Here is a 254,675-nt window from a genome sequence, read left to right as displayed (position 1 = left end):
CACCAAGTCTCAATCTCACTCTCGATATTTGTATCAAAAAATACTATACTCACCAAAAAACTGCTTGTTGTCTTCATAGTATTTGTTTCCATATTTGTCTTCCCCTACTAAGGTACCAACCCTCACATCATTTGCCCTGTGAATATCCAAAAAAGAGAGAGAGAGAGAGATTTTACAATGGTTCTTTGTTCAAAGCACAAACTTAATACAGTGAGTATAACAACTTTCAGAAACAAAGGCTGCTGCCTCAACGAGTAAAATGAGATCTGGGGATGGTCACTAGTTGTACACTTCCAGCCTTCATCTCCAGGATCAAGCCACCCACTGCTGAAGAATCGGCTTTCAGGTAAGAAAAGCTCCAGAATCCCTGCTCCTGTTGCCCCCAGCACCATGTAGCCACGTGGAAAGATCGACTCAAAGGATAGGCTTAAAATTACACTAAATATATAGATGCAATATCTTCAAATTACAAGACGACTTTTCTCTTATTCCTCCAAGGCCATGAGGCACTGGAGTTAGGAAAAACCGAAGCCAAAGGATATCATCTGAAAATGATTCTCAGGTCTCCAAGGCTTTCACTCGATTCTGGGTTCCCGCGCACGAGGCTGCTCCCCCAACTGCACGAATGTCAGGACGAGCGGGGACCATGACTACCATCTCGGCCAAAGCCTTAAAGTACAGGGGAGGAAACTGAAGGCCAGAGAAGGTAGAAACTTCCCCAAGGTCAGAGTGTTAGGCAAAGCGCACGACTCTCCAGGAAGCCGGGCAGGGGTGCAGCCCACACGCCCTCCACTCTTACAGTCTCTACAGCGGGCTCTGATCCTGTCTCAGGGAGACTCCTGCACCCACACTTCGGCCTGGGGAAGCAGGGCAGAGAGGGGGCAGATTGTCCTTGACAAGAGCTGCGAATTCTCCAAGGGACCCAAGCCCGGGACTCCTTCCAAGAAACCAGCTAACTCAAGTATAGTCCAAGAGGCCAAGAGCTTGGCTCTGGCCGCCTACCTGAAGAAAACCCGTAGATAGCCACGGAGGCCGCCGTGGCCGGTGACCTGCTGCAGCCCCCGTCTCAGGACCTGCAAGAGCTCCATCTTGTCCGGTAGGCCCAGCCTCCCGGGTGCGGCGCTCAAAACGCACCGGGAGGAAGCGCATACTCGGCCAGACCGTACCGACCAAAAAAGTTCCCAGCCGTGCCCGCGAACGCGGTAGGCGAAGGTGCCTCTACGCATGCGCGGCGCTGGAGCGCCCCTGCGCGGCTATTTACGGTTTGTGGGGAAGCGCTCAGCTAGTTTCCCTGGGAAGCGAAGGCATGCATCGTGAACTCCTACTAAGTTTTAGAGTTTTTAGTTTTGGAGTGCAGGGCATGCGGTGGAGAGCTCACCTAGACTACGCTTCTATAGAGGTTGCTCCTTGAGGGACCTCAGTGTCGTCATCTAAAATGACTGGCTCAGACTGCTTCCAAAACCTTTTCCAGTGCCAAAATTCTTTAGAAACAAGATACCATTAACAAATTCAATATTTAGCACAAATGATATCGAATACATTTGACACGAGGACATATACTAGTGCTGTGTAGGTAGGAGAGCGAGGAGGATGTATAGAAAAGTATAAAGTTAATATCTGCTCTCAAGGATTTAGTTGCAAAGTTAAAATTCAAAATTTAAACACTTAAAAATGTATTAGGAATCTAAATCGTGCATGTTACTTAAATTTTTTAAGTAATAATGGATATTAAATGAATATTATTTCTAATTTTCCAGCGGCTATTTTATTTTACATAGTATGCTTTAAAGCTTTTCTTGTTTGGTTTTTTGTTTCTAGTTTATTTGTCCTTCCAATTTATTTGACGAAAAACTGGCAGTTTCTCCTGTAGAGTGTTCCACAGCCTGGATTTTGTTGATCATGTCCCTGTATTCCTCTATCCCCTGTACTTCCTGTGTATTTGTAATTACACTTAGGTGCTTGACCAGATTTGTGTTTATTTTTTACATTGTTAGGTATATTTTATAGGTGCTGATATCTTTCCATCAGGAAGTATACATAGTGTCTGTTTCACTTTTTGTAATTTTTAGCAGACATTGGTGAGCATTGCCTAAATAATTTCATTTTTTCTTCATTAGCCACAATTCTTTTATAAAGAGACACGTCCCTTCAACTATCTGGTTCCTGATCTACTGCATACAGGAAAGGCAGAATAGGTGCTTGGTTCTCTCTTTTATTTAAGTACTCAAAATTACAAGTTGGTTCCCTAGCATCTTTTTTTTTTCTTTTGTAGCAAAAAACACAACATAAAATGTACTATCCTAACCATTCTCAAGTGTATAGTAGTGTTAGCTATACATGCATTGTTATACACCAGATGTCTAGAGCCTTTTCATCTTGCAAAACTGAAACCCTATATGCACTGAACAACTCCCCTTTCCCTCTGTCTCCAACCCCCAGCAACCACCATTCTAGTTTCTGTTTCTAAGGCTGGTTACTTCAGTTAGTTGCTGTAAGTGGAATCATGTAGTACTTCTTTTTGCACTAGCAAAAACTAGCTTATTTACTTAGCAAAATGTCCTTAAGTTTCATCCATGTTATGGCGTATGACAGGATTTCCTTCTTTTTAAAGGCTAATATTCTATTGTATGTATATGTCACATTTTCTTCATCCATTCATCTTTTGGTGGACATTTCAGACATTTTAGGTTGCTTCTACCTCGTGGCTAATGTAAATAATGCTGCAATAAACATGAGAGTACAGATATCTCTTCCAGATTGTTTTTCAATCTGTTGGATGGATCCCCAGCATATCCTTTGTTTTCTGCTCTAGACCTGCTACCAGCAGCCATTTCTTTAAGCCCCTCCCTAGGAATTTTTCCCGTTCAAATCTCAGCTCTGTCACTTAATAGCTATATTGGGCAAGTTGCTTAGTCTCAGTTTTCTCATTTGTAAAATGTGGTTAATAATATTACCTACATTATGGAACCGTTGTGAGGATTAAATAGGAGAAGGTACGTAAGATACTAATCCAGTGCCTGGTATAATTATAAGTATTCCAAAAACATTAGTTGAATAAATTACTTCTTAATAATAGAAGAAGCATATGTCTTCTTGAATAAAATTTTCAGGTTTCTTTGATTTCCTGTTACAATTTTAATCAATTGTCTTTAGACCTGATGAACAGCTATTATTATTCATGCTTCTATATGAATGAGTCTTGGATCCTGCATATTTTTCTTTCTTGGATTTCTGTCATTTGTTCACTTGTTTCTCTTTTGTTTGTATTTGTTTTGGTAGAGTACCTTCTTGAGGCTTTTTTTTTTTTTTAGATGTGTGTAGGAAATAAATCCCCCCCCCCCACTTTTTTTTTTTTTTTTAATTTCCCTTTTGACTGATTATTTGCAGGGACATAGAATTCTAAGCTCAAACGAATTCTATGACATGGAATATATTGCTCCATTACCTTCTAATATCTAATATTGTTGATAAAAATCTTTCTGCCAATCTAATGCAGTTGACCTTGGACCAACACAGGGGTTAGAGGCACTGACCACACCCAATGCAGTTGAAAATCCACGTATAACTTTCGACTCCCTGAAAACTTAACTACGAATAACCTGTTTACCAGAAGGCTTACCGATAACATAAACAGCCAGTTAACACAAGTTTTGTACGTTGCATGTATTATATACTTTATTCTTACAATGAACTGAGCTAGAGAAAAGAAAATGTTAAGAAAATCATAAGGAAAATAAATTTACAGTACTGTATTGTAAAAAAAACCAAACAAACTGGCATTTAAGTGGACCCATGCAGTTCAAACCTGTGTTGTTCAAGGGTCAACTAGATTTATTCCTTTGTAAGAAACTTGTTTCTCAGGTTTCTCTGTTTTTAAAATTCTGAAACTTCGTTTGGACTTATCTTGGTCTTTTTCTCGTTGATCCTTGTTGGAATTCAACACCATCTTTAAATTTGGAGATGTGTCTTTGTTATTTGTAGAAATTGTTCTTTTGATAATTTCCCTCTCTCCATGTCTGGAATCTGGATATTAGGTGAACATTTGTCCTTCTGGATTTACCTTCTGCATTTTAAAATTTTACCTGCATATTTTCCATTTCTACCTTTGCCTTTTACATTCTGAACCACTTTACCTTTATGTATCTGTCTACTCATTTGTTCCCCATGAGGGTACGATCCATACGGTCTTGATAGATTTTTTTTTTTTCCATTTCAACATTATTCTCTTTGATTTCAAGGATTCTTTCTTCATCTCTGGTTGCTCTTTTGTCATAGTACCAGGTTCTGGTCTTTGTCACTAACTTGATATTAATATTATTATTACAGAGCCAAAGAAACCTAAAGGCACATGCAGAATCCATTCAGATAATACTGTCTTCATGTGAACAAAAATATTGCCAGAAATCTTAATTCTGTCTTTAGCAATCTAACTTATTTAGCTCTTCCTTTTTTTTTTCTTTTTTAAAATATAATACACTGAGTATACATACCTGGTTGAAAGAATCGCATAGGTCTGCTTCCTGATCTGATTTCCAACTCCCCAAATCAGTCGGGGAATTGTTTCAACCTTTGAGCTGCTTATTTTGGTATTCACTAACATAATCCTAGCTTACATCCTTATTTCTAGAATTAAAAAAAAAAATAGGTATTATCTGACTTCCCAACATAGAGAGGAGGATTTAGCTCTTTAACAACACCCCCCCACACACACACACACACTCATGTTTCATTCTCTGAATACAGTCTACTGATTTTTCTTGTGCATACCTATTTCAGGGCCAATTTGTGCTTACAACCTCTGAAGGTTCTAGATACAAGGAGCTGTGGCAATCTGAGGGTCTAAGACCATCTAATTTTTTCCATTTAAGGATTATTTTCTATCAAATATTGTGAAATAAGTATATATATAAATGCATGTATAAATATATATATACGTATATATTATATACATATATATACATATGTATATAGTTAATCTTAAGAGTCTACAGCTGAGCCTAAGAGAATACTATCTGTGACAGATTGTTTTCCCAAAATGGCCACAAAAAATTCTGGTTGCCTACACTGTTCCAGAATTTTGCCACTCTCCCATCAAGAAGTATAGTTTAGGGACATTTGGGTGGCTCAGTGGGTTAAGCCTTCAGCTCTTGGTTTCCACTCAGGTCATGATCTCATGAGTTGGGGACTAAGCCCCAACTTGGATTCTGTGCTCTGCCAGGAGTCTGCTTGAAGATTCTCTCCCTCTGCCCTTCCCTCCCCTTCACACATGTGCACTCTCTCTCAAATAAATAAATCTTTAAAATAAGTATACTTTATCTTTCTCTAAATTTGAGAGGCCTTTATGTGTATCTCAATGAAGAAGCAATGATGCTTGGTTTCTTTCATTTTTTCTTTCTTTTTTAAGATTATTATTTTAGAGAGAGAAAGAACATGATTGCATGACAGCAGGGGGAAGGGCAAAGAGAGAGGGAGAGAGAGAATCTCACTCTCCGATGAACGCAGAGCCTGATGTGGGGATCAGGGATCCCAGGGCCCTGAGATTATGACCTGAACCGAAATCAAGAGATGGGTGCTTAGATGACTGAGGCCCCATATGCCCCAATGATGTTGATTTCTGAGTGCTGTGGTCTGAATGTGCCCTCCCTCCCCCAAATTCATATTGAAATCCTAATCCTCAAAGGTGATATAGTAGGTTGGGGCTTTGGGAGCTGTTTAAGTCATAAGGGTGGCACCTTGGTGAATCGGATTAGTGCCTCTAAAGGAGGATCCAGAGAGATCCTTAGCTCTTTCCATCATCTGAGGACACTGTAGAAGTGAGCAGCCTGCAACCCACAGTCAAGAAGTCACCAGAACTTGATCACACTGGCATCCTGATCTTGGACTTTCAGCTTCCAGAACCGTGAGAAATAAATGTTTGTTGTCTATAAGCCACCTGTTTTCAAAAACCAACCTCTGTGCTCCAGAGCCAAAGCATAACATGAAGACAGAACTTGGAGACGAAGAGAATGCTTGTTTTCTTACTTTGCTGGGTAAAAGAGGCCGTAGCAGTCTAATGCCTTCGAAACTGCCCAGTGTAAAAGGCTGAAGGGTTTTATAGGAAAATTATAGGATCTGGGAGGTTTTGGGGGTTTTGTTTTTAAAGATATTTTAAAAAGATTTTATTTTATTTATTTGACAGAGAGAGACAGAGCAAGAGAGGGAACACAAGCAGTGGGAGTGGGAGAAGGAAAAACAGGCTTCCCACTGAGCAGGGAGCCCAATGTGGGGCTCGATCCCAGGACCCCTGGATCATGACCCGAGCTGAAGGCAGATGCTTAAGGGACTGAGCCACCCAGGCCCCTGTTTTTAAAGATTTTGTTTATTTATTTGACAGAGAGAGTGAGAGAGCACAAGCGGGGTATGGGGGGGAGGAATAGGCCCGACCCTGGGATATGAGCAGAAGACAGACATGTGACCAACTGAGCCATTCAGGGCCCCCCTGGGTGGTTTTGAGAGGAATCTGGTCCAGCCACATTTAGTCATGTCTTCCCAAGGTGGTCTTGTGACCAGTGCCAGTGCTGGCCATCTGACTCTCATTACTAAGTATACATTGAGGTCAGCAAAGATGTCAATATAGATACCGAGTTCCTGGAACAAAGGATTCTATGGAAAAACAAGGGAAGGAGGAGGCTTCAAGAATGAGGAAGAGAAAAAATTGTTGAGTTTCAAGCCAAGGCTTGTGGAAGCATTAGTTAATTTCCACCCATCTTTACCTTTCTGTGGCAGTCTGTGGTGTTCTGTATAGCAGCCCAATGGACAAAGACACTGAGGCTAGGTTAGAACACTGTCTTCCATCTGTCTTTGTCTTTGTCTCTCTCTCTCAACAACCCAATAGCTACATGGAAATTACCCTTTGTTTCTCACAAAAGGAGCCCATGTCTGTAGCTGAGTAGTTTTCTTAGCCTTCTTTCAGCCCATATAATAAGTTTGAAGGGCCAAAAAACAAAATTTATTTTGTAATGTATCTTTTAGTCTGAAATGTTACAATTGTTTTAACATCTTACAATTCCTTGTGTCAATTTACAACTTCATTACACAAATACCCATCAGGAAATCTTATCAAGGTAAACTCTTCTCTACATTGGGATTCTCCAGAGGCTGCTGAGATACATCCTTTCTCAAGAATGGCTGCAGTAGGGGTGCTTGGGTGGCTCAGTGGGTTAAGCCTCTGCCTTCAGCTCAGGTCATGATCTCAGGATCCTGGAATCGAGTCCTGCATCGGGCTCTCTGCTCAGCGGGGAGCCAGATTCCCTCTCTCTCTCTGCCTGCCTCTCTGCCTACTTGTGATCTGTCAAATAAGTAAATAAAATCTTAATGATTTTATTATTTATTTATTTATTTATTTGACAGGCAGAGATCACAAGTAGGCAGAGAGAGAGGAGGAAGCAGGCTCCCTGCCGAGCAGAGAGCCCGATGCGGGGCTCGATCCCAGGACCTTGGGATCATCACCTGAGCTGAAGGCAGAGGCTTTAACCCACTGAGCCACCCAGGTGCCCCAGTAAATAAAATCTTAAAAAAAAAAAAAAAATGGCTGCAGTATTTCTGGTCTTCATGGTCTCCCAGATGTTTGCCACTTTGCACAGCACACAGCCGCTATCAACCTCCAGATGTTGTGAGATTCCAAAAATTCCAAACCTCTGCCCCCCCAACCCGCTCCCCCCCCCCCGCCCCACCCTGAGCTGCTTGGTGCAAAAAAGCTGTCCATGCCATGCCAAGCTCTATTCTCATTGTGGATTCATGAGCATAACAAATGTAGTTTTAAACTACTGAGTGTTTTGATACAAAGCAAGAGAATTTGTAACAAATAGAATACTGTTAATACTTTGAAAGCCCCTTCTATGTCCCTCCCTGTTTGTGTTTTCTTCTTATTCTTCCAGAAGTAACTAGAAGTCTGAATTACTTATAATTCCCTTGCTTTTTATTTTTTCCAAATTTTTTTTTTACCTAAGCGATCTCTACACTAGACATGAGGCTTGAATTCATGACTCTGACAAGAGTCCCGTGCTCTTCTGATGGAACCAGCCAGGCATCCCTCCCTTGCTTTTAAGTTGACTTCACCACATCCCTAAGTACCTCCCGACAATGTATTATATTTACCTGTTTTCAGCAAACAGATCAAATATTTTTGGGCTTGCTTTTTCATACATGACTTCTGGGATTCGTTGATATTACATAATACTTCTCATTGGGTGACTACACTGTAATTTTATTTATTCATTCTCCTATCAATGGGTATTTGGAGAGACTTTTTTTTCTCTTACAATGCTGACATGAACATTTTGTATGCCTCCTGGCACATGTACAAGAGTTTTTCTAGGATAAAACAGATTTGTGCACATTATATTTACTATGTAATGTAAAATTACTTTTGGGAGACGGTTGTATCAATAGACACTCCCATCTTCAACACACATCCTGTTCCATGTACTATATACTTGGTATCCCCAGACTTTCAAATTTTATCATTCTAGTACATACCTGCCTCCTTAACAGACTTAAGTCCCTTTATATCCCCTTCCAAAGCAGGTGTTGTAATCTGAGAGCATTCTGGAGGATCTGCGGTGCCAGTCAGGCTTATCCTCAGCTTCCCCCACTGCAGGCTAAGTCAACTTTCTCACGTTTGCTAAGATGACCATTACCCACCTTATGTGTTTTCCAGCTTCTAGAACTTTGAAACATTTATTTCTCATTTTTTTCTTTGAGATAATTTTTTGACTGTTTTAATGACATTTAAGGAGGGAGTTAGAATTAAATGTATGTGTTGTCTGCATATCTTCCACTAGGGAGAGATTTTTAAAATTTCAGTAAGTTTTTTGGGGTGCCTGCGTGGCTCAGTCGGTTAAGCATCTGACTGGGATCTCGGGGTCCTGGGGATCAGTTCTGTGTTTGGCTCTGCGCTCAGGAGGGAGTCTGCTTCCCCTTTCCTTCTGCTTGTCCGCTGTCTTTAAAATAAGTAAAATCTTAAAAATTATTTTTTTAGTTTTTTATTTCTAAATGTTGTTTTGGTTTGTTCTTAAAATTTCATCTTTTCTGCTGTTCCTATTTCTTATTACTTTTTGATTCCATTTTTTCCCTTAAAAACTATTATATACCTTTATAATCTGGATGTGACAATTTCTGTATCTCATACTGTATTTCGGAGTCTTTATGTGTTGTTTATTTCAGACTCATTCAAGTGGCTTCTTTGTGAGTTTAATAATTTTGTGAGCTCATATACGGGTGAGCTTAATCTGAGACAGTCTTGAGGTCTTAAATTAGAGACCAGGAAACTATGTCCCTAGGGTCAAATTCAGTCCATTACCTGCTTTTGTATTTGTTCTACCAGAACACAGCCAGGCCCATTGTTATGTACTGTCTATAGCTCCTTTGCATCACAACAGCGGAGTTGAGTAGTTGCCACAGGCATTGGATGGCCCAAAAGTAAAAAGAAAAAAAATTACCTCCTGCCCTTTACCAAAAAGTGTGCCAACTTCTGGGGATGCCTGGGTGGCTCAGTCAGTTAAGCATCTGCCTTTGGCTCAGGTCATGATCCCAGGATCCTGGGATCGAGTTCTATGTCGGGATCCTTGCTCAGCAAGGAGAATGCTTCTCCCCCTGCTTGGGCTCTCTCTAACAAATAAAAATATAAAAAAAAAAAAAAAAAAAAAAAAAAGGTGTGCCAACTTCTGATCTAAATTATGGATATTTTCTCCAGAGAAGATGTATTTGCTTCTGCCAGGACCAGGGGTTTGAGGAATTTCATGATCTGCACCAACCTTACCCTTCTTTGAGAACTCACACTAAACTTACGAGCCCAGCAATGGAAAAAAAGGCCTGCAGATTACCTATTCCACTATATTGCAAAAAACAGCGGAATAGTATCTTCTCTTTGACTACATTGTTCTGATTTTAAGACAAGTATGAATCTTTTTTCATTTAAAGTGTAGATCCTGGGGCGCCTGGGTGGCTCAGTGGGTTAAGCCGCTGCCTTCCACTCTCATGATCTCAGGGTCCTGGGATCAAGCCCCGCATCGGGCTCTCTGCTCGGCAGGGAGCCTGCTTTCTCCTCTCTCTCTCTCTGCCTGCCTCTCTGCCTACTTGTGATCTTTCTATGTCAAATAAATAAATAAAATCTTAAAAAAAAATAAAGTGTGGATCCTTGGGGCGCATGGGTGGCTCTGGTCTTGGTCTCGGAGTCCTGGGATCCAGCCGGGCATGGGGCTCCACACTCAGTGGGGAGTCTGCTTGAGATTCTTTCTTTCCCTCTGCCCCTCCCACCACTCCATGTGGGCTCTCTCTCAAATAAATAAATAAATCTTTAAAAAAAGAGTGGCTCCTTTCAACCTAGAGACACATGTCCTTTTATGTAACTTTTCTTGTATTACTTAATAATTTCCTTACCTCAAGTCTTTTCTGTTCTCTTAAACTCCAGCTATTAAAATGTTAGACCTCCTGATTTAATTTTCTAATTTTATTTTTTCTTCTTTATTTCTTTACCTTCTGGTTATGTTCTCAGGGGGAATTCTTCAACAACTTCCAACTCTTCTAATAAATTGCTGTGGCTAACATTTTTCTTTCCTATTAGGAACTATGTTTTCTTTATTTTTTTCCCCCTTCAAAATAAGTTTTGCAAACCCCATAAAATACAACACACAATACAAAATGGTTCCATTTACTGTGATTCTACAGAAAGATATCCTGGCAGGACAATGCAGATAAGGCACACAGCAAAACTGACATTTGGCCCATATTTTATTCTAAACCTAAACATCATAAATAATCCCTCTCCCATAAGAAAGGATCTGACAATAATAAAATGGCCATTTTTAGGCTATCAAAGTATGATTTGCCATAGAAGCAGAGGCAAAGTAATAAAAAGGGAATATTTAAAAGCACTTTCTCCTCCCTTAGTTCTCCCACTTCCCCATTTTGTCCTCTTCCTGCTCCTGTTCCTCCTCCTCATCATCTTCCTTATTCCCATGGGAGTAAGCACTGATGACCATACAGTTTGGCTAATATTTTTAATTTCCAAGAACAGTTCCTTGCTCCCAATATCCCTTTTGAAAGCCTCCTATAAGGTCGACGAATCTTTGACAAAGCAGGAAAGAATATCCAATGGAAAAAGAATCTCTCTTCCACAAATGGTGTTGGGAAAACTGGGCAGCAACATGAAGAAGAATGAAACTGACCACTTTCTTATACCATACTATCAAAAATAAATTCAAAATGGATAAAAGACCTAAGTACGAGACAGGAAACAATCAAAATCCTAGAAGAGAACCAAAGTAACTTCTTACAAGACATGTTGCCAGAGGCAAGAAACAAAAGTAATAATGCTGGGACTTCAAGATAAAAGTTTCTGCACAGCAAAGTAAACAATCAACAATACTAAAAGGCAGCCTATGGAATGAGAGAAGATATTTGCAAATAAAGTATCTGATAAAGGGTTAGTATCCAAAATTTATAAAGACCTTATCAAACTCAACACCCAAAAAACAAATAATCCAGTTAAGAAATGGACAGAAGACATCCAGATAGTTAAGAGACACACGAAAAAATGCTCAACATCACTCATCATCAGGGAAATACAAATCAAAATCATGATATAGGACCTCACGCCTGTCAGAATGGCTTAAAGAAACAGAGGAAACAAGAGGTATTGGTGAGGATGTAGAAAAAGGGGAACCCTCTTACACTGTTGGTGGGAATGCAAACTGGTGCAGCCACTCTGGCAAACAGTATGGAGTGTCCTCTAAAATTAAAAATAGAACTACCCCAGGATCTGGCAATTGCGCTACTAGGTATTTACCCAAAGGATACAAAAACACAGATTTGAAGGGGTACAGGCACTCCAATGTTTATAGTGTCCTTATCAACAATAGGCAAACTATGGAAAGAGCCCAAATGTCCATCGACTGATGAATGGATAAAGAAGATCATCAAAAAGGATGAGATCTTGGCACTTGTAATGACATGTATAGAGCTAGTGTATTATGCTAAAGTGAAGTCAGCCATAGAAAGATAAATACCATACCACCTCACTCATATGTGGAATTTAAGAAACAAAACAGATGACCATATGGGATGGGGAAAAAAGAGGGAAACAAAGTACAAGAGACTCTTAATGGTAGAGAACAAACTGAGGGTTGATAGAGGGGGATAGATGGGAGAGGGACTGGATGGGGGATGGGTATTAAGGAGGGCACTTGTGATCAGCACTGAGTGTTGTATGTAAGTGATGAACCACTGAATTCTACTCCTGAAACCAATACTGTATGTCAACTAACTAGAATGTAACTAAAAATTTGAAACAAAAAAAAATCCCCAAAGCATCCTGTTCTCATTTAATGGACACAAGGTCTGCTTTCTTTCAAAATGTTAATTACCTTTGGGGGTGGATATTTTTCTGATCCCTGGATTATATTTGCCTCCTCTCAGCCCTAACAACGTCTGATCTCTTATGGATTGGAGATTTTCCTCAATTATCTGGTGATCTTGGTTTTAAGTTCATATTTAATAGTAGGCAATGAAGAGTTGAACAGAAACCCAATGTATACTTCTATGACGTGAAATTAGTGGGCTTCTCTGAAGAATGATAAAGTGACAAGCAGGCTTTTCACCAAGATACAATGAAAAGTGAGTATCTGGACATCTTTTCTCTAAGGCCAATTAATTTCTCTGAAGAAAAAAAAACCCTGGCCGAGAAGCTTATACCCATGGCCAGCATCGTTCGAACATGATTACCGAGCCCACACTGAGAATGCAGATTTTCACTTAGCCCGTATTTTCAACCCTATACACATCTAACCCAGGCTTTCTGTTATTTCTGGTGCCCTGTTAAGTCTGACCTTCCAGTTCAGCTGCTCAAGAGAATTAACTTCTGGCCTTCTGATCAAAAAGGCAGAAGGACAAAAAGTGGTCAGCCACCTTAAGATAGGGCAGGAAAAGGTAATTCAAGAATTTTGTACAGAAACTTGCAACCATTTTTATTCATTTTCTTTTAAACATCCCAATCATCATCTCTGAATACAAGCACCAGTTCTCCCCAATAGTGAGCATCTTTTCTGGGGATACTGCCTCTCTCACTGAACTAACTGCCTTTTGCAGGCACTCAGAGTGTCCTGGGTTCTGGCTCTGCTAATAAGTCAGTTAGTCTTTCTCTACCTGCATTTTGTTTTTCCAAGAACTTACTGAATTCTCTTACCCTTTGATTTCTTGTTTCCTCTTTCATTTATCATTGTGTGGTTATACTTTCCTGTTATTTTACTGAAATTTCAGGAGACAGAAAATAAATTAATAGTCAGTCTGCAGTTTTAGCAGAAATTCTTCAAACTGAATTGTAAATAATCCCAAAATATTGGTATGGAAATGTTTTCCATGCATTTCCCTTCCTAGTTAAAAAATCCTGTTAGAGATTTCATAACAATAGAACAAATGGATGACCAAATACTGAACAAACAGGACTCTGAAATCAAATAAATGGACATTTTTAGTGTAAGTCACATTTTAATATAGCTTTAAAAACACTTCCAAATATAACCACAAATTTAATCAGGAAAAATACCTGAAAGGAACATGTATCTTAATTAACCATTAGTACATTATTTTAAAGAATTATTTTCCTGAATCCTTGGCTTACTTCATTGGGTTTATAAAGATATAAACCTACTGATTTTTCCATTTTAATTATTTTGTAAAATGTAGTTTTTTCCAGTTGATAGTTATAAATAAACCTGTTGACAAAAATCACATTTTCAATAGGGAAAAAGTTTCCCTTAATAAGTTGGTAGAGACTCTAAGTTGGTACTTTAAACTTCTGATTTACTATTAAAGTAGCAATTAGTAAAATCCACACCCTACCCTAAATTAAGCTTTTCTAATGCAAAAATCTTTATAAAAAGTGTACTCTGAGTGCAATAAAATCTCCATTTTTTTTTTTTTAAACAACACACAGACATACCAAAATAATTCATCATGACAATCAGAGCAAAGAACGATTTAACAGTCTCAGGTTTGCTAAGGAAAACATTATTGTGGAAGGCATCCAAGGAGTCTAAAATGGTTCTGCTGTGGAAACAAGGCTGCAGGCTGATGTATACTACTGTTAAAACAGCTCTCCCCGCTTACAGTGAGACATCAGTGCATATTCCTTTACATATTAAAAAAAAACTTTAATTTTTAAAAATTATCAATTTGCTTTAAAATGATTGTTTAACTCACCTTGAAAACACAGACTGGCTATGATAAATCCATTATTTAACAAATTGCTTATTTCCAACGACCTCAAAGAAAAGGGCTAAAACTCATTGAAGGGTCAGGAAGTTCTAATGCAGATCAGAAAAGAGGGAGAGAAGTCCAAAGCTTTTTGTGGAATGGAAGAGCAACAATATGTATTTTAAAATACTGAAACATTATGGGCTCAGGCTCTACAACTTTTAAAACACAGTAGTAAACCAAAATTTTTAAAACATGAACCCTATCTCATTCTCAAAAGCAATCTTCTGCTACATACATAAATAAAAAGTGCTTGTAACTAATAATATACAACACTAAAAATAAGTCTTGAAATCACGTAGGCTTATGTCTCATTGCCAGCAATGAGAGTGGTATATGCTAAGGGTGCCGTAGTATTTACAAAAGGCAAAAAATATATATATGTTTTCAATTATTATTTCCTATGGTTTTAATGTTATCATTATACCATTGAGAATAAAATAATCTTTTACGTGGTAATTAAAACAGATTATATTATGGAAGAAATGCTGGGAAATCCTCCTTAAGGATTTCTGAAGATTAAGTGTCTGTACTAGTTCATAATGAAAAACATGAATAGAACACAATTCTGGAAAAAAAAAAGACTAATTTATTTGTTTTATAAGATAAAATATAACGAGTGATCTTAGTTTAGATGCCAAGAAGTGATAGCTTAGGGTGTCATCTTAACCAAGAATAAATTCATAGTATTTCTTATTCATTTAAATAAGACAGGAAGGGAAATTCTAATTCCTGCCACCTGTCCAGTCACATCAAAAATTCTTAAGAAGTTTAAATAAAAACACTTTGGGTTTTTGGTTACTCTTTAAAATCAAAATTTCCCAATACCCTGGAAGCAATGAGTTCAATTTGGTGTCTTCTTGTGTTCTGGGAAACAACAGTAAGTTTATACTAATGACACAGTCTTCAAATGCTGTGACCGATGATTTGTGAGTTATAATCTGCAGGCTCCATTTTTAAAATATGTGGGATGACACTGTCAATTCGTACATTGCCAATGAGACCTTTGAAAAACAATTCTTCAGTGATGGTAGCATTCATCAGTCTCAAAGCAGGCAATCTGAGTAGTAGTCTAGACAACCTAAAAAGCGGAAGGAAAAACAAGGGTGTAAATCCAAAAGAGATTTAGTGGAAAAATAGGAGTAGTTTCTGCATGTATATTGGTTGTGGTCTACTTTAATAAAGATCTAATTTTCAGAAGTTACTGAAAAACTCAAGTACTCTTAAGCCTTAGAGGATACAACAATCATGTGGAAATAAATGGAGCCTGGCAGACTTCATAGGAAAGCTTTTCTCTTAACTGCTACACTGTGTTGTCTCCACTTGGCCGTATGGACCATGAGACCACTAAATTATTTATTTATTTTTTAAAAAGATTTATTTATTTTAGAGCGCATGTGCACACAAGTGCAGGGTGGGGGCGGAGGGGGGGGGAGAGAGAGAATCTCAAGACTCCCCACTGAGCTTGGAGCCCAACAAAGACCCATCCCACTACGCTGAGGATCACGATCTGAGCTGAAATCAAGAGTTGGACGCTCAACCAACTGAGCCACTCTGGCACCCCACCATGGAACTAAGTTACTGAAACACATATCAAATTATACATTTAAGAATGGCTTAGAGATTTAGTTGAGGTTTTAGGAGCAGCAATGTTTTGTGTTATTAGTACACAGGGGGCTCAATCGTGATCAAAGAACAAATGGAAATGGTCAAACAGGCAATAGTTATTACCGGGAAGACAGGAACAGAATACGGAATCAGGAAACACTGGGTTTAAATCTTGACTCAACTACCCCTCTACCTATGTGAATGCGTGTTAGCCACTTACTTACTCCTTGTCTCTCTGTTGTGGTAAAGATTAATGAAACGATTCCTGCCAGTTTCTGTACTACTGAGGATCTTAAAGGCAAAACCATACCCTTCATAAGGTATACGTTGAAAACTGCCATCCAAAGATAATTTATTATTTTTAACAGAATGTAAGAAACTGGGAGAGCTTCAGAGATCAATCAAAGTACCTGGAACCTACTGGAACAGAGGTCAGCCAACAGCTATATGCCAAGAAGGAGGAAAAATTTAAATAGTATATTTGTTTGTACAATGAGGTATAAAACATTTTTTGAAACTTTAAAACACTGAGAACAATCATAACAAAATAAACAATAACAACAAAAAACAACTTTCTGAAAAGCTTGGTGTCTGTATCCCTCTTGTATTCTAAGGCCTTGTACCCTAACACTTGTGACCAACTAAAAACAGGATTAAGTCACCTTTTTTTAAAAAAAAGATTTATTTATTTATTTGACACAAGTAGGCAGAGAGGCAGGCAAAGAGAGAGGAAGGAAAGCAGGCTCCCTGCTGAGCAGAGAGCCCGATGCGGGGCTCGATCCCAAGACTCTGGGATCATGACCTGAGCCGTAAGCAGAGGCTTTAACCCACTGAGCCACCCAGGTGCCTCCAACCTTTTTTTTTTTTTTTAAAGATTTTATTTATTTATTTGACAGACACAAATCACAAGTAGGCAGAGAGGCAGGCAGAGAGAGGGAAAAGCAGGCTCAATGCTGAGCAGAGAGCCCGATGCGGGGCTCAATCCCAGGACCCTAGGATCATGACCTGAGCCGAAGGCAGAGGCTTTAACCCACTGAGCCACCCAGGTGCCCCAGGATTAGCTATTTCAAAGGTCCAGGCTGACTAAAACACTGATTTACTCTTAGAATGGGAAATAATGAAATGATTTACAAAAAATTTTTAAGATGGATTTAATTAAACAGTATTTAACTTTTAGATACCTGTAGGTGTCATCTGGATATGTTTTGGTTATATAATCTTGGAATTCCACATATGCCTTTTCTTGAAATTTCTCAATTTGTTCCATATTTTCTAGGCCTGGATGATCTGAAACATTAAAGAATATATTGTTACCCTAGTTCCGAATGCTCATTTAATAAGAGACAGAAGGGGGTGGAAAGAACAACTCAGTCAAAGAGGAAAAAAGCGCTATCCTATGAGTGGTTCTCTCACTCCACAAATACATTTAGTAACTCACCTACTAAATGCCAGACACTGTACTTTAAATCCTTTTAAAAAATTATTTTTTTTATTTCTTAAAAGATTTTATTTATTTTGGGGCTCCTGGGTGGCTCAGTGGGTTGGGGCCTCTGCCTTCGGCTCAGGTCATGATCCCAGGGTCCTGGGATCAAGCCCCGAGTCGGGCACTCTGCTCGGCGGGGAGCCTTCTTCCCCCACCTCTCTCTGCCTACCTGTGATCTCTCTGTCTCTCTGTCAAATAAATAAAATCTTAAAAAAAAAAAAAAAGATTTTATTTATTTGAGAGGGAAAGAGAGATAGAAGTGTATGAGTGGGGAAAAGGGCAGAGGGAGAAACAAACTCCCAGCTGAGCAGGGAGGCCGATACAGGGCTCTATCCCAGGACCCCGGGATCATGACGTGAGCTGAGATGAAGGCAGACACTTAACTGACTAAGCCACCCAAGGGCTCATGTACTTTAACCCTTCTAACTATTCTGTCTCATATACATATTCTAAAATATCAGTAAATGAGATATTTTGTTTCTATTAAAATAAATACTCTTCTCTATTCCAAAAGTCATGGAAAGGAGTTTGATCATTTGGCTTCTTCAACAGGAACAAAAAATAAAATGACTTAGCTTAGTTAAAAAAGCATTTTTTGGGACGCCTGAGTGGCTCAGTTGGTTAAGCAGCTGCCTTCGGCTCGGGTCATGATCCCAGCGTCCTGGGATCAAGTCCCACATCAAGCTCCTTGCTCGGCAGGGAATCTGCTTCTCCCTCTGCCTCTGCCTGCCATTCTGTCTGCCTGTGTTCGCTCTCTTTCCCTCTCTCTCTCTCTCTGACAAATAAATAAAAAAATCTTTAAAAAAAAAAAAAAGCATTTTTTATCCAGTGAAAATTTTACAGATTATATTCTACACTATTTTTTTCATTAAGAACCTCCCCATCACTGTTAGGCAAAAAGATACTTCCAGAATTATCAAAGAATAGTATCACTACCAGAAAAACTGTACACATAAACATGAAATAATCTATATAAACATTTTAATAGTCACTATAAAATTTCACAAAAATGGGACTATTAAGAGGACTTCAATAAAATTATGCCTAACTTAGGCAATATTAAAAAAACATGGAAAGCTCTGCTCTAAAGAGAATAAAAATAAAAAGAAAATATTGGGACTATTTAATAAAATAAAATTACATTAAATCACATCTATATTCTTTCAATTTTAAGAAAATGAAGATGACAAATTGGTTGTAATTAAAATGGAAATACATGTTATTAACTTACATGAAACATCATAAGAAACAGAAAAAAAAGGTTTAACTGTCATATTAGTATCACCAAGTTTAAGAAGCAGCTCTCCTCAAATAATTTTACTATGATGCACAGGAATAGAAATACATATCAAAATAAAAAATACAGGCTCTAAAAGAATAGTCGATTTTTCTTATTCATAAATTGATCACTGAGCTTATTTGTCATTTTACTGTATGTGAAAGCTAGAAACTGGCAGGAAAATAAGAAACATTTTTCTATTTGTTGGTAACACTAATAAGATGTTTAGAAGTTTAACCCATTAACAAACCAATACTCACCTTTCATTTGCCTTTTAATGATGCCTACACCAAAATATGCCTAAGAACTCAAATGTGAACATAATTTTGTCATTTCAATTTCTTCAACTTTCCTTTTCATATTTAGATCAATGTCTAATATCCATAAATTTCACTGATATAAAGTGTATAATTCAATAGTTTTTCATAGATTCACAGCTGTGCAACCATCACTACAACTGAATTTTAGAACACTTTGTCACCCCAAGAGAAACTGCATCCACTGGCAGTCACTTCCCATGCTCCCCCTCCTTAGTCCCTGGTAGCCACTAATCTAGTTTATGTTTCCACAGATTTGCCTATTCCAGACATGTCATATAAATGGAATCATATAAAATGTGGCCTTTTGAGGGAAACCTGGGTGGCTCAGTGGGTTAAAGCCTCTGCCTTCGGCTCACGTCATGATCCCAGGGTCCTGAGATCCAGCCCCGCATCAGGCTCTCTGCTCAGCAGGGAGCCTGCTTCCTCCTCTCTTTCTGCCTGTTTCTCTGCCTACTTGTGATCTCTGTCAAATACATTAAAACAAACAAACAAACAAAAAAAACACTTAAAAAAAACAATGTGGTCTTTTGTGACTGGCTTCTTTCACTTAGGATACTGTGTTCAACCACCATGTAGCATGTATCAGAATTTCATGCCTTTTTATGCCTGATACTCCACTGTGTATAGCTATTACATTTGGTTTACTCATTTGCTGATGGACACTTGGGTTGTTTCCACTTTCAGTGCATCATTTCACATTCCCACCAGCAATGTATGAGATGCCCCCAACACTGTTTTGAATAAGAAGGAGATGTTTCTATACCTGGACTGAAGAGGACTATTGCCTTCAGGTAGGCATATTCATATCCATCGATGCAGAGTTTAACCATGCTGTTACAAAACTCCTGTAGTTTAAAGATGTGCTCCATCAACAATTTTCTTCTTTCTGTTGACATTTTATCTTTAATTAAAAACAAACAAATGAAAGCTTCTAGTTTTTGGCTAAAATGTATGACTATGTTTATCTAATATATTTCCTTTTAATTTCTAGCTTTGAATATAACCAATCTGTAAATGTTTAAAATTCATTATCTCCACATGTAAAGATGAAACCTGTGATATTCAGACACTGCTCAATTCAAGAAAAAAATAAGCTGTTAGAAAAAAAAAAACCCAAAATAAAAACCCCAATAAATTATGTGTTTCAAGATACATCCTTGAGAAGATAAGCTGTAAAGATAGCCTCCTAAAAACCGGCCTACAAAAGACTCAAATTTTGGTTAACAAGATTCTATTTAAGCTTGTAACTGGTTGAAAAAAATGAGCAAAAGCATCTAGATTTTTTAAACTTACCAACACTACTAAAATAAAAAATATTGAGCAAAAAAAACCCCACCAAGACCAAAGAAAAGTTGAGTTGTATAACTTTTAAAATCTATTGTGTTATGTTTAAAACAAATCTGATTTGTCAACCACAGCTTTAGTGAAGTAGGCTATATATAACCCATTACAAATTCATGAGAAATGAATCAAGACCAGGAGCCCATAAATAAGATGGAATGTAGTTCTACCTTCTAGCAGATCTACTGTTGATAACATTTTAAGGTGATTTTTCTGCCCTCAAACAGCAAGTGGAAGAAAATGATTTTTAAAATAATGTAAAACAACGAGAAATGGGACATGCTAAGGAAATAAAACATGATTCCCAATTTTAAATTATTCCTAAACTCAAAAAGCAGTTCTCCCATGCTCATGGGTAGTCACAAGCCAAATTAAAGTTAAACACTTAAAAATCAATGACTGCCTGTCGTCAGTTAAAGCTGTAATCACCAAGAAAAGGAAAAAGAGTAAAGATTGCTCTATTTAGTGAAAAAATATATCCCAATAAACTGATTAAAAAAAAGAAAGATCAGCCTATGTTAGGATTCAAAGGACTATAGTGAAAAAAAGGCAGTATAAAAATTGGTGGGAAGTATACATTTAAAAATATCTGATCGCCTCTATGTAAGCTAACCCTGGATTCTTTGGTATTTACGTCCAAATATGCAAACATTCACAGGGCCTAGTGAGAAGCAGCCTCTCACACTTAAAATATAATTGTTTCAATTTTGTTATACCCTCACTTGAAAATATTTTGGGGTGATTAATGGGTATATTCATCAAAATGTAAAAGTTATCTCTCGTAAAAAGGCTGTTGGTATCTAAAGCATTAATCAGCTATCTAACTTTAATGACAACATAGTTTATAAATCTCATGTCCCCTCTTATATCCTGGAAAAGGAAATAAGTAAGATATAAGAAATAAGCTCCTTACCCTGCTGCAGGCTACTGTGAAGACAATTGACAAATGTTGCTAATATAGTTGCCACATTCATCACTTGCCAACACTGGGCAAGACCAAGAGTAAAAAGTTCATTCCAATAAGCTTTCACCAATGATATGCTATTTTCTTGCCTATTAAAATGAAACACAATAAACACATATCAGATATAAACATGTATTTTATAAACTTTACAACTTTTTAAAAAAAGATATTTATTTATTTTAGAGAGAGAGTGAGTGAGCACGAGCAGAGGAGAAGGGCAAACAGAGAGGGAGGAGCAGACTTCCTACTGAGCAGGGAGCTGGACTCAGGGCTGGATCCCAGGAGCTTGAGATTATGACCTGAGCCAAAGGCAGAGGCTTAACAAACTGAGTCACCCAGGTGTCCCAAAATGGTGTATTTTTTAAGCACATTTCAGATGGGATATCTATAAATGAGATACTGAGGATTTTGCTAGGAGTAATGAAAATAAGAAAGGTCCCTTCCTGAACTTCTGAATAAGAAATCTCGAGCATGAGAGTAGGAAAGATATTAGAAGTCAGCCAGGGGTTTAAAAACTAGATCATCCACTGATTATCCATTTAAAATCTAGCTAATATGCTTCCCATGTCTCAGCTGCTTAGCTATATAAAACGAAGAGAAACTATACGTCCTACACCCTGCTCCAAGTTATTATGAGATGTAAATATAAGAATTATGTGAACAAGGGATGACACAAAGTATATGCCAGGCACTATTCATGGCACTGGAGAAATAGCAATAAACAGGATGGATTAAGTCTGCCTCCATGAAACAGAAGGTAAACATAAAAAATACCATTTCAAATATTTTATACACTATATATACACTAGATTACTTTCAAGTAATAAAAATTCTACATTACTATAAAGGAGGATGATGCATTAAAAAATGGAGGGGGGCAAGTGATCAGGTAAGGTAAAGCTAAAGAAGGCCTGAGGGGCTGACATCTGAGTAGAGAAAGATGGGAAAGAACTTAAAAAACAAAAAGATCTAGGGTATTGCCAATTTCCTATGGCAATCAAAATCTATGAAAGTGAAGTTTAAATGAAAAGAAAACCAATATTATCTAATTTCCATTTAAAAAAAATGTAAAATTTAAATCCTAAAAGAGATCAAGGTAATATTCTCATGCAACAGAAAAGACAGTGAAAATCCAGCATTGAGGAGGGTGTGAGAAAATAAGCATTCAGTCTCATGCAAGCATTGCTGAGGTGTTAACTGGCTTAACATCTTTTTGGAGGACAATTTAATAGTATTCATCTATCGAAAAAGTAGAACATACACCCTCTGAGACTTAGCCATTCCACTTGTAAGAACCTATTTTAAAGAAATACAGAAAGTAGGCAAATTATATATACAATGATACAGTGCTTATTGTAGCACTAGATAGAATAACAAAGAAAATTAGCAAAAACTCAAATGTCTACTTATAAAGGAAGAGTAAATCAATAAGAGATCCTGTAAAAGGGAATACTAGGCAACCATTAAGAAGAGAGCAAATATACATGTGCAAGGACTATAAAAGTATAATAAAAGTATAAGTATAAAAGAGTATAAATATATAAGTCTAGTATAGAAGTATATACTTCTAAGTGTATACTTTCTAAGTATAAAAGAAAGGCAAAGAATAGGATATGCAAGTGTATAATGGATTATTAAAATATGGCACTGAAAAGGTCTGGTAGGACACCAAACTGTTAATTAGTGTAGTTAGTTCCTCTGGAGAATGAAGTTACACTTTATATGTTTATACTTCAGTGTTACTTTAAAATTTTATAAACAGGAAGAAAAGATTAAAAGCAAGCATGATGGGAAAGTTCACAGTAATTCAGTTTTCACCTTAACCTTGCATTCTTAAGTTTTAAAGAGGAAACAGCTAACCAAGGTAATTAGTGAATACAGGACAGGAAAATGAACAGAGCCAACTGACAAAAAAAATGAAAGCTCTTTCTGGCCTGTGTTACACCTAGCAGGAAGAAAGTACTTTGACATTGTTGTGGGAGACTCAGAGAAAAGTTCAAGGAGTAACTGTGCAGAGGATGAGGGACACCAAAACTGCTGAGTACCCTAAAGGAAAAATGATGAAAAGTGCCAACTGAGGAATAAGCCACCAGATTGTTTTGTTTCCAAAGGAAAAGTGGAAGAACTAAATATGAAGATTAATTACAGAAAGAGATCTATATTTACATCTTCATCCAAAACAAAACCCCAAATATCCTTGGAGTATAGCTAGTGAGGCTGTTCAAATGTTTTTAAGAAGTTCATTATGAAAGGAGAAGAGCAAGTTCTTTTTAAAGAGGAGCAAGTTCTTTTTAAAGAGAAGGTTCCCACGGGAATAAAGGAAAATGAGCACTGAGAGCCAATCTAGTTCACAGAGGCACTGGATTAGATCATTTATGCTCATCATCTCAGCTAAGCAGCTGTGTCAGCAAGAAAGCATTTCTTCTCTTATTTATAGATGTAGAAATAGAGCCTAGTTAAGTAGCAAAGCTAGCAGATGAATAAATCTAGAATTTGAACCCAGGTGTTAAAAATCGATGCTTTTGTATAAATCATTACAATTTTAGCAAGTAAAACGCTAAAGTCAAATTTCTCAGGAGAGACGCCCCTTCATAGCTAATATTTTGTGATGAGAAAGGCATGTTTGACATTAACTTTTTTCTGTTAAAATCAAATAATTATTGTAATCACATTATACTACCTATTTTCTAATAGGTAGATTAGATTTTATTTTTTTTGAAGACTTTATTTATTTATTTGACAGACAGAGATCACAAGTAGGCAGAGAGAGAGAGGAAGGGAAGCAGGCTCCCTGCTGAACAGAGAGCCCAATGTGAAGTGGGGCTCGATCCCAGGATCCTGAGATCATGACCTGAGCTGAAGGCAGAGGCTTAACCCAATGAGCCACCCAGGCACCCCTAAACATCTTTCCTTTGAAAAGCCAAAAGAGGGGCGCCTGGGTGGCTCAGTGGGTTAAGCCACTGCCTTCGGCTCAGGTCATGATCTCAGGGTCCTGGGATCGAGTCCCGCATCGGGCTCTCTGCTCAGCAGGGAGCCTGCTTCCTTCTCTCTCTCTCTCTCTCTCTGCCTGCCTCTCAGTGTACTTGTAATTTCTCTCTGTCAAATAAATAAATAAAATCTTAAAAAAAAAAAAAGAAAAGAAAGAAAAGCCAAAAGAGCTGGATGGGGTAATTAAAGTATCAGTCAGGTACACTAAAAGCAATGGCACTGTAATTAATAGAGACATTAGGTTGCGTAACAGTAAATATGTCAACTTCTTTTACAAATAGGCATAGGTATTTTTCTCTATTCTTCTATATTGTTAAGTTCATTAAAATATGTACATAGTACTCATAATTAGAGATCAGATCATTGTTTATACTCTTTATTTTGATAAAGTAGTATGACTTTTGAAGTCATTTACATGTGGGGATAACCTATTTGTCTTCTATACAAATAAACTCAAGGCATTATACTTTACTAGCAGCATGTATTTGAAAGGAAGGGATGGTCCTTAGGGAAAAGTAGTCAATGATACAGCAATAAAGCTGGTTTTATTTTTATTTTTTTAATTTTAAAAGAAGATTTTATTTATTTACTTGACAGAAAGAGAGAGAGCACACAAGCAGGGGGAGCAGTAGAGGGAAAGGGAGAAGGCTCCTTGCCAAGCATGGAGCTCTGCGTGGGGTTCAATCATAGGACTCTGGGATCATGACCTGAGCCTAAGGCAGACACTTAACCAACTGAGCCACGCAGGCACCCCTATTTAAAAAAAAAAAAAAACACAAAACCAACAACATTTTATTTATTTATTTTGAAAGACAGCACAAGCAGGGGGATGGTAGGCAGAGGGAGGGGGGAAGCAGGCTCCCTAAAGAGCAGGGGGGGCCCGATGTGGGTCTCGATTCCAGGACCCTGGGATCATGACCCGAGCCAACGCAGTTGCCAAACCAACTGGGCCACCCAGGCACCCAATAAAGTGGTTTTGTTTTATTTTATTTTTTAAAAGATTATTTATTTATTTATATGACAGAGAGATCACAAGTAGCCAAAGAGGCAGAGAGGGAAAAGCAGGCTCTCTGCTGAGCAGAGAGCCCAATGTGGGGCTTGATCCCAGGACCCTGAGACCACAACCTGAGCTGAAGGCAGAGGCTTAACCCACTGAGCCATAGAGATGCCGCAATAAAGCTGTTTTAAACCCACATTTATAATAAACATTACTTCATTTCAGTGAGATTTTAAAAGATTCAACTTTCAGGCTTAGAATTTATGGAAGGTCTCTTAAAATATTTAAAAACTAAAGTCTCCTGTAGCAAATAGTGGTGGTTTGGAACTTTGGGTTATATAACGAGAATCCAGGTAGAGAGGACTGCTAACAAATCATACCAAGTGGCCGTAACTGAACCTACTACTGTGTAATCACCTAAATCATGCAGGTAGAAGTGAAAAGCAACTGAATTCCTGTATGTTTTAAAACTGCAAATCTTAAACAGAAAAGTAATATCCTTGTAGAACATAAAGGACCGTGCAAGACAAACAGTATTAACCACCCACTGTTCCATCGGTTCTTGAAACTACTGTTCTCCATTCAGTAATTAATCAAAACAAACTCGACTTTTAGTAAATGATTAATGTTGCTTATTTGTTTCTCCCTGCAATATTAGGGCTTTGTTCCCAAGTTTTGTGTCTACGGATAAAAATGCAACTAATATCAGTTTCTAGGAGACTCAGAATAGCTTTTATTACCACACAAAATTTCCCATCATCAGTACTTAGTCTTCTTCCATCTGATTAACTCAAACTACAATCTAGATAGGGACAGTAAGTAAGAGTTTATGTAGAGATTAATGGCCTCACATGATATACCAATGGTTAATTCTGATTGTAAAGAATCCTGTGGCTGTTGTATTAAAACCAATTTTCAGTACAGATCAGAGGGAAATGTGGCTGCCACTGTAAGACTGTATTCTAATTGGAAATCTCAGGTTTTATTCTTGGTTTAACATCTGGAGAATGTTTCCACAGGATAATCACACTTAATTTAACAGAAGTACTTAAGATCAATAGTATTATATAAATTAAAGGAGTTCAAAGTACTCCCTAAAAAATCATTCCTTTTGTTTTTTTTAATATAATAGTTGATAGCCTATTATAAAAAGTATCACCAGGTTACTTTTCAACACAAAGTACTCCAGTTACAAGCGTAGGGAACTAACTAAACTTAATCCTTTAAAATAAACTGCTAATATGTAAATTTGTCATATTTTAATTCTTTGTTAAAAGCAACAGACTGGAGGCATTCTGAAAACTAAATGTTATTTTGAGAGAAAGGGCTAACAATAGTTCTAAAGGTTAACCATTCCAAATCAGGCTTTCAATCTATATAAATATATTACTTAAGTATGTGATTTAATGCATGGTATACCCAACACTAAATTATAGTGGGGTTCTACATGTGCTTTTTTTTTTTTTTAAAGGAAGCTCCATGCCCAGTGCAGAGCCCAATGTGGGGCTCAAACTCATGACCCTGAACATCAAGACCTGAGCTGAGATCAAGAGCCAGATGCTTAACAACTGAGCCACCCAGGCACCCCTTTGTATGCTTTTTAAAGTCATGACTGAGATATTCCTTAGTCATATTAACTACTCTGTAAGAATAAAGGATGGACACTTATCATTCCTATTTGGCAAATGGGAGAACAGAAGTATAGGATATGAAGGTACATTATTTATGAAATCATATTGGTGAGTACGGCCCTATAACTAGGAAAATACTTTTCTAATTATGGGTTTAACCTTTCCATGGTCTCTCTGTCTCTTCATACCAGTTACTTTAATGCAATCTAAGTAAATTTGGCAAACTGTAGGTTATGCAGATATAATGCAGATTACTGATGTGGTCCTTAGCGGTACATCCAAATGATCATTGTGGTTATATGGGATCTACATTATCTTCCCCTTCCCCACTTTTTGTAACCACAGATTGGAAAACAATTGTTTCTACTTTGAAACATTCACTGTATGCAAGTTTCAAGTCCTTATGAACATGCCTGAGATGAACACTGGAACAGTGGGGCTGGGAGGGAAACAAGCCCAGGACATACCTACAGCCTCCCTATCTTCAGGTCAAAGACAGCCCATTACAAACACTGGCCGTGATTTACCAGTTCCTCTGCTTATTTTCAATTTGAATTATTGACTCAGTCAAATGATGAAATATGGATACTCTTCCTACATAAAAATAATATAAGAAAATACTAACTGCCATAATTTATCATATAAATAACAAACTTAATAACGTTATACCATTTTTTTCCTTTAGTGCAAATCCATCCAAAATAAAAGTTCTTGCTTAGTGTACATTTGTGCAATAAAATCACATTCATACTCAAGGACTTCAAAAACACTTACCCTAGAGCCTGGAAGGAAGGAATCGAAAGTGCCCAGTGCATCGATAAGAACAGCAGTCTGGAGGCAGACTCCCCAATGTAGTGCACATTCAGGTACTCAGGCATAGGAGAAGGCATGGTGAGCTAGTGTGAACAGGGCGGAGGTAAATCATCTTATGACAGTTCTAAGTGATAATTTATTTGAAAAAGTTAAATGTAAACATATCAAATATGAGTTTGATATATTCACCCAAAGTCAATCTTGAAATAATCCAAGTGACTGGATATTGCAGCTATAAAGAGGATTTAGAATGAGTAGACCATAGTTGCTAACAAAGCAATATTCAGACAAGCAGAAGCTCGCTTAATAAATAACAGTTAAGGTATACTTTGGTCGTGTTTTTAGAAGTTAGTTCTGTCTTGGTCTAACAATGTGCTTATTTTCCTTTCTTCTCTTCCTTCGTCAATAATGGCATATAACGAGTTCAGTGTAAGGAGCAATCCTGTATGTTAAATGTTCCTTTCACACAGGCTCTGAGGAATAACAAATTCAAATCTTACAGGGTCAGGAGTATAATGAGTGAAGTGGGCTTCCTGATGCCCTCTGGGAGGTGCATATTCCCAGATAAAGGGCACAGCTATGACACGAATTCCATATACTGAAAACATATGGCAATTTGGACTAAGGACTGCCTGCTCTATTTTTCAAAGAGCAGGTTGTGTGTGAAATCTCCCTGTTTAATCTATAGGTAAAACAAAACTTGTCTGAAGCTGTAATACTCATAGGCTGTCAGTTTGTACTGCTGACCCCGGGTAGTTATTTTAAGTGTTTCAAATGGTTGAAAATAAATATCCCACATCAAAACACTTCTAAAAGCATTTCTAAAAAGTTTGTTAATTGAACTTTCATTGCGATAAATGAAATATAGTTTCATCCATAAGAAACACCACCCTAAATTTCTATCACTAAGGAAAATAATCTATGCTATAGAGTACTTTGTAGGCATTAAAATTGGTGAGATAAACTGAGATGTGATGGCAATAGAAAAAATAATACATTACAGACACCTAAGTGGAAAAACTATGAAACAGTATATAGATGACTCAATTTATGTTAAAGAGAAAGGCACAGTGTGTGTGTGTGTGTGTGTGTGTGTGTGTGTGTGTGTGTGTTTAAAAGAACAGAAGGAAATCTATCACACAGTTCACAGGAGCCACCTCAGGGGGAGAGTAGGTGGATGTACCCGTATGTATTTTTCTGGAGAAAGGATAGCTTTAATCAGATTCTCAAGGGTGTCTATGATGCCTAACAGATCAAAATGTTTTCATCAAAATGATATAAAAGTTCTCCAGAAATGTTAGGTAAAAATGTAAAAAATACTAACTGCCTTTGTTCGCTATTAGCCACAAATGGTTTATCTATTTATAAATGGTGCCAACTAATAAAACAACAGAGATATTAATAGTTGAAATACCATGTATGAGAAGAATTCATATATATTTTTAAAGATTTTATTTATTTATTTGAGAAAGAAAAAGAGAGGGAGCACAAGCGACACTGAGGGGCAGAAGGAGAATCAGACTCCCCACTGAGCAGAGAGCCCAATGCGGGGCTGGGACTCAGGAATCCAGAATCATGACCTGAGCTGAAGGCAGAAAGATGTTCAACCTACTGAGCCACTCAGGTGCCCTGAGAATATTTTTTATTTAAAAAAATTTTTTTTTTAAGATTTTATTTTTAAGTAATCCTTATACCCAACAGGGGGCTCATACTCACAACCCTGAGATTAAGAGTCACACACTCCGGGGTGCCTGGGTGGCTCAGTTGTTAAGAGTCTGCCTTTAGCTCAGGTCATGATCCCAGGGTCCTGGGTTTGAGCCCCGCATTGGACTCCTTGATTGGCGGGAAGCCTGCTTCTCCCTCTCCTATTGCCCCTACTTGTGTTCCCTCTCTTGCTGTGTCTCTGTCAAATAAACAAAAACTTTAATTAAAAGAAAAAAAAAAGAGTCACAGACTCCAATGACTGAGCCAGCCAGGCACCCTGAGAATAATTTTTAAATGCTTGAGAAATGTTTATTGGAGCAGCAAATTAAAATGCCACTATTTAAAAAGAATTCTTAAGAGAACTATAGGCAAGCAGATATTAAACATCTTAAATATAATTATCAGGATGCAACTGTTTCTTTCTATATGTAAGTATATGAAAAACAAACTGGGAAAACTATCATACCTTTTCAGAACTATCCAAAGAGAGTTGAGTGGGAAAAAGCCTGAAAGATCAGGGGGATTACCAGAGATCACTAGTTTTAGGGGGCTGGAGTAAGTAGGATGCAAAACAACAGTTGTTTAAACAAATAGTTTAGTCACTTTTTTTTTTTTAAGATTTTATTTATTTATTTGACAGAGAGAGATCACAAGTAGGCAGAGAGAGAGGAGGAAGCAGGCTCCCGCTGAGCAGAGAGCCCGATGTGGGGCTTGATCCCAGGACCCTGGGATCATGACCTGAGCTGAAGGCAGAGCCTTTAACCCACTGAGCCACCCAGATGCCCTGTTTAGTCACTTTTAAGAAGTAAAATAGTTACAGTATTAAAAATTAGACATAAAGGCTAAAAGATACAGATGTACTTTGACTGGTAGAATAGTGTGATAATGTTGAAAACTTTGTGCTTTAATCATAAAATTAAAATCATTTGCAGGGCGCCTGGGTGGCTCAGTGGGTTAAAGCCTCTGCCTTCGGCTCAGGTCATGATTCCAGGGTCCTGGGATCGAGGCCCGCATCGGGCTCTCTGCTCAGCAGGGAGCCTGCTTCCTCCTCTTTCTCTGCCTGCCTCTCTGCCTACTTGTGATCTCTCTCTGTCCAATAAATTAAAAAAAAAAAAAAATCATTTGCAATACATACTAGAGGAACTCATTATTTAAAAGACTGCCATGTTATATTACAAAGAGAGTAAATATTTCATAATTTATCTGTTTTTTTTTTTTAATTTTATTTATTTATTTGACAGAGAGAAATCACAAGTAGATGGAGAGGCAGGCAGAGAGAGAGAGAGAGAGGGAAGCAGGCTCCCCGCCAAGCAGAGAGCCCGATGCGGGACTCGATCCCAGGACCCCGAGATCATGACCTGAGCCGAAGGCAGCGGCTTAACCCACTGAGCCACCCAGGCGCCCATAATTTATCTGTTTTAATACTTAATTTTCTTAAAGCAAGATACACCTCTAGCATCATGAATCAGTCAGTGCTGGCTTAAGAAATACAAATTTATTCAACAAGTCTTTTAGATCGCAAAGACAATGATTTCTTCCTCTATATAAAGAAGATGAGTTTCTATTAAAGATGTTAAAGAGCTTCCCCCAAATACCTGTGGACTTTTAGGTTTATAAATTGAATTACACACATTTTAAAAACTGCGCACATTCAGCACACTGAGATGATTTTTTTTTTTTTTTTTAAAGTAGGCTTCACGCCCAGAATGGAGCCTAACATGGGGTTTAAATTTATGACCATGAGATCAAGACCAGATTGAGGTCAAGAGTTTGATATTTAACCAACTGAGACACCCAGGTGCCCCAATAAACTGAGATGACTTTTAAAAGGGTGTTGAATTGAATTAAACTTGGCTACCAATTTTGGAAATTACTTGTCTATCATTACCTTTCTAGCACTTTCTGTAATTCTGATAATAAACTAAATGACAGGATTTTAAAATAATCATTTGACTTGAGTTAGGAGATGTGAATTCTACTCTAACATGTCATTAATTAGTTGTGTGGCCCTAGATTACACATTATAATTCAGCAAACACTGACTGAGATCTCTTTCTTTTCTTTTTTCTTTTTTTTTTTTTTAAAGTAAATTCAACCGCCAATGTGGGACTCAAACTCACAACCCAAAAATCAAGAGTCACATACTCTACCAACTGAGACAGCCAGGTGCCCTAACCGGGATTTCACTGTAACGTACTAAGCTAAATGCCAAGGCTTCAAAAGAAGAATAAAAGGGAAATGGAATGAGTTGCAGAAAGGGCTAAGAGAGGGATGGCATTTCTGATAAATGATGGTCAACTAAATCAAAATGTGTAAGGTCCTAAAAGGTCATGGACTTTATCCTCACATGGGCAATAGAAAGCTAACAAAGGCTTTTAGGTAGGAGAGTAACATAACTGGATTTTTTTTCTTTTTAAAGATTTTATGTATTTGAGAGAGAGAGTGCACAGACACACATGAAGAGGGGAGGAGGGGAGAGGAAGAGGGCTAAGCAGGGAGCCTAACTAAGGGCTCAACCCCAGGACCTGAGCTGAAGGCAGATGCATAACCAACTGAGCCACTCAGGCGTCCCATAACTGGACTGATTTTTAATAAACATCACTCTGTTACCAGGGCAAAAGACAAGATGAAGAGACTGGAAGCAAAGACATTACTCTAACAGTTTAGGTTAGAAATTTTAAAAGGCCTTGAAATATGGTGACAAAAATGAAGAGGAAAGGAGAAATTCAAACAAAAGAATGGTTAGGATTCAATTAGGGAATGGAAGGGAGTGAGGTGTGGGGAGAATGATGACGAGTCCCAAACATCAAAGATGGTGACCAGAAGGGCTATCGTTTTAATAGTGAGATGATATGTATGAGAGAACAGTTCTGGAAATCACCTACCGCCGTCTCACACACTTATTTCTAAATGGGAATTCTATCCACCTTGATGATCTATGTAATCAAATAATGAGAATCAAGAATAAAGTATATGAAATCACACCAGAAACTCTGAAATTAATAAAAATATTTAATATTTCTATTGTCCTAGATTCTCCAGAACCAAATTCCAAGACGCATTATTAGACTATTTCTCCTGTTTGCATTGCTTTCAACAAGACACTAAAAACCTCCAAATCTTTTTTCATTCACAATGTATAAATGATAATACAAGTCCAAACTTTCACAACCAACTGTGATTAAGGCTCAAATATAAAAATGTACACATGAAAGCATGTTGCAAACTACCGTGTATGTAAAAATGTATGATAGGAACCGAATCCTATTTAGCTCAGTTGTTAAGAGAAAACGGAGTTTTTGATTACAGATGTCAGGTTCTGTAACTCATGACTGTAAAACCTCAGTGAGAAAGCCAACTACCAAAGTACTGAACTGGGAAGTGAGAGAAAAGTAAAACTCTTGATTTCACAAAGGCTGTAAATAAGCATCAGAGAAAGAAGCTGTCTTTGTCAGGAGACCAAGAAAATTCAGAGTGCTGATTCTGAGGACACCCGGAGAACAGCAGGTCAAAGACTATTCCAGAGACAGGAAAAAAAGTTCTAATTTGCCTGACACATCCATCCATAACAAATATTTGAAAAAAATCAAACATTTTGAGAACCAACATCAACAACTAAAAAAGGATGGCTTCTGCTTTCTATTGAAGTACTCTATACTTTCTACTTGCAATGGGTCCTCTTCCTACCTCTCTTTTTCCTTTCCTTCCCATTAAATCCAAAGGTAGAAAGTAAAAGACAGACAACAAAAGCATGTCTTTTATTCAGAATAAAAAAGCAATGGGGAAAATCACTTTTGCTTTGCTCCACCCTTGTCCATAGCTCCTACCATAATTTTTAATGATTACACTGATTATTCCCATTATCTTTTCTTACAGCCCCCCCAAATTTTCATGTACAGTACAAGTAAAACATTTCTAATTTTTTTCATACAGGTTATCTTTGATAAAATTTTACATGAAGACTGGTTTCACTGTTATGTTTTACTGACTGTATCAAATTACAGCACTTTATTAAGTCACTGAGCTTTCTCTGCGGCTAGTTCTACCAAGTCAAATTTTATAAATATAAATTTTATCGTATGCAGTTTTAGCCAATGTTAGATTTGTGTTATTTGTACCAGTCACACAAACCACTATTTGTTAACTGTTTATATTTTCATTAGAAACCCATGAAAACTTATAATCTAAAGTAAAGTTATACATCATTTCCTTCAGGCACTCTAGGACTGCTGTGTATTGCTAATTGAAATCTCCTGTATATTTTTAATCACTTTGCATACGATTTGATGAGAGTACTCATTGCTGACAGAGAAAAGATACAGAGTGGTTAAAATGGAGGGGCCAAAACATCTGAGTCTTAATATAGGGCCTCAATGGTCAATGTATCTATAGCTATAGTCTGAACATTATCTGAATGCCAAAGTTATTTTCTAATATTCGACATGTATTGTTTTCATTATAAATTAATGTATTTAAGGGGAGCAAAAAAATAAACTACAAATGTACCTTCTCCAAAATGGTTAAAGCGTAAGAAGTTAAAAGCCAGAAGGTAAAATGTATTAAATAATTTTTACATTCTTAATACTGAGAGCTAGCTAATTAGGGCAATACTAACAAATGGAATTCTTTATAGTTACTACGGTAGGAATAACTGGGTCTCACATACTAGATTACGCTAAAGCACTGAAGAAAACCAGTGTATACAAACATGGTGAATGACAATACTCAGGGTTAATAGCAACACCCCAAACTCATGTCTAAAATGTTCTAAAAGCTAGTTTTCATAAACTTAAAACCACTAATCGATATCATAACCATGATTTATAAACAGGATGCTTTACTGAGCCATCGCTTTATACAGCCAGATGTGCATGTTTCAGTTGCTATTTTGAATTCTATCAGGAATACTTCTGACTTTAAAAGCACAACAAATATACCTTGATTTCTGAAGGGAAGATTAAAATCAAAATGGATAATACAAGATTAAAAATTATTTTTAAAAAATATGGAAATACCCTGAAAGCTACATGTGAGTCGCTGAGAAGTGGCCCCTCTTTTTCGATGTAATTTATGCTCGAGTCTCCAGCAATTAGGTGTACGCTTCCTTCCATGCCCTCTACTGAGCTCTGACAGGCTGTGCTCTCTCCAGGATTCAGTGCTTTTGCAAGAGTGTCAAATGCCCTATTAGGAGACATTAGATGCTGTGAGCTTGGTCAATCTCCAAAAAAAAAAAAAAAAAAATAATAATAATAATAATAAAATCCTACATAAAATTCTGAAATTAATATTTAGGCCTAAAAAATTATTGAGAATACAGAACTTCAGTGTATCACTGATAACTCTATTTCAGTGATACCTATACCTGCTTCCAAAAGCAACAAAAAAACTTCAATTATGTATAGTATGAAAAGCTGTATTATATTAATGTATTATCAGAGAATTACAGTCTTTAAAAAAAAAAACTTACGTAATTACCAGGAGGAAAAACCCTTACACTTTGTCTCAAAACATGCTTTTACAAGTTACACATTTGATACTACAAGATAACAGCCCATTTACTTTATATACAGAAGTTATTTAGAAAGAATAAGGGCAAGAACTTATGTCAACTTCACTGCATTCTACACAACAGATTAGATTTTAATTTTATTTAAAAATTCAGGAAATATTTTAAAACTTGTGTTAACACAGCTACATCTAATCTCTAAGAATCTTGAGATTAGGATGGCAAATAATGGATTAATGTTAGCGAATAACTGTTAGCTCCTCATATTTTTCAGAGAGGCCTTTTAGAGTTCCTTAAAAAATCGCGTTCAACAAAGTACTTATTGAGACTCTTAAATACAGTTTCCTCAACATTTAGATGATGAACAGTGTGAAAAAAGCCTGAAGAGATCCAGTTTCTATATCCCATATATTAATATCAAGAGAACAAAAAACAGAATTCTCATACAAGTTTCCTGAAGTGTAACTTAAAATTGTAGTTGATTCAATTAAGTCCTTCAAATCTATTTTCATCATTTAAAAATTGGTGTGGAAAATGAACATGGCTGCCCTGGGGTAAGGCAATTGTTTAACTCTAAATACACAGAAGATAAAATAACACGTTTAGCAAGAAAAAATTCCTAAATTTTATGATTACATTTCTAATATTGTAATATTCATTTATTGCTCATTATTTGGAATGTAACCTGCTGAATAATATTTTACACTGAATGTGCTTTTTCAGTGAAAACTTACTGTGCTTTAAATTTTCTAACAGAAATACTTGTTTTCTGAAACTTCTGTAAATAGTATTTGCCATAAGAATATTGTAAGATATACTAATAAGATCAAAACAGACCTTACCTTGAAACATCACCATTAGTCTGCACTTCTTGATGAAATTCACACAAAGAGGTATCACCATTACTTAAGCTTTCAATCACAGACATTTCACTACTATTCTGAGAAGGATCTTTAGTTTTTCCAAGATTTGCTAATGATGTAACCACACTGGCCAATGTACTTAAATCTCCCTGACATGATTCAGCCTTAAAAAAAAAAAAAAAAAAAAAAAAGGTATTAAAATCTGCAAATTGGTGTATCAGAGAACTTTTTGTCTGAAATATCCAATTCTAGATTATGAAATGACAAAATTAAAATATTCTAATTAAGATAAATGGAACCTAGAAAGCAAAGTCAAAGAGCTCTGAGCCTTTAGAAACTTCCTGAGGAAAACGTTAAGTTTAAAAACAGCAGGTACATTTCCTAGGAAATGTTTATATAAAAGTTACATTAAACCAAAAAGTATACTTAATGATTAATCTATTCACATCAACAATCCCTCCCTCTGGTAAAAGGATCTTAGATGATCTTTTAAGTTCTTTTTTTATTTAAAATTCTATTTTTCATTTAAATTTTATTTAAAATTCTAAAATTTTATTTAAAATAAAATTTATTTTATTTAAATTTTTATTTAAAATTTCCAAAACTCTCTATACAAACTATAAAGTTGTACAGAATGTATTAAAATTAATGTTACTGAAAAGAGGGAAAAAACGTAAATGTTACTACTGAACAGAATTCTTAGAATGCCAATTTTCATCAGCCACTGTGTTAAATGTGTAAATACCAGGTGCTGTGTAGGTGAAAAATCTCTTTACATATTTAAGGTAATTTTTAAAAAAGATTTTATTTATTTATTTGACAGAGAGAAAAAGAGATTACGAGAATGAGTCAGGGGAGGGGCAGAGGGAGAAGCAGATTCCTCAGGGAGCAGGGAGCCTGACACGGGACTTAATTCCAGGACCCAGGATCATGACCTGAGCTGAAGGCAGATTCCTGACCAACTGAGCCACCCAGGAGCCCATGATAATGGCCTTTTGCTATACATTGCATATTCTCCCATTTGTCTTTAGCTTTCATTTTTGTTAATCACGGATATATTCTTTATTCACTAATTAGCTATTATTATTTTGTGAAAAAGTATTCACTCTCCTTAACTCTTTGACTACCCAGAAACATAATTTCTGTAAGAAAGGCAGACAGGTGCTTGATTTTTCTTTATCAATTTTCAGAGCAATGAGTCAGTGCCCTTAGCAACCTCTACTGGCAACAAGTGAGTTTTAAGTACCACTTTAAATTCATAGATTTTTATATATTTGATACATTTAAATGAATCATTCTTGTTTAAATACTCAAATTATTCCATCCTAACCTAATGAGAGTCCCTTCAATTGCCTTCTATAGCCAATTGACAGAATCCTTTAATGAAATTTAATTTTTCTGTTTTAAAGTGCTTTTAATCCAACAAAAACATGTTTCCTTCATGTTTCATGTTATATCAATTCTTCAGTTTATGTGAAATTAGTTTTAGTGAACAGAATGAAAAAACTTTTGTGCTTCCCAAATTAACAAATGATCCGAGGGTCATTTACTGAGAAACCTACTAGTTGTGGAGTTCTTACTTGGTTCCTACTTATATATGTATTTTATTTAATCCTTGTAACAACCCTGTGAAATAGGAATCATCACGCCTTTATTACTGACAAGAAGAATTACCTCTTGTCATTCTGCAGCAAACAGTGGAGGCAAGACTGGGAAGTCAGGTCTAATGGGAAAGCCTACGCTCTAACCACTGTTCCAGGCTTCGTATACTTAAATAAAAGGAGTTAACATTTTTTTTTTTTTTAAAGATTTTATTTATTTATTTGACAGAGAGAGATCACAAGCAGGCAGAGAGAGAGGAGGAAGCAGGCTCCCTGCTGAGCAGAGAGCCCGATGCGGGCCTCGATCTCAGGACCCCGAGATCATGACCTGAGCCGAAGGCAGCGGCTTAACCCACTGAGCCACCCAGGCGCCCAGGAGTTAACATTTTTAAGTGTTTTAATTTTCAACTAAAACTTAAACAAATCTATTTTCTTCCATTTTATAACATGCCTACCTAGTGAGATTTTTAAGTTTTTGCCAATAAAGACTCTTAGGCAATGCGAAAAGACCGCATCTGGTGACCAGTTTTGAGACTTTGTCAGAAACTTACCACACAAGATTGTTATTATAATTTAATATAAAGATATATAGAAAAGCAGTATCTGGGAAAATAGTAATTTCTCAACAAAACATAGTTGTCTTCCTTTCCTAAAGGAGTTAATATGTCAGTGCCATCCTAACTACCATCCTAACCTTGAATCATGTATACAAGGTGAAGCAAAATCTTATAATTCCAAAATATATGGTAAAAAGCTAAATCTTCCCACTTAATAACAAAATGCTAAAGCCCAACCTGTATGGTTGAAACTCTTATTTGTCCTAATTTACAGATGAGGAAGGAAAGTGAAGCACTGACAGGTCAAATAACTTGCCCAAGTTTATGTAGCTAGTAAGTGGCACATGAAAAATAATTCCAGAGCTCATGTATGAAGAGTCCCTTAAGAATATCAAAAAACTAAAAAAAAAAAAGGAAAAAAGAAAAAAACTAATATAGAATAAATCTAGCCATAAATAGGAAGAATAATCTTATAGGTTATATAAAACCAGATTACATTACAGGGTGAGAGAAATACTATTCATAGGCTCCCTAAGATCTGTTTCTAGACATGAATCTTCAGGAGAAATTTTTATTCTCATAAGGGGTTTCTGAACACTGCATAAATGCCACATGCTCCATCTAAATAAGCCTTTTTTCCTTGAGACTCCTTGCTCAAAATAAAGACTCCAACCTTTAAGAGAAACCAGGTAACTTAGACACATAATGAAAGCGCTTGCAATTCTATTCCTACTCTTGACTCAAGTCAATGTTTTGAGTAAAAGATGTGCTAGGAATTTCTCTTCACCTGAAATATTTTAAGTATTTTGTTACTATAAAATCTGTAGGGGAGTATAAAAGAAATATTAAGAATTTTGCACTTGGGGCACCTGGATGGAGCAGTTGGTTAAGCATCTGACTCTTGGTTTCGGCCCAGATTGTGATCTCAGAGTCATAAGATGAAGCCCTGAGTCAGGCTCTGTGCTCAGCACAGAATCTGCTTGAGATTCTCTCTCCCTCTCCCTCTGCCCCTCCTGCTCATGCTCTCTTTTTCCAAAATAAATAAGAAAATCTTAAAAAGGGGGGGGGGCACCTGGGTGGCTCAGTGGGTTAAAGCCTCTGTCTTTGGCTCAGGTCATGATCCCAGGGTCCTGGGATCAAGCCCCGCATCGGGCTCTCTCCTCAGCAGGGAGCCTGCTTCCTCCTCTCTCTCTCTGCCTGCCTCTCTGCCTACTTGTGATCTATCAAATAAATAAATAAATAATCTTTAAAAAAAAAGAAAAAAAAGCAATTTCACACTTAATATAAATTTCTATTTCTGAGGACTTTTGACATAAAAGAAACCTGTAAGACTTTTGTCTGTTACTTTCATTTTGAAGCTATAATTGTCCTAGGGCAATAATGAACATTTCTACTGATAGTTATTCCTATATGAGGACACACAAAATGGAGGCTATCCTGGTCACAAATCTAAACCCAAGGCAGCAAACACTTACAGGAAACACCTGTCAAGGGAACCCAACACACACCAATCACAATCCTCAACTCCGCTTTAACTAGCTCACCTTACCCTAAGAAGCAGGACCCACTAGCCTTATAAGGAAATCTTCAAGCTCCTAGTCAGTAAGGCCCTTTCCATATTGCTGCTTCTAATGTTTTCTAAAACTCACTCTTGCCCAAAATCCCTCAGCAAGAATGCTCTCCTGATCTATGGATTGTTTTCCCTTGAATAAAGCCATCAAATTTGTTACTAAACTTTTAGCTGTCACTTGACACTATCAAATAGTGGATCATTTAAAAAAGCAACTTGTAATAGGGAATATTTAAGACCAGACCAACTAACCAAAGTAATGGCGGAGATGAAGAAAAGGGAAAAAATATTAAAAGCTAAAAAAAAATTTATGCTTTAAATTAATTGCACTAAACATACCTTATCTGGTGTCATCAGCACAGTTGACTCAGTTTTTATTCCAGATTGGTGAATATTCACAAACATTCCTGAATCTAACAGTCCTGCTGACCTGTAACAAACAAGTACACATTTTAGCCTTAGTTTCACTGGGAAGAAAAACAAAGGACCAGCTACTTAATCTATGTTTTGCTGGTTTGTACTATACCTTGCACTTTCACTATCTGTTACAAAAGTTGGAGTTGCAGCTAATGGACTTCGAAGGTCTTTTCGGATGTAGATTTTTTCCGTTGAAGCGGCACAGTTGGAAGATTTTTCTCGTGATACTTCAATAGGTTTTCTTTCACACTGAACAGCTACAAAAATGCATGAAGCTATTACATCACAGTGCTGAATGTATATGCAATTATAAATGTAACACAATGCTGTTCATGGGAGACAGTTATCATAATTGAACTCTAAAGATCATCTTTAGAAATTATTTCCAACTTCAACAAAGTTGCTTTGGAATAATAATTTGCATCTCTTGTTCTCTTTTCTCTCCCTGACCCAGCTGTGGTAGAAATGTAGAGGAATTCTTATTTTTTAAAAGCTCACCATCAAGAAGGAAAAACTGAAGATAGGAGTCTCTTACCTATCTATGTGAGAGTAAAAAAAAATAGTATCTGACCGACTGAAAATAATACTAATAGCCACAAAAAGCTAAATCTTTTTTAGTTAAGGGCAGGGAGATTTTTGAGAATTAATTCAACTGTTTATAATCTTCATTTATAAAATACAGGTAGTATATTTCACTTATTTTATAGGATTTTATTTCATGATACATAGGAGATAGTATAGTTGTTAAATGTACATTTTCTGAGAAAAAAAACAAAACCTGCCAAGATTCAGATCTGAGTTCTGCCACTTATTAGTTATGTAACCTTGGGCAAGTTACTAAATCTGTTTACTCAAATGTAAAATGGCTAAGAGCTGTACTTACTGCACACTATTTTGCTATGAGAAGAAATAAGTTAATTCCTATGCTATACAAAGAGTTAGGTATGGTGAGAACTCAATCCATATTAGCTACCCAACTTATTACCTTAATAGTTTAATCGAAAACTAAACTGTTATCTAGTTAGACATGTTTTTAAAAACCAAGTTCAAACATATATACATGAATAGCATATGGACAATAAATATATTGTTGAATGAATAGAAATATATGCATATGTACACATTTTTAAACTGTTAGTTGGAATACTGTAAATTAAAAAGGATACATATTCACATATTGTGTTAACTGTGACATATTTCTAGAGGTTGGCTGAATTCTTAAAATTTTATTCTCCTTTAAAGCTAATACATACAATCTTGTCTCATTCCAAATGCAATACATCTCTGTAACCTGCAGTATTGACAGCGGTTTCGATGGTGTTTATTGATAATACAGTCCTTTGATCCTCGACATGAATAAACTAAATTTTTTCGGATGCTTCTTTTAAAAAATCCTTTACAGCCTTCACAGGTTACTGCTCCATAGTGACGCCCTAGAGACAAGATGTTTAAGAAAACAAAAGTCATGTATTTTTGAACAGAAATGGAAATAAGCCCATTTCTTCCCTTCAAGTAACAACAATATATGTAGTGAAATGATTTTTGAGTCTGTGACATGGAAACATTTTTTAGGAGTTACTAAGCAGAGAATGAAACAACCATATTCTTTGATAAATATATTAAATAGTATGAATTTTTAATTCTGTAAAGTAACCTTAACAATGATATGGAAGATTTTGGAAAGAGGAAAAGCAAAACCACCCATAACACCATAAATAAAAACTATTTTCACTTCTGAGATCACTTATAAATTATAATTCTCTTTTACATTATATAAGGATATTTTATTCTGAAAACTCTGCTTGAAAAAAAGATACATTAATTAGTATTTGAGCTATAGTATTCTCTTTTTTGGGGAGGGTGTGGGTGAGGAAGGATAGAGGGAAGAGGAGAGAAACTCATACAGAGCCTCTATGGGGCTTGATCTCACAACCCTGAGATAGATCATGACCTAAGCTAAAATCAAGGGTAAGACATTTAATCAACTAAGCCTCCCAGGTACCCCTATAGTAATCTCTTCTCACTGTGGATTCCACTTTTTAAGTTTCTGGAGAAATCTGTCACACTTTGATTAACCTACCACTTCACAGGCCATTTCTTTGATAAACATCTATTAAATTGAACATACTCTGGGAAAAGCTGTAGTGGAGATTGTTGCAATGAAGCTATGGAAAAGATTAAAGATTATATGTGAGTGAACATGGGTGCTTTCCTGTCCTAAAATAACAATGACCATAACTAAAATGACATAAACCTGAGTACTAGTAGTAGTATTTGGAGAAATGCTGCTCAGCTATGCACAGCATTAAAGAGTAATCAGAGCTTTTCCATCTCAATTCTATATACATGGACTAGCAACAAGGCTCAGCAGGTAAGTTAGCAACAATGTTATGTATTAATAAGGACACAACTCATTTTTAAGCAATTCCTTTGACAAAACTGACTTTATTTTCAAGAAAAATTTCTACATACTCAGTTTACATTTAAAAAGCAAAATTCGGGGTGCCTGGGTGGCTCAGTTGGTTAGGCAGCTGCCATCGGCTCAGGTCATGATCCTAGAGTCTGGGATCAAGTCCTGCATCGGTGTCCCCGCTCAGTGGAGAGCCTGCTTCTCCCTCTCCCTCTGCTAGTCATTCTGTCTGCTTGTGTTCTCTATTTCTCTGCCAAATAAATAAATAAAAGCTTAAAAAAAATTTTAAAGCAGGAGTCTTTGGGGGACCTAGGTGGCATAGTTGGTTAAGTCCTTGACTCTTGGTTTTGGATCAGATCATGATCTCAGGGTCATGAAACTGAGCCTTGTGTGGGGCTCCAAGCTCAGTGTGGAGTCTGCTTAAGTTTTTCTCCCTCTTCTTCTCTGCCATCCTAATACATAAGCAAATCTTTTTTTTACTGTTTCTCACAATTCTTCAAAATATGCATTTATATGTCATTGGAAGAACAAATTAAATTGCATTCAAGTAAAATAAAACTTTAAATGAATAAAAAGCTTTGGGGAAAAATCAGTTAAATTTTATAGGCTTCAAATATGAATCATAAAAACAACATGCTCTTCTCTTTTTACTTTGAGAAGAAGAAACATGGTAGTGTTGTAGTTATTTTAACAACACAACACACATAGAAGGTTATTTTTAAAATGTTACCTGATGCTTTGTCTCCACATACTACGCAAAGATCAAAAACCTTATTTGGTCCTTGGTCGTGGGAAGAATTATCTGTTAAGAGCTAAAGAAAACCCCCCAAAACAAAAAACCAGAACAATAATTTGTTAATAATGCTTTTAAGTAAAATGTAAAAGAACAGTCAGTCTTATTTATTGTTTTCTTTCTTTTAAGTTATTCTGAGACTTTGAACTCTATTATGCATATATCAATTAAACTATTAATTTTCTTTATATATAAAGAAAAATTTCAATGTTATTAGAAACAAAGATAGGAAAAATGCCTTTTAAATTTGTTTCATAACAATTTCATTAAACACTATTAAACACTCAAATACATGAGCATTTAATGTATCTTACCTATTAAGCATTTATTATTCATTATTCATTCAACATATCAAATTACTGCAGCAATTATCAGCCCTATCATGACATGTCTTTAAACAGCTCAAAATTTTTCCACATGGAAAAATAATCTATAAAATCATAGAAAGATAATTGAATTTTAAAAATAGAATAGTTAAAATTTTTTTGAGTTATTTACTTATAATTATGGAAAAGATTGATAAATATTCCATCAATGAGTTATCTAAGATTTAGATCAGGTGTAATCATTGACAGCCTGGGCTATAGAGTCTGATATACAGTAGCAGCTTAGTGGAACTGGGTGGAGAGGCCTTGGGCAAATTACAAACTCTCTTAAATTATATAAAGAGCTGATCACTTAGTTGCAGCTAATAGAAGCACTAGTTTTTTCTTTTATCTTCTAACCTTTTAATCATCCCCCCCCCCAATCTTTTGAAACGTGAAGAGATTACTTCAATCCCCAAAATGTGATCGGGTATTCACCATAGAGCCTCATGGCTTTCAAACAACCCACACACCAATCCTCCACTTGAGACTCTTTTTCATCTCTTAGGGGTATGAATGCTTTCAGGAGTAATTCTGATTTAAAAAACTTCAAAAAGTCCTTAAAATAGCTGTCCCTTGCTATGTTATAATGGCATAATTTCTTCTTATCTCATCATAAAAACTTAGTTTTTAAAGAAACTTTAAAAAAATAGCTGTCCTTTGAAAGTGTCTATGAAAGGTGTCACTCTTTTTCTTAATAGTGCATCTACTGTGAATGGTGCTAATCTTTTATCTGCTATTATTCCTAAGGGTAGAAGAAATATTAAGGGACTTGCCCACATCCTTTAGGTCACTAGATTAGAAATCCAATCTTCTTGGCCCCGGGGGAGTTTTATCCTATACCTGTTTCTGTTTTTTTGCCCTGAGGGGTGAGCCATAAAGTAGGCAAATTACCAATATTATCTTTTTTTCTTGAAACAGAGAAATTTTTTTTTAGAAGAATAACTTTACAGTGGAGAAATGTGATACATACTACTTCACCCAGGTGGTGAAGATCAACGTCACCAGTTATAAAACATAGTGATAGTAAGTACACTTGATGTGACATGATGAAAATGGCACTTAACCTCTGTGATCCTGCTCACCAAAACCAACAATCCCAGTTTAATCATGAGAAAAACAGTAGTCAAAATCCCAAAGCAGGGTCATCTACAATATACCTGACCAATAAACCTCAAAATCGTCAAGGTCATCAAATACAAGGAAAGTCTGAGAAACTGTCACTGCTAACAGGAATCTAAGAAGACATGATGACTAAATGTAATATGGTATCCTGGAACCAAAAAGAATATTAGGTAAAAATCAGGAAAAGCTAAAAACATCCCGGATTTTAGGAAATAATATATAAAAATCAACTCACTAGTCATAATAAAGGTATCATATTAATATAAAATGTTAATAGGAGAAACTGTTGAGAGGTTATATGGCGACTGTACGAACAGTTCAATATTTCTGTTAACTATAAAACTTTTAAAATCGAATCTGTTGATAAAAAGAACTTAAGGTATTCATTCATGATGTTATAAATTTTTTTAGTGACTTCTGCCTTGTTGATAAAGTAACTTCTTATAAATCCCAACCACTTTTTACCTTAGGTGTTTCTAAAACTATTATAAATGATGCAATTAGAAGAATAACAAAATCTACCAGAATATAAAGGGAAAATTTTGTGTTTTATGAATTAGTTCTTCAATCCTAAAAGGAATTTTCTTTGATCAGGTTTTCATCACAAAACAGAGAATTCAATTTTAAGTGGGAACTCCACCAAAAAGTCTCCAAAGACAAACTTAAGGGTTTGTTGGATTTGTGTTCAATCACAGGAACCAGCAGTGAAAATATCTACATAATCATGGGCATGCAGCATGTACAAGCCTTACCTCTTCGAAAAATATTTAACTAGCAAAAATTAAAATGATGTGAAGTTAATCTAGACGACTGACTGACTTCTAGTGTTAAAGCAGATGGTGGGGATAAAATGGTCTGCTACATGAAGGAAGATACAGATGACAACCAAGGTGGCATCTGTTGAAGCACAGCCATAATACTGACTTCTTGATCTGGCAGCTTCTTGTTGCCTAGGCAGCGTGGTCTTGGAAAATGCTGCTACGATGAAGAGGCTTTTAATTTGGCAGTTTCCTAACCATGCAGAAGCAGCAGGTCTCTTAGAAGCTAGTTCTGTGGCACCTCTAAGTGGTTATTCTTGAAAACCTGAAGTGGAGCTGTATCTTCAGCCTTCCCAACAATTCTGTGAATTCTCTTTATCCTTTATGAAACCCCTTCCTGGACAAACTAACCTGAGTGGATCTTATTATCTGAAACTAACAACCCCCTCCCTGCTCAATATATGGGTGTGAGGATGCGTGAGAAAGAGTACCGTGGCATATAGGAAAGGGCAGTCACCACAGATAATCTGCACAGCACATAATTTTATGCAACTCTTCCTAAAGACCAGGTAGGATGTAAAGTCTTAACATCACTTATACTTATGACGCGCTTTTAAATTCTTTCATGTGTAAAATGAAAAGACACTCTGAAGTTATTTACCTGGAGATGTTGTGCAGATAGATCAGGAGTTGTAAAAAATAACTGATTAACACCTGCTGCATCTGGAGTAGTGAGGAAAACTTTCCCTGGAGTAGAATCTTGCCTGGCCAGAATGACTTTGCTTGGGGTAGAGCCATCGTGATTTGTCAGAATGAACTGCTTGCCTTGTGTGTTATGATCAAGTGCCGTCACGATCTGGATTTTCTGGCCAGTTTGCTGCTCGGTAACAATCTAACACAATCATGTCAAATTAGTAATCAGTTCAACTTATCTTTTTTTTTTTTTTCCCTCTAAGGGCTCAATTTTCTTCTACCTTCAGACAAAGCTAGGAAAGCATACCATTACATATATAGTCAATACAATACACATACATACATACCTTTTTTTTTTTTTTTTTTTCCCCGCCTAACCTCCCCACCTTCCACATACATACCTTTTAAACTAGCAATTCTACTCCCACAAAATCCCATCCTATAGAAAAACAAATGTGCAAATAAAGGTACAATAATAAAAACATTTGGACCTCACTATTTTGATTCTTTCCTTCCCCTTCCCTCCCACCTTCCATTTAGAAAAATGTTTACTGGGTGCATTCCATTTGCCAAGCATTGTTTGTTCTGGGTCCTCGAATATAGCAATAAACAAAACAAAACCTTTGTTCTCACAAAGCTTTTATTTTAGTGAGGAAAGGCAGATGAAAAACAAATAAGCAAATAATATTCTCAGATGGAATTAAGTGCTACAAAGAAAAAATAAAGCTGGGTAGAGCTGGTGAGTCACTGATGGAACAAAAGCCATGAGGAGATGGCTTCTGCACAGACCTGAGTGACGCAGCAGACCAAAGCTTAGGGCTAGCTAGAGGAAGTTCATCCTCTACCTGGGATACAGGTAGAGGCCATGGGACAGGAAGAGTGTGTCTCACATATGTGAAGCAAGAGGCACTTCAAGAGAGCTATATGGCAGAAGGGGTTATGGTAAAAGATGGGATCCGAGCACCAGCAGGAGCCACATGGTATAGGGCTGTGTAAGGACTATGTGAAATGAAGATCCAATGGAAGATCACAGAGCAGAGTGGCAAGATCTTTTTCAAAAAGGGTAATTCTAGATTTAGTTTCGTAGTATAGCCTGTGATGTTCAAGAGAAGCATTAAGGGATACCAGAAAGAATGCTACTGCCCACACATTGGCAGCATCTGGGAATTACATATGGGCAGAGATGCTAGCAGGGTACAGGGTAGTGGCCATGCTAGAAGAGAAAAATGATGGGATTTGGGACAGTTTATGAAGGGATATGTGACAAGATACGCTGATGGACTAGATGCAGAACATAAGGAGAAAAAAGGCAAGGATGACTACCAAATTTTGCTCTGAGCAACTGGGAGAACAGGACTGCTATCTACTGAGTTGGAGGAGCCTGGGGATGAGCCAGTTCATTCATTAGAGAACTGGCCCAGCACTGAGGGCTTTTGTTGTTGTTGAGCAAATATTTTACAGAGTAAATTCATTACGCTAATTTAATTCCCTGGTTCAAATTCAAAATTGCAAAGTTGATTTGTTTCCAACTTTTTCCCATTTCCCCAAAATTTCCCTAAAATTATTTTCAAGATTCTTTTCTATGCAAAATTTACAACGAAGTTCTGAATTACTAATCAGTTTTTGTCTAGAGTAGAACTGTAACGATTATAACTGCTGCCAATTTGAATTTTGTTGACCCCTGTTGCCAGCATGTCCTCCTTTTCTGGGTGTACTTCTCACTGCTGTCAATCTTATTTTACATAGGTTATCTCCACCACTATCTTCCCTAACAATCTTCCGTTTTACCTTTAAGATGTGAATTTGAATCAGTTCATAACAAAATTTTACCATGTAACTCTTAAGCTGTTGTAGGCTTCACTTCACTGTGGATTATTTCTATCACTAATATTACTGTGAAGTAAACACAATTCTAATGGCTAACAAACTTATTTCTTAGAGAAGAGCTTTAGGTGCATGCACCGTGTGGTAGTTCTTTGACAGCACAAACTTGACAAGTGGTAGCTTTTTAAAGACTAGCTGCAATGTGAAATCAGAAACTATACTAAAATCCACTGATCTATCCTGCCATTTGAATGAATCCTTCACTTGTCAGTGATTCTGTAATATCACATTGGCCCACTGAATGATGTACACCTTTTATATATTGACATGTTTCATCATACCATATCATTACATGGCAGGTAGCCCCTGGAAAAATAAAGGGAAAATAACATTTCATTATTATTATGAAAATGGTTTTGACCTTGCTGACTCTCTGAAGAGAGTCACTAGATGACACTTTGAAAACCTTTGGATTATGGTACCTCTTAGAAGGAATAGAGCATAATTCTTCCAGGTTTTTTCATTAGCTGTTTTTCTTCTGCACTCCCTTAACACTTCATACAGTCATCTATTATAGCCCTTCCCACTGTATCCTAACTGTGGGATGATTCGACTATTCTCCACTAGATTTAAAGCTACCTTAAAGTTGAGAGTATCTTTTATTTCGGTACCTTCAGAACCTAGCATATACATTTGACTTATTTACTTAAAAAAAAAATTTTTTTTTTTAAAGATTTTATTTATTTACTTGCAGAGATCACAAGTAGGCAAAGAGGCAGGCGGGGGGTGGGGGGAGCAGGCTCCCTGCAGAACAGAGAGCCTGATGCCGGGCTCGATCCCAAGACCCTGGAACCATGACCTGAGCCAAAGGCAGAGGCTTTAACCCACTGAGCCACCCAGGTGCCCCTATTTACTTACTTTAAAAAATATTTTATTTATTTGAGAGAGAGAGACAGCACATGCGAGAGCACAAGTAGTAGAGAGGGAGAAGCAGGTTGCCCATCGAGCAGGGAGCCTGGCGTGGGGCTCGATTCTAGGATCCTGGGATCATAACCTGGGCCAAGGGTAGACACTTAACTGACTGAGCCATCAGGGCACCCGTATACATTTGATTTAAATAGGTTTGATGGATCTGCAAATGAACTGTAAATCAAACATACCTCTCCCATCTGTTGTTCAATAATTTGATGTGCAATTTCTTCTATGGTTGCCATGTTCTAATTGCCAAAAAGTCCTGCCAGAATAAAAAGATGCCTTTTCACAATTATACTCATGAAACATATTTACTGAAGAATTTACAAATGAAAACACATGATAGCTAAGATTTATTTCAAAATAATCCAGTTGGGGTAGGTGGGGGAAGGATGGAATAAACAAAACAAGACTGGCCATGCACTGACAATTACTGAAAACTGGTGAAGTTTATATAGGGGTTCATGAAATTATTCTCTCTGCTTTTAAGTATTTTGAAAAGATCTATTAAAAAAAATGATTCAAGACCAAACAATTTTACTTTTCAAAGACTAGACTGAAAAGCAATGGCTTCATCCTCTCTGGAACCAACAGAGGAAACAGAGTTGCTCCCTGGGCCTGTGTCCTCTGGGCTGCCACCCCCATGAACTGCAGGGAAGGCAGTAAGATTTCTGAGAATTCTGTAACAGCAGAAATGTTGCCAGCTTGGACTGAAGGGGACACAGATTGGATGAAATGGAGAAAAACCGCTGGACTTGTGTGATTTTTCTACATGGGCCAGTAGAGCTATTCAGTTTCAAACATTTGTTATCCTTCCAGGAAGGGGAGAAAGATTCAAAGATAGGTCACAGGCCCAACTAAGCCATCCAGGTGACCCTTTATTATTATTATTTTAAGATAGATTACTTGAGAGAGAGCGTGCCCATGCGTGGGGGTAGGGGCGGGGGGAGAATCTTCAAGCAGGTTCCCTGATGAGCACCAAGCACAAAGCATCATGCAGGGGTTGATCCCATGACTCATGAGATCATGACCTGAGCTGAAACCAGAGTCCAACTAAGTGAACCACCCAGGTGCCTCTAATGTGTATTATTTTCATCAACATTCTGTTCATGAAGCTATCTGTGTATCTCTAAGATAAGAGAAGCTTTTCTACTGTTCTCTTTTCTTTCTGGATCCTCACCCAAATTGCTTTTGGCATCTCTATTTCAACCAACAATCTCTTCAAGGCAATCTAGGCTTTTTGTAGCATGCATCTCAAAACTCTGCCAGCCTCTATTCGTCTCCGAGTTCCAAATTTTTAGCCATTTGTTACAGCAGCACCCTACTTCCCAGTACCAAAAATCTGTATTGGTTTGCTGGGGCTGACATAACAAAGGCTAACAAGGCTACTTCTGGCTAGATAATTCAAACAATAAAAATTAATTTTCTCACAAGGGCGCTGGGGTGGCTCAGCTGGTTGAGCGACCGACTCTTCGTTTCTGCTCAGGCGTGCTCTCAGAGTCGTGAGAGAGCATGACGCTCAGCTCAGAGTCTCCTGGAGATTCATTCCCTCTGCCCCATCTCCCTGCCCGCCCCCACCCCCCACCTGAGCTCTCAAGCATTCTCTGAAATAAATAAATCTTTAAAAAATCTAAATTTTCTCACAATTCTGGAGACTAGAACTCTGAGAAAAGCTGTCAGAAGGGTTGGTTTCTGAGACCTATCTCCTTTGCTTGTAGACGGCTGCCTTTTCTTTGTCTCTTCATATCTTCCCTCTGTTTGCGCCTGTGTTGTAATCCCTTTTAATAGGGATAACAGTCATATTGGATTGGGGCCTAACCTAATGACCTAATTTTAACTCAATTACCCCTTTAAATCACGGTCAAATACAGTCACACTCTGAGGTACCGGGGGCCAGGACTTCAATATGAATTTTGGGAGAGTGGGGGAATATTCAGCCCATAACACTTAGGCACAAACCTACTAAGAAACACGCATGATATATGTAAGGAAAGCTTTAAAATGCTACCTATAGAGAAGAAAAATTACCTGACAGAACACTAAAGAAAATAATTATAGTGACTACCTCTAGGGAGAACTGGAAGTTTGGGAACAGGGCCAGAATACAGACTTACTTTTCACTGAGTAAGCATCTGTTTCTTTAAAATTAAAATTAATTTTTTATGTGTGGCAATACCTACAAGTATTACCACACTTAAAAAATAAATTGTAAGTAGAAAACAAAAACCCAGTTTAAAGCAACCTTTTCCAGAAACCCTAAAATCAATAGTGTTATCAACACATTAGAACCAAACAACCTACCTCATAATGAAAAATTAAGTAGATAAACCATTTATATATATTATTAATGTTTGATTATTTAAAAAGTGCATGAATAGAAAGGACTGAAGTTAAATCTCAGTACTATTAAATGAGCAAACAATTACACTAAGTCAAATATAATTTTGGGGGCGCCTGGGTGGCTCAGTGGGTTAAGCCGCTGCTTTCGGCTCGGGTCATGATCTCAGGATCCTGGGATCGAGTCCCATATCGGGCTCTCTGCTCAGCACGGAGCCTGTTTCCTCCTCTCTCTCTCTGCCTGCCTCTCTGCCTACTTGTGATCTCTCTCTCTGTCAAATAAATAAATAACATCTTTAAATATATATATATAATTTTGGAAGAAGAGACCAAAGAATATGAGGGTATTACGTGTGATGCACATATGTGCATGGTATATATGCACGTCCAGGTTCATGCTAACTGTGTACTTTGTCATCAGCAATACTACAGGTAATACAATGCTACAGGATTTGAAAGTTAATATTCTTGGAACAGTATTCCTGAGTACCGAATTTAGGGATATTAGATTTTTTTTGTTTTTTGGATTCTGAAGAAAAGAGCAGGAAATAACAATGAATTCATAACTTTTGGAGTTACAAACTCTAAGCTGAGAGAATCTATCCACCCTCTTCAGAAAAATATACACATGCATGTATTTGGTAGATTCCATTTTGTGGTACAATACATCAATTTTCTACTTCTTTCTATTTATTTTCAGGGGGAGAGGAGCACAGGGAGAGGTAGTGAATATCTTAAATAGGCTCCATGCCCAGCACAGAGCCCAATGAAGAGCTCAATCTCCCAATTCTGAGATTATGACCTAAACTGAAAACAAGAGTCAGATGCTTAACTGACTAAGCCACTCAGGCACTCCTTTCTACTTCTTTGTATATAAACCTTCTGCATTACTGCAGTAGACTAGAGCTCTTATCTCACATTGTTTTATAGATCCATGTAATTCAAACTGGTTAGCAAAAGAATGCTTAGGGCAAGTTTTTGAGATACTTACCTCAATGAGCATATACTTCATTTGCATTGAGTGAAACAGAAATGAGAGGACATTAGGGAGTAGATTTGACCAGAAAGGCAGACTAAGAACAATTTTTGCCCTTTGGACCCCTCTCCAACCACACATAGATATGTATGGTGCGAACGTTGCAGTATCAAACTACTTACTTTCTCCTACTTGTAAAGCCTGTTAGGTTATCTGTTAGCTTATTAACTTAAGATTCAAGTCTAGAAAGGCACAGACACAATAATATAAAGTCAAATCTATAATCTCAATTTTATTATTACTTATTTTTCTCATTAAACTATTGAGGAATACAATACTTATTTATATGTAAATAGATCCGTAAAATAATTCAAATACATCATTAAAATTTTTTTCCATATGCAAAAAGGAGGCTAACTATCTAATCACAAATTATGGGGTACCTGGGTGGCTCAGTTGGTTAAGCATCTGATTCCTGATTTTGGCTCAGGTCACGATCTCATGATTGTGAGATGGAGCCTGGTGTTGGCACCACACTGGGCATGGAGCCTGCTTAAGATTCTCTCTCTCCCGCTGCCTGCCACCACCCCCCAACTCCTGTGCTCTCTCTCACTCTAAAACAATAAATAAATTACAAATCGATCTAAATGTATTACATTTTACTAAAATTTAGAAATTCCCAGAGGATGGTATTATTCACTCTAATAAATGAAATTTTTAGCAAGGGGGAAATGCTAAAAATTAGTAAGAATGAAATAGGTTATTTGGCATAAAATTAGGCATTTATGATAATGGATTTAGTCACTTTGCTTTAGTCACTAAAAGCTCAACTATGCCTAGTTTAAGCAGAAAGGCAGGGGGTGGGGAAAACAGGATACATGCTACGATCCAAGCAGAGCTGACCTTGGCAGAAACTGGAACTTGGGCTTGTGATGCTGTGAGGAATCTCCTCATCTCTATTTTCTTTCTTTCTCTCTTTCTACTTTCCTTCCTTCCTCCCTCCCTTCTTTCCTTTTCCTCACTCCCTCCCTCCCTCCCCTCCTTCCTTTCTTCCTTCTTTCCTATTATCTCTATTCTTATTCTCCCTATGTAGCTTATTTTCCACTTTCTAGTAAAGCACCAGGAAAGGAAAAGTAGTCTTCTCTAATCACAATTTTTAAATGTTGGTTAAGATTCTGATTGACTTAGCTTAGGTTATGTGCTTATCTTTGGAATTAATCACTAGGCAGGCCAGGAAGAGGAAAAGGAAGGTTAAAACGATAGTAGGATTGGCAACTTCCATTTTTGGAAGGTCTATTTACCAAAAGATGGAAGACTAGCATAGACATGGTTACTGATAAAATTATCATGAGGCAGGCGACCACGTCAATTTGTTTCTACTACTGATAGAATTCTTCAATCAAAAGTCCACTGAACACTAAGCTACTCAAAAAGCTTACTTCAGCACTGACTCTAATCTTCTGTTGTCAGATGGAGAAATCCTCAAAAAAAGAAGGGTAAGAAACCCTTTTAAATATTCTGTAAGAATTCTCCTTTTGGCTACTTCCAGATCAAATTCCTCCTAATTTCTTGCTCCATGAGTTTAGTAAAAGATAAATTTAGTTTTATAGCCATACTGTTTTAAACAACCTCCAAGGTTTAAAGAGAATTCTCAAAATAAATTGATTTTGTTGCACTTTTTTCTAAAAATACCAATTTTTCTTTTTTTTTTTTTGTTTTAAGATGGTAAAAAGGCATAAAGAGTGAGGACAATGCAGCCTTTTAACCCTCAACATTAAAAACTTGGAAACCTGGAGTTGTAAGGACTGGAAGCTGTTAGACTTTCTCATGAAACAAAAAGATATTAGGGGTTATCAATTACCCTGATATATTGATAAACAGAATTATTCTGATGAGGAGAGACTACTGACTATAGAAAAGAGTCAAATTAGTTTTGGGTTACCAGTCCAGATTTTATTCCCAGCTTTTTTTTTTTTTTTTTTTTTTTAAGATTTTATTTATTTAACAGAGACTAATCACAAGTAAGCAGACAGGCAGGCAGAGAGAGGAGGAAGCAGGCTCCCAGCGGAGCAGAGAGCCTGATGCGAAGCTCAATCCCAGGACCCTGGGATCATGACCTAAGCCGAAGGCAGAGGCTTTAACCCACTGAGCCACCCAGGCGCCCCTATTCCCAGCTTTTAAGTTAAAAAATGAGGAAGCTCATGAAGCGGAATTCAGTAACAGGGTAAAGAGATACAGTTTCTACAGAAAATTAAATTTATGCTAAGCGAAATTAAGTCAATCGGAGAAAGATAATAATCATATGATCTCACTGATATGTGGAATTTAAGAAATACAGCAAAGGATCACAGGAGAAGAGAGTAAAAAACGAAACAAGAGTAAAACTGAGAGGGAGACAGATTCTTAATCACAGGAAACAAACTGAGGGGTACCGGAGAGGCGGGGCTTGGAGGGATGGGGTAACTGGGTAATGGACCTTGGGAAAGGTCTGTGTTGTAATGAGCACTCCGGGTATTTCATAAGACTGATGAATCACAGACCTGTACCCCTGAAACAAATAATACATTATGGGTTAATTGGATTTAAATTTAAAAAAAATTTAATTTTAAAGATATCATTATTCTTTTTTAAAAGGAATCATTCATTATTCTTAATGACAATAAAATACTTCAAAATAGGGAAATAAGCATGAAACTATCTTGTATTTATATGTATACATATACATATACACAGCTCAAGGACAGTGCTAATGTTGCAGGCCTCTAAACAAGGCTTATTTTCTCCCTCACCAAAAATCACTTCCTCTGAGATTCTTTTAAATCAGTTATATGACAGTTTCTAATGACTTTACACTGTCAATCATTAGCTATGCTCTAAAACCATTATTCATTGAAAATTCTGACACTGAGTATTGTCCCTTTCCTGCCACCAACATAGATGACTTCACTGACCATGGACAATCCAACCTACAACCAATTTAGTTCCAAATTTCTTGACTTAAAAAATCCAGTAATACTCACCTAATTGCAACTATAATATTTTGCTGCCAGACTGCTCTAACATATGTATTTAATATTATTTTACCTCTTAATAATCTTCAAAGCCTTCCCTTTCTCTAAAGGATTTGAGGTGTCATTTTTTAAACCTTATATTCTAGCCATACACACTACTTGTAATTCCTTGAATTTACCACGTTTCTCTTGCTTCCATGTCTTTGCTAATAGTGTCTCCTTCTACCATGACCATGGAGTCACCAGATCAGTACGTTTTCTAAGATCAAATTTAACTCCAAAAATTAGACAAAACAAGCATTCTTCCCATACTGATGGACGTCTAAATTGCTATAAACTTCTTAGAAAAGTTAATGTGTCAATGTACATGAAGAGTCTGAAAAATGTTAACGACCTAAATAATTCATTCACTATTCTACTCCACAAATATTTCTTAAGTGCTTCCTATGGGCCAGGCATTTTTCTATGTGTTAGGGATACAGCAGATAGTATTAAAACAAACTCTGCCTTGTGAAGTTTGTACTTTGGTGAGGTTCGACAGACAACAAACAAATATATGATACCAATAAACGGTGAAAAGCGGAATGGAGAAAATTAGAGCAGGGACTAGTGACAAAATGCTTGGGACAGGGAAGAAAATGCCTTTTTTTTTTTTTTTAATAACAGTTCAGAGATGGCCTTTGTGAGAAGGTGACATCTTAGCAAAGACAAAGAACAAAGATTTGTACAAAATTTTTTTCATTAAACTAATGTATGAGGAAAATGTTTAATGACAAAGAGAAAATGCTAATGACAAACTAAATGCAAAGATACAGAAACAAAACTTTATTTAAACGATTTTAACTATGCAAAACACACAAGGACTAAAAACAAACATTCTCAAATGTGAAGTGACTCTTCTAGGTGAGAGTTATAGGCTACTTATTTTTTCCTTTCTGCTTTTTGAATGGGTATGTACAGTTGTATTCAGAAAGTAAGCATTCCCTCATCTTTAGCCTACTGTATCTTCTACAACATCCTGTCCTTTGCAGAGATGACCCATCTCTAATAGAGTTCTAAGGAAAACAACTGTAGTTTTCAATGAACCTCTACTATTTAACAGTGCCTAGTATTCACATCTAACTTCAGTAAGCATTTACTGGAACATATTTACCAGGCACTGTGAGACTTTGGGACTTGACAGTGAACAAGGCAGAAAAGATCTTTGTTCTACAGGGCTTATATTTTAATGAGAAAACAGATTTTTAAAAATTACCATGTGCTAAAAGATATGAAGCACACTAGGAAGGAGTGATAAAGAGAAAAACTGAGAAACGGTCAGTTTATATAGGTAGTAGTGTCTTAGACCTCAAGTCAATCTCGTTCTACTACTTACTAAATGTATGAAACAAATGAAATGGATTCAATATAATCTACTTCAAAAAGTTGTAAAAATTCAATGTCAGTGAAAATATCTATACCAATGGTTAAGTTTCTTTATAGGTAAGAGGTATTTCCTGAAAGCTGAATGAACAAAGTGCTCAATAAATGAACAAAAGGAGTTCAGAACCACCACACTAGGAGTGAGGCTCTGGAAAAACCCTATACAAGAGACATCTGAGTTAGGCGTTGAAGGTTAAGTATTTTCACTGGCTTGAGGGACAAAGCAAAAACACGAGAATGCTGTCTTTACTGCTCTAGAGCTAATTAACATTCAGAAAACAAAAAAAGAGTCCTACATTTTTGGCCTGAGTTTTTTCAATTTGCCAAGATCTCATTTCTACTTATCTTCTCCACAGAAAAAAGAGAGTATAATTGGTGCTGTCCTTTTTCCGTTCAGATTCAAAATTTTAAGTCCGTGTTCTTGACATCAGAAACAGCTCCTTTTTCCACCAGCCGCACTACCATCAACTGAATGTAGGCTGCTGTCATCCAAAACAGTATTTTGCAAACTTTGTGTTGTGAGCCACTTACGGATGGCAAAATTAATTCGGTAGGTCAGATTTTTTTTTTAATGAAAATAGAAAAGAGTGCATCAGATATAGTGAGGGTAAGAATAGTCTTATTAAGACTTTATTTCAGTTTAATCTGTGTGAGTATGCTGAGTCATGATGCAAAATGTATTTCCTTCTGGGGGAGGCAAAATTTGAAAATATATAAATATGACATAAAAGAATGATTCTATTTTTTCCAGTACAGTGGGTCAAAGATCTCTTTGAAATTGATGGTAGTTAAGGTTTCTCTCACTAGAAAACACAAATTCACTTTCATTCACACTACAAATGACAATATATGCTGAATTTCAAGGGGTTCATAAAACCTCTCGCAGCCTTGAAGGTCTTCCAGTTAACCCTTCAGGTAAAATTTCAGCTGCTGTTGAGTTTCCAGAACATACATTTAATATATATGACTTTGTGCACATGAAAAGCCCCTATTAGGCAAGAACCATCTTTGTATATACTTGAAGCACCAAGAAGGCAAAACCATTAGTGGTTGGCACTGTTGATACTGCAACAGTATCTCAGGGCACTTACAGCATTGAAACATCCTTATTCTCTTGCTTCAGAGCCATCAATGTTTCTTTAATGGCCAAAGGATAAAATTTCGATCCTTCTCCTTTTATTTTTTTCAATATTTGTTAAGCCTCTGAAACATGCCTGCCACTGTGGACACAGAGTTTCTTTATAGTCTGACTTCATCTTCCCTTTTATCTCTTATAGGTTCCAAGAGGGGCCTCTTAGGGTCAAACTGGGATGTTCTTTATGCATCAACATACCATTCTAAGCTCTTATTCCTTCCCTTAAATTCCACCTGACTTTTAACACTCAGTGCAAATTTTTTTAAAAAATCCAATCCTTTGAGGTGAGTCCAGCATTTATTGTGTATACTAAAGCAATTGACTAGAATTCACTAAGCGACATCTGTTAACTTTTAGCATCATATGCAAAATTTCTGTAAAGATACATTTCCCCGGGCGCCTGGGTGGCTCAGTGGGTGAAGCCTCTGCCTTCAGCTCAGGTCATGATCTCAGGGTCCTGGGATCGAGTCCCGCATCCGGCTCTCTGCTCAGCAGGGGGCCTGCTTCCTTTCCCCTCTCTCTGCCTTCCTCTCTGCCTACTGTGATCTCTCTCTGTCAAATAAATAAATAAATAAAATCTTTAAAAAAAAAAAAAAGACACATTTCCCCAGGGCTTTCATAAAAGATTTCAAGAAGTTGCAGAAGGTCCTATAAATCAGAAAAAGGTAACTATATATTTCTTTAGTCTTTTCTATTCCCCAAGGGCAGGAATTATACGCTTTGTGTGGCAGAAACACAAACAAAATATCTTAGGAATGTCTGATGCCTTTGATTTGTGTCTCAGAACTCTTCCTAAAAGACTGAAATGCTACTACAAAGAATATTAAATGTTACATTTATATGCAATCCACTCCCCACCTTTTTTTTTTTTTTTTTTTTCCTTAACAGAACAGGAACATCCGTCTTCTAGATCTACCCACTGGACATACAAGCAAAATTTCAAAACAATCATCGTGTACCATGCAACCATACAACAATATTCAAGAATGTCTAAATAGAAGGCCTACTGACAACATCCAGAGGAACAAAAACCCGAAAAGCTTTAATTTCCAGTCTTTTTGCTTCTCCTTTCATTTGTTTGTTTAAACAGGCCGACCTACTTAGCGAAGGTTATGAGACACCTTGGCAACATTTGTAACTCAGGAAACGATTCTGTGCAGGAGTTGCAGGCAGAGTTTCTTAACAAAAGAACTACTGGAAGTTTAGACATGCCGAGGCCAGTGGGGACCCCGGGCCGTTCCATTTTTCCCAAAAGATACGGGTCCAAAGGCTGCGGCTGCTGTCGCCCTATCTGTCGCACAAGTCAAGGGCGCTGCTCCGTCCGTCTCGTGCAGGCACGAGAGTTAGTTAGTAAGCAACCTCAGGAAGGGACGGAGGCCTCGGCTCGCGGACGCTCAAGCTCGCGGACGCTCAAGCCCACGGTGCACCCCCGGAGCCCGGCCGCGACGCGCGGCTCTCCAAGGTGGGGGAAGCTGCGGCGACGGCGGCGCCGAGACGGAAGCTTTTCCTGTAGGTGAAAGGTCAGAGGCGCCGCAGGAGGTGCCGGGGGAAAGGCTGCGGTGCGCGGCGTGCAGCTCGGCTGACTTGCCTCCCGCACCTCGCCACCCTCCGCGCCCCGCGCTCCAGCCCCGGCTACTGTCTCAGCTTCTCTCAGGAGCCCCGCACGTTCGGCCCCGCCGCTCCGGCCACTCTGCGCGCTCCCAACCCAACCCGAGCAGCCTGCCGCCGCGCCGCCATACAGGCTGGCCCTGCCGGCCGCAGCCCGCAGGCTGTTGGGGGACCTGGGGGCGCATCCGTTGGCAGTTGGGAGAGACACCCCGCCCTCCGTCCCAGCCGCGGCCACCGCTGCTTTTCTCCCTCCTCGGCACTTCTTACCGGCGCTTCTCTGAGGAGCTACGTCCCGCGCCGGGCTTAGACCGGACAGTCCCGCTGTGGTGGCGCTTGGGGCTCCCGGAAGGGACAGGTTGGAGAAAGTTCGGGGGGGGGGGTAGGGTAAGGAAAAGTGGGGGCAGGGAGCTTTCTAGGTTTGTGTATTTGGGGGGTCAGAGTTCGTGACCCCTCCCTCCGCTCTGGGGTACGTGCTCCCATCTGCGCCTGCGCATTACTGGTGGCGAAGCGGAGAGGAGGTCGTGACGTTCCCTGGGTGGGGGAATGAGAAAACCGAGCCTCTGAAGGGCCGCTGCCCCCTATCGGCTGGGAGGGAAACTGCTTCGCCAGTGCGGCCTTATCGAGGACTTAAGCCGCGCGCGCTTAGCATCCCTTGTGCCAAAGGTGGTCGGTGGTTAAAGGAAGTTTTGAGACAGTTCACATTTGAGTAATAGTGGATAACCTCATCAATTTTGGGTAGATTGGTTTCTAACTTGTGGAAAATTGGGCTCTGTTTTAGGGATCTCTTACCTTAAAGTTCATTAGAGGACTTAGCAAGTCGGGGTGGATCCCAATAAAATATTTAAAATTCCCTTAAATAAAACAAGCTAGGGCTGAAGCCTCCACAGTAAGGCAACGATTTACTTATCAGCTCTTGTGGGTAAATACATACAGTGGCTAAATGGAGCAAGAATTATTATGTTAGACTATAAACTTCTTGAAGGCTGGCTTTTTTGTCCAGTAGTGTATTCCCAAGCATACAGGCAATGCCTCCTGATCTATAAAGATTCATGAAATGAAGAGGTTCATGAAATGAACATTATGACAGTGACCACTTGTGGCACAGAGATGTGGCTGGAAGAGCAGTCCTGTGTGCAAAGCACTGTGTGGTTTGGACTTTAAGATAAGGGGTCCTTGAAATTTCTTTAGTATTGATCAGCACTAGAAAAGCAGTTCCAGATTCAGGCCAGAAACCCAAGTCAGGAAAAACAAAGGTGCACTGGGAAGGAGAACATCTCCTCTGCCCTTTCCCTCTGGAACTAGGCAACAGGACACAGAAAAATGGCATGCAACGATCCCTAAAAGGGGGAATATGCTTTATGCCTCATTCTCTGAAAACCCCTTCATGTGGTTCATCTTCAAATATGTGACTCTAGAAAAATATATGACTTAAAAGACATCATCATGCCAAAAGTAGATACAGTAGATTTATTTTGTATAAATATAATACATATTGACATTATTTACAATACTAGTATTTATAAAGGATCTATATCTATATGGACAATAAAATACAAACTGTTACCACTTTAAGTAAAAAATGTTTCTAGAAATTCATGTCATTTAAAAAAACAATATAGTATTTCAAGATTGGTTCTTAACATGCTATGACCAACTCATAGTAAAGAGAGTTGCCTCCTTTCATCCCCCCGACTAAGGGAATTTGATACTGAGGCTTTGTGAAAATTTCCTCTACCTTTATCTTAAAATAAAATTAAGTCCTACTAGAAATCATCTCTTTTCTTAAAAGGTTAAGTCATAGATAAGATTTTCCTTTAGGCACGTGCACCCCAATGTTTATAGCAGCAACATCCACAATAGCCAGACTATGGAAAGAGCCTAGATATCCATCAACAGATGAATGGATAAAGAAGATGTGATACACACACACACACACACACACACACACACACACACTGGAATACTACTCCGCCATCAAAACCCCTGAAATCTTGCCATTTGCAACGACATGGAAGGAACAAGAGGCTATTATGCTAAGCAAAATAAATCAATCAGAGAAAAACTATTATCATATGATCTCATGGATATGAGGAATTTGAGAAACAAGACAGAGGATCATAAAGGAAGGGAGAGAAAAATGAAACAAGATGAAACCAGAGAGGGAGCAAAACCATGAAAGACTCTTAACTATAGGAAACAAACTTAGGGTTGCTGGAGGGGAGGGGGGTTGGAAGGGATGGGGTGACTGGGGGACAGACATTGGGGAGGGGATGTGCTATGGGGAGTGTTGTGAATTGTATAAGACTGATGAATCACAGACCTGTACCCCAGAAACAAACAATACATTACATGTTAATTTAAAAACAAAAGATTTTCCTTTAGAGAATATTAAATGTGGCACAGGCTCCAGAATATTTGTATATGGATGGACTTAAAAAAAAATCAGAAGGGATGCATTTGGAGTAATTTAATTCACCAAATACTGAGTGTCCATAGCATGCAAGGTAGTCTGCCAAATACTGAGGAGTCATCTCAGATTCTCAAGGACAGAATGTGATAGGCACCATAAGAAAGTGTGTTTCCTAGCTAGAGGCTATGGAGACATAGAGAAAGGAAAGACTAACTCTGGTCTGGAGGAGTAAGGGAGGAGGAATAGGAGAGAAAAGGACTGGGGCCAACTATCACCGAAAGAAAAGTCTTGAATACATAGGCAGAAATGGGTTGGGAAGAGGGTGAGAACAAAGAAGAAAGGTTGGGGTAGGTTTAGCTGGACCGTGTGACACCTGAGGAAAAGTGTTCCATGCCAAGCCACTGGAAAGCCAATGGAGATTGCAAAGAGCAGGGCTGAAACTAAGTTAGAGCTATGCTTTATAAGATAGCTCTGGCAGTGTTTAAAATGAGACCACGCAATGGTGGCAATGGAATTAGAAGAAAAGTTATTCTAATCATTGAGAAGAGGTAACAAGGACTTGAGCCAGGCTCTGTGCAATAACAGGAATGAAGATGGACTGGGTACAAGAGCAATAGCAGAGGGTCTTGTTGAGACTCAGAGGCAGATTCTGGAGCCTAGAATGGTGTTTTTCCATTACAGAGGAAAATAAACAGATCTGAAGAAACAAAGTGAAGTCATGTAAAGTTCAAAATGCTTAAGAAGGACTCATGTAGATGTCTAACAGGTAGTTGCAAATATGGCCTTGCAGGATGGTGGAAAGAGCAGGTCTGAGATCTGAGTTATAATGAGGGCATGGCGGGGGGGGGGGGGTGTGATGGTGCTGTGTTTGAGTTGCAGATGACAAGAATCCTGTCCTCACTTCTATGCATTTCAACAACTATTTTCTCTTAAAAGACACAGGATAGGTATTTTGTGAGGAAACAGAGTATTTACCTTCAAGGCATGTACGGTATAACAAGAGAAACAGGATTTACCTCTCTGGAAATCCTAGTGACTACATTTGACTATAGTGGATCTCAAATTTCAAAAATGGGAGTACAAATCGATCATACTTCAAGACAGATCAACATATGCTGTGATAACATTTACATTTTGCCTAAATTACAAAATAGCAGGCTTTCCCTGCTTAACAAAACCACACTTTAAAGTTTTCTTCTAAACTTACTTGTTTCATTACTGCTTTATATTAATCTTATTTTAAGGAACACTACTACATACTCAAAGAATCAAGCTTTTGGTTGAAAAGAGAACTAAGGATCTTGGGCGAAGGACAATAGGATCATACTGGGTGTACTAGAGAATGGGAAAAGAGGTTGGAGAGAGATTCGGAAACGTCGGATGATGCCTAAGATAACCTTATATTTCTAGGACTATGATGGATCCTCTACATTTACAGCTGTCACAGCTAAGGAGGAACCTAGATTGGGGGTGGGGGGGCATACTAAGAATGCCAGCCCTCCCCCAGTTTAAGCTGGCATCTTTTTTTTTTTTTAAGATTTCATTTATTTGACAGCGATCACATGTAGGCAGGGAGGCAGGCAGAGAGAGAGGGCGAAGCAGGCTCCCAGTTGAGCAGAAAGCCCGATGCAGGGCTCAAACCCAGGACCCTGAGATCATGACCTAAGCTGAAGGCAGAGGCTTTAACCCATTGAGCCACCCAGGCGCCCCTAAACTGGCATTTCTTATCAAGGATACTTTTAGTCCCCTTTTGCTTAGCTTTACAACTGCTCTTCTTTCTCCTCCTTATGAATAAAAGGAAAAACCTGAAAAGGGTGTGATGGAACACATTCATCAGTGTAACAAAGTATTCTTGAGATCCTGGTACTGTATATACTTTCTCATAGAATGCGCCTGGATGGCTTAGTTGGTTAAGCTTCCAACTCTTGATTTTGGCTCAGGTCATGATCTCAGGTTCCTGAGATCAAGCCCCCTCTTGCGGGGGGGAGGGGGTCATCCTGAGCTCAGCAGGGAGCCTGCTTAAGATTCTCCCTCTCCCTCTGCTCCCTCCAACCAAATGCACCCAATATCATTTTTTTCCCCTCTAAAATGTTAGCTATCAAGAGATGCATTTCTTAAAGTAGCTTTATAATAAAACATAGTTAGGTTTCTCAGTTGACATTAAATGAGCCAAGTTAAATAAATAATTGATCAGCTTTAATAAGTTATGAAGGACTGATGAGGGGGAAAAGGAAATGTAATACCATTCCACATTTAAAACATTTTTGGGGGGGCATGGTAATATGATAGCTTTCTCAAAAGGCTATACGTATTTTATATTTTCAAAACCCCCCATGGGGTGAAGCCAATAGCCAGTACAATCATATATGTATTTTATGTGTAATTAGAATTAACAGAAGTTGGTGCAGTGTTTTTTCTATTTAGATTTATGAATGGTTCTTGATTTAGCCCAGCTGTTGGAAGACAAAATAGCCTAGCTGATATTTTTTTAGATTCTGAGGTTTAAGCCAAACCTTCCAGTCAGAAGGCTGAGAGCTCATGAGGAGGAGGGCCAGAACTCCAAATAACTTGTCCTTTGCAAAATGCTAGACCCAAAGAAGAAGGAAACACATTATAAGGTATAACCTTGGTCTCCAAAAAAGGATACACTAAAAGCTGCAAGGATTTTAACATGGAAGCCCTATTTATGCTCTCTTGATTAAAATTAGTGAGTTTCAAAGAAGTATTAGTTTTCCTACTGTGACAGAAAGACTGGGGAGATGGGATGTGAGGATTGTGGGTGAGGGTGCAACAGGGTTTAAAATGATCCCACAGCAAGGAACAGCAAGAAAAAAATGACAGCAGCCAACTCTAGATTTAGCTGAGATTCTGGTGCTGCACAAACAACTTCAGAAAGGCACTCAGTAATTCTCTTGGCAATGGTATCACACTGAATTAGGAAATACGTTATATAAAAACAGAAAGGAAAATTCTTGTGCCCTTTTGTGAAATAGTCTATGGATGACCTTGCCTTTTAAGATAATTTATTTTAGCTTAAGCTCAGTCAATAAATGTATATTATAAACATCAAGAATGACTATAATCATAGTGTGAATTTCATTTTTCCTCTACTCATCAACAGTTTTATGTACAAAACAGTTCACATGTTAAATAGTAAGTGCACCAGAATTATGAATATCTTTCCTAATGACGTGCATTTGGCAACTGGTTGAAGAAATAAAGGATTTGTTTTAATTACCAGGGAGGACATTACACAAAGTAGTATTAAATAATCTTTAGAAAATGAATACAATTTCAGTTAACACTGGCGTAGAATATGTGCTTTTTTGGTATGGTAATTCCAGTTCATTTTTTAAAGCACAATATCATAGGGAATGGAAATTCTTTTTAGATGCAAACACCACCACTGACTTGGGCTCAGAACACTTACAATAGCAAAGGATATTGTGTAATGTAATACTTGCAGTATTTTTTTTAAATAATAATACATTTATGTTTGTGTTGAAGTGGTAGCTTTAAAAAAAGGATTAAACTTAATATAAAGACTTGTGTTCCTCTGCAAATGAAAACATCCTCTTTCCTACTCATAGCTCAGTTCAATGACAATTTTCATATTCTATCCCTTTGCTCTAATTCCTTGATGATGTAACATTATCTCATGCCAAAAGAGGTACAACAGAAATACTCTAGATAATTTACTGGAATTTCATTTCACAATTACTGAGGTAGGAGTTGGCCGTGTGTTTTTCCATTAAAAGATACAAAAATTCATCTAAGTTTATTGATTCAAAAACATACATTTTTTTCATCAGCAGTTCTATAGTAATTCCTAAGCCAAACACTGCATAGAAATTTGCTCCTTGATGTGTGTTTTTTATTTACAAAGACTTAACTCAAGTAAGAATATTACAATGTAACACTACAAAACACTGAGAAATCTGTGTCACAAACAGTTAATACAGTATACAATATTAAGATAAGTTTTCTGGTTTCTAAAAGAAAGGTACTTCAGAATTCAGTGTGAGTCTCAGAAATAATTCTGACCAGGAAGTAAACATCAAAATTTTAATAAATAACATACATGAGAAAACAAACATTAAAAAAAATTACCTTACACCTAACAAAATAATTCACAATATTTGATGAAGATTTTGGCTGGATTTATCTTGGCAGTGTTCATTTACATAAAATTTTTGTACTGCATTTACTCCATTCTGATGAAATTCCACCCATTTGGAATTACAGAAGGGATGAAACCAGTATCGCTACAATATTGTGCCTTCCTGAAATGCTTCTATCCACCTATTGGTAAGAGAAATTTGTTAGATTTGTAAAATGCAATCCTCCAATAAATGTTAAGACAATATAGATCACAGCTGTGCCTGCGGATCCACTCCCCTAGCAGTATATTTCAGAAGCTTCTTATATCAAATTAGAATTCTATGTATATGGAAACATCCTTTACTCAGTAATATGGCCAAAAATTTGGCCTGAAAATTGCATCTTTTATGTACATGAGGTGTGAGGAAGGGGCCATTTCATGTAAAAGCTCTGTGAAGTCCCGATGATTCCATATGTTTGGTTTGGGAAATGAATACATTTGACAAGGCTTTTATTTCAACCCCCTTTTTGCTTTTGGGAACACCAGCTTTATCTTTGTCTCCTCTCTTAATTCTCTGGGCATCCACAGTCCAGACCTGTTCTAATATTTTCAGTGAAAGAGAATCTAACATCTGTTCTACTTCAGTTGATCAAAATTTTGCATGCAATATGAAATGTATCAAAAAAAATTGTTTCAGGGCACCTGGGTGGCTCAGTGGGTTAAGCTGCTGCCTTTGGCTCAGGTCATGATCTCAGGGACCTAGGATGGAGTCCCACATTGGGCTCTTTGCTCAGCAGGGAGCCTGCTTCCCTCTCTCTCTCTCTGCCTGCCTCTCTGTCTACTTGTGATCTCTCTGTCAAATAAATAAATAAAACCTTAAAAAAAATTGTTTCAGAGTTTCATAGAAGTTTTTCCAAAATTAATTAGTCTCAAAGTTTTATCTGACAATACCCACAGCTGAAATTATTCAGAAGACACTTCTTGTACCTCCCTAGCACTGTACTTGCTTCTGAACTGACTATGAACATTTGAAACCACTCAACTTAATTAGTAAACATAGCCTGTAACAGATTTAGCTCAAATTTAAGAATAGAATTTTCAAAAATTTAAAGGCAACGGCATAAATTATAATACATCTTTTAAAAAGCTAAAGCTTTCCATTAAAATTAATACGTTTTAACATCCTATAATTTGTAAAAACACCTCCATGATATTAGTGACTTCCAAGAGAAACTTATAATTTAGCCTGTATTAATTCTAAATTATAAGCAAGCAGATTTCCTTCATTCAACTACATTCAATCATATTGAATATTTTTCTACCTTGTCAACTTAATGATATGAACAAAAGATATATATTCAAAAGAAATAATTTTTATCAGCTTGATGATGAATACAGATAAAAATCATGAGAAATGTAATTCCTAACAGAATATTAGAATAATTACTCTTTTATCCAAGGTAATTTTTACAGAAAAAATAGTTAAGTGACATAATTTTAAACAGTCTTCCGTTCAAATGAAAAAGAATTATTTGGAGTAGTAAGAACACACTAGATATCCTATCATAGACTGAAAAAAAAATCTTAGAGTATGTGTCACGTTGTACTTGATTAATATTCAGGAACATATAATTCTGGTACATTAATTCTAATTGCCTTAAGAAAAGACAAGCCTTGTTTACTTAAGGCATTCTTTTTTATCTGCATGCACGTTTTAAGCCTTTGAGAACACATATGCACTAAGCTCAGTGGAAACAAAAATGTGTAACTTGTGAGGCCACAGTAAAAATCACATGAAACATCCGGCGAAAAGGTAAATTGCACTGTTTCGTTTACAAAGGACCTGAATTTCACAGAGATATGCTTCTCTATGTTAAACAACCTCATGACATCAAAATAAATATTCTCGTCGGAATTTTGAAGAGACTGTTTAAAAAAGCCTTTACCATCTAAAATGATACCCATTTCCTTCTACTCAGTTATTGGGAATAGCATGGGAGCCTCTTAATGTGTTTGACCCTTTTCTCAAAGAAGTAAGTTAGCAAGCAGCTGTTTAAACTCCCGCTGTTCCATGGCACAATTGAATCGTTGGATTGCCAAAGTCCTGGAATGTTTTAAGAGATGATCCTTACCCTCATTGAAGGAGAGGTCAAATGCCTCAGCTTCCTTTCCTTTTCAGCAGAGCAATTTCATGCTGCTTCCTCAGAGGTCACGTATAGACAAAATATTCTGGACAGAACTACCTATTTTCTTTTCCCCTCTGACTCCTGAAAATATTCCAGATCTTCTTGCCTAGCCTTACAACAGTTCTAAAGACTTTGAAAAACATGTTAAATCTAACTAATCTGGATCTCTGATTTAAATTCTTAATTGTCCCCACACATGAAAGTAGGTTATTTTAAAATCAATCATGTGACAACTTGAAACTCATGTATAAAAGAAAAATATGTCTAAATTACTTACTTCTGAGCTGAGTGAGCATCATCTGCTTTGAACACATAAAATAACATGTTTTTGTGTAGTAACTGGAACACTCTGGACTCCGAATTCTCATCTTTGACTTGAGCGACAGTGAATCCTAGTAAAGGCTGACTCTCCAAAGCTGCCACATCCTAATTTAAAAAGACACAAAGGGAGATGGAATATTAAATTGATAACAAAATTCAGATTTGCAAACTCTTGTACTGTATAGCTATAACTTAATTTCATATACACATATATAAAACAATGATAATTCTTTATTTTTCATTTTCATTTATTCAGCAATTTTTTTAAAAAAGATTTATTTATTTGACAGACAGAGATTACAAGTAAGCAGAGGAGATAGGCAGAGAGAGAGGAGCAAGCAGGCTCCCTGTTGAGCAGAGAGCCCGATGTGGGGCTCGATCCCAGAACCCTGGGACCATGACCTGAGCCGAAGGCAGAGGCTTTAACCCACTGAGCCACCCAGGTACCCCCATTTATTCAGCTATATTAAGTTGACCTATCTCATGAGTCAGACACTGCGCTAAACAGTTTTCATTGTGTTCACATCCATTGAGTATCACATACTTCCCTATAACCATGTGACGTAGATAATTACTTTCATTTTATGGATGCAGAAATCAAGCTGGGGAAGTGATTTATCCTGTCCCACTAAGGAAGAGATTGGCTCCTAGAGCAGTGGTTTTTTATAGGATTTTACTGGAACACAGGGTGATCAGACAGTTGAAAGGGTAATGTTAGAGCAAATAGCCAGGCATTGTTTATAACCCAAACAAAGTATTTTATCTAAGCTTGAGGCCTGACCAGTATAATCTGGGAATAGTCAAGGGAGTGTCAACCAAGAGAGCTTGGTAAAAAAGGATAAGAACCTTTGCCTTTAGTGAAGTTCTTAGTAGCCCCGTGACACCAAAAAAAGTTGTATTTTAATATTATAGAAAATTCCTAACATTTTTGAGTAAGAGCTCTAGGACACTGTTGACATTAAAAATCACAGCAACATCTCCCCCTCTAAAAGCAAAGCAAAACAAAACAAAAAAAAATACACAAAACAAATAGATTAAACAGATACTGTAATTATTTCTAATTGGCATTATAAAACCAGACCCCACCATTATTCATCTTTAGATTTCAGATCTTACCTCACTTGCAGCATATGTATACAGCACTTTATTTTTTATGACAAACCACAAGTGTTTCCAAGGTTTTTTATTGCCCTTTGATCTGTACAAGTAGCCACTCATGGAAGAATCTTCTGTGTTTGCTGATACCTACATAAGCAAACCCCATGTATAGTTTAATGGTTTTCAAAGACACAAAAGGTAAAGTAACAAATTGCTTTTGATCACTGGTGCTGAGAGTAATAACCATAATAAGACAATGTTTGAGAATAAAATGGTTTATTTTCAAAGTCTGCTACTATGGGGCACCTGGGTGGCTTAGTCAGTTAAGCATCTGCCTTCGGCTCAGGTCATGATACCAGGGTCCTGGGATGGAGCCCCGTATTGGGCTCCCTCCTCAGCAGAGAGCCTGCTTCTCCCTCTCCCTCTCTCTCAAATAAGTAAAAACAAAAACAAAAACAAAAAAATCTTAAAAAAGAAAACCAAAAACAAAACGAAATCTGCTATTATGCAAATTGAATACTGCCATTACCACGGGCATAAAATGCCCTTCTGTTTAGAAGCAGTTCCAGCATATCGGGGCACCTGGGTGGCTCAGTCTATTAAGCATCCAACTCTCAAGGGCTCTGCACTGGGTGTGTATAGCCTGCTTAAGATTCTCTGCCCTTCTCCACCACTTCTCTTAAAAAACATAAAACCATTCCAGCATTCTGCCTGGTTTAACTGAGCTTGCATATATGTATTTCTTTGTGGTGTCACTTATTTTCTGAGATGCCAGAGGAAGAAAAATAATTCTAAAGATCAGAAATGCTTTTTGAAAGTTGCATTTCTGGGACTGTATATGTTGTTTACTGTTCTTCGTATTTTGCAATATTAGGGAAAATTACTTAAACCTTTAACGCTTCCTGAAATAATTTTTTGGACTTATATTAACGGGGTGCCTGGGTGGCTTAGTTGTTAAGCGTTTGCCTTTGGCTTCGGTCATGATCCCGGGGTCTTGGGATGAGCCCTGCATTGGGCTCCCTCCTCAGTGGGAAGCCTGCTTCTCCCTCTTACTCCCCTGCTTATGTTCTCTCTCTCACTGTGTCTCCCTCTGTCAAATAAATAAAATCTTTTTTAAAAAACCAACTTTTTTTTTTTTTTTAAAGATTTTACTTATCCATTTGAGAGAGAGAGAGAGAGACAACATGAGAGAGGAGAAAGTCAGAAGGAGAAGCAGACTCCCGTAGAGCTGGAAGCCTGATGGCAGACCTCAATCCCGGGACTCCAGGATCATGACCTGAGCTGAAGGCAGTCGCTTAACCAACTGAGCCACCCAGGTACCCAAAATAAAACTATTTGTATTAACAGAGAAATAAACGGAAAATTCAATTATTCATGGTGATTTTAAGGATTAGTTTCTAAATTTATTTATTTATTTATTTATTTAAGATTTTATTTGTTTATTTGACAGAGAGAAATCACAAGTACACTGAGAGGCAGGCAGAGAGAGAGAGAGAGAAGGAAGCAGGCTCCCTGCTGAGCAGAGAGCCCGATGCGGGACTCGATCCCAGGACCCTGAGATCATGACCTGAGCCGAAGGCAGCGGCTTAACCCACTGAGCCACCCAGGCGCCCAAGGATTAGTTTCTGATCCCCAAATTTTGTCTGAGAGAAGTTATTTTTGTTTCATAAAAAGATGAAAATGTCTTTTTTTAAAAAATATTTTATTTATTTATTTGACAGAGAAAGATCACAAGTAGGCAGAGAGGCAGGCAGAGAGAGAGAAGGAAGCAGGCTCCCCGCTGAGCAGAGAGCCTGACACGGGACTCGATCCCAGGACCCTGAGATCACGACCCGAGCCGAAGGCAGCGGCTTAACCCACTGAGCCACCCAGGTGCCCCAAAAGATGAAAATGTCTTAATCTCTGGGCAAAATGGTAGTAAGCTCTCAATGATTATAAACTGGCAGTTGAAATTTCTCTCTTTTTAACACAGAACAACAGAATTAAAAAGTCAAGTTTAGGAACTGTGTTATTAGTAGAATGGTGAACAGACTTTTTATTTCTTAAAATGTATTTATTTTAGAGAAAGTGTGCTCAAGTGAGTGAATGCATGCAGGGGTGGGGCAGAGGGAAAGGGAGAGAGAGAATCCTCAGATTCCCTGCTGAGCAGGGAGCCTGATGCAGGGTTCTATCCCAGGACCTTGAGATCAGGACCAGAGCCGAAATCAAGAGTCAGCTACTCAAACAACTGACTTAGCCAGATGCTAAGAATGGTGAACAGATTTTTAAGGTGGTCCCCCATGATCCTTGCCTCTGATAATCACACTACTACCCCTTGTGTGTGGGGAGGACCTGTGACTTACTCCTAACCAAGCGAATATAGGGGATATGATGGCATGTCACTCCCATGATTATGTTACGTTCTACAAAACTCCACATTGCTAGTAGATGGGCTCTAGAGACTTTCTCCCTTGCTGGCTTTGAAGAAGTAGTTGTCTTAGGAGGCTTGTGTGCCATGGAACTGAGGGGAAACTCCAGGCAAAAGCCAGCAGGAGGCCAGCACCCTCAGTTTCATAACTGAAAGGAAATGAATTCTGCTAACAACCGAGTGAGCTTGGAAGTGGACCCCTCCCTAGTTAGTCTTGTGATGAGAGCTCAACATTGGCTAACACCTTGACTGTGGTCCTGCAGAGATCCCAGCTAAGCTATGACTGGACTCCTGAGATAATAAATGTTTGTTGTTTAAGCCACTAAGGTTGTGGTAATTCATTATGTGGCAAAAGAAAACAAATTCAGGTAGATTCTATGAATTTTAAAAGTCTACCTTTAGGTGTGCCTGGGTGGCTCAGTGCGTTAGAGCCTCCGCCTTCAGCTCAGGTCATGATTCCAGAGTCCTGGGATCAAGCCCTGTGTTGGGCTCTCTGCTCAGCAGGGAGTCTGCTTCCTCCTCTCTCTCTGCCTGTCTCTCTGCCTACTTGTGATCTCTGTCTAATAAATAAATAAAATCTTAAAAAGAAAAAAAGTCTACCTTTAATCATATATCAATTGTATTAATTTCTTACAAATTTTATGAGAAGGATGATATATTATTATCTAGTGAAAAATTTAATATCTCATGTTAAATTAGAAATATCTGTTAAGTTCAAGTATATTTGTATGAAGTGACACACTTATAGAAGACAAATGGTTTTTTTAAAATTAGAATGTTTACATTCAAATGAGATTTTGCTTAAAATGTAGTTACACTGATATACTACTATGTAATTATGTTACATGTTACTGTCATTGATCAAAATATTCTGTATGCTCCTCTTTTGAAATATGCCTAACTTAGTTAAGTAACTGAAAAAGAGTATTAGTTACAATACTGGATAGTCATGTATAGTCCTCTATTATCTTTTTTCAGAAAATATTTTCTTTCTTTCTTTCTTTCTTTCTTTCTTTCTTTCTTTCTTTCTTTCTTTCTTTCTTTCTTTACTGAGAGCACAAGCGGTGGGGAGGGGCAAAGGGAGAGGGAGAGAGAATTACGGTGAGAAGCCTGACATGGGTATCCTTTTAAAAATAAAATTGGTCTTAAGCAGCTTAATCACATGAGTCACAAAGCTTCCCTTCCAGTGATTTCATTTTTTTAACATATAAATCAAGTCTAATTCAAGAGACATAGCTTGCGATTACTGAGCCTACTGAGGCTCTGAATGGAATTCTAAAAATGTCTTGAACATTACTGGAATAAAAACACAACTTCCCAATTTCTTTCCTTTTTTTTTTTTTTTTTAAAAGATTTTATTTATTTATTTGACAGACAGAAATCACAAGTAGGCAGAGAGAGGAGGAAGCAGGCTTCCCGCTTAGCAGAGAGCCCGATGCGGGGCTCGATCCCAGGACCCTGGGATCATGACCTGAGCCGAAGGCAGAGGCTTTAACCCACTGAGCCACCCAGGCGCCCCATCTTCCTAATTTCTTAAAAAGTTAAACCTAAACTACTATATGACCAGGCAGTCATACTCCTAGATATATTATTAAGACAAATGTCCACGTGGTAATATGTTCACACATTTATAGCACCATGATTCATAAAAACCCAAAGGCAGGAACAACTCAGATGTCCATCAACTGATGAATGAACTGTGGTATATGAATATAACAGAGTATTATTCACAAATAAAAAGAAACAAAGTACTGACACGTGCTATAACTTAGGTGAACCTCTAAAATACTGTGAGAAATGAAAATAGCCAGACACAAAAGGTCATGTATATAAGATTCCTTTTATTTATTTTTTAAAAGATTTTATTTATTTATTTGAGAGGGAGAGAGCGAGTGCACAAGTTGTGAGGGAGAAGCGGACTCCCCATTGAGGAGGAAGCCCCAGTGCTGGGCTTGATCCCAGGACCCTGAGATCATGACCAGAGGTAGACGCTTAACCAACTGAGCCATCCAGGTACCCTCGTGTGTGTGTGTGTGTGTGTGTGTGTGTGTATTTTTTTATGATTTTATTTATCTATGATAGAGATAGCAAGAGAGGGAACACAAGCACAGAGGAGCTGCAGGAGAAGCAGACTCTCTGCTAAGCAGGGAGCCTGATATGGGGCTCTCAATTCCAGGATGCTGGGATCATGACCTGAGCTGAAGACAGATGCTTAACAACTGAGCTATTCTGGAGCCCCTGTATATTTTTAAAAGAAAACTCTACACCAAATGTGGGGCTCAAACTTAGGACCCTGAGATCAAAAGTCACATGCTCTACCCACTGACCTGGCAAGGCACCCCTGAATTATATCCTTTAAATAGTTAATTATAAGTTAAGTGAATTTCACCTCAATTACAAATTACAATTACAAATAAAAAGACAAAAATCAAGTTTAATGGAAAGTAGAAAACTTTTACTTTTATAGTACTTAACCGGTTAAATTATTTTTCTCAGTTTGGTTGCAAAGGAGAAAACAGTGGTTCTCAAAATTTAGTATATATCCAAATCACAGAGAATGCTTGCTGAAGTTCCTGATTCTGTAGACTTTGGGTGGGGTCTAGGAATTTCCATTTCTAGTAAGTTCTCAGGTGATGCTGATGTGCTGCTTTGGAGAACACCTTGAGAGCCAGTGGAGCAAAGGAAGAAATGGCTGCTGCAGTCAGGAAGTAGGGATTTGACAGTGGAAGGTCGGTTTGTGTGGCTGAGTGGAAAGATGTACAAAATGTGACTGGAGTCAGGCTGAGTCAGTCTAGTCTAGACTAGAAATAGTTTTGTAACTTGCACTGTGGAGCTTAGACTAACAAGAAGAGCAAATTTAAGAATTATATTTATAAACTGTGACATTAGCATGGACAGGCGAACAATTATAGAAAACTGAAACTATTTCCATTGGTTAAGCACCTTTAAGTTCTGAAAGTCAATTTAGATTCAGGAACTGGGCGACAGAAGAGACAGTTCAGAGTACTAAATTGGCTGAACCAGTTTAAGAAACTTGGCAATTAGAACTTTATGTCCTCTTATTACTATTTCATGAGACTGGCTATATGGATCATTTACTAGTGTTTTAATGGCCATGATGGAATACACTCAATTTTACATAAAGAACACGATCTTTTTAGAGTTGTTTGCTTCCATTTTCCACTGCAGAACACTTCTAGAGTAACCAAGTAAGAGAACAAAATTTAAAACTCTACTCTGCTGGCCTCAAAACTGGTAGAACTAATTAATTAACTAAAAAAAATGGAGGTGGCCCAGGAGTGCCTGGGTGGCTCAGTCGGTTAAGAAGTACTTTGGCTCAGGTTATGATCCCAGGGTCCTGGGATCAAGCCCCACATCGGGCTCATTGCTCAATGGGGAGACCTCTGCCTGCTGCTCCTCCTACTTGTGCTTATGATCTCTCTCTGTGTCAAATAAATAAATAAAATCTTAAAAAAAAAAAAAATTAAAACAAACAAACCAAAAAAACAGAGGTGGCCCAGATAGGCAGTGCTGTATGTTAACCAATGCTGGCTGACTGAACCCTTGAATCCGAGGAGATGGACTAGGGTACTGGTGATGCCTGTGGATCACGCCACTGGCAGTTTTAAATGTGCAGACTATCCTAACTTTTTACATGTTTCTTTTAAGTTGAAATGAAAGATAATTTACTATCAGTGCAGCTGTCTATAGCCAACCAATATTTAAAAAAAGCAAATGGTGTAGATTAGTAAATGCTAATAAAGTACCTAAAATATTCTAGACTTCTTCCCTCTGGCATAGGGTCTTCTCAAAGTAATTTAAAAAAATTCAAATGTTTAGAGACACCTGGGTGGCTCAGTTGGTTAGTTAAGTGCCTTTTACTCAGGTCACGATCCCAGGGTCCTAAGATTGAGTGCTACACTGGGCTCCTTCCTCAGTGGGGAGCCTGCTTCACCCTCTGCCTGCCACTCCTCCTGCATGTGCTCTCTCTCTTTCCCTCTCTTTGACAAATAAATAAAAATCTTTAAAAAAAAAATTCCCATATGTCTACACTATCTTTACTTGCTACCATTTCTCTAAAATGTTCTCCAAACCTTTCAAGTGCCTTTTTCTGAATGACTCAGGTCATATGGGAGACCAAGCAAGAGAGTGAGACATCAGCCACATCTAGCACTACTATTAAAATGCATGTCTTAATAGTAGTGGGAAATGACATCTTCCTTTATGGAAGAAAAACAGTGTATTATATGCATATGAATAATTCAGCTTATATCAGGTTGCAAGTTTAATGGAAACACTTACTTCTTTGAGAGCAGCTGGGATCTTTTTCTGTTTCCTTCCTGATGGAATACTATGTAAGACTGATGATAAGGCACTTGAAGGAGATTTGTGATTTCCAGGAGATCCAATCTTAGGAGAATGCTGGTGATCTAAAACAAATCAGGTGCACTTATGTAGCCAGTGGTAAGCATTTTGCAATTCAATTTAATTCAGATCGATAAACACTGTTGCATAAAATATCTATGGAAGGACACTTGAGAAACTGATGACACTGAGACCCCCGGGAAAAAAGATGAATGGCCGAAAGTTGAATGGGAGAAAGACTTTCCATTCTCTATGATTTTATGCTTTTTCAGTTGTAAACCATAAGAGGATGACCCTTTTGTGCCTTCAGAATAATGAAACATGTTAATGCACTATCAATTTTAAATATATTATATAAATTTCCCTCCTGACTTTAAAAAAAAAAACACTAATAGCATCATTTAGTACCTAGATATATGATGGAATAAAAATGATATAATAAACAAAGTATTAGAAAAGGGGCCATAAGACAAGATAGGAAACCACTAATTTTGAGTGCAGAGATTCAGGGAAAGCTGGGGAGATAGTAAGATATCTGAGTTGGCCATTAAGGTATAACAGGAATTTGCCAAGTCAAAAAGAAGAGGATGGACACTCCATGAAGAGAGGTCAGCATAAGCAAAAGCAGAGGTATGAAATTAGATAATCTATTTGGAGAATAATAAGGCTGAAGGAAAAAAGACTGGTTCTAAGGAATGTGAACTGTTGTTTAAGCCATGGGAAACCAAGGTCTTTTTTTTTTTTTTTTTTTTAAGATTATTTATTTATTTATTTGACAGAGAGAGAGATCACAAGTAGGCAGAGAGAGAGGAGGAAGCAGGCTCCCTGCCGAGCAGAGAGCCCGATGCGGGACTTGATCCCAGGACCCTGAGATCATGACCTGAGCCGAAGGCAGCGGCTTAACCCACTGAGCCACCCAGGCGCCCCAGGAAACCAAGGTCTTTAAGGCTGGGAAATGACAGTATCTGACTGAATTTAAAAGAAAAAAAAAATCTGGCAGTAGAAAGGAGGAAGGATTTGTAGCAGAAAACCTGTTGGGAAACTATGAGTATAGTCCAGATTAAAAAATAGGGCTGAGATGAAAAAATTAAGAAGAAGGTCTTTGAGGATAAATCAGTCAAGATTTATTGACTAAAAATGGGTGTGGGTGATTAAGGAAGAGGATTTTAAAAATGAGTGTTGAAGGTTCATAGCCTATACTGTACACCACAGAACAAAGCGGGGAACAAAAAGGCCAATGAAGGATTAGATAAATGTGTCTTCTGGGACCATGTATGTAACAGTTATTATTACTCCATAAATATATGGATTCTGAAATAGCATGCCATCTAGTTTTATTCACTGAGACATTCTCATTTGGTGATGGAAAGCTATTCTTCGTGGAAATGAAGGACAACCTTTTTGAAATTCAGATCCTATATATAGGTTCAGGAACTGAACGAAAACTCTCTTCCCAAAATATAGACCTGAGAGGTCTTGCTAGCTGCATTCATCTTAACTGTGGGGATGGATACCTACAAATAATGAGCAGGCAGATACGACATCATTTTGTACTTGGTGAAAAGCTGGACATTTAGATATACCACCAAATCAGTCCAAGTAATTAGAAATAAGTTAACAAAGGGCCACCCAGTCAGTCTATGTCCACAGAGATAGATAAACATGATTTGTAACAAGCACACAGTTGGGAAACTATAAACTTCAAAATTACTTGAAAGTTAAAGTTCCCTTGTAACTGTTTTAAAGCATTTCATTCTGTAATTATATTTCTACAATTAGTATCCTATGCATTAAGAAAGCTTAATTAAATTACGAAAGCAAAATTCTTAGCATTTTGAGATGACTATCACCAATCACATCGCTAATGCACCTGAGATGATTCTTTCAGAAGGTCGTTTGGAAGCATCTGGGAAAAAAGGAATTTGTTAGATCTTTACTTATATATTACCTAGTTTCTGCAGTTCTTGGAAACAATGTTCACATACTCTTGCTGGTTGATTTTTCAGGTAATCTAAACCGTATTTATTTGATGAACAGGCTTGGCATACAATCTGAAAACACATTGGAATTATTTTATTTGGAATAACCTCCACATCAAACCAACAAGTAGGCCACAGTAGATAAAGCTGTCTACCTAGAGGGCTTTCAAAACCTTTTCTCAGTCACTCTCACTAATACCTCTGTGGAGTTCAGGCCTGCGGTGAACTCACGCACAACACTACAACGGAAGATGAAGAGGACACACAATAGGACCGAGTGCTAACTCCATAAAATAAAATACTAAGAGCATTAACATGTGCAAAGTGTTTAAACCGTGAAGGATGTGCATGAAGCCCTCTGTTAGCTGTACTTATCATCAGGGACATTGCCCATCACCATCGCTAAGTAACCACGACCACATCTGCTGTGCCTCTACCAAGCATCTGGCCCTCTACTAAATGCTTCTAAATAGACTCCGTTTACTCTTCACAGCAATTCTTTGACATCATTGTTACGATGCTCATTTGACTAACGAGGTCATGAAGACCTAGACACGTCACTGGTGATCATTTCAACACTCAAAGTACCTCTATTAAATACTTAGTATCTAGATAAAGGTAGTTTAAATAATTATTAGTCAATGTTGTTTTTTAATGAAAACAATCTATTATTGACATTCTACAGTAATCTTGGTAAGTAAGAGTAAGTTCCCTAAAGAGACTGCACTATGCCTAAGTATTTAGAGAAAATATCATCCACAATTCAGTATCTTTTTTCTTCTCCCCGACATGATTTATAGGAGGAAATAAGCTTCTTCACTATGTACAGCCTGAAGCTATTAAAAATCACAAGGGAGGAGTGCCTGGGTGACTCAGTGGGTTAAAGCCTCTGCCTTTGGCTCAGGTCATGATCCCAGCATCCTGGGATCGAGCCCTGCATCAGGCTCTGTGCTCAGCGGGGAACATGCTTCCCTTCCTCTCTCTCTGCCTGCCTCTCTGCCTACTTGTGATCCCTGTCTGTCAAATAAATAAATAAAATCTTGAAAAAGAAATCACAAGGGAGATGGATGTCAGTTTCTCCCACCTTCCCACAGGCCCGGCAGTGGTGTCGTCTCCAGGTCAGAGTAAATTCACTTGTGCAGATCATACACATTGTGGCTCTGGTATCAGGGATCCAGATGGGAGCTTTAGATCCAAGAGGGCTAACTTCCTCTTTATTTTCTGAGTCAGCCTGTGGAAGAATGACTTTTCATTACCTCCATGCACATAGAGTACTATAGAATCAAGCTATTTGGGGAGGGGGTGCACAATGGCAGCTCAGTGCTGATGGTGTCATTAAGGATGTGGTGGGCTATTATAGTTGTCATGTTCTCAGGATATTAAGATTAGCTATATCCTAATAATCCTTTGCTGCAAAATTAACTTAAAAAAGATGCCTGTAGTCATGCCAATGACAGCTGGTTACTTTCTTCCTTAAATTATATTGTATTTCCCCCATTTTTTACAATGAAGTTTTACAACCAGAAAAAATATGAATGCGCTATTTGTTATCACAGACTTGCCGTTAGACATTAACAAGATAGTTAGCTCTGAAATTACACCCACACTTACATCTTTCTGTGAAACACAAGTTGCCTTTCTAAACCCCTGGGAAAAGTTTCTTTAGGGTAAAAAACTGCTTGAAATGCACTGAAGAAACAAACAAACAAACAAACACAACAAAAAAACAAAAACCAAGAAGGAAAAGACAATACCTCATCAAGACTCCTACTAGGGCAGAATGTGATTCTTTTTTTGGCATACTCTTCTATTGACCTGGAAATTGCTTCTAGCCATTCATCCCTTTCTGTGGCAGAACTGTTGAGGGCAAAAGAAGGTTCCATCAACCAGATGTCAGCTTTTATTGTTTGCCTTTTTCTTCCTTCTTTTCCTCCTGCCATGGCAACAGATTCCACCACCCTCCCCAACAATGCTAGTCACTGGAAGGAGCTCTGAGGTTTGCAGGCACAAATAATCAGAGCAGGCATTAAAGAACACATAGCATTTTAGCAAATACAATGCTTTTTTTCTTCCCCCAAAGTACTGCTTTATACTTGTGAAGTCTCTTAAATTTGGAAGTTTTTTTGCTTAGTTTAAGAGTTAGTCATAGTCAAATAAATAAACCAAATCTTAAAAAAAAAAAAAAAAAAGGAGCTAGTCATACAATGAATTACTATGGCTATTTACATAACCAAGATGTTTCCTGAGATATAATAGTAGAATTTAAAAATATTCCAAGGAATCCAGTTTCAAATCCAAATTTAAACATGGAATACTAATTATTTTTAGTATTATTAGATTAGTATTATTAAATGTTACTAAAATTTTCTAGAAAGGGCACTGGAGTAAAGGAGACCTCTATCTGGCATCACAAACAGATGTTTAGGGAGTGGTTAACCAGGGAAAGAGCCTGCAATTGTTCTGACAGGGTTCCCCAACTTAAGCCTCCCATCCTGCTACCCTCAGGCCATCAGGAACTAGGGGATTCAAATTTAGACAGAAATGGGCCAAATAGGGAGAAAGTATTCTGGTTCTGCTTTATTACAACCACACATTCTCCCAAAAAACGCTTGTGTCTCCAAATCATTGTTGGCATCAGTACATTTAGTTTTGAATACTCAAGAATGAGAGGCACATTTTAGGTAGTGTGTGTGTTTCTGTGTGCATGTAGACAGAATTTAATAATCTCTCATAATAAAATAAAACCTATCATAATAATGGGAATGTGATTTTTGTAAGGAAATGTCTACTTGTTTTAGAAAGGCATAGGAAAGTATGTAGGAGTAAAATGACCTCTGATATCTGCGATTTGTTTTGAAATAATTGAGAAAAAATATTTGTAGCAGAATCTTGGTTAAGTTTGGTGTCTGGGTGATTGAATATAGAGTTTCATTGTATTTTTCACTCTAATTTTAAAAATACTTGAACTTTTAGATATTTTTATAATTAAAAATTCCATTATCCCTAATGGAATTCGTACATAATGGTATAAACAGGCACATTTTCTTGATTTTGATGAATGCAGAGCAGGTCAGGAGATACTAAAAAAACCTTCCCCACAATAATTATAGTCAGAAATTTACCTTCCTGCTAAATGGCTTAAGTGCCCATCAGACTATACACTCACATGGATATTAAAAAGTAGAAATCCACTTTACAAATACAATTTTAAAACTAGTATGTTTCTCAAATTTTCATTATATACCAAGAATAAAATAAAATAGAACAGCTCTTATTTTTCTAAGCCCAATAAAACCTGCCTCAATTTCCTCTACCACTCTACCATTACTGTCCCAACTAGCTGCCGTTTATTCAACAGTTATTACACGTCAGCCAACTGTGCTAAATGAGTTGCAAATAGAAATTAAGAGCAAATGTCATCACATCTCATCCTCAGAGCTACCCCACAGAATACATATTGGATCTTACACCCTCTTTCCCCAATACCATCACTATCACCAACCAGCACCATTTACAGATAAGCAAGCTGAGGATTTGAAATGTTGGACAATTTGTTTTAAACAACAGGCTACATGACCTTGTATCAGGCCCAAGTGTGGCTAAAGATTGAACCCTTCAGCACCGTGTCGTTCATCTCCGTTCTCTGAACTATACTATAAGAATATAGGCTTAAGCTTCCAAGTAAACATTCATAAAATAATACTGTCCCTCCCTCTCTCTCCCCTTCCTCTACTTTTTGGTGGAAGAGTTAAAAGAAAGCAGAAAGGCAGATGGTTAATTTGAGAATTGCCGTCTGATTTTTCTGGAGCCCTGGGAGCATGTGGAATGTGATTTGACTGTGCAAATCATGTCACATATGCTGTTCTTTCATTTAATCATTCCTGGCTCTCTCTTGTGTGGGGATCTGCCAAAACAATGTTTACCAGCTCTTGATAACACATTTCTCACAGACCACACACATTTGCCTGCAGTTTTGAGTGGAGACATGCTAAGTCTTCTTTTGTAGCACAGTTAGAAGAATCAGCACCTTCTTCAGTTAAACCCACTTAAAATACAGTTAAACCAGTATTCTTTTCTTTATGGAATGTGTGCATTATCCAGAAAGCAAATTTGTATTATATAAGCCCCATTCTCCCATTGATTGGGATGCATTCCAAAAGACCTCCAGTAGCAGGGATTGCTGGCATGTTAGATGTTGCCACACTATTTACTCCTTGTATAACTGTGGAATGCTATTCTGAGGTCTAAAGGCCACACCACACCACTCATTTCAATTCATGAGTTACATTTAGTGAGAGACTTCTGAGGGCAAGGACTAAGCCATGAAACTAAGCACATACAAAACACACCACTTATAAGGGCTCATCTCTAATTGAGGTGAGACACAAAAGCAAGTACCTACTGCATGATACAATAAAGGTAAGGTAGACAAGAAACAAAGAAATAGTAAATTATGTTATTTAGGCAGCAGGGAAAGCTCTGCACAGGGAATGAGTATGTTAGGACTGGAAGAACTGAGGAGTTCGACAGAGAACCTTGTAGTGTCTCTGTGCACCGGTGTCTGGCCTCCCAGCTTTGGTTATCTTCTCTAAGCTCATGACTCCCAAATATATGCGATGTCTGGGCTCCCTTCGGACCTCAAGATCCTTACAGGCACTGTCTCATTGATGGCTCCATTTTTTTCTTTTCTTTTTTTAAAACTTAGGCTTCATGCCCAGCCTGGAGCCCAACTTGGGGCTTGAACTCAGATCCTGAGATCAAGACCTGAGCTGAAATCAAGAGCTGGATGCTCAACCGATTGAGCCACCCAGGCGCCCTGATGGCTTCATGATTGATAGGGACCTCATATTTGATATGCACATCTGAAACTAAATTCCTGACTCTTCCCCCAACGCTGCTCCTCTCCTGGCGTTTCCCGTCACAGGGAATGGCCTGGCACTACCTGGCACAGTGTACCAGTCAGAGACTTGCTTTTAATACCTCTGGGTCTCAACCCTGTGTCCGATTAATCATCTCCTTTACTTCCCCTCCCAAACCATTTTCCACCTAGCAACCAACTTTTAAAAAGGCCAATCTGATCACGTCATTCCCTTGTACAAGCCTTTCAGTGGTTTCCTGCGGCTCTTTGGCTCAAGTCCCAAATCCACAAGTTCTGCCTCAGCTTTCCCCTGTCCCTCCAGGCTTACCTTGGCTTTCCCTTTTATTCTCTATGTTCATGCCATTCTGGTCTTTCAGTTCTTTGAATTTGCTATGCCCTCTCCACCTCAGGGACTTTGTACACATTATTCCCAATGACCAGCAGCCTTTCTCTTTCCTCTTTGCCTTGCTCTCCAACTCCTGCTTATCTTTTTAAACTCAACTGACACAGCAGGTCTTTCAGGTAGCTATCCCTGACTGCCCTTTCTCCACCAAAGTTAGTCCAAGGTTCCTCGTTCTACAGCCTCATAGCACCTGGTAGTTTTCCTGTGTACTACTTAATCACAATAATAGTTGATTGTGTTGACATTTTGCTAAGCGTATGTCTTCCCTAACAGAATGCAAGGTCAGGGAAGGAAGGGCCCTTTTAATTCTCCACATTATCCTGATGCCTGGCACAATGCCTGGTCTACAGCAGACGCTTCATATTACTGAATGAAGGGATGAATTCCAGGCACAGGCAGCTGCCTATGCAAAAGGCAGAAGGAAGTGAGGTAGGCTGGCGTGCATGGAGAACAAGCAGATCCATGCTGGCAGAATATGCCATGCTCTGGTGGGGGTGCAGACGGGGAGAATGGACAGAGATAAGACTGGTGAGGCATACAGGACCCAGATCACAGAAGGCCTTCTCACCTCCTTCCTACATATTATACCGTACCTGTTCCCTGTGGTGGTGGTGGTGGGGGGGGTGAGCTCAGAAGAAGAGCATAGTACACTAGATGTATTCAATATGTGTTAGCTTCCCCTCCCTTTATTGAGAACTTTCCAGTTTTCTTGTTTTTCCTGCATAACCCAAGTTCAATCCATCAATAATCCTATTAACTCTCCTTGATTCCAACCATTTCTTACCATTCTAGTCCAAGAGAGAATCATCTAGCCTCCTACCTGGTCTCCCAACTTCTATTCTAATCTCTGATGGTCTATTTTCTATAAAGAAACCAGTGTCCTCTTCTAAAAATATACCTAAGATCACACCAATTTTTAGCTTAAGACCCTCAGATGGCTTCCCATCACATATAAAATTCCAATGACTTTACTAAGGTCTAAGAGGCTGATCTGGACATCCACATATTTACCTGGATGGCAACCAAAGAAAGAAGGATTTACCATCATTTCCTCAATTATTTAATTGTTAATAAAATGGAATTTTGTTTCTACCAAAGCATATTTTTACTTAGGATATTTAAGTGCAACTGAAAACCTAACTTTCCTATAGATACTTTCTCTCTGGATATTTGAAAATCACTTCCTTTCCTTTTTTTTATTTTCTAAAATTTTTTTAGATTTTAATTATTTATTGGACAGAGAGAGAGAGCACAATCAGGAAGAGCAAGAGAGGGAAAAGCAGGCCCCCCTCTCAGCAGGAAGCCCGATGTGGAGCTCGATCCCAGGACCCTGGGATCGCAAACACCTAACTAACTGAGCCATCCAGGCACCCAAAAATTACTTTCTTGATATTAAGAATCAAGCTTAAGTATCTGCCAGGAGCCTGATGCACACAGGCTTGATGTTCCTTGTACTTTTGTTCAAACTAAAAAAAAAAGGTCTAGTTCCAGGTGACCAAGAGTTTACCATACTCTCTAAAAATTAATCTACAGGATGCTTCAGGTACCCCCCAGAAACTGCTTGCTTTGGCAGGTAGATGGTTTCAACAAACCTCAAACAAACCCTATTTGTCTTCTCTTCCCAAGATCTGGTGTTAGGCAGCAGTGGCTATTCCATTTCATAAGAGTGACAATGACCCAGGGGGCTGCTCTTGTCCTGATTATGGGAAGCCAGACATTTAGATCTCAGTCCTTGACATCCATGGACATAGGCAATATTATAATGGCTGAAAGCATCACTTTCACCATCAGATATACCTCGGTTAAAACTTGAGCTGCACGGGCACCTGGGTGGCTCATTGGGTTAAAGCCTCTGCCTTCGGCTCAGGTCATAATCCTGGGGTCCTGGGATCGAGCCCCACATCGGGCTCTCTGCTCAGCAGGGAGCCTGCTTCCCCCTCTCTCTCTGCTTGCTTGTGATCTCTATCCATCAAATAAATAAATAAAATCTTTAAAAAAAAATTGAGCTCCATTGTCTATTAGCTGTATAATCTTGGATGTGTTATTTAACTTCCCTGAGCCTGCATTTTTTTTCTCATCTGGAAGATCAAGACAACACCTACTCTCCTAGTTATCTTGGAAATTAAAAGAGAAAATGAATTATAAGTTCAGCATTGGGCCTGATCCCAGGTAATAAATGGGTTCGGTTGCGACTCTAGCTGCTATTAAAAATTCTGATTGATTTTACTGGTATAGACACAGCTGGAAGCAGGCTGCCTGGGTTCAAATCCTGGCCCTGACACTTAATAGCTGGGTGGCTTTTTTAACCCATTAAATGGGTATAAAATTAGTAAACTCACCTCATTAGGTTTTTACGAAGATTTAATGAATGAACACATAGAAAGTGCTTTGGATAGTGCCTGGCACAAAGTAAATGCTACGTAAGTGTTTGCTACTATTTTTATATTAAAGGTTAGATTTGAGAGCTGCCCAGACTTGCTATCCCGATCCAGCAGTGAACATGCTGTGGCTGCTGGTGTCTCTTCAGCCAAGTCCTGCCAAACATTCACTTTGGCCATGTGGCCAATAACTGTATGAGTCATATAGCTTCTAATTTCCTTGGCACTTCCTTTATGTAATGGTAATATATTTTGATTTACACATAAGTCACTGCAGGTTCCATTTTGAGGCAACGTGGTATCATAAATAACAACAGATTTAAAAGTAAAAAGTTTCTTTTTGTATCCTGATTTTGCCAGCTATGTCCCATGAAGACAGAAATGTACTTTTTCTCTAACTTAGTCTTCCTCATTTTTAATGAGATGACACCTACCTCGTAGGTTTGTTATGACCTTTCAATGTTACGTGAAAACTTCCTAGTGAATTATAAAGCACTAGGTGTCTTTAAAAACATTAGGTGCCATTGTAAAAGGTTTGAAGTAGTCACTAAAAAAAAAGAAAAGATCAGCAAGGCACTTTTCAGCATTATTATTCTCTTCACAGAATATTTTTATTTCTGCGCTTCAAACACATTGTTGGATCAGCAATTAGACATTTTACCTACATGGTAAACCAAGAATAAACTCCACGGTTTGGGGACTGAAAAGAAGGAAAAAAAAAAAAAGTAGGTCTAGCAGTTTACCCAAATGTAGGAAGTGCTGGAGATGTATGACCCTGTAATCCTGGCAAATGTTCACACAGATTTCAGAAATTTACCTGGCTGAGAGGATAAAGGAGCGTTCTACACTTTCAATCTTTAGTTCATTCTGATATGCTTCTTGGGTGGGTTTTCTGACCTTAAAGAAAGCAAAACAGTTTCAGCAAATTCAGCCTATTGCAAATCTCTTCCCTGAAGCTGCTTAATGCCTTGGCTGCTGTCAGCCACCACCAACCTTCAGACTCAACTTTATCTACCATGACTCTCCTTCAACTGCTCTGTGTGCCAGAGTTCAATGCCTATATATACATACACATGTGTATATGTATACATACATATACATGCCCAACTTTCCCACCTTCAGCCCGTTGCTCACTCCCTCTACCTGGAACGAGGTGCCTTCCCTGCATCTCAGTGTGGCCAAATGTGACCTATTCTTTAAGGCTTGTGGCTCTTCCTCCAAAGACTTCCTCAATTCTCCCTGTTTCCTAGCTGCTACCAATTCCTCCACCAGGTCCTACTGAAAGCTGCACACTCCTTATTTTCTGAGCGCCCCCCCCAATTTTTCTTTCTAAAAAGATCTTATTTATTTCTTTATTTGAGGAAGGGTGGTAAGGGCAGAGAGGGGGAGAGAATCTCAGGCAGACTCCACACTGAGCACGGAGACTGACTCTGGGCTCAATGTCACCACCCTGAGACCACGCATGACCTGAGCTGAAACTAAGAGTCGGATGCTTAACCAACTGAACCACCCAGGTGCCCCAGGACTCCCCAAAACATTAATTGTACCTTCACAGTGACATTTATTACTGTCTATTTTATAGGTATTTATGTGTGGTTTATTATCTTCCCAACTCTAGTTGCTGAGCTTCTGGGGGGGTGGAGGGTGGGGAGAGACAAAAACAATCATGATTCAACTCATCTTTGTATTTTTTACCAAATGTCTTACCATGTTTTGTTTATAGTTCTCAATAAACACCTCATGAATAAATGAATGTATAAGTAAATAAATGACTAATGAATGAATAAATAAACATATAAACAGTAACATAGGGAGAGAGAGAAAAGTCAAGTATGTAAGAAAGACAGTTATCTTTGGGCTTTGTCTCTAAATATATTTGGGTTAAGAAAAGAAACATCTTCTAACAGACGCACAGACCTTCATTCCAGCCAATGAGAGCATATTGTTCAGTTTATACATCCCAGACTGCATTGGTGTTGTATACAGCAGGGCATCGTTAAACTGAAAGTAGAAATATTTCATAGAATGAAGTAAAGCAAAAATGTCAGCTACCAAGACACTGATAAGACACCGAAATAAAAGAAAAATATTCCTTTCTTATTAAAAGTTCTCTGAATAAAAACACTTCTCTGAATAAAAACACTTATGTCTGCTTATATAAACTATGACCACCCAGAATACTTTATTAGATTAAAAAGGCAATTTCTAGAACATGTGCTTTCCTTCCAAGTTCTGTAACAGATATGTTTTCTGAATTCTAAATCCCACTAAAGTATTACAATCTAAATAAATGATGGAATCAACTTTTCTAAGTGAGAAGTGACATAAACTGAATTCAAAAAGGAAATAATTTTCTGGTTCTACATCATGAAAGACTTTGTTTCCGTTACTTGAAATGCAAGTAAGCAAGATAGTCAGCCAAAGATCCCACTAAATCTCTCCGAATGTGTTAAGCTCATCTGTCATATACAAATGTCTCCTTCCATTAGGCAATTATCCCCTCTTCTGGCTCAGAAACACAGACAGTCACTTACCAGGAAAAACACTCGGGGCTGCATGACTTTCCGAGACAGCTTCATCAGAGTTCCCTCTTTGAGAAAAACCTGATTCATCCAAACAAATGCCCATTTAGTCCCATCATAACACAACTACAATATGCATATAATTTGTTTTTCAACTTTCTTTCCCCAGAATTTTTTTTGGCGGTAGGGCTGGGTGGACATAATTTCCATGTGACTTTTTTACAGTCATGGTTTCTTCTTAAACCTTTGAAGGAGTTGGACAAGCTGGCAGTTTCATAAATCTAGTATTCATAAATCCAGTCCAAGGGTACTATGTGGTCTGAAATGTAACTGACTGAGTGTGTACTTGATCCTGAAGTATAGCCAATGTCCTGACAATTGCATTTTGTAATTTTGCTGAACTCATTCCCTAGGCCACTTTTGCGCTCTATGAGGAGCACCAAAATACAGTTTTCTCCCTCCCCTTATAATCCCCTCTTACACTCAAGATCTTAACTGAAGTTGTCTTTAAAGCTGTGTGAGGTCAGTTAGTATTATACAATAAAATGATTTTATTTAATCAGTTACTCTGTGGGGTCCCTTGCCATTCTCCTCATTGAATTGTACTTTTTGTCACAGTGACTTAAGTCATGAATGTTTTGAATGGATAGAATGAACCTAGTTGATCCAGATCGAGACAGTGGAGAGTAACAACAATAACCTATTTTCATAACTGAAATGCAAAATAGCTATAAAAGGTGTCTAAGTGCATCACATTACATTTGCAAAAGGCAGTCTAAAACACTTACCCGTCCAGGCTGCACTATTTCATGGTGTCCATTTAGGCTGTACTGAATCTGCATAAGCTTCTGAAAGTTGTCCTACAGAAAGACAAGGTGTAGCACATGAAGGCCTGGGCCCCCAGGTTCAACAGTCTGTCAGCCACTGAAATCAAGATACTTACGCCTTGCTTCATGGTGTCATTGGCGTGGTTGGCGACTTCTATAACGACAGCAAGGGCATCTGAAATGTGTAGAAACATCAGGTTAGTCCAGTGGCTACAACATCAAGCAATTCCAGATGGCAAGGTAGTGAATTTGTAACAGTGAGAAGTGCCACAGGAGCAGCAAGGTTAACTCTGAGTAGGTAGAAATACAGACAATGAGGTCTGATGAGGACAACAGCAAGGAAAAAACAGGACTCATGGAAAAAAAAGAAGTCCGAGAAAGATTCTAAAGGAGATGTTATAGACATTATGTATCAACAGTATGTCAGATTTGCTTTGTGCTGAGCTTTGATTATCTTGTTGAAGTTTATAAGGATAAGGAGAGGACTTCACCCAGAAGTTAAGGACCATTCCAGTATGAACTGCCTTGGGAGAGAAGTACCCTGGGATAGGAAACCAAAACTATGAAAAAGGGTCATGGCTTACCTTCCTTCTCTTAGTTTAATCCCGAGAGGGGAGAAATGCCACAAAGAAGCCTACTAGGCCTGAGATGATGACATGCATTACTTTGTGAACTGACTCTTGGTTTTGGGTCAGTTATAATCTCGGGCTCATGGGACTGAGCCCCGACTTGGGCTCTGTTCTCAGCACAGAGTCTGCTTGTCCCTCTCCCTCTGCTCCTCCCCCCACTCATGCTGTCTCTAAAAAAGAAAATAGAAAGGTGAAACACTTGCAAATAGATGATGTTAGAGAAGTAAAAATAAAATGATTAAGAGAACAAATAAGAATCTTTACAAAATGGGTAAAACACCTCTTCTGTTTTATAATCTGAAAATAAAAAGTATGCACAAGAAGTGTGACCAAAATTTAAAAAATTAATGGGATGGACATAGACTTCAAATTAGAGCCAGGGATATACCTATAGCATTTGAAAGAGGAACTTTGGAGATAAATAGAAAGAAACACAGCTATCTTGAACAGAATTAATCTGTGTATATGCGTGTATATATATATAAGAGAAAGACACACCCTTCACAGTAGATTAACCTGTGAATGTCAGTGAGTTCCTCGTATTATAATGAAGTTTTCCTTTAAGTGCTGCTTTAAGTGCTAAGGGGCAGAAGGTGGTAAGGCAATTGTCCAGCATTAAACAGTCCCAGAATATGCTATTTTAGACTGTATCCCTGATTTGTGTAGTTTGACCACTTCACAGACTCGTGATTTTTAAGCCTGAAATGACCTTGCAGATCAACTGGTTCAATCCCTGCTTTCAAAGCAACAGACATCTAGAGAAGGTGAATGTACCACTGGCACAGAGTGACTGAGCATAGAAGAAACCCTCCTCACTCCAGACAATGCTGGGTCCTCCAGCCAACTGTAATAAAAGAATTTCTGCAACAAATTAATACATGAACGTTATTTACCTTGAGTGTCTCTGTAATCTCCAGAGTCCTCTAGAAGATTTTTCAAATAATCTGTAAGAGGGAAAGGAATATGATATTTAGTAAAATCAAGCACTAAGGAAAAAAATCATTTCATCTTTCCTACTCAATACTTCAATCAGTCTTGTTGATTTATGTATGTGTTAGTTTAATGTGTGCTAACTTTCTAAAAATGTGAAAAGAATAAAGCCCTGACATGCACTTGAAATCAGGACATAGGCTCAGAGGTAGAAAGAACTGCAGGGGTCACATTGGTCATTTTCAAGAGGAATCGGTTACTGAGCATAGGGTCTCAGCAGAGCCACAACCTCTTTGTGGCAAGAGCTAGAGACTAGAGATCCAGGACTAGAGATCCAGGTCTCCTGATGTCCAGTTCAGTGCTTTTAGTCCAACACAGAGGAAATGCCTTAATTTCAAATTGGAAGTATGTCCAGTACAAAATTCTAAGCATCAGTACACCGAGTGCCTAAAGGATTTGTCAGTCTAGGAGTCTAACGATCAGAGAATTGCAGAGGAATACAATACATAAGTCTAGAGCAGTTGTTCTCAAATGGGGGTGAATTTGCCCACCAGGGGACATCTGGAAATGTCTGGAGACATTTCTGATTGTCACAACTGGGGAAAGGGGGTGCTGCTGGCATCTAGTGGCTACAGGCCAGGTATGTTGCTAAATAATCTACAAACGCACAGGACAGCCTACAACAAAGAATTATCTGACCCAGAATGTCAACAGGGCTGCAGTTGAGAAACTCTGGTCTAAATGAAGAAGGTCTTTAAGTAAGAAGGTCTTTAAGTAAGCTACATGGTATACAGTCATTCTTGTAATAGAGAAAAAAAATTAATGCACTGTGTTATATTTTATGTCTTTAATACCAAGGGAATGCCATGGAATCTCAAGGTATTTCATTCTCTGTTGAGAAATGTTGGATGGCTTCCCACTGCCTCTCAAAACAAATTCTGACAAAAAAAATCCCAAAAAACAAAAACCACACACACAAAAACCCCCCAAACAGAATCTGTTACCTAGAATTTAAATTCCCCCCCCCCAACTACATGATCCCCACTCACTTTTCTGATTTTTTTTTCTCTACTACCTAACACAGGCGCTTTTGTTCTGACCAAAGTCTGATTCTGCATAATACCTTAGATGCTTCCCATGTGGTCCCTGGCTCCATACGTTTTGTCTTTGTCTCTAATGTTCTCTTCGATTGAATCCTTTTCTCTGTCTCTGCATATAAAAATTCTACTCCTGGGGGCACCTGGGTGGCTCAGTGGGTTAAAGACTCTGCCTTTGGCTCAGGTCATGATCCCAGGGTCCTGGGATCGAGCCCTGCGTCGGGCTCTCTGCTCAGCGAGGAGCCTGCTTCTGCCCCTCTCTCTGCCTGCTTCTCTGCCTACTTGTGATCTCTGTCTGTCAAATAAATAAAATCCTTAAAAAAAAATACTCCTGTATTTCAAGGTTCATCTCAAATTCCTCCCCTCTTTTCAAACTTTCCATTTGAAAGAAATATTCTCTCCCTTTGAAAAATAGATTACACAGTAGTTACTTTATATCTTCTATCATTTTCTCATGAGACTCAAAGCTCCTTGTGGGCAGGACCCATATCTGATTCTTAGCCCTTAGTGAGGGCCTTTGCATACATGGGACAAGAAATGCTTAATGGATAAAAATATAAATAATTTTCTTAGACCAGGATTGTGTTTGGGTCAAAGGCAATAAAGGCTGAAAGCAATCCTAATGCCAGTGGAAGTTGAGAAAATAAAAAGAGGAAAGGTACAGCAAGAGACTGCATTTTTATCAGAATCAATCTCCATTCAGCAGCATTATGGAACAGGTGTAATTTCATGCATGGATTGATGAAGTCATGCTCAAAGACACAAAGGAAAACTTGGGTGTTAGTGTCAGCTATTTAAACTCAATAGATCACACACACACACCCACTGTTGAAACTCTGTACATCTTTGAGACAGTGATACAAGAACCTGTATGAGTCTAGTCTGTAAATATCCACCACTGGCAACAAGCCCTGGAGAGACACTGCGTATGAGGACATGGAGTTTCTGTGTACCATGGAATAAGTTTCATCTTGCCAGAGACCATCACTAGCAATTCAGTTCTTAAAACAATCTGAATGCACAAGTTGGACAGTATGCTACCAATCACATGGATAAGAAAACCACAAAAATTAACAAAATGCCCTCTTTACACTTAGATGACTTTGCTTCACCTGGAGATGTTAAATTAACCTAATCTCACTCTGACCCCACTCGGAATGCAATCCATTTATAAGCCATGTTCGGTGAGTCCAAATATTTAACTTTTCTATGCAAGTGATAGGGCTAAGGAGAAAAACCTACTCCTCTTACATGTTCTTCATATCTAGGCTGTCTCCTTGATCAAAAGTGATGTTCCTTAAAGCTTCTGGTCAGGTGAAGACTGTGGAAAGGAAAGCAAATTTACCTAAGTATCAGATTCATGTCAAGTTCCTACTTTGTCTTTGACTTTTGTTCTTTAATAGAGAAGTATACCCAAGCAAACGGGCATGTTTCTCTAAACCAAGAGAGCTCTGTGGAAGATGTCCGTATTAGGAAATACTGACCTCAGAATCATGGGGCTGAGTCTGATAAGCCTGAGTTTCATTTTCGTTCCCTGAGCTCAAGTTCAGCTGCTGCCTGCCATCCTGAACTTTCAGGAACAGAGTGGAAATACAAAATTGGCTGATTGGAAACCCCACCACTAACATGTTGCAAAATCACGCTTTTAACCAAGGAGGTGCCCTATTGGCAGGGCACCCTGATACAGGATATCGTTTTGAGAACTTCCACCTTTTGCAGGAAGACAAGACCCCTCTCAGTTCAGAATCACTCAGTGCCTTAACTGCAGAATGAGAAGAATGTGACCAATCGGCCTCTGAGTCAGACGGGAGGAGCACTGAAACCACCAGCTGCCCCAGTGACTGCTATAACCCAGGTGAAGCCCAGGAACAGAGACTAGACAGACACGCTTGTGTGAGTCATAGGGAATTCTTACTTTGTACCATTTAGAACCTAGTATCCTGGATGAGTTTCCCGAGAAACAGTGACAACACAGTAGTCATTTCGATGTGCCATATTAGACTTAACAGTATTCCATGACTTTCCTGCTTCTGCCAAACCAAACTAGGCATTTTTTAAAACTTCACTAATAAAAAATGCTTCAAATGCTGTTAAGGTTGTTCATAGTAAAGGAAAAAAAAAAGTTGACGGCAGCGAGCATGGGTACCATAAAATGTACTTTCTGGCCACCAGGTGGCACCGTTGATTAATAAGTTAATTAACCCTATTATCACCATTAGAAGCACAAAATTAAGCAAAACACAGCATGTGCCTCAAGAGATATGCAAGTTAACTTTGTTGTCATATATGAGGCCCAGAGTAAAAGAATAAGGGCATAGCAAATACTATATTTTATGAGAGGTCTAAGTTCCATGAATGTATATATATATATATGTAGGGTCTTAGTAAGTCTTATCACCCTGCTTACCTAATCAAAAAATAATCAACTTTAAGCAGAAAACTGTTCAGAACTACATTAACCTTTCCTAAAAATGAGTCATCTGTGGGATTCTGGGACATTAATTCAACAACAATCTGCCAGATTCCTGGACGGCGTGCTGAGAAACGGTTGGTGGCAGGGCACAGAGGAAATGAGCATACTGGACAATAACGTTCCAAAGTCCAGAGTTTTGAATTTGAGGATGTGTCTTGCTTTGTATTCCCCACATTTCTTCTTTCCTTCTTCAATATGTAATGAGATCAGTGACACATCCAGAATTATGGGATCCAGAGAAAAGTAAGTCTAGTCAATAAGCATCTTTGCCAAAGATTCAAATTTTAAAAGAAGCAACTAAGAACAAGCCTGACTTCTGAAACAAAGTACAGATTATGTTAAACACCAAACATAAAGGCCAGGTGTCACATTGCAAGACACACTGCTGCCATCTTCAAAGCAGCCTGAGGAAGTGGTCAAGAGCCCTAACTGGGAGTGAGAGGATAGATTCTTAACCATCCAGCTACCTTTAGCCAAGGCAGGGGACTTTGGCCATGCCCTGTAGCATTTCTGTGTGTCAACATCCTCATACGTAGAAGAAAGTAAGGCGGGGGCGCCTGGGTGGCTCAAAGAGTTAAAGCCTCTGCTTTCGGTTCGGGTCATGGTTCCAGGGTCCTGGGATTGAGCCCTGCATCGGGCTCTCTGCTCATCAGGGAAACCTGCCTCCCTTCCTCTCTCTCTGCCTACTTGTGATCTCTGTCTGTCAAATAAATAAAATCTTAAAAAAAAAAGACCAGACTGGAAAACTGTAATGATTAACATTCTAATTCATTAAGAAGCATATATATTTTTTAAGATTTTATTTGTTTGTCAGAAAAAGAGAGCACAAGCAAGGAGAATAGGAGGCAGAGGGAGGAGCAGGCTCCCCACCTCGGAGGGAGCCCACTACGGGACTTGATCCCAGGACCCTGCAGTCATGACTGAAGCTGAAGGCAGATGCTTAACTGACTGAGCCAGCCAGGCATCCCTATGAAGCATTTTTTTGTTTTTGTTTTAATTTTAAAGTGTATTATAGGAAATTTGGAAAACTAAATAATGGAGAAAACTCAAACTATGCACATCTCTCTAAAATAACTATCATGGGGGCGCCTGGGTGGCTCAGTGGATTAAGCCTCTGCCTTCAGCTCGGGTTGTGATCTCAGGGTCTTGGGATAGAGCCACGCATGGCATGGCATCAGGCTCTCTGCTCAGCAGGGAGCCTGCTTCCCCCCTCTGTCTCTGCCTGCCTCTCTGCCTACTTGTGATCTCTCTCTCTCTGTCAAGTAAATAAAGAAAATCTTTTAAAAAATAACTATTATGATTTAAAAGTATTTCCTTCTGTTTTTATAAATCCTTGATTTTACTTAATTTTAATAACATGAAGGATTTTATAGCCCACTTCAAGTATTCTAGCCCACATATTCCCCCCCCCCACAGGAATAGCTAAACATTATCCCATGATAGGGATATATTACTCCCTACTTAGGTACCGTATTAGATTTTTAGGTCATTTTAAAGTTATCTTGTTTTGGCTATTATAAATAAGATAGGCCATATATTCCAATTTGCCCATAATGATACTGCTGTATACCTACTGCACTCTTGAAAGTTACTGGGCCTGAATAATGAACTGTGTAATCATTTTAATTATAAGTAAACTGATCAGAATCTTAATATATTTGTCTATTTCCAGAGTTCAGACTATTTCCTGATCAGTGAGAATAAAGGTTTTTTTTTTTAATACTGATAAGCAGGGGTGCCTGGGTGGTTTAGTTGGTTAGACGTCTGCCTTTGGTTCAGCTCATGATCCCAGTGTCCTGGGATGGAGCCCCACATCAGGCTTCCTGCTAGGTGGCAAGTCTGCTTCTCTCTCTGCCTCTGCCTGCCCCTTTGCCTACTTGTGCTCCCTCTGTCAAATAAATAAGTAAAATCTTTAAATATTAAAAAAAAAATACTGGTAAATATTTATCATGAGAAACCTTCCTTAAAGGGATATACCAATTTAAAATATTATAAATAAATGAGAATATCAATTTCACCAAAATGATCCAGTTATGTGTATTGTAGTTTTTTTTACTGATGTAGCAGTAAACTGAAACCTTGTTTTAATTGAGATTTATGATTCAGATGATGATACTGTGTATTTATTATGCATTTTCTGAGGAAACTGTTTGTTCCTATGTTTAGTCATATACCTATGGGAGTTTTAAAATTCTTAGTGAAAAAGCAATTTTTTTCATTTTTGCTACTAATATATTTTCTGATGCATGTTTATCTTTTAATTTTGATTGTATTTTAAGCCTTTATAATGTTTTTATTATTTAGAATAGTGGAAAAGTATCAATATTTTCCTTTATAATTTCTTTATTTTTCTGAGCTTAGAAAATCATGTCTCCTCCTTTCTCTATCCTTAGAGTTTTGGTTTTTTTTTAATGCTTAGAGTTTTAATAAAGAACACACTCTGGTTTTTTTTCCCTGTTTTTACTAGAGTTTACTGCTTTATATTTAGTTTTCACTTTAATTAAGACTTTTTATTTTAAGAGCAGTTTCATATTCACAATAAAACTGGGGGAAGGAACAGAGATTTTCCACACACTTCCTGCCCCCCCAACATGCACAGCTTCTTCCATTATCAACATCCTCCACCAGAATGGTACATTTACTACAGCTGAAGATCCTCTTCTGACATTTCATTATCACCCAGAGTCCACAGTTGGGTTGTACATTCTAGACGTCTGGACAAAGATAAAATGACACATACCCATCTTGATGTTATCAAACCGAGTATTTTCCCTGCCCTAAAAATCCTCTGTGCTCTGCCTATTTACATTTAGTTTTGATTTTTAGTGTATCTACTGACATATGAATCTTAACTTTTTCAAATTTTAATAGGTTATTCAATAGTCTTTTTTTTTTCTTACCGTCTTACACTTCCTACTTTGTCATACATTAGATTCTTATAAATAGGGTGTTTTTAAAGTCACCTCCCTATTCTAATAATAGAATAAAAATTATTATTTTTCAATCAATAGGTCTATTCTTGCAATGGTACTATGCATTTTTAATTGTTGATGTTTTATTTATCTGTTTTGTCAGAAGGAGAGAGAGAGTGCACACACGCACAAGCAGGGGGAGCAGCAGGCAGAGGGAGAAGCAGACTCTTCACTGAACAAGATGCCTGAGGTGCGACTCCATCCCGAGGATCACGACCTGAGCCGAAGGCCGAGGCGTAACTGACTGAGCCACCCGGGTATCCCAGGAAAAGGTTTCCCGCTCATAAAGCTTCTATATCCTAGCAGGAAACGACACAATTATTATTGTATTTACTACGTGGTCATCACCAAGCAGGTCACTTAGACTGGCTCAGACTCAGTCTTGGCATAGTCAATCCCCACTTAAGGAGGTTCTTATCCATATTTGGTTCTTACCACCTCTTTGTTGGTAAACAAAGAGCAAATTTAGGTTTAGGGAGATAAATATATTTTATTTTACTCCCCAAAGAACAGACAAGAGAAGAATAAAGCAAATATAAACACCAAAGTGAATTCAAATTTGACTGAATATCAGTGTTTCCTCAAGTAGAACAGTTCCTGATGCAAGCCCATGACTCTGACAAACACTTAAGAGGAAAACTCTTCAGCAATACTGTCAGCTTGCTAGATCTTTAGCGAGGCAAGTCCCAGCAACAGAGGCATTCAGCTACATGCAGGGAATCTGAGTTAAATGTACAAAGAGAATTGGGAAAAGAACGGCTTTGTAGGTATGCCTATGGGTATGATTCTGGGGATCTGCAGCCCGGGATAGGCAAAGCACACACACAAAATAATATTTTCACTAACCTCTAAGTGAAATACAGAATTTCCTTACATTATGAATGTAGGGAACAAACCAGCATATCATCAATGATATCAGTGACTTTACCACCAGAGAAGGCATACATTTTTTTATATCACATTATAGATGTTGCAAATTTCTCAAAATTTTGTTTACCATCACCACTATATCTAAGTCATGGGAGTTTTTAGATCCACCACCGGATCTTCTAATTTAATACATTACTAAAGCAGCCCATGTATTACTATGTAATACTTTCAAACTATTTTAATAACTGCATTTCAGGCCAACTGGTTTCCATTTAGTCTTATGTATTTTATCCTGTTACTTAAAAAATTATTCTAAGGGATCCATAGGCCTCTCCAGATTGCCACGGGAATCGAGGCACAAAAAAGGTTTAGAACTGGTTGGGGGAACCAGACGGTGGGTATTAGAGAGGGCACCGACTGCATGGAGCACTGGGTGTGGTGCAAAAACAATGAATACTGTTACGCTGAAAAGAAATTAAAAAAAAAAAAAATAGAAAGAAACACAAAGGTTAAGAACCTCTGTTCTATAGAGAAAGTGAGATTACATTTAAAAAGTATAACTGAATAGATCAGGCAGATAAGACATGCTTATATCCTAAAGTCTTTCCATAGTATTAAATATTTCCACAGCACCAAAATATTTCATGGATATAATTTATTAAGTATCATCCCTCAAAATACCTTGTTCACAACTACAGTTAAAAATTAATTGCAACAGGGGCACCGGTGTGGCTCAGTCAGTTACTCATCTGCTTTCAGCTCAGGTCATGATCCCAGGGTCCCCCACATTGGGTTCCCTTATCAGCAGGGAGTCTGCTTCCCCTTCTGCCCCTACCGCCCTTTGTGCCTACTTGCTCTCGCTTTCTCTCTCTCTCTCGCAAAAATAAATAAATAAAAAGTCTTTGAAAAAATTAATTGCAACAGAAACAAGAGCTCACCTAATAACAAAGGGAATTCTGAGTATCATCACCCTCCCATGTCACATGGATGGAACTGGCTTACATCAGGGTCTTTGGGTCCTTCAGAAAAGAAATTCCTTGGCTGGTGCTTGGGACAGCCCTACCTTCCACCAAGTTCTGCCCTAGGGAAAGTGTTAGAATGACTTTTGCTATAGATAATTAGCTCTGGTTTAGAAAACAAATGCTACAGCACAAGTTTCATTTTTCAGTAAGGATTTTTAAAAAAGTCATACACTAATATGATTCTGACCTTTTCTTGAATCTTATTAGTCCATTCATAGCTCAAATTAATAGCTTCAGAACACTCTAACAGATGTTTTTAATATCCCATTTTCTACCAACATGGGAAATCCTGGATTTCTAAAACCTAGAGGGAGTTAATACCATCCCAGACTGAAGGCAAAGATTACAGGAAAAGTAATATGTCGTTAGTCACTTATAACATAAATATTTTGAACAAGATCAAAGAAAACTACCTGATCCAAATTTAATCAAAGTTCAAAGGACTGTTTTCCCCCCTAAATATAGAAATGGAAAAGATATTTCAGAGGAATTTTTAAATTATGTGTTTTTCATTTTATTTTCTCGACATGATCCTTACTGGTTCAACTTTTTCCAACACCAGTGTCTAACTTTCCACAAATAAAAGCGTTTTTTGTTGTTGAAAAAATTTATCTTGCCTATAACATAGAGATAAAAAAGATCTAAAGATCTATGCTAGTCATCTCTGGATGGCAGAAGATAAAGAAGGACTTTGTTTTTATAATACTTATATATTTTTTAAAAGGCACAAAAGATACCTTTAAAGAAAAAAGGTGACCCTTATAAAAACAAATCCTCAAAATATACTCACTCAAGCAAGTGATGAGATCAGTTTAATTTTCAGGACTTAAGAAGAGGAAGGAAGGCGGCTTTGGTGGAAGCGTGAGTGGCTGGGTGTGGCCCTAAAGAGGAGGACTACATGAGCACCTTTGGTGTTTGCCAGTGTATACAGGTGTCCAGCTCAAGGTCAGCCCATGTGGTGATTAATGAAAGAAAGAATCTGGCCTTGAGGACAGGTTTCAAGAGAGAGTAAAAAAACTACTTTAAAAAAAAATGATTTTATTTATTTATTTGACAGAGAAGAGAGTGTGCACACAAGCAGGGAGAGAAGCAGGCAGAGGGAAAGAAGCAGGCAGAAGGAGAGGGAAAAGCAGAGCCCCCCACAGAGCAGATAGCCCGATATGGGCCTCTATCCTAGAACCCTGGGATCATAACCTGAGCTGAAGGCAGATGCTTAACTTACTGAGCCACACCAGTGTGCTATAAAAACTACATTTAAGCTACATTAAAACACTACATTAGGGGCACCTGGGTGGCTTAATCAGTCAAGCATCTGCCTTCGGCTCAGGTCATGATCCCAGGGTCCCGGGATCAAGCCCTGTGTTAGGCTTTCTATTCAGTGGAGAGCCTACTTCTTCTCTCTTTGCCTGCTACTCTGCCTACCCATCCTCACTGTCAAATAAAATATTAAAAAAAAAAAAGAAAAAGAAAGAAAGAAAACTACTACAGCTAGAACAAAGGAAAACAAGGTTTGGGAAATTCTAGGTTATAACCTATGGCCCTCATAGTGAAAAATAAGGTTCCCCCCACCCCTGTAAATTAAGACTTTATTTTTCTTAGAGTGATTTTATGTTCACAGCAAAACTGAGAGGAAGACATAGAGATTTCCCATATACCCCCTTCCCAAGATTTGCACAGCTTTCCCCACTATCAGTATCTCCCACCAGAGTGGTATATTTGTGAGAATGGATAACACAACACAAGCCCCTCAAAGCCCATGGTTTACATTACGGTTTACTCTTGGTGTTGCACATTCTCTGGGTTTAGACAAATGACACGTATCTCCCATTATGGTAGGGAGAGTAAGTTTTCAACCTTCCTAATAAGCAAAATAAAAGAAGGTCTGTGAGACAACAGAAAAAATATGTATTGGCCTCTGCTCCCAATTCCTGGTGTAGAGCTCCTAAAACCCTTGGAATTTTGTAAGTGATAAGAGCAGGAGGAGTACCTTTTGTCCTAACATTTGGCCTCTGACCCTAGCTCTGACAGAACTAAATCTCAGGGAACTTCTTAGGAGAAAGGAATGCCTTTTGTTCTGATGAGGCGAGTCTGGGTGGGCTCCTGAATCGCTCCCAGGTAAGGGCTGGTCACCAGAAAGTTCAAGCCATGATTACAAACTTGCAACTTAGCCCCATTCTCCACTCCACAGGAAGGGGAGAAGACTAGAAGTGGAGTTAATGCTGGATAATGACCACGTGACGGAGCCTCCATAAACGTCCCCAAGTACACAGTTTAGAGCTTCTGGTTGCTGAACACGTGGAGGTGCTGGGAGACTGGTGTTCAGAGAGGGCAGAGACGCTCCCAGATCTCCTCCACATACCTTGCCCTATGTATCTCTTCCATCTAGATGTTCACTTGTAACCTTCATCCTATCCTTTTGTGATGAGCCAGAAAATGCAAGTAACTGTTACTGTGAGTTCTATGAGCCATTCTAGCAAATTATCAAACCCAAGGAAGGGATCAGGAGAGCCCAGATTTATAGCTGGTTGATCAGAAATTACAGGGGACAGCCTGGGACTTATGAATGGCATGTGAAGTTTGCAGGGGGGCAGTCATGGGACTGAGCCCTTAACTCCCTGGAGCCTGACACTATTTCCTGGTAGATCATGGTAGAATTGAATCAAATTGTAGGACACCTTGCTGGTGTCAAAGAGAACTGCCTGGTGTGGGACGACAAAACTAAACATCTGGTGTCAGTATTGTGAGAATGATGGTGCTGTGTGAGTAAAAAGAAAACACGGGAGGAGTATGTTTTTCCTTTTAGTGTCCTTGGTAAAGAGATGAAGGGACAATGTGCCAGGGGTAGTGGCGGTGATAAGAGGTAGCTCAACCAGGGCGCCTGGGTGGCTCAGTTGGTTAAGCGACTGCCTTCAGCTCAGGTCATGATCCCAGAGTCCTGGGATCAAGCCCCACATTGGGCTCCCTGTTCAGTGGGGAGCCTGCTTCTCCCTCTCCCTCTGCTGCTCTGCTCTCTCACTCTCCCTGCCAAATAAAATCTTAAAAAAAAAAAAAAAAAAAGGAGGTTAGTGCAACCAGAAGGAAGATACTGCCACAATCTGGCTTGAGTTTAAAAAGGCGGGTTAGGGACACCTGGGTGGCTCAGTGGGTTGGGCCTCTGCCTTTGGCTCAGGTCATGGTCCTGGGATCGAGCCCCGCATTGGGCTCTCTGCTCAGCAGGGAGCCTGCTTCCCTTCCTCTCTCGCTCTGCCTGCCTGTGACCTCTGTCTGTCAAATAAATAAAAAATAAATCTTTAAAAAGTTGGGTCTAGAACATAACGAGAGAAATGGAAAGAGCAGGAAGTAGAGGCAGGGGAAAACTTGTGGGCGGGTACTATAACAGAGGAAAAAGGAGGAAAAGGAAGCATTTCAGAGTCCTTTCCACAATTTTGTGCCTGAGTAACTGGTAGAGTGTTTTTAACTCTTAACAATTTATTGACCCATTCATCCATCAAACATTCAGGGGATTCTCAACCTTGTGAAAAGGAACACCATTTAATCCCCTAAGCCTTCCAGCTCAGTGGAGTCCCTGTTATGGGCCAGAATCCATGCCAGGCCCAGAGTCAGGATAATACAGTCTCAACACTGAAGTGATGAGGAAGGACACAAGCAGAGGTTAAGAAATCAGTGCTGCTCCCATTAACAGCACCTGTTTCCTTCCACTACTTTTTCATTGTTGCCATAAGACTCTAATTCGAACTAGGTTCTGGGCCCAGGGCAGATTTCAAGGTCTGGCTAGATCCATTTGCCTTGAATGGCCAATATAAAGGTAAAATTTACGAGGTTTTCTACTTAAGTAAATTACTTACTTTATTTTACCTTCTTTAAAAAGATAATTCTAGGGGCACCTGGGTGGCTCAGTGGGTTGAGCTGCTGTCTTCGGCTCAGATCATGATCTCAGGGTCCTGGGATAGAGCCCCATGCTGGGCTCTCTGGTCAGTAGGGAGCCTGCTTCCCCCTCTCTATCTCTGCCTGCCTCTTTGCCTACTTGTGATCTCTGTCAAATAAATAAATAAAATCTTAAAAAAAAAAAAATTCTCATTTTAAGCATCAACATATGCATTTTCTTTAATCCTATTTTAGGTTGAGCTTAAAAAAGTAGTACCAGGAATTAAGCTGGACGTGTTTTTTACTAATGAAAGCCTAAGTAGAATTCCAATTGAAGCCCAAATTATGTCCGGGGGAAAAAACATTGCTCAAGACAATAGGATGGTTGTCTGACTAGTAGGGGCAGGTCCCTGTATCTGTGAATTTCCATTCACCTTTCTCTAAAAGGATTCCAGAAGAAACTATCCTAGCTTATCTATACTTCATCTCTACATTTTTCAAATCTTTCCCTCTTAAGAAACCAAGATAGGTACAAATCTACACTGAGTTAGGCAGGGCTTCTTCCCCTTGTCTGCCTAAAACTCATTAATAAATCAAAGTTGTCAAAAGTTGCCCCAAATGGTCTCACTGTTCCTCTCTGCTCATATATATTCTGTGCACTTGGAATTACTCCAAATTTTAGGATGAGAAAGTGGAGGGAAGGAAAGAAAGAAAGAAAAAAGAAAGGGAAAGAAAGAAAAGTATCCCACAGGCTGTTCAGAGGATTAAAACATTGAGCGTGTTTATCCAAAGATGAGGACCCAGTTAACTATCATGTTTAAATAGATACAAACTTAGAGACTTAAAATCCAACTTCTAAAAATTTAAGTGCATAGACCAAGGGCACTTTGATAGCAACTGTAGAATTATCTTGCAAAGCAGGGAGCAATCAGACCATCACAAAAATGAGTACTAGAAAATCAGAATTTTAAATAAAAATATAAAACAAAACCATAGTATCACAACCTCCATATGTCTTTAGTTTTATATGACCATACATACACTTCAATCAATACCATTTGGTAGTCTTAGGAAGAACATTTCAACCTCTCTGAATAAGAAGACATCATCTCTGAAATTCTCTATCTCAATGTTGTCCTTCAGGCTAAAGACTTTTTGGTCAATGGGATGTTTCATTGTTTATTTGTTTTTATTTTTTTTAAGATTTTATTTATTCATTTGAGAGAGCAAGAGAAAGAGAGAGAGAGAGTAAGAGAGCACAAGCAGGGGGAGCAGCAGGCAGAGGGAGAGGGAGAAGCAGGCTCCCCAAGGAGCAGGGAGCCTGACGTGGGGCTCGACTCCAGGACCCCGCAATCATGACCTGAGCCAAAGGCAGACACTTAACCAACTGAGTCACCCAGGTGCCCCTAATGGGATATTTTAAATGTAACTTAAAAGCCGCCAAAATTATTTCCTGATTGGCTTCCAAGGTAACAAAAACTGATCCAGATAAATTGGGGTACAACGAATTGTTGGTAAAGACTCACTCTTGGACCTCAAGGCGTTTACAATCAAATTAGGGAATGACTATTTAAATTAGAAAAATATGAGCAAATTCACAAAGCACTGAATATAGCAGTCCCCCCTTCTCTGTAATTCCACTTTCTATGGTTTCAGTTACACCAAGTTAACTGCTATGCGAGTGGAGACAAACGATCATCCTTACATGTCACAGAAGGTCGAAGGCAGCCTAAGGATACATAGTGCCTCTTGTCACTCACCTAACTTCTCATCACATAGGCATTTTATCATCTCACATCATCACAAGGGGGGAACCACAGTACGATAAGATATTTCGAGAGAGAGAGAGAGAGAGAGAGCGCACATTCACTTAATTTTTGTTTTAGTATACATACATATGTATATTTATGTATATATAATAGTATAATTATTCTATAATCATATACATACATATGTATATATATGTATATACACACATACATATGTATATATATGTATATATAATAGTATTTTTATGTGATTATTGTTATTAATCTCTTACTGTGAATAACTTATAAATTAAGTTCTATCAAAGGTATGTACGTAGGGGGAAAAACAAGAATATGCACAGCATGTGGTACTATCCATGGTTTTGGGCATCTACTGGCGGTCTTGGGATGTATCCCTACAAGTAAGGGGGGGCTACTGTAAATATTTGCTCGGTCACATGGCACTAATAGTAAAGGTCAAGGAAGACTGGAGTAATGAGAGATGGCTTCAAAATCAAGGTGGGATTTCAGGCCAGGCTTAAAGGAGAGAAGAATTTGAATCAATGGAAGAAAAGTCAATGGATGAAGAAGATGAGGTCTATGTTATTTCTTTACAAAGTCTATGTTCTTTCTTTAACTTCAATCCTGACTCTGTGACTTGAACAATCCATTTATCACCAGTACCCTTCAGTAAATCCACAATCACAGAAGGTCTACCAAACACAAATAAATAATGGGGATTTTCCAACTTAAAGAAGAGGTAAATGGCTTTAAGATTAAAGAAGAGGCAGCTCAAAACTAAAACAACCCCAAGCTTATGTTATGTTTCTATCATAAAAGACATGAAATCTGTTCTCTTAAAAAAGAATTTTTAAAACTTGCTTTTGCTACTTCATCATTTCTCAGTTAAAACCAACCTCTTCATGAATCCTAAATTAAATGTAAGTGTGACTTTTTACTTAGATCAGTCATAGTGTGGGAGGAAAATTTCAGAGTTCTCCATCCTTCTCTCATTTGAAACCACTGTACTCTTTTGCCACTAAAAACAGTATTCATTCCGCAGCTGTAGAAATAGCCTAAGCCATTTGATAGCTTCATTTATGATACAGCACTGAACTTATCTAGCAAAAACACAACACATGCATCGGTGCTTCCTTTTGTCTTGTGTATTCTAAATCTCTGCCAAAAGCAGAGGAAAGAAAGTACAAATGGACAGGATATCCTCAAATTATTTGATTTGCCTTATGTCATTCCAGAGAAAAATCTATTGTGTAATTTACAGTTAGAAATTCAAAGTAAACACTTGAAACACCTAGGGTAGTCAGGTCCTGATGCTGAAGCTGGGCCTTCTTCAACAGCACTTTGTCTTTTAAAAGGCACCCTAGAAAGGCTTTGCCTAAAGGAATGCTTTCTAGCATTCACCTACTCTATCCAAGATAGTTCTTGGCTTATGAGAAAAGAGAATGCACACCATTTTTTAACAATACCAATAGGAACCAAGTACCTAAAAATCTATTTACATGATAAAATTAGTACAGATTAATTTAAAGTTGAGATAGCATTTTGATATTCTCAATCATTCTGACACAATTCTTTTTATTTATTTATTTTAAAGCATGAGAGAGAGAGCAGGGGAAGGGGCAAAGGGAGAGAGAATCTTAAGCAGATTCTGAGCTGAGCAGGGCTCAGCATTGGCCTCAATCTGACCCTGATATCATGACCTGAGTTGAAAACAAGAGTTGGACACTTAACCGATTGAGCCACCCAGGTGCCCCATTTTGATATAATTCTTTTTTTTTTTAATATTTTATTTATTTATTTGTCAGAGAGAGAGGAGAGAGAGAGTAAAGCAGGGGGAGCAGCAGGCAGAGGGAGAAGCAGACTCCCTGCTAAGCAAGGAGCCGGATGTGGGAGTCAATCCCAGAATGCTAAGGTCGTGACCTGAGCCAAAGGTAGATGGTTAAGGATCTGCCTTTTGTATGTATGTCTATTAATTCGGTGTACATTCACTACAGTTCAGCAAATACTCCAAGGACCTGGTAGCATGTGTTGGATACCAGACGTGATGTGAAACTGTACTAGCTTTGCTGTGATGCCAAACACTTATCTCTACAAGTCTGTTATTACATCTATGTAAATAATAATGTGATATATGCATGGCTATGGTGAAGACTTGGGAGAGCCAATGACTATATCCCTGAGCACGGTATATGCCTTCACTCAACTCATAGCCTTCCCCTCATCTTCATTTTTTCATTATTATAAAAGCAAGCCAGATAGATACGGCCCTGTAATCTGGAAGCTTACAGTCTAGTAGAAGATACAGACAACAGAGTAATGATGATGATGATAAGGGTATGACTACTAATAGCAGCTGATACTGATTTAGAACTTACTATGACCAAAGCACTAGTCTAAGCACATAGCTCATTAACCAGTCCTTACACCTTGTAAGAAAAGTGACCAGAGTTGCTATACAAATATGTAGGAGCGACTCCCTAAAACTCATTCTGGAGTGGTTGAGAACGAACATTCTTGGGACTGATACTATTAATCAGGTAAAATGATGCAGGGATGGGGGGTTAGGAGGGCACGATGTACACGTAGGAATGCCCAGAGCAGAGAATGCATGCAGGGACGATCAAAGAACCAAGAGCAATGCAGTTCCGGCTGTAATCAATCTATAAATGTATGTTACTGCATGTTATATATGCAATCTATAAATGCGTGTATTGGATAAGGAGTTATTGGCATGTTAGAAAGAGGTGTTCTTAGGAGAGGGCGAATTTCATGAAAACAATGTCAGCTGGTCAACTGGCAAACTGCGGAAGAGACGCACCTGTCAGCAGCAGCTTGTACTGGGGGATCCGTTGAACCGGCTTGAGCAGGTAGTGCTTGAGGGCCAGGTTAGCACAGCGTGGGCTCATCTGAAAGGAAAACATATCCAAAGTAAACACAAGCGTTCTTTTAAGGAGCAAGGGATCCAGATGCACGTGCCCAGGAAACCAAACTTTAGAAAGCCAACAACTCCGGGAGGGGACTCACCAGCTAGCCCACCTCTCTGGTGGGGGTGGGGGGAGTAGGGGGGGTGAGGTGTGGTCTCTGGAGTCAGCGGCTCACTCCCATAGACAGGGGTGGTTGAAGCCCCGTGCTCCAGGTCAGTGAGGGCCCACCATACTTGGGCCACCAAGTGGCCACTTGGGCAAGTATGTGCCAATGTATTCACAAGCATAAGCAAACCCCAAAGAATTGCATGGTCCTCAAGATAAGGCAGAAGACATAAAGCTACTGAGAACTGGCTTCAAATAATAAGCAGTGCCTACGGTCAGTAGACCCATGATAACAACTGGTGGTAGTGGGGAGCACTGCAGAAATTAAAGATAGCCTGAAAAGCAGCCCTGCTAAGCACATGATTTCCAGTAAGCTGGGTGGATGTAAAATTTCTTTCTCAGACGAATGGCTCTAAAAAACAGCTCCCAAATCAGCCTATAGAGAGACTTGATTTCAGAGCCATTCTGACTTGACCAAAAGGACATTTGATTTCGCCTTTAAAGGTCTTTTCCTTAGTATATAAAACAGACACTTCTGCCCAATCCTGGGCTTTGCAGACATTCTCCGACACAAGACCGAACTGTTTGGTGGCATCAAAATGGCCGAGTGAAAACGTCGCTTCATCCTAACATGTTCTGTACTTGTACTTCCTCCACAGCTCAGGTGCGTGGGCAAGGGTTTTCTTAGATTTGCTCAGATCATTTCTGCTTTTTCTAAATATGCACCTCTCGGGTCTGGTACACAAACTAATTAGAAAGTTATAATGATACTGCATTTAAGAAAGCATCTACCATGCAAGCATCATTAACCAAGACAGCTAATTTTCCCATCTTATGTTTTCTTTTGCTGCCAAGGCAACGCACTGGACGCTGATGAAAACCTGGGTCAATGATCAGTTGCCATAGCTATAGAAATCACACTTCCTTTCTTAACAGCATGAAGACATCAGAGGAGAGGAAAAGAAAAAAAGGGAAAAAAACAACAAATGATTTTAAGTTTAATTATGTGTTTAATGTAAAAGTAAGAATCAGGAATATCATAATACTTCTAAAACTTCTCTAGTTTTGGGTGACTGGAATTCGCTGTTTTTTGTTTTTTTAAGTTACAAAAGAGAGACATGAGTATTAAAACATAATAATTCACATTTTATCCAAGATTGGGGAAGGACTTAAATAAAATTTTAGTTAAAACTAATTTTTAGGAGATGCTTTTTATAAAGATGTCATTAATTTTTCTTAACTTTGACACTGAACCTGTGTTATTTATCTAAAGGGAAACAAATTATATTTCCCATCCTTCACTGTAGATTAGTTGTTAGAAGAATAAAAGGAAAGATTGAGTTAAAAATAAGAAATGTTCCTAGAGTAGTCAAATTCAGAGACAGAAGGTAGAATGGTGGTCACCAGGGCCGGGGAGGGGAGAATGAGGCGTTATTTTAGCCATAGTTTCAGTTCTGTAATGTTAAGATGAAGAGAGCTGTAGAGATTGGTTGCAAAACAATGTGAAGGTACTTAACACTACCAAACTATATACTTAAAAACGGTTAAGATGGTTAAGTTTTATTTTATGTGTATTTCTCCACAATTCAAAAAAAGGGAGACCTATCAGCATATTCTAGCATACAATCATAGATTTTTCAAAATTAAATCTTGTACACACTTTCTCACCTTTTCATTTATTCAATCTCCTCTTTGACTTTGAAGGGATTATATTTTAATATCTTTTTTGTTTTTAATGATTGCAAATTATTACAGGTTTAAAAACAACAAAGAAAGAAAGAAGCATTCAACACTATATGGGAGCAAAAATACCTCAAAATCTCTAACAACAGCAGCAAAAGCTGGGTTCTTCTTGCACTGCTCATCCAGCAAAGCTATATTTTTATCAAATTCTTTGATGTACATGGAATACATTTTTAGATATGGTCCCTTCTTTACAAAGATATCAGCAATTCTATGTTGTTCAGTCCTAAGACAGAGAAGAGATACGCAAAAACAGAGAGAGTCATAGATGCATCCAGAACATATCTAGCATCCAGTGAGAGTCCCCTGTCTGAGCCATTGGCGTGCCCTCTTTGCTCTTCTTATAAGACATCTCCTATTCTTAAATGCCTACTCTTCACCATCCCCACTGCCACCATCACATGTTGCTTGGATTTTGCCAACCCTCTGACTGGTCTCCCCATTTCTACCATCTCATCCCTCTGTGCAGTGAGAGAGTCTAAAAATGTGTATTACACCATGTGACTTCCAACAGCCTCCTACAGGACTCAGCAGGAAAACAAACTCCTTCCCTTGGCTTACAAAGCTCCATTGGTCCTACTGCTGCCTACTCTTCTGACTCATTTCACACTTCTCTCCTTCTTTCTCAGTCCTCCCCATACACATTGGCCTTCTTTATAGTCCTTTGACATATGGACTCATTCCCACTCTACACACTTTTAGTAATGGCTTTGCATGCCTGGAAATAGGAAACCCCGGCCAGCTCCTTCTTTCATTCAGATGTCCCGTTAACGGGCTCTGCCTTTCCAGAGGGCCTTGCTTGGCCACCCAATCTTCACTTGCCAGCACATCATCTTATTTTACATCTTTCCAGATCAGAAATTGCTTTTATCTAAGGTTTCTTGTCCATTGTTCTGGTTTTCCCCTTACTATAATGTCTACTCCATGCAGGCAAGAGCCTTATCTATTTTGTGCAATGTGATATTCCTGCCAAGCTTAGAGCCCTGACCAGCACACCGTAGATAACTCAAAACCTTGTTGAAGGCAGAAACGAAGTATTTCAACAGTTCTTAAAAGCCAATATAAAAATAAAAGTTATTTTAAAAAGCATACTAAAACCAAAGAGTATGTCTTAACTTGAAGGCCCCTGAGAGAAAATTATTTTAGTTAGTAGAAAATATCTTATCCAAGGATAAGAAGAGTTTTGTGCTAGTAAGTGTAGTTTTTCCCATAATTATTGTTTTAGCTGTCCCTTTCATCAGTTAGTCTGTTTCTTAGGAATGCTTAATACTTTACCGCAGAAATCTATCGATCTAAACTTGAGAAAATTTTCAGCACAAGCAAAAAATAAATTTAAACCTCCTTTAACACCTGCTTACATAAGTATGCATATCCTTTAAAGGCAACTAAGTAATTTTAAAGATAATTTTTATAAGAATGACAAAGTATTTATACGAATATTCTTTGCAATTATATTTTATTTCTATCATGACTTTAAAAAATACCTTTTAGTCATTCCTCAGTCCTTAACCCCGTGTTATTTTACACTTAGGCTGCAGCTAGGAATTAATTACTCATCTAACATATTTTCCCAACATGCAGAGGCATGGTATTTCCAAAACAGACAAGAAGTATTTTTCTGAAAAAGAAAACTTACAAGAAGTTTTGATCATGAAAGTAGGTGATATTATTTTGTTATTCTAATCATTTGAGGTTCCCCAGGGACAGGAAGTTCAAAACCCCTAGAACAAATTTTCTGCATATTTCCAAAGGTGTCACCGAAGTGTCTGCTTACTTTCTATAATCCAAAGAAGCAGTTAACCAGTCTTTTCCAGTTTGGAAATCTATAGCCTAGATGGTATCATACACATGTAAATTTTCTAAACCACACAAACCTATTACCTCAGTGAATGGTTGCTTTTCCAAAATGTAAAGAAAGATTCATGATATTCCAGAAAAGATAACAAAGCATTTAAAAACATTTCAGTGTGAATATATTAAGTAAACTCCCTCAATCTCAAAAACCTTGATCATCAAAGGTCACCTAAAGAAAAGTTAAATTGGCTGAATATATGGACCCTTCTTGTTTTCGAGGCAGTATTACCAAAGAATTTAAACATTCCTAGAATTGAGTTCAGGGCATCAAGGTTGTGAATTCTGGCCATCTAAAATGACCAATCTAGGGGGGCCTAGGTGGCTCAGTCAGTTAAATGTCTGTCTTCACTCAGGTCATGCTTCTGGGTCCTGGGATCCAGCCCCAGGTCTTTGCCCTTCTCCCATCCTCCCTCTCTCCTCAGCCCCTTTCTTTCTCTTGCTTGCTCTCTGTCAAATAAATAAAATCTTGAAAAAAAAGACCAATTTACAGGTAGCTGTCAAGAAAATTCAATACATTGAAACAACTCAATGTAAGGAACACCCCCTCTCTGCCACATGCAGGGCCCCTATTATGCCTTCATTGAAAAGAGGGACTCTGGGAAAGCTAGTCAGTCCATTTTTACCAGTTTGACATCCTTTCCTCCAGTTCCTTCAGGAGATCCCGGTTGAGCTCATACAGCTGAGGCAAGTAGTACAGGATCTGATTTAGGATCCGGTCCTCAATCACGGGTTTCCCAAGTTGCCTGGAAGCATGGGCCACTGCATCTCGGAAATCCTATTACAGTTCAGAGAAGAAAAAATAACATACACAGACATATAATTGACATAAAGCTCCCCCCCCGCCCCAGTGCTTCTCTTTAATACAACATAAATCACAAACTATTTTCTATGTAGAATTACAAATCGAAAGTGCCACTTCATTGTCTCCACTTAGCTAGACAGAAACAAACAAAACAAACAAAAAACCCACTACAATAAAGTGGCTAGGGTAGATATTTGGTTTTAAAACAGTCTGTATAGTATTTCTCTTAAATCTTTTGATCTCCAAACTTTGTAATTATATTAAAGGGTATCTGGAAATTGGATTGCAACTCTTAGTTGCCTTTAAACTTATTCCCATAGTGCTATATGAACACAGTCCATTCATTTTAGGAGTCCCCAAGAGATCTTACTTAATTTTATTCTGGAAAGTCCCTTTGTTCACTTTCAGTAATTATTTCCCAACAACAAGAACATTCTAGGTAAGGTGCATGGAGGAGACTATCACATTCGTTTTGTTTTTTTTTTAAAGATTTTATTTATTTATTTGACAGAGAGAAATCACAAGTAGATGGAGAGGCAGGCAGAGAGAGAGAGGGAAGCAGGCTCCCCGCTGAGCAGAGAGCCCGATGCGGGACTCGATCCCAGGACCCTGAGATCATGACCCGAGCCGAAGACAGCGGCTTAACCCACTGAGCCACCCAGGCGCCCCGAGACTATCTCATTCTTGATAATTAGAGAATACTGGACCCAGTATTACAGGGTATCTTGGTCTAGCCTCATTTCCCTCATCTGTTCAGTGGATTTGGAGACTTGCATATCACACATCATCAGGTAACACACTTAACGCTTTTTGCAACATGTGTGGCACACAGAATCAAAAAAATATTTTCACTGTGGACCTTAAACTCCCCTCTCCCTCCTACTGACTTCTCAGTAAATTCACCAGGATTTACAGTTTCCACAATATAAAAAATATTCTCCTTGTATATTCTGTCAACTTTTCCCTAGAAAATTATTTACATACCACGTTTTAAGACAAGTCCACATCATTCCATCCTGTCAACCCAGAGGACTTGGGAAGGGTGGTGGTGTCTGAGATCCTAATTGTCTGGTTTCACCCTATCTTGAGGCCCACCCTCTGGGGATAAGTAAAACAATAGTGGAATCTGTTCCAAAGTCCTAAGGACTCAAAAACAGAGACTGTTCCTTCTCAGAAACAGCAGGTTTAATTAAAACCTTAAAGCAAAGGCTGGGTAAAACAGATTCTCTACTAGGCTTCATCTTCCTTTATGTTTATTTCAAATAACTTTCCCTTCAGGAATTCAATGGGCAAATGAAATAGACAAAAAAATACAGATTTCTCCTCTGTTCCCTTCCAACACACATATATTAATCATAGGCAATTCTCATGCTTCTTGTGAAGGACAAAAATCTTGTGTAAAATTTTTAAAGTACATGAAAGGATTCCTTTCCTCAAGGATGGTCATTTCAGATAATTCAAATCCTCCTGTGCTGAACAGGTGCTAATAAACCCTTCACTAGGGCTTCAGTATCTGGGACTAACTTTATCGGTCCAATAGTCACAACGGCCCCAAGGAACCAAGTATTTACAGTAGCAACTAAAGAACGACTTTTACAGCTAATTACTATAGTATAAAATAGGAATTTGTAACTTGCATAAACTCCAATCCAGAAAAACCGCACAAAACATCTCCAGAAACCAAATGGATATTGGCCAAATTCCACCTCCGAGCAGCTTGTTTCTATTAGCATTCACATTTACTAAGAGAATATAGAGCTACTTAATGCTTTTGAAAGTCATTAGATTTTTCCATCAGGCAGAACTACAGAAAATATTTACATGTTACAAATAACTTCCTCAATTCTAACAGTATTCAAAGCACAGGTAAACATCTTCTATAGTACTTTCTTTCTTTGGGACCAGTTTAATGATTAATATAACTTAAATGCAAAAATTCCTTGTTCAGCAAAGCAATGGCCACTGCCCTTTCTTCTGGTAGATAAATGATGAATATGTTTGTCCCCTGGCAGCAAGATGACTTTTATTTTCCAGTTGGAAGATATTTCCTTAGTCACAACAGTGACAGTAGCCATTAGCAGCTGAGTAGCTTAAGGACCCCATTTGACACGGCTTTTGCCAGACTCTTGCATTCCATATGTCTGCCACCACTGCCAAAAGGGAAACTTGTTTATTTAAGAAACATTCAACAGAAGCCAGCCAAATTCACACTGGGCTGACCAGCGAGATGGCTGCCTCTAACTGGAGGCGTCTGTCACATATCAGGCAAAGCATCACTTTTCCCAGTATTACTGGATGATGGCAGGTAGCTCTGGATGAACTAGTGGCCCATACTGTCCTTGTTAAAATTATGAGTAGCACAACAAAATATAATAGAAATTTAATAATTAAAAGAGCAAAAGAAAAACAATGACTAGAGATGATAGGAATTTACAGTTTCTATCTAGCTATCTATTACAAATTATTCCTAGGACCCAGGAATTTACAAATTCTTTTTTTTTTAAGGATTTTATTTATTTATTTAGAGATAGAGAGCATACATGAGTACTTGCACACACACATGGGAAGGGGTGAGGAGCAGAGGGAGAGGGTGAAGGAGGGAGGAAGAATCTTGAGAAGACTGCTGATAGCAGCGCCCAGTGCAGGGCTTGATCTCACGACCCAAGATCATGACCTGAGCCGAAGCCAGGAGTTGGGACATTTAACTGACTGAAGCAGCCAGGCGCCCCAGGAAGTTACAGATTCTAAGCAGGCATTATTACGGCCATCGATTAGTTCATGGTACCTTTTTGAAAACAGAAAAGGGAACCCCTTACCCCAGGCCATCATCCCCTGAAAGCAATGGACTACGGCCCCAGTGTCAGATGTAACTAATTCTCACAAGAACTACACACAGAATCTTTAACTTTTCAGCTCTTCATGAACCTTAACATTCTCCAGAACTGGTGCCACCAGAAGGAGGAAAGCATTTTTTTTTTTTTTTAATAAAAAGGATGATTACAACATTTGTCTGGTTATTTTTCTAAATGCTAACAGCCAGGATAATTTGGAAAAGTGTGATGACACTTCAGAGCCAGAGGCAAAACTATTTTGAGGCAGAAGAATTTAAATTTCCAACACCTCCTTGACTAAATCAGTGGGGATGCAAGACCACACGACTGGCACTTCAAAAATTAGATCCAGAGTACCCTTTTCCACACTAGAAAAGCCGGTTAATTACAATCAAAGGGGGGGTGGGAACTGGAGTGTGAAAATGTGAGGCAAGCAATAGAGGTTACTGGAATCAACCACATGTACTTCAGCCTATGCTCCCAACATAAACCCCACCAAAGATTCTGTATGTAAAACGGAACCACCTACACTCAGGTTTCTGATTACAGTAACCAAATGTGTGTTCAACTTGGCATTTTTAGAAATAGCAGGAGGCTCCTGAATTATAAAGCATATCACAATATTATTCTTAATAATTCCCAGAAAACCTACAAATGAGAACCAGATCAACTTCTAAAACACACTCAGTGCCTTTGAGGTATTAACATACCAACTTCACAAGCTCTGATCGCCTGGCAAGACCTAAGCAAAAATCAATGCAGATTAAAAAAAAAAAAATCAATGCAAATAAAGTCATGTATAAACATCTAACGCAGTGAAGCACAAAACAGATGGTCTTACTCATCGGGTCAGGCTTTACATCTCTGGTGCCAAAGAGAAGTAAGAGACTTAATGAAGCTGTCCAGACTGGGCTTCCTGACCTGAGGGCATTATTAACCACTATGATGACACAGTGGATTACAAAGACTAAATGGACATATGGACAGACGGGGAACTCTGCAGGGCTCCCTGCTTTCATAAAGGGCATGTAGAAGCACTTCATATTAATAAACAAAAGCAGAGCAGCTGCAAAAGTCAAAGAGCTTTGATAGATATGCAGAAAGGGGTATGAAAGTATGAAGTAAATGTAGAGGGGCTAGAAAGTCCTAACATTAACAATTTGATTGTGTTTTTAAATTAAAATATCTGACCAATGAAATGATTCCTCCTTCTTGATATGTTCAGACCTGGTGATATTATGCGTGGTGATCACTGCATTCAAACTGTATAAAACACGACCAAAACCCATCCTTTATCTCCAGTCTCAATCTCCCTTAACAACATTAACAGGCAATCATCCTAATATATCCTAAGTGACCAATATATAGCCTCATTCTCCTCCTCAGAAGATAAAAAACTAGAATTTCTCTGGTTTCATGAGCCAACTGAAAGAATTCTGAAAACAAGCTCATATACCTAAAAATATACTACTATTTTCACTTAAGAAACAGAAATAACATCCATTTGATAGGGTTGTTATGAGGATTAAAATAGACAATTTATGTAACATAGTTTTAGCATGTTTCAAGGCACACAGAGAGTGCTCAGTAGAAGGCCATTTATTTAAGTAAAGAAGATCTGGTTAATGATGATCGCATGAATGTCATTTATAATCTACAAGTCCCTCAAAGTTTGGAAAGAGAACACACTGAAGTAGAAGCATATCACAAGAAGGAAATACCAAACCAAAGTAGGGAAAACAAACACCTCAGCAGTAAGACAAAGGGGCTCTTAACAATGAACTTCATTCAGTGAAGGGCAGTCACATGAAGGAAGCTGCTCAAAAAGGAAAGGTTAGGCAGCCATGTGAAGAGATGCTAAGAAAGCATTCTTTACCACTAAAGAACAAATAAATGATAATTAAATGGTTAACAAGACTCAAAGGACAGGGTCTATTCAGTAGAACAGGATAAATTATTTTATAATTGGAAAAAACTGAAAGGTTCTGTGAGAAAGTCTTCTATTCTTTTTTATAATGCATTAAAAAAAAAAAAAGAGGAAAAGATATATTCTAGTTACTGACACACAGATATCCAAGTAACTTTGCCTCTAACTCCACGGATTTCAGTGAGAGTCCTTCACATTTTTAAGGTAAATGTGTTCCAACCTAAAGAAATGAGTGGAGCAAAGTTGCTTCATTACTACCTTACTACTTAATTAAAGCCCATTTTTGCCACCCCCAAAAGACCTCAAAGTGTCTGATCGTTCTCTTGTAAAAAAATATATCTATATTTTAAAATCATGCTATTTGGACATTCATAAAATAAATTTATAAAGCTGTTTATTAAGGCAGTCTCCCATCAAAGGGAAAATAAGATAAGACAACAAAAAATTGTATCACTTGCACTGAGCTATATTAAGTATCCACGGTATATTTCCTATTAAGTACAATACAATAGCAACCTCTGGATTGGACAACCTCTGCTACAACAGGGAAAAACAAATATAAATAACTAGAGCTTTACCAAGTACTATTTTATTTGTCAGTTGTCTCTCATTCATTCAACAGATATGAATTTACTGGGATAAAGAATCAATGGAACGTAAAAATCCCTGTCTTCATGGAACTTACCTCCCAGTGGAAGAACTTAGTAGGGTCTAAGTTAGTAGGATCTATTTCAGGAACAAACTATTTTGACTGATTTGATTAAATGTTTATTTGGTAACATCATAATTAAATAGTATGCATTTTAATTTATATATATAAATAAGTTCTGAATAACAGAGCAATTTTTCTTTTTTTTTTTTTTAAGATTTTATTTATTCGACAGACGGAAATCACAAGTAGGCAGAGAGAGCGGAGGAAGCAGGCTCCCCACTGAACAGAGAGCTGGATGTGGGACTCATGACCTGAGCCAAAGGCAGATGCTTAACTGACTGAGCCACCTACGCATCCCAAGATTTTAAGTAATCTCTACACACAATGTGGGACTCAAACTCACAACCCCAAGATCAAGAATCACACATTCCACTAACTGAGCCAGCCAAGTGCCCCATCATCACACCAACTTTATGTGGTTATTATTATTCCCATTTTCCAGAAGAAACCAAGGCTTGACTAATTTGTCCAAGAGCACATAGTGGTGGAGGCAAAATTCTTAACCACCAATCAGTCACACTCATTCACTCAACAAATGTTTGCTAAAAGCCTTCCAATGAACAGGAATGATGCTAGGTGCTGGAGATACTATCCCTGCCCTCACCTAGCTTACATTTTAGTAGACCAAAAATAAACAGGTAAATAAACAATATACAAATTATATTTAATGCCAAAAAGAAAACAAATGGAAAGTGAAGGAGAAAAGGATAGTCAAAGAAGGCCTCTCTAAGGAGGTCGCATTAAGCTCAGATTGGAAGGATAAAGAAAAAACTAGCTATGAACAAATGAAGAAGAAAGATTCCAGGAAACTGCATTAGCAAAAGCTATGAGCCAAAGTAACAGCAGTGAAATAAGAAATGGAAGGTGGCCTGTATGGCCAGAACATGGTCAGTGACTGAGAGAGAACCCCTCTTATCCAGCATCTTAGTAAGAGGCCAAATCACATAACACCTTTTGGGTAGAGGGAACCATAATTTAATGACCCAACAAGAGAAAAGGAACTCTATCAATAATCATTGTGCCAAGACAATAGCCAGGACTATCACAAGCAGACTGGGACACAAGGCCATTCTATTTATTAGCCTTGGGGAGTAACGTGGACTTTACTCAAGGCAATGGGAATCATTTAAAGGGTTTTAAACATGGGAATGACATGCTCTGATATATATTTTAAGAAAATCACTCTTAAAATAAGGGAAAAAATCATTTAAGAAACAGATTGTAGAAAGGGTGAGAATGGAAACAGGAGTCCCTGTGAGGAGGCTGGAACAGTTGTCTGTGTAAGAGATGATATTCTGGCTTCGGTTGGTGGCAGTAAAGTGGAAACAGAATTAGTAGGTTTGCAGATGGGTTGGCTGGAGAAGTGAGGGAGAAATAAAGAACAAATCCTAGTTTTCTGGCTTTGGCAGCCATAGGGATGGCACTATTCTTTTAAAAAGGGAAACACTGATATTGGGTATTGATTTAGAGACACTGTGCACCACTGGACCTTTTTAAAAAATCTAGTTCAGGGGTGCCTGGCTGGCTCAGCACTAAGCATATGACTCTTGATCTTGGAGTTGAAAGTTCAAATCCCACGTTGGATGTAGAGATTACTTAAAAAAAATAAAAATCAGGTTCCAAGTCCAGGAGCTCAAGGCAGATATTGCAGAGCACGTATCACAAAAAAACCCTCACTGTAAAGTCTTGCTCTTGCAGCTACAGGCCCAATTTTTCCTCACAAACACAGGCAGAAGAATCAAAGACCTTAACTGAATATACTGGCTCCTCGAATCTTGAGTTGATTTTAAACTGCATGCCTCTATCCAAGCCCACTTCCTTTCAGTGTCACAAGAGCTTAAATGATGAAATTCTTCAGTCTAGATTTTACCTTTTTTTTCCCTATGAGCTATATCACCTAGTTTAGCAAATTCTAAACAAAGAAATGTCAGTGAGCTAGAATGGTAAAGTGATATATAAAGTGTTAGTGAGCTACAGTGACAAATTTAAAGCTTAAAACTATTGGACATATTGGACAGTGCAGATACTGAACATGTCTGTCATCACAGAAAGATCTATTAATGCTATTCTAGAGTCTCTAAGACAGAAAACTATTCATGGGAAATCACGTATAACTGAAACAATCGCTTCTCCCAAGCCACTTGGATACTTGATTTCCAAAAAAAAAAAAAAAAAAAAAAAAATCTACTGGATTATCTAAAGCCCATTATTTATATTTTAAGGCAGTCATATTCTAGGATATAACACAGACATGAACTCATTCATGTGAAGTCAGATAGCAACAGTGTTCAGGATTAAAACTATCCATAGGCTACCTTTGTGGGGTCCTTTCAGTAAAAAGGTAAATACAAGCTTTAACGGGTGGTGGGGGTGGTAAAATGAAACAAGAGAGACTCTTTTGACTTCACCCACATTAGGCTGCTAACAAGTCTCTCCTAGTAACGGCTCTCACCTGGCTAAGGTTCTATTGTTAAAATTCCCATTAGAGCTGGGCTGTGCTGCGTTAGCATTTGCACATACCAGACAGGATGTTAACATGAGGTTGGCAGATGATCTAGTCTCACTCCTACATTAAAGGCTTAGGAGGTTTTGAAAATGTACAAGTCAAGGTGGGTTTTGGATGATTCACTCTGTTCAACACCATCTGGAAAGAAGCCAAGGCCATCCATGAGAACTATCAGATCGGAGACAATATGGCAAATACCTCACCTGGCTGTTCACTGTTATATAAGAGTTTATGATTTGTTCCAAAAATACAGGGGTAAGAGCAAGGTAAATAGTTTTGAATAATAAAATAAATAAACTAGTGAAGCTTTTTTTTGGTTTGTTTTTAGAGAGGGAGCGTGCATGTGTGTGTGCAGGTGACGGGGAAGGGGAAGGGACAGAAGGAGAGATTTTTAAAAAAAAAAATTTTTATTTGACAGAGAGAGACAAAATTTTATTTGAGCAGAGAGCCTGAATGCGGGGCTTGATCCCAGGACCCTGATATCATGACCTGAGCAGAAGGCAGAGGCTTAACCCACTGAGCCACTTAGGCACCCTGGAGAGAGAATCTTAATCAAGCTCCACACCCAGCATGGAGCGTGGGGTTCCATCTCACAACCCTAAGATCCTCACCTGAGCTACACAGGGACCCCAGTAAACTAATGAAACTCTTAATTGCTTCTCTACCTACTGGAATCCAAACTTCCTTCATTAAAGTGAAATATCAGTAGAGAGGGAAAAAAGCATTTGGAAGGGACAGAATTATAAAAAGGCTACTGTCTGATAACAAAACGAATTCTTCCCATTCACTGATGTTCTACAGGGGAAAATGAAGAAGGTAATGAAAGGCAATTTGGGCATCTACTATATATTGTGTACCATACCAGCCTCTTCACATACTTTATTTCATGGATTCCTCACAACCAGAGAGATCATTATTTGTATCTCCATCTTGCAAATGAAGAAAGCTAGGCCAAAGGGTCAGACTATTTTCTGAAATTCACACAGCTATTAAGAAACAGAATTGGAGGGGCGCCTGGGTGGCTCAGTGGGTTAAAGCCTCTGCCTTCAGCTTAGGTCATGATCCCAGGGTCCTGGGATAGAGCCCCACATCGGGCTCTCTGCTCTGCAGGGAGCCTGCTTCCTCCTCTCTGTGCCTGCCTCTCTGCCTACTTGTGATCTCTATCTGTCAAATAAATAAATAAAATCTTAAAAAAACAACAAAAAACTTATTTGTTAAAAAAAAAAAAAAAGAAAGAAAGAAAGAAAGGGAATTGGATAGGATGCTTGGGTTGTTCAGAGGGTTGGGCCTCTGCCTTCGGCTCAGGTCATGATCTCAGTCCTGGGATTGAGTCCTGCATCAGGTTCTCTGCTCGATGGGGAGCCTGCTTCCCCCATCCTGCCTGCCTCTCTGCCTACTTGTGGTCTCTGTCAAATAAATAAATAAAATCTTAAAAAAAAAAAAGAAAAGAAACAGAATTGGGACGCCTGGGTGGTTCAGTCGGTTAACCGTCCGACTCTTGGTTTTAACTCAGGTCATGATCTCAGGGGTCCTGGGATAGAGCCCTGTGACTGACAGGCTCTCCTCTCAACAGGGTGGTCTGCTCAGGGATTCTCTCCCTCTGCCCCTCCCCACAACTCTCACTTGTGGGCACTCTCTCCCCCTCTCAAAAATAAAGTTAAAAAAAAAAAAAAAAAAGACAGAAAGGAAGGAGGAAAGGAATGAAGGAAGGAAGAAAAAAGGAAACAATGTACTTAGGCAGGACAGACACCGATATTTTTGCCAACTTTCTTAAAGTGTGGTCCTTAAACTGTTACTGGTCTGCAAAGACATTAGTTAAAAGGGTGAATAAGGGACTGGAAACTTTTATGTCACCTTGACATGGTCATGACATTTCTATTTTATTTTACAAAAGTTCTGATCCGGCATGGATTGGAAATTTTGAAATCCAGTCCCTCACCACATTAAGAGAAACACTACACTAGCGTATAGGCACTATGAGGACTGGGACTCTGCTGTTTATCGTGACATCTTCAACACGTGTTCTATGCAAGATTTGCTGAACTACCACACTCAAGTTCCAATTCGATTTTTTCTGGCTCCATAGTATTGTTTGCCTCCATTACCTTATCAAGTGAACGCTTAAAATTTCCGTAGAGAGGAAATTTTTTTACTTTTTTAAACATGTTGATCAGAAAATATGTCAAATAAGTACAATTTGTTTGTCCTACAGATAGGCTGAGCTTTCCAGAGAAAGGGAGTTCAGCTTTTTCTTTTTACTCTACAATTATTTAAACAATAGAGAGAGGTTCAGTAAAAAATGGAATTTATTCAGTTCAAACCAGAGTTTATTTTGGAAAGTTATTTATTCATCATGTTGTTATATATTTGAAATGACAATATACTTCAAACTCAACAAATCTGTTTGGGTGATCAAATATCATGCTATAATTTTTAAAAATGAATTACATTTTGAACTAAAAAAAGTAAAAAAAAACATAACGTAACAGAATTTGAGAGTTGTAGCTAAAGCAGTAGGATATGATCTCTCTTGGTTAAGTTCTATATAGTCTTATGAAAAGAATTTTATTTATTTATTTATTTTTGATGAAGGGTTGTATAAATGCCAATTGGATTTTAGTTGGTTAATGGTATTATTCAGTTCTTGTATATCCTTGCTGATTTTATGTCTATTAGTTTTTTTACTTACTAAAAAAAAAAGTTTTGGAATCTCAAAAAAAAAAAAATGAATTACAAAGAGAACTAAGCAATACAGTCAAGAGTTACATAAGAAACTATTCACATGACAGTAATTTCTCAAAACAAATTAGTAATGTTAAGAATTGTTAAGAAAAGATTTCCAGGGGCGCCTGGGTGGCTCAGTGGGTTAAGCCTCTGCCTTCAGCTCAGGTTGTGATCTCAGGGTCCTGGGATTGAGCCCTGCGTCCGTCCAGGCCCTCTGCACGGCAGGGAGCCTGCTTCCTCCTCTCTCTCTGCCTGCCTCTCTGCCTACTTGTGATCTCTCTCTGTGTTGAATAAATAAATAAAATCTTAAATAAAAAAAAAAAGAAAAGAAAGAAAGAAAGAAAGAAAAGGTTTCCAAAACTAGAGATTTTTCATGCAGGAATTAGAGTTCCAGGTTTCTGTTGGATTTAGCAAATGTGAATCACCCTTAAATGTACCCTACCTTTTAAGTTCACATGTATCTTTTAAAAGGAAAACTGAAAATGATACTCTTAGAGATATTAATGGGTGTGAACCTACCATTTCTCAGTAATTAAGTTTAAGATGATGTTAATAATTATACCATCCAAGTAAATTTTCACTTCAATTTCTTTCTTGTTTCCTCTACCTTACCCTTCTTTTGTTAAATTTTAATAACTTGCCAAAATATAACTGGAATAAAGTAGGATTAAAAGTACTTTCACTTCCAATGCATACTAGAACTTGTAAAAACTTGCAGGTACAAAAAAATGCATGAGAAAAATGAATATGCTGTCAGACACATCATAACTGTTTTCCAACAAGTTTGTTCAAGTTGATAATTACAAAAATTGAATAAAGATCTTTAAAAAGTTAGTTGTAAGAATGTCTATTTTCAGTGTCTATTTTTGAGAGCAGATTCAGAAGGAATAGTTCTGAACACTGATCATGACATTTTTTATACATTGCTAGTGCAAAATTCTGATAGACAGAAAATATCTATATTCACATATACATGAATTTAAACATGTAATCATATATTAGAAAGAGTATGTGTGTGTATATATATATATATACACACACACACACATACATATATATAAAGTATATTTAAAGTTATGCTAAAAATTTTTTGACATAGGGAAAAATGCAAAAGAGGACAGTTATTTGTAGATACTCACAATATGCAAAAGTTTTAATACATCCACAAACCTGTAAAAGATAACAATAAAAGAAATGTTTTAAATGAGCCAATGGGGAAATAAATGGTCTTCTGAATTATAAACTGAATACCTACACCTTCTCTGAGCTCATGATCTCCTTAGCAATATGATGGACTTTACTCTTCATTCCAGTATCTTCATTCTGTGGAGAAGAGTGCATTAAAAAAGCATGAACTTGTAAAAGGATAATGAAAATCAGCTTTGAACCAGTAAGATATAAATTCAAGCTATGACCCTTAGAGGTTTCTGATTAGAACATATTCTATACTATATAACATCTCAAATAGAAACATGGAGAACTAGATAAGGTTACTGAAACACAATACAGGAAGAGTGCAGAGCATTCGGTGATCTCACGTTGGACTGTTACCAGCACTGTACTGCTCGACTGACCGTCCTGAGAAGCCTGAGCCTCGGTGGAGCACAAGCCAATGATTCAAAAACTGGAAAGTCACATTCTGTAGGAGAAATGGCTCCTAGAGATGTCACATAAACATGAGTTCTTCCCAATATATAAACTAGGAATTCTTCCACTACCCTGAATGTCTTTTCAGTATCTGCTGGTAATCATGGTATCTCCTCACAAAGATTCATTGCTTAACAAATACCCACATATATCATCCCCCTCCCTTCAAGATTTAACAAATCCCAAACATTCTGCAGTACCTGGTTTAAAACATTTCATGAAACAAATTGTTATATATTACGCTAAAGTTTCCCTCCCCCTCCAAGAGTAAATATTAATTGTGCAGTGTATACTTATCCCTTACATGTTTTCATATTTTAGTAGAGAACAACTTAAAATCAATATAAAAAAAAATCCTAACCCTTCCATCAGAATATATTGTTATGCAAAAAAAAATTCAAAGTAGGGTATGAAACCAACAACTTACACAAATAATCTTTAAGGAGCAATCAGTTATTCATTCAGAACGCATTAATACTGCTGTCTAGTTAGCCTAGGATATTTTGCCTTGCTCCTTTACCTTAGCTCCCAAACTCTATCCTTTATTTTTCCAAACTTTATCTTTAAAGGAACAATTAGATAGATGAATTTGACCTCCATCCCCATTATCATCCTGCTTTTCTAAGATAGGTTGTTGAATGACTGTGACCAACAGACTGGGTAAGTTTTGCTCAACCGAGCAATATACAGTACAAGATACTCAGCTCCATTCACCAGCTCACATTCCTCAGGAAGCAGTCTATGCACAGTGTGGTCTTTCAGACCATGTATCAGTCATGTGCTAATAACCATGACCATGTACACCCACTCACATACACACGCATATGCACACGCACAAGGATAATTGTTGTTTTCCTATCATAACGAGTTTTATCATCTGTAGCTCGAAAGTTTAATTTTGTAAAATACAGGATATCTTTTTAAAATTGAAGGCCAGTAGAAATGTGTTAAAAATATAAAAAGGGGGTATCAGACTCTTGATCTCAGGGCTATGGGTTTGAGCCCTACACTGGGTGCAGAGATTATTTAAAAATAAAAATAAAAAAAAGTTAAAAAAGAAAAACCTAAATCACTGAAAGAACTAAAACCTTAACTCAGCACTCTTATTTTCAAATGATGGGAGGTCCCACACAGGTCAAGAGGTACTCTTAGCAGTAGTTTTATAAGAATATAGGTATAGGGGCGTCTGGGTGCCTCAGCTGGTTAAGCATCTACCTTTGGCTCAGGTCCTGATCCCAGAGTCCTGGGACTAAGCTCCTGTTCAGCAGGGAGTCTGCTTCTCCCTCTCCCTCTACCCCCCCTAATCTGTGATCTCTAATAAACAAATCAAATCTTTTAAAAAAAAGAAAGTAAAAAGGAAACCTAGGTACACTATAGATGGTGAAGCATTTGACTAGCAAAGCCACCTAAAATGTGCAGTACCTTTCTACAAAAATTTGAAGTAGGTGTACTTTACTTTTGGCATCTCCCTTTTGTTTTCTTTTCTCTTTTTAAAGATTTATTTATTTATTAACTGAGAGAGAGAAAGAGCACACAAAGGCAAGCAAGCTTGGGGTGCAGGGGTGGTGCACAAAGGGAGAGGGAGAGAGAGAATCTCAAGCAGACTCTGTGCTGGGTGTGAAGCCCAACTCAGGGCTCGAGATCATGACCTGCGCTGAAATCAGGAGTTCAACTGATCGGACTAAGCCACCCAGGCACCCCCGCCTTTCCTCCTTTTATAACTCTGTGCTTAAAGTCTCTACTCCAAGTACCTTTTTTCTCCTCAGGACCTTCCTCTGCTAGGCCCTCTTTAGAGAGAGGTGTGTGGTGACTCCACAGTCAATGTTATTCCTGGGCAGGTATCATGCTTCTGTTCCAGCAGGGGACAAAAAGACTTTAACTTGGGGCCTGACCATCCTTATCTGTCAAATGAAAGTGTTGAACTTACAATTTCAAAATCTTAAGAGTCAAACATTCAGTATCTCAGGTGTGGCATGGCAAGTCAGTGAGAAAGACAGTGGTGGCATTCAGAGGCAGCTCTGGAGCTGGGGACTATGAAGTATGCATTTCCTTTCTAGAAGCTAAGACTATAAACTTTGAGGGGGGAATGGTGAGTACTGGCATAAAGACAGACATGTAGATCAATGGGGAAAAACAGGGGCAAGCAAGCCTTTAAATTCGGTCACTGGATTCTTGACAAAGTTGTCAAGGCAACTCAATGGAAGAAAAGATTTTGGTTTGCCTGGGTGGCTCAGTTGGTTAAGCGATTGCCTTTGGCTCCGGCAATCTGCTTCTCCCTCTGACCCTCCCCCTTCTCATGCTCTCTCTCATGTAAATAAATAAAATCTTTAAAAAATAAAAAGAAAGGATTTTGTTTTTCAACAAATGGTTGAAAATGAGTGGACCGGTTAGATATCCATACGCAAAAAGATGAATTTATAAGCTAACTGACACCACATACAAAAATTTAAAAATGTATCCTGGACTTAAATATAGGAGCTAAAACTATAAAACTTCTAGAAGAAAACCTTTGTGACTCTGAATAGAGTAACAGTTTTTAGATATAACACCAAAGGCATGATCCATTAAAGAAAAAAGCACTGATAAATTAAACTTCATATAATTAAAAATTTTAGGCTCAAAAAGACACCATAAAGAAAATAAATTTCAGATAAACCCTGGTGGTAAAAAAAAAAAATAATTGCAAACAGGTTCTGTGTCCAGTATATGTAAGAAGTGACTAGACATTTCATTAAATATATAAAAATAGCCAATAACTTCATGAAAAGATGTATAAGAATATAAGAATATAATCAGTCATCAGGGAAACGCACATTAAAACCACAGTAAGATTCCACTTCATACCCACACAATGGGATTAAAAAAAATCAGAAAATAGTGGGGTACCCGGCTGACTCAGTCAGAAGAGCATGCAACTCTTGATCTTGGGGTCAAGGATTTGAGATGATTAAATTACTATATATTGAAGTACTAGATTACTAAAAAAATAAATAAACTTTAAAAATATCAGAAAATAGCAGGTGTTGGTGAGGATATGGAGAAACTGGAACCTTTATCTACTGCTGGTGGAAATGGGAGCCTTTATTCATACATTGTGATTGGAAGTTTAAGCTGTCTTCTAATACACTAAAGGCAGAATTTTCATTTCTTACCCTCATTATTCTGAAATCATTCCAAGAGGAAGGAGTGACCACTATCCTTACTCCATAATTTAAAACTCTATCGATCCATCATTTGATAGTAAGGTTAGTAGGAGAAAACAGCTCTACCCTTAGCTGATTGATTGCTCTACAGTTAAATGTGAAAACATTACTTATCATTAGAATGTCCAAGCTGCTCTTAAATTTCAGATTCCCATTGAACTGTCTTAGAAATTCTGATTCTGTAGGTCTGGGATGGGGCAGGAGAGTGGCTGCCATAAGATGAATTTAAGGATAAGTTTTTTAAAATTCCCAGCCTTCAAGAAGTGAATAAGGAAAGCATACCAAATAAACAACTATACATATAACTATGAAATGTGCTGACATCTTGAAGTAGTGAAAGATTCTAACAGGCAGAGGTGTGTAATTCAGGAAAAGATTCACAAAGAATAAAGCATCCATCCAATGCCCTTCTGTCACTCCTTAAACACGTCATCAAGTCTCTGTATACTAGATACTGTAGATATTTACTCATCAAAGTCAGAAACCTGCACTCTTTCTTCTCCACCTTCTATGATCACATCTGAGTCATCAAGTCCTGACAATTGATCCTTCTGAATGTTTCCTTAAAGCTTCATTGATCCTTACCTCTCCTTTAATACTGCCTCCTTATTTCTTGCCTACACGACTGCAGGAAACTAAGTAGTTTCCTTGGCTCTAGATTTAACCCCGCTGCAATCCAGTCTCTACACTGCCACCAGAGTAATAGTTCTAAAACGCAAATACCTTAGTTCTCAGGTTGAAACCCATTAGGAACAGAAACGGACTCAAGTTTCCAATGCCATGCATCTAAGACAGTCCATAGTATGTGTAGTTATCTTCACTAGTCCATTCCTGCTCCCAACACTGTATAGTCTCTCCTCCAGCCATGCTGGAATCACCTTGCAACTCCAAGTCCGCTTTGCCCTTGCACATCTGTCCCTCTATGCCATTCCTTCTGCTTTGACTTCCCTCCTTATCATTTCTCCCCTCCTCAAAGGCTTCTGCCTATAACATTCCAACTTATCCTTTAAGATAGCACTCAAAGGTTTTCTCCTCTATGAAAGGCTGCCTTGACATCTCCCCACCACTGTAAGAGGACAAGTTATTCTCTTATTCACGTAGTATTTACAGAACTTTACTCCAGGGGATTGTGTTTATTTGCTGACATGTTTAATTCTCTCTAGTTTAGGACCTTACTTACCTACTGTATACAGCACAATGTGTGGTCCACTGCAACTGATATGCATGAATGTGTATAAGAGTGGCTGTCACTTTCTCAAAATCTAAGAATGGAGTACACTGCTTTTGACTATGTACTGAGTAACATGAAAATGTAATTTCAAACTAATAGGTCAATGTGGAAAAAAAAAAAAAGGTAGGGGATTGGCTTAGATGATTAAGGCCTCCTGTGATTCTAAAATTCTAGGAATCTATGTATTCGGTTGTCTAGTTTACCTTTTAAACCAGGACAACTACAGAGCTAAAGAGGGCTAGTAACTACTAGAAAATTATCCAGTGAATTACAATAATTTTCAAAGTAGAAAGTCAAAGATAACTAAGAAACAGAACAAAATGAAAGTTCTGTATTATCTTCAACGTGGAAGAACAAATGACTTATTCTGACCCAAGTCAAACAATGACGGCAAAATACACCGCAATGTAAAACCTCAAGAGGCCATATTTGGCATCTTGACTTCTCAGTTAATGACAGTCCTCACTTAAATTACATCACATTTCAGAGCAGACTGCCTGTTAAATAACTGCATCTCCCAGAAGTACTCTGCTGTGGAAGCTGAAACATTAGCCACAAATGAAATTACCTCATGAAGATCATAAAATGAGTCAAACAAATTCCAAAACAGAACCTTTGATCTGAAACCCAGTTTCATGTTCTGATCTCTTGATCATAGCCCAGCTCTGTAAATTCTTAATCATGTTCTCGTCTATTCCTATTTGTTCACTACAAGTAAAATTCAGTGAAATTTATCCATTACTTTTTTTTTTTAATAAACATATATTTTTATCCCCAGGGGTACAGGTCTGTGAATCGCCAGGTTTACACACTTCCCAGCACTCACCATAGCACATACCCTCCCCAATGTCCATAATCCCACCCCCCTCTCTCAACCCCCCTCCCTCCAGTAACCCTCAGTTTGTTTTGTGAAATTAAGAGTCACTGATGGTTTGTCTCCCTCCCAATCCCATCTTGTTTCATTTATTCTTCTCCTACCCCCTTAGCCCCCCATGCTGCATCTTCACTTCCTCATATCAGGGAGATCATATGATAGTTGTCTTTCTCCCATTGACTTATAAGCATGATACCCTCTAGTTCCATCCATGTCGTTGCAAATTATCCATTACTTTTTAACAGAATTCTTAAAAGGTCTCTGCTATGCTACTCAAGGGCTCTATTGAAAAAGCAAAAAGCTGAGCAACCAGATCTGCCTGAGAAACACCTTTATCATTAAATTATCCCCCCAATGAGGTAACACCATAATTAGCCTCTCTAGAACAAAGTTCTTGGGTTTTCACCCCTGTCTTCATAAGGGTACATATCACATCAGCTATTTTACAAAGAAAATTTGGAAAAGAGCTAGGGAAGTCAATATGAAGGAAAGGTGAACAGTGTGAATATTCTAACCATAATGAAGGAGAACGAAAGATCTCAATGTTAACCATTTGTTAAGCACTAAAAGTAAAGAACCCGAAACATCAAACTAAAAAGGTGGAACATGAAAAAAATAGAGATTACCATGGCTATTCACTACCATCTCAAACATGTTCCATCAATATCATTCAGCTTCTTTGGCTTATCCCAAGTTATGAGCAGAGATATATTTTGGTTCAAAAACCCACTTCAGTGGGCTTCAAGGCAAGTTACTTAACCTGTATAAAAAAACTCCTTTTCCTCAGTAAAAAAAGAATAGTACATATGTCATATATATATATATCCTAGCATGTTTTTAAAGATTAAGTGTAATACCTGTTCCCATAGTACAAAGACAAGAATAGGCACACAGGTGTGGTACAAAATTAATATTCTTCCCTTTCCAGGTAGTTTGTTTACTTTTGCACAAGTATCTCTTTGAATATCTGTTTGCTCTCTCTTCACAAAGTTAAAACAAGGGCCCAGTGGTATATACCCTTTTTTTTTCCTCCTCTACTAAGTCTGGCAGTTTCTTTTTTTTTTTTTTTAAGATTTTATTTGTTTATTTGACAGAGAGAAATCACAAGTACACTGAGAGGCAGGCAGAGAGAGAGAGAGAAGGAAGCAGGCTCCCTGCTGAGCAGAGAGCCCGATGCGGGACTCGATCCCAGGACCCTGAGATCATGACCTGAGCCGAAGGCAGCGGCTTAACCCACTGAGCCACCCAGGCACCCAAGTCTGGCAGTTTCATAAGGAAATGTTACCGGCACTGAAACATGATGAGCTACATGCTCATTGTATGTCCACGGACTATGGCACCTGTTTTTGGCGTGATTCATGGCCTGCAAAAGATATTCTCAAGTCCTAACCCCCAGGGACCTCAGAATGTGACTTTTGTTGGAAATAGGATTGTTGCAGATAAAATTAGTAAATTAAGATGAAGTCATATGGGACTAAGATGAGCCCCTAGCCTGACTGGTGTTCTTTTAAGAAGAGAAGAGATGCAGACATGCATGAAGGGAGGACACTCTGACGACAGAGGCAGAGACCCCAGCTCTTGCCAGGTATATGCCCAGGAACTATGAGAACTGTGGGCAAGCCACCAGGAAGAAGAAAGATTCTCTCCTATGGGCCTTGGAGGGAACATGGCCTTGTCAACACCTTGAATTCAGACATCTGGCCTCCAGAACGGTGAAACAATAAACTTCTGTTGTTTTAAGCCACCCAGTTAGTGGTATTTTATAACAGCAGCTCTAGGAAACCAATATAACCTATCATAAACACAATCTAAGGGGCACCTGGGTGGCTCAGTGGGTTAAAGCCTCTGTTTTCGGCTCAGGTCATGATCCCAGGGTCCTGGGATTGAGCCCCGCATCGAGCCTGCTTTCCTTCCTCTCTCTCTCTGCCTGCCTCTCTGCCTACTTGTGATCTCTGTCTGTCAAATAAAATAAATAAATAAATAAATAAATAAACAAACACAATCTAAGAAGTATATTACAAGTGCCTAATGTGCATAAACTTTTTTTTTTTTTAAGATTTTATTTATTTATTTGACAGACAGAGATCACAAGTAGGCAGAGAAGCAGGCAGAGAGAGAGGAGGAAACAGGCTCCACGCTGAGCAGAGAGCCCAATGCGGGGCTCGATCCCAGGACCCTGGGATCATGACCCGAGCTGAAGGCAGAGGCTTTAACCCACTGAGCCACCCAGGCACCCCTGCATAAACTTTCTTGACTTCAGAAGTGTTTTTACAACTAATAGTTGGGATGTTACAACTAGGTATCCTGTAGGATCTGTGGAGTTATGCAGGGGATTACTGTCTCATTGTGTCAATTAAGAAATGGAGGATTGGGGTGCCTGGGTGGCTCAGTGGGTTAAGCCGCTGCCTTCGGCTCAGGTTATGATCTCAGGGTCCTGGGATCAGGTCCTGCATCAGGCTCTCTTCTCTGCTTGGCAGGGAGCCTGCTTCCCTCTCTCTCTCTCTCTGCCTGCCTGTCTGCTTGTGATCTCTGTGTGTCAAATAAACAAATAAAATCTTAAAAAAAAAAAAAAAGAAATGGAGGATCAAAGAAGTTATAAAAGAAGCTCTCACTCTCACCCTAAGACCCAGAAATTGCACTACTGAGTATTTACGCCACAGATACAAATGCAATGATCCAAAGGGGCACCTGCACCCCAATATTTATACCAGCAATGTTCACAACAGCCAAGCTATGGAAAGAGTCTAGATGTCCATTGACAAATGAATGGATGAAGATGAGGTGTATATATGTGATGGAATATTACTCAGGCATCAAAAAGAATGAAATCTTGACATCTATAATGATGTGGATGGAACTCAAGGGCACTATGGTGAGCAAAGTAAGTCAATGAGACAAAGACAACTATCATATCATCTCACTTACATGTAGAATTAAAGAAATGAAACAGAGGATCATAGGGGAAGAGAGTAAAAAATCAAACAAGATGAAATCAGAGAGAGAGAGACAAACCATAAGAGACTCAATCATAGGAAACACGCTGAGGGTTCCTGGAAGGGAGGGAAGAGAGGGAATAGGATAACTGGGTGACAGACATTAGGGAGGGCACGTGATGTAATGAGCACTAGATATTATATAAGACTGATGAATCACTGACCCCAACCTCAGAAACCAATAATATATTTTATGTTAATTAACTGAATTTAAATTAAAGACAAATTTTTTAAAAATGTCTCAACTAGGGACACCTGGTTGGCTCAGTCAGAAGAGAATGAGACTCTTGGTCTTGGTGTGATGAGTTTAAGTCCCACGTTGGATGTGGAGATTACTTAAAAATAAAATCTTTAGGCATGCCTGGGTGGCTCGGTCAGTAAAACATCTGCCTTTGGCTCACGTCCTGATACCAGAGTCCCGGGACTGAGCCCTGCATCAGGCTTGGAGCTCAGTGAAGAGCCTGTTTCTCCCTCTGCCCCTCACCCCTCTTGTGCTCTCTCTCTCTCTCAAATAAATAAATCTTAAAATAAAATAAAGTCTTTAAAAAAGTTTTGAAAAAATAAAAGAAGCTCTCTTCCTAAAGCTTCTACTTCAAAGACCTTCGGGTTGATGAATATATAGCTATACCATAGGCATTACTCTGTACAATCTTTCACTTGGCTTTACTGTTTTCCCTATAGTAAGATTCTTTATTTTGATAGTTTTATTAAAATATTCATATTCCATAAAATCTTTTTTCACCTTTCTACAGTCCATGGTTTTCAATATATTCAAGGTTATATAATCATCACCACAATCTAACTTTAGAACATTCTCATTACCCCCAAAAGAAACTCCATGCCTATAAGCAGGCACTCCCTATCCTCCCTTCTGTCCACCTTCTGCAACCATTTATCTTCTGTCTCTATGGATGTCCTCATGCTGAGCATTTCATGTAAATGGAGTCATACAACATGCGGTCTTTTGTGACTGACTTCCTTCACTTACCCAATTTCTAAGGTCCATCCATGTTGCAGCATGCATCAGCACATTTAAAAACTGCTCTGTAATAATTGTGCGTATAGACTACATTTGTTTATACATTCATCAGTTGATGGCTCCATTTATAAGTTGATGGGCATTTGAGTTCCTTCCATTTTTTAGCTATGATGAATAATGCTGCTGTGAACATTTTGCACTAAGATTTTCTCTGGACATATGCTTTTTTCACGTGGGTATATAACAAGGAGTAGAATTGCTGGGTTATATGGTAACTCCAAATTTAACATTTGGAGGAACTGCCAGACTATGTTCCAAAGAGGCTGTATGTACCATTTTACATTCTTGCCAGCAATGTACAGGGGTTTCAATTTCTCCATATTCCTGGCCATCTGTTTATCTCCTTTGAAAAAATGACTAATTTGGGGCACCTGGGTGGCTCAGTAGGTTAAAGCCTCTGCATTCGGCTTGGTCATGATCCCGGGGTCCTGGGATCAAGCCCCGCATCGAGCTCTCTGGTCCGTGGAGAGCCTGCTTCCTCCTTTCTCTCTGCCTGCCTCTCGGCCTACTTGTGATCTCTGTCTGTCAAATAAGTAAATTAAATCTTTGAAAAAAAAAATGACTAATTTTAGCCCATATTTTTTCTTTTTAAATTTAAATTCAATTAATTAACACATAACGTATTATTGGTTTCAGGGGTACAGGTCTGTGATGCATCACTCTTATATAATACCTTATCATCACTCTTCTATAATTCAGTGTTCATTATGGCACATACCCTTCCCAATGTCCATCTCCCAGCTGTCCCATCCCTCTGCCCATCCTCCAGCACCCCTCAGATTTTTCCTATGTCCAAGAGTCTCTATGATTTATCTCCCTCTCTGGTTTCATCTTGCTTTATTTTTTTTCCTCTTTTTCTCTATGACCCTCTGTTTTGTTTCTTAAATTCCATGTATCAGTGAAATCATGAAAATTGTCTTTCTCTGACTGACTTATTTCACTTAGCATAATACCCTTTAGCTCCATCCACGTCACTGCCATTTCATTTTGAGGGGTGCATAATGTTCCATTGTACATATATACCATATCTTCATCATCCACTCATCTGTCAATGGACATCCGGACTCTTTCCATAGTTTGGCTATTGTGAATGTTGCTGCTATAAATATTGGGGTACAGCTGCCCCTTTCTATCATTCCATTTTTTAAAAAGATTTTATTTATTTATTTGACAAAGATCACAAGTAGGCAGAGAGGCAGGCAGAGAGAAGTTGGGGGGAGCAGGCTCCCTGCCGAGCAGACAGCCTGATGCAGGGCTCAATCCCAGGACCCTGAGATCATGACCTGAACCAAAGGCAGAGGCCCAACCCACTGAGCCATCCAGGCACCCCTCGATCACTCCATTTGTATATTTGGGGTAAATAAACAGTAGTGCAATTACTGGGTCATAGGGTACTTCTATTTTTAACTTTTTGAGGAACCTCCACACTATTTTCCAGAGTGGCTGTACCAGCTTGCATTCTCACCAACAGTGTAAGAAAGTTCCCCTTTCTCTACATTCTCGCCAACATCTGTTGTTTCCTGACTTGATAATTTTAGCCATTCTGACTGGTGTGAGGTGGTATCACATTGTTTGATTTATATTTCTCTAATGCCAAGTGATGTAGAACAGTTTTTCATGTGTCTGTTGGCCATTTGGATGTCTTCTTTGGAAATCTGTTCATTCTGCCGCCCATTTCCTAATGGGATTATTTGTTCTTTGGGTGTTGAGTTTGAAAGTTCTTCATAGATTTTGGATACTAGCCCTTTATCTGATTAAGTCATTTGCAATTATCTTCTCCCATTCTGTCAGCTGTATTTTGGTTTTGTCGAAGGTCTCCTTTGCTATGCAAAGGCTTTCTTTCCCAGTAGTTCATTTTTGCTTTTGTTTCCATTGCCTTTGGAGGTGTGCTTAGCAAGAAGCTGCTGCAGCCAAGGTTGAAGGGGTTGCTGCCTGTGTTCTCCTCTAGGATTTTGATGGAATTGTCTCACATTTAGGTCTTCCATCCACTTTGAGTTTATTTTTGTGTATGATGAAAGAAAAGGGTCCAATTTCATTCTTCTGCATGTGACTGTCTAATTCTCCCAACAGCATTTGTTGAAGAGACTATCCTTTTTCCACTAGACATTCTTTCCTATTCTGTTGAAGATCAGTTGATCATACAGTTGAGGGTCCATTTCTGATTTCTCTGTTTTGTTCCATTCATCTATTGTCTCTGTTTTTGTGCCATTACCATACTGTCTTGATGATGACAGCTTTGTGAAAGAGCTTGAAGTCCAGAATTGTGATGCCACCAGCTTTGGTTTTCTTTTTCAACATCCTTTGGCTATAGGGGTCTTTTCCAGTTCCATACAAATTTTAGGATTATTTATTCCAGCTCTGTGAAAAATGTTGATGGTATTTGGATAGGGATTGCACTGAATGTGTAGATTGCTCTAGGTAGCATAAACATCTTAACAATATTTGCTCTTGTAATCCATGAGTATGGAAAGTTTTCCCATTTCTTTGTGTCTTCCTCAATTTCTTTCATGAGTGTTCTATAGTTTTCTGAGTACAGATCCTTTGCCTCTTTGGTTAGGTTTATTCCTAGGTATCTTATGGTTTTTGGATGCGACTATAAATGGGATCAACTCCTTACTTTCCCTTTCTTCCATCTAATTGTTGGAGTATAGAAATGCAACTGATTTCTGTGCATTGATTTTATACCCTGCCACTTTACTGAATTCCTGTATGAGTTCTAGCAATTTGGGGGTGGAATCTTTTCGGTTTTCCACACAGAGTATCATGTTCTGTGAAGAGTGAGAGTTTGGCTTATTCTTTGCTGATTCAGATGCCTTTAATTTCTTTTTGTTGTCTGATTGCTGAGGCTAAGACAACTAGTACTATGTTGAAAATATTGGACATCCCTGCCATGTCACTGACCAGAGGGGAAAAGCTCTGTTTTTCCCCATGAAGAATGCTATTATTGTGGGCTTTTTATATATGGCTTTTATGATATGATATGGATGATTCCTCTATCCCTTCACTGTGAAGACTCTGAATCAAGAAAGGATGCTGTGCGTTGTCAAACGCTTTTCCTGCATCTATTGAGATCATATGGTTCTTGTCCTTTCTTTTATTAATGTAATATATCACATTGATTGATTTGCAGATATTGAACCACCTTTGTAGCCTAGGAATAAATCCCACTTGGTTGTGGTGAATAATCCTTTTAATGTACTACTGGATCCTATTGGTTAGTATCTTGGTGAGAATTTTTACATCCATGTTCACCAGGGATATTGTTCTGTAAGTCCCCTTTTTGGTGGGGTCTTTGTCTGGTTTTGGGATTAAGATAATGCTCGCCTTATAAAATGAGTTTGAAGTTTACCTTCTATCTCTATTTTTTATTTTTATTTTTTAAAGATTTTATTTATTTATTTGACAGGGAGAGACACGGAGAGAGAGGGAACACAAGCAGGGGAGTGGGAGAGGGAAAAGCAGGCTTCCCCCTCAGCAGGGAGCCCGATGTGGGCCTTGATCCCAGGACCCTGGGATCATGACCTGAGTGGAAGGCAGCCACTTAGAGACTGAGCCAACCAGGTGCCCTATCTCTATTTTTAAAAACAGCTTAAGAATAGGTATTAGTCCTTCTTTAAATGTTTGGTAGAACTCCCACGGGGAGCCATCCAGCCCTGGGCTCTAGTTGGGAGATTTTTTTATTATGGCTTCAATTCCATTGCAGGTTATGGGTCTATTCAGGTTTTCTATTTCTTCCTGCTTCAGTTTTGGTAGTTTATACATCTCTAGGAATGCATCCAATTCTTCCAGATTGGCATATAGTTGCTCATAATATGTTCTTAAAATTGTTCATATTTCTTCAGTGTTGGTTGGGATCTCTCCTCTTTCATTCATGATTTTATTTGGGTTCTTTCTCTTTTCTTTTTGATAAGTCTAGCCAAGAGTTTATCAATCCTATTAGTTCTTTCAGAGAACCAGCTCCCAGTTTCGTTGATCTTTTCTACTGTTGTTCTGGTTTCTATTTTGTTGATATCTCCTTTAATCTTTATTATTTCTCTTTTCCTGTGTGGTTTAGGCTTTATTAGCTATTCTTTCTCCAACTCCTTTAGGTGTAAGGTTAGCTTGTGTATTTGAGACATTTCTTGTTTATTGAGAAAGGCTTGGATTGCTATATACATCCTTCTGAGGACTGCCTTTGCTGCATCGCAAAGATTTTGAACTGTTTTCATTTTCATGAAAATGTTTCCATGAATTTTTTAAAATATTTTATTTATTTATTTGAGAGAGAGAGCCTGTGCACAAGTGGAGGGGAGGGGCAGAGGGAAAAGCAGATTTCCTGTTGAGCAGGGAGACTGACGCGGGGCTCAATCCCAGGACCCTGAGATCATGACCTGAATCAAAGGCAGATATTCAACCAACTGAGTCACCCAAGGGCCTCAAAGTTTCCCTGAATTTTTAAAATTCTTCTTTAACTTTCTGGTTGACCAATTCATTCTCTAGTACAATGCTGTTTAGCCTCCATGTATTTGAGCTCTTTCCAATTTTCCTCTTGTAATTAAGTTCCAGTTTCAAAGCATTGTGGTCTGAAAGTATGCAGGTAATGATCCCAATCTTTAGGTACTGGTTGAAACCTGATTTGTGACCCAGAATGTAATCTGTTCTGGAGAATATTTCATGTTGACTCGAGAAGAGTGTATTCTGTTGCTTTAGGATGGAATGTTCTATATATATCTGTGAAGTCCATCTGGTCCAGTGTGTCATTTAAAGCCCTTATTTCCTTGTTTATCATCTGCTTAGATAATCTGTCCATTGCAGTGAGGGGGTTATTAAAGTCCACTACTATTATTGTATTACTGTAAACGTGTTTCTTTAATTTTTTTATTAATAGTTAATTTAATTGGCCGCTCTCATGTTAGGGGCATATTTAAAATTGTTAGATCTTCTTGTTGGACAGATCCTTTAATTATGATACAGAGTTCTTCCTCATCTCTTATTATAGTCTTTGGTTTAAAATCTAATTTGTCTGGGGCACCTGGGTGGCTCAGTGGGTTAAAGCCTCTGCCTTCGGCTCAGGTTGTGATCCCAGGGTCCTGGGATTGAGCCCTGCATTGGGCTCTCTGCTCAGTGTCTGCTTCCCCCTGTGCTTCTCAGAGCCTGCTTGCCCCCACCCCCGCCCACTGCCCCGCCTGCCTCTCTGCCTAATTGTGATTTCTGTCAAATAAATAAAATCTAATTTGTCTGGTATATGGATTGCCACTCTAGCTTTCTTTTGATGTCCATTAGCATGATGAATGGTTTCCCACCTCCTCACTTTCCATCTGGCAGTGTCTTTGGGTCTAAAATGAGTCTCCTGGGACCACCTGGGTGGCTCAGTGGGTTAAAGCCTCTGCCTTTGGCTCAGGTCATGGTCCCAGGGTCCTGGGATCGAGCCCTGCATCGGGCTCTCTGCTGAGCAGGGAGCCTGCTTCCTCCTCTCTTTCTCTGCCTGCCTCTCTGCCTACTTGTGATCTCTGTCAAATAAATAAATAAAACCTTTAAAAGAAATAAAATAAAATAAAATGAGTCTCCTGCAGACAGCATATTGATGGCAGAATTTTAACCAATCTGATACCCTGTGTCTTTTGATTGGGGCAGTTAGCCCATTTACATTCAGGGTAACTATTCAAAGATATGAATTTAGTATCATTCTTTTGCCTCTCAAGAGTATCTAAATGATACTCTAAAGTATCATTCTTTTGTCTCTAAAGTTTAGAGGCTTTTGCCTCTAAAGCCTATAAAGCTGTCACTGTATATTGTCTCTGTTCCTTTATGGTCTATGTTACTTTTTGGCTCTCTCTTTGCTTACAGGACCCCTTTGAATATTTCTTGTAGGGATGGTTTGATTATCACAAAGTCTTTTAGTTTCTGTTTGTCCTGGAAGCTTTTTAATCACTCCTTCTATTTTGAATGACATCCTAGCTGGATAAAGTATCCTTCGCTGTATAGTTTTCTCATTTAGCATCCTTAGCCCATTTTTAAAAATTGGGTTATTTATTATGATTGACTTGTAAGAATTCCTTATATATTCAGGATATAAGTCCTTCATTACAAATGTTTGCCAATATTTTCTCCTCCTCTGTGGGTTATCCTTTTATTTTCTTGACGGTACTATATGCAACACAAAAATTTTTAATTTTGATGTCCAATTTGGCTATTTTCCCCTCCCTTATACTTTTCTTGTTGCATCAATGCAGCCTCTGACTACCCAGAGTCATAAAGAGTTATTCTTTTATTTTGTTCTAAGGGCTTTATAGTTTCAGCTCCTACATTTAAGTCTATCATCCATTTGAGTTAATTTCTGTGTAAGAGCAAAGTAAGACATCTACTTTATTCTTTGGCACATGGATGTTCAATAGCTCCAGCACAATTATTAACCCCCTGATTTCTTTAACTACATATTTTGACTTTTTGTATTACATACATTTTTTTGTTGTTACTTGTAATCTATTGTGAAATGAGATTGGTATAAATAAAGTAATCAACTTAAAATAATTATTTGATCAAGGTCAAATGCCTAGTAAGTGTCAGAGACAGGACTGAAGCACAGGTCTTAGGATGTCAAATCTCATATTTTTGTGAGAAAACAATATTACCTTTCATGTAAACATGTTTCCGATTTATTCATCAAAGATAAGAAAAGGTAAGTTTCAAATTATATTTTGATAAACAAGGAATGATTAGAGATACTTAAGATTTTGCTTGCTTCTTTTAAAATATGCCAATAATAACAGCTAAAATCTGTTGAGCAATTTGTGTCAGAACTGTTTTAAACAGTATATGACCTTAATCATCACAACAATCTTAGAAAATTTTAAAAAGTGTCAAAAAAAAAAAAAGGAAAAAGAAAAACAAGTGTCTACCCTACTCCCTCGTCTTTTTACAGGTGGGGAAGCTAAGGCGCAAAGATGTTAAATAAATTGCTCAAGATCACAGAGTTGATAAATGATAAGCACCCAGGCAATCCAGCCTCAAAGACTGTGTTGTTGTTGTTCTTCCTCTTCTTTTTTTAAAAAGGATTTATTTATTTAAGAAAGAGAGAGAGGAAAACAGTGAGCAAGCACAAGTGGGGTGGAGGCGCAGAGGGAAAAGGATAGGCAGACTCCCCACTGAGCAGGGAGCCCAATATGGGCTCAATCCCAAGACCCTGAAATCATGACACGAACCGAAGACAGATGAACCACCTAGGCACCTGAAGACCACGCTGTTCTTAACCACTTTGAAAGCAAATTACTTAGAAGAAAAGCATTCACCAGGCTACGCTTAAATGGATCAGTAACCATCTAGAAAGGGAGCATTAGCTCTTTTAATTATTGCCACAGCTGTCTCAGGTGACCAGAGAGTAAGTTTGTCAGGAGGGCCAACAGCTCTAAAAGAGGGAAATTATTAATACATTAGAATCACATATAAAAATGTTAAATGTCAATGGTTAACTGAAGAAATCATCTCATTTTAAAAACAGAAAAATAGGAGTGTCTGGGTGGCTCAGTCAGTTAAGCATCTGCCTTGGGCTCAAGTCATGATCCTAGGGTCCTGGGGTTGAGCTCACTGTCAGGCTCCCTGCTCGGTAGGGATCCTGCTTCCCCCCTCTCCTTCTGTCCCTCCCCCTGCTTTCTCTCTCTCTCAAAAAAGTAAGTAAAATCTTTAAAACAAAACAAATAAACAAACAAAAACCAGAAAACAGAGGCGCCTGGGTGGCTCTATCAGTTAAGCGTTTTCCTTTGGCTCAAGTCATGATCCTGGAGTCCTGGGATCAAGCCCCAAATCAGGCTCCCTGCTCATGTCTGCTCTCTCACTCACTCTTTCTCAAACAAATATTTTAAAATAAAATAAAAACAGAAAAATATTAAGAGACATACTGCAGTGGGTGGCACAACTAAACATAAAAACCAGAAGGGAGGGGGCGCCTGGGTGTCTCAGTGGGTTAAGCCTCTGCCTTCGGCTCAGGTCATGATCTCAGGGTCCTGGGATGGAGCCCCACATGAGGCTCTCTGCTCAGCAGGTGGCCTGCTTCCTCCTCCCCCTCTGCCTGCCTCTCTGCCTACTTGTGATCTGTCTGTCAAATAAATAAATAAATAAAATCTTAAAAAATCTTAAAAAACAAAACAAAACAAAAGAAAAAAACAAAAGGAAAGGAAAGGCCAGTATAAACACAGAGGAAGGAACTCTGGAAGTCTCCAATGACCACAAAACGAATGAGTCAACCAGGCAGTGTTGTGACAGGATGTGTTGAGAAGATGCATAACACAAAAGGGTAGAGAGAAATCGTTCCTTTATACAGTATGTCAGTGAGACTCCTAATAGAAAGTGGACATCTCTTTTGGTGCCATACTTCAAGAAGGGCAGAAATCAGAAAGGGTTTGAACAAGAGAAATGAACAGACCCAAACAACAGGAAGCAGTACTTGTTAGAAAAAGAAGTTGTAGCTAAGACAGTGAAGATTGATTTAATTATGGCCCTTGGAGAGGAAGACCACTGGAAGCCTCTTCCCCAAATCCTACAGGCTTTGGCTCTTTCTAGGCAAATATTCCTCAGTCAAATATCACTTTCTTTGAGGCTTTATACTAAGTAGACTTCTTAGTTTCTAGCACATTGCTCTTTTTATTCCCTTCATAGTACATAATAATCTGAAGTTCTCACTATTCTAGTGAATATATGGCCCCTCTTGTCCCATTAGGATGTAAGCTGTTCGAGAGCAAAATCCTTGAACACTGCTTTATGCCTAGTACATACTTTTTATGCCTGGTAAATATCTGGGAAATAGTATTTTACAAATATTTGTACCATCTATATATGTGATCTTCAGCGACAAGGAAAGTAAGTTTTCAAATCAGAGATAGCACATAGCAGTAAAACATCAGAGGAATTACTTAATAGTCGAAGTAAAGACCCACACACTGCTGAAGTATATGCTGGGCCTTTAAGAACAGTCACTCATCTGGCTTAGGTACTTTACACACTCAGAGACCTTAAGGCTAAATAATTTCTAGTGGTTACTTCCAACTCTATGATTCAATACTTTACAGCATAAAGTCTTACAAGAAATAAACAAATAATCACTGAGTTCTTACCATGTACTAAACAGTGTTCTAAGGCTTTACACAAACCAAATCATTTAGTCCTCATACTTCTGCAATAAATCCTTTTCTTTATAAAACGGGGGCTCTTTAGCTTAAAGATATTAAATAATTTGCCTGCAGTTACTCAACCAACTTGTATGTGGTGGAGCTGGTATTTAAAACTAGACAATTACACAACTTGTGCCATTCATTTAAAGTTGAAATAAACTTTAAAAAGCTAAAATATATTAAACAGAAAACAACTGCTTGGTAAGTTATGGCACAGAAGTTAGGTCAAACATGGATTTTCTCCTCTCTGGTTTCATAGGCTTGCTACGAGGATCCTTTCAAATTCTGTCTTGCTGTAATGTTTCAACACATCGTGGGGTTATTCATAATATACTATTTTTACCTTTGTAATGATGCCTTTATTCAAAAAATATATATTCATAGTGAACCATTCTTGTCAAACTAAAGAAACAATATAATGAACCTCCATGTCCTGACATATCTTAAATAATTATCAACATGTGGCCAATCTTGTTTCATGTATACTGAAAATACAAGTACCAAATTACTTCAAAGGAAATCCTGATGTTTTTAATCGCAGCCTTTTTCTATCTCTAAAAAGATTTTATTAAGTCTGAAATGCATCTAATTCCCTTCTTTCAAGTAGAATTGCTAGCAATAGAAGGAACAATCCTTAGAGGGGATTTCCATTATCAAAAGGAAAACCAAAGGACAGTGCCAAAAATAAATTTCTCAAAAAAATTACTAAACTTTAAGTGATGTGCATTTAGAAATGTGATAATATCTTAGGTACTACATTATAGCAGAAACTAATTTTAAATTAGATAATATTTTATAAGTTTGAAGAAAAAAATAACTAGGGATTTTGTGCCTATCATGCTGATAAATATTATTTCTAAATATTATGAGACCAACAAACACAGAAGTAGAAACAATTAAATAGTAACATATACCTGTTTGTCTCCCAGATCAGGGTCCCCTTTACTAGAGTCAGAGCTGACATCGTCTTCGTCAGAACTATTGATGTCTTCTTCCTCATCCGAAGGAAGTTCACCAAGACCAAGATCAAGATCGTTGTGTCCCTCCTGGGATGCTCCAGAACTGCTTCAGTAGAGAATATCGCATTAGTCACATTAAATAACAAGGAATACTCTCCAAAACCCACATAAGATCAACCGTCTTATTCCTATGATGTAAGCTCGGTATACCTAAGGGATGTGAACACCAGGATGGAAATAGCCAGACCAACCAAACTTCCCCTTCTCTTTTGCTATCTCAGCTGTCAAAAACCCAATTTCATTCTCATAGCTGCCCTAATCCTATGCTTCTCTATCTTCCTTGAAAAGATCAGATCTCTTGTCCTATGAACCAAGAAGCCTCGGAAGGATATAACCTAGGTTACCACAAACCGGCACTCACTAGCTACGCGGGAACATTCGAAGAGGTGGTGTTTCCCTGGGTCTGTTTTACTTTTTTTTTTTTTTTAAAGCAACTAACAAATCTGCCAGAATTGGGAGGTAATGAACGATGCATGGGCTACTGTGAATATGTGCCCAGCCTCCTTGATTACCCCCAGTTCCTTTTATGTAACCACATCATAAGACAAGGGAAGGGATGAGGATGTTAAAAATTCTTGGGCTCTGATCCAGACCTGCTGAATCAGAAACTCTAGGGGTGCAGGGCCCCTAGGGGATACATGTTGGAAGTCTGAAAATCACTGTACCAGGCCATTTACCACCTCCACCTCTCCAGCCTGACGTCATCAACATTTTCCACTTTGTACTGAGACAAATCTCTTCAATCTAAGAGCCATTGTTGCAATCCAGTCTTGGGGGGGGGGGGGGGTTTCCATAGCAGAGTTCCCCAGGAAGACGGCAGAAATAATTCTAACTTTGGTTGTAAAGACTCAGGAACGAATTATCTGTAGCAACTGTTTTCCTGTCTGCAGTTTACAAGAATACATGCAGAACAGAAGAGTCAGTAAAAGAATCAGAAAATCGTCAGGAGGAAACACTTGAGAATAAAGAGACAGTTGCACTTCACCCTGGCAGGTCTCTTTACGGGTCAAGGCCAGGTCACTCAACTGCCATGGCTTCTACATGTTATGAAAATTCCTAACAGGAATCTTAAAAGCTAAAGATGAATTCTCTGCCAGTTCCTGATTACACATTGTAGGATACAGACAGCCTCAGATGCCATTCCTGGAACTCAACTGTTAGAGAAACCAGTTGGATGAAGGCAGAATGCCAAAAGGAACACCTCCCTCTGCCAAAGACAGGGGTTCCTACTATTCAGGAGCTGGAGGGCCTTAGGGAATCATATCACAGCCTCAAGTAGGTGGGTGCGCGCCCGATCATAGCTCCATGACATAGAGGAGACTCACACCCTAGGGTGGAGTTGGGGGTGGAGAGCGGAAGCTTCCCAGTCAGATCACGGGCAAAACTCACTGCCTCTGGGTGCAGGGACAGGAGCCCAACTCAGCTGGGTAATTAGTTGATTTAAATTAGCTGGAGTAAATCAAGTTAACAGGATAGAGAGACTGCAGGATACATCCATTTAAGTAAAGCAAAACCTACCTCAACTTGTTTTTATCATTAATTCTTTAACTCTTTACATTCTCTAAAACCCTGTTACTCAAAACATGTTCAATCTATGAGCAACTTTAGCATCACCGGAAGTTTTTTAGAAATACAGAACTTTAGGCCTCACCCTGAGGCACTGAATCACAATCTAGTTGTAACAAAAGCCCAGTAATCTGTTTTTTTCAAATCAGTGCACTCTTTTAGACTCAACAGTATAAAAATTTTGGATAATCAGTAACAGCTTGTAGCACCTGTGAGGAAATTGGGTTTATTCTGTCTGAAGAGAGAGCTGAGAGGTGTTTCTTGGTTCAACATCTGGAAAGCCATTATTGATGAGATAATAAGTAGCTAGTTGCCACAACCATTAGGCATATAAATACTTACAAAAGTTAACATTTCAGAACAAGAAAAAAAAAGGCTTTAAATATTAAAAGGATATGGATCAAAACATAACCGCCACAAAATATTGGGAGGGTTTTTTTTTTTAAGACTTTATTTATTTATTTGTCAAGAGGGAAAGAAAGAGCACAAGCAGGGGGCATGGAAGGCAGAGGGAGAAGCAGGCTCCCCACTGTGCCAGGAGCCTGATGAGCGACTCAATCCCAGGACTCTGGGATAATAACTTGAGCAGAAGGCAGACGCTAAACAGACTGAGTCACCTAGTTGTCCCATGTTGGGCGAGTTTAGTTCTGAAAATTGCTTTCCTACAGAAAACCTTCCCTGCTTATCTCCTCCCTCTCTCACATTAGCTTACCTGTCTTCTGAATTCCACACCTTCTCCTTCCAATGTACCTGTTGATAAATTTGTTTCCCTAGCTAAAACGTAAATTCCTAAGAACAAGTAAAGGGTCTTTTCAGTTGAATACCCTGTTAAGTTGATACTTAACAGACCCTCGGTAAATTTTTACTGAATAAACAAAATTTACATTGGAAAGCAAAGGGTGTTAAATTTCAGAAGTTCAGATGGTATTTATGGCAGTAGTGATCACAAAGAAAGGTTTGGAGGGGTAACACTGGGATAGTGCGTGGTTTAAAGAAAGGCCAACCTAGGTATTATAATCAGTGGTGTGGAAATGGATATCTGTATTCAGAAAACAAAAAACATTTTGGCTGTAGTAGAGGTCTCCTATATATAATTAATGGAAAAAAAGAGCTTGGAGAGAATGACAGTTGCCAACCTGCCAAAGGTCATAAATAATAGATGAGTCCATACTCATCTTGCAGGCCTTTAACAATAAGACTCAAATCTTCCAGTAGACCTCAAAGATTCCCTTAATAGAACTCTAAGTCGAATGTCATTACCATATTTCTCTCTTGATAGTGCCAATGAGGCAGAGAATAACACCTCTTCCATCAATCCAGCCTTGTAGGCACAGCCTCTGCCCCACTCCCCTGACCCAACAAGGGAAAAGGACAGCCCTGCTAATTAGCATCAGTGAGATCCTCTTGATGATCTCAAAAGATTCAACTGAAGTGAAAGGTGCTCCCCATACATCTGGATGGTAAACAGGAGAGACCATTTACGATTTCTGAAGCTTAGAAGGGAGGAAAGTGAGCAAAGTAAGGTTTTAGGAAGACTAATCTTATAACCCAATGCTAGTGAACTAACTGGGGGCTGAATGGAGGCAGGCACAAAGACAGAAGTGGATGGGGATCTAAGAAGTAATTTCAACAGTGCAGAAATGAGGTTGGCTACATGAGGAATTAAGAGGAAGGGTTGGATATAAGAGGTTAAAAAAAAATCATCAGGGTAAAGAGGTGGGGAAAAACCTGTCTTCCTTCAAGATTTCATGAACAGTCATCAGCAAAATAAGGGGCATATTAATTGAAATAGAGATATCTTAACAAGGGATATGATTTTAAGGAAAGATAATGGGTTCAGGAGCAAAATCAGGAAAGATGGCATTTAGTAACCACATTTATATGTTCAGCTCTATGTGATCCAACAGAGAAAAATTGTTAATCTCTTTTCTCATGTAATCCTTAACAGCTTTCAAATCTATAGATCTCTGATAATGAAGTATGGATTCCTTACTGATGCTAGTCATGTTGGGGGCTCCTGTATTCTTTACATTTCCTTCCCCCAGCCTGGAAGATAATGTCCTAGCACTGTAGGCTTTCTGGGTTAAAGGAACAGGACATAGTGTTTCCTCTATACTTTCCTGCCTGGTTATTTCATAACTTGATAATCGAAATAAAAGGAAAGTAAGTTGCAACCACAACCAGGACAGAGTCAGGACTGGGCTCTACCTCCCAGGCCATCCTTTCCAAGGATGATTAGTTTCTGGATGGAGTAAGGACAGAGAAAATAATGCCAGAAGTAAATGCCCACTGGTTAGACAGCTGTTCTTCAGTTCCACAGTCAAGCATCAACACATTTAGACTGATTATTTAATACCATCACTTTTAAAAAAATCAATTATTTTTTGTTTATGTTTTTGCGATAAGGACAGTATTCCCTCCACTGAAAGTACATCAAATTTCTCTTTCACGTTAAGATGTCACATGAAGGAGGATTTCTTTTTTAGAAGAAATCTAAGAAGAAATTTAAATTAGTATTTAAAAATACTTAATCCATCTCCCCTAAGAGTCTTCAGGAAAGTGAAATCTGTACAGCACTGAGCCAGACATCACCACCAAAACATTCTTGTGAGCCTCCAGTAAACTGAAAATTCCAGCAAAGGGAGGGGAAGGAGGACGAGGACAGCAGAGAAAGGAAAAGGAGAAGTAGAGTTAACACTTTGAAATACACTTTGAAATACACTTTGAAATACACTTTGAAAGCACAGAATCCTGTCCCCTGTTGTTGATGAATCCAGTTACCTTTTTCCTCTCGTCTGCCATTTTATTCTGAGACCCTTAAACAATGAATGTACCCCGTAATTCCTTCCAAACTTGGAAGAAAAAAGTTTATTCCAATATCCTCAGCTTCAAAGTTTCTTTCTCCTTTTCAAGTCACAACATGTAAATCTGAACAATTCTGTGATCTTTTCTCTTCTTATTCCTTTTTACTCCTGGACCAAACTGAACAGAGCCTGCTAGTCTGCAGGATGTTGTTATAATTCTTTTACAAATGATGTCTCATTATGACTTGGTGATTATGCGTTTCCTTTGGCTGCTTTCATATTTATTGCAGAATGAATGGGAAAAACTACTGGTAAGCACTTAAGGACGAATATTACATAGAAAAAAAAGCTTTCATAAGTTAGATATTATTATATGCCAACTACAGGCTATTGGTTCACAATTTTCATCAAAAAAGTGTTTCTATTTAGTTTTACCAGAGTATGTTTTACTCAGGTACTTCAGCTTCTTTACTGAATTTTAGATTCCAATGTCAGGTTGAAAACCATGAATCAAATCCAAAAAAATGATTTAAAAACCACTTTTATTCTTGTTTTCAGGCCCTCTTTTCAATTATATGGGGCTTACAGAATTTTCTCCATTTTCCACTCAGATAAGCTACATAGGAACTACCCCTAAAATGAGTTATTTCTCTACTACTTTTAGGAAACCCAGCACCACTGTGAAGTAAGTATACGTTGCCATTTTCATTCTCAAATAAAGCAAGTCATGTACTCGTGGCATGTTTTTAGACCCCAAACATGGGGTTTTGAGCAATTATTTTAAGTACTTGCAGAGCTAGAGGGTCAGGGTGACAGAACATAAAAGCCAAAAGAGTGTGAGGCAAACTTATCTGACCTGAACAAAAATCAGGTTCTTCAAGTGTGACCCCTCTGTGCTAAGAGGCAAACTACCTCATCTGATAGGTCTTCTCTATTACTGACTGCTTTAATAAGGTGTAAAGCTGTGGACGGAAAATGTTCATAATACACTATAATAGCGGAAATCCTTCCCCTCAAAGAAAAGTATATACATTAGTTTTTTAAATATACAGTAGTTTTTAATCTTCTGAGAAACCATTAAGACAAACTATTTTAATTTTAAAACTTAATAATTTTATAATCTGGGCTTTAGTAAAAAAATAATTTCACATATGTATATAACATATTCACTTCTTTCAATTAAATATTTTGATTAATATCACATAGAGTAGGAATAAACAAAAACACTACAATGAGGGATAGCACAGCAGGAGTTTGTTACCACAAAAAGGAAAGGAAGTGAAAAGAAACTTGCAGCATAAAATGCACACAATTAGCATTTTACTCTTTGGTTCATGGATTTTAGAGGTGTTAACAACCAAGTCTTTTAAAACTAGCAAGCTGGGTTTCTACAGCTAGAAAACGAAGTGGGCGAAGTGGGCGTGTTTTTCAAGTCCATCACCGAAGCCTAGTATTCCCTCCTGACAGGGTCCCCCAGAAGGAGCTTTTATTAGTCCTCCGGATTACATTCCAGGGAAACTGGGTATTTTCTGTGGTTCCTTTTTCTGAAGCCACTCCTTTCTGTGGTAGCAAATTCCTGCTGGTTTTCAAGATTGCCTTTATTTGACCCCTTTAACTACTTGTTAGGTGGGAAAGGTATACAGACTATGCTTTTTCCTTAAGGCCGGTAGGGGATTGTTCAGGAAAATCATCAGTATGCCTCTAGAGAATAGATAGAGAGGAATGACCTTCTGGCCAGCCAGCTGATGACTTTAAAAAAGGAAAAAGAGGGGCGCCTGGGTGGCTCAGTCGGTTGGGCATTGGACTCTTGATTTCAGGGTCCTAGGAAAGAGCCCCACGCAGGGCTCTGTACTCAGCAGGAAGTCGGCTTGGGATTCTCTCTCTCCCTCTCCCTATGCTCCTCCTCCTGCTCTTTCTGTTTTTCTTTCTCAAATAAATAAATAAATCTTTAAAAAAACAAAAATAAAAAGAGAAAAAGAGTCTGTAAAAGGATTATTCAACATTTTGCAGGGGCCACTGAGTAATAAACACACAACCTATTGCCTATGCCACAGTGAACAGTACCATACTATCAGGCATCTCCCACAGCATTCTGAGTTGTGGGAAAACTTCTTGCCTCTAAAGAGGCCTCCGGGGTTCCTGGTGCAATCCTAGTGACACAAGAGGAGCCTAGGTCTGATCACAATCCAGTAGGCACTCTTGTCTCTCCATCTTAGCTGGAAGGCATCTGATTCAGGCATGAGCCGCTCCTAGCTAGAGAGGAATAGATTGTTATTTAAAAAAAATGCCTCCTGCGGCACCTGGGTGGCTCAGTGGGTTAAGCCTCTGCCTTCGCTCAGGTCATGATCTCAGGGTCCTGGGATCGAACCCCACATCGGGCTCTCTGCTCAGCGGGGAGCCTGCTTCCCCTTCTTGGCCTGCCTCTCTGCCTACTTGTGGTCTCTTTCGCTCTGTCAAATAAATAAATAAATAAATCTTAAAAAAAAGAAAAAGCCTCCTGAAACAAGCACTAGCTAAAATAAATACCAAACATTTAATTACCAGCAGTTTTGTTTTCTTAAAAATTGGAAGGGTTTGAGAATGATTCCTTAAAATATTCTTCAAGAAATGTGCACTGAAATCGTTTTCTTAATTTTCTTAATACAAACAGAAAAGCATTCTCTTGAGCTTGGAACTGCCTCCAAATAAAATACAGCACATTTTCAATACAGTTTTGTCATTGTAGCGAAGATGATGAAAAATTTTTAAGTTAGAGTTGACCCACCATCCTTTCTTCCCTCCACCTCCTCACTGTATAATGTATAACTCTTGAGTAAAGGACACTAGAAATAATGAGGAGGGGATGGCTACATGACAGTGCTTCATGTTTAGACCCACATACACACACGTGCACACACACACACACGCACAAATGCTGCATATTTACAAATACATTAATACATATATTGTCATATATATACTCTATACTATTTAAAATACATAAAACTGCTATGCCATTTATTTCAATAAATATCGAGGGCTTATCATATATCATATTATTTTAGGGGCTGGATGAAGATAATCTATAGAATTAGTTAATGTTCAAACAGTAAATTCTGTTGGTTACTTTTCTTTTTACCTGCTGAGTGAAGCTTTCCTAAACAGATAAAGGCAGGGGGAATTGGGATAATCACCATAACTAACATATAGGCATAATTAGCATATAAATATTTATTTGACACAGAGAAAGATCAAAGTAGGCAGAAAGGCACACAGAGGGAGAAGGGGAAGCAGGCTCCTTGCTGAGGAGAGAGCCCAATCCAGAGCTCCATCCCAGGACCCTGAGACCATGACCTGAGCCAAAGGCAGAGGCTTAACCCACTGACCCTCCCAGGTGCCCCAAAAGTTAGGGTGTTTATCAAGTTAGAGAGAAATCTCTCTCTTGGCAGGCAGCCATGGCAGAAAAGGCAAGCATCCATCCACAGTGGGAACTGGGGATCCAAACCCAAACCCAGGCCTTGCCTGGTTCTAACACTATAGTAGGGAACCCAGTTGGAAGCTGGGCCTGGGAAGTAAGACTGATTGATGAGGACATAAACACCTTATCCTATGACTCTCTTCTTAAACAGGGTGGCCGTGTATTTTTGTGTCAATTATACATGCCACGTTGCTTCCACTAATTTCATCATAACTCGAGCAGCCACTGACAAGGTGGAGAGATCTTTGGAAAATGTGATCATTCCCTCGACCATGCTATGCTCTTGACTATGAATTGGCTCAGTCGGTAAAACTATGGTATGATGAAACTACTATGGTATGATACCTATTGTGTTCTGCCTTAACATCAATGGAAAACCAAGAGGATGTCAAATGGCCTTACTACAAGTTACCCTTCCTACTCTGTTGTTCCTCAGACAGGGCGCCCTAGCCAAACGATCTTGTCTATCACAGGGACAGTTTTGGCTACACCTGAGTAGAGGACTTTAGCCCCTTGACACGTGCAGTTATTCAAACCAGCCAATCACATTGTCCCATGGGAACCAAAGGTCACCCCACTCCCTTGTTACTGCAGGGTCTGCCTTCCACAGCACAGCCCCTGGTGACTCACTTTGTTCCCAAGTGCATGCTTGGTGTGGCCCTGTGTGGCATGCTATGTCCTCCTCCTCTAGGCTGTATATGTGACCAACAAACTGCCATGAATCTTATCTGTCTGATGTCATGCGTCTGGCAATCCTCATAACCCATGGTCAGGAATCCCTTCCTCACTGACAGGGTGGACAGGAAACAATCAAAACATCATTAATTTAATTATATTATGAATTAATAAAATATTAAGTTACATATTTATTTTAAAATTATACACAAACTATAAGTTTATTATTAATTTAATTAATTGCTAATTTAAAATACTTAAAACCACAAAAGAGGGTGCTATTTTCTGGGATCTTTAAGTACAAAGTAGGTGTACTGACAGTTTCTAATAGAATTATTCTGATAAATCCCCTTGAAGTGTTATCAAGTTCGCTTCCTGTATACCTATTACATTTTGCATATACTTCCAAAGTTTGCCATGATAAACTTAAGCAATTTTCAAGTTAGAGGTATTAATGTTATGTGTTACAGAAATACAACATATTACTTGTTACAGAATATTTAATATTATCTTAAATATATACCCCACTATAATAAAGTAGTAGGGAATCACACGGAAACCAGCAATTAAACAAAAAAGACATTTGCTTTCCATCTAAGATCTTATTTTAGCCAAGCCTACTTGAGTGTTCCCATTTTCTAACAGGAACTACAACCTTTAATTGGGATTTCCCACTGCAGTGGGGAGGATAGGAGCCCATAAGCAGCCAAGATGGGGAGGTTAGATTGTCACTCTTACACGTCAGTTCACTTCATTATTTAAAACTATACATGAACAATTCTACTTATAATCCCAGAGAGCCCTGAAGAACCCATTTCTTTCTCAGAGCACATTGGAGACACAGGTCTCTTTTTTCCAAGACTGAGAGGCTGGTGAGGGCATCAGGAAGGACATGGGCTTTCTTCCTCCACTCTTATTCCCATGCATCACTATATCTTTTCACTAGTTACATGATTAACTAGCTCCCTGTTTAATTTTAGCTTTCTTGACTGGGGAACCTGGGAAATACCTTAACATTTCTAACAAACCTGCATAGCATCTTCGAAAGCTAGAGCCAGAACAAATGGAAGGGAAGGAAAAACAAATGTGTTTAAGAAGTGAGATATAGGGATTCCCTTTAGACCTGCTGTGTGCAGATGGCTGGCTCTTTAGTCTCTTCCCTAAACTATAAAATTGAGATAATGCCACTGGCTATGAAGAGTAAATGACATAATGTGCACATGTCTAGTACATGCAATGGACAGGAAATAAAGACAAATTTTTAAAAGCAGACACGAAAAGGAGGAGAACAAACTGGTCCATTACGTAAGTGGAATTAATGGTAAGAGGAACTGGAAGGTTTTGTTCTTGTTCACCCCTGGTTACCACTGTATTTAGTACAATACCTGATCTATTTCTTACATGAATGAATTGATAAATTAGTGACCTTGGGGTGCATGGGTGGCTCAGTGGATTAAGCCTCTGCTTTCAGCTCAGGTCATGATCTCAGGGTCCTGGGATTGAGCTCCGCATCAGGCTCTCCACTCAGCAAAGAGTCTGCTTCCCCCTGCCACCCCCCGCCCTCTCTCTGCCTGCCTACTTGTGGTCTCTCTCTCTCTCTGTAAAATAAATAAATAAGATCTTTAAAAAAATAAAAAAATAAATTAGTGACCTTTATCTTTATATCTCACAAAAACAGCACAGGATGAGTAGACAAGTCCAATCTGCTGCTTCTTTTTGTAAGGCCCATAAGCCAAGAATAGTAGAAAAAAATCAAGAGAAATATTTTGTGATGTGTAGAAATTACATAAAACTCAAATTTCAGTGTTTACAAATAAAGTTTTATTAGAACATAGCCAGTCACATTTGTTTTTGAACTTTCTATGCCTGCTTTCATGCTATATCCACAGATTTGAAGAGCTGCAACAGAGATCACATGGCCTGTAAAGTCTAAAATATTTACCATCTGACTCTTCAGCAAAAAAGTTTACTGACCCTTGCTTTAGTAGCTTACCTGGAAAAAGCAGTCTATCTGCTTTGGAGCAAAAAGCTGCCTGTTTTCATCTTTGCTTTGTCACTTACTATCTAAGCAAAACTGGGTAATAAGCTCTTAACCTCAATTTGCCTCAGTTCCCTCATCCATAAAATAGGGATAATAATAGTGTCTATCTGAAAGGGATTTATGAGGATTCAATGAATTTATAATGAATAATGTACTAACAACAATGCCTCATACATAGGAAGCTTATTTGCTGGTATGCATGCTCTCCCTCCTCACACACATTTAGAGTGCCACCTGTAATATTAAAAAAAATAATAAATTATCATTCTAGATACTTAAAAGTCTAGACTTGTATAAAAACTGACTTCAGAGAGAAGCTTCTGCATTATCAGTCATGTGAAACAGCTCATCATCAGTGTACGCGGCTGAGTAACAAACTCCTGGGATGAGATCATCTGAGCCATGCTTTCACAGCAGGTCTTTCAGTGCTGCTTTCTGGGAGTCTGTACTTGTACAGTACTATCCTGAAGCTCAGAATAACCACAGTTTTACCTACATCACCATACTGTCTCCTATTTCTTTTTTTTTTTTTTAAAGATTTTATTTATTTATTTGACAGAGAGAAATCACAAGTAGACGGAGAGGCAGGAAGAGAGAGAGGAAGGGAAGCAGGCTCCCTGCTGAGCAGAGAGCCCGATGTGGAACTCGATCCCAGGACTCTGAGATCATGACCTGAGCCAAAGGCAGCGGCTCAACCCACTGAGCCACCCAGGTGCCCCCTGTCTCCTATTTCTAAAACAATTTCAGTTACCACCTAATTTAGAGGTGTCCCATTAGATCTCAAGACACTTTTTTTTTTTCTTTAGAAGGTTTTATTTATTGGGGAACCTGGGTGGCTCAGTGGGTTGAGTCTCTGCCTTTCACTCAGGTCATGATCTCAGGGTCCTGGGATTGAGCCCTGCATCGGGCTCTCTGCTTGGCAGGGATTCTGCTTCCCTGCTCTCTCTGCCTGCCTCTCTCCCTACTTGTGATCTCTGCCTCTCTCTCTGTCAAATAAATAAATAAAATATTTTTTTAAAAAAGAAGAAGAAGATTTTATTTATTTATTTGACAAACAGAGATCACAAGTAGGCAGAGAGGCAGGCAGAGAGAGAGAGGAGGAAACAGGCTCCCTGCTGAGCAGAGAGCCTGATGTAGGGCTCGATCCCAGGACCCTGAGACCATAACAGGAGCCGAAGGCAGAGGCTTAATCACTGAGCCACCCAGACACCCTTCCAGATACTTTTAAAAGCACCTTTCTAAACACTAGCTTTATCCCTCTTTGGTAAAAAACAACAACAAAGACTGAAAAGATCTCTAAAAGATATAAAAAGCATGAGTCATGCAATGAAGTTGCTAATTCTTTTGGTAATAGAAACTTTACTTTGAATGTAAAGCAAAGTATTTCTTTCTTTCTTTTAAGATTTTATTTAGGGGCGCCTGGGTGGCTCAGTGGGTTAAGCCTCTGCCTTTGACTCAGGTCATGGTCTCAAGGTCATGGGATCGAGCCCCGCACTGGGCTGTAGCTCAGCGGAGAGCCTGCTTCCCACCCCCACCCCACCCTGCCTGCCTCTCTGCCTACTTGTGATCTCTATCACGTAAATAAAAATCTTAAAAAAAAAAAAAAAAAGATTTTATTTATTTGAGAGAAAGAGAGGAAGCATGAGCTGGGGGAGGAGCAGAGGGAGGGAGATGGAAAATTGACACCCCACTGAGCAGGGAGCCCAGCAGGGGCCCAAAACCAGGACCCTGAGATCAAGACCTGAGCTGAAGGCAGACCCTTAACTGATGGAGCTGCCCAGGCACCCCACCTGTATTTCTCTTCTAATTTCAGATTTTCATCCTAAAGTAGAAAGAGTCTAGTAGATAGTACTTCAAAACCCTGATCCCCTACTTTGAGCCACCAGCTAAAGGCACCAGAAAAGGAGCAGAAGTAAGTAAGGAGAAGTTAAGATACTAGAAAATAGTAAAAGAAGAGGGAAAGAGGAAAGAGATAAGGAGCAGTAGAAAGACAAAGCATGCTAAACTCCTCCATCTGTAACGTGTGTCCACATTACCCTAGCCCTTCACTGAGCTCCTGCAGAGTCAGGTTCTGTGTTAGGCACTGAGGTGAAACAAGGAAGACTTCCTGCCTCAAAGGAAACAGTGCTGACAGCCTCTGCCTTTCTCAAGTACCTCCAAGACAAGAAAGGCCTCCTGTGAACACAGATTAACTACCCCTAAACTTTCCACTTATTCTAAAACTTTCCATTATTAAAAAAGCAAGCAAACAAACAAAACCCCCAGAAAACCTTTTCTCTAAACTGGAATGGAGGGGGGATAATGACAGGGAAAGGAAGAAGCATTTTATTTTTCACTGTTTGCACATTTAACTTCGAAAGAAAAAAAAAGGATTCTATATAACTTTTATTAAAAAATTAAAATACAAAGAATTGAAAATCCCCATTCTCCCTCCCCCTAAATTTAGTAATTTCAGTTCTTCTAAGCATCCCTCATAAACAGTACATATACATATACATATACATGTGTGTGTGTATATATATATATATATATATATATATATATATATATATATATATATTTTTTTTTTTTTTTTTAATACCTAAGAAGAAAAGAGCAGGGGCACCTGGATGGCTAAGTTGCTACGTGGTTGCCTTCAGCTCAAGTCATGACCCCAGGATCCTGGGATCGAGCCCGGCATCGGGCTCCCTGCTCAGCAGGAAGACTGCTTCTCCCTCTCCTACTCCCCCGCTGTGTTCCATCTCTCTCTCTCTCAATCAAATAAATAAATAAATAAATAAATAAAATCTTAATAGAAGAAGAAGAGAAGGAGAAGGAGGAGGAAAGAAGAGAAGAGGAGGAAAAGATCAAAGGTAAAGGGGAGGATGGACTGGAGACAGCCATCCTGTCTAAGCCTCCCACAAAATGCAAAAAAACAGATCATGTTGACATGTGGATTATGGCAATAATTTTCAGTATACTTCCTGTAGAAGCTACTGTAAACTTCAACACCTCTACTCACAGTCACCAATTTTAACTTAATGGAATCCACCTACCCACAGGGCAGTAGCAGAAAGGCCAGAAGAAGTATTTACTGAGGCCAAGATTTCAATGAGCAGGCTGAAAAGACACTAATCTGTACACTGCAGAAGAGCAATTGAAAATACGTTGTTCCTTAACAGTGGGAAGGGCTCAATAAAAATTAAAGATGCTTAGAATTACTACTGTGGAGAATCAATCTAATAAGGCTACGTTCAATGAAATGGCTAAGATCTCATTTTAGCCCACTATACAAAAGCGTCAACAATCAACAGGTAATCAGGTAACCACTGGATATAAAAATATATCTGAACTACTTAATGCCCATCATCCAATTAAGTAGGGCACATGATGTCATGAGCACTGGGTGTTATACACAGCGGATAAATTACTGAACACAACATCTGAAACTAATGATATACTATAGTTTGGCTAACAATTTAAATACAAAATTCTAAAAAAGAATTAAAAAAATATAAATATATACCTAAACTAATTTTACTATCAAAAAAGCTCCTGAACCTATTAAAGCTAATATATTTGCTTATTTTCACAGTGTTTAAATTTTGCTCTATAAAGAGTTTATATAGTTTGATAAGACCAAAACCCATTTCTTTAATGGTCAAGAAAACTTTTACCTTTCAGATCTTTATTTTATATTCTTCGCTAAAGAGCCTTAGTACCAATTCTCATTTTAAAAGTTCCTTTTAGTGGTGCCTGGGTGGTTGAGTCGTTAACGGGCTGCCTTCAGCTCAAGTCATGATCCCAGGGTCCTGGGGTCAAGCCCCATGTTGGGCTCCTTGAACATAGGGAAGCCTGCTTCTCCTTCTCTCACTCCCCCAGCTTGTGTTCCCTCTGTCGCTGTCTTTGTCAAATAAATAAATAAAATCTTTAAAAAAAAAAAGTCCCTTTTATCCTTCCCCACATGTGGTACTCAGCATACACTTGACATGCCGTAAGAACTTGTTACCTAGAAATAGTATTTGATACACTAAGTGGAAATATGTAATCTATTAAGCAGATTTCACAGGTAAAATATAGAATATGCACAAGCTTATGAATATGCACTAGAATAGTGCAACTAGAATTGTGCATAGTCTATATTTTAGTTGTCTTCTTAACTTGTTCTTCTTAAAACATGGGATTTTATCTGTTATATAGTGAGAAAACTAAAAGACAAGGGTAAGAAGTTTTCTTAAGTTAACATTTTTCTAGATGATTTTATAACTTTTTTAGGTAAGACATATTTTTCCCATCTGGATATCCAACTACTCCAGACTGCTGTTCATAATACACTTTATTTGCAAACAACAAAGAGTCTAAAATAATAATTCACCCCATAAGAGAAAGCACATTTTCTGTAGCTGTATCATTCCAATTATTTCCCCATATATAAAAAAATTGCACAAGGCCTTTACCAGGACTTTGGGACATCTTAGTAAATTTTGGCTAACTCCAAGGGTACCTACAAACTGCTAGGAATTTTTTTTTTTTTTAACTTTCAGTTTTCTCACTACATGTCAGGCATAAAAGACAGGTCCTTCACTTAAGAAAAGTTTCATAAAAAAAATTTTTTTTTTTTTTTTTAGTAACTGTCTGCATTTTCTGAATAGTACATCAAGATAGGCACCTTAAGATCTGTACAACTTTAAGAAACTGTCAAAAATGGCTTTTGATTGGCATGGGAATTTAGACCCATGGCTCTTTCTGCAGTTTTGCTAAGATGACCAATGGAAAGAGTGGAATGGAATGTTTCTTGCTTAACAATTCTATACCATGGAGGGACGCTCACTATCTAATAAAGATACTCATATGAGGTCTTTTAGCTCAATTTCTCTTCTCTAAGGGAGCTCTGTTTTAACAAATAGCAGTAATTCTCCAAGTCAGTGTAATTGCTTTCCAAAATTAACAGATGTTTCCTGTGCATTCTGAAAGCCTGGTCAGTGGGACACTGGTTTATTCAAAATGCAGCTGGAGTCTGACCTCACAGAAGTAAAAGCAACATAGAACCTGACAACTATTTACTCAGATGTGTCCACCTAATTTCATGCCAGGTATCTGCTGAGGCCAGGGACACAATGATGCTTATACTCTCTTATAATATCTATTCTTATATTTCTTTTATCTTGTGTTTCTTTTTTTGAAGGGAGTCATAGGATGAAGCTAACAGATTGCTATGAAAAAATGATGAGGCAGTGCCGTACAAAAGCAGACCAAGAAAAGAAGTGGGCTGTGTTGTTTGGTATATAATTAATACAATAGAGGGTAGCTATTACTTTTATAACACCAATAAACAGGATATGCTGGGCAATATGCTGAGGGAGTGGCAACACAAGTATTCACAAATTCACTTCCTTATTCAGTCTTTCAATATATATTTACTATGTGCCTACTGTGTGCCAGGCATTGTTCTAGGCACTGGGGAGAAAGCCATGTAGCAGAATTAAATGCTTCTCATTCATACAGGCTGTATTTTAGTAGGAGAGACAGATGGGCAAATAAATAGATTATATGGGAACAGAAAGTGTTAGAAAGAACAACAGAACTGGGTAAGTGGGACAGTGGATAGGTGGAGGAGGAAGGATTATTTTCTTACATTTCCTACACTGGAAGGGAGGATTTTCACAGAAAGTGGCATCTGAGTTATGTCTAGAAGGATGACATAATCTGTCTAGGGGGAAGGGTGTGTCAGAGAGTAGAATAAAGTTATGAAAGGGAACAGAGTGCTTAGGAATGTTGGTCGGTCTCATACAGGTGGGCAAACTCATGAGATTAGAAAGGCCAGCTGGGGCCAGACCATGAAAAGTCTTACACAGTAGAGTAAAGAGTTTGAATTTTATTCTCAAGGGAGCAGGGTACCAAATGATGCCAAATTACAAGATAATTCTTTAAAAACAAGAAACCAAAAATTCTCATTCAAAAATGGGCCAAAGAAACAGAGATTTCACCTTAGAGGATATATAGATTGCAAATGTACACATGAAAATATATTTAATGTCATCAGCCATCAAGGAAATGCCAAATGCAATGGATGTCACTACACACCTATCAGGATGGCTAAAAAAAGGGTAACAAACACCAAGTGCTGAAGAGGATATGGAGACACCAAACTATATGTACATGGCTGGTGGGAAAGTAATATGGTATGGCTACTCTGGATAAGTTTGGCAGCATCTCCTAAAACTAAACATGCAATTACCACATAACCCATAATTGTACTTTTGGGTATTTATTCCAGAGAACTGAAAACACATGTTCACACAAAAACCTATACATGAATGTTTATTATAGCTTTATTTGTAAGAGCCAAACCGGATGTCCTTTAACTGGAATATTCCTTGGCAATAAATGGAAGAACTATAGAGGCAAGCAACAAGTTGGATGAATCTCTAGGAATTACGCTGAAGGAATTATGATCCTATTATATATACATTCTTGAAATGACTAAAAATTTGAAATGGATTATTGGTTGCCAAGGTTTGGGGAGTGAGATGGGTGGGAGGAAGGTATGGTTACAGAGGGATAATAAGGGGGATCTTTGCGATGATGGAATTGTTCAGCATCTTCACTATCATGGTAGATACACAAACTGATGTGATAAAATTATCTAGAACTAAATATATACATACACACTGAGTACAGGGAAATCTAAGATTAGCAGACTGTATCACTGTTAATATCCTGGTTGTGCTATTTTATTATAGTTTTACAAAATGTTACCATTAGGATAAACTAGGTAAAGGATACTCTTTTTTCTCTGTACTATTTCTTACAACTACACATGAATCCAGTCACATCAGTAACGATTTCAGTTTAAAAAAAGAATAAACCAGATTGTAAATCCCTTGTCAGTAGGAACTGTCCTCACTTTCTCTGACTTCTTGCCTGATTCCCCTCCCTACCATTTCCAAATGTTGAGAACAGTGTGAGAGAAGGACATAATAATAAGTAATTATTTGGTTTCTGGTTTATCTAAGGGGAATTAAGTTTATTAATTTCTATAAAAATAAAATCTATATTTTATCAAAATTTTCTATATAAATTGTATAAAACTAAATCTAAAATAACAACCATCTCTGAAGAAGTTGATTAGCTTACTGGTAATAAAATCACTTGAAAAAATCCCTGCTAGCAGTTTTAAAATGTCACTGTGTTTACATGGAACCAGACGACTTTGAAATCAACTGTCATTAGCTGGGAGTCTTTGGGCATCAGAGTCATGGAAAACTGGCAGATTGAGGCCATGAGATTTCAGCAGGCTCCTCTAACAAAAGCCTTCAGAGCAGTAGCACTCCACTATCCCCTTTCTATCTTGTTTTAGCATAAAACAGAGAGGCAGGAAACAAGTGATACACGGGGCAGTGAAACATATGTCTCTACCGTAGACTAAAAAATGCAAGCATACAAGGCGCCTGGGAGGGCTCAGTGAGTTAAGCATCTGCCTTCAGCTCAGGTCATGATCCCAGGGTCTTGGGATGGCCCCCAAATCAGGCTCCCTGTTCAGCGGGGAGTCTGATTCTCCCTCTCTCCCTCCCGCTGTTCATACTTTCTTGCGTGCTTTCTCTTCCTCTCAAATAAATAGGTAAATCTTAAAAAAAAAAAACCTTAAAAAAAAAAAAAGGCAAGCATACACTTACATGCTCTTTGATAATGAAACAACCTCACAATGATGTCCATTGTGTAGCTATTTCTGGATAGATTTTAATTTGGATTCAGAGGAAAAAAATCTACAAATTCATTAGAAGTTGGAATTATAGGATATTTCAAACAAAATACAGTTTGAGTTCTTTCATACACTAGTATCTACCTTTAATACCCAGGCAGAAGTCTTATCAGGTTTGCTTTAGAAAAGCCTGAAATCAGCACTGCAATTATTTTATGAAGCAGGGTGTTAAAACACCCAGCAGGTGTACACAGAAGGAATTTAAATATGTTTTCTGTAATATGATTTTCTGCCTTTATTTGCTTGAAATAAGACTAGCCAAATTCAGTTGAGCTGAAGTAGGATGACTACAGATGCCAAGTTAAAAAGTCACAAAGAGGCATCGTGATCCGTGTTACCTTGCAGGTGGAATCGGCAAGCCTTTTGGTAGACAGGATCAGTGATCAGTTGCCCCAGAAACAATGCAGGTAGAGCTCAGCTAAGAATTTCTCTCAATGTAGAGCCCAACTGAATGTGTTCCCTTGCCCAGTTTCCAGGTCTTGCCCTCTTATAATTCACAAGACTGCAGAAATCCTACCTCTTCCAAAATTCAACTAATGAATCAACTGCTTCTTTGGGGGGAAAAAACCCTCCATTCGTTTAAATCTGTTTTTTCATTAAGATGATAAGGATAGGATGTTATCAGAAAAGGTATTTCAGCCTTACAAAATTGTTTACTTTGGGGATCCATAAATAGTAACTGATTATTAAACTACAGTGCTTTAGAGGTTTAGCATTTGACAGGTAATGAAAAAAGAAATAGTGGTAACAGCTAAAAAGTAACTTTCATGTAAATCAGTGGGAAAATATGAGACATGCACAGTCCTTTCTGTGTCACTGATGTCCCCATGAAATGGTGCTAAATGAAAGAAACCATTTTAACTTGCTTTGAATAGCAGCCACCACTAACTTGATAAAATGCAAAGATGGCATGATTAGTTTAGTTTCCAAACACTGAAGCATCAATTTCCTAACCATAAAAACTTTTCCAATCAAGGAGCTTTTCTTGCATGAAAAATGTGGGACCTCTGAAAATGTTCAGTGATATCTATACTTATCACTGCAGATGACCTTGGGTTTTCCTTCTACACAGTGAACAAATGGGACAGAAATATTTTGTCCCCTGGGTAGAAGATTCACAGAACTCTACCAATATCAAACATTAAAACAAACAAACAAAAAATCCCAAACCAATGCTTTACAGCACAGAACAATATGAACACATTCTGATTTAAAATCAGTATGTCTCAGGATCAGAAAACTTGGTTCCATACTCATTTTGGAGTCTGCGCCCTTAGACAAATTTCTTAACCTCACTAAGTCTTAGTTTCCTCATCTGTTAAAGATACTTTCTGTCTTAGGACAGCAGGGACTAAAATAAACACATATAAGAGCTCCTAGCATGATGCCTGACATATAGCAGACATACTGAGTAAATAGTAGCTATTATCATTTAGCATAGAGTCTATGCTACGTGATGTTAAAAGCATCTATCTTTGATATTATCTGGTTGATAAACTTTGTTGAAGCGGGGAACTGGATTGATCAGCAGTCAGTGGAGGAAAGAAAGTTCTGTTAACATATGTTAGTAGCATCAGATACTCGTTGGCTGAAAAGTTTCTCAGTCTGAACCCTCATCTCTCTGAAATCACCTTAAAAACAGGAGCCATATAATCCTATGTTCATATGTTCATATAACCCTGTATTCATAAGCTGTATGCAGCTGTCTTTCCTGTTCATCTGTTACAACGGAAGAGAAAAAGGCACAGGCAAACCTAAACCTTTCTGCAACAACTAAGATCACTTGAGTTTCCTAAACTTTGCTGACTTTCTTTGCAAAGTTTCCACAACAGCATCATAAAGGGCAATGTGGGGGGAGGAGTCAAGATGGCGGAGAAGTAGCAGGCTGAGACTACTTCAGCTAGCTGGAGATCAGCTAGGTAGCTTATCTAAAGATTGCAAACACCTACAAATCCATCGGCAGATCGAAGAGAAGAAGAACAGCAATTCTGGAAACAGAAAAACAACCACTTTCTGAAAGGCAGGACTGGCGGAGACGTGAATCCAAAGCGACGGGAAGATAGACCCTGGGGGGAGGGGCTGGCTCCCGGCAAGCGGCGGAGCAACAGAGCACAAAATCGGGACTTTTAAAAGTCTGTTCCGCTGAGGGACATCACTCCAGAGGCTAAACTGGGGCGAAGTCCACGCAGGGTCAGCGTGGCCTCAGGTCCCGCAGGGTTACAGAAGGATCGGGGGTGTCTGAGCGTCGCAGAGCTTGCGGGTATTGGAATGGGAAAACCAGCTACAGAGACAGAGCCGACAGTAAGCTCGCAGCTCGGTGTTACCTTGAACCGGTCGCAGGCTCAGTGAGCACAGAGCGCGGCCGGAGGTAGGCAGACGGGAGTAACTGGGCGCTGTTCTCTGAGGGCGCACTGAGGAGTGGGGCCACGGGCTCTCGGCTCCTCCGGGCCAGAGACCTGGAGGCCGCCATTTGTATTCCCGTCCTCCGGAACTCTACGGAAAGCGCTTAGGGAACAAAAGCTCCCGAAAGCAAACCCAAGCGGTTTACTCAGTCAGGCCCCTGGTAAGGGCGGTGCAATTCCGCCTGGGGCAAAGACACTTGAGAATCACTACACCAGGCCCCTCCCCCAGAAGATCAACAAGAAATCCAGCCAGGACCAACTTCACCAACCAAGGAGTGCGGTTTCAATACCAAGGAGAGCAGCAGAATTCCAGAGGAGGAGAAAGCAAAGCACGGAACTCATGGCTTTCTCCCTGTGATTTTTTTTTAGTCTTGCAGTTAATTTAATTTTTTTTCTTTTTCTTTTTTTCTTTTTTATTCCTTTTTCTTTTTTCTCGCCTTCGGGTAAATTATTATTATTATTATTTTAATTTTTACCCTTTTCTTTTTAAACGTTTTTTAACTAGTTTATCTAATATATATGTTTTTTATTTTTTATATTTTTCTTTATTCGTTTTCTTTTTTTAAAATTCTTTTCCTTTTTTTTTTTTCTTTCTTCCTTTTTGAACCTCTCTTTATCCCCTTTCTCCCCGCTCATGATTTGGGATCTCTTCTGATTTGGTTAAAGCATATTTTCCTGGGGTTGTTGCCACCCTTTTAGTATTTTACTTGCTCCTTCATATACCCTCATCTGGGCAAAATGACAAGACGGAAAAATTCACCACAAAAAAAAGAACAAGAGGCAGTACCGAAGGCTAGGGACCTAATCAATACAGACATTGGTAATATGTCAGATCTAGAGTTCAGAATGACAATTCTCAAGGTTCTAGCTGGGCTCGAAAAAGGCATGGAAGATATTAGAGAAACCCTCTCGGGAGATATAAAAGCCCTTTCTGGAGAAATAAAAGAACTAAAATCTAACCAAGTTGAAATCAAAACAGCTACTAATGAGGTGCAATCAAAAATGGAGGCTCTCACTGCTAGGATAAATGAGGCAGAAGAAAGAATTAGTGATATAGAAGACCAAATAACAGAGAATAAAGAAGCTGAGCAAAAGAGGGACAAACAGCTACTGGACCATGAGGGGAGAATTCGAGAGATAAGTGACACCATAAGATGAAACAACATTAGAATAATTGGGATTCCAGAAGAAGAAGAAAGAGAGAGGGGAGCAGAAGGTATACTGGAGAAAATTATTGGGGAGAATTTCCCCAATATGGCAAAGGGAACGAGCATCAAAATTCAGGAGGTTCAGAGAACGCCCCTCAAAATCAATAAGAATAGGCCCACACACTGTCACCTAATAGTAAAATTCACATGTCTTAGTGACAAAGAGAAAATCCTGAAAGCAGCCTGGGAAAAGAAGTCTGTAACATACAATGGTAAAAATATTAGATTGGCAGCTGACTTATCCACAGAGACCTGGCAGGCCAGAAAGAGCTGGCATGATATTTTCAGAGCACTAAACGAGAAAAACATACAGCCAAGAATACTATATCCAGCTAGGTATCATTGAAAATAGAAGGAGAGATTAAAAGCTTCCAGGACAAACAAAAACTGAAAGAATTTGCAAACACCAAACCAGCTCTACAGGAAATATTGAAAGGGGTCCTCTAAGCAAAGAGAGAGCCTACAAGTGGTAGATCAGAAAGGAACAGAGACCATATACAGTAACAGTCACCTTACAGGCAATACAATAGCACTAAATTCATATCTCTCAATAGTTACCCTGAATGTTAATGGGCTAAATGCCCCTGTCAAAAGACACAGGGTATCAGAATGGATAAAAAAACAAAACCCATCTATATGTTGCCTCCAGGAAACTCATTTTAAGCCCGCAGACACCTCCAGATTTAAAGTGAGGGGGTGGAAAAGAATTTACCATGCAGGAGTGGCAATCCTTATATCAGAACAATTAGATTTTAAGCCAAAGACTATAATAAGAGATGAAGAAGGACACTATATCATACTCTGTCCAACAAGAAGATCTAATAATTTTAAATATCTATGCCCCCAACGTGGGAGCAGACAACTATATAAACCAATTAATAACAAAATCAAAGAAACACATCAACAATAATACAATAATAGTAGGGGACCTTAACACTCCCCTCACTGAAATGGACCGATCATCCAAGCAAAAGATCAGCAAGGAAATAAAGGCCTTAAACGACACACTGGACCAGATGGACATCACAGATATATTCAGAACATTTCATCCCAAAGCAACAGAATACACATTCTTCTCTAGTGCACATGGAACATTCTCTTGAATAGATCACATCCTCGGTCCTAAATCAGGACTCAATCGGTATCAAAAGATTGGGATCATTCCCTGCATATTTTCAGACCACAATGCTCTAAAGCTAGAACTCAACCACAAAAGGAAGTTTGGAAAGAACCCAAATACATGGAGACTAAACAGCATCCTTCTAAAGAACGAATGGGTCAACCAGGAAATTAAAGAAGAATTGAAAAAAATCATGGAAACAAATGATAATGAAAATACAACGGTTCAAAATCCATGGGACACAACAAAGGCAGTCCTGAGAGGAAAATACATCGCGGTAAAAGCCTTTCTCAAGAAACAAGAAAGGTCTCAGGTACACAACCTAACCCTACACCTAAAGGAGCTGGAGAAAGAACAAGAAAGAAACCCTAAGCCCAGCAGGAGAAGAGAAATCATAAAGATCAGAGCAGAAATCAATGAAATAGAAACCAAAAAAACAATAGAACAAATCAACAAAACTAGGAGCTGGTTCTTTGAAAGAATTAATAAAATTGATAAACCCCTGGCCAGACTTATCAAAAAGAAAAGAGAAAGGACCCAAATAAATAAAATCATGAATGAAAGAGGAGAGATCACAACTAACACCAAAGAAATACAAACTATTATAAGAACATACTATGAGCAACTCTACGCCAACAAATTTGACAATCTGGAAGAAATGGATGCATTCCTAGAAACATATAAACTACCACAACTGAACCAGGAAGAAACAGAAAGCCTGAACAGACCCATAACCAGTAAGGAGATTGAAACAGTCATTAAAAATCTCCAAACAAACAAAAGCCCAGGGCCAGACGGCTTCCCAGGGGAATTCTACCAAACATTTAAAGAAGAACTAATTCCTATTCTCCTGAAACTGTTCCAAAAAATAGAAATGGAAGGAAAACTTCCAAACTCATTTTATGAGGCCAGCATCACCTTGATCCCAAAACCAGACAAGAATCCCATCAAAAAAGAGAGCTATAGACCAATATCCTTGATGAGCCCAGATGTGAAAATTCTCACCAAAATACTAGCCAATAGGATTCAACAGTACATTAAAAGGATTATGCACCACGACCAAGTGGGATTTATTCCAGGGCTGCATGGTTGGTTCAACATCCACAAATCAGTCAATGTGATACAACACATCAATAAAAGAAAGAACAAGAACCATATGATACTCTCAATAGATGCTGAAAAAGCATTTGACAAAGTACAGCATAGCTTCCTGATCAAAACTCTTCAAAGTGTAGGGATAGATGGCACATACCTCAATATCATCAAAGCCATCTATGAAAAACCCACCGCAAATATCATTCTCAATGGAGAAAAACTGAAAGCTTTTCCGCTAAGGTCAGGAACACGGCAGGGATGTCCATTATCACCACTGCTATTCAACATAGTACTAGAGGTCCTAGCCTCAGCAATCAGACAACAAAAGGAAATTAAAGGCATCTAAATTGGCAAAGAAGAAGTCAAATTATCACTCTTCGCAGATGATATGATACTATATATGGAAAACCCAAAAGACTCCACTCCAAAACTGCTAGAACTTGTACAGGAATTCAGTAAAGTGTCAGGATATAAAATCAATGCACAGAAATCAGTTGCATTTCTCTACACCAACAACAAGACAGAAGAAAGAGAAATTAAGGAGTCAATCCCATTTACAATTGCACCCAAAACCATAAGATACCTAGGAATAAACCTAACCAAAGAGGCACAGAATCTATACTCAGGAAACTATAGTACTCATGAATGAAATTGAGGAAGACACAAAGAAATGGAAAAATGTTCCATGCTCCTGGATTGGAAGAATAAATATTGTGAAAATGTCTATGCTACCTAAAGCAATCTATATATTTAATGCAATTCCTATCAAAGTACCATCCATCTTTTTCAAAGAAATGGAACAAATAATTCTAAAATTTATATGGAACCAGGAAAGACCTCGAATAGCCAAAGGGATATTGAAAAAGAAAGCCAAAGTTGGTGGCATCACAATTCCGGACTTCAGGCTCTATTACAAAGCTGTCATCATCAAGACAGCATGGTACTGGCACAAAAACAGACACATAGATCAATCGAACAGAATAGAGAGCCCAGAAATAGACCCTCAACTCTATGGTCAGCTCATCTTCGACAAAGCAGGAAAGAATGTCCAATGGAAAAAAGACAGCCTCTTCAATAAATGGTGCTGGGAAAATTGGACAGCCACATGCGGAAAAATGAAATTGGACCATTTCCTTACACCACACACGAAAATAGACTCAAAATGGATGAAGGACCTCAATGTGCGAAAGGAATCCATCAAAATCCTTGAGGAGAATACAGGCAGCAACCTCTTCGACCTCAGTCGCAGCAACATCTTCCTAGGAACATCGCCAAAGGCAAGGGAAGCAAGGGCACAAATGAACTATTGGAATTTCATCAAGATCAAAAACTTTTGCACAGCAAAGGAAACAGTTAATAAAATCAAAAGACAACTGACAGAATGAGAGAAGATATTTGCAAATGACGTATCAGATAAAGGACTAGTGTCCAAAATCTATAAAGAACTTAGCAAACTCAATACCCAAAGAACAAATAATCCAATCAAGAAATGGGCAGAGGACATGAACAGACATTTCTGCAAAGAAGACATCCAGATGGCCAACAGACACATGAAAAAGTGCTCCATATCACTCGGCATCAGGGAAATACAAATCAAAACCACAATGAGGTATCACCTCACACCAGTCCGAATGGCTAAAATCAAGAAGTCAGGAAATGACAGATGCTGGCGAGAATGCGGAGAAAGGGGAACCCTCCTACACTGTTGGTGGGAATGCAAGCTGGTGCAGCCACTCTGGAAAACAGCATGGAGTTCCTCAAAATGTTGAAAATAGAACTGCCCTATGACCCAGCAATTGCACTACTGGGTATTTACCCTAAAGATACAAACGTAGTGATCCAAAGGGGCATGTGCACCCGAATGTTTATAGCAGCAATGTCCACAATAGCCAAACTATGGAAAGAACCTAGATGTCCATCAACAGATGAATGGATCAAGAAGATGTGGTATATATACACAGTGGAATACTATGCAGCCATCAAAAGAAATGAAATCTTGCCATTTGCGACAACATGGATGGAACTAGAGCGTATCATGCTTAGCGAAATAAGTCAAGCGGAGAAAGACAACTATCATATGATCTCCCTGATATGAGGAAGTGGTGATGCAACATGGGGGCTTAAGTGGGTAGAAGAAGAATCAATGAAACAAGATGGAATTGGGAGGGAGACAAACCATAAGTGACTCTTAATCTCACAAAACAAACTGAGGGTTGCTGGGGGGAGGGAAGTTGGGAGAAGCGGGTGGGATTATGGACATTGGAGAGGGTATGTGCTTTGGTGAGTGCTGTGAAGTGTGTAAACCTGGTGATTCACAGACCTGTACCCCTGGGGATAAAAATATATGTTTATAAAAAATAAAAAATTAAAACAAAAAAAGAAAGAAAGAAAGGGCAATGTGGTATTTTGAAGCAGCAGGTTGGAGCCTTTGGTTTTGCCATTTCCCATCTCTGTGGTGTGGGGAAAGTAAACAAGTCTTGGTGGGCTTGGCTTCATCAGTGAATGAGGTGGTTGCACTGGGTGATTTGTAATGACTCCTTTAGTTCTAAAATTTATTGATTTTATAACTACAACTGACCTAAAACAGCTAAAAAGCATACCTAACTTTCCAAATTTCTCAAACTACCCAAAAGACCCAATTTAAGTTTCCTCACCCAAACTTGACACCAAGTAAGTTGTATCTGGATGGACTCAATGAACAATCTCATTATTCATTCCTCCCTCCCCTGTCCTGAGTCCTTCCCACAACCTAACAGGGCTAGTGATCCCTAGTGAGGAATTGTGCTTTCCCCTCATGCTTCTCTAACAGTGGAACCATGCAAAGAAAATTTAAGAAGTGAAACACATAGTCATTTAAATTGAAATTTCTGTTGACTTGTGACTGTGATTACATCTAAAGACCAAAAGAAAGACAGGAGAAACAGTTACCAATTATTCCTTCTTTAAATGTTTTACCAACTTTCCTGGACTTGAAATTATAATTGCCAAATAGTTCAAATCAGAATTGCCCTTCAGATGAAGAAAACAAAGAACAAGCCATTTTAAATTTATTAAAAGTCAAATTTATTCTTTAATTCCTAATGTTTTAGGTAATACTACCATATGCCGAAATATATCAACTGCCATAAATATGTTACCAAGAAACTTCAAAAAATATATGACCTAAGTAAAACAAAGTTTTCAATGGAATCCACAGGAGCTAAAGAATAAGCAGTTGTACCATTTCAAACAGAAAAAGGCTAAACGTGTTTGTTTTCCTTTTTATTTTTATCCAAACTTTCAGGGGAAACTGACTTTCTTTGTTCAGTGTTTATTATTTCACCTTTCCTGAAGCAAAAACCGAAATACTTTGATAAATGAGAGAGTCTGGTAAACAGGCCCTCAGACATTAGGGCTCAGACCACTAATCCAGGTGAATTTTGGTTGTCCATTTTTTCTGAAGTCACAATCACCATGATTCAATTTCTTCTCGATAAAAGATATGATAACACCAAATAAAACCTTACTCCAGTTCACACTTACATAGAACCAAAATGGATCTATAATACATGCAAACATGGGCTGAGAAATCCAAAAGAAAACTGCAGAAGACAGCTGTTCTCCCTGGAAATACTATCATCACACTTTACTCCCCCTTATACTCTATTTGGTCAACCCAAGTTTTATTAACTCCAAAGACAGATGATCTCTGCCTGACGTCAATACTTGCAAATACTTCTCTTTTCTTTCAGAGATCCACTAACGAATCCAAAGTTTTTCTATACCACCCAGAACAAACTAGGCAGTTCAGTTCTTGAACTTATCTTTTAAACTCAGTATTTAATAAAAAGATCAGTAAGTATCTCTTTAGAGCTTCCCATACCTAAATGTGTTACAACTGGAACTGCTCTTTGAGTCTTAGCACATTTTGCTATACTTTCCTCCCAGTACAGTTACAAAAGAAGTATTAAAATTAATAGGCTCATATAAACTTGTCTATTTTTTTAAATATTTTCCCTAAATACCAAATTAATCTATGCAATTCCAGGAAAAGATGATGCATTTAAAAGAAACGTCTGGAAGAACACAGAAAGCTTACAAAAGTAATATACAAAGCACAGGCATTAGTTATGAATGCTTGAAATACGAACATACTTACCCCCTACATAAGAATATGAGCCTAGATTTGGAATTCCCCTGATCTACCTGAAGGGATAGTGAGTCAAAGTTCACCTTCTCCTCCTCTTCATCCTGTTCCTTCCCTCTTAATATTTTCCTCAACACACTCCCCTCTACCTTCTTGAATGTACCAGCATTTAAAAGTTATAAAAACTTTATTTTATTGCTCTGTTTTAGCATTGTCAGTCTCACCGCATTTTTTTCATATATTAGAAGCTAAGTAAGTTCTTGTGTGCTGGCTAGGAACCCAAGACTTACAATTACTTCTACTGCAAAAATGCCTTGAATTCCAAACATCCTATTAGTAGGCTCAATCTATATACAGATTGATGGATTATCAGATTGTCTTTACCTCTCAGGTCCTTACAGGAATTAAAAATGCTTAGGAAAAGAATGAGGACCTCCTTGTCCCTTCCCTACATGTGCTCTTTCCTGAAAGGTTCATATTGAGAACATTTTTCCAGGAAATCGGTCAGAAGCTCATTTTGCAAAGCGATTTCTGTCTCACTGATACAACTGACAGTAATTTTACAAAAGCAGAATCATAATATGCTTGGCTAAATTATAAAAATTCTAGACTTTTACTATTCAAAAAGTCAATAAAAACAGCAATGGAAAACCAATCATTTCTAAATGTGCAGATATCAGCTATCTCAAAATAATGTTTTTTTATTTAGAGAGGATTTGTGTGTATGTGTGTGTGTGTACCCACAATCACAATGTAGGATATTTGTTCTATCTCTTGACTAAAAATATACTTCTAAAAGTATAAAGTCACATTCTACCACATAAAAGCATATATATTTGATAAAATATCACTGATCTGTTTTGGCAAGAAATGAGACCAGAGTGATAGAGCTGCAGTTTCACTAATTGCTAATAATTAATTTGGAAGGGAAAAAAGAAAAGCCTCATTGCCAAGAAGTAAAATCCATCGCAATGAGCTGCAGTTCCAAATGTAGGGTAAGTATGTAAACAAACAGATTCGCCAAAATTGTGTGTTATGATTCCAACACAAGAAAGATAAAGAGCCATGCAAATTTTCTACATTTCCTGAGCTGGTGCTGAAAATAACTCAGAGGAAAGGGCTTCTTTTGAGATATAGGAGTCCTAACCTTCACCCTCTAACTGTGCATAATATCGGTGCTATGACAGGATGAAAATGCTTAGTAGGGCTATTCATTTATACTTTAATCATTATAGTAAAATGCAAAAACACCACCAGATGGTAAATGCAACCCAAGAGAGATATCTTCTAGATGGGGTCTGATGATTTACAACACAAAAGTCATTACAGGATTTTAGAGGATTTATAATTTGGCAGTTTGTTCAGCCCAGTTCTGTATTTAAAATGGGGAGAAAACAAACAAAAGCGTAATACTTTCTTTCATCAGAAACAAGAATCTACTGATTAATTAAGAAGAAATTATTCTGAAATTTATTTTGAATCCTGGTACTTTAGGAAAACCTGAAGATAAATCGAAACCTGTCAAGTGATGGGGACTTCTGGGCAAAGTTTCAAGAAACAGCCATCTGCACTGGCGGATTCCATTTCCTCTCTTTGAAATCCTCAGTCTGCAATGCAGCCCCCAGAGCACCAGTGAAGTTAGAAAATGACCTCCTAAATGCTAAATTCAATCATGTCCATTTTATAAGCCTAGGGTCAAGTGTTACCAAATCTGTGAGGTTATCTTTAATACCTTTCTTGAGGTATAACTCAGACAGAGCTTAGATCAACAGAACCATGTTGCCCTATAATTGCTGCCTCACAGGACAGAAGCTCCTGGGAAATGCCACCCCTCCCGCCCCCCATTTAGCTCTGAAGGCAAAGTGCTTTACACATGGTCAAGACTGTGGAATAAATAAACTGAAGGCTTGCCAAGTTACCGAGGAAAATCCAGTAATCATTCATTTTCTTTGAAGTGCTTATAAAAAGAACTAAAACAACAGAGGAAAAACCTAGAAAGGTTCCAAGGAAAGTTCTTCTTGGTTAGAGAATTTAAAAATCTGCTACAATTTCAAGAGGAAAATCCCCTTATTTGCACACTATTATTTTGCTGATTTGTCTGTAACTCTTTAATATTAAAGGCTCACATTTATTAAATTCCTCACAAAAATCAAACTTCTTAAATAATAATAGTAAATGAGCACTGATTAACATGCGTGCCAGTGAGAGAGAGGTGCCAGCTAGGTATTTTAGGATAATTGCTTGAAACATTTCGGCAAAAAGAGCTCATAACAACACTTAAATGGCACCAGAATGCTTGAGTTACTCACAATCTTGCTCCCAACAAAACTGCTTTTGAGAACCCCAGCAGAAAGCAAATGGCAACCTATCTGAGAACGTGTAAAGCAACTGTTTCTATGGCCAGAGGAATTCCCTTCACTCTCTTTTACCTTCTTTCAGATTTGGCTATTCACCTTTCCCTGCTCGAGGGCTTCCCAGAGCCACTCCTTACCCCCATCAACTTCCTGGATGGCTTCCCAGAGCCACTCCTTACCCCCATCAACTCCCTTCCTCCTGCTTTCTCCTACTCATTCTTGCCGGAGGTCACAAACTCAAACAGCAGGAGAGAATGGGGAGGGAAAGAGAGGGATAGAACAGTAAGGAGGAAGGAGGGAAAGAAAATCCACTGCACACTAAATCCCAACCACCCAGCCTTCCCTTCTCCTTATCACTCCCAATGCCTTGCAGTCTTTCTCAAAGCAAACCCAGCCCCCAATTTCCTCATTCTTCTTTAGTCACCTCACCCTTTCCACAAACATTGCCATCTCAGACCCAGGGGATTTGCTCCTCCGACACCGTGCTCAACCCCACCCTGGCTGGGCGAAGATCCTGCCCCAGCACAAACATGCACTGGGAGGAAGAATTCACCTAGGAAAGGGGAAGGGAAAGCCAGGATAGTAATGGTTAATATAATGTAGATGCTAACCTGGGTCCTCTACCAACATTTCCAAAACTCCTTCTTTGGGCAGGCAATACACTCTAAGTTCCAAATTATCATGAACTTTTAGAACACAATCTTGTTTGTATGAGGACTACATACAATTATTTCCTGATAAATTATAAACATGTTATGAATTAGTAAATATTAAGCTGTTGGACTCATGAAACATCTGTACTCTAAAGAACGTGACCACATGAGCCACCCCAGGGCTGGCAATGTCTGTTTACTAATCCAGAATCTGGTTGGTTGTATATGTGGACTCTGAAAAACCAGTTAAGTCTCGTAAACCAGTCTCCTAGGAAAGATCCAGAATCTCTTTCCTGAGGATTGAGAAACTGTTAAAGACATTTTTTTATTCACTTCAGCAGATGAGTCTTAAATACGGTTCATCTGTGTTTTTTCTTATCATTTTAGACCTCTACTGCGTTGGACTTTAAATCAATTACTCCAAGGCAGAGGTCTTAATATTTTCAACTGCCAGACTGCCAAACAGGATGTCCATTTGGATCCAATCGGCTCATCCGAAATGCAGGTCCCACTTCTCATTTACCTTGTTTTAAGGTGTCCAGGTATCCTCCTCATGAAGGCTCGGATTTTGCTTTCTTTCATCTATTCAATGTTTTAAAAAGGTACACCCTCCCAGGAAAAGCCTTAGTCTGACCCTACAACTGAAGGCTTTGGATTCAGCTGGCACACTTCAAGTCACTCAAGCCTGGCTCCCTGCTCCAGGCCTAGACAAAAATCTCCATGGAAAGCCAATTCAAAAGCAGAGCTCTCTCAGTCTCTACCAGGCTGCCCTACTTCACAGCCTGTAACCTGTCCAAAGCCGCCCTCAGTTTCCTGTGGCCTTGAGAAAGAACCCTCCTTACCAATGCTATCCAGCTACACTGGCTGGCTGTGTACATTAACCCCTTCCAACCTGGTTTCCCAGCAGCACCAGAGCAGCAGTGCCCTCACTGCGTAAGAAGCATACCAGAAAATGGACAAATTCCAGAAGTTTACAGCTGGTGTTAGTAATAATGACAAATCCTTGGGATTTAAGCCTGAAGGCCAATGGGAGGGCAAAACCTCCAATTTCAAGAAAAACACTCCATCTTAGCTAAGGATAATCATATATCATAAAGAAGCCAAATTAATTCCTCTTTCACCCAGATACACACAGACACATACACACCCACATAATATACAAAAACATATTAAAACAGGGCAATCCCAACAAAACTATTTCATGGAGACAAGAACAAGCATGAGAACACACATTTTTTTTAAACTGGATACTTAATTTCAATTCTCTGTCAAAATATTTATGCCAAGGAAAAGACTTCTGCCTAAATACTAATGTTCAGAGTAGACAGTTGTAAGCAGAATGGAGTCAGCTATGAGAAAAGTCAGGCAAGGAAGCTAAGTATTTTATGGCTCAGTGGAGGAAGGGCACAGATGATGAGTAAAGAAACATGCTGGGAGAGCATTTGAAAGCTAAAAGAAATTGGAACAATTTTACTTGGTACTATAAAATTTTGCTTGACATTTTTATTTATTCCATTCACCTGATAATTCTCTGATCCTCTGCTATGTCACTATTTCTACAAAAAGTCCCACTGTAAGTACTCAAAGGTTACTTTGAGGTTAATGACCTAAGAGCATGAAGACTTCAAAAAGGGCCTATGTGCTTTATGTTATACAGTCAACACTTTAAATGCAATGCGAAGGCCCTCTTTGAGACTACAGAGAGAGAACAAAGCTTCTGCAGTGTTTACTTTCCTTCTTTTTCATTCATTTTTTCACCCAACCAACACCTACTCATCCCTCCAAATCCCATTTGGCCCCATAAGGGATAAAAAATATGACTCATTTTCAACTAAGAATATTAAAATAAAATTGTCTTTAAAAAAAAAAGATACAACTCAAACTCTTGGTGGAGCTTAAAACTGAATACAGAATATCAGACTGTATAAGCTATACCATAAGACAAATGGAGATAAAACCTATAAAGATACCACAGCATAATGGGGAGATCAGAATAGGAAATAAACACTTCCTAGTAGGTCTGTAAAAGCTTCATGAAGTCAATGGTTGCTGAGCTGGACCATCAAGGACAGTCAAGGTTTCAATAAGAAAGTTGGAGAAGGGATACCAGAGGTAGTAAACACATATTAAAAAATGAGAAAGAAAAGATAATAGCTTTCCATTTCCTGTGTTTTTCCTATATCCATATGAAGCCAGCAATTAGTTTTCAAAAAGCAAAATAACTAATCGTCAGAGTAGGAAATTTTGTAAATTTCGAGGTTTTAACTGACGAGGATACCATAGGCAAATGCATGGATTTCAAACTCCACAAATTCCTTTTTCTTTCTTTCTTTTCTTTTTTTTTTTTTTTTTAAGTAGGCTCCACACCCAGTGTAGAGCCCAGTGTGCGGTTCAAACTCATGACACAGAGATTAAGACCTGAGCTGCGATCGAGTCAGACACTCAACTGACTGAGCCACCCAGGCATCCCCAAACTGCACACATTTCTTACACCTAACAAATAAACGTCACTGATCTGGCCAATTTCCTCCCCTAAATTCCTGCTATTCCTTCTACGTTGGTGCTTTGGAGGCCTGCAACCTTGCTGTTCTAGGTCTCCTTTGTACTATCTACACTACCACTGGTTCAAATTCTTTGAATCAGCTACTAAAATAAGTCAGCTATTTCAAGCCTGCATTGAAAATACCCATACTGACTATGATAAAAGAACACTGCAGTTTGAAATAATTTAATATGTGCTTAACTAAACCACTCTCTTACCAAGTGATTTCCCCCCATCTCACAGCGTTCTTGGGAGGTTAATTTCAGTGATAAATGCAAAAGCACAGTGTCCATCTGGCACCTAAGTGTTACCTGGAATGCTGATGTCTGGGTCCAAGTTGCAACTGGCCATCTGGAGCTTCATATGGCTCTTCTACCTCGTACACATTTGCATCAGTGTCCTCCATGCTTCTGGAATTCTGCCATTCTAACTCGGGAGTTTTCCCTATGGCCATTATAAATGGCAAGTTCTCATACTCTGGTATTTCCTCATAATGGCGTACATTTTCATACTCTGGGGCACAGCCACTTGTGACAGATTTGCAAGGCGCCTGAGATAATGACTCCCTGGAGAGTATTTGGTCATCCAAAGACTCCGCTCGTGGTCCATTAGCTGCACTGGTCTGGCCCCGGGACTTCTTCCTCTTCTTTTGAGATTCCAAGCTATAGTTATCTGCAGAATATGCCTTGATGGGTTTACTTCTCTTCTCTTCTACCAACATGCCATGCCAATCACTTTCAATTCCTTTCCTCTCCCCATCTGAGAGGCTGCCTGCAGTTGCGTTTCCAAGCTGGCTATTCTTGGACCAAAATTTCTGGAAGTCACTTTTCATGAAGCAGATGGACAGTTTCATGTTCAGCAACTTCTTTAAAGAGTTTTTCTTCTGAGTGTCTTTGCAAGGCTTAGTGCACCTTTCTGCATCCATAGCAGATAATGATTTTGCTCGAGGCTTAGTTATGGCAGTTGAAAGCTCACTATTTGATGATGTAGTGACAGACTTTAAGGATTCTGGGTTCCCCGAAAAGGGTAAAATAGGATGAGGTAATTTCCACACTGGCTTTTCTGAAGCCCGTTTAGGCATATCAAAGGAGGATGACATACTGAGGTTTTGGGCACACACATGCTGAAGGTGATTTCTTTCTAGACCTTTCTCTGAATTATTTTCTTCATTTGAGGGATAAGAACTTTTCTCCACAATTTCCTCTGAGGCAGCCTTTTTAAGCACTCCTGCAGCAGGCAAGCTGTGTCTTTGAGGTTTTTTGGGGACAATTCTTGAGGAATTTTCACCTTTTATTGTAGATTCCTTTTGTATTTGAGGGGCAGACACTCCCACATTGCAGGTAGTAGGCAAATGTTCATTGCAGGTTAATTTGAGCTGCTTTGGCAGGCTCATAGATAAAGTACTGTACCTTATAAAATTGGTCCCTTTGTCCACAGCAAGTGACATACTAGAACCATCTATTGTCTTGCTGTCAGAACTTAAATTAGAATCTGTTTCCATTTTTTCAAAGGAAGATGTTTCAGGACACACAGCTTTCTGTGGACTGACTAAATTTTGTCTGTCACCACTGCAGTCCACATTCAATTCACTTTTATTTCCTGGCTTCACTTTGTCCACCTGTTCCTGGTTACACAAAACATTATGATGAAGAACACTGATTTTATCGTTTTTCAAACCAGCTTCTAAAAGACAAGAAGAGTCACTGTCTAAATTCTCTGGTTCTTCAGTACTTTCACTAGGCACATCTACATACTTTTGACGTAACAGACGAGCAGCCCGTGTCTTTCTGGGCTTGGGGGTTGGAAATTTGGGAGTATGTGGTACTACGTGAATTTCTAAGGGACCAAGGTCTTTGACTTCTGATTTCTTACTAACTCCATCTGAAGATAAAAAAGTACTCCTTTTACCATTTTCCAGAGCTTCTTGTCCAGATGAATGAAAGCAAGTATTGCTTTTATCACTGCTAGGCTGATAGGTTTCATCACTAGGAAGCTGTAGGTGGCAATGGTGATGATCAGGAACTTTTTCAAAGCTGGACAGGGAAGGTGACAAATCTGCAAACTCAATTCTGAATTGTCTGTTGGAATTATAGCCATCATTAATTTCTGGGCTGTCTGTGGATCTGTGCTTCGGTAGGGAAATAAAAGGTGATGTTCGTTGTGTTAAAACATCTTTGAGCTTCTCTTCTAGGATGTTTGCCTTTAAAACGACTTCACTCTGGCTCTTGACATTCTCAACATTAGAATCACATCTACTCCTTGTTTTTACGGCTGAAGAGGACTCCTCAATTTTACTATATTCTAAGTTTTCATGCGTTTCCAGGGTCTCTAAAACAAGTTGCTTTACACACAAATTCTCTCTATTCCCAAGTTTATGGACACACTGAGAACTGCAGGAACACATTGGTAAAATATAATTACTGCTCTGATGCCCTACATTTCTACAGTCAGAGTTGTCGGCATTTTCAGGTAATTCCTGTTTGTGCTCTTCCAGGTTTACAATGATTTTCCTTGATGCTGACTGCCCAATGTCTCTAACAGGTGAGCCCTTCAGAACTTTTGGTTTCGGGGCTATTGCTGGTTTGGTTTTCTTTGTTGACGGTGGAACACTAGAAATCACAATATCGGGTTTGGGTGCAACAGGAGGTGGAGCTGGCTTATTATTTGCTACCACAAACTTTGGCTTAGGGGCCACTGGTGGCTTCTTAATCTCTAGAAAGGAAAAAACAATAATATGATGCTAAAAAACAAACAAAAAACCCAAAGCAAAAGATGATAAATAAATAAATTTGATAACATTTTTACTTTTTTTGATAATATGGTGAGCTTGCATTTTACTAGGTAGATTATATTTCATTGAAGAGTCCACATTACTCCTGAAAATTCCTTAAATTGACCTTCAATTCCAATATACAAAGCTCTGGGTACAGTGTACATTTCTTAGCAAGTCCAATAAAGTTTTCTTCTAATTCTGGAACAGATTACCGTATCTTCAGTGGACACTAAATGAAATCATTGGTATAGAAGAAGAAAGTAGTATTTTAGTTCATCTGCTGAGTGCTGAATGAATTTGTCTCAGTTATATAGACATGAAACCCTTTAACATTATATATCAATAAGTAGTGGTATTCTTCTACCTCAGTGATATACCATAGAGTTGTCTAAGTGCCTTTTCTCAAAAATCTACTTCACTAGAACCCCCAAAACTATCTTAAAAAGGAATACAGAAATCAGAAATTTTCCAAACTTACAAACAAAACTAGTTCCTCTATATTATTTGATTCATTATGAAGTTGGTATTTCTCTGTATGGGGAATATTACTGGGAATTTTCATTATAATCCCTCACAGAGCTTTATTTTTTTTAAAAATCATGTGTGTAGGTTCAACTACATGTCTGATCAGTCAGAGTTTCTGGGCATACAGCCTGGACATGCGTACTTCTTTTAAGTTCCACAGGTGAATATACTGTGTTCCTTTTATTCATAAGCACTCTTCTAGAGCATTTCAAAGACAATTTCTACTGTAGCAATCCTTTCCTAACATTATATCAAAAGCACTTAACAAACACCTATTTTTCTTAAATAAACACCGATTATACTATGTTAGTTTTGTACAGACCTGGTCCTAGCCTAAAGTCACCTAACAAAAGCCTCATACAAAAGACCTATAAGATGAAAATTATATAGAACTCAAACATCTGGTTTTTGGTTTTTTTTTTTTTTTTTCAGTTCTTTTAAGTTTTTCCACCTATACTATCACTATCACCTAGTCACATTTCCCCAAGGACACCTGAAGTAAAAATACTTTATTTTATCTTAGTCTTACACTTCATGTTTGTTCTTCAACAGGATTTAAAGCTTAATAAAAGCTAGATTTACTGAAAAAAAAAAAAAAACCCCAATTTTTCAAAATATCTTTTGGACATTAAGTATTTGAATATACAGAGGCTTTATACTTCATTTAGTGATGATTTTTTTTTTTTTCAACAAAGGAAATTTCAAGAGAAGTCACAACATTTGGTAAGGTATTAGAGGAAAGTTGGGGGTGGGGGAGGATAGGGTGTTCTATTTCCTTTTACCAACCATTTTCCCAAGCCAAGGTCACATGATAACACATGCTTTCTCATTCAATTCCTGGGTGTAATGTCCTGATAAAGACAATAAAATACTTCCAAAATAAATTAATATAAATTCCCAAAGCTATACAATTTCAGTTAACTATTTAATAAGCATGTTATTTTTGTTTACGTAAAAAAAAAAAAAAACTGTAAAACCATTCAAAGGCTGAAGATAAACCTTGCTATAATAGTCTATTAAATTAAACTCCTGACCTATTAAGTCTTAAGACAAAGTAGGAATGCCCAAGGCCTTTTCCAAACCTCCCACCCTACCCCAGATAATGAAACCTGACAAGCTGTCATGTTGACTTCCGTAACCATTTTTAAAACATCCTACCTCTGGGACTTTTGAAGGAATTATAAAGAAAAAAAAAAGCCCGTTTTGCAAGATGGAAAGAGTTCTGGAGATTTGTTGCAAGGCAACTTGAGGGTCTTTAACACTACTGAACTACACATTTAAAAATGGCAAAGACGGTAAATTTTCCATAACTAAAAAATACCCCAAAGCAAAAACCCAGTCTCATCAAATCAATCTTTTACTTTCTGAATCTTAGTGTACTGTCAAAAGCCATTTAACCAATCAATTTTTGCGTTTTAGTTACATTGTTTTTTAATCTTTGGTACCAGTTTTACTCTTCTTTAAATGTGTTTTATGAGTCCTCTTCCAAGAGTCATAAATCCCTATCCTTAGTGTTGCAGAAATTCAAGTAACTATATATGAGCTGTGGTTGATTCCCAACAAATATAGCATAGCGTTATACACCTAACATTCAACACATACTCATTTAATTAAATAAATAACTGTGAACTTCAGCCTGCTACTCATAAACTGTGTATTGGAGGTAGCAGATAACATAACTCAAAGATCTGGTTGCCTCAGTTTCCTTGTAGATGAGGATGTGGAACAGATCTCTAAATCCTATATGATTCTGAGATTATAACTTATGTGATCCTTGCTTCAGGAGAATCCTTACTTTCTTTAGTCCCTTTTCTCCATGTGATATTTCTTCAGAATAATTTTGTCAGTCTTCACCACTAGAAGGCAAGCTCCAGGAGAAGAGGCATTTTAATACATTGCTCTATTCTCAATACTGAAAACAGGGCCTGGGAATAGACAAAGCTGCCACATATACATACCCTTTAATATGCCTCAGTAACAGGAAATTTCTTTTAAAAAAAATCAGTATCCATTTAAATGTAGAACAATATTTTGAAAAGTTAGCAGGAATCAGCTTCAGCAGGATTACTGAATAAGTTTTTAATTATTAGTAAGAACAAGTGTTTAAGTCACTGGTACAGCAATATCCAAAATCATTTCTTAGTAGTAGTAGTCGTAGTAGTAGTAGTAGTAGTATTTAGTGGCTCTATTTTGAAAGAAACACAACTCAAAAAATAAAAAGCCATTATATTACAGCCTGTTTCTGTCACTCTTGAAAGAAGTGCGTGATGTTTGGAAATGCACCCAGCACCTTTGGATTTTAATACTGTATCAACATTTAGACCCAAAAGCTGTAGAACAAAGCAGCAAATCTTTTTATTTACACAGCTGTTTGGCTCCAGGGGAAAATAAGGTAAGAAAGTAAAGCACCGGTACCATTTTACTATTACAAACATACTTGTCATCTGTTACACACAGATGGCTGTGGTTCACGTACACACTTTCCTAGCTACTGGATCAGCCAAAAGGCAAAACACAGGCATTAATGGGGCTGTATCTGTTTTAAAGAATATAAAATATACACTGATGATCTCTTTCCTTTTTCACAAACTGACTAGAATAATTTAAAAATCTCTATTATGGGCATACTCATTCACAGATGCAGAAAAAAAAAGCAAGCTCTCCTTTAGGATATTTGTAACGCAAAATGTTCTACAATATTTCTTCAATTTTTTTATTTTTTTATTATCTTATTTTTTAAAATTAAGACAACCATCCCAAATACCACAGATTAGATTCAACATAAACATCCCCTGCCCCAACTACAAATAATATTCCTAAAGTTTTAAAGAATTTTATTATTGTACCAAAAAAAGCATCATAAAGAGCTTGTAAGAATGATGACCACATAATTTTGTAAGAAAAGAATGGAAATAAAACCCCAGTTTTCTTCCATATTCTCCATTTAGACATGAGAAAGAATTATAAAAAATCTCAACAGATGGGTGAACAAAAAGGTAGTTAATGCTTCTCAGCAAGCCAGGCTAAAAACCAACTAACTCAGCTAAACACAGGAAGTGTTCCTCTTTTAAACACCACAAAAATGTCTGTGGATTTCTTTAATTGTAAAGTTGATAAAATATAAAAATAGCTTGCATCATTCTCCGGTAAGTCAAATGAAAGCATCATAAACTTCCAGACCGAACCCTAGATCAGATTCACACATCTAAATGTCAACTTAAATGTTCCTGTACCTGTTCATTATCAACTGTGAGGGCTAGAACTTAAAATGATACATTTAAGGTATGAATATTTTAAATGTGTTTGACACTTGGAAGGAGGGGAAGGCTAAAATGGCCAGAAAGATTTTTAAATATCCGACCACTTAAAATTTTAATTAACTGGATTGGGTCAGTAATAAAGAAAAACTGAATGGTGAGGCACAGAAATTTAAGATGAAAATAGTTCACCTCAAGTAAGTAGAAAGTCTTCCCTTAGTAAGGAAAAGAGAGTTTAACTTCCATAGTATATGGTAACATATCTCCTCGACATACATGTAACATTAAAAAGGAAACATGCACAACATCTTCCGATATACTTCATTCCTTGCTTTCTTATTGCTGTTGGCTAACTTCTCGCCTTGTTAGTTGTAATCTGATTACATCGAGCGACGCAACGCTCCAATATATCTGTTTTAGAAATAATACAAATCAGAACATTTAGAGTGCTGTTTGACAGCTTCAAGTTGCAGGAATTTAAAACAAATGCCAAGAAAAGCAAAGAAAGTTTAATTGTGCTTAAGTGCTGATTCTAGAAGCAAGTTTGAGGGGAAGCCTTACATCGTTTTTCTATAAAATTTCTAGTGAAACGTGTTTTTCTTTGAACATGGCCAAAAAACACATCGAAAAAACCCACAATACTCCATATATTACTAAGTTCTGGTTTAAAAAATTAACCTAGGGTCTTATAAAGTGATTTTAATAGTTATCTGCAATGACTTTACTAATTATTTTCAGAAAATAAGAACTGTTTCTTAAGATTGTTTAGAAATACAACGTCGAGAATTGCTCAAACTCCACACAAAGGTAAATTACAGGCTTTGTCATTTGGAGGTAGAGAAAGGACTCTGGAAGGCAGACAGAAAATAAGGGTTCGTTTACACTAACCAGGTAGAAAGAGAAAAAAAAAATCCATAAAAACTGGGTGAAGAGGAGCAAAAAAACTGCCATCGACAGACAATTCTACGCCCCTGCTTCTCCGATAACAGAGGAAAAACCACCAGGGCTGGAGTCACACTGTCTAAAGTTCTCCGGCCAGTAAAGGTCAGGGTTTCCAGTAGAGACTAGGTTCACAGCGACTCAGCACAGTGGCTGAGTTCAACCGTCCGGGAACACTGCCTTTCCCAGAAGAACTGATTTCTTAACACGGGAACCTAAACTACTTCCACACGCAAATGCGAAGTCCCCCAGACTTTAGGAGGGACGAGCAAATGTCTCCCTCTTCACATTCCGTGATTCACCTGGCGCAAAGAGCTCCCAACACGGGTGTCCGCTTAAAGGGAGGTCCCAAGAGACACCCCATTTCCAACCAGCAACCTCTCCGCAGGAAGGGACGAGAAAATCCGGAGGCACAAGCCGTCCGCTCCCCCATTTGCTCAGCCCTCGGGAAAGGTAGGGGGAACACCGTTAACGCACCCGTGAGGAGAAAGTTGCTCCAGAGCCCAAGACTAGCAGCGCTCCCTCCAAACTTTCCGGCGGCAGCGCGAGCGCCGTCACTTACCCGCGGCAGAAGTCATGATTCCCCGTGCAGCTCGCTTCCCCGCTCGCCCCCCTCAGTCCATGCTCCTCTTACACTCCATTGTTTCGAGAGTTTGAGCAGAAGAGCAGAGACTCCGCAGCGCCCGCATTCCGTCCCGCTGCCCAGCGGCGCAACCCGAGCGCCGCACAAAGGACGCGACCGGCTTCAGGGACCCGGCGGCGCTCCCGGGCGCGAGCCGCAGGCGGCGGGCGGGCACGAGCGCCACCCAGCCGAGCTCTGAGAGGACGGCCAGGCGCGGGCACGAGCAAGGCTCACCGCGGCTCCGCCGGCGCGTGCTCCTCTCCAGCTCCAAAAAAAATAAAAAATAAAAAATCAGTGTTTCAGGCGCCCCCTGCTAGTCGCGGCCGTAAAAGGCGGACAAAAGCTCCAGGCTCCTCCAATCAGCGGGCTCGAGCTTCCGCCCGCTCCCGCCCCTCCCGCCCACACGCTCATGCTCTGTTCCAATAAGTGGTCCTGAAAAGGGGGCGTGAGCTGCGAGCATTCTGGGAATTGTAGTTTTCTGAACAGAAGGGACCGTTCTGTAGCAGAAGCCGGGGTGCTGCCTGTTCTCCCGCCTTCATTTCCCATCGTGCTGAGGCGGGTGGCATGGCGGAGAAGGATGACACCAGAGTTTGACGAAGAGGTGGTTTTTGAGGTAAGGGGAAAATGGCGGTGGGTGTGGATTGCCTTTGTTTAAGAAGGTCAAGGGGGAAGGCGAAGGGCCGATCCCGGGAGAAGGGATCCGGCGACGCTCTTACCAGCCTGGGTCACCGAATCTCGGCGATTTCGGGGCCTAGAGTTGGTCGCCTCCTGACAGGTGTAGCCCCGGGCACCCTCGCCGCGGCAATCTCCGCCTCAGGCCCGCCCAGAATTCTCAGCTGGGGCCCGGGTGGCTAGGCCGGTGGTCCGGAGCCCTGCCTGTTCCTTCCCGGGAGAGGGATGCGCCGCGGGGCTTCTGCGCCCGGGTGGGGCGGGGCCCAATCGTGCATTTTGGATACTCCTCAGTACTGCTTAGCCTCCCCCTTTTTCATCCTCGATTTTTTGGGTCAGTATCCAGAAGTGGCTCAGGTCACTGTTCCCGATCGAGGCGTGGTCCTCGTTAATGAAGGCAGCAGGTGCCAGTTTTCTAACACGTTGGAAAATCTGTATGGGGACCTACTGAGAGTGATTAGGACCGAGCCATCTCAACATCTAGGTTCAATTCTTTTGTCCTTTGCTTTTGGCGCTAGGTGTAGCCAGTTCCTCTGACTCGAGGCTCTGGGTGTGAGTGCTTTTGTGTGGGACTATTTTAAGACGTTCTCTGCCATCTTGAATGGGAGGAAGAAAAAAAAAAAAAAAGGCAGGCGAGTGTTTTATTGCCGTTTATCTATCCGATACAGGTGAAGCTCACACGCAGTGTAGATATATTGCATGTATGTATGCTCTATGTTCACTCATCCAACCAGATTTTAAGGAATTTTTAAAAAGAAATGGCTTATTCCATACACTGGGAAAGCTAGCTATTAAAGAGTGCAGAATGATAAATGTCGAAATATGTATTAACTGTTACTGGAGGATTGATGTGGAAACGGCACTCTGTTGGTGTGGTCTCAGAGAAGCTACACCCAGAAAATGATATCGGAGGTACATCGTAACTATGAATCGGATTAGAACGAATGGAGAAAATGCATTCCCGGGAGAGAGAACTGAGCATGCCAAGGTTAGGAGGTGTGAAGGTACCTGGCGTGGATTTTTTCAGAGGCATGAGCGTGGAGGGTCGCTATATAAAGTGGTTTGATGTGGCTAGAATGTAGAAGTAGTGGAAGATGAGGTCGTTTTACCAAAACGAAGAGTCTGGATTCGAAGAGCTCATTTGGGAAGACAAGTATCTGAATTTTGGAAATGAGAGAAGAAATAATGGAATGATGGCTTGGACAGGTAATTCTTAGAATTACAGGTAAAATCAAGGAAACAGTTACATATTGAAGGTGGGAGCTGAAGGAGACAAAAATCTAGGTTGTTCAGATTTCTAGGGTAAAGAAAGCCAGGCGGATGTTTTGTTTTGTTTTGTTTTGTTTTTACCCTATTTTTTCTTAGATTTCTGAATATAATAGTAATGCTCAAAAAAACACATTTCATTGTAGAAAATAAACCATTAAATTAAAATCATCCTTTATCCTACCAATCAATGATGGCTGCCATTAACATTATAATATTATGTGTTCTTACAGACTTTTTTTAAAGCAAGTGTATGTTTAGCGTGTGACATTTTTTAAAGCAAAAGGTATCATAGCATGTAGAATTTTGTATGTATTTTTCATTTAAAATTTTTATGAGTCTTTATTCATTACTCTTTGAAAACATTATTGATAACATAATATTCCAGCATGTGTGTGTATTTTAATATAACAGTTTTTCCATTATGGACAGTTAAATTGTTTCAAAACACCGTTGTAATAACACTGATATGATTCCATCTTTAACTGCAGCTCTGATTTTTCCTTAGAATAATTTCTAGACATGAAACTAGTGGGTCAAAAGGATATGACAATTTTTAAAGACTCATACAAAAAGGTTATACTATCTTACATTTCCATTAGGAATAAGAATATCAATTTCACCAAATCCTCAGCAATGGCTTTTTAAATTTCTTTTAATCTTTGCTAATTTGGCAGGGAAAAATATCATTCCATTGTTCTAATTCATATTTTATGGATTTATTGGAACCATTTTTTTTTCTTTCTTTGCATGTTCTTTTTGTGTATTTTGTTCATTTTCCTCTTAGACGCTAGCTTCTTTTTTTTTTTTTTTTTTTTAAATTTTTTTCTTTGGTGAGGTTGGGGGCGCGATGCAGAGGGAGAGACAGAGAATCTTACTTAGGCAAGCTCCACTGCCAGCGCAGACCTGACGCCTGAAGCCAAGAGAGCACAATCTACCACGCTGAGATCATGACCTGACTCCAGATCAAGAGTCCCAACACTTGGGCGCCTGGGTGGCTCAGTGGGTTAAGCCGCTGCCTTCGGCTCAGGTCATGATCTCGGAGTCCTGGGATCGAGTCCCGCATCGGGCTCTCTGCTCAGCAGGGAGCCTGCTTCTTCCTCTCTCTCTGCCTGCCTTTCCATCTACTTGTGATTTCTCTCTGTCAAATAAATAAATAAATAAATCTTTAAAAAAAAAAAAAAAAAAAAAAAGAGTCCCAACACTTAAGCAACTGAACCATTCAGGCACCCCTTGATGCCAGCTTCTTAAAAATTAATTTGTAGGGGCCCTTGGTGGCTCAATCAGTTAAGCATCTGACTCTTGGTTTTAGCTGGGATCATTATCTCGCAGTTATGGGTCGAGCCCCATTTCCAGCTCAGTGCAGAGTCTGCTTCAGGTTCTCGTTTCTTCCCCCTGCTCGTTTGCTCACTTGCTCTATCTCTCTCTTTCTCTCAAACAAATAAATAAAATATTTCTTTATTGATTTGCAAAAACAAAAAAAAATTGATTTGCATGAGTTCTTCATGTGTTACTTAACCTTATTACACTTGTAGAAAATCATTTCCAATTTGCTGTTTATTTGCTTTTTATCATATGATCTTTATTGAGGGATAATATTCATAAGAAAAGTATACAAATCATAAATGTGCAGATTGACAAATTTTAACATGTTGAATACACCCATGTAATCAATAGCCAAATCAAGAAACAACATCACCGAGCCCACCAGAAGTTACTTACCTCTTATTTCCTTTGTCAGTCCTGCCCACCTCAGAGAAAACCATTATTCGGACTTGTAATAACTACCTTAGTTTTGCCTCCACTGTGCAATTGCATTTGTATATGCTCTTTTTTTAGCTGACTTTTTTTGCTCTCTGGTTTTGTTAGGTTCATCTGTATTGTCATGCGAGCATTTTTTATTTCTCCATAGTATTCCCTGTGAATGTATGACAACTTTTCAGTCTGTTCTACAGTTCATGGTTTGGGTAGTTTCCCATTTGGGACTATTGTGAATAGTGCCGCTTAGAATATACGTTTTGTTGAACGTGTTTCTGTTGAGTATATACTTAGAAGTAAAATTACTGAGTCATAGGAGATGCACATATTCACCTTTTGTATATTTTGTCAAATACTATTCCAACCCAGCTGTACCAGTTTATACTCCTCTACCAGCAGTATATAAGAGGTCTGGTTCTACTACATCCTTACCACCACTTGCTAATATTAGTCTTTCTTGTTAGCCTTCTGGTCTGTCCTCTTGCCTTTAATTTGCATTTTCCTGATAAAGAAAAGAGAGTCTTTTTATATGCTTATGAACCCATCCATTGTAAAATCCACTTTTGTAAAGCCAGTATATGTTTTTTGCATATTTTTCAGTTCTGCTATCTCTTGTACTTATTTGAAGGAGTTCTTTACATATATTGGATACCAGTCTGGATATATATACCTCAAATATCTCAGAATATATGTGGCACTCTCTTAATAGTGTCTTTTTTTTTTTTTTTAAGATTTTATTTGACAGAGATCACAAGTCGACAGAGACCCACAAAGAGAGAGGAAGGGAAGCAGGCTCCCTGCTGAGCAGAGAGCCAGATGCAGGGCTTGATCCTAGGACCCTGAGATCATGACCCCAGCCGAAGGCAGAGCCTTTAACCCACTGAGCCACCCAGGCACCCCTTAATAGTGTCTTCTAATGAACAGAAGCTCTTAACTCTTATAATCCAATTAAACCTTTTTCTTTTTGTGGTTAGTGCTTTTAAAGAAATATTTGCCTACTTTAAGGTTAGACAGATACTTTTTTTTTTTTTTAAAAGATTTTATTTATTTATTTGACAGAGAGAAATCACAAGTAGACAGAGAGGCAGGCAGTGAGAGAGAGAGGGAAGCAGGCCCCCTGCTGAGCAGAGAGCCCGATGCGGGACTCGATCCCAGGACCCTGAGATCATGACCTGAGCCGAAGGCAGCGGCTTAACCCACTGAGCCACCCAGGCGCCCCAAGACAGATACTTTTTTTTAAAAGCTTCATTTTACCTTTTGCCTTTAGATCTGTCATCCATCTGAACTGATTTTTATATGGTCAAGTAAAGATCAAGTGAAGATCAAATAAAGATCAACATTATTTTTTTTTCCCTGAATGGATGTCCCATTAACTCGTATTTACTCAGCAGGTGATTCTTTCTCCCACTGAACTACCTACCGTGTTGCTTTTGTAATAGATCAGGATACCTTGAATGTGTGGCTTTATTTCTGGATACAATCTTTTCCATTGATCAGTTTGACCATTCTTGTGCCATAACACATTATTTTAATCACTATAACTTTTTATAATGGGTTTTAGTGTCTGGTAGGAAAAACCTTTCAGCTTTATTTTCCTTCGGGGTTGCTTTGTCTATTTTTGGTCCTTTGCATTTCCAAATAAATTTTAGAAACAGCCTGTCAGTTTCAGTTGAAAAACAACCTACTGAGATTCTGACTGGGATTGCTTTGAATCTATAGCTTGATTTAGAGAGACTCACCTGGTCTTTACAATACTGAATCTTTTAATCCATGAATTCTTTTACTGCTCACCTTTAAATGAGTCAGTTTCTCATCTCTGTGTTCTAGAAATGATTTTACGAACAGGGAATGCAGGGAACAAAAATAATTTTCCTTCTGCCCTTGTGAGTTCTTGACTAAGACCCTTGGTACTAAAAGATACATTAACAAGAAAAAAAAACAAGTTTGTTAACATGTATACCTCATGTATATATGGGAGATACTATTAAAAACCAGAGCTAGATAGTATTTAAGCAATAAAAACAGGTTTTAATCCCAACTATCAAAATAGGAGAAAAGAGATCTTTGTGTAGAACCAGGCTCAGTTGTAATTATAGCACCGGCAAGTGGGAACTTCGTTTCTAAGAGGAGACCCTGGGGTTTGAGGGGTTTTGGTTAAGCTGACCTAATAAGATTCTTGGTGAAGACAGGCCAGGGGATGTTGGGACATCAGCCTGGGAGGATAGTGGAAGATGAGGAACCCAGTGTCTATCAAGCTGAATCTGAGAACACATGATCACAATCATAAGCAACAACGTAAGAATCAGGAGACCATCACCACAGCTGCCTCTCAGTAACCCACAAAGCTAGTGCAGTGGGACTGTAACTCAGAATCTATCCACTGTCTCTACTATAATTGCCTCTGTATGACCAGAAAGCCGGTAACACATACTGGGAGGAAGGGAGGGAAGGAGGAGATAAGAAAGGAAAAAAATGAAGGAAGGAAGAGAAAAAGAAAAAGCCCAGTTTATATCTAGCACTCGAGCTGCAAAATAATTTGGGAAATCTTACCTTTAGCTTTCCTGTCTCTTTAACATAAGAGGCACACTATAAAGAAGGAAGATAAAATGGAGGTTGAACAAACTCAGTTTATCACAACCATCATAGGACCTAACGTCTGTTTCCCTAAGAAAATTTTACTGGATATATTTGGTGTATTTGTTTTAATACTGTTATTATAATGACTTTCAGAGTCAGAAATCAGACTCATTTATGTCTTAAGACTTACTCAAAATGTCATATGCTACCTTAACATTAAAATTTAACATTTTAAGTCAACCATAATTTTACAAAATATTCCAAATACATTCTTTCCCTGCTTAAAACTCTTTTTTAAGTGTTTTGATTTGATATCAACTTAATACCAGTTTCCTGGAGTATTAATCAACCTACTATCTTTTCTTATAATTTTGGCCCAGAGGTCACATTTGAGTTGTGATAGTCTGGGTGAGCTAGGGGTACACTGAAAGATGATGTTGTAGAGGAATTAAGAAAGGAAAGGAAGAGTGAGATTCCCAGGTCTGGGTCCCAGTCCTTGCCTGAGAATCTGACTGCCTTCATTTTATCAGTGCTAGATTCCATATATATATTCAAAGTTAATTTAATTATCTTGGAGCCCAACTACCCCAGGAGGCTCCAGTGAAAAGGACAGTGTAACCTCAGACTTGGACCTTGCAGGCTGAACAAAGTTAGAAAATTATGAACATATCTAACATGGGTAATAAACAAATAAATACTGAAATATCAGTATCATCATTTTATTCCATAATGTTACCTTTAAGATGTTTTGAGAGTAGGAAATCTCTATTGACCTTAGGCAGGTATTTAAAAGTTCTGATGTTGCCCCTTTGTAGCTTTCATATCTTTTCATTATAAATTAATTGCAGAAACTTTGAGTCATTCATCCTATTTTGAATCCTTCCACTCCCAGAGGGAAGAGTACCTGAAAATAACTTTTTATCTGAAGGACAAATATTTCTACCTCTTTGCATTATTTGTAGTGCCTCTAAACCATTTCTTTGTAATTCCCTATAGGGCTACAGAGTTGGCCTGAAGGTACCCTTTATTCGTTCACATTCCTATCGGTAGTAACCTTGCTCCCTGTAGTTGAACTCTTTCTGGTGGTTGTTGAGATTCATTCTCTTTTCCTTTGTTAATGACTCGAAAGCTAAATTTTGCGCCTCTTATATGGATCTCTTTCCCTCCTTCATACTTCTTAGTAAAGTATTAAATGTTAACTCTTTGTTGGGACTATGTTCAGGTTTAGCTCCCCTATCCCAATCCCCACACTAAATCAACCAGATAAATGTGAGATGGCTCTCACACAGTCTTGCACATTTAAAAGTAAATTTTAAAAATCCTCTCTCACTCAGGGCTCCCGCAGGTAGCTTGGTTGAGCGTCCAGCTCTTGATTTCTGTTCAGGTTATGATCTCAGAGTTGTGGGATTGGGCCCTGCTTTGGGTTCTATGCTGAGCCTGGAACCTGCTTGGGGTTTTCTCCCTGCCCTTCACTTGTGTTTGCTCTCTCTCTCTTTCTCTCTCTTTACAAAAAAAAAAAAAAAAAAAAAAAATTCTCTCTTGAGAGATTCTCCTATTTTTATATTATTTTTATTGTTTTATTTTTTATTTTTTAAAATTTTAATTCCAGTATGCCTTATATTTTTAGAGGTTGTTATACATCTCTAAAAAAGTTAAGGCATTTTTTGTAAGTATCATTTGTGGATTCTTTTCTCCTTGCATTATTGATTTGACCTAGTGGAAGTAAATTGGTTTTTTTTTCTGTGAATATATATTTTGACAGTATTTGCTATTTTGATAATGGAGTTACTTTCTGGAATAATTATAAAATTTAAGGTAATATATCATTTTATTTTCACTTAAAATGTATCTTTAGTTTTCTGTAGTACATAAAGTTCTCCACAGTTGCATTATATAAAATACTATGTTACTGAATAGATTGGAGTCATAGCAAAATTCATGCTTTTATCTGTAGTAGAAAGAATACTTATTAATGGAGTTATTAAATTAGAACCCTATTGACATAAAAGATTAACCAGTAAGGCCAAAGCTAGGTTATTACCAGATGTACAATAGTAAGTATATTTAACAGGAATTATAAAAATTATTCTTGGGGAATAAGTCTTTGATTTTTTTCTCTATGGGTCATGTTGTTTCTTCCCTTTTGGCTTCTTCACATAGCCTCAGAGCTCTAATAAGGATTTTAACATTTAAAAAAATAAAATAAGGGGCACCTGGGTGGCTCAGTGATTAAAGCCCCTGCCTTTGGCTCAGGTTATGATCCCAGAGTCCTGGGATGGAGTCCCATGTTGGGCTCTCTGCTCAGTGGGGAGCCTGCTTCCTCTCTCTCTCTCTCTCTCTCTGCTTCTCCACCTACTTGTGATCTGTCTGTCAAATAAATGAATAAAATCTTTAAAAAATGAAAAATATAAAAAATAAAATAAAACCAATGAAACAAAAAGATTTGGGGCAAAAAGAAAAAGACGTTAACATTTTTTAAAAATATATAAACAAACATTCCAAAAGGTACTAAGGTCTCTCTCTTTTTTACTTATATGTGTTGCATTTATGCAACTTTCTTTATCTCAAGTTATGATATACAGTGCTTAAGTTATTTTTATGATTGTCTTAAAGGCTTTCCTTTTTTTTAAGTTTTGAATTTAATCTCTATACCTCGTGTGGGGCTTGAACTCACAACCCGAGATCAAGAGTTGTATATTCTTCCAACTGAGCCAGCCAGGTGCCCCAAAGGCTTTCATTTTTTAAAAGCGTTGGGGAAAGAGGACTATACTAGTAGTCAGGAAAATGACATTAATTAGCAAGGATATCTTGAATGAATCATTTGATTTTTTTCTAAAATTTGTCCTATTTATTATAAAGGGGTTAACCAGATCATGCTTCAGTATTAAATTTTTCTCAAATCTTGTAAGTTGAATAAATGAGAGCCTTTATAGTCTTTCATTAATTAAGAAATACAGGAAAGAAATTCTGCCCATTTCCAGTCCCTTTTTAGATCAGAAACCCTTACTTAATTTTAGTTTTCCTGGGTCTGTACCATTGTTGCCTAAGTTCCCAAAGTTGGGATTCTGCTGATTAATCCATACCATTTAATCTCATATCTCTTTAACCTTTGTTATTAAAGTGTCCTGTCCTTTTTTTTTTTTTTTTTACTTTACCTTACAGATTCTCCCCTTCTGATGAAAGGACAGAATGCATCATTTTGAAGTAAAATCTCTCCTTTATCTCTTAAAAGAACCACAAAATCTTTTTCTACTCTTTTTATTATTATCATTTGGGATGAGGAGAAAGGAGAATAAGGTTGGACATGATCTAGTAATTTCCAGACCTCATGTTAATGTCTGTTGCATGCTCTTCTCACAACAACATATTGCCAGTGTTTGACCTGGTTCTAATTTTTTTTTTTTTCTGAAGTAGTTAAAAATGAGTTTTGCTTCCTCCCTTTACTTCTTCCCAGCATTCAGTAAGTGGCCCATTATATGACAATTGATTAACCAGATATTGGATGATATAAGGTTAGTGTCAGAACTAGAGAGCACTCAACCAACCATTGCTGTCTTCCTTTCTCTTAGTTAAGACCAAGTTACTGTGACTTTTTATATTCAGTTGATCATGTGAGCTGTGGAAGTCAATTTTCTCCCTTTGCATCTCTTCAGCTTTCTTTTTATGGTTATATTTGTCTTGGACTAGATACTATTGTTCTGAAGTACACTTGTGCTTTTGTGTAGAAAAAAAATGTAGTTACCCTTTTTAAAACTTTTTGTTGTGTATAACATTTCATGTAAGATTAATTGAATTGGATGCATTTTGATTGGAAAATTTTAGAAGCCTACAGCCGGGAAAATTTATGAGTATATGTTTTACCTGCAGCTAGTGTAAAAATATTTTAAAGACAAGTTTTAAGTAATATCTTTTAAAGGCATTTAAAAAACCCTATTTTTTCTATTACTTCTGAAGTCACTGAGTAATACTGAGTGGCAATGAAGAAATTATGTTGCTTTTTCAAAGAGCTGCTTCTGATAGGAAAATGCTTAGTAATGATGAAGACACACCCTCCAGTTCAGTGGCCATTTTGTAGTGTAGCTCTTCTGAAGAAACAAGTGGGAACCATCAAAGAAAGAAGTGTATGGATCAAAAGAATATGGGCAGAAGTCAATAAATTTTTCATCTAGGTCAACTGGAGAAATTAAACTATGCTGCCCGTGAGTAGTAGTTTATTTAATAAATAGGACCAATTTTTATGGATGCTTTTTGCTTACTTAATCTTCTTGATTTCTGTGATTAGATTTTGCTTTGTTCTATTGAGGAACAATTAAATTAATGCTTGGATTCAAGGCTTTGGGTGTAGTAACTTAGAAGTTATGTTGAAATGTGTCAACTCCAAAAGTATTCCCTGTTATTTCATAGTCAATCTTGCAAGGTATTTTTTTATGACATTATCTGTCCAAGGTTTAAGATTGGGAGTGGGGGAGGCAGTGAGTTGTTATTTTCAAATTATACTTTCTGATTGCATACTGATTTAAAGATAAGTGAGAAGTCTGTAGAAATTCAGTATATTGGCAATATAATTAATAGTAATGGGGAAATTTATTTTGTAGGGTTTGTTAATTATGACAGTTTTAGCTCTTCATTAAAAATAGAAAAAATAGCTACCTTGTGTAACTTGGTAATGACAGTCATCCTCATCAGCTTATTTTGTGGTATTCTGCAGTTAGCCTGGAAGAAATAAGGGAATCAGCAATTAACTACAGGAATTCCTCCTTTTTCATTAGATTTTCCCAGGAAATTGCTGTTCTATATGTGATAATTACATTTAGACCTATAGCTTTAAATTATATTCAAAGATAAAAGAATCAAAATATTTTTAATTGCTAATAATCATTTCCAGGCTAATATTCGCCATCAAATGCCATTAATTACAGACATCTTTTCCTTAAAGATTTTGTTTTGAATAAAAGATCTTTTAGAGATTCCTTTGACGTGGCAGAAACTTATAAAAATATTTAACATTATAGTACTTTCTCTTCTGAAGAAATAAAAAATGGATACAAATTTTAAAGAAAAGTTACCCATAAGTAATTTGATGAATTCTTTTAACAAGGGAATGGAAACAAAGGCTTCTAGGTAAGTACAGGTTTATTATAAGTTGAGGTGTTCATTAACTAAGTCACTTTTCCATTATACAATTTCATGTCTTTGTGCCAGTGCCTCCTGCCTCCTACCGCCTTCTATTAGTAGATAACTGCCTTTTCCTATTGCTTCTTGTGTTTAATATAGAGTTACAGAGATCAGATGACGTCTGACGATAGTTAGCATTTTATCAGACCTAATAGTATGGCTTTGATGTAGTACTGATATTTTAAGTAATGAAACTGTGTAATAGTTGACTAGATCAACTATTGATCAACTATTGTGTAATAGTTGACTAGATCAACTTTTGATATAGGAAAGAACACAGGATCATTCTAGTCATTTGCTAAACTAACAGTTCAAAACCTTTTAAATCAGGCCTTATGCTGGGCACCTTTTTCACACAAATGACACATGAATATATTCTTATTATAAAAAAGTCAAATAATACAGGGAAAGCATTAGCTGACCCTTAATCCTCCTTTTCTTCCCCTGTTCCTCTTATCTTCCTAGAAGTAATCACTGATCACTGTAACCAGTTCTTTTCCAGATCATTTAGAGTGTGATTTATTCATATATATATGCAACTATATGCATAATACCATAGGAATGTATCCTTTGACTTTTTAATAATGTAAGTGGGGTTCTTCAATGGCTATAGTAGTCAGTATTCTTATATGTACATTTAAGCATTCTTTTATAATTATATCCATAAAATAGATAGCTAGTAGAATTGCTCAGTCAATGGATATATTTATATTTTTATAGATATACTCCCACTTATAGTGTACGAAGTATCTTTTTCCTCATACCCTTGCCAACACTAAACATGATCAAATTTAACTGTTGCCACCTACCAGATTAAAATTATATATTTGTTTGAATTTGTACTTCTTCTATCAAGGATAAAGTCTAATATGGTTTTGTTTGTATTATTCCATTTGTATTTTTTTTTCTTTGGACTGCCTTTTTCTATCCTTTGCCCATATTTTCAGTTTTTACTATTTTTTTATTGGATTATACAGTCTTAGTGTAAATTAAAGGAATCAGTATTGCCATATGTTGACCATATTTTCTTTCTAGTGTCGTAAGAGGGTTTTTTTTTTTAAGATTTTATTTATTTGTTTATTTATTTGACAGAGAGAGGGAGATTACAAGTAGGCAGAGAGACAAACAGAGAGAGAGGGAAGCAGGCCCCCTTCCGAGCAGAGAGCCCGATGCAGGGCTTGATCCCATGACCCTGAGATCATGACCTGAGCCGAAGGCAGAGGCTTAACCCACTGAGCCACCCAGGTGCCTCATAAGAGTTGTTTTAAAAACCCAGTGAGCTGGGGCACCTGAATCAACCAAACAGATGTGAACTGATACTGACCATTCTCTTGTGAGAAAAAAGTGCATCTCAGTATTATCAAACAGAATTAGCCACTTAGTACTGACATCTCCAGACCAGAGGTAAACACTGCTGTAACCTAAGAAATGGGCTGATAGAGCAGGTCAAGGACAATTTCCAGACTCCCACTACTTATGGACCCCAAAGCCTGTGGAAAACTGCAGCGCTGGAATACTTGCTTAATTGTGTTTGTGTGAGGGTGCCTGGGTGGCTCAATGGGTTAAAGCCTCTGCCTTCCACTCCAGTCATGATCCCAGGGTTCTGGGATCCAGCCTCACATCGGGCTCTCTGCTCAGCGGGGAGCCTGCTTCCCCCCCCCCCCCCGCCTGCCTCTCTGCCTACTTGTGATCTCTGTCTGTCAAATAAATAAATAAAATCTTTAAAAAAAAAAAATTGTGTTTGTGTGATCTTGATCATATCGACTCTGTCACCTTTGGTGACTGGATTTCTAAATTGGTACCCTGTTACCTGTTGATTATTTTTCTTTGCCTTTATACTTGAAATTTTTCCTTTGGTTTCTGCCTGAATTATTCCCAATTGTTACTTTATTAACCCTTGGCTAATAAAAACAGAACTCTCTTAAGGATGAGTAAACAGAAAAATCATGGAGCCCGGAGATCATAAGAACAATTCTATGACGATTTGGAGTTGCCACTCTCCAAGATATATTCACAGAAGGGGGGGAAAATACACATATGTGTTTCCAGATTCAAGTGACCATAGTTCTATGAAACCGAAGTCCACCAGTGAAAGGGGAATAATTTGAGATGAGGGCAACCTGAAGAGAGGGAAAAAAATATGACTGAATTAATAATTATACCATGCAGGACCAGCATTTTGAACTTTATAGAATATAAAATCTGGTATGGCAGTCATTTCGTGATCTGTTGGCTTTCCATACCTGAATATTAAAACAAGTATTTTTTTTAAAGATTTTATTTATTTATTTGACAGAGAGAGAGATGACAAGCAGGCATAGAGGCAGGCAGAGGGGGGGGGGGGAAGCAGGCTCCCTGCTTAGCAGAGAGCCCGATGGGGGGCTCGATCCCAAGACCCTGAGATCATGACCTGAGCGGAAGGCAGCGGCTTAACCCACTGAGCCACCCAGGCGCCCCTAAAACAAGTATTTTAAAACAATAAGGGGCACCTGGCTGGCTCAGTTGGTAGAGCATGCAACTCTTGATTTCAGGGTCATGAGTTCAAGCCCCACACTGGGCATGGAGGTTAATTTTTTTTTTTTTAAGATTTTATTTATTTATTAGACAGAGATCACAAGTAGGCAGAGAAGCAGGCAGAGAGAGAGAGGAAGGGAAGCAGGCTCCCTGCCGAGCAGAGAGCCCGATGTGGGGCTTGATCCCAGGACCCTGAGACCATGATCTGAGCCGAAGGCAGAGGCCCAACCCACCGAGCCACCCAGGCGCCCCGGAGCTTAATTTTAAAAAGGAAAAAAAAAAAAAAAAAAAAAAGACAAACAAGAAAAGACTTGGTTCTTCCTTCTAAATACCCTTTATTTTTTCAAAGAGAATTTTGTGTTATTTTTTTTTAAGATTTTATTTATTTATTTGACAGAGAGAGATCACAAGTAGGCATAGAGGCAGGCAGAGAGAGAGAGAGGGAGAAGCAGGCTCCCTGCTGAGCAGAGAGCCCGATGCGGGACTCGATCCCAGGACCCCGAGATCATGACCTGAGCCGAAGGCAGCGGCTTAACCCACTGAGCCACCCAGGCGCCCTGAGAATTTTGTGTTATTAAGGGTGTAGGCTTTGGCCTCAACATCAGCTATCTTTACATTCTTGCTGGGTGATCTTAGACAAGTTATTTAATTTCCATATGCCCTAATTTCCTTCTAAAATTGGAGGAGTAGTAATAATTTGTCTTTAGAAGTTTGCTGTTAGGAGTAAATAAGGTATTATAAAACATCCTTAAGGCCTGCCATATAAGCAACCCGAGAAATGTTAACTGTCTTTACTCTTACTCTTACTATTTTCCAGCTTTGGCTATATGCTTTTTTAAAATATTGGCCTCTCTGAGGGCCCTCTTATCTTCTCTGTATTATCTCTAGCTCATCTTATCATCTCTTTATGATTCTATACCTGTACATTACCCTGTGGGTTTGCCACCATATCTATTCGCTAAAAGCTCAGATCTGTGCATTCAAACGAGGGCAATTTCCTGATCTCCAGACGTTTTAGGTCTAAGTTATTCATGTTTGAGTGTATCACAGTCTCTCTCTTCAGAATTTTGTTCTGCCGCTATTTTATATTTAAGTAAATAGCATCACCTAATTGTCCAAACCAGAAATCTAGGTAGGAGTCATCTTGGCCTCTTCCCTTGCCAGCCACTTTCAAGCATAAATGGGTACTAACCAAATTTGGAGAGCAGGTATTCACAAACTAATGAATGTTGGTTATGTTTTGGGAGAGGGAGTAGAGGTGAAGGGTAGGATGAAGGTACTTTTTATATCTTTTTTGTTTTTTGAATTTTTATTTAAAAATAGCAAAACACTAAAAAAGCTAAGCTGCAAGTTTAGGCAGTTGAACTTAATTTCCTTTTATAGCTAAGAAAAAAAGTTTATAACTTTTTCTTGACTATTCCCAGTGAGAAGTTAATGGCAGAAAATTCCTGTAATTTAGTACCAGACGTATAGTAGGTACTCTATTTGATTAAAGATAAGCGAGCAAGTGATGATTGCCATGTGTTTCCCCTTTTCTAGCTAAGTGATTTTTCCAGTGGAATGCTGTTTGCACTCAGTCAATGGCACCTAGAAGACAGAGCAGATAGTTGGTAAGAAACCAGAATCAGAATTTGACCAATAGTTAGTGTAGACCACAAAGTGCTTTTCTAAGAGGGCACAGCTCTGCAAACCACTCCTTCTGGGAAAGAGAAGGAGAGAGTCCATATGGTGCATCAGAGGTAGTGTGAAAAGAGCATCTATGGTTCTGTGGGCTGATCCTTAACCTGATGAAGGTGCTTGTTGTGAGCCTATAGCACTGACAGGGATGTGCCTGTAACCAAAGGAAATCACTTTTGATGGCTGGTTTAAAAAAAAAAAATTTTTTTTAAGGTTTTATTTATTTATATGACAGAGAGAGATCACAAGTAGGCAGAGAGGCAGGCAGAGAGAGAGCAGGGGAAGCAGGCTCCCCGCTGAGCAGAAAGCCTGATGCAGGGCTCAATCCCAGGACCCTGAGATCATAACCTGAGCCGAAGGCAGCGGCTTAACCCACTGAGCCACCCAGGCACCCCTGGTTAAAATTTTAATGTATAAATTTGGATGCAGTTATTTTTGAAGATAACTCATTTCACTCTTAGAATGCCTATTGAGGTTTAGATTACAAGTCATGGAAAAATAGCTAATTTCCCATTTTGGTTTTTGCCTTTTTAATCTATCATTCCCAGAATAAAAATTAAGGAAAAGAGCTGCTGGGCTACTTATTTCTTGTGAAATTTTTCAGTCTGATTCCTTATGCTCTAAAACAAGGTTTTTCAACTTCAGCACTATTGACAGTTTGAGCTGACAAAGAGTGGGGTTTCTCCACTTTGTACGATGCTACATAAGCATCCCTAACCTCTGCCCACTCTTTGCCAGTGCCATTCCTCCCCTCCTCAGTTATAACAACCAAAAATGTCTTAAGACCTTGAAGTTGGAGGATGGGGGCAAAATCTACTTTGAGGACTTCTGCTCTGTAGGAACATACTGTTTGGTTGTGGTTTTGGTTTTTTGTTTTTAACTGTCTTAATGCTGTTTTTAAAACATGGTCCAAAAGTCACATAATTGAGACTTGCTTATTCCCCAAACTTTTCATTAGTCAGTGGAAAGTGAATATGAATGATTGACATTGAAAGGTAATTATTCATTTATTTGTATCTCCACTGAGACTGGTAACTTGAAATCTTATTGCTAGAGGATATCTTTGACATTTGTTATACTTGGTGGTAGTATTGAGTGACCTGGTCATTGTTGCAGAAAATTTGCCAGTGCAAATATTTGCCCAATAGTATATGAACACTTTTTACACATAGAGTATTATGTGCATGTGTTATAGTATGTTAGTTGGTGCTGGTGTGGTTTCATTTAAAGATATAACTAAATTAATATTTGCTTTTTGTTATATTCTCTTTCAGTAGATATTAGAAGCTCTACTACCATTATATGGAAATTTGAAAAGACACAGATGTTCTGTTCTAAAATTTAATAAGCTTATCTTTTCCCCACATTAAAAGAGAAAGTTGAATTTTCTTAATTTTACATTTTTTTGCATGTTACTTTCTTCAATCATTTACACCAGATTCTAGGAAAACTTGACATCTGATTATTTATTTATTTATCTATTTGTTTAAATTCAAGTAAGTTAACATATAGTGTTGTATTGGTTTCAGGAGTAAAATTTAGTGATTAATCACTTACCTATAACATGCAGTGCTCATCACAAGTGCCTTCCTTAATGCCCATGATGAATTTAGCCCATCCTCCTACCCACGACACCACCAACAAACCTTCCCTTTGTTTTCTGTAATTAAAAGTGACTAATGGTTTCCCTCCCTCTGTTTTTTCTTACTTTATTCCTCCTTCCCTTCCCCCATGTTCGTTTACCTGTTTTATTTCTTAAATTCCACATATGAGTGAAGTCTTAGGATATTTGTCCTTCTCTGACTGACCAATTTTCCTTAGCATAATACCTTCTAGTTCTATCCTTGTCACTGCAAATGACAAGATTTCATTCTTTTTGATGGCCAAGTAATATTCCATTGTATGTATATACCATATTTTGTTTATCCGTTCATCAGTCAATGGATAGTTGGGCTCTTTCCATAATTTGGCTGTTGTTGATAGCACTGCTATAAACACTGGTGTGCAAGTGCTCCTTTGGATGAGCATTTTTGTATCCTTTGGATAAATACCTAGTAGTACGATTGCTGGGTCATAGGGTAGTTCTGTTTTTAACTTTTTGAGGAATCTCCATGCTGTTTTCCAGAGTGGCTGCACCAGCTTGCATTCCCACCAGCAGTGCAAAAGGGTTCCCCTTCCTCTGCATCCTCACTAATACCTGTTGTTTCCTGAGTTGTTAATTTAAGCCATTCTGGCCAGTATGAGATAGTATCTCATTATGGTTTTGATTTGTATTTCCCTGATGTTGAGTCATGTTCCTTTTTTTTTTTTTTTTCAATCTGTCTGTTAGTCGTTTGTATGTCTTCTCTAGAGAAATGTCTGTTCATGTCTTCTGCCCATTTCTTAACTGGACTATGTATTTCTTAGATGTAGAGTTTGATTAATTCTTTATAGATTCTAGATACTCCCTTTGTCCACTAGGTCATTTGCAAATATCTTCTCCCATTCTGTTTCCTTCACTGTGCAGAAGCTTTTTATCTTGATGAGGTCCTGATAGTTCATTTTTGCTTTTTCCCTTGCCTCCAGAGACGTATCAAGTAAGAAGTCACTATGGCCAAGGTCACAGAGGTTGCCGCCTATTTTCTCCCCTAGGATTTTATGGTTTCCTGTCTTACATTTAAGTCTTTCATTCATTTTGAGTTTATTTTTGTGTATGGGGTAAGAAAGTGGTCCAGTTTCATTTTTCTGCATTTCGCTGTCCAGTGTTCCCAATACCATTTGTTGAATAGGCTTTTTTTTACCCCTCATTCGATATTCTTTCCTCCATTGTTGAAGATCTGGGTTCTGTATTCTGTTCCATTGATCTGTGTGTCTGTTTTTGTGTCAGTACCATACTGTATCAATGATTACAGCTTTGTAATAGAGCTTGAAGCCTAAGATTATGATGCCTCCTGCTTTGCTTTTCTTTTTCAACATTACTTTGGCTCTTTGGGGTCTTTTCCGGTTCCATACAAATTTTAGGATTATTTGTTCTAGTTCTGTGAGAAATGCTAGTGTTATTTTGATCAAGTTTGCATTGAATGCGTAGATTGCTTTGGGTAGTATAGAGATTTAACAATATTTGTTCTTCCAATCCATGAGCATGGAATGTTTTTCTATTTCTTTGTGCTTCAATTTCTTTCAATGTTCTATAGTTTTCAGCATACAGATCTTTTAACTGGCATCTGACTTTTTAAAACTAACAATGGACTTTTAAAATTATACATAAAAAGAAAGAATAATACAGTGAAAGTTCCGTGTACCCAGCTTCAGCTTGAGCAGGTGTTAACTTTTTGCCAAACTGATCTGTTCCTCTTCCACCCCTACCTTTTTTCTTGGACTCTTTCAAAGAAGATCCCAGACATTACCTAATTTCACCTGTAAGTACTTCCTTATACATCTCTAACAGATCAGTATGTTCTCTTTTTTAAAAAATGCTAACTCCCATATAATTATTTAATAAAATTAGTAATAATTCCCTAATACTTTACCAGCTAGACCCTAAGATCTGACCTTCACTACTCCCCTGCTTCTACCTACTGACTTTTGTCCCACATTATTCCTTAACTTCTTCTTTCAAGCTTATCTTTTAGGTCAGGCAAAAGAACTGAAGGGCGTAACATCCCACGATATAAACTGAAACTACCCCTCAAGCAGTATGGACTGCCTGGACAAACAATTCTGTACAGCCCAGATCACCCAGACTGGTTTCAGTTTAACTCTCAGCTTGCACCTACACAGTTGGACCATGTGTGGAGTGGTGAACAATTACCGTTACCTCATTCTAATACTAAAACTTCCATCCAAGAAGGAGCACAAGCCTCATTTATAGAACATAAGATATATAAGGGCATGTTTCCTTTTTTTTTTTTTTCCAAGATTTTATTTATTTATTTCCCAGAGAGAGAGCACATGCAGGGGAGTGGCAGGGAGAGGGAGAATCAAGCTTCCCGCAGAGCAGGGAGCCCCTTGGTGTTGATCCCAGGACTCTGGGATCACGACTCAAGCTGAAGGCAGATGCTTAACTGACTGAGTCCCCCAGGTATCCCTATAGTCATGTTTCCTTAAGACACATGCCCTGGCTTATGCCTGTCTTTAGTGGTGACAAGGCACCCCTATCTAAATATTCATTCTAATCCTAAATAAAAGAAACCAGTTCTCCCTTGTTTGGGGCTTCAGGCTTTGGAAGCTATTCCCCATGATCTCCTCATTTTCTGCAAATAAAGTTTCCTTTGTGTGACAACTCACCTGGTGTAATTCCTGTCTGTGACTCACCAAGGAACAAACTCACATTAGTTCAGTTATAGTATCACCTAATAGCTAGTCTGCATTTGGATTTTGAGTATCTTAAGAAATGTCTTCTTGGGGTGCCTTGGTGGCTCAGTGGGTTAAAGCTTCTGCCTTCAGCCCAGGGTCGTGGGATGGAGCCCCCCATCAGGTTCTCTGCTCGGCGGGGAGCCTGCTTCCTCCTCTCTCTCTGCCTACCTCTCTGCTTAGTTGGGATCTCTCTGTCAAATACATTTTTAAAAATTTTTTAAAAAATTTCTTCTTATAATTGTTCAAACCAGGATCTAAACAAAACCCATACATCACATTTGAGTGATATGTCCCTTTAGTCTTAAGCAGTTTTCTCAACTTCCTCCACCTTTAATATATCACTTATTTGTTGAAGAAACTGGGTAATTTGCTATGTAGAATTTCTGTATTTTGGCATTTACTAGTTGCATAAGATAACATAGCATTTGATTTAGCACAAACTATAATATATTATTATAATATAGCATATCACTTTTGTGTGATATGTAATATAATATATTATAGCATAATAGTATAATATAGCATATCACTTTTTTTATCTTGTTTGTGAGAGAACATTGTGAGTTTTGTTTTAGCACTTGAACAAATTTAAGAAACCCTCAGCACCCTTATTTTGTACTTAAGGAAGCTGGGACCAAGAGAGGATTTTCCAGAAACATAGCAGAAGACTCAATATTTTCCTTGGTAGTTGAAAGCAATGGTCCTATCAGAAGTATCATATGATGAAACATTAGTGAAGAACTTACCTGTTTTGTTTCGTTTTCTTCCCTGTGCCTCGATATTGCTTGGCATATAGAAGATGTTCAATCAGTATTTATTATTGAATGAGTTGCTTAATTCAGTCATGTTGTCATGTTGCCTGTTTCCTCTCCAGCCTGGAACCTGGAAGGTTACAACTTATTTTCTCTGTAATGTTTAAAGCAGTTTACAAGAGGGCCGCCAGAGTGGCTTAGTCGGTTAAGTGTCTATCTCTCTCTCTCTCTCTCTTTTTTTTTTTTTTTTAAGATTTTACTTATTTATTTGCGACAGAGAGAGAGAGAGAGAGAGAGAGCGCATGTGTGGAGAAAGGTCATCCGGAGAAGCAGACTCCCTGCTGAGCAGAGAGCCCAGTGTGGGGCTGTATTCCGGGACTCCAGGATCATGACCTGGGCGGAAGGCAGTTGCTTAACCTGAGACACCCCAAGAGTCTGACTCTTGATTTTGCTCAGGTCGTGATCTCAGGGTTGTGGATCGAGCCCCATGACAGGCTCTGTGCTGACATGGAGTGTGGAGCCTGCTTAAGAATCTCTCTCTCCCGTTGCCCCTGTCCCACGCATGTGCACGCTCTTTCTCTAAAAAGAAAAAAATAAATAAGTCAGTTTAGAAGAGAGAACAATGATGAAAGTATTTTACCCATCACCTCAATGTTGGCACCAGTTTATCTTCCTTTTTAAATGCAGACCAGCAATATGTTACTGGCAAACCAGCAATATGGTACCGGCACTTCTATAGAAAGTACCACAAATCATGTAGAAAGCAAACAATGCATTAAATGAGTGTTTCAAGCTTGATATATATCTTTCGGTGTGGGATCTGTTATCTTCAATGGGTGGGTGGGTGTGAGGTGCTGGTAGTCCCTGACTTAAATGAGTCATTTTCTTGAAGTGCTTATTCAGCAAAAATGTTGGGGTTTCCTGTCTGTTTTTGTTTATTTTTCTTACAAAAGTATGTTTCAGCCATCAGAAAAATCTCAGCACAACCAGAGACTCTTGGCTGTCTTTCATTTAGCAAAATTCTTTCTGGTGCTATGATGTGTGTTTTCTGTCAGCTAAAATTTACAGGAATAGTGAACCACAAGGATTTCCTGAGGAGAAGCTCCCACATGCTGTGTCTGAGGTTTCTCATATTTCTTTTGGCAACAGTAATATTCTCCAATACAACAAAATTATAGTTTGAGTCCAGTGCTAATAATTTCTCTTCAAGAAAACAACTTAACTGAAACATTTGTGGTTCTGTTTTGCTTGAACTCAGGAAAAAAGTTATAATAGAAAATTACCTATTATCATCTACTCTGCCTTACCCTTCACAAAAAAAGCCCTTTCTGAGGCTGCCATCAACCTATAATAAACACTATATGAAACATAGAAATTTCAGTGTATTTGTTCATAAGCCTAAATAGCCCCAGACCTGTAAATATAGTGGTTAGGGCTGTTGCAATGGGCGATCACATTTTAATATTAACACATTTGCCTTTTCACTCTCATTTGTCTATAGAATATGAAAAGCTCATCAGTATGGTTTTATATTCCATACTTAATTAACTTTTTCAAAACTATCACTTGTCGAGTTTCGTTATAGCTATTCTTTGTTAATGCAGTTAGCAGGAAAGACTGTTAAAATACTCCCTTTCCAGGGGTGCCTAGGTGGCTCAGTGGGTTAAACCTCTGATTTCAGCTCAGGTCATGTTCCCAGGGTCCTGGGATTGAGCCCTGCATCGGGCTCTCTGCTCAGCAGGAAGCCTGCTTCTCTCTCTCTCTCTGTCCGTCTCTCTGCCTACTTGTGATCTTTGTCTGTCAAATAAGTAAATAAAATCTTAAGGAAAAAAAAAAAATTCCCTTTCCGGGGCACCTGGATGGCTCAGTCAGTTAAGCATTTGCCATCAACTCAAGTCATGATCTCAGGGTCCTGGGATCAAGCACCATGTTGGGCTCTCTGCTCAGCAGGGAGTCGCCTCTTCCTCTCTCTTTGATTCTCCTCCATTTGTGCTCTCTCCATCTCTGTATGTCTCAAATAAATAAATAAATAAATAAATAAATAAAATCTTTAAAAAACTAAAATACTCCCTTTCCAACCACATATCTTTGTTTGTTTAAGTAGGCTCCATGCTGGGCTTGAAGCCCAATGTGGGGCTTGAACTCACCACCCTGAGATCATAAGACCTGAGCTGATATCGAGTCAGATGCTTAACCAACTGAGCTTCCAAGGCGCCCCCAACTACTTACCTGTTTAAGGCTTGATTTTCTTTCTTTCTTTCTTTCTTTCTTTCTTTCTTTCTTTCTTTCTTTCTTTCTTTCTCTCTTTCCTTTTTTTTTTTTTTTAAGGTTTTACAGTGAGAGAAACAGAGAGAGAACACACGCAAGGGGAGGAGCAGGCAGAGGGAGAGAGAGAAGCAGGTCCCTGCTGAGCAAGGAGCCGGATATGGGATTCCATCCCAGGACCCTGCGATCATGACCTGAGTCCAAGGCAGACCCTTAACCAACTGAGCCACCCACGTGCCCCAAAGCTTGATATTCTATATATACTTCACCCAGAACAATAAATTGCAATACATTGAATAAAGAAGCATAAAAGAATCCAGTTATCTCCTATTAAGCCAGATATTAAGGAGACTTGCAAAAAATGTAAAATAATCCACTTTGCTCAGTACTTTTTTTTCATTTTGGAAAAAAAAATTTTTTTTCATTAAGTTTGTATTATTACATTAGTATTATAATGAGTTTATTATTATTTTAAGTAAATTAATATTTTAAAAATTTTTAGTTTTAATTTCTAATATAATTTAGACATCCACAAAAACTCTTTTTAGGCTCTCAATAATTTTTATAACCTTAAACAGGTTTTTAGACCCATAAAAATCTGTGAAACACTAGTCATGATGTGGTTTTCTAAGATCTGTTAAATAGTACATAGGTTATTTGGTAGTTCCAGAGAAAAAGTGATAGTAATCTTAACCCCCAAACATTTTTTTTTAAAGTAATAATAATTTTACCAAAAATCCCTTTGCACTCTTAAAAATCACTCATGTGCTACGAGGTCTATTTTGATCAGTTCATCTTGACCAAGGTTCAGTTCATTAAGCAAAGAATCTTTGTTTTTCATTGGTTTGTTAACATTGGTTAAATTTTACAGTTTATTTTGGCTCAAAAGTGATTGGAGCATAGAAATGAAACAGTAAAATAAATGCTACAACTCAGGATACTATCATAAACAATGACTAAGAGCTTTAGAGTTCATACAGTCTGAGTTTATATGTGTTAGAAAGTGGTTTGATTTGTAGAAGCAGTCTAAAAGAGAAAGTTCAAATATGAAATATGATGGTGACTGGAATTACATTCTGTCAGACCTGCAGTGCCTTCATCCCTAGTCTCCGAAGTTTTCTACTCTGAAATTTTTCAAATACTTAGTTACATAAAGCCATGAAACAAAGCACAGTGATAGCTTGGCAAGCCCGAATCTCCCAGAACTGTAAAACAGTTTTTTCTAGGGAGAAAATGTTAAATTCTTACACTAAAGATGGGGAAGAAACCAGAACTACTAAAGCATCATTCATAGTTGTGTCGCTCAAAGAGATGGGTGTCACACCTTTGACAAGATTATCGTGAAACCAACCAAAAAGTTAATGAAAAGTTTAACATTTGTAGAAAAAGCAGAATAAGGTACTGAAGAAATTACTGTATCAGATGACACCATTGGACATTATTGGTATTATTCAAGGTAAATAATTAATGCTGCTGTTTTCTGCAAAATGTGAAGTAGCAGGTGTTCCAGCTTATGGTGTTCCCAACTGAGTAATGCTCTTAGTTGATGTGCAGAACATATACGGAGAACAAAGTATTCATTGTTTCTCTTCTGTTTAATCACGTTTAGAAGTATGTACAGATAATCCATATTGTTATTTTGTGAGCTGTGACATAAACTGGAAAAGGGAGGGACTTTGGGGTCAGTGTTGACACAGCATCAGCCAAGTGTGTAGTAAGAAAGGTACTAGAATTTGAATGAAAAGTTTAACTCCATCCCCACCCACCAAGCCTCTTGTCAGAGAACAGGTAGCAATTAAGAATATGCCTCAATATAGCGACTAAGTCTTTAATTAGAACAGAAGTCGGGATGCCTGGGTGGCTCAGTGGGTTAAAGCCTCTGCCTTCAGCTCAGGTCATGGTCCCAGGGTCCTGGGATCGAGCCCGGCATCGGGCTCTCTGCTCGGCAGGGACCCTGCTTCCCTCTCTCTGTCTCTCTGCCTACTTGTGATCTCTGTCTGTCAAATAAATTAATAAACTCTTCAAAAAATAAAAATAAAAAAGAACAGGAGTCAGCAAACTAGCTGTTGGGCCAGATTTGTCCTCTGTTCCCCACCTGTTTTTCTGTGACTGGTGAACAAGAGTGGACTTTACATTTCTAAATGGTTGGGGAAAATATCAAAAGAATGGTGCTTTGTGACACTTAGAAATTATAAGAAGTTCAGGATTTCCATAAATAAAGTTTTATTGGAGCATAACCACACTCACTGGTTTATGTATTATTGTGGCTGCTTTTGCACTACAGCAGCAGGATTGATTAGTTACTATAGAGACCATATGGCCTGCAAAGTGTGAAATATTTACTGCCTGGCCTTTTTCAGAAAAACGTTGACAACCCCGGAATTAGAGTAACTCCACTTTGATCCATCTTATTTATTGTTTTTCCCCATGGGAGTTCACTTGACGAAAGGGTTCTACGGCCTTAAAAACAAGCTTTGTTGGGTTTTTTTAAGTATGTAAACTTTCCAAAAGGTCACCCCAACCGAACAAGCATTCTTGTTCTTTTGCCACTCTGGGGACAGTGCAGGGTGGAGTTCACAATTCATTTTGAAAATCCTTGAGTAATTCAAGGCAATATTTGAAGATATACTATGGGTGATACGAAGATTAACCATTTGTGCCACCAGAGATTTAAGTCTGGTAGAGAGATAAACATACTTCTCCTTTTGTTATAATTTTTTGCATATTTTTCTCAAAGGAACATTAAACATAGCTTTAAAAGGAGGCATTTTTTTCAATTTTGAAAGTTTTTTTTAAATTATTTTTATTATTATATAATGTATTATTTGCCCCAGAGGTACAGGTCTGTGAATCATCAGGCTTACACATTTCACAAAAGGAGGCATTTTATATATCTTTTATTCTCTCAAGTTGATACCCAGCAAATTGCTACCAGTATAAGCAAATTCCCACTGCTTCTCATTTTCCCAAACTCAGGGACATAGTCCCTTAAAAACATTGGTCTCATTTAACTGCCTTTTCTCTGTTTCTGTAGCATCCAAAACAATCTTGCAATTAATGATTTACTTGATGTTTCTATACTAAACTATAAGGAAGTTTCCCTGGTGTCTTCCTCTCTAGACACAGGAGGGATGTGTTATTTTAGATAGTATAGTATATAATATTTCAGAGTATTGGCTTTGGAGTCAGACCTATCCTGCATTCTGTATCTGAGTGAATCTGTTTCCTCTTCTATGAAATGGGAATTAACAATGATTATAACAATTATAACAATGATCATAATACTTTTTTAGGGTTTGTTGTGAACCTTAAGTGAAATGATGCATGGGTTGCCTGGGTGGCTCAGTAGGTTAAATTTCTGCCCTCTGCTTAGGTCATGATCCCAGGGTCCTGGGATTGAGTCCCGCACTGAGCTCCCTGCTCAGTGGAGAGCCTGCCTCTCCCTCTCCCTTGCTGCTCCCCTGCTTGTGCTCTCTCTGTCTCTCTGTCTCTCTCTGTCAAATAAATAAATAAAATCTTAGAAAAAAACAACAACAACAACGATGCAAGTAGATTGCTAGTTAAGTTTTTGCCACATGGTACTATGTTAGTTGTGTTGCTGTTTACTATAGTTTTTGTGGTGGTTGTTATTTTATCTCTACCACCTAACATAAGGTCTTTTTTAAAGTATTAAATATTTTTGTTGAATGGAATCAAGGTTTATTTTTAAAGAAGACTGAAAAAGTTAAAATTAAAGCTTACTGTTGATGCAGAAAATTGTCCCATAGGTTTTCGTTTAACAGTGATGCCTATGTATCTGATGAGGTTGGAGTTTTTTTTGTTTGGGGTGTTTTTTGTTTTTTTTTTGTTTGTTTGTTTGTTGGTTGATTGGTTGGTTTTTTGGTTTTTTGGTGTTTTTTTCGGTCTGTTCCAAAACCTGTGCTGTTTCTACCTTTTACCTGAAGTGTAAATTGAGTGATTACTATGGGACAGGTATTTTTCTAAGTGCTTGTATATATTTAGTCCATATAAAAGCCCTACGAACTAGGTCTTATTTTTATTTCTATTTTAAGATGAGACAGCTGAAATACAGGATTATAAACTGTCATTGGATGCTCAGCCAGTAAGATGCACAGTTGGGATTTGAACATATAGTCTAGCTCCAGAGTTTGTGTTCTTAACCACCATGTTCTAATGCTTTTATTACCCACAGAGTCTCTTGTTTGCCATAAGGTTGTATGTAAGATACAGCTTATTTTAGGTAAATTTCTTAAAGTTCTAAATTTGTTTACAGTGCTGGGCATGTTGTAGATAATACATACGTGTGCTGATGAGTTAATGAATATGATGGCATGATAAAATTATAATTAGTGCAGTATAATTATTGCTTAATTCTTAGCTTCAAGTAATAACTGCTTTTCACCTTAGGCCCTCTTAGGAACTATCTATAGCCAGGCTTGCCTCTTTTGAAGCAATCTACTCTAATAGTACAAATATTTGGGCAAAGAAAGTGCTTAACAAATCTATTTATATTCCTAAATTCATTTTTTCTTGTTGGTACCCACTCAGAAAAATCTGTGTTTAGAGTTTTTCCTTTTTTGGGTCTCTCTGTTGAATTGTTTGTAGATTTTTTTTTTTTTATTGTTAGTTGGCATTGTGACAGGTAATTCACTTTTTAAAAGATGAAGCTTTAAAGAATTCATGCATACTGGTCATGATAGTGAAGTTTGGTGTTGAGTTTGGCCTCCTAAACTTTTGAAGTAGTAACAAAATTGAAATTTGGTTAATTTTATATGTCTCTTTCAGAACTCTCCACTTTACCAGTACTTACAGGATCTGGGACACACAGACTTTGAAATATGTTCTTCTCTGTCACCAAAACTGGAAAAAGGCACAGTGACAGAGGGACAACAAAAGCCTCCTGCCAAAGCCCTGCCAAAAGTAAGAAAGCATGTTCATTCTCTATGATTAATCTTTTGCTCTTCACCTCACTGATTATTTAAACTGCCTTTATTCTTACCCTTGTAGGAAAAAAAAAAAACAAAACAAAAAAAACCACACAACAAAAATCTTATAAGCACCTTCATGTCCTCTCCCACATTGGTTAAGACTTTATTTTTTATTTCATCAGTAGAACAGAACTGTTTAGATAAACATAAATCTTGCTGTTCTGTACTATCTCAGTAATTTCTATAATGAATAGAAATTAATATGATTGAGGATTAAAATATATTAATTCCTTAAATATTGAACTTGTTTGGAGGGAGCCAGAAAAATACATGCAAACCTTAATGAGAGCTCAACCATTCTATATTTCTTGTATATTAATTAGAATTTTTTTCTTTATATATTGTTTTGAAAGAGAGCACAAGTTATAAGAAAGCAAACTGATAACATATTTCATAAGCAATTTTAAGGATCTGTGATGGAGTGGGTATATTTACCTCAGTTTGTGACGCCCTTTATATATATGCAGTATCCTCTTATGTAATAAATATCTCAGTTGCTATAAACACTGTGAGGCTAAGATACTGGCAGAATATCCACTAATTAGGGTCTGTAAAATGCATTTACTAGATTTGTTTATGTTCTATTAGCCATATTTAATAAAATAAAATAAAAAATTCCAGTACATTTGAGTTTTAACAAAAGGAATTCTAATTTAATAGAAAAAATAAACCAGATTACCTCATTTCTTGAACATTCTAGTCTAATCAGTATTTTATTACAAGACATCATTATTTTTGGGAGGAAGCTTTTAAAATTTTCAATTAGTTGTTTACTCTGTGGTGATAGAGAGGGAAGGAGTTCTCTTTTCTCCTCTTCTTAGAAAAATCTCTATAATGTGAGTTAACCAAGCTGGGCCCATTTGCAAAAGTAGAATAAATACCAGAGAAATGTTTTTTTAACTGATACTTACAGGGTAGGAATTAGAGAGTTAGAGCTTACGTGGATCAGAACAAGTTTGTTGTCCTCTGGACTTAAACTTTTTCTTCTCTGCTCCTTTCAAATGTGAATGTTCCTAGGGAGAGTTTTGAAAGCAAAACTGAAGGATATAGCTAATAGGTTATTTATAGATTAAAACTTGGATTTGAGATTACTTGGCAACCAAAGGGAAAGAATGGGCCAAGGGATAGTCTTAGGATATGGGCAATGGCCGTTTTTTGTTGTTCAAAGTTGAGTTTTACAGGTATTTAATCCTTTTCATTTATGATAGGTGTTTTTACATATAGAAGTGTTATTAGTTTATAAATAAATAAAATGAGAGTTTAAGATTTACTAGTCCTCAGAAATTGAGAAATAGCTAGAGAATGTTTTTCGAAATTACCACATGTCTAGAAAGTTCCTTTGGTTTTCATAGTACACATTTCAATTGTATGAGCTATATTTTCTTAAAATGGAGTTTTTCTAAATCTGGGACAGCTAAATTTTAGAAAGATTTGTTGTATTATTTAGTTCCTTCTCCAGGGATATATTTTCATAATTGCCCCCAAAGTTTTGTTAAAGCAGTGAAGTACCAGTTATTTTCTTTGGAAAGCAAAGTTTTTATATAAGATCGTGATCAAACTGTTGTTAGCCTTAATCGCCCTTAACTTTTATTTTTTAATGTTATTGTGAAGTACTTATTGAGTACTTTTACTGGGGTTCTCATCGTGAATATTCATTCTTTGTATATTTTTCTAGTTCGTTTTCCTGTGGTTATTCTTAAATGTTCCTTCCATAAAGTTTGAGCATCAGGCCTCTTCTCTGCTTGGTCTATTTTTCTGAGTGATCTCATCTACTTTTTTGCCGTCATTGGCCACTTATGTGTATTCTCTGTCTTCACTGAGTTTTGGACATTTGCTAAACATTTTCACCTGACCTGTGTCCCCAGGAAACTCAAGATTCATCTGAATAAAACAAATAAGATATTCCTTCCATGACTCCCACATTAATTTGGTCACTAAATGATATATCAAGTGAACTTATTTTGTCTCTAAAATCCAACCTTCTCATACCATCACTATTTTTTTGCTACCCTACTTGAGGCCTTTTTCATTATTTAGCTGGACTGTTAAATATCCTCCTAATCAGGCTTCTTGGCTACAGTCATTTCCTGCCAGTATTGCCTCTGCACTGTAGCCAGTTATTTTTCTTAAATGCTGATTTTTATTGTTTCATTTCCTTCTTAAAAGTCTTTGGTGGCTCCTCACAGCCTATAAGATAAAGTCTAAATATTAGGGCATATAAGATCAAAGTCCTTTAAAACCTCTCTCAGTGGTCATTATCATCCCCTTCTTCCCTTGTGTCTCAGCATGTCCCAGACTATGCCACCATGCCACTGACATGCTTACATGGCTGTCTCCTTTCTTCATCCTGTTCTTTTGCCCAGAATGTTCTTCCCTCCTTTGTTATATTCCTGCTTATCTGTTAGGGAATAGCTTCAGTGTTAGCACCTCTTGACCTCTTTTCCCACACTTCCCAGACTTTACATTGATTTGTAATTATTTATACCATCTCTTCTATGCTAAGTTCTTGAAAACAACAGTTACGTGTATTCATCATTGTTCCTATGACCCTTTTTCAGTACCCGGGATATAGTAACCACTCAATGAATGTAAACACCATTTACTAGCATGGAAATGGGCTATTAACATTAAGGTAATTTTGAATTTTTGGTTGATTCAGTAATATAACTTTTATTTCAGTATGAGATACTTTTTCTAAAATTGATTAAAATGTCTTTCTACCTTAGCATTGTGGAATGAAATGTACTTAGTATTTGAGAACTTGGAGCATCTTATGGTTTTCATTTTGAAGTACATACTATCATCATCTTGACATAGCTAATATAGAGTGTACCCAATAAATGGGCTACATCAGGATAACTTCTGAGTGCTCTTTCAAAAATTTGCTTTCAGGTCTCATTCAAAACTTAATTTTAAATTAATCTGAACCTATAGTTTGGGGACCCACGAATATTTCTAACTAAAATCTCTAGGTACTTCTGATATGCAAGTAAATCTGGGAATTACTAAGGAGGATGAGACATATTGACAAAGGATATAACCTAGATGATTTTTTCCCCTCCCTTTTTCTAATAAAAATTCTGATTAATTAGAAATAAGTTATTTGGAGTTTTTCTGCTGTTTGGGTGTAGTTTAATAAATCCTATACAATGTTGTTCATCTCCTTCAGCAAGGCATCCTGTTAAAAGTGGCTGAAACCATCAAAAGTTGGATTTTCTATCAGTACAATAAGAAAGATGACTTACTTCACAAGCTGGTAAGTGTTTGCTCTACTTCTTTTTGTCAGTTTTCAGGGCTCCAGTTTACTGACAGAATCTATTGAATCACAATTTGTTTTGCCACTGTTTTGGGCAGTGATTAATACTAAATAGAAATTCTGGGCAGTTCTCTGAAAGAAAACTGCCTGCTTCAGGAAGTGTTAATGAAGTTTGTTGGTATCACCTTAAAAAAAAAAAAAAAAACCAACAAATCCTTCAATAATTGTGGATATTTGAATTAGAATTTATTAGTAGTATTTCTTAGGACTCCCAGGAGGTTATTAGCCATTTAGAATAGAATATTCTGGTAGTTTTTGATACCTCTGTTAGGTTACCAATTTCCTGCTGTCTTCTTCCTCCATTGACAAGTATTCCTCTCTCTATAGGAAGGAAATATATCTGTTAGTGAGATCTTCTCCATTTTCATTAGGAGCAAAGTTTGGACAAAATCAAAGTGGTTCCCCCCTCCCCTAATTCATTTATCATTAATCTATCATTCTCTGGCAACTTCATATGTAAAATGTACTCCCAAGACTAATGATCACAGAATTTCCCAAAGACTTGGAATTGTGACCATTAAGAGTCTTTCTGATTCCTGTGAGGCTTGCTTTTTTCCCCCGCCCTATTCTGTCTACAGTAATAAATCTGGTGTTTGACCTCTGACCCCCAAGAGGAAGTGCTTCAACTTTGTACATCCTAAGCAATGCAAAATCCAGGTAGTATAGCTAAAAAATTAAAGTTAGGAAGTTCTCATGGATCTCAGAAGGAGTAATCAAGTCACAAGTAAGCAGATTTCTGGATCCTCTGCTGGCCTATGACCTGAAGATGATGATTATCATTCTTGCAAATTACCATTTATAAAGAGATGTTTACAAAGTGCTTTCACATTTTGATTTGGTAATCCAAACACCATAAGGTTTAGTGCATTTTACCTATTGGAAAGCCTGAGATTCAGACAGTTCAGTTTGATTTAAGAATACTTATGAAGTGAATTGTTTAAAAAATGTTCAATGAGAAAGTGATAGAGTTAGAATTTGAACTCAGGTCTCCTGTTTCAAAGCCTAGGCTCTCCATTGTTACATACTACCTCTCTAGCTTGAGTATTGTTTTGTGTTGACTGACTAAAATTACTTTTTTAGCAATCCAAATGGGCAAGTTCTCTGTTCAGGGTTTCATCTTTGTAGGTATATTGAGAAGGTCAATGAAGTATCTTGTCATCTACGTAGAATATCATCTCTATCCAGGTGGAGCCATCCTCATTCTTCAGTGATACTAGGACTGTGGTAAGGTATATGGATCCGTATACATTTTTCTGTGGTTTAGTCGTGGTTGGCATAGTCCTGATCTTTTCATTCTTGGTCCTTTGTCACTGGCCACATGTTTCACTGTAAAGTACCAGTTTCTATATGCATCCTTTTTGTGCGTATATTATAGAGAACTGTAAAAAGTACATACCAAAGAAGTCATTTACTAGTAATGGAACAAGGAATTACCCTGTGGCTTCTGGAATGAGATGCTTGACTTTTCCCTTGACCACGACATATTTAAAATTTTGTTGGCTATACAGATACTCAACCAGTCCCTCTTGCCTTTTATAAAAATACGGCAGTTGCTCCATGATAGCTGAACCTTTGCCATTATTCCTTATTGAAGTAGTACTTCTTAAAGATTAAAAAAAGGTTATTTTATAACAACTATAATGGTAGTGGTATTAGCACTTTTTAAGCACTCGTTAGCCTGTAAAGTGCTTTCACACATGTTATCTCATTTGGTCCTCATCAGCTTTATGAAACAACACAATATGTTAAAAAATATATAAGATCATTGAAATATATTGATACCTGAATAGTTCCCATCTCCATCCGTAGGGGTAAAACCAGAAATCTCTCTATTCTTTAGTTGTGCTTCTCATACTCTTTCATTCCATACAGGTAGAAATCTTCTGAGTTATCTTCTCATACCATTATTCCATTTAGATCCTTAAAGATTCCTTTTACCCATTGAATCAAGTTCATCACTTCAACAGAAAGAATCAGCATAATTTGGCCCTAACCTACCTTTCTAGCCAATATTTTCATCAGCCAACTCAGTCTTCCTTTTCTATTATTCCATATCTATTCTGCATGTGTTTGTGCTATTATACTGTAGTATAATTCTTTCCACTTTTTCTTTTATTGCAGTCTTTTCAATAGGCAGCTCTAGCTCTTCCTCAAGGCCTTTCCCCCAAACTTCAGCCTATTGGATCTCTTATTTTCTTCAACAGCGTAGTAATAATTATCTGTGCTATGCTTTGTAGGTTTTGTATTCTATTATGTGTCCTTTTCTTTATTGTATTTTAATTATTTCATGTGTACTAACAATATTAACAGCTTACACTTACATAGTGTCTACTATGTAAATGTTTACTGTGCACCAGACACTTAGTATTTTATAAATATTGACTTACTTAATTCTCACAACAACCCTAGGAAATAGGTACTATTTTTATCCTCACTTTGCAGATGAGGAAACTGAAACAGAGACATTTTTAACTTAAGATGTAGAACCAGGATATAAATCTGGGGACTAATGACATCTTGGCACTGAGACTTCTTGAGGGTGAGTCAGAGTTCACATGGTATACCTCCTAACACAGAGCACCCAGCCATACAGATAGTACCTACTAATATGTAGTCAATCAGAATTAGTCCTTTTGGGCGCCTGGGTGGCTCAGTGGGTTAAGCTGCTGCCTTCGGCTCAGGTCATGATCTCGGGGTCCTGGGATCGAGTCCCACATCAGGCTCTCTGCTCGGCAGGGGGCCTGCTTCCCTTCCCCTCTCTCTGTGATCTCTTCCCTTCCTCTCTCCTACTGTGATCTCTCTCCTCTGTCAAATAAATAAATAAAATCTTAAAAAAAAAAAAAAGAATTAGTCCTTTTTTTTTTTTTAAAGATTTTATTAGAGAGAGAGGGCATGCACAAGCATAAGAAGAGGTGGAGGGACAGAGCAAGAGGGACAAGGAAACTTCCCACTGAGCAGGGAGTCCCATGCGGGGCTCGAACCCAGGACTCTGAGATCATGACCTGAGTGGAAGGCAGAGGCTTAACCTACTGAGCCACTCAGGTGCCCCAGAATTAGTCCTTTTTAAATATCTTCATTTATTTGAGACTTGGACCAGAGTCCAAATAGGGCTATTGCGAGATGTTTCTTAATATTAGCAGGTGTGTATTTTTCCACTAATTTGATTGCCATATTGCAAATATACAATTTTAGAATTTGTTCTTAGGGGCACCTGGGTGGCTCAGTGGGTTAAAGCCTCTGCCTTCAGCTCAGGTCATGATCCCAAGGTCCTGGGATCGAGTCCTGCATTGGGCTCTCTGCTCGGCGGGGAGACTGCTTCCTTCTTTCTCTCTCTCTCTGCCTACTTGTGATCTCTGTCAAACTAATAAAAGAAGCTTTAGAATTTGTTCTTAAAAAAATTTTAATTCATCAGTTTAATCTGACTTAATTTTATAGCTATCATGAGTAGAATATAAATCAAATTCTTCCTGTGTAGAGGCAGTCAGGTTACTAGGTAATACTGCATTAGTTATTTAGAATGTCTTGTCACTTTCAAGTTTATTTGTATGTTTGGCATCCTTAATCATCAGAGAAATGCAAATCAAAACCACAATGAGATATAATCTTACACCTCTCAGAATGGCTGGTATCAAAAAGACAAGAAATAATAGATAATTAAAAGGAATAAAGGGGTGCTAGGCTGGCTCAGTCGGTAGATTATAGGACTCTTGATCTTGGGGTTGTGAGTTCAAGCCCCACATTGGGCATAGATTCTTTTTTTAAAAAAAAAAAAAAACTTTATTTACTTATTTTAATTTTTTAAAAATATATATATATTTTAATTTATTCATTTGACAGAGGGAGAGAGATCACAAGTAGGCAGAGAGGCAGGCAGAGAGAGAGGGGAAAGCAGACTCCCCGCTAAGCAGAGAGCCCCATGCGGGGCTCGATCCCAGGACCCTGGAATCATGACCTGAGCTGAAGGCAGAGGCTTTAACCCACTGAGCCACCCAGGTGCCCTATTTACTTATTTTTAAAGATTTTATTTATTTCTGAGAGAGTATGCAAACATGAGCACAGGTTGGGGGCAGAAGGAGAAGCACACTCTAGGCTGACTAGGGAGCCCCATGCAAGGCTCAGTGCGGGGCTTCCAGGACCGTAGGGTCATGACCCAAACCCAAGGCAGACGCTTAACCGACTGATCCACCCAGGTGCCCCTGAGTGTAGAGCTTTCTTTAAAAAAAGAAGAAAAAAGTCAATAAATATATCAATATAGGACTGGTATTAATGAAGAACATTCTTCTCCTTCTCTAAAAGTGATGTATAATGCACAATCAGGAGGACACTCATGGTTGGATATACAGGTCGCTGCATCCCTGTTCAGTCCCCATTATGATCAGCTTAGGTGGGGCAGGCAGGCGCTTGTGTGGGAATGATGAACTGGCTACAAGAGCAAACCCATTGTCCTCCAACCCTAGACCTAGCTGGTTTTACTTTAATAGCTAAAGGCCTTGCCCATCAAAAGTTCTCTTTATTTATCTTAAAATAGGATCATTCTGTTCTTAAATTTAATGCATAGTAAAACTTCAAATTTTCTCATACAGCAGACTCTATATAGGGAAGTATAATTGATTACCAGAGACTTGGGATTTGAAATCAGAATTCTGGAAAATTACTTAATCTCTTTGGGCTTTAGTTTTCTCCTCTCTGGAAAATTACTTAATCTCTTTGTACTTTAGTTTTCTCCTCTGTAGAACAGAGAGGGGTATGAAAATGTACATCATGGGGGTTACTGTGAAAGTTACCCTGTGTACTGTAATATTCCTACTTCCTCTCTCATCTTTTTTTTTTTTTTTTAATTTATCTGTTTAAGTAATCTCTACCCTCAGCATGGAGCTGAAACTCCTAACCCTGAAATCAAGAGTTTCATGCTCCCACTACCGAGCCAGCCAGGTGCCCCTCATCTCTCATCTTTTTACCATGTATACTCTGTGTAAAACTAAAAGCAAGAAGGTCTAAAGAGGCTTTTGTTCTTCCCACCCCTCTCTTCCAGCTGTTTCCTCTGGTCAGTTCTTGTTCATACTTTAAGACTCAGCTCAGGCATCACCTCTTTTCCTTTCTCTGACTTCATTACAAGTTTTGGTTCCTCTGTGCCATTTTCATAATGACCCAGGTATGCCTCATTGCACTTCTCTGCACATTATGTTGTAAATGTTTACTTTTCAGTCCTCTTCATTGAACTGTGAACTCTTCAAGAGTAAAGACTTGTATGTTATTCTCATTGTTCATGCCCTTGGTTTCAAGCATGGTTCTTGGGGGGGTGGGGGGGGTGTGTGTATGTGTATAATATTTTTTGATAGATAGAAGGAAAAGAGGAAGGAATAAATGAGCTAGTATATGTGAAAGCATTTTGTAAACTATAAAGTGCTATGCACTTACTAGTGTGTTTTTTTTATTCTATTCTTCAGTGTTTTGTTTTTAATACCCAAATGTCCGTTTGTAGAAGGCCTGGATCCTACTGATGTAATTCTCACTGTTCTGGCTATATTGTTCCAGTATCCAGGGACAGCGTCTGAGGTTACAGAATTATAGTTTCCATGCTCTGTTCCAAAAACCGAATTAATTGGGCTTAACTAGACAGGTTTATTAGTCTTTTTAGTTACTTCATATTTCTTTATTAACAATTTGTATTTCACATCTGATGGCTCAGTAACATCCAACTCAGTCTTTATTGTTTCACATTTACGGTGAAACTAAAACCCCATCCATTATACTAAAGATAGATTGAACTGCTACATCTTCTTGGATGTTATACTGAAAATAAATACCCCAAATTTTGTTAGCACATTAGGAGCTTAGCATTTAATACAAAATTATGTATGTAATAATTCCTCTCTTCCGGTTTTTTAATGGCAAGGATATTGGATTCCGACTTGACTCACTACATACCATCCTGCAACAGGAAGTCCTGTTACAAGAGGATGTGGAGCTGATTGAGCTACTTGATCCCAGTATCCTGTCTGCAGGGCAACCTCAACAACAGGAAAATGGACACCTTCCAACACTTTGCTCCCTGGCAACCCCTAATATTTGGTACTGTCCTGAAAACATCTATCTCTTGCTTACATATATGGTACTAGCAGAGGAAATCCATCATGATGTTCTCCATTGTAAAGATATTATAAACTTTCCATGCATTTTAACATTGTAATTAATGTAATGATACCCCAGAGGTTTAAAAAAAAAGTACCCTTCTAAAGTAAATACTATTTAAAGTGAAGCTGGAAGAAAATCTGCTTGTTAGACATTTTAAATTCAGTATAACTAATTCTGTGTTTTATAACCCAACAAGCAGGTATAAGATGTGCCTCAAGGATCTCTCTTACCCATGTATCTATACACATGTGTGTATGCAGTCTTAGTTCTTTATGTATCTTTAAAATTAATAGATTATAACTTAAATGCATTGTACGGGTGCCTGAGTGGCTCAGTTGTTAAGCACCTGCCTTCCACTCAGGTCATGATCCCAGAGTCCTGGGGTGGAGCCCCACACTAGCTCCCTGCTTGGCCAGAGGCCTGCTTCTTCCTCTTCCACTCCCCTGCTTGTGTTCCCTCTCTCACTGTGTCTCTTTCTATAAAATAAATAAAATCTTAAAAAAAAAAAAAAAACTCATTGTAGAAACATCAAAAATAGGATGGGACATGGAGGTAAACAGTCAATTCTTGCTTTGTTGACCGAGAAGCCATAAAGAATAGAATGACAATTCAGTCCTAAAACTTTTCGACTACTTGAAGTATTTGGATGTAATGCAGAAGTTCCAGGACATGTTTTTAGAAAGAACAGCAAAAAGGGATTGTATATACAGAACTGTTCATGTCTTCTCCTATTAAGGTATGTGTTTATTCAGTAAACAAAATCATTACTTGAATTATTCAAGTTATATAGGTAGGTACGTAACAGTGGCCTCAAATTTCTGAATTTAACTGTTTTTCCTGTCACGTTGACAAATGCTTCATATTGTAACAGGTAGCAAAATACGCCTTTCAAATCTGTAGTCACTCAGCATCATGATGAAGTAAAGCATCTTACCCTTTACAAATAAAGGATGGCAAAGCGCTGCTAGAAGGAACCAGGGTTTTAAGAATTTTACAGCTTTATCTCTCAAGTTTCCTTTAGGCACAGATGTGATTAGGCAACTCTGAGGCCTGTAAATACTTTAAGACTTTGCAATTAATGCATGAAAGTATATGATGAGATTTTGCTTTGATTTTACCAGCATCATATGAAAGTAAGAATTCCAAGAGAAATTAGGGATTTCCTACGAAATTAGATGTTTCTTAGGAAGCATTCCTACATGTGACTTTCTTTGTAATTTGATTATAACTGTCCTCAGGTATTGTTGATTTTTTTTTTTTTTAAGACATCATCAGACATCTTCCTATAGCCACTTCTTTCTTATATACATTTTTTATCAAAGCTTTCATCACTTAACAGATGTATTTTAGTCTGTAGATTTGTAATTAACCTAGAGAAAGAAAATTTTCATATAGATTTTTACTTAAAGCAATGTAAGAAGTACAAAGTTTGTGCATATTATGGGCTGTGGTAAGTATGTGTATTCCAGATTTATGATAATGATTATATAAAATTAGATGACTTTACTGAAACAATTACTCTGGTATATATTATTTCTATTGGAAAAATACTTATATTTTCTTGAGATGTTAATTTCTGCGTGAATAATTAGTATCTGACTTTGGGATAAGAACTCATGACAATATTAAAATGTACTTTAATATTAAAAATTAATAAAAATTATTTTTACTTTTAGATTTGTAAGATTGGATTTTAAACTCTACTTTGTTTTTAGGTTAGAAGAATCCGTATCTTTTTTTTAAAAAGTCATTTCTGAAGATACCTATTACTTATGTCTTTTACCTAAACTCAGCTGAGATTTTAATACCTAAGCACCAATGTTTTTTTGCTAGATATTTTTAAACTATTTCACATTACTTGTTTAATTGTCATTTTTTTTAAGTCACACTTTACAAAGAAGCTAGCATTTTATCTATTTTAGTAAACCTAAATTACTAACACATCTTTCTCTAGTCTGATGGGTATCATTTTCTTGGTTTCTCTGTTATAGGGATGTCTCAGTACTGTTTGCCTTCATTAGTTTGCTCATTATGCTTCCCACTTCGTGGATTGCATCTTCCTGGCTGGTATGGGGAGTGATTCTGTTTATTTTTCTGATCGTAAGAGCTTTGAGATTATGGAGGACAGCCAAACTACAAGTAACTCTAAAAAAACACAATGTCCATTTAGAAGATACAGCAACAAATAGCCGAGCTTTTACCAACCTTGTGAGAAAAGCTTTACGTCTCATTCAAGAAACTGAAGTCATTTCCAGAGGATTTACACTGTGAGTTCATTTTTCATTTTATTTTTTAAATAATTCTTTTCTATTACATAGTTATAAATTAGAGTACTTATTAACTATTTTCAGCTCTGTGCCGCATTTTTAGAAAAATAGGTTTTTCTTAGGCATTTACTGAAGTCTCTTAACTGTGAAGGAGCAAATACATTAGGTGCTGGATTTAATATGTAGTATTATTCTGCTTATCTACTTTGAGAAACCAAAGAGCTTTGGCAATTATGATTATTTCTCTGTTAACGTGATTATTTTATGAGATAATATAGAGAGAGAGCCTAAATTTGAACCTAGTATGCAAAGTTACCCAACAAATGTTTGTTTACTTTCTGCTAGATGCTCTCTTCCCTCAATTTAAATGATACATGTATTGGACTTGAATTCATTTTGAAAAATTATGCCATGCATTAATAATATTCTTTAGTAAATGTTAGCAGATATTATGGCACTAATATTCTAAGAATATCATGCAAATAATGATGTTTCACATTCTCACAGGAAATTAAATATTCACCAGTCTAGTCTGGTGAATATTTAATTTTATCTTTATCTTTAGTCTAGTCTTAAATATTAAGCTACCAGAATTATAGGATATTTATTCTGTTACTAAGAGGGTAGTTGTATTTCTTAAGCACCATTTATGTTCCAAGTACTGTGCTAAGTAATTTTGCATATAACTCAAAGCATACAATTACCTGTGGTGGTGCAAATGTTCAGATCCATTCCACCTGACTCTAGAGCTGTTTCCATTCCACTAGGCTGCCTGCTAACCACTAACAAATGAGAGTTGTACTGTAGTATAATTAACCATTTATTTAACTCATATAACCTTTGTAATCTGTAGGCGGGAGAGAGCAAGTATATGGTGAAGAATAATTATTACTCTTAATTACTTATATCTGGAAAATCACGAAAAGGGAGAGCAGAAGAACCTTGGGTAGTCAACTCGTTCTTCACTCTGCCATGCTTATTAAGAATAACTTAAACAGTCCTGACGGAAAAGCTGTATGTGGACAATCACGAAACAGGGAAGTGGAAGAATCTCTAATAGTGATATCATTCTTCTCTCTGTTGCGTTCTAGAACAGTGTTTAAACAATCCCAAGCCATGAGAGAGATTTTATAACTTCTCTTTTTGTTCAATTCAAAATGTGATAGTTCTCTGTTAATTTTTGCCCTTCATATTGTAGTTAAAGTCCACTTTTTGGTAGAGCATAACAAATACTTTGTTATTTGTTGGAACATATTGATTTTAAAAAGTTAAAAACAACACTAAGTAATAGCTCCTTTTCATTTTGACTTGCACAGTATTTCATTGAGAAGACTTGTTAAGCAAAATGGTTATGTGCCCAATTAATGCTTAGACATGTAAAGGGTTTTCTGTGCATTTTGTCATTTTCCAACTTACGTTATAGAATTATGTATAGAATTGGCATGAAGAGCTAAAATGGGCCAGCTAGACATGATTGACTTCTAGATTATGACTTCTATGCATTGATATGCAGGCAAGCAAAAGAAATGTTGGCAAAAATCGTTTTACTTGTTTCTAACTGGCTAATTGATTGAGAAAAATTATGAGGGATAACGTATCTTGAATCATAACTTTTTTAGAAATATTGATTTATTAGTAAACTGAAATTCACACCATAGTGCTGTATGCTGAAAACGTGTCTTCTTTTGTTTGCCTCAATTTGTCCTCTCTAGCAAAGAATTTAACCATTCTTCTTTGCCTCGTTTTATTAATTTAAAATAAGCCTATCAGTCGTGGTCCTCTTTTTTTAAAAATAAATTTTTAATGTCTGAATATATTTTAGTTTGGTTTACTGTTTTAAGAGTTTTGAGTTAGATGTCTTGTTTTGCAAATGTGTCGTTATAGTCTGAGACACTTATAAATTCCAGTATTTTGTTTTCTACTGGGAGAGGTTACTGGTTAGGTGAAAAAACTATTATCCAATAGCTGTGTAATATGTAATTATTTTTCATTTCATTCATAAAAGCATGGTATATTATACATCATTGTTGCAAATAGGTACTCCCCATTTATCTTTTGGAAAGTGCTATGAAGTGTGCTTCCGCTTGAGTAGTTTTGAGAGTAGCTACGCTACTACCTAGTAACCCTTCCTTTGCCTTTCTACTTGCATTCCCCTGTTGGCCACTGGTCCTGTTATCTCTCTGCGTCCCCTACTTCATTTTGAGTAGGTAAGTGCCAGTGGCAGCAGGTGGGTAAGTCATTTCACCCTACTTTTATGAAATGTACAGAATGTATTTCTAAACAGTATTTGATTGTTCTGTACAAGTGACCAAAAATATGATTGATAAACATACATAAATGCATATTAAGAATGTAAAAATATTTGTAATTAAGGCTTTCATACTTATTATAGATAGAGGTCTTGAAAACTGATTTAGTATATTTTAGCAAGTGGAGTGTGTCAAAAAAGTGCAATGTCTTACATAAGTATTCCTACATTTCTACTATATTTTGACTATAATTTATTGTTTCCCCATATCAAAAGAAGCCTTTACTCTTTGAGATTTAATTTTTCATTTGTGTTTTCTTTGGTGGCAATAGCTATATTAGGGAAATGGCTGTTTATGAGACCTGAGTTGGGATATTTACAATCGTTTTCTAATAGAAACCACAAAAAAGGATTTTTTTTCTAAGTTTAATAGAATTGTGGATTTAGAAAACAATAACTTTAGGACACCTGTACAGTTGTATCACATTTTACTTTTCAAGTTTGCTTGACAGGGTCAGTGCTGCTTGCCCATTTAATAAAGCTGGACAGCATCCCAGTCAGCATCTCATCGGTCTTCGGAAAGCTGTCTACAGAACTGTAAGAGCCAACTTTCAAGCAGCAAGGCTAGCTACCCTATATATGCTGAAAAAATATCCTTTTCTGTCTATATGTATGAATAAATATGCTTCCAGAGTCATGGATATAGATAGTGTAGTTGCATCCTGTGAAAGTTAAGTGTAAACTGAGATTGCCTATTTTGAAGCTAGTTTCCATCATCATTTCTGTTTTAAAACTGGAAATGCATTCTAGGGGGAATAACAATAACAGACAGGAAGAAAGTTTTTCTGGTCCCATGTGGCTCAGTTTCAACAAGGAAAAAACTTGAAGGCCCTACCATTACTGGTCCAAAGAATAAAGTCAGAAGAATCTGGCTTTGCTAGGTCTGACATTTTTAAAAGCTGCTGGACCGGGCAAATTTGCGTCACGACATGGAAATAAACTGGTAACAGGAAATCCTTCCCCCTTTCAAATAAACAGAGGCTCTCAAGTCAGATTGGCTAAGTTTAAATTTTGGCTATATCACTTACTGCCTAGGTGACCTTAAGCAAGTTTCTCAACTTTCTGTACCTTGCTTTATTCATTTTTAAAATGGCAGTAACAGGGACGCCTGGGTGGCTCAGTTGGTTGAGCGGCTGCCTTCGGCTCTGGTCACGATCCCAGCGTCCTGGGATTGAGTCCTGCATCATGCTCCTTGCTCAGCGGGAAGCCTGCTTCTCCCTCTGCCTCTCCCTGCCACTCTGTCTGCCTGTGCTCGCTCTCTCTCTGACCAAAAAAAAAAAAAAAAAGGGCAGTAACAAAATACGCTTCCTGACTCTGTTTTTGTTGACATCAAATGAGTTAGTGCATCTGAAGTGCTTAGACAGTGTCTTGTATATAATAAACACTTGGACTGCAGGGCAGTAAGTCTGTCACTTCACTTTACTACATCAGGAAATTAGTTCTGTTAATCAGGAAATAAAGGTGTATAAGGTCTTTATTTCAGTTAAGATTTATAGATCATTTAAATTATGAGTAAATGGAATGCAAAAATACTACATGTACCTTCAGTATTTTGGATGCTATAGCACTGATAAATATAATGCTTGAAGTGCTTGAATATATCTTTATATATACCCTTACAGGTAGATCTTCTTGTCTTCATTTTAGGAGGAAAACTAAGTAAACTCTCCACATGTGTGATTTGTTTGATGTGACATAACTAGTAAGAGGTGAAATTGTGTCTTAACTCTAGGACTAATGACTTGAAATCTTTCTCTCTATATATTTTTTAACTGTACCGAATTGTACTACTTTGGAAATTTTAGTCATGAACTTGTTCATTCAGTTTCCCCTCTGCCTAAATACCTGCCTGCTATGTGTTACAAAGATAGAGTAAAAACTTATATAACCTACTTTTAAAGACTTTTAGTATATTCAGTAGATAAACTGGTATTCATAATACAAGTGCCCAGGGTGCCTTCCAGCATAGCAGGACAATGTACTTGGCCAGCAGGGTCAGAGAATGCTTTCAATGAATTGGCCTTGAGGATAATAATAGTCTGCATTCCAAGTAGAATGAAGCAAAGATACTGAAAGAAATAGGGATATGGTAGTGTGGCATGTGAACTTCAAGTAGCTACTCATTCAGTTAATATTTATTGAGAATAAACTCAGTGCCAAGCAATATGCCAGCCCCTGGGTTTATGATGGTACACGGAATAGGCATGGTCCCTGCCTCAGCGTACTTACAGTTCAGTGAGGGATAAGGGAGTGAGAAGGAATAGCTTAACAATGATGGCAAATTTATGAGTTTCCTGTGCCAATCATTTTTTTGTATAATAGAAACCTAGCAGTGAACAAGACAGACAAGATCCTTGTACTCATGGCTCTTGCCTTCTAGTGAATGAGATAATAAATATAAAGTGAACAGATGAGATTTTTGCATATCTGTTACAAAGCAAAAAACCCCAGTTGAGTAGGATAGAGAGTGATTGGTGGGTTATGGCTTTCGATTGGATCATAGTCTCCTACAATCAGGCCTCCCTAAAGAGTTAACATTTAATATGATATTTGAATGAGGGGAAAGATCTTGTTCCAGTCTGATGGAGCAGGGAGTGTAAAGATCTGTGGCAGGAATTATTTTAGCGTGATTGGAGCATATAATGCAAGATGGCCATCATGACTAGAGCAGAGTAAGTTGGGAAGTATGGGATAAGATTCAGAGGTAGGCAGAGACCAGAACATATTTACCACACAAAAACCATAGGGAACTAAATTAAAAAGAAGCCAACAACTATTTCCTTGAAAAGACCAATAATTATAAGCCCTCACGTGTCTGATCAAAGTAAAAAGAGGAGAAATATACAAAATTAGTAATCGGAACAGAGCTGTAACCATAGATATGGAAGAAATTAAAATAATTATAACGAGATAATACATACAACTTTGTGACAGCAACTTTGAAAATGTGGAAGGAAATGGATAATTTCTTTTCAAAATACAAATATTCAAAACTGACCTAGGAAGAATTAAAAAACTTAAAAGAGATTAGGTATATGATTAAAAAATACTCCATTTAAAAAACAACACAACTGGTTATAGGTAAACAATGGAAAATTTGCAGCTATAAAAAATGATAAAGTTCTTGATGCACTACTATGGAATGATATCCAAATCATGTTGAAAAAAAAGGAAGTGTACAGAGCACTCTTTACACTATGCTTCCATTTGTGCATAACAGGGATTGTGTGTGTGTGTGTGTGTGTGTGTGTGTGTGTGTGTAAGATTATAGATATATGTGGGAGATATATATAGGGAATAAATGAGTGTGTTCATTGTACATATATACATATATCCACACATACACATTTATATTTGGATTTGCTTTTATTTTTGCATAAAGTATCTTGAAAGATGCACAAAAATATCTTGAGGGACACTAATAACAGTGATTGCTTTCGCCTTTGGCTAGGGGAATGATGTGACTAAGGGACAGGGGGTAGGAAGTAGTTTTTACTATACCTCTTAATACCTTATGGGCTTTTTATATCTTGTGAATTTTGATCCTGTGGATATATTACATGTTTAAAAATGAAATGAATAAAAAAATTTTAACTATCAGGCCCAGATGGTTTTATAGTTTTCCAAAAAACTATTTTAGACCATAAAAAAGGCTAGAAAGCCTCCCCTACTTCATTTTATTTATGAAGTTTCTATAATTGCAATACCAAAACACAAATTATAAAGAATTAAAACTAGGCCAGATTCACAGATGGAGATACAAAATACTTGAATAGAATATATATAGATTGACTATAGCACTATATTAAAATACTATTCTATGTATGAGCAGATAAGAGTACGCTGGAAATACAAAAATAGTTCAGTATCATGAATTATATGGAAATAAGTCTTTACAAAAACTGTTGAAGGGGGGGTGCCTCAGTTGGTTCAGCATGTGACTCTTGATTTCGGCTCAGGTCATGATCCTAGGGTTAGATCAGGCCCCACATCAGGCTCCATGCTGGGTGTCGAGCTTTGGAGCCTACTTAAGATTCTTTCTCCCTCTGTCCCTCCCTTACCCCTTATATTAAAAAACAAAACAAAAACTATTGAAGGGGGAATAAAATCTCATAGTAAATTGATAGATGCCCCCGAGGAAGAGGAAAGCAGAAACAGAACGGTAGTCTGTGTCGAACTACTTGAGATAGAACAGGCTTAGTGCTAATGATGTTCTGCAGTGTGCACACTGGGAGGAAGAGCGATCTCTTTACTGTGGTACTGAGCCATGATACAATAAAGTACATAACACAGTTTCAAAGGGTACTTGTCAAAAATAATTAAGTTAGTACTTTAGCACTTGTGAAGAGTTGAACTTTTAATTCTTTAGATAGATATAAAGATAAAGATACTTTATTCACAAGTATCCTATAAGATACCTGAGGTATGTTAATAGATTTTTTTTTTTTAAGATTTTACTTATTTATTTGGACAGAGAACTAGAGAGGGAACACAAGCAGAGGAGGTGGGAGAGGGAGAAGCTGGCTTCCCGCTGAGCAGAGAGCCTGATGTGAGGGTTGATTCTAGGACCCTGGGATCATGACCTGAGCCAAAGGCAGACGCTTAACTGCTAAGCCACCCAGATGCCCCAAAATAGTAGATTTTAAGATTTTTTTTTTTAATGGACATTCATCACCTCCACTCAAAGTTCAGAATAAAGATTAGTAAAGGTAATTTTGGATGGTTTCACTGTACCCTTTATATTTTTTAATGAAAGGCTTTGTTGATTGCCTTAACCTAATTTAACCTACCCCCTGAACTCTGAGAGTGACAATGTAACCAACTACATCTGTGTGGTGCCTTTTAAGGAGCTGGGCCTGGGACTTAGTGAAGAGCAAATTTCAGAAGAGGAAGCACATAACCTCACAGATGGCTTCAGCCTCCCTGCTTTGAAGGTACTCTATCTGTGCAACGAAAGGGCTGAGCAAAAGCTAGATACTCTTGGATTGCACTTGTGCTGTATGAACATAAATGGTCCACTTGTTCCTTTTTATTGTTTGCTGAATAACATCATCATAGTAGCCTTCTTGATGCTGGGGAAGCTGTCTTTAAAAGTTGAGAGCATTATTAAGATTGAATGAGGAGATATTTATATTTTGATATCAAAAATACTTAAAATTCTTACTATAAGATTTTCTCGCCTTAAGTCAGAGTTTATAGATAAGTGAATTTACATTAAATATGAATGATTTTATGACTACTTGTTTTAACAAACTTGGATAAAGAACTTAAAAGATCTATATCTTCCCTTGGAAAAATATGCATAAAAGAATGTATTTGACCAATCAGAGAAAGACAATTATCATATGATCTCTCTGCTGTAAGGATTTTGAGAGGCAGGGCAGGGGGTTGTGGGGGTAGAGAAGGAAAAAAAATGAAACAAGATGGGATTGGGAGGGAGACAAACCATAAGAGACTCTTAATCTCACAAAACAAACTGAGGGTTGCTGGCGGGTAGGGGTAGAGGTAGTATGGCTGCGTTATGGACATTGGGGAGGGTACGTGCTATGGTGAGTGCTGTGAAATGTGTAAGCCTGGTGATTCACAGACCTGTACCCCTGGGGCAAATAATATATGTTAATAAAAATAAAAAATAAAAAAAGAATATATTTGACTATATAAGAATTAAACTTCTAAAAAAAAAGAAACTTCTAAGTGAAAAAAATTGCAATGGTTTTTAACAAAAGTAGATATAATTCTCTCTACATAGTAAAGAGCACTATGGTGTGTAAAACCTAGACAAGATAGGGCGGGTGCATGGACTGGCTGCACAAAGGGAGGGATAGAAATGGCCAATAAATATGATAAAACTTTCAGTCTCATTAGTAGTAAGTAGACATTTTGCCAAGGATATTGAAAGTTGATAATATTTATTATCTATGAGCAGAGAGACCTCACCTACTAGTAATAGTACAAATTCGTTCATTTGAGCAGTTAATACCAGTCTTCAGAAAGGTATGTACTCTTCAGTAATCTTAAGCTTAAAGATTTATCTGAGTAATCAGAATATACTCAGAGTATGTTCATGATATTCCCCAAACAGCAAATATTGGAAACAGAAGTTCAGTAATATAAGATTGATAATGATTTATGGTACATTCTTTGGAATGGATGGTAGAAAAATTGTAAGATGGAAGAAACAAAATAAAGCAAGTTACAAAAACCATGTGTTTGGTGAGATTCTAGTAGTGGTTTTAAATAGTGAGTCTTTAGATTCTTTTTCAGTATTTAGCAAACTCCACTTAGATGTTTCTTAGTTTCTAGTCTTCAGAACTTCACCTGATACCATGAAATCGGTGCAAGTGTAGTTGACAGCATAGATACCAAGATCCATTTTTGTTTTGAGACTGCATCAGTCTTTACATCTTTAAAATGTCCAGAGTCACATAAATGTTCTAATTCTTTTGATTGTTTTTTTTTTAATCTTTACTGTTACTTGAAATTTTTCTTGACTTATTCTTACCCTCGTTCTAACCCGTATCAATAAGTGGCACCACACAACTTACTAAGCTAGAAACCTGGATACCAGCCTTCTTATCTGAGCTTTTATCCCTTGTATCCAGTTTGTCTGTAGATTCTTATGTCTGTTTGACCTTGAAAATGTTTAAAACCATCCATTCTATAGCCCTTCCTACCATCTTCAGTGTAGCCCTCATCATTTCTTACCTAGGCTGCTGTGATAATTTTCTTACTGGTTCCCTTAGTTCCCTAAAGTTGTTCAGAATGCCATTTAACAAAGGGGCGCCTGGGTGGCTCAGTCAGTGAAGCATCTGACTTTGGCTCAGATCATCATCTCGGGGTCCCAGGATTAGCCCCGTGTTGGGCTCCGTGCTCAGCGAGGAGTCTTCTTCTGCCTCTCACTCCACCCCGCCAACTCATGCTCACTTTCTCGCAAATAAATAAAATCTTCTTTTTTAAAAAATGCAATTTGACATACAAAAAGCCTTAAAAATCATGTTCTTTGAATCAGTAATTCTACTTCTGTGAAAGATGCTAGTTGTATCCAAATCCTTTTTGCTCAATGAAGTTGTTTTACAAATTAGACTAACTTTAGTTCTTTGACTTTTGCTTTATCTTAACACATAAGTAATCTGTAACCAAACTCAATGATTGTGTTGTGTTATTACCAGGATTGCAGAGGTACTAACCTCTGCAAGAAGCTTTATCTTGATGTCTCTGGAGTTTATAAATCACTGAAAATTTCTGTGATGTTCAAAAATTATGTTTGCCACCTTTTATTATTGCCATTGTACCCAGATAAAGAATTTAAAAATGGATTTTGTAAGTTAAATTTTAAAGGAAATTTTAAGTTAAAAGTAAGTTAAATTTAAAGGAAATTTCTCTCTCTAAAGAGCAACATTAATTAAAGCTTTTTTTAAAAATGTAGTGAAAGGTGGTTTACAAATATATCAGTGCCTTTTGTTTTCCTTTGTGATTTTCATCGTGTCCTATAAAGAAAATATCCTTTGGATTGAGATTTTAGTGTTCACATATCTTCTGTCAGGAAAACTGAGCAAGTGATGTACCTTTGGAAAGAAAAGCTACCTCCTCACTGTGCCCTAAATACTAAAAATATTTAGTATAGAATCCTTGTCTCTCTTTTTCCTTTTTCACATTTTTAACTAGTTTTTTCATCATTATAAAATAGTGTATTTCCTGCTTTAAAAAATAAATCCACATTTTGTGAAAATGCTTTAAATCAGAATTTCCTGTTTGCCCATAAGCGATGGTTAACCAGAGCCACTTTCCTATCCAAACAGCAAATTGGGTGGGGTGGGGGGGGGATGCATATTTCTTAGTTTTGGTTTAATCAGAGAATATGGCGGTGATTCAATAAGTAGTCTTTTTAAAAGTGGTGGTAAGCTCTGCCAACTAGATTCTTTCAGTTGCTGTGGTCCAAAACTCTGGAATCATCTTAGATAACACTTTTCCTCTCATAAACAATCTATCAAGAGATTCTGTTGGTTCTGTGTTCTTGTATATCCAGAGTCTCACTACTGCTCACCTCTTAACTACTAACCACTGTGATATAAGCTACCATTAACTCCCAGCTGGATTATTTTAGTATCCTTCTGACTGGAGCATGACTGAGATCATAGAACTCTTCTGCTGAGAATCCTTCAGTGGCTCCCCATTTTTCTTAGAGTAAAAGCCAGTTATTTCAGGGACTTCATCGCTTACCATGCTGTCCCTTACTTACTGTACCAGCCCTCTTCAGATGTGTCAAGTACTATATATTCCCACTACAGAACTTTGTAATTGAACCCCCCCTGCTCTCTGTAATTCTCTTCCCTGATGGTAATCCCGTGGCTCAATTCCTTCTAGATGACACTTGGTTAGAAACATTCCTGGCCACCCCATCTTTCCCTCCTTCTGCCTTTCCCTTTTCTAACCCCCAGGTATACACACATAAACATGCATTCACTATTCCCCTTCTCTGCTGTATTTTTTCTCATAACTCATCAGCCGAGAAACTGTCTTTTACTTGTTAGAATCTTTTGCTCCCCCTGCCACCTGAATAGAAGTTCCAGTAAGAAAGGGACTTTTAGGGGCACCTGGGTGGCTCATTCGTTAAACGTCTGCCTTTGGCTCAGGTCATGATCCCAGGGTCTTGGGATCGAGCTCCGCATCGGGCTCTCTGCTCAGCAGGGAGCCTGCTTCCTCCTCCTTCCTCTCTCTCTCTCTCTCTCTCTCTCTCTCTGCCTGCCTCTCTGCCTACTTGTGATCTCTGCCTGTCAAATAAATAAATAAAATCTTTTTTTAAAAAGGGGGCACCTGGGTGACTCAGTCATTAAGTATCTGCCTTTGGCTCAGGTCATAATCCCAGGGTCCTGGGATCCAGCCCTGCATCAGGGTCCCTGTTTGGCGGGAGCCTGCTTCCCCCTGTCCCACTCCCCCTGCTCGTGATCCTACTCTCACTGTCTCTCTCTCTGTCTCTGTAGAGATAAATAAAATCTTTAAAAAAAAAAAAAAAAGAAAGAAAGAAAGGGATTTTTTTCACTTTTATATTCTGGTGTATTATCAGCACCTAGAACAGTGCCTGGCACATCTAGGTGCCCAAGAATATGCTGAATGATCAAATGAAGGACTAAAGAAAATCACTGTGGTCCCAAAATTTAATGGTTAAATAAGAAGACTTGTGAGGTCAGCTGCTTATATAAATTCAAGAATTCCTAGACAGTGTGTATTTAGCAGTTTAGAAATTTGACCTTGCTCAATTTTAAAAAATAAGTTAGTAGTAAGAGGGGTTTATATTAAATTATCTTAATTCATTATCTGTATAACTTAAAGTTCATTTTATAAAGCAGTCTGAGTAATGTCCACTTTCATGGTTATGAAAAATTGAAATCAGAATTATCCAAAGTATTCAATTATCTTTTTGTTGTCTGCTAACTCTCATATTAGATTGCTTCCTCATGTATTTGTTTATTTGTGGGATATTGTCCTCATAGTCCCCATGTTGAACAGGACTACATATAGAGAAATCCTTTGTTGATTCTTTGTATCTCAAGAATGGGTTTTGCAGTTTCTCATGCCAGACCTTCAAGTATGAATACTCTAGACTGATTTTTATGTTATCTCTTAGCTATTTCATAGGCTGAAAATGGTATAATTTTGAACCCTAAATTCTGGATGTATCGCTGACTCATTTCTTTGGACTTCTGTAGGTCCATTATTCCTGCTTTCTCCTTTTCTACTTTGTGTAAAATGTTCAAGTAATTCATCAAGGAATATTCACTTCTGATAGATGTATCTTGTTATCAACACTTCTTTTCCGGGATAGAACTGTTCTAAAGTATATACTTAGTGGGGCACCTGGGTGGCTCAGTGGGTTAAAGCCTCTGCCTTCAGCTCAGGTCATGATCCCAGGGTCCTGGGATCAAGCCCCGCATCGGGCTTTCTGCTCAGTGGGGAGCCTGCTTCCCTTCCTCTCTCTCTGCCTGCCTTTCTGCCTACTTGTGATCTCCGTCTTTCAAATAAGTAGATAAAATCTTTAAAAAAAAAAATAAAAGTATATACTGGTGTTACATGTTATATTCGTACTAGAAGTTCCAACATGCCATGACTACATAATTTGATCTGACATTCTTGACTAATCTTCAGGATTAGTTCAAGCTCACCTATATTCATATCTTATGATAAAGTAAGAAATTTAACCAGAAGTTAAGATAAACAAATTTGTAGTTTGTTTTGAATTTTGACCAATTTTTTTTTTGAATTGATGTAGTTCCTTTTCCTTTTTAGGTTTTGTTTCAACTCTGGGTGGCACAGAGTTCAGAGTTCTTCAGACGGTTAGCCCTATTACTTTCTACAGCTAATTCACCTCCTGGGCCCTTACTGACTCCAGCACTTTTGCCTCATCGTATTTTATCTGATGTGACTCAAGGTCTACCTCATGCTCATTCTGCCTGCTTGGAAGAGCTTAAGCGCAGCTATGAGTTTTATCGGTACTTTGAAACTCAGCACCAGTCAGTACCCCAGCGTTTATCGAAAACTCAGCAGAAGTCAAGAGAACTGAATAATGTTCACACAGCAGTACGCAGCTTACAGCTCCATCTGAAAGCGTTACTGAATGAGTAAGTTTTGAAGCCAAATAAGAAGATGTCTCCATGATCAGCCATTGTGGTTGCTGGCTTGTGTCTTAGCTAGAAAGAAGCAGCAAAATTGAGACATACGGCATGAGGAATGGAGAATGATTTGTAGGTACTATAATTTGGGGGAATCATTTACGGTTTTCACTTTGTCTGATTTCAACAGAAAACCTAGAAACATAAGTCAAAAGCAGGTGTTCATTCTCTTTGAGAGCTGAAATGGAGATGTTTACAAAGATTGAGCTTGTTTTAACTAACTCTTCTTTAAGTAGGGCTCTTAACTGGACCCTGCAATCTGAGCAAAATATCTGCCAGCACTGGAACAGCAAGTTATAAGAGGTATTGTTATATTCAGTAGAAGAATAATATATTATAATTTTTTAAAATAAATTAAAGCAGATTTGGACATTTTCTCAACAGAGGACAAACTTTTTGGCCCAAGTTGAATATTAAAGGTCAGGGTCCATAGACTATATTTGTTAAAGGTTTTTTTTGAGATTTTATTTATTTGAGAGAGAGCATGAGAGGGGAGAAGGTTAGAGGGAGAAGCAGACTCCCGATGGAGCTGGAAGCCAGATGCGGGACTTGATCCCCGAACTCCAGGATCATGACTTGAGCTGAAGGCAGTTGCTAAACCAACTGAGCCACCCAGGCACCACCCCTATATTTGTTCATTTTTTACTTTGCATGGTGTTATTGGTACTCTGTCTTGATCAAATGTAGCATCCAGTCATTCCAGTGACATTTTTCTGTAACATATACTTACAGGACAGGATCAAATGAATGGGCTGGGTTCCTGTTGTGTTGGTAATCAGAAAAGTCATGGAATTTAATAAATTGATAAGATCTTAGTTGATGGACCTGACCCTGTATACCAGGCAAGAAGTAGAATAGGGAGGTCAGAACTCAGTTTTGTAAGATAAAAACAAACAACAAAAACAGGTCAAAAGCATTTGACGTCTCCTTAAAATCAAAGGGCTAGTTCAGTGAAGTAAGGAAGATATGATGAACAAGAAATTAAGATAGGAAAGACATTTTGAGAAAATAAATTTTTACCCATCTGTCTGCGGTATATAAGGCGGCTATAAAAGCTACGGCATGGGGGGAAATTGAGGAGCTGTGACGCAGGGATGTTCCAGTGGTCTCTAGCGGTGGTTCTCAGAAAACCGATAAATGAATGCTAACCTGACTCAGTCCTGTCTCCCACAGGGAATATGGGAGATAAGGCAATCTCTGCTAGAAGGGACAACAAAGGTTGGGTGAATGTCAGAGAAAACATTTCAGTGGGAAGGTTGTATTGGGCAAAGCCAGAGTCTCTAAAGAATTTTTCAGGGTGCCTGAGTGGCTCAGTCATTAAGTGACTGCCTTCAGCTCAGGTCATGATCCCAGGGTCCTGGGATCAAGCTCCACATCAGGCTCCCTGCCTGGTGGGAAGCTTGCTTCTCCCTGTCCCACTTCCCCTGCTTGTTTTCCCTCTCTTACTCTTACTGTCTCTCTCTCTCAAATAAATAAATAAATAAAATCTTTTTAAAAATTAATTTTTGGCAATAAAATCAGAACTACACAGGACTTAATAGAATGCATTAGAGTAAGGGAAGATGGCTCAGGGAAGAAAGAGACTACACTGGATGGACATGAAAAAGGGGCTTGGTGCCATGGCAGAGGGTATGGACTTTGCATGGGAAGGATGTCGCCTGTTTAAAAATGGAATCTTCTGTATATGGTCCTATATGTCATCTTTCAGACAGGGTATACCAGTCACAAGCCATATCTGATTTGTTCTATAGCACCACTGTACACAATTTTAAAAGTGTTATCTAAACATCTGTTTTGTGTTTCACTCCTCCTTCTCACTCAGTTCTTCCCAGTTGTATACACTAGAGAATAACACTTTGTTCTCGCTGCCTCTAGAGGGCTCACTATCAAAATAATGTATCTGAGGCATGTATGTGCTTTCGCTAATTGCACATCTTTACTGGTTTCAGAGTATAGCAGCATGGACTAAAGTCTGTAGGAAACATTCTGTTGAGAGGATTTGCTATAACCTGATGATAGTCTGCCTTTCTCTCTCTGTTTCTTTCTCCTTTATACAGTCCAAACAAACTGCATGAATGCCTTTTCCCATGTACCGTTTAGAATGACCTTCCTTATCTTTTGTACATGTTCACATTTTGTCCATCCTTCAGTACTTCCTCAAAAGTACCTCTTTCTCAGTTGTTCCCTCTCTGTACCCATAGCTGGTAGCAACTTTTCTCCTCTTCTGAATTCTTGTAACACAGTCTATATCTTTCTGTGGTATTACACTCTTGGGCTTAGATTCAGCCCGGACTTAAAGCTTGCCAGCTGTCTAACGTTAGGCAAGTTTCAACTCCCTGGACCTAATTCCTCATCTGTAAAATGGAAATAAAATGTTGTTATAACTTTATATGTTATGACATTATGCTTGCATAGATATGCCTAATTTCCCTGATTCAGTTATGGTTCCTATTAAGGATGAAATGAGCTTCATTTATCTTTTCAGCTCATAAAAGCCTCATATATTTAAAAGAAATATTGTTGGATAAATAGGTAATGTCCTTTATGAGCTTTTGAAAACATTGTGGTAAAATGCACGTAACATTAAATTTACCATTTAGCCATTTTTTGTCATACAGTTAAATGCCATTAGGTACATAGACATTGTTGGCGACCATCACCCTTTCCATCTCCAAAACCCTTTTCATCTTATAAGCTTATTTCTTAAATAGGCCTTGTGAATTAGACATTTTCCATTTAATATTTTAGAAATCTGTTTCTGTTTTTCTTTATTACTTAGGGTAATAATTCTTGAAGATGAACTTGAAAAGCTTGTTTGTACTAAAGAAACACAGGAACTAGCATCAGAATCTTATCAAATCCTAGAACAGAAGTTAAAGCTGATTCAGCCCCATGTTCAGGCAAGCAACAATTGCTGGGAAGAGGCCATTTCTCAAGTGGATCGACTGCTCCGAAGAAACACAGATAGAAAAGGTACCAATGAGAGCTTTCCTTTGTACACATTTATCAGACATTCTTACTCTCCTCCAGTAAGATTTTGTTAGGTGGATTTCTTATCTCTATGATGTAAGTGACTCAACAAAACTTTAGTTTACTAAAAGAAAAGTTGAACTTATACATACAAATTGACACTGAATATAAAGTCTGGCTCTTATTTTACGAACAATAAGTGACTATGATTTGGAAGTTCTCTGGATCCTATGCCTCCTTCTTAAAAAACTTAATGAAGGGATAGATTTAAATAGTATTATTCCATTATTAGAACTTCCAGAAACCCATTTCTAGTTAGTGTAATAATGAGCTTGATAGTTAGGGGCCAGAAATTGAGCTTGCTTTTAAGGTAGAATACGTCAAGCCTTCAGAAATAGTATACCAGGGTCTGAGATGTGTTAAATGCCAGTATTTAATGGTGACATTGGAATGCCTTATATCGCTGGGCAAAGGGTAGTCTTCAAATTTTCCACAAAACTGCTTTCATTTGACCCAGATTTTATATTAGGTTTTACTCATTTCACTAATTCATTGTAAATATTTGGCATATTTTAAAATTTTGTGCTATAAACCAATACCATGTTTGTCCCCTGGGCCTTTTTGAAAATTATATTTGTGTGTAGAAATTGTATTGCTGCCTAAGATGATCAGTGCTTTATCATCTTGTTAGTCACTCTTTTATTTACAGCTAGTTCTATAATACTTTAATGTGTTTAAGAAGCTGAATAAGTATGTAGTGAAAGTTAACTTTCTTCAAAGGAAATGTTAACATGCTAATTGCTGATACATCACCAATAGATTTCCTTTACATCTAAAATACAAATGGCAAGTAATTTTTTTCTTCAAAGGGTAAATTTGCTAAGGATTTTTGATATATGCAAACATTTATGCATGTTAAACTTTTTGATATGACTTAAGTCTAGAGCTTTTTCTCTTTTTCAGGCTTTTTTGGGCAGGCTTTTTCTTTTCAAGTTTTTATTTAAATTCCAATTAGTTAACATACAGTGTAATATTAGTTTCTTGAGTACATTTTCTTTAAGTGGAAACACTCAGAAGACCACTGGGTGTTTAGAGATGCATTCCATTTATTCCTGCCCTTAGCATACTCAGATGTTGAATTTTAGTCACTTAAGCATGATTGTTAAACTATCTCCAAAACATTGGGCAGGTGATAGGCCATAATATTCTGCATATGTGGCTTTTGCTTGTAAGTGAAAATGATACAAATTAAGATATAAGTCATTTGCAAACTTTCTCACTAAAATGCTCATAGTGGCCATGGCAATGGGACTTTGAATAAAATGTATGATTTTTTTAAGAAGCAGGTGCTCTAGTTAGCTGTTGCTCTTTTTAGGTTATTTCAGAACTACAGAAATATCATGAGAATAGTTCAAAGTATCTTTCTTTACCCATATTCCTCAGTCATTGACATTTTACCACATTTGCCTTACCTCTGTGTGTATCTGTCTATAAATTCTTTCAGTGGTATTATTCTGAACCAGTAAGATGCAGACATGAGACCCCTTGCCCCTAAATCTTGTGTTTGCATTTTTGAAAATGGACATTCTCCTACATACCTACAATATACCACCAAAATCAGGCCATGACCACTGACACAATAGTGCTCTCGAATCCACAGTTCCCATTCTAATTTCACTGATTGATCCAACAGTAATCTTATATGCCCAGATCCAGATCACACACGGCATTGAGCTTTTATGTTCTTAATTCTGCTTTAGCCTTTCTTGTTTTAAATATAAGCATGTTATTTAAAAAAATACTCTGAGGTTATATAAGTTTATTCCCACTATATTGGAACATATATGTTCCATATGTCCCACTAGTATCATTTCAGAGATTTACTCAAGAGATACAAAAATGTAATGTTCACTTTAACCTATAAACAAATGTTTATAGTGGCTTTATTCATAATCCCTAAAAACTAGAGGCAGTCCAAGTGTCCTTCAGCTGATGAATGGATAAACTCTTCTATCCATTCACATGGAATACTACTCAGCAATAAAAAAGAAATAAACTACTGATCCATCATTACAATGCAGGAATCTCTAATGCATTGTGTTACTCAAAAGAAGCCAGAGTCAAATACTACATAGTCTGTGATTCCGTTTAAATGACATTCTTAAAACAGTGTGATTTCATAGGAACAACAGGCAGCCTATGTTTTCTAGGCGTTGGATGTGAAGGGAGGAATAGGTTATAAAGAGGCAGCACAAGTCAATGTTTTGAGGTGTGGGAGCTGTTCTTTATCTTGGTTGTGGTGGTAGTGGTGGTTATATGACTCTGATCTGTCTAATCTTATAAAATTAGATACCAGAAAGAGTGAATTTTCTAAGTGAATAAAATAAAATAGCTTAGTTTTTTCACCCACTAGTTTTGGGATCCACCAGTTTAGTAGTTCTTGTTTGAATTAGATACTGTGATTGTTACCAAATGGTAATTTTCTAATTCCACTTTTCCTTTTACACTTATTAGCCAGCCTTCTATTGTGAGGCAAAACAGCCCCCTTTCCACTTATTTATATCAATATGGATATATGGATTCTTATTTTGTAGATCATAATTTGTTAGTATTATTATTTTGTTGCTCAAATTGTCCAGAGTTTAATCAGAGGGAACCCATTCAGGATGGTTTGTGCCACGATCATTCTTCCTTTGATCACTTCTTTATATCTTCATACTTTCCTTGCCCCCACCCCTAACATCAGCCATGTGTCCAAGAAGCCCTCAGTCCTTTAGTGGGAAAGTGGTACTTAGAAACCAAGATGTGAATGCCAAGTATGCTCATAGCCACTGCGGCATTACTGTTTTTACCAATTCCCAACATACAAGGTTGTGAAATAGATCTGTGTAAATGTACACACATATGTACATTTACACAGATCTATTTCTGTATCTGTCTGTCCATATATGTTACATGCCGTGGGTTCACACCAATACCTCCAATTCAGTCCCAGTACTACAGAGTTCTTCTGTCCTTCTCCTTATTCGTACCTCTCTTTTCTGATTATGAGAAACTTGGCTCTCGTTATCGTCTATTTTTACTTATTTATTCAATCCCTTGTATGTAAGCAGTTGCCTGACAATATCAGCTGTCCCCTAAGCCACATTGCTATTGACACAGACCTGCTAAGAGTCCTTCCCAGTCAAGTGTGCTTAGTCCACATCAGGCCTTGACAGCCAGGAGTCTCCCCCCCAACCCTGGTCCCAACCAGTTATCTATCGTTACTCTTGAAAGGTAAAAATCTAGATGCTTAAACCCTACTTCTTTTTAAGTAGAGAGAGAATGGTGAAAAGCAGAGAACTAGATAGGAGACTAAGTAACCCTGTGGTTAGAAAACAAACACCAATATTAAGTATTAAAGTTCACACCTGGGTCATCTTTTCAAGCTATTACTTATGAAACTCATTTCCAATTCTAACTTCTGAGAATAAAAATAATATAAGAGAAGTGCAGGATTGAAGTTTATTTTTTGTGGGGATGAATGGTGGCATGTCTTGAGAGTGCTCCTGTGCCACGAACAAAAATTGATTTATAGAATACCTGTTGTGTGCCAGATACTATGGTGAGATGAAGAAGGGAGAGAAAAGTTACTCCTCCAAGAGTTTAATTTAACTTAAATTATAAATCTGCTGCCGTTACTGTTAACTTTAACATCCTTAATTTTTTTTATAAATTAGAAGTTATAATCACAAGTTGGACTATGAAATTGGCAAAATATTAGTATTAAGAACATTGTTTAGTTAGATGTTCACTCATTTCCTTGTGGCCTGTTGCTTTTTAAGGCAAGCCTGAGATAGTATGTGAAAATCCGCGTTGTACTGTGGTACCTTTGATGCAGCCTACTCTACACATTGCTGACAAAGATCCAATCCCTGAGGAGCAGGTAACCGTGAAAATGGTTTTTCCCCCCTAAAGAAGAGTTTCACATATAAAGGTTGCCTATCTTTCTCTGGAAGTGGCATGGATGATTTTTGACCAAGTTGTTAAATTTATGTTCGTGATGAGCTTTAAAATTACAACACAATGTATTGAACTTATGTCAGATCATTTTTTCTTAGTGCCTTTAACTCAATCCACTGAATCTACCAGCGAATTTATGTTATTTATACCTTACTATTTCTTAGATACGTAGGTGATTAAACACATCAAGAATTAGCGCATTGGTAAAGGTACCTTCTGGGATGCTGGAAATGTTGACTAGCGGTTACCAGTCTGTGCGCATACATAAAAGTCCTGTACACTTTGAGATTTGTGCATTTGGCAGCATGTATAGTATACCTCACTTTAAGGAAACAATTTTTTAATGATTTCATTAGATACTGACAAAGATTTCTTTTGCTTATCTTAAGGAAAACTACTTTTCCTTTGGTCATATTGTCTACTCAGTTCTTAATTGCAAAAGGAGACCAATTCTGTTTACTGTTAATACACAAGGGATTTTGAAGCTTTGATTTTACTTTATTTTATTACTAGAGAAAGCACGCAAGCACGGGGAGGGACAGAGGAAGAGTATCCCAAGCAGACTCCCCACTAAGTACAGAGTCCATAAGAGCTTAGCCTCACCACCCGGAGACTGAGCTGAAACCAAAAGTCAGATGCTTAACTGACTGAGCCAACCAGGCGCCCCAACGAACAAAAAATTTTTAAAAAAGTACATGACGGACAGAATATTTCTGAGGACCACGTAGGTTTGGACCAGGCTGGTATAAACATCCAGAATCACTCAAAAGAACTTCTCCCTTTCCAGCAACATCACTGCCCAGTCATTAGCTGCAGACATTGTCACTGGATAATAAAAACTCCCTTTAGGGGCGCCTGGGTGGCTCAGTGGGTTAAGCCGCTGCCTTCGGCTCAGGTCATGATCTCAGGGTCCTGGGATCGAGTCCCGCATCGGGCTCTCTGCTCAGCAGGGAGCCTGCTTCCTTCTCTCTCTCTCTCTGCCTGCCTCTCAGTGTACTTGTAATTTCTCTCTGTCAAATAAATAAATAAAATATTAAAAAAAAAAAAAAAAAACTCCCTTTAGAACCTCTATCTCTAGAAACTTGACCTGCCACCATGCTTACCAGAATAGATTCCTTAAGATGCCTGCTTCCCTTGTAACAAACTTCTGGGTCAGACATGATCCATGTACATTTGATTAGAGGATCCCAAGTTATTTGCCTGACCTCTAACCGCGAGGAGGCTGGGAAGCAAGGATCCTAGTCTGTTCCTCAGTGTTAAGAAGAACCGTAAGATGAGGTTCAAACTCTCTGGGAAGTCAGAAAGAACCACAGATATCTACCACAAAAAGACTTAACATACCTGACACCTCCCCCAAACTACCAGCCTTTCTAATTTTGATTGGTTTTGCAGAGCTAATAACTAATCTTAATCTTGACTAGATCTATAGAATGATATCAGAGCAGAAAAATAATGATTGAAGTTATTAAACTTTCTTTTCCATAATCCCTTTTAGTATCAACTGTTAAGTTTTTTTAAGACTTCAGTTTATCTATAGTAATAGTAATATATTTGCTCTGTTTGCCCACCTTTGCTTTAGTGACCTGTGCCAAGAGTCTTCATTTTTTAATCTTGGAGATGGGTAGGTACAAGTTAATGAATGCTACTAGAAAATTGTCTGCTTGGAGTAAAGTGCTTTTTCTTATATTCATTTTCAGGAATTAGAAGCTTATGTAGATGATATAGATATGGACAGTGATTTCAGAAAGGATGATTTTTATTACTTGTCTCAAGAAGACAGAGAGAGACAGAAGCGTGAGCATGAAGAATCCAAGAGGGTACTCCAAGAACTAAAATCTGTGCTGGGATTTAAAGCATCAGAGGCCGAAAGGCAGAAATGGAAGCAACTTCTATTTAGTGATCACGGTAAGCTGACATCAGAGTAAAAGGTTATTTTTAATGTAGGGGTTTATTTTAGCTATATAATTCCTATAGCTTTAATTTTAGGGATTTGTCAGCAAGTATAGTACTTTTTCTTGTGAACACAGATCAATATGATCAAAAAAAGAATAGGTATATAGTCAAATTGGGAATTTGAAATCATACTTTTTCATCAGGTATTTGATGTTTTACTAAATTTTATTTGGAATGGGTGGTGCATTGAAAAAATTAGAGTATTTTCAAATTTAGTGAATTTGAGATTCTACACTCTGTTCTTTTCATGTTGATATCATAAATACCTCAATGAAGCCCCAAATTAATAACTCTGTGTTCACCATTGAAACAAATGAATTAAGATCTACGCCAGTTAGCTACATCATTAAAGTTCCTTAATTGTTTTGAGCTCTTCAGTAGATGGGAGAAGAGGAGGTGTTTTTGTGCACACTGTCTCCTTATTTGGATACGGTACAGACAATTAGCATTAAACTCCATTAAGTTTCCTGCTCTTCTTATTTTTAGTCGGAGTTCATGGGAAATAGGGGAAGGAATGAGGAGAAGCTTAATACTTAACAATATCAAACTAGCTAATTCCTAGTTGTGAATTAACTTCTGTAGATCTCTTAAGTAGAGAGAGTGGGAATCCCCTTTTATAGAGTACTTATGCGGAGCCTCAAAATCACCTGCCTTCCTTTCACAGACCTGTACCCCTGGGGCTAATAATACATTATATGTTTATTTTTAAAAGATTATTAAAAAAAAAAAATCACCTGCCTTCTTTTCCTGTTCTCTTTTTCACTAGAAGTTTATAGATTACCTGTACATCTGGAAAGTTCCTCAGGTTTTTTCCTTTCTTCTCTTAGTAGTCCTACCATTCACCCTTGTCCAGGTGCACATTTCTTGATTTTATCCTTCCCATTGGCCCCCTTTATAGCCCAGGTCCTTATTAGATTGTGCTTATATATTGTAATAGTCTCTTAACTGACTTCCATTTTCTTTTTTATTATGTAAACTCTGCCCCCAATGTGGGGCTCAAACTCATGACCTCAAGATCAAGAGTCTCATGCTCTGCCGACTGAGCCAGCCTGGCACCCCAGTAGACTTCTGTTTTCAATACCTTTTTCTTCTAAGTTACCCTTAGAAGATGGCTTCTAAGCTAGCTTCTATCCTTGCAGACTCCCTCCAGATTTTTCTGAAACAGTAGTACATTGATAGTGGCTCTCTAGCTTTAAAAGCTAGGGTGGTTCTCCCTTTCCTACCATATTAAATCTCAACTTTTTATTCCTGGTTTCAAGCCTCTCTGTCAAAATAAGTCTATCATTTCCAATTATATTTTCTACTCTTTCTAACATAGATATCCTCCTCTGGTTATATTTATCTAATTAGACTGTGGTTCCACAAACATTGTTTTTATTCATGAAAAACATTCATGCTGGGGTGCTTGGCTGGCTCAGTCAGTAGAGCATGCGACTCTTCATCTTGGGATCATGAGTTCAAGCCCCACATTGGGGGTGGAGTTTACTTTTAAGGAAAAAAAAAAAAAAACCTTAATAAAAGAAAAACATGCATGTTGATCTCTTTATATCAAGAATCCTATCTTCTCCCCAAGCTGCCCTTTCTCCCAGTTGCTCATCCATGAATCGTCCTCTCCCTGATAACTCTCCCACCACTACAGAGCCTCACACCAGGAGGCACACTAGAGGGAACTGGAAGGAAGTCTTGAGCAGCGACATATGGAGCGGGTTAAGCACTTCCCAGGAGCAGCAGTTAAGATATTCCTGCAGCCTGTTTGTTCATATGCTGGGCCTGCGTGAACCAGAGATGATTGTGTTTTAGGCACTCTTGTTTTCTATGCATCCAGTGTTTTTGTCTCTAATGAAATTACAATCGGTGGGGGCTTTAGTATCCCCGACAGTGTTCAGTCAGCAATTACTCATTCAACAAGTAGTTCCTGAGGCACTGTTTACTCCTGTGTCCCTAGTGCATAGACGAAGAGACAACAATCCTCGTACTCCCGGAGACTTACGTTCCGGCAGGGTTAACACCTGATCCTGCAGTTGTACAGATTATTTTGCCCTATTTAATTGCTGCATTCTTTAAGAACTAGATTTATTGACTAAAAATGTATGGGAAGACTGCAAATAGCATTGTATATAAACCTGTATCCTTTCTATTGCTTAGTGTTTTCTCCATATAGCTTTAAAATTCTCCTATTGACAATATGGGCAAGGATATAATAATGAAAGAAATGTGTGTCTTTTTTCAGGTATGTGCTTCTGGTAGTTTACATTTGAAAGGGCAATAATGCTGATTTTGTTTGCGGAAATAAGTAAAAAGCTGCTGATACCATAAAATGCTTTTTTCCATGAAAAATTTCAGTACATCTTCCAGAGTTGTTTTCATCTCTGCCTACAGGGGTAAAGTCCGAATGGAATTAGAGAGGGATATTCTACACTGGAACCTGCTGTGGCCATTTTTTTCTGTTGTTGCTGCTTCCCTAGTGGAGTTACTGCAGCTTAGGGATCTGTTTCTTGGAAATGGACACCTTTTACAAATTATTTTTTAAATAAACGCCAGATCTTCAAGAAGCACTTTCTTTTCTTCCGTCATGCTTCCTAATATATTGTATTGTACTAACCCCTCATACTGGGAGGAGAGACTGCCTAGCAAGCAACCCACTGCCTACTAACATCAAGAGGGGCTAAATAAATCTTCATTTTCCTTGAAAGGACAACTTCTGCCGTATGGATATGATATTTATGTATTATGCTTTGTACAATAGTTGATTTTGAATCCAGGTTTTGTTTTCTATTTTTCCTGTGACATTTCAAAATGTGTAGAAGTTATGGCTTTACTTTCATCAGGGTCTTATTAGGTGGTTGGCAAGTAAGTTGAATTATGTGCATATTTTTTTCCATGCTGTTTTAACTTGTAAATATATATGTGCTGACGATCGTGATTATTATCTGGATGACTTTAGGCCTTTTAACTGACACATTATCAGTAAAAATCACTCTGCTTATTCTTTCATAAGATGGTTCTCAAGCCTCAATGTGTATCAGAGTCAAGCATAGGGCTTGTCAATACAGGTAGTCCCACCCACAGTGCCCCCTTCAGTAGGTCTGGGTGGGACCCGAAAGTGTGCATTTCTGTCCAGTAACCTTGTGATAATGACTGATGCTGCTGGTCTGGGACCACACTTTGAGAACCACTGCTTTAATGTTTTGAATAAGAGAACGTGTGAGGTGTTTCAAAATCTTCATCATTACCCCATCTCATTTCATTTCTTAGGCATTCTATCTCTTATAAAAAGTTCTGGATTTATAAATTCATACAGATTTTACTAGAAAGTTTTATTTAGCTTTTATTTATTGTTCTTTATAAGAAAAAATTACTGGAGTTTAAATTAAAGTTTAAATCATTGCTGGGTCCTTAGTTATTACTTTTCTTTCTTTTTTTCTTTCTTTTTTTTTTTCCTTTGAAGCTGTGTTGAAATCCTTGTCTCCTGTAGACCCAGTGGAACCCATAAGTAATTCAGAACCATCAGTGGATTCAGATATGGGGACAGTTGGTAAAAATGATACTGAAGAGGAAAATAGTAAACCCTCCACAGCTGACAATGAAATAAGTAGTAGGACTGAGTATTTATCTGAAAACCCTCTAGATGGTAAAAATAAAGACAATTCTGCAAATGAAGTCTTCCTCCAAGGAGCTGAAGAAAGAGTGTGTTACCAATGTGAGAGTGAAGAGGAATGTCAGCAGGCAGATGTAGATAGCCTGTCCACTGCCCTTCCAGCTCCCAGGGACTTATTACAGCCCTCCATTAAGCAGAGGCTGGCCCGGCTCCAGCTGTCACCGGATTTTACCTTCACCGCTGGTCTTGCTGCAGAAGTGGCTGCTAGATCTCTCTCCTTTACCACCATGCAGGAACAGACTTTTGGTGATGAGGAGGAAGAACAAATAATACAAGAAAATAAAAATGAGGTAGAAGAGAAGTAAGAACCAAGATTTACATGAAGGGTTTTAAATTGTTGCTTTTATGCAGGTGTTTTAGCTTCAACACTAGATAGGTGATCCACTGGAAAGGGAAAACGAGTGTTAAGTTTACTATATATAAAGCTGAGATGTGAATTTACAGCAAGAACCCTGGTTTGAACAACTGCTCTGAAAATAGTAGCTAACCTGTAAATGGCAAATTTTTAGGAAAGTCAGAGAAAGGTAAGGGCTCTTTCAAATAAACTGCTGTTCTACTTGCAGTACAACTGATCGATCTTGGGAATTCTTTAGGTACTTTTAATAAGAAACAAATTTATCATTTCTTGCCAGAATTTGCTAAAATGACTGGGATAATTCTGTTGCAAGAACATTAACATTTAGTATGACTCCTTTTTACTGTATTCTCGCAGTTAATAACTGCAGCTATTATGTTAATAACAACTTGTTTGTATTTTATTTTTGTTTATACCAGTCTTAAAGATACAGGTTCTGAATAAAAAAAAAATTGAATTCATACAATTAATGTGTACTGGGGTTTGGAACTCAAAAGTAGTGTCAAAAGTACTGGGATTGTGAAATGTTTCTTACGTTTCCTTGTTCATACCTGTATTTGGTAGTTAATTTTAAGATGTCCTAATAATCATGAAAAGAAAAACATTGTACTGTTTTAAAAATTAGCCTTTCAGTTATTTTTTTGTGTTTATCTTCTGTTCGTGTTATAACTAATAGGGTATGATGTCAGAGTGGGATCTCTTTGGTTCAAGGCCCCATTCTCAACTTTGCAGCAAGTTCTTTGTGTAGGTTTGCCTGTAGATCACTGGGTGCCACTAACATCAGCCAGTCACTTGAGCTGCTGAGGCTATACCCTCTCCACTTTATTGAGATTCTGGAAACATTCTGTCTGCTTCCTGGAAAGCATCCTTGTCTCCTTAATACTTCATTGACAAACTACCTCGTAAAAGAGGTTGCTTTCCAAATTGTCCAGTGTTAAATGATTGCATTTTCAAAATGTGACATTTTCAGGAGTATATTTTTTTTTTTTAAAGATTTTATTTATTTATTCGACAGAGAGAAATCACAAGTAGGCAGAGAGGCAGGCAGAGAGAGAGAGAGGAGGAAGCAGGCTCCCTGCTGAGCAGAGAGCCCGATGCAGGACTCGATCCCAGGACCCTGAGATCATGACCTGAGCCGAAGGCAGCGGCTTAACCACTGAGCCACCCAGGCGCCCCAGGAGTATATTGTTTCTTGAAACCTATAGCCCTTATGCACTGACATAGTTTATAGACATTACTTGGGAAGAGTATAGGAGTAGTAATTTTTGCTGCTGTCCTACCAAGGAGATTACACAATGCATATAGATTGTCTTCAGAGTTAAACATTTAGATTCCTGTAAACTTAGCCCTTTGACTTAGTAGAGTTATGTATACCGAGGAGATTTTTATTTAATTTTTTCAGTAATCTTGGGAAATTTATTTTTTAACCTGAGGAAAAACTTGGTTCTGCTTTATATGAATAGTAGAGACCCTCTGAACACTAAGTAATTCTGCCTATTGCCAAAAATTCTAGGACTTATCCATAATTAAGCTCTTAGGATTATCTTAGGGTGGGCCCAGTTTCTCACTTAGCAATGGTTAGCTAAATTTCAAGAAAAAAACAAATCTTGTTTTGAGCCTGACGACTATATTCGTAAATAATATTTTCCTTATAAATTACTTAGTTTGCCAGCTCCTCTTCTTGGACTTAGAGGAGGCAATTATGGAAAAACTTGGTAATCTTTTTCTTAATCTGTGAACTTAACACAGAAAGAACTAGAGTTTAATAACTTTTAATTCTTTTATTGTATTATTTTTATTATAGCAGTTTGGGAAAATATCTTCATAATATTTTATCAGTTTTATTCAGTGCTGGGGTGATACTTTTTAATTTTAAAAGACTGATTTTAATCAGGAATTCCTAATCTTCCAGTCTGTGATCTGTTTTATTTATTAGTTGTTAACTTAATTCTATGAAAATTCTACTTGTTGAAACCATGATATAAGGATCTTGGGACTTTAAATGAAGTACCTTTTTTGTGTAGTTTTCAAAATTTCTTTCATCATTTAAACGGTTTCTAAGATAAAATATTACCTTCCCTGTGAATATTCCTAGTTTTCTCTTATAATAGTCTAAAAGTCAGTGTTTCTCAGGTTTTTGGTTTTTTTGTTTTGTTTTGTTTTGTTTTTTGGGTTTTTACGGGGCACCTACCTTAGAATAAATTAGAGGTCTTGTTTTTATATTGCAGATTTGGGGCCATATTCCCAATCCATTCTTAGTTGGTCATTTTGGAATGAGACCTAGGTGATGCTTATGTGCAGTAAAAATCTAAGAATCTCTGTCTAGGACTTTGTTTTCCTTGCCATGAATACCTTAGGAAATAAAAACAAATAGGCCAATGTAATTATAAGTAGGTATTCTTGTTTGTTACTTTTATAAGAATATTTCACTTTCTATTATCAGGCTTTTGACTAGTTTTAATTGTTGCCATCCTCCTTCCAAAAGAAGCTCTCTGGGAAAAATATTTTGGGATGCAACGCTTGTAATTGTGCTTTCCAAATTTTACAGTGATATTTTGACAGGATAATTCTTGTTAGGAGTAATATCCTAATAGCTTTTAACATGAACATTTCCATAGTTTATTTTACCAGGATAAACCTAGTACTTAATGTAAGAATCCATGAAAGAAGCTATTTGGGGCTCTCTTGAAGACAAGATTTTTACTCTTTGCCTGAAGTAAGGAAAGTCATGGTAGTAAATGATTTGGTAACAGTTATCACACTTAAAATTCTTATTTTTTTCAGCTTTCATTAAAACCCTGCATATCTGACATACCTTGGGCCAGCCTTTTGTTGGTGTTTGATTTGTGATCTTCTGCTTATATTTTCAGTTGTCTGTATCATCTGACTTCACAAGTTAAGTCTTCTTTAAAATTGTACTTCATTAAAATTGTATATTTGAATATATTTAATTAAGAACTGATGTACTGACTCAGGTTTGATTTCTCAAGTTATTGGAGACAAGTCAGGAGAAACACATTTAAGGCAAATTTCTAAGAAAATTTAA

At 37.9% G+C, this 254,675-nt stretch overlaps 4 protein-coding genes and 1 long non-coding RNA gene across 17 annotated transcripts; 1 reads left to right on the top strand and 4 right to left on the bottom strand.

The window, feature by feature from the left end:
* Positions 1 to 33: 33 nt before the first annotated feature.
* Positions 34 to 1,229, bottom strand: NDUFA12 (NADH:ubiquinone oxidoreductase subunit A12; the record flags this gene model as incomplete). Its single annotated transcript, XM_082742413.1, has 2 exons — positions 1,003 to 1,229; positions 34 to 136 (listed from the first exon to the last, which is right to left on the bottom strand). Exons 1-2 carry the CDS (start codon positions 1,224 to 1,226, stop codon positions 34 to 36), a joined length of 327 nt encoding a protein of 108 aa, XP_082598539.1. The 5' UTR covers positions 1,227 to 1,229.
* A 12,275-nt stretch (positions 1,230 to 13,504) lies between these two features.
* NR2C1 (nuclear receptor subfamily 2 group C member 1) lies at positions 13,505 to 59,876 on the bottom strand. Of its 4 annotated transcripts, none has more exons than XM_082739302.1 (15): positions 59,631 to 59,876; positions 49,063 to 49,136; positions 46,047 to 46,277; positions 43,075 to 43,156; positions 41,188 to 41,367; positions 40,044 to 40,191; positions 39,857 to 39,947; positions 35,769 to 35,953; positions 34,436 to 34,601; positions 27,678 to 27,799; positions 21,237 to 21,376; positions 19,746 to 19,883; positions 17,082 to 17,187; positions 16,311 to 16,343; positions 13,505 to 15,373 (listed from the first exon to the last, which is right to left on the bottom strand). In XM_082739302.1, exons 2-15 carry the CDS (start codon positions 49,114 to 49,116, stop codon positions 15,199 to 15,201), a joined length of 1,851 nt encoding a protein of 616 aa, XP_082595428.1. In that variant the 5' UTR covers positions 49,117 to 49,136; positions 59,631 to 59,876; the 3' UTR covers positions 13,505 to 15,198. The 4 variants fall into 4 exon arrangements, with proteins under 4 accessions (XP_082595428.1, XP_082595429.1, XP_082595430.1 ...); XM_082739303.1 differs by having other exon boundaries at positions 19,746 to 19,868; XM_082739304.1 differs by lacking the exon at positions 16,311 to 16,343.
* Positions 59,877 to 60,815: 939 nt separating this feature from the next.
* FGD6 (FYVE, RhoGEF and PH domain containing 6) lies at positions 60,816 to 186,313 on the bottom strand. Of its 3 annotated transcripts, none has more exons than XM_082739264.1 (21): positions 185,963 to 186,313; positions 178,218 to 180,618; positions 144,018 to 144,168; positions 124,229 to 124,296; positions 124,113 to 124,143; positions 112,095 to 112,246; positions 109,687 to 109,843; positions 107,664 to 107,751; positions 90,742 to 90,792; positions 89,336 to 89,394; positions 89,181 to 89,252; positions 88,405 to 88,473; positions 87,788 to 87,871; positions 86,688 to 86,767; positions 79,986 to 80,088; positions 79,316 to 79,462; positions 78,201 to 78,303; positions 76,190 to 76,317; positions 69,499 to 69,627; positions 68,339 to 68,487; positions 60,816 to 66,075 (listed from the first exon to the last, which is right to left on the bottom strand). In XM_082739264.1, exons 1-21 carry the CDS (start codon positions 185,976 to 185,978, stop codon positions 66,039 to 66,041), a joined length of 4,275 nt encoding a protein of 1,424 aa, XP_082595390.1. In that variant the 5' UTR covers positions 185,979 to 186,313; the 3' UTR covers positions 60,816 to 66,038. The 3 variants fall into 3 exon arrangements, with proteins under 3 accessions (XP_082595390.1, XP_082595391.1, XP_082595392.1); XM_082739265.1 differs by having other exon boundaries at positions 144,018 to 144,165; XM_082739266.1 differs by lacking the exon at positions 69,499 to 69,627.
* Positions 186,314 to 186,490: 177 nt separating this feature from the next.
* VEZT (vezatin, adherens junctions transmembrane protein) lies at positions 186,491 to 252,095 on the top strand. 8 transcript variants are annotated; one of them, XM_082739268.1, is made up of 12 exons: positions 186,491 to 186,635; positions 213,796 to 213,930; positions 217,168 to 217,254; positions 223,211 to 223,386; positions 225,441 to 225,716; positions 228,477 to 228,614; positions 232,811 to 232,958; positions 238,309 to 238,640; positions 241,471 to 241,664; positions 245,486 to 245,586; positions 247,361 to 247,568; positions 251,065 to 252,095. In XM_082739268.1, exons 1-12 carry the CDS (start codon positions 186,600 to 186,602, stop codon positions 251,577 to 251,579), a joined length of 2,346 nt encoding a protein of 781 aa, XP_082595394.1. In that variant the 5' UTR covers positions 186,491 to 186,599; the 3' UTR covers positions 251,580 to 252,095. The 8 variants fall into 8 exon arrangements, with proteins under 8 accessions (XP_082595394.1, XP_082595399.1, XP_082595393.1 ...); XM_082739273.1 differs by having other exon boundaries at positions 249,996 to 252,095; XM_082739267.1 differs by having other exon boundaries at positions 186,498 to 186,635; positions 228,465 to 228,614.
* On the bottom strand, positions 186,739 to 193,881 carry LOC309869004. Its single transcript, XR_014313923.1, has 3 exons — positions 190,946 to 193,881; positions 189,163 to 190,732; positions 186,739 to 188,938 (listed from the first exon to the last, which is right to left on the bottom strand). It is a non-coding gene; the product is annotated as an uncharacterized lncRNA (long non-coding RNA).
* Positions 252,096 to 254,675: the final 2,580 nt, after the last annotated feature.

This window comes from Mustela nivalis, assembly GCF_964662115.1.
Source record: "Mustela nivalis genome assembly, chromosome: 7".
Classification (NCBI taxonomy): domain Eukaryota; kingdom Metazoa; phylum Chordata; class Mammalia; order Carnivora; family Mustelidae; genus Mustela; species Mustela nivalis.
Note: the sequence above shows the minus strand (reverse complement) of the source record. Positions and strands in the feature narration are given on the sequence as shown.

Excerpts from the sequence above, each read along its gene's own strand:
- NR2C1 (XM_082739302.1), bottom strand. The coding sequence starts at position 49,116 with ATGGCAACCATAGAAGAAATTGCACATCAAATTATTGAACAACAGATG. Across the intron at positions 41,368-43,074 it reads ATGTGGAGACAAAGCATCAG|GGCGTCACTATGGAGCAGTA; the intron begins GTAACATTTTAA and ends TCTTGTCTCTAG. Across the intron at positions 40,192-41,187 it reads ATTTGGAATGAGACAAGATT|CTGTTCAGTGTGAAAGAAAA; the intron begins GTATGTATTAGC and ends GCATTTTTGTAG.
- FGD6 (XM_082739264.1), bottom strand. Across the intron at positions 144,169-178,217 it reads CCCAGACATCAGCATTCCAG|CAGTTCTGGAGCATCCCAGG; the intron begins GTAACACTTAGG and ends TCTCTACTGAAG. Across the intron at positions 79,463-79,985 it reads CTAGTAGGAGTCTTGATGAG|GCTGACTCAGAAAATAAAGA; the intron begins GTATTGTCTTTT and ends ATTCTTCCACAG.
- VEZT (XM_082739267.1), top strand. The coding sequence starts at position 186,600 with ATGACACCAGAGTTTGACGAAGAGGTGGTTTTTGAG. Across the intron at positions 232,959-238,308 it reads TCAGCCTCCCTGCTTTGAAG|GTTTTGTTTCAACTCTGGGT; the intron begins GTACTCTATCTG and ends TTTCCTTTTTAG. Across the intron at positions 247,569-251,064 it reads ACTTCTATTTAGTGATCACG|CTGTGTTGAAATCCTTGTCT; the intron begins GTAAGCTGACAT and ends TTTCCTTTGAAG.